A 288,358-nucleotide genomic window follows, 5' to 3' on the forward strand; every position below is an offset into this window, starting at 1 on the left:
AATAATAAATCCATGATTTCTGTCCAGCACTTTGACGAGCTGGACAGCTCAGCACCTAGTTGCTCTTCTGTCAACAATACATCTAAATGGTACTGCCATGGAAGCTTCAACACTCAGCTTCTACAGTGTGGGGAGATCTGCATAACATCACTAGATGACAATGTTGTGTGTGTGTGTGTGTGTGTGTGTGTGTGTGTGTTTATGAGGATAACTTAGCTGCACAATCTCCTCGTCCATGCACCTAGTCCTATGTCGATCCATGAACTGTTTGAAACAGTGTATTTATGACTTTGATCTGTAAGTAGAATCCTATTCACAAAAAGTATGTTTGGTATAATTTATATGCACTACCATTACCTGTCAAAACAAGTGAAATATTTGTTATAATGTATATTACTCAAGTTTTTGCAGATTTCCAGAGAACTTTCTTAAACATCTGTGTTACTTGGCAGAAAACTGAGGTGGTTGGCAGAAACGTAATTCCTCGGTTTCCATTGTTTTCCTGTTATCTGGAGCCATATGAAGGCTGCATTGAACCTATATGATGAATGGTGACGGGTCATTGTACAGCTAGCTGTATGTTTATTGAAATATTACATTGTTTAAGATGTACCCATATTTCCCATGTGTTTCTCAGAAGTCTCACACAGTGCATGGTAAGGTATTGTATATTGTGTTCAACACGTATTTTTTATGAAATTATTAAAATGAGCATGAATTTACTCTATGCATTGTTTCATGTCTTACCTTTCTGTAATTCTAGTGTCATATAGGATGTCAGTCCACTTTAGTTTTAAAGGAACAACATACAGGAAATTCAAATTAAGTATACTGTGGTAATAGCCTCTAGTCCAGCCTTTTTCAAACCTCTCCTCAGGGACCCCCCAAACGTTTCACAATTTTGTTGTAGCCCTGAACTAGCGCACCTGATTCAAGTAGTCAAGAGCTTGATGATTAGTTGATACGTTGAATCAGGTGTGATAGTTCTGGAATAGTTCAAATACATAGAATGTCTAGGGGTCCTGAGGAGGGGTTTGAAAAGGGCTGCTCTAGTCTACTCAAAAGCCTCTTGTTTGCATTCAAACTATCACAATGTATCCTTCCTTCCTCCCATCCTTGACGTAATCACTGATCTGACATGATTTGATGGGTGAAAGCAACATAGGCCAATAGAATCCTTCTTTTCACCTACTATGAAATCAGTTGGTGGCAGCAGTGGGCTCCAGACCTGCAATCATTTGGTGGCAGTGGTAGGATCCATGCAGGTGTAAGAATATTTCAAAGAGAAATACACAACGCAGAGGAAGAGAGGTCAATGGAGTACTAAAAGTCAAGAGGACTCCGAGTACTAACGATCAATGGAAAGTGTTTTTTCTGTAACGGGATTAATGATCAATTGGTCAGAACAATGGGAGGAATTTCAGTCCGGGACTCATAGCTACATGGCAAGTTCCCATTGGTCCAAATTGTTTATACGTTGAGCCTGAAATATGATACTTGTTATTTGGACATTGGCCCAGTTTTATTGCAAGGAATTCTAATTGGCAAGGGTTGGGTTGGGTTAGGGTTGGGTTATAGGGTTGGGTTATAGTGTTGGGTTATAAAACTACATCCTGTCCCTTTCTTCTTTGGAGAGAATCACTGAGGAGAAAGTCACTGATGACGGGAGAATGAACCATCTACTTCCCAGCATAACATCCTCTTTGAATAAACCTATTTTTCTCCCCTTGATTTGCTTTGGGGTCTGTGTTATTGAAGAGTAACATCAGCTGCTAACATAGGGGACCCTGTGTCATTCTGTCTGGACAGGACTGGGCATCAGGAGGGGATTTGATGAGATTCACCCTTGGGCAGTCTGGATGTCCCGAATGAGAGGTCCAGTGGCAGGAGCAGAGTAGCAATACCAAGGATGGGGGTCAATCAGGGTATCCTTTTTCTGTTTATTGAGAAGTCATTGAACATAAATGCCCTTTTCAATTATTGAATTGGAAATCCAGATGACCCTCTTGAGTTGACCGGCTTTTACTCAAACTGGCCCCATCCCTTGAGCACTACGCCTCACCCGGGGTGTGATCATCTAAGTCAGCAAGGAAGGATACATTTTTGACACGGCTTCTCTCTCTCTCTCTCTCTCTCTCTCTCCACTGTGATGTCGTTGACTTTGCTGTAACAGACTGCTGCACGCAGGCAAAAAAATGTCAACGGGAAATGCATGAGATAGCGATGCTATCCGCTAGGCCCAGTGGGTGCTAACCACTCTCCCATGACCGACAGACCCAGTATCACAGCCCAGGGAGGTAGAGAATTGGGATCAGGCGTACGTGGTAGAGAACTCGAGGGCATACACTGAACAGTTTACCCTTTTCATGTTGCCACTATCACGTCTGTTATCAATACCGTAGTGCGACAACTTCCTCTACCGTTCCTGTACATTTCTTGCCTTGCTTTATTCAGTCATAATTGTATGTATACCCTGCTTGTCACTATCACTTCTACAATAACTATTCCTATGTAATGTAGCCATAGCACCTACTCCTCGATTCTACTACAATTGTGATATTAATGAACAATATTACAGGTACTGTAGTAGTAATATCTAAATAGAAAAAGGTATATTCAGTCTAGTCTGTTTTCCCTATCTCAGCAGGATGTATGAGCTGCATCGTAAGACGATAGGCGGAAACCCGAACCCTTTTCCTCTTTCCTGCAGATTAAGAGAAACCTGACTGTTTACCGTACACATGGTCACAAACGGACAGCTTTTTCCATGGTGGTCTGTTGCCGGGGTCCGTGTTGCCTTGACGACAGGAGGCGAAGTTTGTTTTAAAACTCCCGACAGAGGTATTGTGGTTTGTGGGTGACTGACGTCAGTGGGGCTGGGGATGGGCCGCCCAACCCCAGTAGCCAGCAAGCCAGCACCCGTGGTAGGAGCATGTGGTGGTGGAGGCCCTTACATGCACGTGGAGCCAGGCCCCAGTCCTCGCTACTCCTTGCCTGGTCCAGTCAGTGTGCCCTCTCTCAAAATAACACTGACAGATCTTTTTATAAATATGATAAAACGTGGGCTTAAAATGGAAGTTTAGTAATTCATTGAGCATCTATTTTATTTTAAACAAGACAAATCTGAGGGCGCAAGTGCCTTTGTGCCCCATATTGGATTGATACCTGTGTGTGTGTGTGTGTGTGTACTTGTGCGTGTGTGTTCTGCGCGTGTGTGTTCTGCACGTGTGTGTACTTTACTCCTCTTTACTCTCAGCGATTACAGCTGTGAGTCTTTCTTTTATTTATTTTTTATTTTTGAATTTTACCCCTTTTTCTCCCCAATTTTGTGGTATCCAATTGTTGTAGTAGCTACTATCTTGTCTCATCGCTACAACTCCCGTACGGGCTCGGGAGAGACAAAGGTTGAAAGTCATGCGTCCTCCGATACACAACCCAACCAAGCCGCACTGCTTCTTAATACAGCGTGCATCCAACCCGGAAGCCAGCCGCACCAATGCGCCGGAGGAAACACCATGCACCTGGCCACCTTGGCTAGCGCACACTGCGCCCAGCCCGCCACAGGAGTCGCTGGTGCGCGATGAGACAAGGACACCCCTACCGACCAAGCCCTCCCTAACCCGGGCGACGCTAGGCCAATTGTGCGTCGCCCCACTGACCTCCCGGACGCGGCCGGTTACGACAGAGCCTGGGCGCGAACCCAGGGACTCTGATAGTACAGTGCCCTTAACCACTGCGCCACCCGGGAGGCCCGGGAGACTAAACCAGGTTTTCATCTAGGATTTTGCCTGTGCTTAGCCCTATTCCGTTTCTTTTTATCCTAAAAAAGACTCCCTAGTCCTTGCCGCTGACAAACATACCCATAAGGTGATGCAAGACAAGCAATACTCATAACTTGATGCAACCACTATCATCCTTGAAAATATAAAGAGTGGTACTCAGTGACTTGCACCAAACATAACGCTTTGTAATCAGGGCACATTTTTTTTGCAGTTTTACTTTAGTACTTTTTGTAAACAGGATGCTTTTTTTTTGTAATATTTGTATTCTGTACAGGGTTCCTTCTTTTTACTTTTAGGTTAGCATTGTGGAGTAACTACAATGTTGTTGATCCATCCTCAGTTTTCTCCTATCACATCCATTAAAACTCTGTAACTGTTTAAAAGTCACCATTCGGCTCATGGTGAAATCCCTGAGCGGTTTCCTTCCTTTCCGGCAACCGAGTTTGGACGGACGCCTGTATCTTTGTAGTGACTGGGTGTATTGATGCACCATTCAAAGGGTAATTAATAACTTCACTATGCTCAAAGGGATATTCAATGTCTGCTTTGTATTTTTTATTTTACCCATCTACCAATTTGCGAGGCAGTTGGAAAACCTCCCTGGTCTTTGTGGATGAATCGGTGTTTGAAATTCTTGCCTGAGGGACCTTTCAGATAATGAATTGCATGTGCGGTTACAGAGAACAGGTAGTCATTAAAAAAATCTTGTTAAATACTCTTATCGCACACAGAGTGAGTCCCTGCAACTTATTATATGACTTTGTAAAGCAAAATTGTAATCCTGAATGTATTTAGGCTTCAACCATAACAAAGGGGTTGAATACCTATTGACTCCAGACATTTCAGCTTTTCATATTTTTTAAATACTTTGTACACATTTCTAAAAACATAATTCCACTTTGACATTATGGGGTATTGTATGTAGGCCAGTGACACAACATTTAAATTTAGTCAGTTTAAAATTCAGGGTGTAACGCAACAAATGTGGAAAACGTCAAGGGGTGCAAATACTTTCTGAAGGCACTGTACATACAATCAACAAAATGCAAGGCATGTTTTGTTGCGCCAGACAAAAAATGCTTAATTGAATGGCTTCAAAGAATAATCTCTTTGATGCCCATACTAAAAAAACATATAGCTGCAATATAAACATTCTATCCATCAATCAATGGCTCAAAGCCAGACTTTTGTGTAATGGCAGTGTGCAGTGTGTACTACTAGATAGTTGGTTGTGTCATTTCAGTACACTCATTCTCTAAGGTTATGGCACCAATTTGACATTTGTGGTTTCCTAAGGGCTTCCTGTCCCCAATCGACAGAGAGTCAGGACATCGAAGAGAACATCCCTACGGGGATGGAACAATACACATGCTTGTGTGCAAACACACAGACTCATGCACTTCTGTGCACACACACCACACTGTCATTCTCGGTTAGCGAGAGACAAGGAACATCACACACGTGCACACACACACACACACACACACACACACACACAGAGAGATCGAGACAGAGACAGAGACAGAGACACATCGAGACAGAGCCATGGCTGAAATATCTGAATGGAGGTGATTTGTGCCATTTTAGGCCGGAGGTAGGCTATTTGTCCTTATAAACCATGGATAGCCTGTTATTTGTCCATATAAACCATGGACAGACTAACTCAGGGAACACGGATAGACAAACACCGATTTTACAGAGTAAATATTGACCATTCTGAAGTGACAGTATTGACATTTTATAATTTTATTTGTATAGCACCTACTGTGCGTACATAGCACCTATCATGCATGATTTTCACCTGGAGTTTTCTGCCTATTCAATATAGGGGCCGATTCCGACCTGAGTTAAGCGTGCCTAAATGGAACGTAATTCTCTTTTTATGCACCTTTCTCCTTATTCGTAGTCTGACCTTGAACTTAAGCATGAGAATCGCATGACGAATAAGGTTGAGCAACCTGTCAATTCCAAATGGAACATCTACTTTCTTTTTTTCTGAAGTAACACCATTCTCCATGCCCTGTCATTTACAAATTGATAAGAGCTATTGATAAGAGCTATTGATAAGAGCTATTGATAAGAGCTATTGATAAGAGCTAGATAAATGAGCAATCCGCTTGGAGAGGATGATTGTAAATATAAATGACAATTGTTTTATATCTTTATATATAGCTATTTAGATATCTATCTAGCTATCAATCTAACTACCCAAGCTATACATCTCCGTAGACATACGCAAATGACAGTACAGCGCCAAACCTACCAAGTTGATTTATGTTTTAATTATATGCCCAGACTTTTCACTGTATTTATTTTATCATTTGTATCATGTCAGAAATTAGCCACTATCGGTAGCCACTATTGTTAGCCACTATTAGTCATATCCACAAACACTACATGACCAAAAGCATGTGGACTCATGATCGTCGAACATCTCATTCCAAAACCATTGGCATTAATATGGAGTTGGTCCCCTCTTTGCTGCTAAAACAGCCCACTCTTCTGGGAAGGCTTTCCAATAGATGTTGGAACATTGCTGCGGGGACTTGCTTCCATTCAACCACAAGAGCATTAGTGAGGTCAGGCACTGATGTTGGCCGATTAGGCCTGGCTCGCAGTCGGCGCTCAAAATAATCCCAAAGGTGTTCGATGGGGTTGAGGTCAGGGCTCTGTGCAGGCCAGTCAATTTCTTCCACACTGATCTCGACAAACCATTTTCTGCATGTAGCATTAAAATTTCCCTTCAATGGAACTAAGGGGCCTAGCCCGAATCATGAAAAACAGCCCCAGACCGTTATTCCTCATTCACCAAACTTTACTATGCATTAGGGCAGGCAGCGTTCTCCTGGCATCCACCAAACCCAGATTTGTCCGTCGGACTTCCAGAGAACACGTTTCCACTGCTCCAGAATCCAATGGCGGTGAGCTTTACACCACTCCAGCCTACGCTTGGCATTGCACATGGTGATCATAAGCTTGTGTGCCGCTGCTTGGCCATGGAAACCCATTTCATGAAGCTGCCAACGAACAGTTCCTGACGAACAGGAGGACAGATGATTTTTACGAGCTACGTGCTTCAGCACTCGGAAGTCCTGTTCTGTGAGCTTGTGTGGACTACCACTTTGCGGCTGAGCCATTGTTGCTCCTAGATGTTTCCACTTCACAATAACAGCACTCACAGTTGACCGTGGCAGCTTTAGCAGGGCAGAAATTTGACGAACTGACTTGTTGGAATGGTGGCATCCTATGACGCTGCCACATTGAAAGTCACTGAGCTCTTCAGTAAGGCCATTCTACTGTCAATGTTTGTCTATGGCGTTTGTGTGCTCGATTTTATACACCTGTCAGTAACGGGTGTGTTTGAAATAGCCAAATCCACTTTTGAAGGGGTGTCCACATACCTTTGTATATAAAGTGTACCTGTACATTTAGAATGAGGGCAGGTCGAGGTGAGGAGGGGGATTATTTAAGATACTCTTTGAAGAGGTAGGGTTTCAGGTGCTTTAGAAAGATGGGCAGGGACTCTGCTGTCCTAGTTTCAGGGGGAAGCTGGTTCCAACATTGGTGTGCCAGGACAGAGAAAAGCTTGGACTGGGCTGAGCAGGAGATGCCCTCTCGTAGGGGTGGGAGGGCCAAGAGACGAAGAGAGGAGAGAGGAGGAGAGGAGGGAGAGGGAGGCAGAACAGAGTGGTTGGGTTTAGGTGTAGGATTTGAGCATAGCCTGAAGGTAGGGAGGTGCAGTTCCTCTTCCAGCTGCGTAGGCAAGCACCATGGTCTTGGAGTGGATGCGAGCTTAGCCAGTGGAGTGTGCGGAGGAGTGGGGTGACATGCGAGAACACCAGGCAGGCTGCAGTGTTCTGGATAAATTGCAGGGGTTTGATGGCACAAGCGGGGAGCCCAACCAATAGAGAGTTACAGTAGTCCAGATGGGAGATGACAAATGCCTGGATTAGGACTTGCGCCTCTTCCTGTGTAAGGGAGGGTCATACGCTTTGGATGTTGTAGAGCGTGAACCTGCAGGAGCGAGTCACTGCTTTGATGTTCGCAGAGAACGACAGGGTGTTGTCCAGGGTCAGGCCAAGGTTCTTTTCACTCTGGGAGGGCAACACTGTGGAGTTGTCAACCGTGATGGAGAGGCCTTTGAGCGGACAGGCCTTCCCCGGGAGGAAGAGCAGCTCAGTCTTGCCGATGTTGAGCTTGAGTTGGTGGGCAGACATCGAAGTTGAGGTATCTGCCAGGGACGCAGAGATGCGTGTCGCCGTTTGGGTGTCAGAAGGGGGTAAGGAGAAAAGCAGTTCAGTGTCATCAGCATAGCAATGATAGGAGATACCATGTATGACCTATGACCTAGCCGAGTGACTTGGGGTGTAAAGAAAAGAGGAGAGGGCCTAGGACCGAGCCCTGCGGAACACCAGTAGTGAGAGTATGTGGTGCAGACACAGATCCTCTCCACATCATCTGGTAGGAGCAGCCAATGAGTATGCAGAGCCTGAGACACTCAGCCCTGAGAGGGTGGAGAGGAGCATCTGATGGTTCACGGTGTTGAAGGCAGCGTATAGATCTAGGAGGATGAGAACAGAGGAGAGAGAGTCAGCTTTGGCAGTACGGAGAGCCTCCTTTACAGAGAGCAGTCTCGGTTGAGTGACCCGTCTTGAAGGTTAGGGTCAAGAAAATCGTTCTGAGAGAGACAACAAGAGAGTTGGTCAGAGCCAGCACGTTCAAGTGTTTTGGAAAGGAAAGAAAGAAGCTTGGGCTCTCTCCTTGGATGCATTCACTGCAGGGGAACTACTACATCACGTGACAGGGGTTTTCTTCTGAGAATGATGCATTCATGGAGACCGACATTTCTACATTTCTGCACAAATAAGGGCATCTGTTGAACCCAACATACACGCATACTCACTCACGCATACTCACACACGCATACTCGCACGCACACCTTCATCCTTTCATCCTCCCTCCCACATCCACATTCTCTTGGGCGGCATCCCAAATGGAACCCTATTCCCTTTTTAGTTCACTACTTTTGAACAGAGCCCTGGTTAAAAGTAGCGCACTATGTTGGGAAATGGGAAGTATCACACGATGTTCATCTGTGTTGCACTGTTTGTCTGACCTCTGACCCATCCCCTGCTATTGTTTAGCAGACAGATGCCACACCGCCTTCCTCTCCCATAATCCCCATGATCCCAATCTCGCCCATCCCAGCTGAGACCGCTTCCTGTCATCCCTCCTCATAATAGTTTGTAAGACAAACCGTTCGACACGCTACAGATGATTTTGTGAGAAGACCGATTTTCAGGATGTCTCATGGTCTGACAAACAGCGCCCTAGCTCCGTCACCTTTCACTGCAGATGTGGAAGTGCGACATAGGTGGATTGAGACAGATATCTCTAGCTGAAACTGACAGATTTGTATGTTTAAAAAATATATATATTTTCCAAATTCGATTTCCACGGGGGCAAAGGCATCAATCTTCGGGGGTCAATCGTAAATCATTTCCAAACCCTAAATGATATACAAGATCAGAGTATTTTTAAATCTACCAATTGGTGCTGAGAAAGAGACAAATATTGCAAACCCTATTGAATGAAGACTCCATGAGGTCAGAATACAGCATATGATCTCCACCCAAAACGAATAGCGGGTGAATAGCCTGCTATTCTCATGCTTAATTAAGTTCAAGGTCAGAATACACATGGAGAGAAAGGTGCATAAAAAGGGAATTATGTTCCATTTACGCACGCTAACTCAGGTTGGAATCGGCCCCTACATGTCATGGTTCCACCTGTCACCAGTGGGCAGCAGAGACCGTCCTAGAGACATTAACGACACTCAGGTGTGTCCTGTTTACTCATTATGATTTCCCTGTTAAAAGAGGTGTGTTTTCGGTTGTCCTTTGCAGAAGCTTGAGTTGTGTGCCGTGCGTGTCGCCTGAGTGAGATGTTGAGACGTAGTGCTTGTTGTTTCCCCAGTGTTACTGTGATATTTCTGTTACTGTTCTCAGTTACGTATTATGTTTATCCTTAACCACTGATTCCTGGTCTCTTCTCTGCAGCTGGGTCCAACCTCAACATGTCACTCTACAAAATGCTTTATCCACCAAATTTTCATCAAAAATTAATGCTCATTGGTACCTTTGTGTAAAATATTACTGTCCTCGGATTTAAAATTCAAACATGTTACAATTGGTTTTGTTCCAAAACGCTATATATCCATTGTTTAGCTGGAATGGAGTGTTCCTATCCTGTGTATTTGACATAGAAGTTCAAGACATCATGAATCTAGCCTCAAGGTATGGTGTTTTGGTTCAATTAGCTCTGTCTCATGTCAGAATTAGATGTTTATCCATGTTTCTCAAATGTCAAATTTTGAAGTGCTTTAACGTTAAATGTAGGCATTAACTCTGAATGGTTAAGGTACAACGGGTTACAGTTTGGAATTAGGTTTAAAACAATAACTTTCTATCGCTGGATTCAAGCTTGCAACCCTTGGAATCAGAGGATTACACACAGTTCTGTATCATTTGTACACTTCTTCACAATTTTTTAAAATTATTTGTCACATTTGACAAACTTTGCAGTGCTACTTTTTTCGCTGGGAGTTTAATTGTTTGTGTCTCTGAAATCCAATGATAGGTTTCAAACAAATATGTCCCCCATGCCATTTCTTTCGTGAGTTCCTTTAAGAAAAATTGCTAATTTACCAACAGTTCTGAAAATTTACTGTAAAGTGTTTCGGAAATAAACGTAATATTATAATATATGGTGAAATACTTCCCAAAACCTTTGCAGCTATCCAGACTGGTAAATTTTAATGACACTATAGAGTTGGGGTTTTAACTAGCAGATGAATGGTTGTCCTTGTTTCGTATGCGTCACTGAGCCATAGGCCGACAGAGAGCTGCACTGTGAATTGACAGTGGAGTGTGTGGAAGGACATGTCACATCCTGTGTGTGTGTGTGTGTATGCCCGTGTGTATACGAGGGCTTGAAAACATGTACATTTTAGCATGGCTAGCCTGTGTTTATGTAGAGGCGCCTTCATTCACTAGGTTAACAGTAAACTTTCCCACGGTCCAACCAGAGTTGCAACTTTATACTAAACTTCTGATGCCATCTACATGATTTGGATCTACAAAATACCTCTGGTAAGCAAATGAACTAAACCTGCAACGTACCTGTCTTCATGAGATGCAGAAAAACCTGTATGATGAGATATTGTCTTATACATGAAAAAATGGTTTGTTTTCACACTAAATTATGGAGTTACTGCATTGTTTTTCGGTCATACACATTCACATAAGACCATGGTTATAAATTGCTGTAAGCACTGTAGCTAACGCTTACGTCAAACATACATGTATAATGCTTTGTAACTTGTTATAAGCATGTATGCGCCTTTATGCCTTATAATAAGACATATCATGTTATGCCTCTATGTATCAGAATGTCAACTGGCTCTAGTCAGGATCAATATGAGATGTATCCGATTAGCTGGGGTTTGATCCTTATTGTGTCGTGGATTCCAGTAAGTAAAGATGTCAAAATGTGAGGCCACACTTCAATACTGTGTTAGGTTCTAAATTAACCTTGTCAAGTTTAACCAATTTATTCCCCAATTGGGTCATACATGTGCATAAGACAAAAGACATTCACACGAGCACTGATATTGAACCCTTTCTCCCATGCTGAGTCTCCTCCTACACATCTGAGCAGCCAATGCACCTCTGTTGCTAGACTAGACATTTGTTCTTCCTCACTTCATCTGACCTGACTTCTGCTCACTCCTCCCCAACTCACGGCTGTCATGTTGACTCGTACCAGACTCTTGTCTTTTTTTCCCTCCCATAGGATCCTTGATGGCTAACAACAACATATACGGACAGAATGTAAATGTTACAGTCCCCTCCCTCCCTCCCTCCCTCAGTGACATGAATAAGTATATTTCATATTTTCAGAACCCAACAACTGTAACCTGGTTTCCTCTGAGTCCACTGAGCTGTCTTGTCCTCCCCGAATGATTAGGCCCCATACTTTCTGGTGTGTGTGTATTGGCGAGTGCGTGTGTGTGTGTGTGTGTGTGTGTGTGTGTGTGTGTATACGTCAGGAATGACAAGGCCCTGCAGCCCTGGTACTTCCTCCTCCACCAGGTCCGCCCAGACCTGAGCGCTACTGTGGCCCCTAACAGGGGCCCCTATGTAGGCAGCACAGGCTCTGTGGGCCCTGGCTGTACGTTTCTCCCTGGACCTGATGAGGGATGCAGATTAGATGGCTTGTTGTGACTGGTCCACTCTTAACACAAACAGATAACTGTGTGAGTAATAGTGTGTGCGTTTGTGTGTGTGTGTATTACAAATATTGTATCTATAAATTGATCTTTGTCTGTGTCTGTGTGTGTGCGTACGTGTCTGTGTGTGTTCATGCACATATTGTGTCTCAGTTGCTGGGTGTGAGCGGGCAGACTAGCATGCCTGGCAGGCCTACGTGCCGCTCTGAACGCCACTGGGGATGCCATGCCCTGTCTGTCCACTCTGCCACACCAGTCTCATTAGGTGGCTGGCAGCTGGCGCTTCCGTTCTCTCTTGCTTGCTCTCGCTCTCGCTATCTCTCTCTCGCTTCTGCTATTTCTCTCAGTCAGTATTTTTGGAGGGTTTTCCCACTGCCCTTTTGTTGTCTATGATGCAAGGTGACCAAGTCCATGTCTGTCAGCTTCTCGGAAGTCTGGATCACTTGCCCCTGTTCCCTCCTGTAAAAGATTAGGGCTAATTCATAGAAATGTATTGAAATAGATTAGCAAACAATATTTTCATTACAATTTTTGGGAAGTTCTGAATGTTATTTTAATAATGGCCTTTGTTAAAGAAAAATTCTATTGCAACCTCTTTGCAATAAGGAATTGAGACCAAAAGCTCAAGATAAGTTTCAAGTGTTTAATACCAAGGATACAGCCAGCATACATTTAGAAAGTTCCCAAAACATCTTATACTCTTCCCTCCTTTTGGTCACCACCCTCTTGTAGGTGGCACCTGCCCAGCTATACATTTTATGACCCCCAATTAGTTTCCCTCCTTTCCCCTGTGATATGTCCATGCTCCTCTCTTCGTTTAGCCAGATGTCAGAATCACACCCCGTCCATCTTCTGTTCTGGGCCTGACCCTGCTCTCTGATCCGAGGCCATTTCCTCTCATCTGATTCGGTCAACAACCTTTCTAAATTAGCATACACACAGTTTTGTGGCCTAAACTCCATTCATACTCACAGTAATCATTCACTAAACAGGATACAAACAAACTACAGCTTAACTTGAAACGTTACATTTTAATAGAATCCATCAGTCTCAAGACACCCAACACATATTTGCACTGAATGAGAATCCAATAAAGTAGACATGCATGGGGAAATATAGAGTTTATTTTGACCAAAGTGGAACATATTTTATAATGTGTAATGTATAATGTTACCACCCACTAAGTTGTTTGATAATTCAACTTTGATACAACGTCTCAATGCATATGATGCACATTACCTTGATATTGAGGAAATACTCAAATATCTGGCGCCATCTTGTGGTCAATGGAGGAAAACGTACTTATTGGCGCCCATAAAGTTAGACATTCCACGTTACGAAGCAAGGCGAATGCGTTTTCAATCAGGTAAGGTCAAATAAACTGTGTTGAAAAGTCAAAGAACAGACGAGAAAGGAATCCTCTTAAAAGTGATAGGACAAAATTAACTGTCCATGTTTGCGAAAGTGGACACGTGGCCGCATCTCTACACAGCGTTGTGTAGTCACGTGGATCGCGCGTCAGCCAGGCAACACATGGCCGGATACCTGAAACAACCTAGGAAGAACCCAGTTAACAAATGATGTTGCCTGCCAAGATCTCCCATTGAACTCATGAGTGATTCTCTCCAGCACAACATGCTAAGGCTGCTATTGCCAATGCCCACCACACACAGACACAAAATACATGAATAGAGTAGATAACAACAAAAACTCCTCAATACCTTTTATTTTGATGCTAATATGATGATAAAACCATCCTGGTCTCATAGACTAGACAACATAGGAAGCGTCATAGTAAGTAAAAAACTATGATTTCAAAGAACATAATAGCATTTTCATTAGTTTATGTTACTCTAGGCTACAAGTAAAAACAAAAAAACACTAGTTCAAGTCCATCACGAAGAAGTCTAAAGAAATGTTGTGTGAATAAGAGAATGTATTTGAAAAGAAAACAGAATAGCATATTTTACGTTTATTTTGTTACTAGGCTTTGCTTAGTAGCCAGAAAAACGCTGCCCGTGAGTGGTCATGTGCTGAAACCATGGACAGTGCAGATATTCTTGGGAAAAGTTACATTTGGAAATAGAGCTGCACCTCTTGAATTTTTTTGAGCTATTTGACTACGGTAAGTATCATAGAAACGGAGGAATATGCTCTTTCCGATACTATTATACTATTATATTCAGCTCTGTAATGTATAATACAAATTAATTATTATGTGATCTTGCAAAACATTGATTCAGCTCTGATCTACCGTTACTAAATGAGCTCCATTGTGAGAAGTGATAATCTCTTCTATTTGTAATAATAATACGTGATAATCTCTTCTATTTGTAAAAGTAATACGTGATAATCTCTTCTATTTGTAATAATAATATCAAATCAAATTTATTTATATAGCCCTTCGTACATCAGCTGATATCTCAAAGTGCTGTACAGAAACCCAGCCTAAAACCCCAAACAGCAAGCAATGCAGGTGTAGAAGCACGGTGGCTAGGAAAAACTCCCTAGAAAGGCCAAAACCTAGGAAGAAACCTAGAGAGGAACCAGGCTATGTCGGGTGGCCAGTCCTCTTCTGGCTGTGCCGGGTGGAGATTATAACAGAACATGGCCAAGATGTTCAAATGTTTAAAAGGTTTAAAAAGGCTTATGAAGTTTGTCATTTAAATGACTAGATTTCCCTTACACATTTTTTTTAGCAACCCCATAAAAAAGATCAAAAAGTTATAATTCACATTTGAAATTGTACAGGATTATGTATGGGATCATCAATGAAGGGCTATGCGTTCTATGGAAAATAATGAACGATGTGGAAGCTCAGTCTTCCACGGAGTTGCTTAATTTGCATAATTTTCCTGAGAATGCATAGAGCCACGAGTTGATTATCTCTTTCATAACATGGCTACAATTGAACACATTTGTCACTAGAAATATGTTAATTTGCCAGTAGAAATGTGTTCAACATTCACTGAAGTAGCTAACAAGTTTACTAGATAGCTACAGTAGTTGCCGTGGTAACCAAACAAACAGACTTGCTAGGTTATCTAACCAAACATCAGTTCTAGCTTGCTATTATGAAAATCGAATTCAACAATAGCAATACTGTTTTCTATTCCACTTTTGCTTTCAAAAGCAGCTCAAACAAAACATGTAAAAATGAACTATAGTCATTTAATTCTACTGTGCATTATAGGGGAAATAATGCAGCCTATAATGCCCTTGAAGCCAATCAGGAAGGAGTATTCAACAATGCCATGGTATAATTAAGCAATAAGACCCAAGGGGGTGTGGTACAGTACATGGCCAATATACCATGGCTAAGGTCTGTTCTCATGCACAACACCCTTAGCTGTGGTATATTAGCCATATAGCACAAACCCCCAAGGTGCTTTTATTGCTATTATAAATTGGTTGCCAACGTAATTAGAGCAGTAAAAATAAATGTTTTGTCATATCTCTCTTCTCTGTATAGATCAATGATGTCGTTATTTCTGCTGGTGAGTCTCTGATCCACCTCTAAGCAGACGACACCATTCTACTTCTGGCCCTTCTTTGGACACTGTGTTAACAACCCTCCAGGTGCGCTTCAATGCCATACAACTCTCCTTCCTTGCTCCTCAACCGATCGCTGCCTGCACCTGCCCGTCTGTCCAACATCACTACTCTGGACGGCTCTGACTTAGAATATGTGACAACTACAAATACCTAGGTGTCTGGTTAGACTGTAAACTCTCCTTCCAGACTCACATCAAACATCTCCAATCCAAAGTTAAATCTAGAATTGGCTTCCTATTTCACAACAACCATCCTACCTATCCTCAACTTCGGCGATGTCATTTACAAAATAGCCTCCAATACCCTACTCAATAAACTGGATGCAGTCTATCACAGTGCCATCCGTTTTGTCACCAAAGCCCCATATACTACCCACCACTGCGACCTGTACGCTCTTGTTGGCTGGCCCTCGCTTCATACTTGTCGCCAAAACCACTGGCTCCAGGTCATCTACAAGACCCTGCTAGGTAAAGTCTCCCCTTATCTCAGCTCGCTGGTCACCATAGCAGCACCCACCTGTAGCACGCACTCCAGCAGGTATATCTCTCTGGTCACCCCCAAAACCAATTCTTCCTTTGGCCACCTCTCCTTCCAGTTCTCTGCTACCAATGACTGGAACAAACTACAAAAATCTCTGAAACTGGAAAAGCATCTCCCTCACCAGCTTTAAGCACCAGCTGTCAGAGCAGCTCACAGATTACTGCACCTGTATATAGCCCATCTATAATTTAGCCCAAACAACTACCTCTTTCCCTACTGTATTTATTTATTTTGCTCCTTTGCACCCCATTATTTATATCTCTACTTTGCACATTCTTCCACTGCAAATCAACCATTCCAGTGTTTTACTTGCTATAGTGTACCTCCCTTATCTCACCTCACTTGCTCACATTGTATATAGACTTATTATTGACTGTATGTTTGTTTTGCTCCATGTGTAACCCTGTATGTGTCGAACTGCATTGCTTTATCTTGGCAGGTCGGAATTGTAAATGAGAACTTGTTCTCAACTTGCCTACCTGGTTAAAATAAAGGTGAAATAAAAAAATAACAAAATCTGTGGTATACCACAGCTTTCAGAAAAATCAACATTCAGGGCTTGAACCACCGAGTTTATAATTCTATTTATTCCACAGCATTGTTCCTGATTGGCTAGAAAGATATTCTAGAATGGACATTAAAACCAGATAACGGGACAGTTGTAAAAGATAATGGGACCGTTGGAAAAGATATCGGGACACTTTGCAATCATGACGCAACATGCGCCTACACATGCAGTCTGTACTTTTTACAAAGTCACAGAAAGCTAAACCAACAACTACACACACTGAAATTGCATACATTGTAAATGCAGGTCCATCGAGGAAAAAAACTTAGCTAGCTACCTAATATATTCAATTTAATGCTGCATTCGTAACCGTGAGGTAGGTGGGAATTTACCATTAGTGAAGTAAATATCAGTTGGATACATTCATGTGCTTTGAACTCGTTGAGAAACGCTGATTGGCTAATGGCCAACAAGCTGCGTAAACCATAAACTTTAAGTACAGCTATCATGCTCATAAACAAATTAGTGTAAAAAAAAACATATTAATATATTGCTTTTTATTAATGATGTTTTGTTTTTGCATTTAACTGCCGAACATGCTGTTATAAAGGTAATTTCCTTAGTAGGTGGCATCGGAGATCAGCATGTGGGAGAAGTGGGAGCTCAGGTTGATAGATGAGGTTGCGCGTTCAAATCCTTAAAGAATGTATGCTCAGAAGTCAAGTATCCTTGAGCATTGCTTGTTCTATGTTAATGTTGAATTGATGGGGGTAATTGGACAATCGTTTACTTGATTCTGGGCAGCTTTTGGCAGTGTAGAAACACATTCCTGACAATAAGTCTGTAGCCTATATTCCTTTCACGCTCACAAATCTGGTGGTGTAGCTGCACTGTAGCAATACACTTCAGGTTGCTCGTGACTGAGAGGTCACGAGTTCAAATACCATTTAAGGTGAAGTGGTAACAGTAGAAGATTTTACAGTAATTTACATCGGAATACAGAAGCATACTCTTATTTCATAGAAATAACACCTAACACCTTTGGTATAGTTTTGGTATATATTTACTCTATTTTTACTGCAACTCACCCACTAGGTGTCACTTGTCTTTCCCAGTGTATGTATCCATGTGTTTCCTGTCTCTCTGTGCCAGTTCGTCTTGTATGTCCAAGCCTACCAGCGTGTTTTCCTGCTTTGCCTTTTCTCCTTTTTCTAGTCCTCCCGGTTTTGACACTTGCCTGTTCTGGACTTTGTGCCCGCCTGCCTGACTATTCTGCCTGTCTGCCACTCTGTACCTCCTGGACTCTTATCTGGTTATGCCTGTCCTTTTGCCTGTCCACGACCATTCTCTTGCCTATTCCCTTTAGATTTATTAAACATCTGAAACACCAACCACCTGCCTCCCGTGTCTGCATTTGGGTCTTGCCTAGTGTCATGATATAGCCAGCTGATCTTCAACAGACCTGGTGGTGCAGCAGGAACTTCAGGTAGCTTGCAACCAAGAGGTGTTGAGTTCAAATCCCAAGTGCCTCCCCATGTTGTCACATTTATTTCACAAGAGATCATGTTGTCACGTAGCTTCACTTCACATGTGAAATGTACAGTTGAAGTTGTGAGTTAACATACACCTTAGCCAAATACATTTATACTTGGTTTTTCACAATTCCTGACATTTAATCCTAGTAAAAATTCTTTCTTAGGTCAGTTAGGATCACCACTTTATTTTAAGAATGTGAAATGTCAGAAGAGATTTCAGCTTTTCTTTCTTTCATCACATTCCCAGTAGGTCAGAAGTTAACATACTAATTGAGTGTATTTGGTAGCATTGCCTTTAAATTGTTTAACTTGGGTCAAATGTTTCAGGTAGACTTCCACAAGCTTCCCACAATAAATTGGGTGAATTTTGGCCCATTCCTCTTGACAGAGCAGGTGTAACTGAGTCAGGTGTGTAGGCCTCCTTGCTCGCACACGCTTTCTCAGTTCTGCCCACAAAGCACCATCGCTAGCTATTTCACAGACACTAAACAGAAAACATGATCCCACAAAACCCAAAAGGAAAATTACAACTTATATGTGATCCCCAATCAGAGACAACGATAGACAGCTGCCTCTGATTGGGAACCACACATGGCCAAAAACAAAGAAATAGAAAACAGACTTTCCCACCGAGTCACACCCTGACCTAACATAGAGAATAAAAAGGATCTCTAAGATCAGGGCGTGACACCTATGGTGTTTATACTTGTGTATTATTGTTTGTGCAGATGAACGTGTTACCTTCAGGCATTTGGAAATTGCTCCAAAGGATGAACCAGACTTGTGGAGGTCTACAATTTTTTGACTTGCCTGATTTCTTTTGATTTCCCATGATGTCAAGCAGAGGCAGTGAGTTTGAAGCTAGGCCTTGAAATACATCCACAGGTACACCTCCAATTAACTCAAATTATATCAATTAGCCTATCAGATGCTTCTAAAGCCATGACATTTTCTGGAATTTTCCAAGCTGTTTAAAAGCAGTCAATTTAGTGTATGTAAACTTCTGACCCACTGGAATTGTGATATTGTGAAATAATCTGTAAACAATTGTTGGAAAAATGGCGTGTCATGCACAAAGTAGATGTCCTAACTGACTTGCCAAAACTATAGTTTGTTAACAAGAAATACGTGGAGTGGTTGAAAAACGAGTTTTAATGACTCCAACCTAAGTGTATGTGATATTTTCGATAAGGGAATGGTTATTTTATTCACAGAATGCCTCTGAGCTACACTGTCCCATGACAATTACCCAAATTCCAAATAAATACCCTTATCCCTTCCCACATACACATTTGAATCCTCCTTCTAATGTACCTAATTGACAAATCTACCTCTTTATCTGACATGCTGAGGTATGTGTGATGTCCTCCGTACCCTTCCCCGTATGTGTGTGTTTGTGTGCTGATGGTTGTTGACAATGCAACTTTGGCATAAAGGATTGCCATCCTGTGACGTGAAAACAGACCAACAAACATACTGATATGAATAAGCATACAGTTAAATACCAAACATTTATACAGACACACAGTCGTGAAGAAATCAAGACATGTGTCCTTGGTAGGACTTCACATCTGCACAAAAAACTGAATATACTAGGTGCATGTAGAATTGTCTACATACTGTTGATAGGTATTTTAAGCATCCCTGTGTTATGTTGCTGTATTAGCAGGTACAATTAAAAAAAACATGCAATGAGTGTGGAATTGTATGTATAGGCTACAATATATCTGCTAACAGTCCAAGCTAAAGAGCTAAGGCATCAGGGGACAGAAGCCATGTGACAAAGCAGATGACTGCCAGAGTGCCGGGATTGGCTCAGCGCAGGTGTGACATCAGCAAGCAGCATAATCACTCCCTCCATTGCTCTCCATCTCTCTCTCAGTCTGCCTCTCTCGCTAGCTTTGTATTTTTCTCCTTTGCCTTTCTAACTCAGCATCCACCTCTCGTTGATGGCGTGTGTCAGTGCTGTTGGGGCGACTGGGGCCTAACGCGCTGGGCCCTTCCCCCGGTTCTCTACACCTTCCCTGGGCCTCTGTCTCTGCCTCTTTCGTCGGCCCGACAGCCTGCCTGGCTACCTCCCCCACCCCCCGTGTGCTGGTGTCTGGGCTCAAGGGGTGGAGGAGGAGGGAGCAACGACGTTCCGCTTCACTTGGGAGCCGTTCGGCAATTAGGAATGCCCTAGACCCAGCATCATTTAGCCACTTGGAATATCTCGGGTTCCTCCATCCGCCTGTCTGTCTCTCTATCCATCTGTTGGTCTCCCTCCATCCGTGGAGGGGGACAGAGGAATGAAAATCTGCAATCATGATGGAAGGTAATTATTTGTGCCCCCCCCTGCTCCTCCTTTTTATCCTCCATCGCCTCCCTCTCTTCTACCTATTTATGCCCTTCTGCAAGGCAGTATTTTGGGTGCTATTGCTTGGTAATAAGCTCTAGTGGGTATCTAACTATCTTGAGCATCTCTGTGTTTTGGTGCTTAGGCTACCGTATGTTTTTTTTCTATCTGTAGTGTGACGTGGCTCTGTCAGATGCCTATGCGTGTGTGTGGATTGATTTGTAAGGAGGGATAGATGTTCACACCACAGCTGTGTAGCACAATGAGGCAGACGTCCGGCTTGGCAGGGGTGTGTGTGTGTGTGTGTTTCTCTCTCTCTCTCGTGATGGGTGTGTAATTAGTTAATAGTCTTGTCTCAAGGTTATACCTACTGAGGTTGTGGCTCATACTATCTGTGCTAGAATTCAGTGATCTCCAGTGTATTCTATTCAAGTCTTTTGTGTTGGCTGAAATGATGCCAGCTCATTTCAGAATGTGTTTGAATCAGTGGCCCATTCACTGATCACCTATCATATTAAGAGGACCTTATCAAAACATTCTGTAATGGCGCAAATGAAATAGTGTTTTCATTGTGACATGAGTTGGTCTATTCTCTGGTTGTTATATTTCTTTAAACATTATGTCAACATGGTAGGCGTTAACAAAACACATACCTGTACACATGGTCTAACATGAATTGATTGCATACGTTTTGTGTTGTCAAACAAATACTGTATTATACTGTATGTTGCTTAGGTTTGCTGAATGAATGGCTCACATTTAGAAGTGTATAGTGGTTTATAGATACAGACTATTTGTGAAGCTATCAACGGAATCTTTTGTAGACGTGCATGCTGAGCTGGCAGCTCTTAGGCTCTGACACAACTGAGATGTTAGGCATTCTCTCCGTTCGTCATTGAGAGCCATGGTAGTGTGAGCCTCAGTGCCCATGTGAATAGCAAGGTGCTCTATGGGATTGAAAGGTCTTAGGTAACAGATAGGCACACTGGCCAGAAATAGTGATGCTGTGAGATGCATTCTGAAGTAAAGAGAGAGAGAGAGAGCGAGGGTCTTGCCTAGGGTTTCTCTGAGGCCAGTTGACTGCTATTCAGTGCAGTGTTACTGTACAATGTTTTATTAAGTTGTCCATTTGAAAGAATCTGAGTGGAGCGGGTAAGGGGGGAAAACTGGGTGCGTCTCAACAGTCTAAAGCTCCTTCATCCCCATGTGCCCTCTCTCTTTTTTTCACTGGCCATTGGACATTGGTGAACGCAATGGGGCAGATGCCCAATCCGTCCCACGTTTCCAGCTCTTTCATGTCAGTGCAAATTAAGGAAAAGAGACAAAGAGAGTAAGACTATTGGTAGGCTATTGAGATGCATCCCAGAAGTGTCCAAGGCCTGTCCGAGGCTGTTTATGTCTACTTACTGTGCCTGGCATAAACTAGGCCTACATCAAAACAGCTGAATAAAATTGACCTCATGATTCAGTAATACTGTAGTTAATTGGTTCATTCCCTTTCCAAGCTACTACAGTACTGTCTGCCTACAGGCCCTGTTAAAGTCAAACTTGGTTATAGGGTTTTCAAACGCTTATTCATCGGCTGCATTTGGATTCAATGCACTTAACAAAACTACATTTAGAAGGTCAAAAAGTAAATATATTAACATGTTACTGGGTGGGAAATGTTTTTAACTTCTTCACGTGACCCAGTTACAGGTCATGATTCAATATAATCCCTTGAAGTAACTGTCCGGTGTTTCCAGATTTCTATCAAATAAATGTATTAGGCATGTTAAAAAGCAGCTTTTCTGTGTTGGAATAGTTTGTGCGTACCCAAATGGTGTGGGTGTATACCAGTCATAAAAAGTAGACTGCTGATTGGCCAGCTCAGCCAATGAGCCAACATGACATGTTCTATGAGGAAATAGTAAGCATTTTTGAAAACGTCTGTTTGAGATACAAGTTTGAGCTTTGGCCACAAATACGAGTATAGTCAACAACATTATTTGGGTATGAGTTGAAGATGTGTTTGGGTTTTATATAATTTCAGGAGGTAATTTTGAAAGTAGAGCTCACGAGCCAAAATGGGTTCCTGAAAATGGTGCACGATTGTGTACAACAGTGGTTCTCACCCCTGGTCCTGGGGACCCAAAGGGGTGCACATTTTTGTTTTTGCCCTAGCGCTACACAGCTGATTCAAATGATCAACTCAGCAAAAGGCTTTGATGATTTGAATCAGTTGTGTAGTCCTAGGGCAGGACCAGGATTGAGAACCAGTGGTGTAGAACATAATCCATTTCCTATTTATATATGTCCTGCAAATATAAATATATAAATAAATCCCCCTGCAATTCCAATTCGTACAATCTCTTTAACACAACTTTTACAGCATGGGCCCCAAATGAGAAATTCAGTATTTTCCTGGGGCCCAAGCGCATGAAAACATGCCTCCTTTGTTGGGGCGGGCCTCCAATTCGCAGGTAAAACATTTTTTGTGGCCCCCTTCCTGATATCAGAGAGAAACATTTTAGTTTTATAGTTAATTTCATGAAATTCTACACATTTGTCACCGACCGGCTCGATCCGGTCTTATGTAGCAAAATTTGAAATGGTGTTTTTTTTACATTGGATAAAAGTAGAGAGTCCGAGATAGAAAATTGTAAATCATATACTACAGTTGAGGAACAATGGGAAAGTAATTGGAAGTTGATAAACTTGTAACACCACTTTGGAGAAAATGGTCCTTGAATCTTTTTGGTACACCTACTGGAGAACTCTTCTTTGTCTACACCCATTCAGCTTCGTTCACACCCTCTTAAGCCTTAGCCCCACCCATTTCTTTAAGGATTCACATGTGCGGCCATGTGCTGATCAGTGAGTATGGTAGTGTACAAACAAAGATTTCAAGACTGAAGGCTGGTTTATACTACTTCTATCAACATTTCTGTATGCAGTTGTCGCAGTGACATCATGTACATTCTATTGTCGTCCAACATTAAACTTGTCGTTGTCGTTATGAAAAGTATAAACACAAAAACGGCAGGCTTCATGACGTCAGCAGCCTGGTGATCCAAAATAACATTTTAACACCAATAAACCTGTCCCTTTAAAAATGTATTTGACATATAGTAATCTAGCAAACAGGCAACTAAAAGCAACTTTCTAAATAACGATTTGTTTTGTTTCTAGCTTGTTAGTTAGCTAGCTAGCTAGCTAACTTTATGTTAGCTGGCTAGCCAGTTCAAATAATGACCATATCACATAGCTGACAACATCTTAACTCTAGCTAATTTGTGTTCAATATTACAGTAAAATAAGCTCACAAAAAGATCCTTATTTACAAGTTAATGGCGAGCTAAGTACAGAAAATATGGTTGCGAGTTTAACGTAATAAAAGAAGGGCATTCTACCGGAGAATTGTAGAACTTGGACAATATCTCGTTGGCATAACGTTATATCCTAATCTGACTTTGGTGCCTGTCATGTTGTTCTTCACATTACCTTTCTGGGTTATGAAATTGAAACATATTTTTAAGCACTTTTTCATGAACGTGGCCGAAAATTTTTAGGCCGAATCCGACATGACGCTAGTTCACCATGACGGCAGACACCGTTTCTGGGTTATGAATTTGAAACCTACTTTTGAACACTTTTTCATGAATGAGGCCAAAATATATTTTTTAGGCCCTATCTGGCATGCCTCTAGTTCAGCATGATGGGAGACACCGTTTATAGGTTATGAATTTGAAACATATTATTGAGCAGTTTTTCATGAACATGGAGGATTTTTTTTTTTTTTTAGGCCCTATCGTAACCCAGAAATGTTTGTTTCTGGTAAACACACACTATATCAAATAAAATCAAAGTTTATTTGTTACATGCACAGGATACAGAAGGTGTAAAACGGTACAGTGAAATGGTTACTTGCATAGTGGAGACATGTAGCTTGCTAGCCAGCTTTAACTTGCAATGAAAATGACTTTCTGACAAAATTAGAAATGTATCATATCTGAAAATGTAGCTAGCAAGACTCTCTTACCCACATACATGAATGAACGCTTCTCCCTCTCTGTCATGGATGCCATGATTGCCCTTAGTTTGAAGATATAATCCAGAGACAGGTGTTTTTTACCACAGCCTTCTGTGTTCTCTTTTCAGCTCCCTCCAAATATTTGCAATCAATCTCAGTCCTCCAGAAAATGGAGAGCATTAGCACTTCTTTGTGATATCTTTAAAAAAAGCTGTTTTAGAAAGGATTACCTACACATGTTGGGCAGCTCATGTTATAGACACAAGCGTGCTACATAACAGACCATTCCAAACTCATCTCTCTGCATGTCCAGCTCATCCATTATCTCAGCCAATCATGGCTAGTGGCAAGGTTCCTGTCTTCCTGTTTACGTTAAAATGCATCTCCTGTGAAGTAGTGACATGCGACATATGCCTAGTGTCCTGAAACGAGTCACATTTTGCCATGAGACTTAGATAAAATGTTGACGATTTAAAGCATATTTCCTGCAATTCTACGCATTATGCCATGAGGCAGAGAAATTGTTTTTGCGGTTTTACAGCTAATCTCCTGCAATTCTACCCAGAAATAGAACTAAAAGGTTCTGTACTGACTCTACTAAGGGAAAAACCACAGAGACCTACTATTCCAGGTGTACATTTATCATTTACATTTTCATATATTACATTTACAGTCAGTATCATCAATCAGTACATACACACAATATGATGTCTGAGTGAGAAATCAATGGGGGCCCCCTGGAGGTCAGGGCCCCTGGGCACGTGCCCTTCGTGCCTGGTCGGCATTCGGCCATGACAGCTGGCTAGACTAATTTACCTACCTAAAAATTGTTAGCTGACATGACTAATTAAGTGACTATCAGTGACTGACATACTGTAACAAGAGAAAAACTGCTGATGCACAACCACATTTTGAAACTGCAGCTTGTGTATTCTGCAATTCCCAACAGTAAATACACTATATACGCTACCATTCAAAAGTTTGTGGTCACTAAGAAATGTCCTTGTTTTCCATGAAAACATACATGAAATGAGTTGCAAAATGAATAGGAAATATAGTCAAGATGTTGACAAGGTAATAAATAATGATTTTTAACTGAAGTAATAATTGTGTCCTTCAAACTTTGCTTTTGTCAAAGAATCCTCCATTTGCAGCAATTACAGCCTTGCAGACCTTTGGCATTCTAGTTGTCATTTTGTTGAGGTAATCTGAAGAGATTTCACCCCATGCTTCCTGAAGCACCTCCCACAAGTTGGATTGGCTTGATGGGCACTTCTTACGTACCATACGGTCAAGCTGCTCCCATAACAGCTCAATAGGGTTGAGATCCAGTGACTGTGCTGGCCAGAATATCAGCTGACTGTTTCTTCCCGAAATAGTTCTTGCATAGTTTGGAGCTGTGCTTTGGGTCATTGTCCTGTTGTAGGAGGAAATTGGCTCCAATTAAGCACCGTCCACAGGGTATGGCATGGCATTGCAAAATGGAGTGATAGCCTTCCTTCTTCAAGAACCCTTTTACACCGTACAAATCTCCCACTTTACCACCAGCAAAGCAGCCCCAGATCATCACATTGCCTCCACCATGCTTGACAGATGGCGTCAAGCACTCCTCCAGCATCTGTTCATTTTTTCTGCGTCTCGCGAATGTTCTTCTTTGTGAGCCGAACACCTTAAACGAAGATTTGTCTGTCCATAACACTTGTTTCCAATCTTCCTCTATCCAGTGTCTGTGTTCTTTTGCCCATCTTAATCTCTTCTTTTTATTGGCCAGTCTGAGATATGGCATTTTCTTTGCAACTCTGCCTAGAAGGCCAGCATCCCGTAGTCGCCTCTTCATGGTTGACGTTGAGACTTGCGAGTACTATTTAATGAAGCTGCCAGTTAAGGACTTGTGAGGCATCTGTTTCTCAAACTAGTCACTCTAATGCACCTGTCCTCTTGCTCAGTTGTGCACCGGGGCCTCCCACTCCTCTTTCTATTCAGGTTAGAGCCAGTTGTCGCTGTTCTGTGAAGGGAGTAGTACACAGCATTGTACGAGATCTTCAGTTTCATGGCAATTTCTCGCATGGAATAGCCTTCATTCCTCAGAACAAGAATAGACTACCGAGTTTCAGAAGAAAGTCTTTGTTTCTGGCCATTTTGAGCCTGTAATCAGACCCACAAATGCTGATGCTCCACATACTCAACTAGTCTAAAGAAGACCAGTTTGATTGTTTCTTTAATCAGAACAACAGTTTTCAGCTGTGCTAACATAATTGCAAAAGGGTTTTTAATGATCAATTAGCCTTTTAAAAGAATGAACTTGGATTAGCTAACACAAAGTACCATTGGAACACAGGAATGATGGTTGCTGATAATGGGACTCTGTACACCAATGTAGATATTCCATAAAAAATCAGCCGTTTCCAGCTACAATAGTCATTTACAACATTAACAATGTCTACACTGTATTTCTGATCAATTTGATGTTATTTTAATGGACAAAAAATGTGCTTTCTTTCAAAAACAAGGACATTTCTAAGTGACCCCAAACTTTTGAATGGTAGTGTATACAAAAGTATGTGGACACCCCTTAAAATGTGTGGATTCGGCTATTTCAGCCACGCACTGTGTTGACAGGTGTATAAAATTGAGCACACAGCCATGCAATCTCCATAGACAAACACTGGCAGTAGAATGTCCTTAATGAAGAGCTCAGTGACTTTCAACATGGCACTGTCATTGGATGCCACCTTTCCAAAAGTCAGTTTGTTTCTGCCTTGCTAGACTGCCCCGGTCAACAGTAAGTGCTGTTATTGTGAAGTGGAAATGTCTAGGAGCAACAACGGCACACAAGCTCACAGAATGGGACCGCCGAGTCAACGTCAATAAAACAAAGGAGATGATCGTGGACTTCAGGAAACAGCAGAGGGAGCACCCCCCTATCCACATCGACGGGACAGTAGTGGAGAGGGTAGTAAGTTTTAAGTTCCTCGGCGTACACATCACAGACAAACTGAATTGGTCCACCCACACAGACAGCGTGGTGAAGAAGACGCAGCAGCGTCTCTTCAACCTCAGGAGGCTGAAGAAATTCGGCTTGTCACCAAAAGCACTCACAAACTTTTACAGATGCACAATCGAGAACATCCTGTCGGGCTGTATCACCGCCTGGTACGGCAACTGCTCCGCCCACAACTGTAAGGCTCTCCAGAGGGTAGTGAGGTCTGCACAACGCATCACCGGGGGCAAACTACCTGCACTCCAGGACACCTGCACCACCCGATGTCACAGGAAGGCCATAAAGATCATCAAGGACAACAACCACCCGAGCCACTGCCTGTTCACCCCGCTATCATCCAGAAGGCTAGGTCAGTACAGGTGCATCAAAGCAGGGACCGAGAGAAGCTGTTTTTCAGTCTATCTCAAGGCCATCAGACTGTTAAACAGCCACCACTAACATTGAGTGGCTGCTGCCAACATACTGACTCAACTCCAGCCACTTTAATAATGGAAATTGATGTAAAAAAAATGTAGCACTAGCCACTTTAATTAAACAATGCCACTTAATATAATGTCTACATACCCTACATTACTCATCTCATATGTATATACTGTACTCTATACCATCTACTGCATCTTGCCATCTTTATGTAATACATGTATCACTAGCCACTTTAAACTGACACTTATGTTTACATACCCTACATTACTCATCTCATATGTTATACTGTACTCGTTACCATCTACTGCATCTTGCCTATGCCATTCTGTACCATCACTCATTCATATATCTTTATGTACATATTCTTTATTCCTTTACACTTGTGTGTATAAGGTATTGTTAGGTTAGATTACTTGTTGGTTATTACTGCATTGTCGGAACTAGAAGCACAAGCATTTCGCTACACTCGCATTAACATCTGCTAACCATGTGTATGTGACAAATAAGATTTGATTTGATTTGAAGCGTGTAGCTTCTGTGCTTGGTTGCAGACACTACCGAGTTCCAAACTGCCTCTGGAAGCAACATCAGCACCAGAACTGTTCATTGGGAGCTTTCCTTGGCCGAGCAGCCGTGCATAAGCCTAAGATCACCATGCACAATGCCAAGCCTCGGCTGGAGTGGTGTAAAGCTCGTCGCCATTGAACTCTTGAGCGGTCTGATGAATCTGACGAATCTGGGTTTGGCAGATGCCAGGAGAACACTACCTTCGCGAATGCATAGTGCCAACTGTAGAGTTTGGTGGAGGAGTAATAATGGTCTGGGGCAGTTCTTCATGGTTCGGGCTAGGCCCCTTAGTTCCTGTAAAGGGAAATCTTAATGCCAGAGCATACAATGACATTGTAGATGATTCTGTTCTTCGTGGAAACAGTTTGGGGAAGGCCCTTTCCTATTTCAGCATGACAATGCACCAGTGCATAAATGGAAGTTCATACGGAAATGGTTTGTCGAGATCGGTGTGGATTAACTTTACTGGCCTACAGAGAGCCCTGACCTCAACCCCATCGAACACCTTTGGGATGAATCAGAACACCGACTCCGAACCAGGCCTAATTGCCCAACATCAGTGTCTGACCTCACTCATGCTCTTCTGGCTGAATAGAAGTAAGTCCCTGCAGAAATGTTCCAACATCTAGTGGAATGCCTTCCTATATCAGCAAAGGGGGGACCAACTCCATATTAATGTCCATGATTTCGGAATGAGATGTTCGACGAGCACTTTTAGTCATGTATGTTTTTACTTCCACCATTAACATGTCCGCGACCCATACTGTAAGAAAGGCTGCTTTAACAGAATATTAACTTTTAAAAATGCAATTTTCACTGGACAGTTAGTTTAAAGTGTCTGTACAGAACTTTTGCTTCTGGGGGTGCCCTTGAGCCACAAGCGGTACCCTAAATGGACAGAACTATTGTAAAAAAAAATAATAATAATAATTCTGCACCCACACCCTGTGTCCCCGGTTCTACGTTTTTCCACCTGTGCTCCAAAGTCACCTTAAACTGTACCAACATGGGATCCCTCCAGGGGACATAGGCCCTGAGCTCTTCGCTGTGCCCACACATTAAACTGTGTCAGGGTGTTGGTTTTTCCAGTTGCCCTGATTACAACACTGTATGATGCCAACTACCAACCCTGGAGGGGGCTTGGCCTCAGTTTTGGCACAGAATGGCCGCCGTAGCTAGATTTCTCACAGGCTCAATGGGGTGTATAGATTGATCACTATTGCCATTTCTTCCATTTCCATATTGTCTTTGGTTGTACAAATGTGGTGATTGTGTTCCTGTCTTACAGTTCGTAGTGAAAGTCTGCACACCCTCTTTACATTTTTGCTGCCTTCAAATTACATAGGAAAAAAAGCATACTGTACATTTGGATTTTTCTCCTACCGATCTACACATCCTACTCCACATTTCCAAAGTGAAAGAAAAATTATAGAAAGTGTAACAAAAATAAATAAAAATGAAGATGGTCTTGATGGTGTATGTTTTCACACCCCAGAGTTAATACTTGGTGGAAGCACATTTGGCAGACATTGCAGTTGCTAATCACTTTGAATAATATTCTACCAACTTTTCACAACTAGGAAACATTTATCCATTGTTTTGTCATAATCAAATCAAACTTCATTTGTCACATGCACTCTGAATGGCTTAATGACAAACCCTTAACCAACAATGCAGTTCTAGAAAGAGATAAGAAAATATTTACCAAATAAACTAAAGCAAAAATGTATAAAAAGTAACTCAATAATATAAGAATAACGAGGCAATATACAGGGGGTACCGGTACCAGGTCAATGTGCAGGGGTACAGGTTAGTTGAGGTAATTTGAACATGTAGGTAGGGGTAAAGTGACTGCATAGATAATAAACAGCGAGTAGCAGCAGTGTAAAAACAAAATGGGGGGGTGTCAATGTAAACAGTCCGGTGGCCATTTGAGTAATTGTTCAGCACTCTTATGACTTTGGGGTAGAAGCTGTCAAGGAGTCATGTTTGGCCATGCAGTCGTTAGGGTGAACAGTGAATACAGGAGGGGACTAAGCACGCATCCCTGAGGGGCCCAAGTGTTGAGGATCAGCATGGCAAATGTGTTGTTGCCTACCCTTACCACCCGGGTGTGGTCAGTCATGAAGTCCAGGATCCAGTTGCAGATGGAGGTGTTTAGTCCCAGGGTCCTTCGAGGAAAACCCGTCTCGGTCTTCTGAAAACCTATCCCTGGGATAAATTACACAAATGTTAATGCCAAAGATGCACCAGAAAGGCTTTCCAATAGATGCTGAGTGGTTCTGAATGGTCCAGTCTCAGTCCTGACTTAAATATGCTTGAAAATCAGAGACCAGGTTTGAATATTGCTGTCCATCAATGTTTCAAAACCAAATTTACTGAGCTTGAGCATTTTGGACAAAAAAAAATAAAAAATGCACCAGGCAACAATTTCAAAGATTTTACTGAGTTACAGTTCATATAAGGACATCAGCAAATTTAAATAAATTAAATAAGCCCTAATCTATGGATTTCACATGACTGGAAATTCAGATGTGCATCTGTTGGTCACAGATACTGTACCTTTTAAAAAGGTAGGGACGTAGATCAGAAAACTAGTCAGTATCTGGTGTGACCACCATTTGCCTCATGCAGCGCGGCACATCTCCTTCGCTTAGAGTTGATCAGGCTGTTGATTGTGGCCTGTGAAGTGTTGTCCCACTCCTCTTCAATGGCTGTGCGAAGTTGCTGGATATTGGCGCGAACTGGAACACACTGTCATACACGTCAATCCAGAGCATCCCAAACATGCTCAATGGGTGACATGTCTGGTGAGTATGTTGGCCATGTAAGAAGTGGGACATTTTCAGCTTCCAGGAATAGTGTACAGATCCTTGCAACATGGGGCCGTGCATTATCATGCTGAAACATGAGGTGATGGCGGCGGATTAATGGCACGACAATGCGCCTCAGGATCTCGTCACGGTATCTCTGTGCATTCAAATTGCCATCAATAAAATGCAATTGTTTTTGCTGTCCATAGCTTACGCCTGTCCATACCATAACCACACCGCCACCATGGGGCTCTCTGTTCACAACGTTGACATCTGCAAACCGTTCGCCCACACAACGCCATCTACTAATTTTCAATGCCCATTGAAGTCCGGTGTCGGTGGGTGCTAAGTGGGTGAGGATGCTTATTACAGTAAATAGAAAGAGAGGGGGCTCATGGGTAGGTGTTCCTAAGAGCTGTGATAGGTGATATTAACTGAAGAGAGAGAGGCAGAGGGAGAGAGAGAGAGAGGGAGGGGTTGTCCAGACTATTATGATTTCCCATTGTAGCCAATTCAATTGCAGTAATTCCGTTACTGATTCTTTAGTAATTACGCTATTTGGTAACGGAATTACGAGTTTTAATCACTTAATAATTCATGCAAAAATAGATCACTACAGCTAATTGGTAGGTCTATCATTACTTGTTACTTCTGTGAACTTTCATTATCCACCCTCCTCATGAGGGAGACAAATTAGAAAAAGATATGTGGGATTTTAGTAATGGAATTACAAAGCATTAGGCAATATTTCTGAAACTTACAGAAGATAAATGTACTTTTGGAGAAATTGTTTAAGTGTTGATATTAGCTTGCAGGGATCTTTATGTCAATATCATTGTGTATTTCTGATACCTTTTTCTGGAACATGTTTTCCAGAAAGCAAAGCCTTTACTTATGCCTACTTTTTAAGATGGTGTATCTCTGCCTTCATTTCCCCAAAATATACTCTTAGCTTTCATTTGACACCCAATTTGATATGCTCCTATGAACTTTACATGCTGGTGCTCATGGAGAGGCCCATCACTATTTCATTACTCTCTCTAATTCACTTTCTCTCCTTCTTCTCTTTCTTCGCTGCTAGGACTGAAAAAACGTACCAGAAAGGCCTTTGGGTTACGAAAGAAAGAGAAGGATACAGATTTCATGTAAGTGTGCACGAGTAGAGACAGTTTTTAACATGCAAAATTAAACACCTGGCACCAAGACATTTAGAAACATTACATAACACAGCTTCTAGATTTACTTTGGTAACACTTACTTGATTGCAAGTCCATAGACATGCAGTTGGCATATTACTGCATGTTGAGCATCGATGGACTATCCAAGTGTTGTTGTTTTTTAAAATGATTTTGGTCTGATAGCTACAGTGCCCTGCGAAAGTATTCGGCCCCCTTGAACTTTGCGACCTTTTGCCACATTTCAGGCTTCAAACATAAAGATATAAAACTGGAGTTTTTTGTGAAGAATCAACAACAAGTGGGACACAATCATGAAGTGGAACGACATTTATTGGATATTTCAAACTTTTTTAACAAATCAAAAACGGAAAAATTGGGCGTGCAAAATTATTCAGCCCCCTTACTGTCAGTGCAGCAAACTCTCTCCAGAAGTTCAGTGAGGATCTCTGAATGATCCAATGTTGACCTAAATGACTAATGATGATAAATACAATCCACCTGTGTGTAATCAAGTCTCCGTATAAATGCACCTGCACTGTGATAGTCTCAGAGGTCCGTTAAAAGCGCAGAGAGCATCATGAAGAACAAGGAACACACCAGGCAGGTCCGAGATACTGTTGTGAAGAAGTTTAAAGCCGGATTTGGATACAAAAAGATTTCCCAAGCTTTAAACATCCCAAGGAGCACTGTGCAAGCGATAATATTGAAATGGAAGGAGTATCAGACCACTGCAAATCTACCAAGACCTGGCCGTCCCTCTAAACTTTCAGCTCATACAAGGAGAAGACTGATCAGAGATGCAGCCAAGGGGCCCATGATCACTCTGGATGAACTGCAGAGATCTACAGCTGAGGTGGGAGACTCTGTCCATAGGACAACAATCAGTCGTATATTGCACAAATCTGGCCTTTATGGAAGAGTGGCAAGAAGAAAGCCATTTCTTAAAGATATCCATAAAAAGTGTTGTTTAAAGTTTGCCACAAGCCACCTGGGAGACACACCAAACATGTGGAAGAAGGTGCTCTGGTCAGATGAAACCAAAATTGAACTTTTTGGCAACAATGCAAAACGTTATGTTTGGCGTAAAAGCAACACAGCTCATCACCCTGAACACTGTCAAACATGGTGGTGGCAGCATCATGGTTTGGGCCTGCTTTTCTTCAGCAGGGACAGGGAAGATGGTTAAAATTGATGGGAAGATGGATGGAGCCAAATACAGGACCATTCTGGAAGAAAACCTGATGGAGTCTGCAAAAGACCTGAGACTGGGACGGAGATTTGTCTTCCAGCAAGACAATGATCCAAAACATAAAGCAAATTCTACAATGGAATGGTTCAAAAATAAACATATCCAGGTGTTTGAATGGCCAAGTCAAAGTCCAGACCTGAATCCAATCGAGAATCTGTGGAAAGAACTGAAAACTGCTGTTCACAAATGCTCTCCATCCAACCTCACTGAGCTCGAGCTGTTTTGCAAGGAGGAATGGGAAAAAATTTCAGTCTCTCGATGTGCAAAAATGATAGAGACATACCCCAAGCGACTTACAGCTGTAATCGCAGCAAAAAGTGGAGCTACAAAGTATTAACTTAATGGGGCTGAATAATTTTGCACGCCAAATTTTTCAGTTTTTGATTTGTTAAAAAAGTTTGAAATATTCAATAAATGTCATCCCACTTCATGATTGTGTCCCACTTGTTGTTGATTCTTCACAAAAAAATACAGTTTTATATCTTTATGTTTGAAGCCTGAAATGTGGCAAAAGGTAGCAAAGTTCAAGGGGGCCGAATACTTTCGCAAGGCACTGTATTTGAGAGGTCATTTAGAACTTCTGCGCTTTTCCACTACTATTGTCAAAGTAGTCTTAGCTGATGATTCTGTCCTTTCCTCTCATGTCTCTCTATACAGGGGCTCACCTGACAAAGATGGAGTAAGTGCGAGAAAGGTAGACTATGGGGTAAACAATCTATGTGATGTTCTTGATACCCTTATTTTCACTCTTCTTTTCTTAATTATTATTATAATATTTTTTTTTTACTTCTCTTTACTTTAGTTGAATGTAATCGCCATTGTGTTGTTGTTGTTGTTTTTCAAGCTATGTGTATTTAAAATATGGGTATATAAAATGCTTGGTGTTATGAGAGTTTCTCACTCACACGTTCCATTATCACAGAAAAAGACCAACGGGGCTCCAAATGGCTATTATGGGGAGATTGATTGGGATCGATATGTAAGTACATTCATACAGTGCAGTAAGTAATCCCTCTATAGTGTCAGTAATTAGTAGTAACACAGTGGGTTAGTGAATAAGCAATAGCAGGTATAGGGAAGCACAAAGGGAAATGGTTGTCAGAACTCGTGACGTGACGATAGAAGTGAAGACGCGTTAAAAGTTGAAAACCGTTCATGCAATACTTTGCTTATAAGTCGGTAGATGTTTCAACCACAAAGGGGCAAACCACATTTGAAATTTTACTTCCCACAACCAGACGACCCTTCTGCTTCTGCTCCCTATAGCTTTCCTGATTTATGTCAATCAATCATCCTCGTGTAACATTGAATTTGGAATCAAAACGTGATCTCTGTTTTCAGAATCGTACATAAAGTTTGTGTGAGTCTGAACAAACAAGCATCTTCAGACGTCTTTAGTTATGAAAAACGTAGGATTGCGGTTTTTGTGTGCATATATTTAACCACAAGCATGAGAGAAGTGACCGTGTTTGTTGTCACACAATGTCAAAAACCATGAATTGACCACTTAGTTATGCATATTTACTTCCTGTTATACAGGCAACTCCAGATGTGGATGCTGAGGGCTTCAGTCTCAGACCCGGAGAAGAAGAGGAAAATATCCTTTTATCGGACGTAGCTGATGTAGAATGGCTAGCTAGTTATCGGTGCACTAGTAGTGGGAATCTTGCAAGTGCAGTCACCTGCTCTGAGACCTAGTACTGTTGCCGGGCACCAAGAAATATTTGACATTTTTACATTTTTGTCATTTATCCAGAGCGACTTACATTTGTGCATTCATCTTAAGATAGCTAGGTGAGACAACAACATAGCACAATCGTCGCAAGTACAGTTTCCCTCAACAAAGTAGTTATCAAATCCAGTCAAACTGTATTTGTCACATGCGCCAAATACAGCCAAATACAACCCTACCGTGAAATGCTTATTTACAAGCCCTTAACCAACAGTGCAGTTCAAGAAGTGTTAAGAAAACATTTACCAAATAAACTAAAGTAAAACATTTATAAAAAAAGTAACACAATAACGAGGCTACATACAGGGGGTAACGGTACTGAGTCAGTGTGCGGGGGTACAGGTTAGTTGAGGTAATTTGTACATGTAGGTAGGGGTGAAGTGACTGCATTTTTTTCTAAATATTTTTTTATTTTACCTTTTATTTAACTAGGCAAGTCAGTTAAGAACAAATTCTTATTTTCAATGACGGCCTAGGAACAGTGGGTTAACTGCCTTGTTCAGGGGCAGAATGACAGATTTGTACCATGTCAGCTCGGGGATTTGAACTTGCAACCTTCCGGTTACTAGCCCAACACTCTAACCACTAGGCTACTAATTAAACAGCAGCACTTTACAAAACAAATGGGGGGGCGTCAATGTAAATAGTCCGGTGACCATTTGAACAATTGTTCAGCAGTCTTATGGCTTGGGGGTAGAAGCTGCTAAGGAGCCTTTTGGTCCTAGACTTGGCGCTCCGGTACCGCTTGCCGTGCGGTAGCAGAGAAAACAGTCTATGACTTGGGTGACTGGAGTCTCTGACAGTTGTATGGGCTTTCCTTTGACACGGTCTATTATATAGGTCTTGGATGGCAGGAAACTTGGCCCCAGTGATGTACTGGGTTGTACGCACTACCCTCTGTAGTGCCTTATGTTCAGATGCCAAGCAGTTGCCATACCAGGCGGTGATGCAACCGGTCAGGATGCTCTCGATGTTGCAGCCATATAACTTTTTGATTTGACCCATGCCAAATCTTTTCAGTCTCCGAAGGGGGAAAAGGTTTTGTTGTGCCCTCTTCCCGACTATCTTTGTGTGCTTGGACCATGATAGTTTGTTGGTGGTTTGTCAGGGGCAGAACAACAGATTTGCACCTTGTCAGCTCGGGGGTTTAAACTTGCAACCTTCCGGTTACTAGTCCAACACTCTAACCACTAGGCTACCCTGCCGCCCCAAATGATGGTGTGGAGTTGTGTTTGACCACGCAGTTGTGGGTGAACAGGGAGTACAGGAGGGGACCAAGTACACACCCCTGAGGGGCCCCAGTGTTGAGTATCAGCGTGGCAAATGTGTTGTTGCCTACCCTTACCACCTGGGGGTGGCCCATCAGGAAGTCCAGGATCCAGTTGCAGAGGGAGGTGTTTAGTCCCAGGGTCCTTAGCTTAGTGATGAGCTTCGTGGGTACTATGGTGTTGAATGCTGAGCTGTAGTCAATGAACAGCATTCTCGCATAGGTGTTCCTTTTGTCTAGGTGGGAAAGAGCAGTGTGGTGCGCGATTGAAATTGCATCATCTGTGGCTCTGTTGGGGCGGAATGCGAATTGGAGTTTGTCTAGGGTATGCGGGAGGATGCTGTTGATGTGAGCCATGACCAGCCTTTCAAAGCACTTCATGGCTACCGACGTGAGTGCTACGGGGCGGTAATCATTTAGGCAGGTTACCTTCGCTTCCTTTAGCACAGGGACTATGGTGGTCTGCTTGAAACATGTAGGTATTACAGACTCAGTCAGGGAGAGGTTGAAAATGTCAATGAAGACACTTGCCAGTTGGTCCGCGCATGCTTTGAGTACATGTCCTGGTAATCCGTCTGGCTCCGCGGCTTTGTGAATGTTGACCTGTTTAAAGGTCTTGCTCACATCGGCTACCGAGAGCGTTATCACACAGTCATCCAGAACAGCCATTGCTCTCGTGCATGCTTCAGCGTTGCATGCTTCGAAACAAGCATAAAAGGCATTTAGCTTGTCTGGTAGGCTCGCGTCACCTCTGCAGCTTACGTCTGGGTTTCCCTTTGTAGGGTTTCCCGTAATAGTTTTCAAGCCGTGCCACATCCGACGAGCATCAGAGCCGTTGTAGTACGATTAGATCTTAGTCCTGTATTGACGCTTTGCTTGTTTGATGGTTCGTCTGAGGGCATAGCGGGATTTCTTATAAGCGTCCAGATTAGTGTCCCGCTCATTGAAAGCGGCAGCGCTTGCCTTTAGCTCGATGCGGATGTTGCCTGTAATCCATGGCTTCTGGTTGGGATATGTATGTACAGTCACTGTGGGGACGACATCGTCAATTTCCTTATTGATGAAGCCGATGACTAAGGTAGTATACTCCTCAATGCCATTGTATGAATCCTGGAACAGCAAAGTCAGTGCTAGTAGCAAAAGACAAGTACATTTTTCTATACATTTAAAAAAAATGGTGTGGCTCTTCTAGGTTAGGTATTGAAGGTGCTTCTTTGGGTGGCGAGTGTTGATTGGTGCAGAGGGTCCCTGAATCCTGCCCAACTCGGGGCAGACGGATGGAAGCTATGCTGTGTCTTGGGACACTGACTGTTAAGTTATTGACCTGTTTAACTAGCTGAGTCATTGGGCCAGTGGAGCTCAGTGTTAAATAGGCCAAATCAATCAGACCACCTCTCTATCTCTCTCTATCTTTATGCTCTACATGTCAGTGACCCTTGCCTGCTGGACCAAAAGAGGGCCAGTAGGTGAAAGGCAGTGTTGGGGAATCTAGTTTACCAAGCTTTCAAATTGCTTCACACTGAAAGAAGTTAAGCGACACTAAAGTTACCATTAAGAAAAATATAGTTTACTTAACCAAAGTTACTTTGAAAAAGTAGTTCACTTCATCTAAACTGTCCATTCTAAATCTGAACTGTCATAGACTACAAATTGCAAGAATAGATCACTCTGGAGTCAGATGTGAACAGAATGTGTATTTTAGGCTATTAATAAACTCACAAACTATTATTCAAGCAAAAAATTAGGCAGGTCTGATGTCAGAAATGTAAGAAAAGTATTGCCTACATCACCCATATTTTCTTTCATTTTTGCAAAAATGAGTTGTGTGTAGTTCCAGTAGTTAGGTACACTGCTACATGTAAAAAGTAGTAATTAACTACTGAAAAAAGCTACTGCAAAATGTAGTTATATTACTAGTTTAACTAAATCTAGTTCACTACTCTCCAACACTGGTGAAAGGGTAACACAACCTGAACTCAGGGGTAGACGTAATATAGTAAAATTACATTTGTCTCCCTCCATTTCACACCGCTGCTACTCTGTTGTTATGATCTATGCATAGTCACTTTAATTTGTTTTTAAACTGCATTGTTGGTTAGGGGCTCGTAAGTAAGCATTTCACTGTAAGGACTACACCTGTTGTATTCGGGGCATGTGACTAATACAATTTGGTTTGACTTAATGTCATATGTTACGATTTGTATGATATGTATGAATTTGTGGATGTCCATCATCCATTTCATATGATATGTTACTTCGCACAATATGTTACAAATGTTCAATACGTATGATATGTTCTGAATTCCGATGGCTAACGAGAGCTAGCTAGGTGGCTATGGTTAGGGGTTAAGGTTAGCTAACATTGTAAGTCGTTGTGAAGTAGTTAAAATGTAGCTAATTAGCTACCGTGCTAAAGTTGTGATATTCAATGCTAAGGAGCAGTGGTATTCAAACTTTTTCAGCGGGGACCCCATTTTTTTCACAACAATTTCTCACGACACCACCCAACGACAAATCTAATGATACAACCTTCAAATCTGTACATTTAGAGCTTTATATCGACAAATTAACATTCAATTCATTACTTTTTCATCTCTTGAAAGGAAACCAATAAATACATTTACTCAATACATATTTTTTTTCAAATTATCTTTCTCACATTTGTGTATTACCCATAAAATAATCTGCACTCGTAATTTTTTGTTCCCAATTATTTTTTATTTGATTTCATTGACCTCACTGCAGTTTCCCCATCACGTCCCCGACTTTGAACACCACTGTTGTTGTGTGATTCGAACACGCAACCTTTGGGTTGCTAGATATTGGCGTTATACACACACCCATCCTCCCCGACCAACCTCCCTCATTTTGTTCCTGTCTTAAATAGCCTTCTATCTTATGTAACCATACGTAACATAACATACTAATTGGACCAATACAAATGTACTACTATTTTACATCTAGTCAGAACAGCCAGGCTGGGTAACAGGGCAGAGTCAAATAAGAGTAGCCACGGTGTTCCCATTGTTTCTCTGTTGCATCCCACCTAGAAAGCTTTCAATACCATTTGAAAATGTATGTTTGTAGTCACTGGCCCAGGATCAGATTAGCAATTGAGCCTCTGGACAAGGTTAGGGGTAGGGAAATATTCAGTGACATCTTCTACCATCAGCAGTGAGATATAACAATTACGATTTGTGGTAGGACAATCTGATCCTAGATCAGCGACAACAGCAGGTGCAGTATAGGGAACTGGGCCACACCAGACGGCGTCAGACAGGTGTACTGTATATCGCTGCACCATTTGTGTTCCAGCGACTATTGGCTTTCTGTGTGACAAAGTATCTATTTGGCCCAATTATTATATTTTGCCATGAATTAATCTTTTGACCAATCAGATCAGATCTTTTGCCAATAATTGGGTAACAGATCAGAATTGGGCTGCCTTAGTAAATGCACCCTTAGTGTCTTTGGAATGGATGTATGCTCACGCTAATTATACATTTTGTGGCAAGGGAAATTGATAGGCACTTGACTCGATATGGTCCAAAGTATGTGTGAGGTTTGGTCTTTGATGCCCTTAATTACATTTAGGGATCAAATTACACTTTGAGGTACCTGAAATATAGGGAGTGGACAATCTTTAGTCATTTAGTTTATTAGAAATGCTTTTGGTGCTCCTTTGTCTACCCTCTCTCATGGACAAATCAAATTGTATTGTCACATGCACCGAAATGCTTACTTACAAGACTGTACAGACGTATGTAATATAAATGTATCTAACCATGATGGAGAAGGTCACACAGTAACGCAAGATTTTTGTTCTGGGTTTCCAAGATTAGGTTATGGGTGCCAAGATTACCCCTGTGCACCTCTGTAATGTGACTCTTTGTAAAATATATTGTTCCTTAATGAGTGTTCACCAGGTCCCAAAGGCAAGCAGCACTTCTTGTCCTCCAGCGACTCGGAGGACGAGGACGACAAGAGGAAGTTCAAGATCAAGATCAAGCCGTTGCCTTCCGACACTGCCAAGTGTGCCGTCCCATCTATGGACGAACTGAAAGCTTCAGTTGGGGGCTTGGCTCTATCTCCCTCTCTGGTGAGCCCTTGATGTTATATCTGTATGTAATTGGAGTAGGATGAAGTTATCCCAAGACGCTGCTCTTGGGTTAGTTTAGCATATTTCCCACTAATGTTTAAGGATAGGATTGGGGGAGGGGATGTTGACACTAGATTTGTACCTGTTAAAGTGCAATGTACCTGACCAGGGCTTGAACTCGGGCTGCTATGACTAAGGGCCACGGCCGTAACTCAGTCTCTCCAGGATTTAGCTGGGTTTTTTGTTGTGATATTTGCTGTCAAAAATGCTTGATTATGCTGCTGCAATTCAGAAATTTTATATGGCAATATGCAACGATTTTGTCCAATTTGTCACGAAAATGCGCTGACGAGGGAAAAGGTTTGTTGACGTGTGGCTTGACTGAACCATATTATGCGTTTTATGCGGAAATAGTGCTGCGATCATTTAAATTTGCAGGCCCTCACATAAATTATGCCACAAATTGCTAGCTCTCTTTGGCGTTTTATATGAACTATTACTGTATATGAATCTGTTTGTTGAAACTTGAGACAGTTACAGCTAATTCTAGCTGGTGAAATTATCGGGAATGTACTGAATATCTGAATATCTTTCCCTCCTCTCACTTCCTCTTCTCTTCTGTCTCTTCCATCTCTCTGTCTCTTCCATCTCTCTGTCTCTTCCATCTGTTGCTCTTGTAGAGGAGAAGTCCGGTAAGCCCGTCTTTTTTTTTCTTTTCTTCTTTCACTTCTTCATCTGTTTCACTGTAAAGAAAGAGCATGGCATGGATTCACTTGGCTGTGGATTATCTTCTCACGTGGATTCTCTTTCCCGTACAGAGGCATAAACAAATCCCAAGCAGGCAAAATGTTGCATGTGATGTGACGTCACTTTCTTTTGTTAGAAACTGATTTTCGGATTTAGAATACTTCAAATCACCAGATTATAACCAAGCGACCTCCTGTTTTCATGATGAGATCAAGAAAGACGTCATATATTGGTTCTCACCTGGTCAGGTGTAACCCGATTTACAACTAGGTGAAGATCTATTTTTCTGGTTGTTAAAAATACATTTACAAAACCTTCTTTTACAACCTTAATGAGGTCATTGACGTCATTGCAACCAGTTTTGCCCGCTGGGATTGGCTCTGGTGTTGTTGATTAGTTGTTTAGTTATTCTAATTCCTCTCTCTGCATATTAGATATGTTTTATAATATTAACTATTTCACAATGCATGCCTTTAGCACATTTTAAAGAGTATCCTCGGTTAGAATTTTGTTGAACTTCACTTGTACTTCCCTTGCAAGGCTTACATGGTACATAAATGCACAATTCTTCACACAACACCTGTTGATAGCCCATTGATTCTGTTTGACCAAAGCTAATTGGTAGGCTAACAAACGGGGTCACATGTGCAGCTTTGTCAATGAAATGACAGCAGGGTCTTGTTCATAGGCACCAAATGGAAGAAACCAGACGGAAGCAGGGAGGGTCTAAATGGAAATGTCCGAATAAGAAACCCTTTTTAATTTACCGTTGCAAAATGTAAAAAGATATATGTTCCATTCTCTGCCCTAAAGTGCACGACCCAGGCCTATGATAATAACGTAACCTACCAGGTGCTATGTTGTATTGCTGCATTACCGTATGTACAGTAGGCTTTATGGCACAGTCCTGAAGTAAAGGGGTGCTGCATTCTTTTCTGTTCCATTTGACTGATTTGTCACTCACTCTCTGACCAGGTCTGTTCTCTCTTCCTTTTTGCTGGTCTCAGAGACGCAGCCCGGTAAGTCGCCACCTGGTGGCTTATTTTAAAAGTGTCTGCACCCAAAACACTCGCAGGGAAATGAATAAATTATTGAAGATCATCTTTTGGTGCTGTCCATTTTAAATTTTCTACATACCCAAACACGGCCTTTCAACACCTTTTCTCCAGTCCAGCAATATGAAATTTACTGATGGCCTCAAAAAAAAAGTGGTCTTTTGTCAGTGTCCATACTTACAGTTAGTTCTTCAATCTATTCATTCACATTAGCAGGGAGACTCATCCGGGGAAATCAATTATCTGTTGAATTGTTTACCTTCACGTTTCTCATGTGAGGTTAGGATTCCTTTTTACTGTTATACTGAAAATGGCTTTATTTTCGTTGCAGGGCTCGATAAAGAGACACCTGTCTTGTAAGTACATTGTTTGTGGAAGTAGTGTATTGCTATTTGTAATTTGTTTGACATCACGTCTGTGTCAACTACATACACGTACAGTACAGTATAATTTCATAGTTCTACACCATCAGTTAAACAATTTGTTTAGGGTCGGAATACATACTGTAGTTACAATAGTTTGAGTGCAGATGCACATTCAGTGGCTGTCACAGAATTTGAAGACATCCAGTATACATATAATAATATATGATATAATGTTATGATATATAACATTATAATATTGTTATTTCCAGGTGAGGAGATTGCCAGACCCAGACGCTCCACCCCTACGCCAAGCCCCGCCCCCGAGACACAAAGGTCAAATTCAAACCCGTGCTAATGCAAACAGACTAGCATATAAACATGCTGCATTGTTAGAATTTGTGTTGGGTCTGCTAAATGTTATCTTTGGGGAACATAAAGCTGTTAAAATAAATTTCAATAACGCACTACAAGAAAATCGATGAAATCTTGAACATCAGAGTCATAAAATCATATTTATGGAAGTTGACTTTATCATCTCTTGCAGTGAGAGAGTATCCAAGAGTCGCAGAGCATCTCCAGCTTTCTACGGGCTTCCTCCGGAGACGACCTCTGAGGCACGCAGATATGATAGTAACAGAAATGATGGTAACTCTCACGAGAATAGTCTTTCTGACTGCATATGTGTGTTTGTGTTGCATGGGTTTTTAGCTTTGTGTTTGTACAGTATGTTGGTTGATTGCCCTTAATCTTAATAATGGTATCTGTAACTGTATTATCACCAGTGCTTGACTTGGGACTGAAATAGGTGCCGGTGTTCATTTTGAGTGCCCATACTGTTTATGTTCAGGTGCAGGAACTCCACAATACTTTTGAGCTTTTCTATAAGAGAGGCAGGAACTCCACAATACTTTTGAGCTTTTCTATAAGAGATGCAGGAACTCCACAATACTTTTGAGCTTTTCTATAAGAGATGCAGGAACTCCACAATACTTTTGAGCTTTTCTATAAGAGATGCAGGAACTCCACAATACTTTTGAGCTTTTCTATAAGAGATGCAGGAACTCCACAATACTTTTGAGCTTTTCTATAACAGATGCAGGAACTCAAGCAGTGAATACATATATATATATATATATATATATATAATATTAGTGGTTTTGGGTTCCTTTTATTATTGTTGATGTATTTATTGTTGTAATGGTTTAACCTCCCCATTTAGAAAATCATTACTGAACTATTACTATTACTACTGTTTAAGCTGGACTGTGAGTTTTGGTAGCCCATTTGCCTGCCATTGTACTGTAAGTCTACCTAAACCTCTACCAGATCATCTGCATGATAAGAAATGCATGGAGTTAACAGTGTGTGTGATCAGGGCTCTAAAATGCGACCAATTCGGTCGCATATGCAAGGAAATGTTTTGCTGTACAACCATGAGTTTTATTTTGGGAGCACTGTGCGACTAGGGAAAAATCTTCCAGATAATGGCTGTTGTAATGCTAAGGCTTCACGCTGTACCAGTTTTTTAAAAATGTGTTTTTTTCTTCTCTATACCTTTTTCCGCCTACTCTACCATCCCTCCCTAATTGGAGTAAACTAACAGACAACAATACATCTACTGCTACTTACAGCTATTTTAGAGTCGCAGAGCCTTTTTCCGCCTACTCTACCATCCCTCCCTAATTGGAGTAAACTAACAGACAACAATACATCTACTGCTACTTACAGCTATTTTGCGCACATCTACGGTACCTGTAGTTAAGTAATTATACATACAGTATATTCCTAATTTCCTTTTTTTCAAGTGCTGGATTTTCACCCACAGCGGCCAATCCACCATTCTTTCTGATCTGAACTCCAAGCCCTCCGATGTGCACAAATGAACCTATATTTCCCAGTATAATCCCATTTTGCTCTTTCCTTTTGCAATACATCCCGCCATATTGGGTTGTTCTTTCCAGGTGAAGAGATTGCCAGACCCATACGCTCCACCCTTACGCCAAGCCCCGCCCTCGGGACACAAAGGTCAGAGTTCGAACCCGTGCTAATGCTAACAATGCAAACAGGCTAGCATATTTACATACTGTATTGTTAGAATTTGTGATGGGACTGCTAAATGTTATCATTGGGGAAAAAATAAAGCTGTTGAGTTCAATTTAATAACACACTCCAAGAAAATGAAGGAAATCTTGAATGTCAGAGTTATAAAATCGTATTTATGTATGTTATCATCTCTTGCAGTGAGAGAGTATCCCAGAGTCGCAGAGCATCCCCAGCTTTCTACGGGCTTCCTCCGGAGACGACCTATGAGACACACAGATATGACAGTAACAGAAATGATGGTAACTCTCACGAGAATAGTCTTTCTGACTGCGTACGTGTGTTTGTGTTGCATGGGTTTTTAGCTTTGTGTTAGTACAGTGGTGTGTTGGTTGATTGCTCCTAATCATAATGATGCTACTATGTGTGGCTTTATTTTCACCCAACAGTGCCTGGTCTGGCTGTGTGGTGATATATTTGTGCATGATACTGTATGTTCCCACTGAAGTTCGATAAACTTTTGATCAAGTTTGATATCATGTCTTGCTTTATCACAGTGGTCTGCATAGAGGCCGATGCATGGTGTGACTCCAGACCATACCCTGACTCCCTTCTGACCAGATCCTTTCCCACAGGAGGTAAGCCCAAACTATCATTCATATCAGTCATGTTTGGGATTTTAGATTACTATATTTCTAAGACATCTACGGGACATTAAATCGGCTTGTGGTCCGCATCTGGCCCGCCAGGTTGAGACAAAACGTTTAAGTCAATTGTGTTACTAAGTGTTATAGTAAGTCTATAGACTGACCTAGTGTCACACTCTCTAGTGCCGTAGTACTGTAGACTAACTATTGTAAAAAATGCAAGTCCTTTGACCAAGTGTCACTCTCATTGTAGCTCCTCCTCCACTGCCTCCCAAGAACATCCCAGCAGCTAGTCAAGGCTATTCTTTGACGGATTCTTACGGTAATATTATTCTGCCAATGACCATAATTTCCATATCGAAGCAGATTCATTCCAAAGCTTAAATGGTTTTATTTTGTATTTGTTTTGGAATGAATCAGCCTCCATATGCCTCGTGCACAGTTGTCATAGTGACTTGTTGTTCTTTGGACAGCATTGATAGAAGGGCCGCTTTAAGTCAGCAAGATCTCTGAACTATTTTTTTCCACAGCTGATTTACCCAATGGGAGAATAGTCCCAAGCCCCAACCCTATCTACCTGAATGTCCAATCCCCAGCCTCGTACAGAGGTTCCCCTGTGCCTGACCTGGAAAACGTATTCGGCCCCATGGAATCTTCCCAGACCAGTGAGGACAGGGCCTCGCCCCGATGGATCAGCTTCAACAGCGAGAGACCGCCCCCACCAGATGAACCGGCCCCGCCTCCGCCCTCTGCCTCTCCTCCTTCCGACTCGCCCCACTCCCTCTCCTCCACCCCAGACTCCCCCTGCCTCTCCCCGGGCCCCCCTCCGGATGAGCCTCCCCCCTCCCCACCGCCCTTCTCCTCTCCCCCCCGACTCTCCCATCTCCATTATCTCTATTCCTCCTCCAGATGAACCCGTTCCTCCCCTGCCTCCCGACTTCTCTCCCGTGGACTCTCCGCCATGCATCGGCATCGATCCTAGTCTGTTTTTGGATGATGAGATACTGGGGTACTCCCCTGCTCCCTCTGGCCCACTGGAGTACTCCCCTGCCCCTACCAGTCCCATCCCTCCCCCCCTGCCTGTGGAGCGCTACCCTCGGACGGGTGTCCCTTCCCCTCTGGCGTTCCTGAGGGAAGAGCAGCCTGACTATATGGCCTCACCCCTTGGGCTGACCCCGGGCTTCAGGGGCACGCCGCCCCCACTCCCCCCACTCACCTACAGGTCCATGGTATCCTCCCCTGGACCCTGCCCAGGCAGCGGTGAGTACCACTGTAGGAAAACATAGAGTGGGTAGATGACCACTGTAGGAAAACATAGAAATACAATAATTGGAATGGGTAGTCCGATGGTAGTGAAACTGTAATTTGTGGACATCTATTACTTGGAGTCAATTTCTATCGGATTTAGATGGTCATGTACTCTATATAGTGTAAGTCATAGCTGATCATAACACTTCTTAATAGGGGCCATTTTTCCTCATGTCACATGCCTTTCTTTTCCCTGTACAGGCCCCTCCTCTCCAGCTCGTCCTTCCACGCCCCTGTCAGGAGGCAGTCCAATCCCTCCCCCTCTTCCTACAAGGCCCTCCTCTCGACCCAAACTGCCCCCTGGGAAACCAATAGGAGACCTGGTATGGCACCTACAGTATACTCTTACACGTGTTAGACTTCTGATCGATACCATTAGAATTGATTAGACTTTGGATCAACACCATTAGAATTTATTAGACTTCTGATCGATACCAAATAGAATTTGTTTGACTTGTTATCGATACCATTAGAATTTGTTTGACTTTCATTATTTTATTTTTTTCTTCAACTGATTTCCACAAAATTAAAGGTACTACTTAACCTAACTGCGGTTACTATGCTAACATTACAATGTGTTTTAAAAAGTTTGGTACAGGAGCGGACTACTGATATTCTCACCCCCTCCCCCAGACTCGACCCTTCAGCCCCCCAGTCTCCGGCAGCCCCCTCCCTTCGCCCCCCTGGCCCGGGCCGAGAGTTCCTCCTCAATCTCCTCCATCACCTCATTGAGCGCAGGCTCCACCCCCACCCTGGGGAGAGAACTCAACATATCCACCACAGGTACAACCATCCCCCATAACACCTCATTCACCTGTGTACGCTGAGAATACCAAACATTAGGAACACATTCCTAATATTGAATTGCACCCCTCCCCTTTTGCCCTCAGAACAGCCTCAAATCGGCGGGGCATGGACTCTTAACAAGGTGTCGAAAGCGTTCCACAGGGGGATGCTGGCCCATGTTGACTCCAATGCTTCCCACAGTTGTGTCAAGTTGTCTGGATGTCCTTTGGGTGTTGGACCATTCTTGATACACACGGGAAACTGTTGAGTGTGAAAAATCCAGCAGCATTGCAGTTCTTGACACAAACCGGTGCGCCTGGCAACTACTACCATACACCGTTCAAAGGCACTTACATTTTTGTCTTGTCCATTCACCCTCTGAATGGCACACATACACAATCCATGTCTCAATTGTAGCAGGGCTTAAAAATCCTTCTTTGCACTGATTGAAGTGGATTTAATAGGTGACATCAATAAGGGATCATAGCTTTCACCTGTTCTTAATGTGTTGTATACTCAGTGTATGTCTCTGGTGTTAATACATTCAGTGATCATCATAATGAACTGTTCATTGTTTTGTCATTTTGTGAGTGGGGGTATGCTCAAATTTGAAGCATAAAATTAGACTTTTGTGAAACAGGTATTTTGACCATAATAGGACAGGCCTTTTGACAGGACAACCTGGTTAAATACTGTGGAGAATGGAAGCATGTACCCTGTACAGAATGATGCATTCATTTACAACCCTCGTCATCTTCACCCTCCTAAACACACAATGGTATACCATGCACAATCTGATGTTCTCTCACTTTCTATCTATCCATCGCGCGAAAGCTCCCTCAGTGTCTTGTAATGGGTCTACACCTCCAGTAACTCATCCACCTCTTCTTCTCTTCCTCTCCTCCTGCCTGCCTCTCCCCCATGTCCTCTAAACCCCCCCCCGCACACACAGAGGAAAAACAGCCAGCCATGGTATGGTTTGACCATGGCCGGTTTTATTTGTCTTTCGAAGGTGAGTCGTACCAGGGTCGTATTCATTAGGGTACACTGCAAAAAAAAAAAAAAAAAAAAAGTGTAACGGAAAAGGAAAAATAGTGTTTTTCAGTCCGTTTGGTGCCTAATAAATATGACCGAGTACCAGTGTATGGAGGCTACTGTATTGTACTGCACTACTCTGGTTGTCCATGTTATTCTAGTCTCTTTAAGCATCCTCTTCATTTATCATTTTATCCCTTTCTATGATCTGTCCAATCGTCTTTCTTGCCATTTCAATGCTCTTTCACCATGCTCTTCCCATCTCCCCTTCCTTATACATGTCTGCTCATTTGACCATGTCAGTAGGCCGTTACAGACACAGGAAGTGCTAAAAGTACTGAGCTAGTGTCTTTCTATAGTAATCGTGTGTGTGTGTGTGTGTGTGTGTGTGTGTGTGTGTGTGTGTGTGTGTCAGGATGCTCCAGAGGACCCAGCCCACTCACCATGGGAGCCCAGGACACTCTGCCTGTGGCGGCTGCCTTCACCGAGACCATCAACGCCTACTTCAAAGGAGCCGACCCCAGCAAGTAAGACTAGCATTCTTATCAATGCTAGGCTAATGGTAACACAAGTAGCAATAGAAATAGGCTTACATTCTCATTTCAATGCTAGGCTAATGCTTACGCAAGTAGCAACATTGATACTATTATCGATAACATTGATGTGAATCAAAGTCAATACTGATGTGAATGCAAATTCATGACAACATGATGTTTCAGCCGGCAAAGCGACCCTCATCAGAATAAATGCAACAAGTAAGATGGCTATGATATTGTTGTTGATATATATTATCACATTGCAGCTATGCCTATTTATTGTCCCCTTTTGCTGTGCCCACAGGGAAATTCATTTTTTTGCCTAGATTGTTCTGAGAATGTGGATATTTTGTAGTGAAATGTAGTTTGCTTGTTTGTGGCATCCCTAAGGATTCTGGGTACTGCAATTTTTGTCTTTTTTCTATTCTTTTTTGTCTTGACCCATTTCTGAGCACTGAGGTGGCTCTATTCTCCGTCTTTTCAGGTGTGTGGTAAAGATCACTGGGGAGATGGTGCTGTCTTTCCCTGCGGGCATCACCAGGCACTTTGCTAGCCACCCGTCTGCCCCCGTGCTCACCTTCAGCATCAGCAACTACAGCCGGCTTGAGCAGGTCCTCCCCAATCCACAGCTACTGTGCTGGTAAGGCTTACTAAACCGTACACTGACTCACTCATTTGTTTTGGGGCAAGGATTATTAAAAATGTAGCATGGATTGTGGCCAAATAAAAAATGCCCACGTCATGTATTTCTTTCCAGTGACACCACCATGTCCAATGTGGACACCAAGGAATTCTGGGTAAATATGCCAAACCTGATGAGCCACCTGAGGAGAGTGGCTGACCAGAAGCCTCAAGCAACCTACTACAATGTGGACATGATCAAATATCAGGTGAGACCATCTGTATAGTACATATTATGACATATTATTACATATACTGTATATAGTCACAATTGCATATAATTGTTAAACAAATGCAAAATACTGTGTGTGTGAGTCTCTGTCTCAGGTGGCAGCCGATGGGATCCAGTCGACTCCCCTGAACCTGGCAGTGAGTTGGCGTGGCGACGCCACCAGCACGGATCTCAGGATAGACTACAAATACAACATGGAAGCCATGGCCGCCCCCTCACCCCTCCACAACATCCACTTCCTGGTCCCTGTGGACGGGGGCGTGCACAAGCTTCAAGCCATGATCCCCACTGCTACCTGGTAAGGATGCTGAACTGCTGACCTGAAATTCTTTTAAAATGTATTTCATCTTAGAATTGTTATTTACATTTTTTATTTTATTTTATTCAGGTTAATGTACTTGAAATAATAATGGCAAGTAGGCAACTATAACTATTTTGTTTTCTCTCTAAGGAAACCAGAGCAGCAGAAAATTCTATGGAAGATACCAAGCCTTTCCCAGAGGTCTGAAAATGGAGGTAAGTGATCTTCCTTTCTCTCTTCCTCATCCTCTTCCTCCTCTTTCACTTTTCCTGTCTTCCTCCTCTTCCTTATCGTCTTTGTTTTCATCTGCCTCCAACTTTATCTTCATAATCTGAATTATACTCTTCGTCGTCACCACCATCATCATCCTCTTTCCTATAGGAGTGGGGGCTCTACTGGGTAGGTTCCAGTTGACAGAGGGTCCCAGTAAGCCGTCCCAGTTGGCGGTGCATTTCACCAGCGAGGGCAGCACTCTGTCAGGCTGTGACATCCAGCTGGTGGGGACTGGCTACAGGCTCTCGCTGGTCAAAAAGAGATTTGCAGCAGGTCAGTGTCTGTGTGTGAGGGAAGCATGAAAATACTGGCCTGATCCCAGATCTGTTTGTGCTGTCTTGTCATCTCCCATGGTCATTGTCACACATTTTGGGATGCCAATCTTGGGCCCTTATTTGAAACTGAATTGAAATGATACCGTTCCTAATCCTGAATGTGATATTGTTGCCTGACCATGCAAACCAGGCAAGACAACACTTTGGCAATAGTTGAAATTCCCTTGATTGAATACTCTTGTGTTTCTTTACAGGGAAATATCTGGCGGACAACTAGTCACCACTGTTGTAAAATTACACCCTTTCACCCATACAATGGCTTTTGATTGTGAGGATGATGAGAGTCTACTATGGATTCCTCATTCAAGCTACCAACTGAAAAAACAACTGAAACCTTACACTTGAGCAGGGAAGGGTGGACGATGGGATAGAAGCAACAACAGGATGTGATGTAATTCACAAAGTTGACTGGAGTATCACTTTGTTTTAACACGCTCAATACAGTAGTCTCACTGTTGGGGTTTATGCAAGTAGTACAGTCCTTTTCCGTTCTGTGCACCTTGAGGGTTGTCGAGGCAAAAATAAGGAATTCAACACTTACTTTCATCAAAGTAATTTATCATTGGCACCGCATACAGTAATCAAGTTTTATTTGTGAGAAGAAACATGTGAATGGGTGATGGTGGAAGATTCACTGGACTGATTTATGTGAAAAGATAGATACTGTTAACATTCATTGATAATTCAATAGATTATGAAAATAACTCCATTCGCTATGATGACATTTAGATTTGTATTATTTTATGCTTTTTCTTTTTTCATTTCTCGGGTTGGTAAAACTAATATTGTACCAGCTGGTACTGTACCAGCAGGTTGAGGCCCACAACTTGGAGTCAATGTGGAAACAACATTATGTATGTGGTGGTTGTGTGTTTGCTGGGAGGTCAAGTGGGTTAATGTAATGGTACACATTGTTTACCTGATTTGTGGATGACAAAAACAAAGCAGGCTGCCTTACAGGCTGGATAGTAGAGTTGCCTTGGACCAGAGAAATGACTGATCTGTTTGTCCCTTAGAGTTGTGTGCATCTCCAGGAGGCCTAACCAAGCAAAACTGGTTGAAATGACATCATTACAATGAGAAACTGTTTGAAATTATGCCGAAACTGGTTGAAATTCATTCTTTATGGTGTCAATTCAACCAGTTTGAACCAGTTTGGCCTCACTGGGAAGTATAACCGAAGGACATCAACGAAGATGGAAAAAGTGCTACAATAATTATTTATCCAAAATAGAATACTAATGTACGTATATGTAATGGAAGCCCCTAATGTTATGTTTCTTTTGTTGTTATTTTCCACCGTGTGGAGTAAATAGGTGTTTTATAATTTTCCAATAGCAATATATTGAAAATCAATTTGTAAAAAAGTGTAAATATGAAAGATGTTTCCCTTTTGGACATATGGATGTTTCTGTGTATTGTCAAATAAGAGTTATGCTATACGGTGGTGTTAGCCTTCAGAATACATAACCATTTAAAAAATGCATCATTTCAAGTTTCATTTCGAATATGGATTTCTTGTAATATACTGTGACTGTCCATGGTTTAAAAAAAACGAACAAAAAAAACTCCAAAGGTACAGCATGAAATCTGCGTTACTCAAAAAGTTGTTTTTGGTTCCATTTTATTTCAAGACATTAAGGACGCACAGCAACACACAATATGGAGTCGCCTCCTTATCCGATGCTATTCCAACCTAGCCTGGTTAAACCAAACAGTAGTGAACGTAGCATTCAGTCTCGTTTAACCAGGCTAATTCAGACCTACGCCTTTTTATATAGTAAGTGTACTATGTGATTGCCTTCACTGTAACTTTTAGTCACTTCATCGTGTTTGACCGTTCACCTAAAGCTTTGACCTTTGGCATGAATTCCAACAACACTGTCACACTTCCATGATATATTGCAGTTAATGTCCTCTTGTGTTTTCTCCTGATTACAGTACATGGGATTTGAAAGGTGAACAACAGGGGGAACAGTCATTGATCATATCAATCAAAATCATTGTGGTTTATTACAAGAATTCAGGGAGAACATCTCCCGAGCAGAAGCCAAGAGACATTTCTAATTCCCCTTCTCCAAGCAGACCCTTAAATTTGAATCTGGTAGCACTGATGTTCTCTAACAACAGCCAGAGGCTTCTACAAAGTCACGACAAAGGACAGTGACTTTTGCCAGCTGCTACAAAATCACACAATGTTCATCATTTCATCAATATATCTGTGTCTCCTCGGCTCCCTGTACCTCCAGTCTGACGTCAATCATTATCAACAATATGACTTTCATACATAACATACAGCATCCAGTCTAGTGACCATCAACCTGTGATACAAACGAGTGTCACAAATAGAATACTTGAAATCATGTGTATTACATAAAAAGGCAACATATAAATATGCTAAGAATTGTGTTAATTACTCTTAACTGAATATTAACTTTATTACACCAACAACAAATTATTTTGCATAACTATAATTGTTATGCTCCTGCCCATCTCGAGGAGAAAATGTTTAGTGTATTATTTTATGCATTTTGACATCATTATAATATTAATAGCCTTACATTACCTCAGATGTTACTACTCATTTCCAAATCAATATATTCAAAAGAAGTCACAAACAATGACAAACATCGCTTTTTGTCCTTGATATTATCACTAACTATGGTAATATGACTTTTTTGTCCTGGTTGCAAACTTTTATTTCTTTGTGTGAGCCTTACTGGCCATTAAAAAATAACGCACAAATATCAAACTTCTCTCCAGATATGTAGCAGTAGCAATTTATAAAGGTTTCAATAATGCTTACATGTTTTATTATTTGCCTTATTTTGGATTAGCATATTTCCAGCCAGTAAGAGACTTTCTGTATGTTTTTGTTCTATGAAATATATTTTTTTCTGTCTGTATTTTATTCACTGCATAGGACACATTTCATGTAAACATTTCTTGTAAATTTCCCATCCAAAGATTTTAAGAGTGAAAATATTTAAAAAATGAATATAATGTGATAACTTTACCTGGTTTACTCGGTAATAAAGAATGGGAGAATATTGGAAATTAAAATGGTCTTTTTAAAAAAATATTTACCAATATTACAGGTGAAGATGAATACACACTACTCTTTTGGAGTGGTTGTTGAATGTGCATTGCTGTTGCAATGTTGTTGTTGTTGGCAGATGCATTGGAGTGAAAGAAGTTTTCCCCACACACCAAACTGTACAGGGTCCCTTTAAAAACCTATACACACAGTTGGTGCAGGATATAAAAACCTTCCCCCAAAACTGACGGTTGACAGGAAAACCGAATGCTCTGGATGGCTACAATATTTCCTCTTTGACTCGTGAAATTCAGATTTAGGGAAGAGTGTTGATATTTTGAGCTGAACAAAAATGGTACAATTTACAATGTATTTGCAACTTTTGGGACTTGTCTGTCGCGGGCTCTACACTGTGTTGGTCTTTGGAATTGACAAGTTGCAATCATAGACTTAGGCATTGCATGTGTCAATTTCCTGTCAGACCCTGATCTGTTTCACCTGTCTGTGCTTGCCTCCACCCCCTCCAGGTGTCTCCAATCTTCCCCATTATCCCCAGTGTATTTCTAGCTGTGTTCTGTTTGTCTGTTGCCAGTTTGTTTTGTTTTATGAAACCTACCAGCGGTTTTCCCTTTGCTCCTGGCTGTATTAGTTTCTGTTTTCTAGTTTTTCCTGCTTTTGACCATTCTGCCTACCCCGACCCTGCCTGCCATTCTGTACCATGCCACACCACACTGGATTATTGACCCCTGCCTGCTCTGACCCTGAGACTGCCTGCTGTTCTGGGAACCTTTTGCACCCTACCTGGATTACTGACCTCTGCCTGCCCTTGACCTGTTGTTTTGCCTGCCCCTGTACTAGTACACTTTTGTTACTTTGACACTGTCTGCATCCTGGGTCTTACCTGAAATGTGATAGTACGAACTGGCCATGACTGACCCAGCAGACTTGGACCAGCTCTGCAATGCCATCTCCTCTCAAGGAGCCACCATAGCAAGGCACAAGGAGTTGCTTCGTGGTGTAATGGAAGGGGTTCCAGACCTTGGTCGAACACCATAACCAAGCACTGAACACATTGCTGGAGCAATTCCGCGGGTTGTCTGTTAGGCAGCCTAACACGACGGTAACCTCCCAGCCCCTCAGTAACCCGGCTGTTAGCAGCGGGAACCCCGCTTACCTCCCCCGGAACGCTCCGATGGAGTGTCGGGCACCTGTCGGGCGTTTCTCGCTCAGTGCTCTCATCATCAAGCTGCAGCCCTCCTCCTTTCCCTCTGACCTCTCTCAGATAGCGTACCTCATCACGCTGATGTCCGGGACGGCTGCAGCTTGAGCTCAGGCAGTATGCTTCAGTTTGGAGGAGTTCGTGGTGGAGGTAAAGAAAGTTTTCGATGCTCCGTTGTCCATGAGAGAGGCTGTCCGGAAGTTACTCCAGCTTCGGCAAGACTACCGCAGTGTGGCAAACTATGCGGGGGATCTCCGCACGTTGGCAGCTGAGAGTGTCTGGCTCCCAGAAGCGCTGTTCGACATGTTCCTGCACAGAGTATCATAGGAAGTAAAGGACGAGCTTGCAGCCCGGGAACTACCGACGGATCTTGACTCGCTCATCGCCTTGACCATTCGGATCAGTGAGCGACTACGGGAACGTAGGAAGGAGAGGAGATTAGTTTCACTCACCCGTCCAAGAATTTCACCTCGCCTCCGAGGCATCCCGGAAGTCCCAGACGGTTCCGTTGCCGAGAGACCCCGAGGCTACCCGAGTTTCCCCGAGAGTCTCCGAAGACTGCCGATTCTCCTCTTCCCGAGCCGATGCAACAAGGCAAAGCTAGGCTGTTTCCAGCTGAACGGCTACACAGGCTTCACACTAAGAGTTGCCTGTATTGTGGGACTACTGGTCATTTGGTCTCTGCCTGTCCACTAAAAGACCAGACTCACCGGTATGAGCGAGTACTCTGGTGGGCCATATGGATCACTTTTCCTCTCCCCTTACTCACACACCATTTCATGCCATTTTGCTGTGGGGGAACCAGTTGAAATCTTTCTGGGTACTTATCGACTCTGGCGTCGATGAGAGCTTTATGGACTCTACCCTGGCTTCCGAGCTGGACATCCCCACTCAGCCCCTCTCCATTCCCATGGATGTTAGAGCACTGGACGTGTGTTGTATAGGCCCAGGTCACCCACAATACCATCCCCATCAACCTACATGTGTCAGGGAACCACAGCGTGACAATCCAATTCCTGCTCATTAAGACTCCTCAGGTCCCCGTGGTATTGGGATTCTCCTGGCTTCAGCGACACAATCCCCTTATGGACGGGTCTGTTGCTGACATCATGGGCTGGAGCCCGTTCTGCCACACCCATTGCCTGAAGTCAGCGCAGTCTGCCCCGGGACGTCTTCCTGGGGGCTCGGAAGTTTCCCCAGACCTCTCCGCCATTCCTGAGGAAATACCAGCACATCCGGGAAGTGTTCAGTAAGGCCCGGACCACTTTGCATCTGCCGCACCGACCATATGACTGCAGGATTGACCTTCTCCCAGGCATCACTCCGCCCCGGGGACAACTGTACTCACTGTCGGGTCCAGAGACCAAGGCTATGGAGACCTACAGTGCCTTGCAAATGTATTCATCCCCCTTGGCATTTTTCCTATTTTGTTGTATTACAACCTGTAATTTAAATAGATTTTTATTTGGATTTCATGTAATTGGACATACACAACATAGTCCAAATTGGTGAAATGAAATGAAAAAAAAAAAAACTTGTTTCAAAAAAATTAAAAACAGAAAAGTGATGATTGCATATGTATTCACCCCCTTTGCTATGAATCCCCTAAATAAATAAGATCTGGTGCAACCAATTACCTTCAGAAGTCACATAGTTAGATTGCACACATGTGGACTTTATTTAACTAAGTGTCACATGACACTATTTAACTAAGTGTCACATATATACAGCTGTTCTGAAAGACCCCAGAGTCTGCAACACCACTAAGCAAGGGGCACTACCAAGCAAGCGGCACCATGAAGACCAAGGAGCTCTCCAAACAGGTCATGGACAAATTTGAGAAGAAGTACAGATCAGGGTTGGGTTATAAAAAAAATATATGAAACTTTGAACATCCCGTGGAGCACCATTAAATCCATTATAAATAATGGAAAGAATATGGCACCACAACAAACCTGCCAAGAGAGGGCTGCCCACCGAAACTCACGGACCAGGCAAGGAAGGCATTAATCAGAGAGGCAACAAAGAGACCAAAGATAACCCTGAAGGAGCTGCAAAGCTCCCACAGCGGAGATTGGAGTATCTGTCCATAGGACCACTTGAAGTCGTACACTCTGCAGTGCTTGGCTTTACAGAAGAGTGTCCAGAAAAAAAGCCATTGTTTAAAGAAAAAAATAAGCAAACACATTTGGTGTTTGCCAAAAGGCATGTGGGAGACATCCAAACAAGTGGAAGAAGGTACTCTGGTTAGATGAGACTAAAATTGAGCTTTTTGGCCATCAAGGAAAATGCTATGTCTGGCGCAACACCTCTCATCACCCCGAGAACACCACCCCCACAGTGAAGCATGGTGGTGGTAGCATCATGCTTTGGGCATGTTTTTCATCGGCAGGGACTGGGAAACTGGTCAGAATGAAAGGAATGATGGATGGCGCTAAATACAGGGAAATTCTTTAGGGAAACCTGTTTCAGTCTTCCAGAGATTTGAGACTGGGACGGACATTCACCTTCCAGCAGGACAATGGCATAGGCATACTGCTAAAGCAACACTCAAGTGGTTTAAGGGGAAACATTTAAATGTCTTGGAATGGTCTACTCAAAGCCCAGACCTCAAACCAATTGAGAATCTGTGGTATGACTTAAAGATTTGTCACGACTTCCCCCGAAGTCGGTCCCTCTCCTTGTTCGGGCGGTGTTCGGCGGTCGATGTGACTGACCTTCTAGCCATCACTGATCCATTTTTCATTTTCCATTGGTTTTGTCTTGTCTTCCTTCACACCTGGTTCCAATCCCATCAATTACATGTTGTGTATTTAACCCTCTGTTTCCCCTCATGTCCTTGTCGGAGATTGTTTGATTGTATGTTTTGTGCAAGTCATGTGTCGGTGTGCGACGGGTTTTGTACCCACTTTTATTATTTTTTGTATATTTTGGTTTTTGGAGTTTTATGAGCACTTATTAAATGACTCCGTTTATACCAAGTTCGTTCTCCTGCGCCTGACTTCCCTGCCACCAACACGCACCCATTACAAGATTGCTCTACACCAGTGGAACCCATCCAACTTGAAGGAGCTGGAGCAGTTTTGCCTTGAAGAATCGGCAAAAATCCTAGTGGCTAGATGTGCCAAGCTAATAGAGACATACCCCAAGAGACTTGCAGTTGTAATTGCTGCAAAAGGTGGCTCTACAAAGTATTTACTTTGGAAGGGTGAATAGTTATGCACGCTCAAGTTTTCTGTTTTTTTTTGTCTTATTTCTTGCTTGTTTCACAATAAAAAATATTTTGCATCTTCAAAGTGGTAGGCATGTTGTGTAAATCAAATGATTACAACCCCCCCAAAAAAAAAAAAAAAAAATCTAATTTCATTATAGGTTGTAAGGTAACAAAATAGGAAAAATGCCAACGTGGGTGAATACTTTCGCAAGCCACTGTACCTTGCCAGTTAGATCAGTCAACTAAAGAATAGCCCGTTTCTGCTTTGCTTGCTTTTACAACTTGGAGAAAAAGCACAACAGACACAGACACAGACAGCAGCTGCCTCTGTTTATCTCGCCTGTACTGGTCCTATACCCTTGCCTTTCAGAAGCTTTGCCTTCACACAGCCAGCCTGTCCGCACGCTCTGTGGTGTCCATGCAGTCCTAAATCCAGCCTTCTAAATCCTGATAACAGCCTACCAAACCGCTCTGAGCCGTCTGCATGGTCCTAAAGCACATTGGTGCCGTGTTTCATATCACAGTGCAATAATAAAACTGGGGGACAAAAATGCAATTTTAGAATGTGTGTGTGTGTGTGGGGGGGGGTCAAAAGAAGACTGTAGTGCCACTTTAACCAAACTGCTAACCTTATGTTGCCTGGCTACCCAAACTCCTTGCTCTGGCCAAAGGCTATGCCACGGCCATGGACGTCAGTTTCTTCTCCTCAATGAGTCTGGACCTGAATACCTTCCCAATGATTTTAAAAATGGAAATCCATTCTAGACTGTCTGATTGAGCCCAGAAACTGATGGGTTGGGCCAGAGCCAGAACACACGTGGGTAAAGAAGCGTTTTGATCATTGACTTTTTGATACTCTGATGGATAGAGCTGACACAATCGCTGATGACTGTTTTGTACAGCACCCCTCAAATGTCTTCAATGATGTCAGTCAGACTGAAGTATGTAGCGAACGATAGAGCAGTGGAAGAATTCCGTTTGAGTCGTCAGGCAAAACCTTATGCCTAACCCTAACCTTAAATTAACACAAAAAGCACATTTTTCTTTTCTATAATTTTTTATGATTTTGCCATTTTGACTTTGTGGCTGTGTTATCTAGGGGAAACCAGACAATAATGGTTGAATATAGCCAAAGATAATTGATATGCTGACAAGGTTTTCCTTGCTGACTAGGCTACCTGCCGCCCATATAATACATAACCACTCGTTGATGATCCCTTATTGTAATCTTTTTTGGAATATTTGAAAGAGATGCTACGCTATCAGCCTAATTTCATGAATATGCATAGCCATCTTGAGACAACTCTGATATAGTGTTTTTTCTCAAAGTTGCCGGGATGTCACTTGTTCTACTTATATCAGTACACTCATAAAAACTTAAGCATTATGGAACTTCTATTGATAAAATAAACGTCACAGAGCAAATAAGACATTCATGCTGGCCAAATTCGAAACTCATTGACCTCCATACAGAAACTCCTTGCTTGGTGGGCGACAAAACAGCACCTGCTGGAGGGAGACAGATTTTCCGTCAAATTGGGCTACTCCTGTCCTCTTCCTCTGATATAGCCCTCTGAGTTGTAGGGTTTTGATTAGATGGGTTACACTTTTCGTCAGATTTTCGTAGCAGGTTATTATAATTAACGAAGCAGGTTAGAATAATTAGGATAGGAAGAGGATTAGGCTGAGCTAAAATGCCCCCCAAAATAACTTTGGACAACAATTTGACAAACGCTGTACCCTTTCTAGCCCTGACCGAGTTGTAGGGAAAATATGTGTATGGGCGGGGCAAGTCAATCCGGGAAATTGCTGACCCCCAATGTAACCCTAAAGGATTTCAAAAATGGCGGAGGTAGGAAGGAAACTCCAATAAATATCCGGGATAATAAAAATGTTTTAATTTATAGAGTTGATTCTGGCGGGTGCACTTCCCAAATGAGAAGCAAAAAATATGTCTTAAAAATACGGAGAAGAGATATACATTTTTAAATGTTAAACTTGTCGCGTTTCCATAAGTTGTATTTTTCAAACTTCAGTTTAGCGATGCTGGCTAGCTTCGTAGCTATGCTAAGCTATCTAGCTATAGTTGGCAGACTGCTAGCGTTAACGTTACCCACTCGAAAATATAGAATTTAATATTTAGAGTGCTATTGTATTTTTTTGACCTGGTGGTATTCTGCATATCGATAACGAAGCTAGGTGGCTAACTATTTGGATAACTAACTTAGCTAGCTAAAGTTAGCTGAGGCAGAGGCTAGCAAATAGCTAACGTTAGCTAGCTAATCATTCATACCTAAGTGTCTACATTGTGAGAACAACCCACTTGTTTATCAAAAACGACTTTAGCCATCTCCTGAAATTGATGATATGACTTGTTTCAATTATGGCCTGATCAGAGTTCTCTCCGTGCTAGAACCAGCTAACGTTAGCTACAGTAATGTCTATTCTACCTTGGCGTTGGCCAACAAGGAGCCAGGCATAAGTTTCAGGCGCGCTTTTAGTTTGACTTCCACTTCCATCCACTACCCAGACTGATGATCAGTTTGCTGTATTGTAGGTAGTTCATATTCATGTTTTTGTTCAGGCCTAGGTTGCCTGGAGACGATCTTGACCTCATCCAGAAAACAGCATAATTCACTGACAGTATCTCTGAACCGTATAGCAAAGTTACAGCTACATGTTTTGGCATCAACCGTAATGTGTATCTGTATCTGGTTGTGATTAATTTTGTTTTGTGTTTTAGCCCTCCGTTGGGAGTACGAGCCCAGGTAAATATTGTTATTTACAACTGAGAGAAAGGTGTATGCTCATTTGAATCCCTCATTAAATCATTAACATGCGTGCTTCACCTGCATTGCTTGCTGTTTGGGGTTTTAGGCTGGGTTTCTGTACAACACTTTGAGATATCAGCTGATGTAAGAAGGGCTTTATAAATGCATTTGATTTGAAGTAAAATTGGGCTGAACACACCACGCTAACCACATTTCGAGCCACTGTTTTTATGCGAGTAAAGTCATACCATATAAATAATAATCATGACAGCAGTGATGGATCAGTGGGTCCCAAACTGTGGGGCGCACGAGGGGCTGCCAACAATAGGGGTGTGAACAGCTTCTATTTTTTTTATTGGTCACATACACATATTTAGAAGATGTTATCGTGGGTGTAGCGAAATGCTTGTGTTCCTAGCTCCCAACAGTGCAGTAGTATCTAACAATTCACAACAATACACACATCTAAAAGCAAAAAAATGGAATGAAGAAATATATCAATATTTGGGTGAGCAATGTCGGTGTGTCATTGACTAGAATACAGTATATACATATGAAATGAGTAAAGCAGTATGTAAACATTAAAGTGACTAGTGTTTTCCGTTTTTAAAGTGGCCAGTGATTCCATGTCTATGTACATAGGGCAGCAGCCTCTAAGGTGCAGGGTTGAGTAACCAGGTGGAAGGCCATCAGACTGCTATTTAACAGTCTGATGGCCTTGTGATAGAAGCTGTTTTTCAGTTTCTCAGTCCCAGCTTTGATGCACCTGTCATGGCCTTCTGGATGAGAGTGGGGTGAACAGGCTGTGGCTCAGGTGGTTGATGTTCTTGATAATCTTTTTGGCCTTGCTGTGATGTCCGGTGCTGTAGGCATCCTGGAGGGCAGGCAGTGTGCCCTGGTAATGCGTTGGGCAGACCACACCACCCTCTGGAAGGTCCTGCGGTTTGTGTCATGAACAGTGCTTGTGCCCATAGAAATAGATGTGGCGTACGGAGGTGGTGAGAGATGTTCCCCAATGCTGGAAGAGGGGCCTGATTGATGCAGTTTAGGAACCCCTGATAGAAACAGGAAGTTTCTGTACAATTTTAATAAATACTGACAGATCATTTGTTAATTTGACATGGTGGGATCTTTTTGTGTCAGTAAAATGTATTTTGCGAGAATAGGTGGTGGAACCATGGAGTCAAACGATGATATGGTGTGTGGTCCTCCCACTACGAATCGGGAAAGAAACCAAACAGTTTATTAGGCTACAGATGAAATAAGTTATGAACTTCTCAGGCTGGTGAAAGTGCAAGGTGATGAGCTTGATGCTCCTTTCCAATAAATATCGAGGGTCTTATTCTGTTGACATGATCGATGCTTGACTGCCGTTTAATAATGAAAAATATTCTCGCTCTTAGCCATAACAATCTCATATAGACTGGCCTACCTGCACTGTATTGGCGAGCTGTTGCCTAGAGCGCACATGCCAAGACCAGAGTAAGCACATTTGCTATTTACCGCAACAGTTCGTGGCTAAACTATCGGTGGAGTTGAAAATGCGATGGAAACGCATTGAACTTTAGATTTTTATTCAGTATATGACAATATACATTTAGCAGATTTTTATCTGCAGAATATCCGTTTGGTGGAAACGCACCACAGGTGGGAAAATTTGCATAATTTCTTTATGCGACTTTTAAAATGTTTGTCTGAAAATCTGTCACCAATTGGATGGAAACCTAGCTTATGTCATAATATTGTTTGTTATAGATCATGTAGCACTTTATCAAGTATCTCCTCAGTTTCCCGGTGTGTTTTTTCTTAGGAGGTTCAGCAGACGACTATGAGTTTGATCCTTCAGCAGATATGCTCGTTCACGACTTTGATGACGAACGCACACTGGAAGAGGAGGAGATGCTTGAGGGAGAGACCAACTTCAGCAATGAGATTGATGACCTTGCACGGGTGCGTCTCAACATAATTTCTTCTTGTGATTTGAAAGTTATCCAGGGTCCTATTCATTAGGCACTGATCGGAAGAAGATGGACTGAAACAGGGAGGGACTACCCAAACTTGTCCAATAGGACACTTGTTTTTGTTTTACGTGCAGAATGTTTTGCTACAGTGAATGCTCTAATGAATACAACCCTGGGAACAGTAACCTTTTAGTTATAGATATAGACAATTTGACCCCTATTATTGTAACGTTATACCAGTGATTTATGTCAGAAGGCAACACTCACATATTGATAATGTGAAGCTAGCTAGTCTGTATGTGCAACAAAAGTTGTTTTTGTTGTTCCATTTGTGCCATAGGAGGGAGAGATGCCCATTCATGAGTTGTTGAGTATGTACGGATACGGTGGTGGTTCACCTGCAGATGGAGAGGAAGAAGATGAGGAAGACCTAGAGGATGATGAGTTAGAGGATGATGAAGAGGAGGAGGAAGAAGAGGAGCTGGACAATGATGAAAGCAGCAGAAGCACTGGTGAGCTGAAGAGGAGTAAGGTGGGTGCCATGAATCTCCTGAAATAACAGGGAAAGCAATCGACATACTCATAAAGAAGGAATGCTTGTTTGCACCTTATTGTACTAATTTGATTGTTATAAATCAATACCACATATTCTGTAGCCAACAAAGTTTACAAAGTTTACATATTTAGTCAGAAATGTATACGACACTGAACAAAAATATAAAGGCAACATGTAAAGTGTTAGTCCCATGTTTCATTGGCTGAAATAAAATCCCAGACATTTTCCATATGCACAAAAAATGTTGTGCACAATTTGTTTACTACTTTGTTAGTGAGCATTTTTCTTTTTCCAAGATAATCCATCGACCTGACGGGGGGCACATCAAGAAGCTGATTAAACAGCATGATCATTACACAGGTTCACCTTGTGCTCAGGACAATAAAAGGCAACATTAAAATATGCAGTTTTGTCACACTGCAAAGCCACAGATGTCTCATGTTTTGAGGGAGTGTGTAATTGGCATGCTGACTGCAGGAATGTCCACCAGACCTGTTGCCAGAGCATTGAATGTTAATTTCACAACCATAGTCCACCTGCAACATCGTTTTAGAGAATTTGGCAGTACGTCCAACCGGCCTCAACGTTGTGAACTGGGTGGTGGTGGTTGGGTTATTGTATGGGCAGACATAAGCGACGGACAACAAACACAATTGTATTTAATCGATGGAAATTTGAATGCGCAGAGTTACTGGTATGAGATTCTGAGGCCCATTGTCGTGCCATTCATCAGTCGCCACCACCTCATATTTCAGCATGATAATGCATGGACCCATGTCGTAAGAATCTGTACACAATTCCAAGTAGCTGAAAATGTCCCAGTTCTTCCATGGCCTGTGTACTCGCCAGACATGTCACCCATTAAGCATGTTTGGGATGCTCTGGATTGACGTGTACGACAGCGTGTTCCAGTTCCCACCAATAGCCAGCAACTTTGTACAGCTATTGAAGAGTGAGACAACACTCCACAGGCCACAATCAACAGCCTGATCAACTCTGCGAAGGACATGTGTCATGCTGCATGAGGCAAATGGTGGTCACCAAATACTGACTGGTTTTCTGATTCACACTTCTATCTTTTTTAAGGTATATGTGACCAACAGATGCATATCTGTATTCCCAGTCATAAAATCCATATATTGGGGCCATATGAATTTATTTCAAATGACTGGTTTCGTTATATGAGCTGTAAGTACGTAAAATCTTTGAAATGCGTTTATATTTCTGTTCAGTATAGTTACAAATCTGCTGATAGTATTTAAAATGCTGATCATACTTAAAACATGCGCGCATGACTGCTAAATGGCATATATTATTATATAATAGATGCATCTAGGCAGCTTTGATGCTGATTCCAATGTTTCTATGAATGAATGGCAATTTTGTTGTTTCACAGGGGCGTTTTTGACTGTAATGCACCATTGGTGACTAATCTGTGTGTAACTCCGTGATGTGTGTGTGTGTTCAGACCGAGAGGGTGAAGATCTCTTCGGGACTGGGGAACGAGAACCAGTTGTCCAACGAGGGTCACACGCGCTCCATCAAATCCCACTGCACGGCAGAGCTGATACGTGGATCACAGAAGCTCAAGTACTTTGAAAGTAAGCACCTTTACTTCCGTCACGAGCAATGTTTTTTAAAATGTATTCTTGTGTTGGATAGTTTGTGAGATCTTGTTCTATGTGTTTTAACCCAGTGGTTCAAAATGATAACTAATATGTCTCAGTAACCAGGTTTCCATCCAACCTTTTTATGTGAGTAAAGTACATGTAGGATCAACATTTTATCTGCAACAAATACATTTGGTGGGAAAAGGCGCATAGTGTTTATGCGGATTTTAGAATATTCGCATGAAATTCTGTCGCCAATTCGGATGGAAACCCAGCTAGTGAAAAAGAGTCAAAATGCCAAATCTTGTTTCAGATAATGATGCAGAGGAAGAATCAGAAGACGAAGATTATGTCCCTTCTGATGATTGGAAAAAGGTAAATATTTAATCATTCGTTAGATATGGTAGTTCTAACCTTAAAGACATTTTATTCATTTGAAGCACACTTTCGATTCGTGAAACTAAACAATTGTTTGTTTGACCTGGACAGGAAATCATGGTTGGTTCCATGTATCAGGCTGAAACGCCCTCTGGCCTTTGTAAATATAAAGACAATGAGAAAGGTAAGGTGTTATGTTTGCAATTACAATGCACTGATTAAGTTCAAGTGAAATATCTTCCAATCACAGAGGTAAATGGGAAGTAAAATGTATTTTTTTTCCTTCTCTCTTTCTCCCCCTCTCTCTTTTGTTCACTCGTGCCAGTATATGAAAATGATGACCAGCTTTTATGGGACCCTGAGTTCCTTCCCGAGGGCAAGGTTGTGGAGTTTTTGACGGAGGCGTCAAAACGAACAGGAGAGGAGAAGGGAGTGGATGCCATCCCTGAGGGATCCCATATCAAAGACAATGAGCAGGTATGAAGACCACCACAGTCGAGCTGACTGGCACACCAAAGAAAAAAAACGATTCGCAACGGAAAACCTTGTTTATTGGAAAAGTTTAAGCCTTCACATTTCACTGTTCCAAAACTTTATGCCATCTACAGTTGAAGTCGGAAGTTTACATACTTAAGTTGGAGTCATTAAAACAATTTTTTCAACCACACAAATAGAACTGTTCGGCCATAATGACCATTATGTTTGGAGGAAAAGGGGGAGGCTTGCAAGCCGAAGAACACCATCCCAACCATCAAGCATGGGCGTGGCAGCATCATGTTGTGGGGGTGCTTTGCTGCAGGAGGGACTGGTGCACTTCACAAAATAGATGGCATCATGATGAGGAAGGAAAATGATGTGGCTATATTGAAGCAACATCTCAAGACATCAGTTAAAGCTTGGTCGCAAATAGGTCTTCCAAATGGACAATGACCCCAAGCATACTTCCAAAGTTGTGGCAAAATGACTTAAGGACAACAAATCAAGGTATTGGAGTGGCTATCACAAAGCCCTGACCTCAATGCTATAGAAAATGTGTTGGCAGAATGGAAAAAGCTTGTGCGAGCAAGGAGGCCTACAAATCTGACTCAGTTACACCAGCTCTGTCAGGAGGAATGGGCCAAAATTCACCCAACTTATTGTGGGAAGCTTGTGGAAGGCTAGCCAAAACGTTTATCCCAAGTTAAACAATTTAAATGCAATGCTACCAAATACTAATCTGACCCACTGGGAATGTGATGAAATAAATAAAAGCTGAAATAAATCATTCTCTCTACTATTATTCTGACATTTCACATTCTTAAAATAAAGTGGTGATCCTAACTGATCTAAAACAGGGAATTTTTACTAGGATTAAATGTATGGAATTGTGTGAAACTGAGTTTTTAAATGTATTTGGCTAAGGTGTATGTAAACTTCTGACTTCAACTGTTCTAAACAAGCACTATTACCATAAAAGACTTCAGTATGCACTATTGTCTGTAACCGTCTTCTTTACAATGTTGTCTTTCCATAGGCGCTTTATGAGTTGGTCAGGTGTGAATTTGACACAGAAGAAGCTTTAAGAAGACTGAAGTTTAATGTGAAGGCAGCTAGAGGTAAGACCAGCAGTGAAATTATTTGAACTTTCTCTTGATTTCAGTCAAATATCTGTCATATTTTCTCGTAATTATCTCACCAGGCATGTATGGCTTATTGAAGTATTTTGATGATAAAGGCTTTTCTTGGGTTACTTGTGTCTTGTTCATAGCATCCTACGCCTGGGACCTGTAACATTTTCATGGTTTTTATGATATTTTATTTGAACGCGGCAGTTGTCATGATGTTAACTCTTTCCCTCTGTCACAGAAGAGCTGTCTGTGTGGACAGAAGAAGAGTGTCGATATTTTGAGCAAGGACTAAAAGCTTATGGGAAAGACTTTAATTCCATACAAGCCAACAAGGTAAACTATGTTTATCTTAGAGATATCCTATTATGTTTGCTACAGTATTTGATTGAAAAGTATATTGACATTAAGAATAATACTAATCTTCATGTTGATTTGAGAGTTGCATGTGTGTTTTTTTAAAGCAATCAGGGTTGGGGTCAATTCCATTTGAACCTCATTCAACTTTCGTGAGGAATCGAAAATCAGTTTATGAATTGAAAAGCTACTCGTACATTTTCATACGTTTTTTTCTTCTTCTTTTTTCAATTCACAAATTGCATTTCGACTCATCCATCATAGACTTGACTGGGGAGTTGAAATTGAATTGAGTCCAACTCTGAAAGGCGATGGTAATAATGGCTATCTCGTTGTCTGCTGATATTACATTTTTCAGGTGAGAACTAGGTCAGTAGGAGAATGTGTGGCCTTTTATTACATGTGGAAGAAGTCTGAGCGTTATGATTTCTTTGCACAGCAAACCAGGCTGGGGAAAAGGAAATACAACCTTCACCCCGGTGTCACGTAAGTATTTTCACCAGACCAAGTACTTTTCAAATGCTTTCCCAAATGTTTCAAATATATTTGATTAGTCAACAAATTTGTTATGTTATACAATTCAATATATTATATAACATATAACGAAGAGAGTATATGGGTCTTTCTATAAATAATGGGGCCAATGTGTGACATTAGGATCAACATTTTAAAACGGGTTGAAACAAAATGAAAAAATATTTGTATGCAGTTCCACATGAATTTAGAGGAATATATGCGAATTAGCCCATAACTCCACCTTTCCAATATAGGCCTAGGACTATACATCCTTTAAGCAGGGTTCATAGAGACATTGGCAAGTCAAACTCAAATACTTTCAGGGACTTCAATTACTTAATTGTGATTTAAGGACCTCAATGTTATACAATTGTACATATAGGGCCTAATAGAGAACCCCCCCACCCCATCAAAAAGGCCATTTCCACTTTAAGAATAATGGATTTTTTAAGGCTTTGCCAATGCATTGATATTCAAATGATTATTACATTCTAAAATATGTGAGGATAATATGGACTTGCCTGACTAAATAGTTTGGATGCATGCGTGGAGATCTTCCTGTAGCCTATTTTTTATTTATTTATTTATTTTACCTTTATTTAACCAGGTAGGCAAGTTGAGAACAAGTTCTCATTTACAATTGCGACCTGGCCAAGATAAAGCAAAGCAGTTCGACAGATACAACGATACAGAGTTACACATGGAGTAAAACAAACATACAGTCATTAATACAGTATAAACAAGTCTATATACAATGTGAGCAAATGAGGTAAGAAGGGAGGTAAAGGCAAAAAAGGCCATGGTGGCAAAGTAAATACAATATAGCAAGTAAAACACTGGAATGGTAGTTTTGCAATGGAAGAATGTGCAAAGTAGAAATACAAATAATGGGGTGCAAAGGAGCAAAATAAATAAATAAATAAAAATTAAATACAGTTGGGAAAGAGGTAATTGTTTGGGCTAAATTATAGGTGGGCTATGTACAGGTGCAGTAATCTGTGAGCTGCTCTGACAGTTGGTGCTTAAAGCTAGTGAGGGAGATAAGTGTTTCCAGTTTCAGAGATTTTTGTAGTTCGTTCCAGTCATTGGCAGCAGAGAACTGGAAGGAGAGGCGGCCAAAGAAATAATTGGTTTTGGGGGTGACTAGAGAGATATACCTGCTGGAGCGTGTGCTACAGGTGGGAGATGCTATGGTGACCAGCGAGCTGAGATAAGGGGGGACTTTACCTAGCAGGGTCTTGTAGATGACATGGAGCCAGTGGGTTTGGCGACGAGTATGAAGCGAGGGCCAGCCAACGAGAGTGTACAGGTCGCAATGGTGGGTAGTATATGGGGCTTTGGTGACAAAACGGATTGCACTGTGATAGACTGCATCCAATTTGTTGAGTAGGGTATTGGAGGCTATTTTGTAAATGACATAGCCAAAGTCGAGGATTGGTAGGATGGTCAGTTTTACAAGGGTATGTTTGGCAGCATGAGTGAAGGATGCTTTGTTGCGAAATAGGAAGCCAATTCTAGATTTAACTTTGGATTGGAGATGTTTGATATGGGTCTGGAAGGAGAGTTTACAGTCTATAACCAGACACCTAAGTATTTGTAGTTGTCCACGTATTCTAAGTCAGAGCCGTCCAGAGTAGTGATGTTGGACAGGCGGGTTGGTGCAGGTAGCGATCGGTTGAAGAGCATGCATTTAGTTTTACTTGTATTTAAGAGCAATTGGAGGCCACGGAAGGAGAGTTGTATGGCATTGAAGCTTGCCTGGAGGATTGTTAACACAGTGTCCAAAGAAGGGCCGGAAGTATACAGAATGGTGTCGTCTGCGTAGAGGTGGATCAGAGACTCACCAGCAGCAAGAGCGACCTCATTGATGTATACAGAGAAGAGAGTCGGTCCAAGAATTGAACCCTGTGGCACCCCCATAGAGACTGCCAGAGGTCTGGACAGCAGACCCTCCGATTTGACACACTGAACTCTATCAGAGAAGTAGTTGGTGAACCAGGCGAGGCAATCATTTGAGAAACCAAGGCTGTCGAGTCTGCCGATGAGGATGTGGTGATTGACAGAGTCGAAAGCCTTGGCCAGATCAATGAATACGGCTGCACAGTAATGTTTCTTATCGATGGCGGTTAAGATATCGTTTAGGACCTTGAGCGTGGCTGAGGTGCACCCATGACCAGCTCTGAAACCAGATTGCATAGCAGAGAAGGTATGGTGAGATTCGAAATGGTCGGTAATCTGTTTGATGACTTGGCTTTCGAAGACCTTAGAAAGGCACGGTAGGATAGATATAGGTCTGTAGCAGTTTGGGTCAAGAGTGTCCCCCTTTGAAGAGGGGGATGACCGCAGCTGCTTTCCAATCTTTGGGAATCTCAGACGACACGAAAGAGAGGTTGAACAGGCTAGTAATAGGGGTGGCAACAATTTCGGCAGATAATTTTAGAAAGAAAGGGTCCAGATTGTCTAGCCCGGCTGATTTGTATGGGTCCAGATTTTGCAGCTCTTTCAGAACATCAGCTGAATGGATTTGGGAGAAGGAGAAATGGGGAAGGCTTGGGCGAGTTGCTGTTGGGGGTGCAGTGCTGTTGACCGGGGTAGGAGTAGCCAGGTGGAAAGCATGGCCAGCCGTAGAAAAATGCTTATTGAAATGCTCAATTATGGTGGATTTATCAGTGGTGACAGTGTTTCCTATCTTCAGTGCAGTGGGCAGCTGGGAGGAGGTGTTCTTATTCTCCATGGACTTTACAGTGTCCCAGAACTATGTGGCCGACGCAGGCACACATAATAAACCATGAATAGCGGCAGCATTAATCTCACTTTCGCTGTTTTTATAATGAGAAAGCGACCAAAACCTAGCAACGTTTTGTAATAGAAGGATCTGTATGGAAAGCGAAGTTGAAGCCAGCATTAGATGTTGTCGTCCTAATTATAACCTTACATGCTTTTAACGCAACGGAGTAGTGCGAAACCTTTCAAGGAACGCGGCGGGAAACAAATGAAAGCGTCCACAAAGACTGATCAAAAATGAAATCACAGATAATTATACGGGAGCATGAGAACTTATAATTTATGACTTTTCAAGCACGAAATTGAGGAAATGTCTGATTTTCAAGGTAGGCCTATTCCAGTACTTGCATTTCTGAATTCAAGTAGACTACTTCAAGCGACTTGTATTGTTTAAAATTGCAGGTGTAACATGGAATCCAACATTTATTTGTCGTGTTATTTAATTACCAGATCATATTGTGAAGTAGGCCACTACTAGGCTGTCATTTGTCATTAATATCCAGAATAATTTATAGGAATAGCGTTGGGTGTTGCGCAATAGTCTATCCTACACAATTGCACCCAGGAGACTTGGGTGTCCAATCCGAGGCACAAAAACAAAAAACATGACCTTCATACTTTCTCTGTTAAATCCAACGAGACCCGGTTGTAAATCAAGCAGACTACAACAGATGAACATCAATTTGCTAGGGATATTAGATCCAACATGTATCCAGGCGCCACGGTCTTCACCGATGTAACAAATGAGACAAATATTCTTGACATTCCATGCAAACACCTTTTTTTCCAGCACTTGGGCTGTGTTGTTGCATTTTGCGTGCGCTATCACAACAGCTGTTCGTCACTTGACTGTCATTCAGAAATGTTCACCCCGTAACATGAGACACGAAACGTTACGTAGTTACACTGGATTTCTGAGATCGCTATACAAAAAGCTGTCCGACAACTAGATCCAGGGTTCTTACAGGGTTTAAGTTCAATGTCTAATTTAACCGATTGATGCTTAATATAATATATAACAATAACTTATACTGCCATAAATGCAAGGACAGAAAACTGTTTTGTCACACGATTTTGGTTTTAAATGAATTTGTGAATTGTGTTTAATATAGATGTTTCCCCTTTACAGTGCATGGTGTTACAGCCTGAACTCAAAATAGATTTTCTCACATCTACACAAAGTACCCCATAATGACAAAGTGAAAATGTGTTTTTAGGAATTTTTGCAAATGTATTGAAAATGAAATACAGATCTCATTTTCACACCCCTGAGTCAATGCTTAGTAGAAGCACCTTTGGCAGCGATTACAGCTGTGACTCTTTCTGGGTAAGTCTCTTGTTAAGAGCTTTGCACACCTAGATTGTTCAACATTTGCCCACTTATTCTTTTCAAAATTGTACAAGCTCCGTCAAATTGGTTGTTGATCATTGCTAGACTACAATTTTCAGGTCTTGCCATAGATTTTCAAGTAGACTGAAGTCAAAGCCTTAACTCTGTCACTCAAGAACATTCACTGTCTTCTTGGTAAGCAACTCCAGTGTAGATTTGGCCTTGTGTTTTAGGTTATTGTCCTACTGAAAGATGAATTCCTCTCCCAGTGTCTGGTGGAAAGCAGACTGAACCAGGTTTTCCTCTAGGATTTTGCCTGTGCTTAGCTCCCAGTCCTTAATGATTACAAGCATAACCATAACATGATGCTGCCACCACTATGCTTGAAAATATGGAGAGTGGTACTCAGTAATGTGTGTAATTGGATTTTTCCCAAATATATTATATAGTATTCAGGACAGAAAATGAAATGCTTTGGCACATTTTTTTGCAGTATTCCTTTAGTGCCTTGTCGCAAACAGGATGCATGGTTTGGAATATTTGTATTCTGTAAAGCGGGTGTATTCAACACGGTGTATAGATACACCACCAAAAGTGTAATTGATAACTTCACCACGCTCGAAGGGATATTCATTGTCTGCTTTTTTTCCCATCTTTACCCATCTACCAATAGTTTTCCTTCTTAGCGAGGCATTGGAAAACCTCCCTGGTTTTTGTGGTGGAATCCGTTTGAAATTCACTGCTCTACAGAGGGACCTTACAATTAATTATCTGTATGTCTGGGGTAGTCATTCAAAAATCATGTTGATGCTCATTTTTACCCTTGAACTTATTTAGGCTTGCCACAACAAAGGGGTTGAGTACTTATTGACTCAAGAAAAAAATTCAAAAAACATAATTCCACTTTGACATGGGGTATTGTGTTTAGGCCAGTGATGACAAAATCACAACAAAATGTGGAATAAGTTAAGGGGTGTGAAATCCTCACTGGTACCCTAGTTTAGAGAAAGACCCATATTCAATTAAATGTAACTTGTCATGAATGGATGTTCCATGTCACTAATACATATTCAAAATGTGTGATAACCTTTGTTTTGTGAACCATACCTACTGTTGACACTGTTCTAGGGGTATTAATTAAATATCCTTTTAACACTATAATGCTGAGCTGATATGTGCAATGCTGGTAGGCTCTAGTTGATGCTGACTGTGTGGTTGGTTGTCTACCCCATGTGTCTCAGGGACTACATGGACCGGCTGCTAGACGAGACGGAGAGTGTCACTTCCAGCCGGGCGGCCTCGCCCCCTCCCACCACCTCAAACAGTAGCACCAGCCACTCTGAGAGGGAGGACGGCAGCAGCAGCCACAACGGTAAGGGAGAAATATACTCAGGGAACATGAAATGCTGTTAAAACGACTGGGAACATATGTGAATTCTTGTGAAGACCCTACATAATTCATGACGTCAGCAGCTCACTCTTATCTTTCCTCCAATAGGTGTAGTGAGTCAAAACTCTGGCTCTGGAGAAGGTTCTCAATCGTCCACGGTGGCGAATGAAGTCAAAGCAGAACCCGCCCAGTCCAACAGGCCCACTGACAACCACCCCTGTCTGGATGCTTTCCCTGCTCCCACCGCCTCGGACAATGACTCCAACGACTGCGAGGCGGCGGCCGTCGTGCCCAGCCACAACAGGAACGGCTCCCTGGAGCCCCACCATGCCGACGGTCACTACGATGAAGATGCGCTCCTCTATGACAGGCCGGCTAAGAGGTGCCGGACGGAGGCGGAGTCACTGGAACAGGGGGAGCCGGAACCCTCCAGAACATCGACGACACTCCAGCAGGAGGACTGATGATAGATGACGACCCCTTCTCAGAGGTCAAAGGGCACAGAACCAAACCTTTAAAAACCATGGTCGTATTAATTAGTGCACACGGAAGCAAAACATTTAGCAACGGAAAACAAAAACTAGCGTTTCTTATTGGACAAGTTCAGGTAGTCAATCCCTGTTTCCTTCCTTCTGTTTTCGTCCGTTTAGTGGCTAATGAATACGACCCGTACTAACCAACCAAACCCAGCTGGGCCACACCAGCAAACGGAGGGAGTGCAGCGGCCTGATTGTAAAGGGGCACAACATACAGCCCTGCCTCGTCCCCCATCCAGCAAAACCTCCAACGCTCCACACATCCAAAGTACCACAGTTCCTGAACTCCTACCTATTACTTCCACCACAATACTTCATACTGATTCTTCTACTCATTCTCCTTATTCCCTTTTTTGGAGAGACCGATCTCAAATTTGTACGCTCAATGCTTTTTTCCTATTTGTATTAGAATAAAAATCAGCTGTGATATTTTTTTACGTGAAATATATTTATATATTTTTTAAAGAAATGTATTATGATTGATGGGTATTTGCTGTCCTAGCCATTTGAAACCAGGAAATCGAAGGGGTTCTATGTAGAGGGTTCTAGGTCTTCGACAGGGCAATAGATAAGCAGGCACACTGTTGCACTTTCATCCTTGATTTTCTTTTTGTTGATATTGAGTGGTTAACGCAACACTGCTGAACGACATCATTGCTTATTTGCAACTTGATCCCCCATATGCCGTAGCCATGGATATTTTTTAATTGCAAGAAATGAACTAATGGGAGTGTCTGTCCCGAGGTTTGTTTGTGTAAAGCGTCTGACATCAGTGATGTCCTGTGGAATGCATCGGTTTGAACGCTATAATTTTCTTAGGCTTTCATGTTTTGTTTTTTGATTTTAGACAGTAAGTACACGTGTAAAGTTTGTATAGATTTGATGTTGTACAATTATACTTTTTGATAACTGTCTAATCTCTCTGTTTTATGGTCTCTCCTTGTTGCTCCGAGCAGAGCTGTTCTAAAGTAGTCATTCTTATTTCCCAGACCCATTTTTTTTCATCTGGTGCATTTGGACATTTTTTGCAGCAAGATGTTTGACAATGACTCCATGTTAATGGGAGATGTGCCGTGATGCTTTTTGAAACCGGAAACTGGTACCAGTAATGTTTCTTCTCACCTGCCATTACCTGCAAAGTTTCATGATGGCCTCTGTAAGCAAGCTCTTGTTACAAATTGTAATTGAAGAACTTGACTGTAATCTTCAAATGTGAAGGACCTCCATTTAGTTCCAGTGGAGGCTTCTTAATAACAAGACATTGTTTTGAGAACTTTATTTTGTTACAGTAGCCTTTGGTCTACATTCACAAATGGTAAAACAAAATTGTTGATTAAAGTATGTTTTCCTGACATGAATTAAAGTGAAGTGTATACCAAGACTGGCTGTGACAACGGTGGCTATATTTAATAAATGTATTCAGACTGGTGACCTGTTATTTCATGATTTTCCTGTGGCCTAACTGCAAAATAGGCACTTTAATGATAAATTGATTTGAATTATGTGGGGGAGTTTTCATACATTTTTCATTAATGTGACAGGAAATTAAACCTAGCAATATTTCAAATATGCATGTAACCAACATGAGGTTTAAAATGTCAAACATAGTAAAAAAAAAAGGAAAAGCGCTTTGCTTAGAAATTAGGTTCACAAAAACATTTTTGAATAAACAGGTCGAGAATCAGAGGCACATTGCAGAACCGACAAAAGGCAATTTCCCAGAAGTTTGTGGAGATAGCATTCATGCTAAACACTGTAGATGTTGGCTCAAGAGGAAAAAACATTTACAGTACTATGTGTCTTATTGAATTCCAGCCATAGTTACTGCATTTACTTGATTAGGCACAAATCTTCAATAACGCTGATGATGATTAAGAATATGTTGAAATAGTGGCCAAAGGTAAATAAATGTCCGACATACACGTACGTCTTACAAAGTCCAGCCCCAACCTTCCAGTGGCACCCCCATTTCAAGGTTTTTCTGTTGAAATGACAAGGAAACATTTCAGAAATGTCCATATAAATAGAATAGCATTAACTATGGACCAAATCTAGGATTTCAAGCACAGGCCTTTTTGCTATGCCAATGGGAAAGTTGAACAGCTGTTTTTAAATCGAACATACTTTACATAACAGTACCATTTGGAGAAGAAAATAAAACATCTGTCAAAAATGAACAATACCAAGTCCATTTGTTTTCACACGCACGATTTCTAATCTAATTTTCCTGGCTAATCGTTTCACTTTGCTTACTTGATTGTTCATCTGTGAATGTGATGTAGGAGTACACCAGACTGCCAGCAATGCTAGGGAGACAAAGAGAAGGACGCTCAAATTAAACTCTCACGGCATCTCTTCAGTCAATGACATAAGGAAAAAAACACTTCAGTATATGGGGCTGAGACCTGTCAGTAGTAAGAGTCGGAAGTAGAAAAGAGAAGGTCCGTACTTTCAGAATTAAGCCGAACGAAGAACGTTAATTTACCTGATGTTTAATCCAATAAAGTTGACCCAGGTGAAAATATAGTCTCCGCCAAAGACCATACCAAGATAAGTGACTAAAATATTCTGTGGAAAGAAGTAAAACAGCAGTCAATACTTTAGTCACGACAGTGTAGAACTACGTAAATGCTGTAACTGTAGTGTTGTAGTGATAAAGAAACAACAGTGATGGCTTACTTTAATACAGCCCACTATGGTGGTGGTCAATGCAGAGTTATGCTGAGTGCAAAGCACAATGGAGTACATTAAAACAAAGCTGCCAAAACAGAGAACAAAAGACGCTATGAATTAATCATCCGTCTATAATAATGAGCTTTGTTAAACATGACTTATTTCATTCTGAAGCAATGTTGACACTAATTGCGGTTGAAAATGTTGTGCAGCTTCTAAAAATAAAAAAATAAACTATGACTACCGAATTGTCCAACAATTATTCTTATAACAAGAATACAATGCACAATATTAAAACTATTGTACAATGAATCACTCGTCCCAGACCATTATCGCAGTGAAATCTTATACCAGGTATACAGTGCATTCGGAAAGTACTCAGACCCGTTGACTTTTTCCACATGCTGTTACGTTACAGCATTATTCTCAAGCAACACACAATGCCCCATAATGACAAAGCGAAAAACAGGTTTTTGGAAATGTATTAAAAAACAGAAATACCTTATTTACATAAATATTCAGACCCTTTGCTATGAGACTCGAAATTGAGCTCAGGTGCATCCTGTTTCCATTGATCATCCTTGATATGTTTCTACAACTTGATTGGAGTCCATGTGTGGTACAGTCAATTGATTGGACACGATTTGGAAAGGCACACACACCTGTCTATATAAGGTCCCCCAGTTGACAGTCCATGTCAGAGCAAAAACCAAGCCATGAGGTCAAAGGAATTGTCTGTAGAGCTCCGTGACAGGATTGTGTCAAGGCACAGATCTGGGGGAAGGGTACCAAAACATTTCTGCAGCATTGAAGGTCCCCCAAGAACACAGTGGCCTCCATCATTCTTACATGAAATAAGTTTGGAACCACCAAGACTCTTCCTATAATAGCTGGCCACCCGGGCCAAACTGAGCAATCAGGGGAGAATGGCCTTGGTCAGGGAGGTGACCAAGAACCCGATGGTCACACTGACAGAGCTCTAGAGTTCCTCTGTGGAGATGGGAGAACCTTCCAGAAGGACAACCATCTCTGTAGCACTCCACCAATCAGGCCTTGATGGTAGAGTGCCCAGACGGAAACTACTCCTCAGTAAAAAGGCACGACAGCCCGCTTGGAGTTTGCCAAAAGGCACCTAAAGGACTCTCAGACCATGAGAAACATGATTCTCTGGTCTGATGAAGCCAAGATCGAACTCTTTGGCCTGAAAGCCAAGCGTCACGTCTGGAGGAAACCTGGCACCATCCCTATGGTGAAGCATGGGGGTGGCAGCATTATGCTGTGGGGATGTTTTTCAGCGGCAGGGACTGGGAGACTAGTAAGGATTGAAGGAAAGATGAACAGAGCAAAGTACAGCGAGATCCTTGATGAAAACCTGCTCCAGAGCGCTCAGGACCTCTAACTGCTGCGAAGGTTCACCTAAACGACCCTAAACACACAGCCAAGACAACGCAGGAGTGGCTTCGGGACAAGTCTCGGAATGTCCTGGAGTGGTCCAGCAAGAGCCCAGACTTGAACCCAATCGAACATCACTGGAGAGATCTGAAAACAGCTGTGCAGCGACGCTCCCCATCCAACCAGACAGAGCTTGAGAGGATCTACAGAGGAGAATGGGAGAAACCCCCCAAATACAGGTGTGCCAAGCTTTTAGCGTCATACCCAAGAAGACTCAAGGCCGTAATTCCTGCCAGAGGGGCCTCAAGAAAGTAAAGGGTCTGAATGCTGTGATGTGATATTTTTGGAACTTTTTTAAACATTTGCAAAAATGTCTAAAAACCTGTTTTTGCTTTGTCATTATGGGGTAATGTTGAAGGAAAAAACTATTTCAGCAATTTTTTAAACAAGGCTGTAATGTAACAAAATGTGGAAAAAGTCAAGGGTTCTGAATACTTTCCAAATTTTATGAAAATATCAATACCCTCACCCCATAACACAGGAAAGCACAAACTGGAACAAAAACAGCATGTCCGACCACCCTTCAAACTCCAATGCCTTGGATAGAAACAGGAGAAACACCACAAACGTGGGGTCAGTTAAAAGGGTAACAACAATAGCCAGTAGATGTTTTTCACAGCACATAAGTTACACACGAACAACAGCCTCTTACCATTTGTAGATCCCCGGCGAAATGTGCATATGCCACTGTAGGGATGATCATAAATAAAGCGTTGTAATACAGCAGCCCATATTTTCCAAGCTCCTATGAACACATACATAACAGTGGGAAAAAACCATTAACACAACGGCAATACTTCAATGGAGAGACCCAAAGGGGCTGAGGGTATCAAATTGACACGGAATGGGTTGTCCAAGTCTGTTGTTATAGCAATATGTGTGTGGACACACCGGACCACATTGTTCATAGATATACTGTACAGAAGTCATGAAGTGTCTCAATCGGGTGCACACAACATAAAACATGAGTACCTGTACTGTAAATATACAGTGGGGTGGCCTCTCCCCATCTTTTATTATGCTCTAATACAAATATAGAACAAGTCAAGTATTCACAAAAAAAAAAAACTGTTGGACACCTACCTTGGAGTCAAGTTTCTGCTTCACATAGGCCCCATTGGCTGCAGTCAGAACATTGTTGAGCATTATGAAAACATAGCCTTGAAGATCAAAGGCCAAATCCGTGCTGTAACAGATTTTTACCAAATGAGAGATGTTTTTTTCTTCTTCATTCCTTCCATGTATTTCCACACTAAATGGGGACAATTCCCTTCTCAACAGTTTAACTACATACTAGAGACTTTGCAATGGTAAACTGAACCTGCCGGGTTGAGACGCGCTTAAAGCAATCTGGCCTCGGCACCCTAAGAGCAAGCAAGCAAGTCAAATTCTTACCTCGCAGCTACAAAGGCTCCAAAGATCATGGCAAACACGGTTGCCTTGATAGGCCCAGAGAATGTCTTTCTGTGGGGAATGAAACATGTTATTCACCCAATGAAAAAAAATGTAATGCAATCTCATTTTGAAATGTCTAATATTGGTTTCTAATATTTGAAGAGAACTTACTTCAGTAGGATTCCCTCGGCCAACATGGTTAACAAAATAGAGAATCTTCTTAAAACTGTAAACATGGGTAAACTGGAAGAGGATAAAGGATACATACAATCATACCACTGTGTTCTTCATGAGCGATTCCTCATGAAACCAGGACAACATTAAAAATACCACGATTAAGATTTTCACTAAATTAAATCCATAGAATGGTCCATTGGAGTAAGTATTGTTGATATATTTGACAATTGTATCTAACGGCATAATTCAGAAATAATTGATCAACGTTGGTATATTTATGAGATTTTGGTCTTACCCAGGCCTCCTTTAAGTGTGTAGGTGCTACAAAGCAAATATTGGCACCTGCTCTGTAATATGGCATATCAAAGTTCCAGAGCTACTTTTAGAGTTATGATCCAATTTGTTAGCATTACCCACGGAGTGAATGTGAAAATGGTTTCAAAATGTTCACCCTCTGCTGGTGATTAGCAGGATGTGCAATGATACAAGTAAAAGGAGAGCTGTGATTGCCTACTATGCCAATTTCTGTGTATAAAATGGGCCATAACAATAAAACTCGCTGAGATCCCACTCTGGAACTTTGATATTCCCATAGAGTATATTCGGTTCAGCAATATATTGAAAAATATGCCATATTCATGTTTATTTTTTCATATTCATAAATTAATGTACAAAAAAACCCAAATGCTATTGAAATCAAAAAACTACTCATACCACAGAGCAATTGGTAAAGCTTCATATGAACCAATTTCTGCTTTGTAGCATCTACAAATTAAACATTATGGAGTCTTAAATGAGGCCTGGGTAAGGCCAAAATGTTATTAATGAAATTCGGCATACAGTATTTATTACTTCTCTATTATGCTTTTAGATACAAACGTCAACAATCTTTCCTACAAAGGACAATTTCAGTTTTTTCAAATTTGTTTTACCTCTTTTGTCCCCAATTTCGTGGTATCCAATTGGTAGTTACAGTCTTGTCCCCTATGGACTCGGGAGAGGCGAAGGTCGAGAGCCGTACGTCCTCCAAAAAAACAACCCAACCAAGCCCACTTAACCCGGAAGCCAGCCACACCAATGTGTTGGAGGAAACACCGTACACCTGGCGACCGAGTCAGCGTGCACTGTGTGTGGCCCACCACAGGAGTCGCTAGTGCCCGATGGGACAAGGACATCTCTGCCGGCCAAACCCTCCCATAACCCGGACGACGCTGGGCCAATTGTGCGCCGCCCCATGGGTCTCCCGGTCGCGGTCGGCAGCGAGAGCCTGGACCCAAACCCAGAATCTCTAGTGGCATAACTACCACTGCGATGCAGTGCCTTAGACCACTGCGCCACTAAGGAGCATACAAAGAAACTATTCTATGGGTTACATTTAGCAAAAATCCCCTAAATCATGGCCTTCTTTGTCCTGATTTAGTGAGGAATCACTCTTTATTTCTATGATCTGAAGCATAAATGGTGAATATTCCATATCAGGGTCAATGAAGAAGAAAGACGTCAATACTTGAGTCGCTTGGTTCCTAGAAGTCCTGATACCTGATTCCCAACATACAGAAGCGGTAGGGGAAACATCTGCAAATACAGAATAAAAGTCTACTGTAGACACAGTAGTTGATCATGTTGAAACAGGCACACGGTTTCCATTGTCTGATGCAAGACTGGGTGTACAATCTACTCCCGAGAGAAGCCATTGTTTACCTACTTCTGAGAGGGTCTATGGTGAGAAAAACAAAATACAGCTTGGGGCTATGTCCCGCCCACTTGACATTTTCACCAATGACTGTTTTGGACATTAGGTTGTATGTAAGTCAAAGCAACGGAAGGGCCATTTAAACTGTAAAATTGAGCTCCCTTCAGCTTGAATGATGGGTTATATGGTGCATCTGGAAATGTAAGCAACAAAATGTACAATGTACATAGATTACAAAATGTACAATAGATTGTAATAGTATGCTGCTGATATAGAAAGGAATCGTCGTATCACCTTGTTTGGGATGCTCCTGTCCAAACCTGGAAACGTAATGACACCTATTGCCTTTGCAGCTCCTAGTACTAGTACTGTAGCCAGCATCTGGGGGAAAAAATGGTATGTAATAAACCTTTTATATACAACTCAATTGATGTAACTCATGAAGCGCATACTTACTTGACCGATCCCAACACATGTTGATGAGGGGAATCTGCAAACAAAAATTATTAAAATGTGACTTCAGCAAATGCATTCAGTATGACAAAGTAGGCTCCTATCTAAACTATTATGGCCAGTATCAGAGGAAATTCCCATAGACTAATAGTACCATGTAGGAATAAAGGCAGTTCTTTGGCAATAAAACATTACAGCCATTTTATTCAGGGTAAAATAATAATCACAATGACAATTCAAAGCAGTTAGTGTTTCTCTACATAAATCTGTGGTCAGCAAAAATCTTTTGATAACGTTTAATACTGTGAAAGTAAAGTACCAGTCAAAAGTTTGGACACCTACTCATTCAAGGGTTTTTATTTATTTGTATTGTTTTCTACATTGTAGAATAATAGTGAAGACAACAAAACTATGAAATAACACATCGAATCATGTAGTAACCTAAAAAAGTGTTAAAATATATTTATATTTGAGATTCTTCAAAGTAGCCACCCTTTGCCTTGATGACAGCTTTGCACACTCTTGGCATTCTCTCAACCAGCTTCACCTGGAATGTTTTTCCAACCGTCTTGGAGTTCCCAAATATGATGAGCACTTGTTGGCTACTTTTCCTTCACTCTGTGGTCCAACTCATTCCAAACCATCGCAATTGGGTTGAGGTCGGGTGATTCTGGAGGCCAGGCCATCTGCTGCAGCACTCCATCACTCTTCTTCTTGGACAAATAGCCCTTACACAGCCTGGAGGTGTGCTGGGTCATTGTCCTGTTGAAAAACAAATGATAGTCCCACTAAGTGAAAACCAGATGGGATGGCGTATCGCTGCAGAATTCTGTGGTAGTCATGCTGGTTAAGTGTGCCGTGAATTCTAAATAAATCACAGACAGTGTCACCAGAAAAGCACCATCACAACTCCTCCTCCATGTTTTGTGGTGGGAACCACACATGCGGCGATCCGTTCACCTACTCTGGGTCTCACAAAGACATGGCGGTTGGAACCAAAAATCTAACCAATGAACCAGACTCATCAGCCCAAAGGACAGATTTCCAGCGGTCTAATGTCCATTGCTTGTGTTCCTTGGCCCAAGCAAGTCCTCTTATTCGTGTCCTTTAGTAGTGGTTTCTTTGCAGCAATTCTACCATGAAGGCCTGATTCACACAGTCTCCTATGAACAGTTGATGTTGAGATGTGTCTGTTACTTGAACTCTGAAGCATTTATTTGGGCTGCAATTTCTGAGGCTGGTAACTCTACTGAACTTATATTGTGCAGCAAAGGTAACTCTGGGGCTTCCTTTCCTGTGGTGGTCCTCATGAGAGCCAGTTTCATCATAGCGCTTTATGTTTTTTGCGACTGCACTTGAAGAAACTTTCAAAGTCCTTGAAATGTTCCAGATTGGCTGACCTTCATGTCTTAAAGTAATGATGGACTGTTGTTTCTCTTTGCTTATTTGAGCTGTTCTTGGGATAATATGGACTTGGTCTTTCACCAAATAGGGCAATCTTCTGTATACCACCCATACCTCGTCACAACACAACTGATTGGCTCAAATGCATTAAGGAAAGAAATTCCACAAATTAAACTTTTAACAAGGAACCCCTGTTAATTGAAATGTATTCCAGGTGACCACCTCATGAAGCTGGTTGAGAGAATGCCAAGAGTATGCAAAGCTGTCATCAAGGTGGCTACTATGAAGAATCTCAAATATAAAATAAATGTTGATTCGTTTAACACTTTTTTGGTTACTACATGATTCCATATGTGTTATTTCATAGTTTTGTTGTCTTCTCTATTTTCTACATGTAGAAAATAACAAAAAAAATAAAAACCCTGGAATGAGGTGTCCAAACTTTTGACTGCATGTGTAAAACCGCTTTATGCCACACAACATTCAACTACATTGATGTTGGTACCCCCGAGACCGAGTAAGCAAACAACCCCACTCTGTTTTTTAGCACTGTCATTAGTGTCCAAAGTCCAACCAACTGCCCATGCATAGACTACTGTAGGCATACCTGTAACTGGTGAGGACGCTTTTGTTCACAACAACGATTAAAAACGAGCTCAGCCCGTAAAATCCGGCAGCGAAAAGCTTCAGGAACACGGCTGACCTCCCGCTCGTCATCCCTTTACTGTCATTCTTGGATACTGAGCTTTTATCCGAGGTTTTCCCTTCAATTTGCACATGTTGACGTTTCCGAACTTCCGCCATAATTCACTAAATACTACGTCATGACGATGTCAGAGGGGTTGTCTTCCAATGCGTAGGTGATAAACATTGGGCTCGTTTGAGTGGTAAGGCGAGAGCAACCGACAGTAGACGAAAGTCGAGTGAAGTCGACTCTGCGACAGCTAAAAGTCGGACACTGCAGTTGCTTTCAAACAGCAAGGCTAAGATCAGCATGACAGTGTTAACATAGCTGCTATTGTTTATAAAAGTTTGTCTGAATAAATGTCAAAATACACTCAAACTGGAAACAATGTGTGTACAGTTATTTGGTGAGAGGTCTCAAATATCACTTTTAATTTGTATTCCCTGTAGCTTTATATTTGAGCAAAATTGGTTCCTGTTTCAGTCACGTATTTAGACATTCACATTGATCAAACAAAAACACCCTAATAATTGGTTGACAAATAGGGCCTCCCACAATGCAGGCGATGGCTGCACTGTGCAGCGACTTCATCAACTGCATGAGCTTTGATCACATTTTTGTAAAGTTCATGCAGTTGACATGTAGTCGCAAGTCAGACCATTTTTATAACCATAATGCAAGTTTGAAAGACGTTGACCAACAATGGTCAATGACTTGACAAAAGTAATCCACTGAAGCGTGTCCATTGCTACAATGTAGCCACCTTGTAGGATGCAAAAGTGTCATGACAGAATGTACCCAAATGGTTCTCAACTCCAAAATGTACATCAATGGAGTTGAGCGGAGATAACTGTGGGAGGACTGAACATTGAGTAGCTGTTAGTCGATACTTGTAAATGTAAATTCTAAACTGTTACGTGTACCTGCTTGTCCTCTGTAGCTGCATGCCTTTCTGTTTGCTGAAATCCACCATTTTTATAAAACTTTCCTTTAAATACAACAACTGACTGTTTTCTTGAATCGACTGACAGTGACTCAATGTAGTCACAGAGGTCCACTCCACCCGCCCAGTCTTCGCAACCCAACTCTACCTAGATGTACAAATTGTGGAGTTTAAACCTAGATAGCCAGAATGTAGATTAATACAGTAGGCTCGTTTGAGTGGTAAGGCGAAAGCAACCGACTGGAGACGAAAGTCGAGGAGTGAAGTCGTTGGACGTGCATCGACAACAGCCGAAAGTCCCGACACTGTAATGGTTTTCCAACAGCAAGTCTCAGATCAACATGGCAGTCAAAATGGCTGCTCTTGTTAATAAATGTTTGTCTGTATAAATAATACACATTTCTACACCCCCCATATCATACATACTGGCAACATAATGTGTGTACAATTCATTGGTTAGAGCAGTTTCCCAAACTCAAGCTTTGATTATTTGAGTCAGCAACTGCGGCGACTTCATCAAAAGCGGCATGACCTTCGATCACACGACTTTTGTTGACAGGTAGTTGCAAGCCAGACGGTTTTTATAACCATAATGCAACACACTTTGAAAAGCGGTGACCAACAATGGTCGACGACCTGACAGAAGTGATCCGCTCGAACGCGCCCACACTCCCATATTTTTATCATAGACATTAAAACCAGGTTTTCATATCAATATTCCATATCATAAGGAAAGCCTGCCTGGCCTAAGAAATTGAACATTTATGTAATCTATGGTTGGCATCATCTTGTGTGTGTTGTGATTTCCAATAGTATTAGTTTAACACTTGAATCTTTTATCAAATTTTAATTGTCCAATGCAGATGTTTTTCTCTCAATATAAAATCATTACTGGGTAACAATTAAGTACCTTACTGTGATAGTTTGCAATTAAAATGATTGGGGAAAAAACAAAAATAGATTCTTAGCTATTTCTCAAACAATAATTTAGCTAGGACTGTCTGGAAGTGGTCTGAGGGAGGGGAAAACTAGCTGTTATTGGCAGAAAAGTTTGGAACTTTTTCTTATTGGTCTATTCACTCATTGTGTTGTCACCAGGCAGGCCAAAACTCCATCCCACCAAAACAGGCTGAATTCATGCAGTCTTTTCAAACAGCTCTTACACAAAAAGGGGCATTATCATAATTGTTTTGCAATTTCACAGTATTATTCCATCCTCAGTGTAGAAATATATAAAAACAAAGGAAAATCACATTTTGACTGCACTGGGCCTTTAAAATGTGCTATCTGGATATAACCTAAAACATAATTTCTGTGTTGACAATGTAATCTGCTACCATATGCAGTCCTATCGATCTTACGACATTGAATAATACCCCCCCCAAGAAAAATCACACACAGCCTGAATATAGAAAAACACTTTTTTTTTTTTAAAGAGTGTTCTTTTTAAAAGTCACAGTAATGATCTCACACAACTCACTGCCAGGGGCAGAATACATTTAACACCTCTAAGCAATTTATTAGAACAGGGATGTTTGCAGAAAAGTCTACCGTCAAATGGCTCAAACAGTCCTACAAAAGGTTTGCTCCAGTCACCTGTGTCCCTGTATTACCAGCAAGTCTTTCCAGAGCATTGGAATATAAAGCTTTCAGTCACTTAAAATAGTAAAATGTACCCCTTCCCCAAACCCAATGTGTGAAGTATACCTACTTCGGTACAATAAAACCTGGCCTGGAAATGCAAGACACAGATGACTACAAGCACGATTAGCAGTCATACATTCTGTAGCACTCGATTGCTCCACATTGAACGGCACATTTCTTTCAGACAAATTATGCTGTAGTGCTGCTGTAGTAATTATAACAAAATGCAAAAATAACAGCAAAGATGATCACAAGAGGGAAAAATAAAAAAAATAAAAAAAAAGGGCGTTACTTCAGTTCTGGTGCTGATAGGAACAAGTGCTTTGCAAACTCTAAAAGATTGGACTACAAATACTACATTTATCAAATACCCTAATTGCAAGATATGTCCACAATCTTACCTAGATAGTCGTTTCTATGTTCTCAGAAATAAAAACTACTTCAGGCCAAACCAAGCTGCTTTTGAACTTGTGGTCAAGTTCCTGGAGAATGTCAAGTTCGTGGCAGGGGAGTACTTCAAGTGTTTAAGTAATTATTGTTCACAGTCAACCCAATCACACCTTCTCTCACACACACACACACAACAAAATACAATATATTCGCATAGTGGTCTTAAGGTTACTAATAGTATAGCCTGTACAACCTACAAGGACCAGCCTAGATACACATTTGGGCCATGGCTGCCCTAAAGACACAGGTAGTAACATCTGGACCAGGGATAAAACACACCAACCACTGGTCCACCAGAAAAATAAGAGCCAAGCTATCAATAGGAAAATAAAAGGAAACCAGAGGCATCAACTTTCACTGCATAACAAGCAGAAACATTACACTTATAAGGAGTCACTACTTTTAAAAAGACAGTTCATAGATTTAGTACAAAGGTACTAAAACATATTTTAAGTTTAACATCTGAGTAATGCATGACTTAAGTCACCCCTTCAAAATAAAAGCTTGTCTAAGATGACCACAAAATATTCAGGTAAAGTCATGAGGAAAGCCAGCCAAAGCCTAAGGAGGAACACACACACTTCAACCTCAATCTTGGAAATGCATATATTCAAGCAGCAATACAAAAAAAAATATCCATGAAGTATATACGCATAATCTCTGAAAAAAACAAATAATATATGAAAACATCCCTGCTATCTTGTCTCTAAATACAAAACTTCTACCAATAACTTGCTTCAGTGTAACAAGAGAAGTAATTTTTCCTCTTTTTTTTGTCTTTTTATCAGTCCTTTCAAAACAGGTTAAAATTTCAGTCCTCAGCTGTGAATGGTATGGATGACTGTCTTCTTTTCGTCATTAAAATCATTTCCTTTTTTTTCTCTTCTCTCATATACTTGAAGTTGTAAGCATGCAAGCCTCATAGGAGGGGGGCGGAGGCGCTGACGGAGCGGGCTGGTGGCGATGCTGAAGTCTTAGGCCAGGGCTGGGAAGGCCTCTGGGTCGTCAACATTGGGAACAGACACTCCACCTGGCTGGGGACCAAGAGAGAAAAAAATAAGGCATTTATAAAAGCTCAGAGAATACTGGGTCATGTTCAGTAGGGAGATTATAGATGAACAACACATTTCAAAACAATAGTCAACTTCAGCACAGAATTTCACTTTGTGTTCAGTGAAAACAGCTTTCTGTGGTCAGTAATCTAGGGTCCTGTACAAGCTGCGTTGCGGAGAACGCGGACGGAGTCACGGAATCCAGACATTAAATCGGAATTCAACAATATTCAAAAATGTATTGAATTTTGTAGAGAAATCAACTAAATGTATTGAACTTATTCAGAAATGCATTACATTAGCCCAAGTTAATCATCAGACATGGACAAAATACGTTACGGATTCTTATTTTCCTGCAAATTTGAAACAGCACAGGAACGCTCCTGTCTGTGTGTGCACGTTATGTCTACACTTTGTGTAGCCGATAGCGATGATGTTAATAATAACCTGGTAGAGATGGAAAGGCTTTCCCAAAAACCATCTCAATTAAAATGTTGACTACAAAGTACTCTATGCCTACTTGGCAGAATGACATTGTGATTATTTGCATCAGCGGTCATTTGTTTTGCAACCTCTGAAATCACAGGAGCACTACAGAAAGACTGCTAAAACAAACAACGACCTCTTGCTGGTGCTCACTTGCATTAAGTTTAACACCCCAAATCTAAATGTATTATTTTTTCCCCAGACCTCAAAAGTGGTCTCTTGATGTGGTTTAACCTCTAGGGTAGGGGGCAGCATTCGGGAATTTTGGATGAAAAGCATGCCAAAATTAAAACGGACTGCTACTCGGGCCCAGAAGATATGATATGCATATAAATGGTAGATTTGGATAGAAAACACTAAAGTTTCCAAAACTGTTAAAAGTGTCTGAGTATAAACAGAACTGATTTAGCAGGCAAAAACCTGAGAAAAATCCATTCAAAAGTAGTTTTATTTTTTGTTTTGTAGTTTTCTATTCAATGCCATTACAGTATCCATTGACTTAGGACTCCAGTTGCAGTTTCTATGCCTTCCACTAGATGTCACCAGTCTTTAGAAATAGTTTCAGGCTTGTATTCTTATAAATGAGGGAGTAAGACCAGTCTGAAGGAGTGGACCCTAACGTGTCGCAGAGTTTTTTCAGGCGCATGTGAATTTCTTTTTTACCTTTTATATTGAGGACGTTATTGTCCAGTTGAAATATTATAGATCATTTAGGCTAAAAAACAACCTGAGGATTGAATATAAACATCGTTTGACATATTTCTATGAACTTTACAGATACAAATTAGATTTTTATATCTGATTGTTTTGACCGAGTTTGTGCCTGTGGATTATTGAAGAAAACGAGCTAACAAAACTGAGGTTTTTGGATATAAAGAGACTTCATCGAACAAAAGGAACATTTAGAGTAAAAGAATGTCTTCTGATTGCCACCATATGAAGATCATCAAAGGGATTAGTTCTCTCTCTATTTCTGAGTTTTGTAACGCTTCTGCTGGGCTGGTTACTGTTTGTAATAATTTGTCAACTGGGCTATGTTCTGGGCTAGGTATGCTTTTGCCGAAAAGCATTTTATAAATTTAACACTGGTTGGTTTAACAAGAAGTTCATCTTTAAACCTATGTAAAATATGTTTTGTTTTCTGAATTTTTATAATGAGCATTTCTGTAATGAATTTGGCGCTCTGCAACCTCACTGATGTTGGCCAGATGGGACGCTAGCGTCCCACATACCCTAGAGAGGTTAAGCATTGTTATGAACTTACAAATAAATGGATGTTCTGTTCTTTTTTTTTTTTTTTTTTTTTTTAAATCAACAAGTGTGATTTTGAGAGAGAACCTAAAAAACGGGGAAAACGGAAACCTGGAAAATGGGACTTGGGGAAAAATTAAACGGAATCAGGCAAAAAAATAAAACTAATTTTATAGGGCCCTAGTAAGCGTAGCCTTTTGTGATCATTATTTACAACCATTTGTGGTCAGTTACAACAGCCTCAATTAGCATTACCTTTTCGGGTCGAACTCCCCCTGCGCGAACCGGACGGTCGGATCGGCCGCCTCCTCCACCGCGGCCTCCCCTTCCTCCACGGGCTCCCCCGCGCCCGCGCCCAGGGCGGCCCAGGTCTCCAAAGTTGATCTCCAGCTGGGCTGTGATGTCGTTGGCGGGCTTGCGGAAGTGGTGGTCCGGGCCGATTTCATCAGGGTTGCCCTGATGGAGATTTGACTTTGTTTACATTTAGTCAGAGCTAGAGTTTTACATTTAGACAAGAGTCCACTCATGCAACCATGTAAACTCAAATAGCCAACATACTAACTATTGTTCGACATAATTTAACTACTATGCCAATGTGTATGCATGTGTAGATGAAGGCTTGTTTTATCAGAACTGTCATGGGTTGAATATATATGAAACGGGTACCTTGAACAAGGGGGTCAACTCTTCAATCTCCGGAGTATCAATCACAGCTGGTCTCTGCAACATCCAAGAGAAAGGACCAACAATAAGACCGAGCACTTTTGTAATGACAGCCTCATGGGGAGGGTTTTTATCTGGTTTGCATTACGATCTGGTTTATATCAGCCCTTTTGGTGGCTAATACATAAACAAAACAACAATGAATCAATACCTTAAAGATGTGCATACTTCTTTAGCGTTGGTCAATAAGAATCAAACTTCTCTAATTGCAACTCCTTTCCAAACTTGAAACGCAACAGTACAGCTAATCCTACACTTCTTGAACATTCACCTTGAACATTCTTGAACATTTTGACCTCAAATAGATTTTAAATGAAAACAAATTTAAACGATTCAGTCACATCCTTAATCTAAATAACACATACTTTGCTCAAATATAGGGGTGAAAAAAATAATGAAATGTTAAAAACACAACTAAATACAACGGCAAAACATTAAATATACATGACAGCGCAGCGATAGATAAGCAAACATTTGGCACAGTGTGTGTCACTTACATCTTTAGGCTTTTCGTCGCTGACATCTTCGCTCTTGGACTTGTGCAGCATGTAGCCCTTGTTCCACTTGCTGTCAGCGCCCTCGTTGGGCTTGCGGATGTTAAACTCCACCTTGGCACGCTCCTTATCCTGCATGGCCTTCCATTCGTCCAGGGTCATCTCCTTGGGGCCCTCCTCCTTAGGTTCCTCTACTTCGTTCTCCCTGGAAGAGACGGAGACGCATCTGTTACCGCAAGCCATTACCAGTCTGTTAGCTTTCCAATTGGGTTTGTCGTTTTAGATTTCTTCTAGATTGACTGTAGTGCTACGTGCGTTGTGGACCATGTGATGAATTGAACGTTGAGATCAGACTGAATGAAGCAGTATGAATGGAGCACCCCAGTGAACCGGTACAGTGATGTTAACTCCAAGAATAGGTTTCCCCTGCAAAAATTTGATTTAACCTGTAAAAATAAAGGTTAAATGAAAAGGAGAGAAATGAGTTGGTTATCCCGTTTCAGTCAGAGCAGCAGTCCTGGGGTGTGTGGGGGGGTTAACTGGACAAGTCCAGGAGGGTACTCACTTATTCTCAGAGTCAGTAGGGTTGTGTTCCACTCCCTCAGGGGTTTCCTCAGGGGTAGTAGTCTGTTCGGCATCAACACTGGGAACAGAAATTCAATTTATTCATCCCCTCTGGGGCAAAAGCAGAAATCAGTCAATATCAACAAAGCCAGGACTTCCTCCGTGTAGGACCTTGCACATAATGGGTTTGATCGGTCTCCATTTAAGGAAATAGGTTCAGATTTTTTGAACACCCACCTCGTTTCGTCCTTGGGGTTTCCCCGGTTGTGAACACCACTCCCGCCACGCTTCTCCTCAGATTTCTGACTGTTGAGACAAACATGAAACCAAATGCGCTACCATCACTAGTCACAGAGCATCTGAAGATCAAATCCCCCAAAAAGTCCTTTGAGGACTCGGAGCAGAAATGACTCACGGTTTGTCGCCACCGCTGTGTCTGTCGAAGTCCCGTTTGCCGCGGGAGTCGAAGCTGTCGCCCCGGCCCATGCCCCGTCCCCGCCCACCACGCCCAGCACGGCTGCCACCACGCCCTCTGGGGGGCCGGTCTCCTAGAGGCCTGATGAGGGACACACACAGACTTTGCATCAAGGAGGGCAGATAGGAGCAGCTCAGGACTATGAATAATACTTTATTGAAAGTTAAAAATAAAATAAATTTAAAAAACATGCAAGGATAGGTATGATTTGAATTTAGACTTTTTTCTTTACACCACAGTCAAAGTCTGGTGCCACCTGACACTTAACAAGTAACAAACTGAAGCATACAGTGCGTCCTAGACAACCAGATTTACATTACCAACCCTTATTATCAAAAAAATGCTGACCATTGTCATTTACTACAGCAATTACTCACTTGTCTGCAGAGAACTCTCCTCTTTCTCCACCGTCGGGCTTGTCCTCAAGGGGTTTGTCGAAGCGGCGCTCGCGTGGGGGTCTCCTGTTGTCCGGCCTCCTGTCGCCGGTGGGCCGGCCCTCCCCCTGCCCGCCCTGGGTGCCAGGCTGGCCCTGCTGGTCCGGCCTTCGGCCCACCCGCCTGATAACTGCTACCACAACAACACATGGAGGCTTTAGATGTGGCCAATCACTCAGCACTGGCCAGAGATGACTACAGAGACAAATGAAAAGGGTTGTGCAGTGAAAAATCCCATGAACATTCACCACTCTTTCAATCAATAATACCTTTTGATTAAAACATGTTTTGGTCTGATAATGGGTGTTGGAGCCAAATAATGTGTAACCAAAAAGTATAATACAACCAAGGGTGGTATAATGCGCTGGTGTCTAGACTAGAGACGAATTGCACGAGGAGCTTCAAGTAAGCATTTAACATGAAATATGGGTCAGTTGTCAGCAAATGTGTTAGCTAATCAGCTTCGTCTGGTATGACCTATCTCATGAGGGTGTGGAGTGTTAGCTACGCCCTGTCGTGGTTTATTACTTTGACAGCATGCACTCTTGACTCAAGGCAGACACGCCTGCTTTCAGTGCATGTAGGCATGGTATTTATATTTGTGTAGTTGAGGACATCTGGCCAAATCACTTGTTTACAAAAAATACAGCGCATGCACGTAGACGAAATCCTAGTAACTTAGCTGAATTAGTAGCTAACGAAAGTAGCTAAGATGATCTGTTTGGAAATGCTTCTGCAAAGATAAACGCCAGCACGTTCTGTCAACGACTGTCACAACACGTTACTGCACAAACCGTTTGAACCAACAACACAAAACAGTGCTAACTATGCATTAACTAGATCAATTAAACGGTGCAAGGTTTTCTACCTGTGTTGGCCTGTTTCTACCAAAATGCTGGAACAACCACCAGCATGGGACTTTGGTTGGCTAGATACCTACCCAATGATGTACTTGCAGGATAACGCACGGGCCTTGACGTTAAACTCGAGATTATTTTTTTATACAGTTTAGTCGCATCAGTGTTTTGAAGAATAGCTAACGTTAGCTAACTGCGCAGCAAACATGCCCCGCAAATCCTAGACGAGCCAGCTCGTCAGCAAAGAAATAAGTTATCTAATTCATATACATGCCCACCAAACTCGAGCTTTTTCATGACAAACACATTTTACTGCGCAACTACCACTGGAGTATCTAAGAACAATCCACATCCTGCAGGTGGAATTCATATCTGCGACAGGTTAGCATGAGTGCACTGTTGGGTGATATACAGTACATATCCAATGCATGATTAACCTGTCCAATAATCATGCATTGGATATGTGCATGTTTGCAGTGGGTTCTGTTGCCGTCTAAATTGATCACAACAGGACAGGTACCATGTTGACCCTCATCATGTTGTTGTTACCAAGCTGGCTAGGTTTTTGCAGGTTTTGAAATATTTAAAAAACGCAATACCAACGTGTGAGTGTGAACCTTACCTTCTTTCTTCGGAGGTACTGGAGCCTGAGTTTCATCTTTTTTGTCAAGGAGCGGATTCTTCCTGTCCTTCTGTGACTCTTTCTTGGGCTGCTTGGCAGCTTGGGCTGCAGACTTGGTGATACTAGCTGCGGCCGCCTCTTTCTTCTTGTTCTCCGCCGCCTTTAACACCTCGAACGGATCTGATTCATCATCCAATAGCTGGTCAAACCGATTCGTTACGACGCAGCCGAAGCCTTCTTGCAGTTGTCCGGGCATGATGGCGCCCCTTCAGCGGGATTTACCTCCGATTCTACGAGGCTGGCTGCGAACAATTCGCTAGATACTGCCACAAGATGGCTGGGAAATGTACCCCTTCTCTTCCGGTGCGAGGAATATCCGGGACATTCAGTAGTGCGCCATATGATATGGGGTATGTACTTATCTTGCCAAGCAGGGTGTCACAATATGCTGTTTGTAAACACATGCACATTTTCTCACGTGTCAGGTGATAACTGTTGAATTATTCCTATATCGCATTAGCCATGACATATATTTGCTACGTTAATTGACAAAAACAAAATGCCTATGCACTGTAGGTCGGTAACAATAAATATACTGATGACCAATAAAAACCTTTATTGCCTTATTGTTTAGAAGAGAATAATAAATATCCAATATGCAGTTAATGCTTTTCAGGAAATGTAGACAGTGAGGGGAAGAGGGGACCTTTTTCCAAGTGAAGCATTTCCAAATCCCAATATCAGCAGCTCTCTCTGTGTGTTCTGGAGATTAAGGAGGATTTGTAGGTTTATAAAAAGCAGAAAACAAATTTGTGTGTAGAGGGCAGGCAGGGAAATGTTGTGAACAGCTGGTAGTGTCATGCAGCTGTCTATTTACAAGCATTTCACTACACCCTTAATAGCATCTGCTAAATATGTGTGTGACCAATACAATTTAAGTTGATTTGATCTGACTAGTCATTTCTCTGTAACCTATCAGCGGGAATTTTGGAACTCAACTATCCAGCCAAACACAGCTGTTGGCGACAAGGTCACATATTGGATGCCATGTTAATTTAGCTTTTATAATTTTCTATTCTATGAATACAATATCCTTGTAATAGTTTAGCCCCTGTAGAAGGAATCATATTATTTGTTTGTACATAAGTCTACTACAGAGTTTTAACGCATGAGCAAGACACTCACATGACTCAACTGTGACAAAGCAATTTGGCAAGCAAATGCCTCTCCTCATAACGCCCTAAAGTGGTGTCAGTGAAATGTGTGCCATGTATGATAACGGTGACATTACAAGCATCTTGCACCAATAAACTTGGAAGTATCCATGTCATGTTGGAACTGGCATTATATCCTATGTGCTACTGTATTTCTCTTTAGACCTACAGTACAATATGATTCACATTTGACCTGAGACCCATTTTAGTAGTGGTATATTACTCCTATATTAGCCTCATTGTTCAAAATACTGTTGCATTTGGTGTGAGTGACACTATCCATCACCACATCATCTTTTATGAATGAAGTGACATAACAAAAGGAACACATAAGATAGAGATAATTGGTGTGGGCCTAAGGCAAACCACACCACCCAAATAACCCTAATCATGGTTTGTAAGGCTACACCACACCACACCACAGCAAACCTGGGTGTGTGTGTAACATGATACAGGTATCAGGTAAAAACAGGGCGGGTGTCTTTGTTACACCAGTAAACTGGGCCTACACAGCTCACATGCTCTGCAATACAGACAAGACCATCTGCTGTTGCCCTGTTGTTGAACAATTCAGCCAATGAAATATCCATTTGAAAACATTCTAACTGGGAAATGTTGATTTTAGACTGAAATACAATTGGCAATGGTTATACATTTGACTACATACTGTGCCTTCAGAAAGTATTCAAACTCTTGACTTATTCCACATTTTGTTGTGTTACAGCCTGAATAAAAATGGATGAAATAGTTTTTGTTTTCTCTCACCCATCTACTACACACAAGACCCTATAATGACAAAGTGAAACCATGTTTTTAGATTTTTTTTGCAAATTTCTTGAAAATTAAATACAGAAATATCTCATTTACATAAGTATTCACACCTGAGTCAATACTTTGTAGAAACACCTTTGGCAGCGATGACTGCTGTGATTCTTTCTGGGTAAGTTTCTAAGCACTTTCCACACCTGGTTTGTGCAACATTTGCCCATTAATAGTTTCAACATTCTTCAAGCTCTGTCAAGTTGGTTGTTAATCATTGCTAGACAACCATTTTCAGGTCTTGCCATAGATTTTCAAGTAGATTTATGTCAAAACTGTTACTCAGTCACTCGAAGATTCACTGTCTTCTTGGTAAGCAACTCCGGTGTAGATTTGGCCTTAAGTGTTAGGTTATTGTCCTGCTGAAAGGCAAATTCATCTCCCATTGTCTGGTGGAAAGCAGGCAAAACCAGGTTTTCCTCCAGAATTTTGCCTGTGCTTAGCTCTATTCCGTTGATGTTTTATCCTGAAAAACTCCCCAATTACAAGAATACCCATGACATAATCAGCCACCATTATGATTGAAAATGTCGAGTGGTACTCAGTAATGTGTTGTGTTTGGTGCAAATCCAATACAACACTTTGTGTTCAGGACAAAGAGTTAATTGCTTTGACACATTTTTTGCAGTACTACTTTAGTGCCCTGTTGCAAACAGGATGCATGTTTTGGAATATTTTTCATTCTGTCAATTAGGTTCGTATTGTTGAGTAACTACAATGTTGCTGATCCATCGTCAGTTTTATCCTATCACAGCCATCCCGGCTGGGATGTCCTTGTCTCATCGCGCTCTAGCGACTCCTGTGGTGGGCAGGGTATATGCACGCTGACACGGTCGCCAGGTGTATGGTGTTTCCTCCGACACATTGGTGTGGCTGGCTTCTGGGATAAGCAGGTATTGTGTCAAGAAGCGGGGTCATGTTTCGGAGGACACACGGCTCTCAACCTTCACCTCTCCCTAGTCCATATGGGAGTTGCAGCGATGGGACAAGACTACATACAACTACAAATTGGGGAGAGAAAAAAAGTGAGAAAAAAATACAAAATAAACATTATTTGTAGTGACTGGGTGTATTGATACACCATCCAAAGTGTAATTAACAACTTCACCAGGGATATGCAATGTCTGTTTTTTGTACCCATCTACCAATAGGTGCCCTTCTTTGCGAGGCATTCAAAAACCTCCCTGGTCTTTGTGGTTCAATCTGTTTGAAATTCACTGCTCGACTGAATGTGTGGGGTACAGAGATTAGGTATTATTATTATTGCACATATGCAACTTATTAAGTAAAGCAAAATCTTACTCCAAACTTATTTAGGCTTGCCATAACAAAGGGGTTGAATACTTACTGACTCGAGACATTCCAGCTTTTAATTTTTTTATTCATTTGTAAAACATTTCTATAAACTTAGTCATTTTTAAATTCAGGCTGCAACACAACAAAATGTGGAAAAAGTTTCTAAAGGCACTGCAGATAAGAACACGTCAGAAATTGAACCAAAGTCAGCATTAGCTTGAAGAGTGGTGGCGTCAAATCAACTTTTCATTCAAACAAGCTACACATAAATAATGCAAAGAAATCTTTCATTTCAATAAAAGTTCAACAGCTCACAACTCTTCATCTTACCAAGCAAATACAAAGGAGTGCTTTGCCTAGTTCTGGTCAGTTATTGCTATTTGTGCTTGATAATTCACAAACGCTCTTGACAGTCTACCACATTTAGCTCTTTGAGTTAGCAGCAGGAATGTACAGGCTTGTTTCTGAGACATTAACAAATGTCCATGAACCATTTCAGGTGTATCAGTTTCAGTTTTAGCATTTGCTTTTAGTGTTCCAGTATTTTCAGTGGATTTCAGTATTCAAGTTGCAGTCTCTGTTTTAATATATTCTTTCATCCATATTTTAATCTACTTGAGTGCCTACTGTACATGTTCCTGTCATAGTCACAAAAGGAAGAGCACTCATGTAGCCTAGCTAGGGTACACTAACCAAGATCAAATTATGAAGTGCTTGAAAATGGGGAAACCTCTACTCAACTAGGGAGGCTATTGAAAATGGTGGCTGATAAAAAGTCAATGCAAACAGATGATTCTATAGAGTATTCACTCAAATAGAGAGACATTATTCAAACCACTACTAGTCCCTCATGGCTATGGTCAACTTATACAGAGAATACCATTTCTCTTCATTCACATGGAGTAAAACACACTGAATAAAACAGTTTCGTTTATATACAGTGCTTTCGGAAAGTATTCAGACCCCTTGACTTTTTCCACATTTTGTTCGGTTACAGCCTTATTCTACAATTGATTAAAATTGTTTTTTTCCCCTCAATCTACACACAATTCCCCATAATCACTAAGCAAAAACAGGTTTTTAGATTTTTTTGCTAATTAAAATATCACATTTACATAAGTATTCAGACCCTTTAGTCAGTACATTGTTGATGCACCTTTGGCAGAAATTACAGCCTCGAGTCTTCTTGGGTATGACGCTACAAGCTTTGTACATCTGTATTTGGAGAGTTTCTACAATTCTTCTGTTCAGATCCTCTCAAGCTCTGTCAAGTTGGATGGGGAGCATTGCTGCACGGCTATTTTCAGGTCTCTCCAGAGATATTCGATCGGGTTCATCCAGACATAACGCTTGGCATTCAGGCCAAAGAGTTCAATTTTAGTTTCATCAGTCCAGAGAATCATGTTTCTCATGTTCTGAGAGTCTTTAGGTGACATTTGGCAAACTCAAAGCAGGCTGTCATGTGCCTTTTACTGAGGAGTGGCTTCCGTCTGGGCACTCTACCATCAAGGCCTGATTGGTGGAGTGCTGCATAGATGGTTGTCCTTCTGGAAGTTTCTCCTATCTCCACAGAGGAACTCTGGAGCTCTGTCAGAGTGACCATCAGGTTCTTGGTCACCTCCCTGACCAAGGCCATTCTCCCCCTATTGCTCAGTTTGGCCGGGCAGCCAGCTCTAGGAAGAGTCTTGGTAGTTTCAAACTTTTTCTATTTAAGAACGATGGAGGCCACTGTGTTCTTGGGGACCTTCAATGCTGCAGAAATATTTTGGTACCCTTCCCCAGATCTGTGCCTTGACACAATCCTGTCTCGGAGCTCTACAGACAATTCCTCTAATCTCGTGGCTTGGTTTTTGCTCTGACATGCACTGTCAACTGTGGGACCTTATATAGACAGGTGTTTGCCTTTCCAAATCAAGACCAATCAATTAAAATTTACCACAGGCAGACTCCAAGTTGTAGAAATCTCAAGGATGATCAATGGAAACAGGATGCACTGGAGCTCAATTTTGAGTCACATAGCAAAGGGTCTGAATACTTATGTAAATAAGTTATTCGTTTTTATTTTTTAATACATTTGCAAACAATTCAAAAAATCTGTTTTCACTTTGTCATTATGCATAGATTGCTGAGATTTTTAAAAATGTATTTAATACATTTTAGAATAAGGCTGTAACGTAGCAAAATTATATATTATATGCTATAGAATAAAAGTTGTGTGATTAGGCCTAAACTAGTTAGTAAAGGAGAACAGCCATACAAAATACTACTCTGTCTGGTTGAGGTACTTTTTGTAGGCTTGTTTATTGTCATCCTCTTCTTTCAATCTCTTACGAGCAGATTTTTCCATTTCCAGCAGTTTCACATACAGGGCCTCTGACATGTCGTCATCGATGTCCATCTAAAAAAACAGAAAACACCAAAGTCATGAGAAAAAGGCACAACACTTTTTTCTCTATCAAATAACATTGACTTAAAACCCCTTTTAAAATTTTATTTAACTAGGCAAGTCAGTTAAGAACAAATTCTTATTTACAAGGACAGCCTAGGAACGGTGGGTTAACTGCCTTGTTCAGGGCCAGAACGACAGACCTTGTCAGCTCGGGGATTCGATCTAGCAACCTTTCGGTTACTGGCCCAATGCTTTAACCACTAGGCTACCCTGCCGCCCCAAAAGCAAGAACAACCCTATTAGACCGAAACAGCAATATAGAATCTGTTCACAACTTTAATATTACAGATGCTTATCTTGGGGCCTAGCTTTCTATCATGTTTGCTTACTGTCTTTTGAATATGATTTGGTGTGTGTGTGTGTGTGTGTGTGTGTGTGTGTGGGGGGATATTATTAAATGAGGACTGTGAAAAACACACTCACTTGTCTAGGCTGCGTGTAGTTGCTCCCCATGCCTGATGTCAAACTGTGATACTTTGCCCTCGGATCCAGGGACTCAGTTTTTTTCAGAAACAGCGAGTGCTATTAAAAGGCAGGATGACATATCAGATTATGAAATATGACTCAGATGTATTATCTAAACATTTCAAGCTGTTGAGAGTGACATTTTCAACTGTAAAAGCATCTTCCGGGTAAACACCGGGTAAACACGCAAAAACCATCAGATAAGCATGGCTAGAGTGATAATGCAGTAATACTACGAATATACCTCAATGTTTGTTGTAAGGACGCAGTGGTAATTAACTGTAAAATACTAAGAAAATACTCATTTCATATTTAAATATTCTTATGCTGTAAAATATCCAATAATTGCCAAAACAGATCAAAGATGCAGAATGTAAAAACAAGTTAATTGATGGTAACATTACATAAAAAAAGACGATACACTTTCGGTTACCCGGACTGCTTTTTAGTTCAGGAATAAGCTTTTGACCTGTAACCGGGAAACCAGCCCATAAATATGCACAATATTAGATGTTAATATGTAAATAATACATATCTGAACTGTTTAGATTGGTTTCTGAGAGGCATACCAATGCTCCAGCTCCATTGTGCGGTGTCAGTGTGAACGTGTTGGTGAAGATTCGTATCTGTTCATGAAGACAAACATGTTGAGTAACAATACAAGTTGTACAAATGAGATTTTCTGATGATATCATAAGACCATAACAAATTATGTCAAAACAGTAAAAGAAGACTGAAGAGTAAAAAAACTACTTACAAGATACATGATGGGCATGATGAGGGTCCAGAAGAAGGAGGGGAGGATGCCATAGGTAAGATTGGTCATCACCAGCCCTGGACAAATCACTGATGAGTACAGCCCCTGTCAATCATGTATAAAAAATAAAATATAATTTTTTTTAAATTTTTAAAGTATCATTATTGATTATCTGATACATGTACTGACTTTTGAGGTAGAGTTTGACTAAATATAAAATGTCATGCAACTTGACATTATGAACAAAGAGAGGGGGCAGCATTCACAATTCCATTAGGATCTAGCATAGACAATCCAGTCTCTCACCAGGCCAGGACCCAGAATGGACCCACCACAACCCACCAGTTGCTCCTGAATTGTGATTAAGGGTAAATCGTAGTTCACAGACGCTGAGACGTGGTAGTCCGGCATCCCATTGTGACATAGCTACGCTTCTTGAGATCTACATCAGTGGGGGACGCACAGCCCGAACGCGTACCTCCCACAACCAACTAACCCTAACCAATGCGACTCCGCTACGCATCCTCTATTCATTTGAATGTGTTGACAGTTGGAGAAATTGCTTGAGTTGCTCTGAGAATGTGAAAAGTAAGCCAACGGTCCAATATTCTAAAAGACTGCTGTGCGTACGCATGCAAAATTTGGAATATGAAGAAGCCTTTAGGCAAACACAGCCATGTGCAACTGAATAAGTGTGTACCTAACCTAGTCCACATCTCTTGCAAGGATCCAAAATGGATCTGCCACAACCCACCAGTGGCTCATTGCCCAATACTGCCATGTGTAACTGAGTAAACATGTTGGCTCACCTGGCTGTTGTTGTGTCTGTTGAGTGCAAGGCTGATGAGGTCGGAGGCATACTTGGAGGACGCGTAGGGCTCGGTCCCCAGTCTGTGCTGGACATCGTCTAGACTGAAGGCCGAGCGTCTGGCATTGCTGGACGAAGTCCACACTACCCGGGAGGTCTGACCAGCCTGGCAAAGGATAGAGTCTAGCTCCCTGACCTGGAACATAGAGACGGAAAGTATGACAATGTTTGAAGGGACAGATAACCTGGACCAATGAGACAGCTGGGCTCCAGACTGCGACCATTTAATCGCATTTTGCGACCCTTTGACACCGCATTGGTGCGAGCTACACATTGTACACTAAAAACATCCTATTTTTTAGGAGGCTAAAACCATGAGTTGGTCAAACAGTAAATTGTCATTATTCCTATAATGAAAGTCTCCATCCTGCCCCTGTACCTGGCCTGCTGCTGTGTCGCGCGAGCCACTGCTTTCCCGGAGTAAAAAAATGCTCCGGAAGAAGAAGAAACGTTTTCTGATTGTATAACATTTAAAAATCCAATTGCGGGGAAAACAGGGGGACAATTAGGCAATGCGAGCATGGGCAAGGGAGTGTGAACATTGCGAAACCTAAGTTGGGGAAAGCTTAACTTTCGCATAATACTCTGTGATATCGCGGCACTATTGAACAATCAAAGTTACTGTAGCTTCCAGCCCCTACTGGATTGCTAGCACCCACAGTAGGGCGTAGCTTGCTAGTTAAATTAATTTAGGCTATTAGCAGTAGGTATTATATTTAGTTAGTGATCCAGCTAATGTGTTTTGGATTTCCACTTACTCAGTTTGGGGAATTACCCCAAAATAAACTTGGAAATGATATCAGTGCACATAAAGATTAATCTCTATTGAACAATGAAAATCCTAAAGTTCTGGAGCCAAATTTTAACAGTAAAATATAACAATAGCAACAATTCTTCTTAAAATTAAGCACATTAATCCACTTTACAACCGGTGTAGCCTACCTGGCATACATATACAGTGCATTCAGAAAGTATTCAGACCCCTTGACTTTTTCCACATTTTATCATGTTATAGCCTTATTCTAAAATTGATTAAATAAATAGATATGTTTCTACAGCATGATTGGAGTCCACCTGTGGTAAATTCAATTGATTGGACATGATTTGGAAAGGCAAACACCTGTCTATATTAAGGTCCCACAGTTGGCAGTGCATGTCAGAGCAAAAACCAAGCCACGAGGTCAAAAGGAATTGTCCGTAGACCGTCGAGACAGGAAAGTGTCGAGGCACAGATCTGGGGAAAGGTACAAAACAATGTCTGCTACATTGAAGGTCCACAAGAACACATTGGCCTCCATCATTCTTAAACGGAGGAAGTTTGTAACCACCAAGACTCTTCACTCAGCCAAATTGAGCAATCTGGGGAGAAGGGCCTTGGTCAGGGAAGTGACCAAGAACCCGACGGTCACTCTGACAGTGCTCTAGAGTTCCTCTGTGGAGATGGGAGAACCTTCCAGAAGGACAACCATCTCTGCAGCACTCCACCAATCAACCATCTCTGCAGCACTCCACCAATGGTAGAGTGGCCAGACGGAAGCCACTGCTCAGTTAAAGGCACATGACAGCCCGCTTGGAGTTTGCCAAAAGGCACCTAAAGACTCTCAGACCATGGGAAACCAAGATTGAACTCTTTGGCCTGAATGTGTCACATCTGGATGAAACCTGGCACCATCCATACGGTGAAGCATGGTGGTGGTGGTAGCAGCATCATGCTGTAGGGGTGTTTTTCAGTGGCAGGGACTGGAAGACTAGTCAGGTAGGAGGAAAAAGATGAACAGAGCAACGTACAAAAGGAAGCCTTGATGAAAACCTGTTCCAGAGACCTGAAAATAACTGTGCAGCTACTCTCGCCATCCAACCTGAGACAGTCCCCAAATACAGGAGTGCCAAGTTGGTAGCGTCATACCCAAGAACCGAAGGCACTGCAGGCGGCGTGTGAGTTTCAAGTTTTGGGAAGCACATTTTTACAATACAAATGCACCTTTATAATAAAGCATTCCATGCATCATGGAATATGCAGACTTATGCAAGATAGCCTACTATTCATAATGTGATGAGTAGATTGGATAGTCATAATTTAGGCTAATAACAGAACTCAATCACTGTTTGAAAGAAAACGTTCAATGCATGGATGAGCACGTATTGCATAGACCTAGGCGATATCAGATATATTTCTTCTTTCTTTGCATGGAAAAAAAGTGGCCTTTTAAACCCATTTCATGCAATTCTACTACATTTTATATGACTGGAGACATTAGCAGAATATTTTTTAATACAACAAATTACAAGGTAGCCTACTCTGCTGACACTGACAAACAGATCAATAAAAATGACGTTGTCCATATAATAGGCCTACAAGAAGGGGAGACAAATAGAATATGACGTCCATCTAGTCTCTTCATTGTCTTATCTTTACAGCAATGATCATTGGCTTTCCAAACTATGTTTTCCCTCGATTCTATTATGCCTGGCTTGGCCTTTCTACTTTTCACAGACAGTCACAACTGAACAATAACCTGACCAAATATATATTTTTTAAAGTAACGATCGTCTATGGCCAAATCATGTTTTAGTAGCCTATTTTGAATGATTTTATTTATTTTTGTATAGACAGGCGTAGGCTAATTAGGCTATATAATTTTGGCAATTTAATTCAATTTACTTTAGGGAAGGCTTAGCTTCCCCTGGTCTTATGGACGTACTGCCTATGCCTGCATATTAAACATAATCCGTAGCCTAAACATAGCAAATGGAGGTTAAATTTTTTTTTGTGGGCCATTCAAATAAAAAATAATGCCAACACATACATTCCCGTTCAAAAGTTTGGGGTCACTTAGAAATATCCTTGTTTTTTAAAGAAAAACAGTCATTTACAACATTACCAATGTCTACACTGTATTTCTGATCAATTTGATGTTATTTTAAATGGACAAAAAAAGGCTTTTCTTTCAAAAACAAGGACATTTCTAAGTGACCCCAAACTTTTGAACCGTAGCGTATATTAGTAGGCTATACGTAAAGACCAGATTAAAGATTAAGAATAGTCTGATGGGTGTGAATATTATCAAGTGCTTGTCAAATTGTGAATGAGAGACTGATGAAGTGTGTGCAGCCTGCGCAAGAAATAGAGCAGAGCTTATGCCTCTAATCATTTGTCACGGCTGGCTGAAGGACTGGACCAAGGTGCAGCATGGGAAGCGTACATTTGAACTTTATTTAAAAATGACGTCGACAAAACGAAGAACAAAAAAAAACAACCGTGAAGCTTTGGGCTATGTGCCCTGAACAACTACAAAGTATCTTCCCACAAAACAGGTGGGGGAAAAGGCTTCCTAAGTATGGTTCTGAGAACCATACCAGGCCAAGACATAGAAATACAAAACATAGAAAAAAGGACATAGAATGCCCACCCTAGTCACACCCTGGTCTAACCAAAATAGAGAATAAAAAGCCTCTCTGTGGCCAGGGCGTGACATCATTAGAGTCGCATCATGCAGCCTTAGAATGTATAAAAAAATCTAAACACATAGCCTAACATTTGTATCACAACTAAATTTCTATAAATAACTAAATAAAGCATTTAGGAGGAACTGTTTCTTTGTTAACCACTCAACACAGAATAGCCGCATGTATGCAGTCCCTCTGAAATTATTTGAAGCCTACCCTTTAGATTTTATTTAGGAACACTACATGACCAAAAGTATGTGGACACCTGCTCGTTGAACATATCATTCCAAAATCCTGGGCAGTAACATGGAGTTGGTTAACCCTTTGCTGCTATAACAGCCTCCATGTTGGAACATTGCTGCGGGGACTTGATTCCATTTAGCCACAAGAGAATAGGTGAGGTCGGGCACTGATTTTGGGCGATTAGAACAGACTTGCAGTCGGTGTTCGATGGGGTTGAGGTCAGGGCTCTGTGCAGGCCAGTCAAGTTTTTCACTCCGATCGACAAAACATTTCTGTTTGGACCTCACTTTGTGCACAGGGGCATTGTCATACTGAAACTGTTGCCACAAAGTTGGAAGCACAGAATCGTCTAGAATGACATTGTATGCTGTAGCGTTAAGATTTCCCTTCACTGGAACTATAGGTCTAGACCGAACCATGAAAAACAGCCCCAGACCATATTCCTCCTCCACCAAACTTTACAGTTAACACGATGAATTCGGGCAGGTAGCGTTCTCCTGGCATCCACCAAACCCAGATTCGTCCGTCGGACTGGCAGACGGTGTAGCTGATTTATCACTTTTCCACTGCTCCAGAATCCAATGGCGGCAAGCTTTACAACACTCCAGCCAGCGTTTGGCAATGCGCTTGGTGATCTTAGGCTTATCGGCCATGGAAACCCATTTCATGAAGCTCCTGACAAACAGTTAATGTGCTGACGTTGCTTCCAGAGGCAGTTCGTGAGTGCTGCAACCTAGTTTATATACCTGTCAGGAACAGGTGTGGCTGAAATAGCCGAATCCACTAATTTGATGGGGTGTCCACATATACAGTGGGGCAAAAAAGTATTTAGTCAGCTACCAATTGTGCAAGTTCTCCCACTTAAAAAGATGAGGCCTTTAATTTTCATCATAGGTACACTTCAACTATGACAGACAAAATGACAAAAAAAATCCAGAAAATCACATTGTAGGATTTTTAATGAATTTATTTGCAAATTATGGTGGAAAATAAGTATTTTTAGGTGGAAGAACTTGCACAATTGGTGGCTGACTAAATACTTTTTTGCCCCACTGTATGTATGTATGTATGTATGTATATATTAAAATAAATAAATACATATATATTTATATATATATATAAATACATATATTTATATTTAATTATTATTTATATATGTTTGTACAGTGCATTCAGACAGCTTGACTTTTTCAAAATTTTGTTAGGAAACAGCCTTATTCTAAAATAGATTTTAAAAATGTTTATCATCAATCTACACACAATACCCCTTCATGACAAAGTGAAAACAGGTTTTAAGAAATGTTTAAAATGTATTAAAATTAAAAAATAAAAAAAAAACGTTATTCACGTAAGTATTCAGACCCTTTGCAATGAAATTCGAAATTGAACTCCGGTGCATCCTGTTTCCATTGATCATCCTTGAGATGTTTATACAACTTGATTGTAGTCCACCTGTGGTAAATTCAATTGATTGGGCATGATTTGGAGAGGCACATACCTGTCTATATAAAAGGTCCCACAGTTGAGGATTTTTTATTTTATTTTAGAATAAGGCTGTAACATAACAAAATGTGGAAAAAGGGTCTGCATACTTTCCAAATGCACTGTATGTGCAATTGTAGGCCTATTCTTCATACTATAAAATAACATAAAATAATGCCATGGAATCCTAAGCAAATATTGTCTGCTAAATGAACTTTTAGGCTGAGAGAGGCTGGACTGAGGGCTCTTAGGCCTGTTGTAAGGCAGGTCCTCACCAGACATCACCACCAACAACGTCGCCTATGCGCACAAACCCACCGTCGCTGGACCAGACAGGACTGGCAAAAAGTGCTCTTCACTGACGAGTCGCGGTTTTGTCTCACCAGGGTTGATGGTCGGATTCGCGTTTATCGTCAAAGGAATGAGCGTTACACCGAGGCCTGTACTCTGGAGCGGGATCGATTTGGAGAAATCAATCCCGTCATGATCTGGGGCGGTGTGTCACAGCATCATCGGACTGAGCTTGTTGTTATTGCAGGCAATCTCAACACTGTGCGTTACAGGGAAGACATCCTCCTCCCTCATGTGGTACCCTTCTTGCAGGCTCATGCTGTCCTGACCCTCCAGCATGACAATGCTACCAGCCATACTGCTCGTTCTGTGCGTGATTTCCTGCAAGACAGCAATGTCAGTGTTCTGCCATGGCCAATGAAGAGCCTGGATCTCAATCCCATTGAGCACGTCTGGGACCTGTTGGATTGGAGGGTGAGGGCTAGGGCCATTCCCCCAGAAATGTCCGGGAACTTGCAGGTGCCTTGGTAGAAGAGTGGGGTAATATCTCACAGGAAGAACTGGCAAATCTGGTGCAGTCCATGAGGAGGAGATGCATTGCAGTACTTAATGCAGTAGGTGGCCACACCAGATACTGACTATTACTTTTGATTTTGACCCCCCCTTTGTTCAGGGACACATTATTCAATTTCTGTTAGTCACATGTCTGTGGAACTTGTTCAGTTTACATCTCAGTTGTTGAATCTTGTTATGTTCATACAAATATTTACACATGAAGTTTGCTGAAAATAAACGCAGTTGAGTTTATCATGTTTCTTTAGACCTGTCTAAAATAAATAATAGATTTATTGTGATGGTGTGGGCTATATTAAATGGATTTATTAAACTTAAATGTCTTTATGTAGATGTTCCCAAGGTCCGCATCAATGGCTTGTAGGCTATGCGTGAAAGCCAGGAGATGCTAAATGTGTTTGTTAATTAACGGTTAATTACCATGAGATTGGCAGCTATTTGCATGGCAATCACCGGCTGATGTAATGACTGCCACAGCAGACTGCCACAGCCCTATTACCATCCCAGTAATGATACCAATGTGTTACGATTTCGTGACGCTGCAAAATAATTGTATGCGACCAAATCATGGGCTGTTGTCACAAACTGAAAAACTTGGAAAATGTTAGTCTGGAGACCTGGACAGGTAAGATTACTCTCTCATATATGGTAGGTTGAATTTGGACTTTTTTTGTCTTTGTGTCTTGTGGAAAATGAATAAAATAAGTTTTCAATTGGGAATCAAGAAATATGATGAGTGAAATTACCCCAAGAACTGTGAAAAAGTACATGAAAGTAAACATTGCTAATGAATGCCTGGTTTGATTGAATTCCAGCCCTTGCCTGTCATCTGTCATGTCCTATCACTGAGACTGTCTAATGCCAGTCCAAGGGACTAGAGAGTAAGGTGCATGGACGGTACAGCATGGAAACAAAATGGACCAGATAGAAACAAACGTTTAATAGTTAATGGCATGAGTCTCTAGAGGTTACTACCTGTTACAGTGAGCTGGGTATCATTTTCTCTGTGGTTCTGAAAAGTAGATGAGTTTTTAAAGTTTCCAATACCTTTGTGCTTTTCCTTTCACAAAGGGGCCAACTCAAAAAGCAACTTATCTAGTTGAAAATGGCCAATGTGGCATCAATAGTAGTCCCAAAATTGACACACAAAAAAAGTGTAAGTAGGAGAACTTGAGTCATAATGTCAGTGTTCTCCAAAAAATAGTTGTGAGATTTAAGGAATCCTGGAAGTCACAGTTTTCCTTGGGTTGGCTTTAGATTTCAATCGTGCCCACATGCCTACTACGAGACCGCTACTTTGCAGCACCCAAAAAAATATATCATTGATTAGGAGCCCATCAGCATATGACCCGGCATTTGCAAAGCCATTAGTCACGCAATCCCTTGTTGAAAGTAAAGTGGCTGTATGGGATATTTTAACTATGGTGAGTAAAGAGGAACACACAACCAACATAACACACCTACATCATACCAAAACCTCAACACAACTCTCGTTATGGCTTCTATCATTTCTTAATAAGGACATGGAAAAGCGAGGCGAAATCAGTGAGTTCAGCCCACCTTTACGTTTTTCCTCACCATGTGACCATGAAACCTGACCAAGGAAAACTCCAGGCCCTATCCCTTAGTTGTAACAGGGGACCGGGTCAGGTTACGTAGGTAAGAAAAAACACGTGGCACTAACTAGCTTATGTTTTCATTTCCAGGCTCCGTTTCCATTTGAAACAAACCTCTCTGTGTTGAGAAACATTATGATAGGATAAAATAAGATAAGTGACTTACCAGCACAAAGTGTCCAAACAGGTTTGTGGCGAACACTTCCTGTAGTCCATCTTTGTTGACACGGTCCTGCTGGGTCAGGAGGCCCTCTGCTGTGGCAAACATTTTGACGACGTTGCTGCAGCACAAAGATGACATCACATCAGAGCACAGGGCAACGCTAAACACTTACTAGACATATATATCTGAAGGGTTAAGTTCAAACTTTTTCAAGGGGTCAAATGGAAACGGATTTGTACTTGGAGTCTAGTTGTGAGAGAAGTAAAGGTGCCTGGAAGAACCTTAGAGGTTCCTCGAGGAACCCCTCTGAAAAGGAACTTCGAGGAACCCCTGTGTAAAGTTTAAAACAAGAACCTTTTTGTCATATGATGGGTTAAATTTTGAACTTTTTTTATAAATTATTGTAGAGATGGCAGCCTATCAGATTGAAGATGTGGCATATTGGTGGTGTGGATTTTTGGCCACCCTTTAGGGTAAATGTCATTATGTTATGTTTCTACACTGCAAATTTAAACTTTCCTTGAATATTTATGCAGATTACATAATAAAATATAATATTAACATTGATGATTACACATAGTAATACATGTATTTATTTTATTTAACTAGGCAAGTCAGTTAACTTCTCTAGAGTAGGGGGCAGCATTTGGAATTTTGGATGAAAAGCATGCCCAAATTAAACTGCCTTCTACTCAGGCCCAGAAGATAGGATATGCATATAATTAGTAGATTTGGATAGAAAATACTCTAAAAAGTTTCCAAAACTGTTAAAATAATGTCTGAGTATAACAGAACTGATTTGGCAGGCAAAAACCTGAGATAAATCAATTCAGGAAGTAGGAAGTTTTTGTTTCTATTCAATGCCATTACAGTATCCATTGACTTAGGACTCAAATTGCAGTTCCCATGCCTTCCACTAGATGTCAACAGTCTTTAGAAATTGTTTCAGGCTTGTATTCTGAAAAATGAGGGAGAGCGGTTGTCGTAGAAAATCGTTTATCAACTATAACACTTGCAAGAACTTGTGAATTCAATATAGGCTTTTAAGACAAAATATCAGAAGCCGAGCTGGTCCGCGGAACAACCCTTCCCTGAGCTCTGGCTCTGTATTTATACACACATAACATATAAGTCCATCCTACATGTAAATGTGGTAACCTCCCTTAGTCCATCCGCCACCATTATCTTTCAATCTGTCCATCCGGCTTGTACACGCCCAATAACGCCCATATCTGTCTTGGTTGGTTTAGAATGGTGGCAGGACCTCCTCCTATCCCAAAAATAATATATGCCCATTTCATCCTATGGGCCCCTTTGGTGTGTTTCTTTGGTATGGTATGTCCTTATTAGGACTCGTAGACTATGTGTCTCTTCTAACATTCCTTCAGTGTCTTCATATCCTAATACATTACGTCTTATCCTATGTTCTCCACATGCCCAGCTTGGTATGTTTCTTGGTATGGTTTGTCCTTATTAGGACCTGTAGCCTGTGTCTCTCCCTCTCTTCTCCTGTAGTCTGACGTACATCTTTGCTCTTCAGTATTGTTTTATCCCTATATGTATCTTTTGCACCCACACGGTCTGAATGAGTGGACCCTGCCGTGTCGCAGAGCTTTTTCATGCGCACGACCGAGAGAGTGCCTTTCTTGTTTACCTTTTATATTGACAACATTATTGTCCGGTTGAAATATTATCGATTATTTAAGCTAAAAACAACCTGAGGATGAATATAAACATAGTTTGACATGTTTCTATGAACTTTTCCGGATACAATTTGGACTTTTGTCTACCTGTTGTGACTGCGTTTGAGCCTGTGGATTACTGAAGAAAACGTGCGAATAAGGTTTTCGGATATAAAGAGAGACTTTATCGAACAAAAGGAACATTTATTGAATAAATGAATGTCTTCTGAGTGCAAACATATGAAGATCATCAAAGGTAAGTGATTAATTTTCTCTCTATTTCTGACTTGTGTAACTTTTCTACTTGGCTGGTTACTGTTTGTAATGATTTGTCTGCTGGGCTATGTTCTCAAATAGTTGTAAGGTATGCTTTCGCCGTAAAGCATTTTTTAAATCTGACACCGTGGTTGGATTCACAAGAAGTTAATCTTTAAACCTATGTAAAATAGTTGTATCTTTTCTGAAATTTTATAATGAGTATTTCTGTATTAGAATTTGGAGCTCTGCAATCTCACTGGATGTTGGCCAGGTGGGACGCTAGAGTCCCACATACCCTAGAGAGGTTTTAAGAACAAATTCCTATTTACAATGAAGGCCTAACCCAGCCAAACCCTTATGACACTGGGCCAATTGTGCGCCGCCCTATGGAACTCCCAATCACAGACAGTCTTGATACAGCCTGGAATCGAACCAGGGTCTGCAGTGACGCCTCTAGATAAAGTGCCTTAGACCACTGCGCCACTAGGGAGCCCAAAGAACCTTATAAAGTGGTAACTACTCCAACTTCGGGATTTGCATAGGCTCTTGAGGAACTCATACACCTCTGTTAGCCTCAATGAAACTACAAAACCGCAGTGGAATCACAGCCTACTTCGTCAAATGGGTGATGATTTAACAAGCGCATTTGTGAAAAAAAGCACTGTCATTGCACCAATGTACCGAACCATAAACATCAACGCCTTTCTTAAAATCAATACACAAGTATATATTTTTTAAACCTGCATATTTAGTTAAAAGAAATTCATGTTAGCAGGCAATATTAACTAGGGAAATTGTGTCACTTCTATTGCGTTCTGTGCAAGCAGAGTCAGGGTATATGCAGCAGTTTGGGCAGCCTGGCTCCGCGAACTGTGTGAAGACCATTTCTTCCTAACAAAGACCGTAATTAATTTGCCAGTATTTTATTTTATACAATTATGACATAACATTGAAGGCTGTAACAGCAATATTTAGACTTATGGATGCCACCCGTTTGATAAAATACAGAACAGTTCCGTAGTTCACTGAAAGAATAAACGTTTTGTTTTCAAAATGATCGTTTCCAGATTTTACCATATTAATGATCTAAGGCTTGTATTTTTGTGTGTTTTATTATATTATTATATATTTTTTTTACCTTTATTTAACTAGGCAAGTCAGTTAAGAACAAATTCTTATTTTCAATGACGGCCTAGGAACAGTGGGTTAACTGCCTGTTCAGGGGCAGAACGGCAGATTTGTAGCTCAGCTCGGGGATTTGAACTTGCTCTAACCACTAGGCTACCATGCCGCCCCAATTATAATTAAGTCTATGATTTGATATTTGATAGAGCAGTCTGCGTGAGCTGTGGTAGGCAGCAGCAGGCTCGTAAGCATTCATTCAAACAGCACTTTCCTGCGTTTGCCGGTGGCTCTTCGCAATGCTTGAAGCACAGTGCTGTTTATGACTTCAAGCCTATCAACTCCCAAGATTAGGCTGGCAATACTATAGTGCCTATAAGAACATCCAATAGTCAAAGGTATATGAAATACAAATGGTATAGAGAGAAATAGTCCTATAATTCCTATAATAACTACAACCTAAAACTTCTGAACTGGGAATATTGAAGACTCATGTTAAAAGGAACCACCAGCTTTCATATGTTCTCATGTTCTGAGAAAGGAACTTAAACGTTAGCTTTCTTACATGGCACATATTGCACTTTTACATTCTTCTCAAACACTGTGTTTTTGCATGATTTAAATCAAATTGAACATGTTGTATTATTTGTTTGAGACTAAATACATTTTTATTTGTGTTATATTAAGTTAAAATAAAAAAGTATTCATTCAGTATTATTGTAATTGTCATTATTATTTTTAAAAAAATATATAGAAAATATATTTTTTAAAGAAAATGAAAAAAAAAAATATATATATATATATACACTGCTCAAAAAAAATAAAGGGAACACTTAAACAACACAATGTAACTCCAAGTCAATCACACTGTGAAATCAAACTGTCCACTTAGGAAGCAACACTGATTGACAATACATTTCACATGCTGTTGTGCAAATGGAATAGACAACAGGTGGAAATTATAGGCAATTAGCAAGACACCCCCAATAAATGAGTGGTTCTGCAGGTGGGGACCACAGACCACTTCTCAGTTCCGATGCTTCTTGGCTCATGTTTTGGTCACTTTTGAATGCTGGCGGTGCTTTCACTCTAGTGGTAGCATGAGACGGAGTCTACAACCCACACAAGTGGCTCAGGTAGTGCAGCTCATCCAGGATGACACATCAATGCGAGATGTGGCAAGAAGGTTTTCTGTGTCTGTCAGCGTAGTGTCCAGAGCATGGAGGCGCTACCAGGAGACAGGCCAGTACATCAGGAGACGTGGAGGAGGCCGTAGGAGGGCAACAACCCAGCAGCAGGACCGCTACCTCCGCCTTTGCGCAAGGAGGAGCAGGAGGAGCACTGCCAGAGCCCTGCAAAATGACCTCCAGCAGGCCGCAAATGTGCATGTGTCTGCTCAAACGGTCAGAAACAGACTCCATGAGGGTGGCATGAGGGCCCGACGTCCACAGGTGGGGGTTGTGCTTACAGCCCAACACCGTGCAGGACGTTTGGCATTTGCCAGAGAACACCACGATTGGCAAATTCGCTACTGGCGCACTGTGCTCTTTACAGATGAACGCAGGTTCACACTGAGCACATGTGACAGACGGGACAGAGTCTGGAAACGCCGTGGAGAACGTTCTGCTGCCTGCAACATCCTCCAGCATAACCGGTTTGGCGGTGGGTCAGTCATGGTGTGGGGTGGCATTTTTTTGGGGGGGGGCCGCACAGCCCTCCATGTGCTCGCCAGAGGTAGCCTGACTGCCATTAGGTACCGATATGAGATCCTCAGACACCTTGTGAGACCATATGCTGGTGCGGTTGGCCCTGGGTTCCTCCTAATGCAAGACAATGCTAGACCTCATGTGGCTGGAGTGTGTCAGCAGTTCCTGCAAGAGGAAGGTATTGATGCTATGGACTGGCCCGCCCGTTCCCCAGACCTGAATCCAATCGAGCACATCTGGGACATCATGTCTCGCTCCATCCACCAACGCCACGTTGCACCAGACTGTCCAGGAGTTGGTGGATGCTTCAGTCCAGGTCTGGGAGGAGATCCCTCAGAAGACCATCCGCCACCTCATCAGGAGCATGCCCAGGCGTTGTAAGGAGGACATACAGGCACATGGAGGCCACACACATTACTGAGCCTCATTTTGACTTGTTTTAAGGACATTACATCAAAGTTGGATCAGCCTGTAGTGTGGTTTTCCACTTTAATTTTGAGTGTGACTCCAAATCCAGACCTCCATGGATTGATACATTTGATTTCCATTCATAATTTGTGTGATTTTGTTGTCAGCACATTCAACTATGTAAAGAAAAGTATTTAATAAGAATATTTCATTCAGATCTAGGATGTGTTATTTTAGTGTTCCCTTTATTTCTTTGAGCAGTGTATATACTGTATATATATATATATATATAAATAAATATACAGTGGGGCAAAAAAGTATTTAGTCAGCCACCAATTGTGCAAGTTCTCCCACTTAAAAAGATGAGAGAGGCCTGTAATTTTCATCATAGGTACACTTCAACTATGACAGACAAAAATCAGAAAAAAAAATCCAGAAAAATCACATTGTAGGATTTTTAATGAATTTATTTGCAAATTATGGTGGAAAATAAGTATTTGGTCACCTACAAACAAGCAAGATTTCTGGCTCTCACAGACCTGTAACTTCTTCTTTAAGGAGGCTCCTCTGTCCTCCACTCATCACCTGTATTAATGGCAACTGTTTGAACTTGTTATCAGTATAAAAGACACCTGTCCACAACCTCAAACAGTCACACTCCAAACTCCACTATGGCCAAGACCAAAGAGCTGTCAAAGGACACCAGAAACAAAATTGTAGACCTGCACCAGGCTGGGAAGACTGAATCTGCAATAGGTAAGCAGCTTGGTTTGAAGAAATCAGCTGTGGGAGCAATTATTAGGAAATGGAAGACATACAAGACCACTGAGAATCTCCCTCGATTTGGGGCTCCACGCAAGATCTCACCCCGTGGGGTCAAAATCATCACAAGAACGGTGAGCAAAAAATCCCAGAACAACACGGGGGGACCTAGTGAATGACCTGCAGAGAGCTGGAACCAAAGTAACAAAGCCTACCATCAGCCAGTACATGTCCAGGTCCATCTGAAGTTTGCTAGAGAGCATTTGGATGATCCAGAAGAAGATTGGGAGAATGTCATATGTTCAGATGAAACAAAAATAAAACTTTTTGTTAAAAACTCAACTCGTCGTGTTTGGGGGACAAAGAATGCTGAGTTGCATCCAAAGAACACCATACCTACTGTGAAGCATGGGGGTGGAAACATCATGCTTTGGGGCTGTTTTTCTGCAAAGGGACCAGGATGACTGATCTGTATAAAGGAAAGAATGAATGGGGCCATTTATCGTGAGATTTTGAGTGAAAACCTCCTTCCATCAGCAAGGGCATTGAAGATGAAACGTGTCTGGGTCTTTCAGCATGACAATGATCCCAAACACACCGCCCGGGCAACGAAGGAGTGGCTTCGTAAGAAGCATTTCAAGGTCCTGGAGTGGCCTAGCCAGTCTCCAGATCTCAAACCCATAGAAAATCTTTGGAGGGAGTTGAAAGTCTGTGTTGCCCAGCAACAGCCCCAAAACATCACTGCTCTAGAGGAGATCTGCACGGAGGAATGGGCCAAAATACCAGCAACAGTGTGTGAAAACCTTGTGAAGACTTACAGAAAACATTTGACCTCTGTCATTGCCAACAAAGGGTATATAACAAAGTATTGAGAAACTTTTGTTATTGACCAAATACTTATTGTCCACCATAATTTGCAAATAAATTCATTAAAAAACCTACAATGGGATTTTCTGGATTTGTTTTCTCATTTTGTCTGTCATAGTTGAAGTGTACCTATGATGAAAATTACAGGCCTCTCTCATCTTTTTAAGTGGGAGAACTTGCACAATTGGTGGCTGACTAAATACTTTTTTGCCCCACTGTATATAAAAAGAAGAAATAGGCCGATTTAAATCAGTATCGGCTCTTTTGGTCCTCCAATAAATTGGTATCGGCGTTTAAAACCTTCATTCGACGACCTCTAGTACAGGTGCATCAATGCTGGGACCGAGAGACTGAAAAACAGCTTCTAACTCAAGGCCATCAGACTGCTAAAAACAGTGATCACTAACTCAGAGAGGCTGCTGCCTACATTGAGACCCAATCACTGGCCACTTTAATAAATTAGTCACTTTAAAACAATGCCACTTTAATCATGTTTACAGACAGTTGAAGTCAGAAGTTTACATATACCAAAGCCAAATACATTTAAACTCAGTTTTTCACAATTCCTGACATTTAATCCTAGTAAAAATTCTGTCTTAGGTCAGTTAGGATCACCACTTTATTTTAAGAATGTGAAATGTCAGAATAATAGTTGAGAATTATTTTTGTTCAGCTTTTATTTCTTTCATCACATTTCCAGTGGGTCAGAAGTTTACATACACTCAATTAGTATTTGGTAGCATTGCCTTTAAATGGTTTAACTTGGGTCAAACGTTTTGGGTAACCTTCCACAAGCTTCCCACAATAAGTTGGGTGAATTTTGGCACAGTCCTCCTGACAGAGCTGGTGTAACAGAGTCAGGTTTGTAGGCCTCCTTGCTTTTTCAGTTCTGCCCACAAATTTTCTATAGGATTGAGGTCAGGGCTTTGTGATGGCCACTCCAATACCTTGATTTGTTGTCCTTAAGCTATTTTTCCACAACTTTGGAAGTATGCTTGGGATCATTGTCCATTTGGAAGACCCATTTGCGACCAAGCTTTAACTTCCTGACGGATGTCTTGAGATGTTGCTTCAATATATCTATATAATTTTCCTTCCTCATGACGCGATCTATTTTGTGAAGTGCACCAGTCCCTCCTGCAGCAAAGCACCCCCACAACATGATGCTGCCACCCCGTACTTCACAGTTGGGATGGTGTTCTTCGGCTTGCAAGCGTCCCCCTTTTTCCTCCAAACATAATGATGGTCATTGTGGCCAAACAGTTCTATTTTTATCCCCATGTGCAGTTGCAAACCGTAGTCTGGCTTTTTTATGGCGGTTTTGGAGCAGTGGCTTCTTCCTTGCTGAGCGACCTTTCAGGTTATTTCAATATAGGATTCGTTTTACTGTGGATATAGATACTTTTGTACCTGTTTCCTCCAGCATCTTCACAAGGTCCTTTGCTGTTGTTCTGGGATTGATTTGCACTTTTCGCACCAAAGTTCATTAATCTCTAGGAGGCAGAACACGTCTCCTTTCTGAGCAGTATGACAGCTGCGTGGTCCCATGGTGTTTATACTTGCATACTATTGTTGTACAGATGAACGTGGTACCTTCAGGAGTTTGGCAATTGCTCCCAAGGATGAACCAGACTTGTGAAGGTCTACAATGTTTTTTCTGAGGTCTTGGCTTATTTCTTTTGATTCTCCCATGATGTCAAGAAAACAGGCACGGAGTTTGAAGGTAGGCCTTGAAATACATCCACAGGTACACCTCCAATTGACTCAAATTATGTCAATTAGCCTATCAGAAACTTCTAAAGCCATGACATAATTTTCTGGAATTTTCCAAGCCGTTTAATGACACAGTCAACTTACTGTATGCCACTGGAATTGTGATGTAGTGAATTATAAGTGAAATAATCTGTCTGTAAACAATTGTTGGAAAAATTACTTGTGTCATGCACAAAGTAGATGTCCTTAACCGACTTGCCAAAACTATAGTTTGTTAACAAGAAATTTGTGGAGTGGTTGAAGAACGAGTTATACAACATTAATCATATGTATATACTGTATTTTATACCATCTATTGTACCTTGCCTATGCCACTCGGCCATCGCTCATCCATATATTTATATGTACATATTCTCATTCACCTCTTTAGATTTGTGTGTATTAGGTAGTTGTTGGGGAATTGTTAGATGACTTGTTAGATATGTTAGACATCCCTACTAAGCCACACCTCCACCCCAAGGTTCCTCCAGGAACCCGTTGCTACATTGAACCATTAAAAGGTTACTCCAAGAACCCCTCAAATAACCGAAGGTGCAAATATGAAGCATTGACTAGAAATGGTTCCTTGAGGAACTGCAGGGGTTCCTTGATAAATTAAATGGTGCGTGTTTGAGTAGAGTACGGCTTGAAGGCGATTACCTTACCTAGAAAATAGGCCCTTGAAAAAGGCTTTGATGTCAATCTGTGGATTTGGCATGATCCCGGCATTAAGGTATAGGTAGTCCAGTCTGTTGTACCTGTGAAATTAGTATTAGTAAAAGTATTTATTGATGTCACATTGAAAAGGATGCAAAGTACGTATGCATTTGTGTGTGTGTGTGTGTGTGTCTATACGTATATGTGTGAGGGGTTAACTGGGTAATGACTATTACTTCTACTGTGTGGCAGCACAGACCACCTAGCGGACAGAGCCCATATCCAGATGTGTTTGTGTGTGTCAGCGTCGGTGCTGTTTATTATATATATACTGCTCAAAAAAATAAAGGGAACACTTAAACAACACAATGTAACTCCAAGTCAATCACACTTGTGAAATCAAACTGTCCACTTAGGAAGCAACACTGATTGACAATACATTTCACATGCGGTTGTGCAAATGGAATAAACGACAGGTGGAAATTATAGGCATTTAGCAAGACACCCCCAATAAAGGAGTGGTTCTACAGGTGGGGACCACAGACCACTTCTCAGTTCCTATGCTTCCTGGCTGATGTTTTGGTCACTTTTGAATGCTGGCGGTGCTTTCACTCTAGTGGTAGCATGAGACGGAGTCTACAACCCACACAAGTGGCTCAGGTAGTGCAGCTCATCCAGGATGGAACATCAATGCGAGATGTGGTAAGAAGGTTTGCTGTGTCTGTCAGCGTAGTGTCCAGAGCATGGAGGCGCTACCAGGAGACAGGCCAGTACATCAGGAGACGTGGAGGAGGCCGTAGGAGGGCAACAACCCAGCAGCAGGACCGCTACCTCCGCCTTTGTGCAAGGAGGAGCAGGAGGAGCACTGCCAGAGCCCTGCAAAATGACCTCGAGCAGGCCACAAATGTGCATGTGTCTGCTCAAACGGTCAGAAACAGACTCCATGAGGGTGGTATGAGGGCCCGATGTCCCCAGGTGGGGGTTGTGCTTACAGCCCAACACCGTGCAGGACATTTGGCATTTGCCAGAGAACACCAAGATTGGCAAATTCGCCACTGGCGCCCTGTGCTCTTCACAGATGAAAGCAGGTTCACACTGAGCACATGTGACAGACGGGACAGAGTCTGGAGACGCCGTGGAGAATGTTCGGCTGCCTGCAACATCCTCCAGCATGACCGGTTTGGCGGTGGGTCAGTCATGGTGTGGGATGGCATTTCTTTGGGGGGCCGCACAGCCCTCCATGTGCTCGCCAGAGGTAGCCTGACTACCATTAGGTACCGAGATGAGATCCTCAGACCCCTTGTGAGACCATATGCTGGTGTGGTTGGCCCTGGGTTCCTCCTAATGCAAGACAATGCTAGACCTCATGTGGCTGGAATGTGTCAGCAGTTCCTGCAAGAGGAAGGCATTGATGCTATGGACTGGCCCGCCCGTTCCCCAGACCTGAATCCAATCGAGCACATCTGGGACATCATGTCTCGCTCCATCCACCACAGACTGTCCAGGAGTTGGCGGATGCTTTAGTCCAGGTCTGGGAGGAGATCCCTCAGGAGACCATCCGCCACCTCATCAGGAGCATGCCCAGGCGTTGTAGGGAGGTCATACAGGCACGTGGAGGACACACACACTACTGAGCCTCATTTTGACTTGTTTTAAGGACATTACATCAAAAGTTGGATCAGCCTGTAGTGTGGTTCACCAATTTAATTTTGAATGTGACTCTAAATCCAGAACTCCCATAGGTTGATACATTTGATTTCCATTGATAAGTTGTGTGATTTTGTTGTCAGCACATTCAACTATGTAAAGAAAAAAGTATTTAATAAGAATATTTCATTCAATTCAGATCTAGGATGTGTTATTTTAGTGTTCCCTTTATTTTTTTTTAGCAGTAATATATATGTAATTATTATTTATTTTTTATGAGCATGGTGTTATTTCTATTACAGCATATTGGATGACTATCATTCATTTTCCATTCACCCAGCTCAATGTAACATTGATAGGTTTTGGCTACTACATGACACTTTGATTTTCCCTTTGCCCATCATGAGGTTTCTACAACCTAGCCTACGAATGAAAGTTTCCAATGCAGGTGCACATGTCTAGACACAAATTTGTAGTAATCAAGGTGACAGACAGTGACACATTCAATACCACCTTGCACACTTTTGTCTGCATCTAGCTGATCTAGAATATTCTGGTAAGTTTACCCCATTTTCATTCAGTTTGCTTCCATTTAAGAAAGTTATTTCAAAGTGCTCTCCTCCTCTCACCTTTTCCCTTCGCTTGTGGACTTCAGTGCACAACACAAAAGCTGCCTGTGACTAGGCGAAAAAACCTTTCCAAGCCAAACCTTCATATCATAACCACCACACACAGCCTACATCATTGTCACTATATTAGCTAAAGTCAACATAGCTACTAGAACTAACATGATAGTAAACCAGCTACAATCACACAGTACAGTAAGCAGTTTAGCAGTTACACATGTGGGCCCAGTGGCAATAAATTAGTACATTTTTTGAAGAAAATAATTTGTTCAAAACTGTTAAACTATTGTTTCTCTCTGTCTTTGAGTCAACTACTCACTACATGTTACGCACTGCACTGCTAGCTAGCTGTAGCTTATGCTTTCAGTACTAGTTTAATTATCTGATCCTTTGATTGGGTGGGCAACATATCAGTTCATGCTGCAAAAGCTCTGGATAAGTTGGAGGACATCCTTTGGAAGTTGTCATAATTACTGTGTAAGTCTATGGAAGAGGGTAAGAATCATGAGCCTAAAATGTTTTGTATCGAAGTCAATGTGCTCAGAGGAGGATGGAAAATACAGTGGGGCAAAAAAGTATTTAGTCAGCCACCAATTGTGCAAGTTCGCCCACTTAAAAAGATGAGAGAGGCCTATAATTTTCATCATACGTACACTTCAACTATGACAGACAAAATGAGAAGGAAAAAAAATCCAGAAAATCACATTGTAGGATTTTTAATGAATTTATTTGCAAATTATGGTGGAAAATATGTATTTGGTCACCTACAAACAAGCAAGATTTCTGGCTCTCACAGACCTGTAACTTCTTCTTTAAGAGGCTCCTCTGTCCTCCACTCATCACCTGTATTAATGGCAACTGTTTGAACTTGTTATCAGTATAAAAGACACCTGTCCACAACCTCAAACAGTCACACTCCAAACTCCACTATGGCCAAGACCAAATAGCTGTCAAAGGACACCAGAAACAAAATTGTAGACCTGCACCAGGCTGGGAAGACTGAATCTGCAATAGGTAAGCAGCTTGGTTTGAAGAAATCAACTGTGGGAGCAATTATTAGGAAATGGAAGACATACAAGACCACTGATAATCTCCCTCGATCTGGGCCTCCACGCAAGATCTCACCCCGTGGGGTCAAAATCATCACAAGAACGGTGAGTAAAAATCCCAGAGCCACACCTAGTGAATGACCTGCAGAGAGCTGGGACCAAAGTAACAAAGCCTACCATCAGTAACACACTACGCCGCCAGGGACTCAAATCCTGCAGTACCAGACATGTCCCCCTGCTTAAGCCAGTACATGGCCAGGCCCGTCTGAAGTTTGCTAGAGAGCATTTGGATGATCCAGAAGAAGATTGGGAGAATGTCATATGTTCAGATGAAACAAAAATAAAACTTTTTGTTAAAAACTCAACTCGTCATGTTTGGGGGACAAAGAATGCTGAGTTGCATCCAAAGAACACCATACCTACTGTGAAGCATGGGGGTGGAAACATCATGCTTTGGGGCTGTTTTTCTGCAAAGGGACCAGGACGACTGATCCGTGTAAAGGAAAGAATGAATGGGGCCATGTATCTTGAGATTTTGAGTGAAAACCTCCACCCGTCAGCAAGGGCATTGAAGATGAAACGTGGCTGGGTCTTTCAGCATGACAATGATCCCAAACACACCGCCAGGGCAACGAAGGAGTGGCTTCGTAAGAAGCATTTCAAGGTCCTGGAGTGGCCTAGCCAGTCTCCAGATCTCAACCCCATAGAAAATCTTTGGAGGGAGTTGAAAGTCTGTGTTGCCCAGCAACAGCCCCAAAACATCACTGCTCTAGAGGAGATCTGCATGGAGGAATGGGCCAAAATACCAGCAACAGTGTGTGAAGACTTACAGAAAACATTTGACCTCTGTCATTGCCAACAAAGGGTATATAACAAAGTATTGAGAAACTTTTGTTATTGACCAAATACTTATTTTCCACCATAATTTGCAAATAAATTCATTAAAAATCCTACAATGTGATTTTTCTGGATTTTTTTTCTCATTTTGTCTGTCATAGTTGAAGTGTACCTATGATAAAAATTACAGGGCTCTCTCATCTTTTTAAGTGGGAGAACTTGCACAATTGGTGGCTGACTAAATACTTTTTTTGCCCCACTGTAGCTGTCCTTCGGCTACACCATGGTGCTACCCCAGAGAGTGCTGTTGAGGCTACTGTAAAACTTCATTGCAAAACAGTGTGTTTTAGTCAGTTATTTGGTGTCGTGAATATACTTTGTATAGTTATCTAAAAAGCATCACTTTTTTAATGTTTCACTTTTTAAATTTTTCTGAAATTCACTGAGTAGGATGGTTTTCCCCTTCCTCCTATGAGGAGCCTCCACTAGTGTGTGTATGGTATGTGTGTACGTGTGTGTGAGGTGTTAACAGGGTAATGGTCTATACCTAGCCTTGACCTTGTGGGCAGCATGGAGAACCGAGCGGACAGAGCCTACATCCAGGTGCAGCAGGTCTATTTGGGCGTCGGGGTGAGAGGTCAGCAGAGCGGAGCGGGCCGCCTCAGCCCTCTGCATGTTCCTGCAGGCCAGACACAGCTGCAGCTGACTGTCCTCATAGAGCAGCCGCTCACACAGGGCTAGGCCGATGCCACTGTGGAGATGGAGAGGTCATAGATAGGAGATGACATATACTGTAGGAGTAGGACACAAACGCCCTCATGTACACATGTGTTGCATGTGCATGCATTGCACGCACACACAAGCTTATATTAATTCCATAGGTCAACTGTTATTACACAGTCAGTGGACAATCAGTGAATCATAGTCAGTTTATGGATTTGTCAGACTAAATGACAACAAGCTGGCTTGAGATAGAGTAGAGAGTAACTTGGCTATTACCGCACTAGCTTCATTACAAGTGAGACATGTGAATGTAACTTGGCAGTATTTCCACTAACAGCAACTTTGTCAACATGTAGCCTGCATTTTCCACAATATGACGTTACAACGCCATATTGCGTCAAGTGGTTCTTCATTTGAAATGTTGTTGCAAATGCTTACCCTAACATTTTTCAAACACATTAATTCTCCGACAGACAGTGATTGGCAAAATTGTATCGCATTAATAACGTTATCCAATCACATCAAGTAGCCTAGACAAGATTACCTGCAGTGACAGTCCGACGATTTATGAATAATGTACGTTGCCTACCTGTTCGCACCGGTCACTAAAATCACTTTCTCCATGATGGCTCTTCTTCAAATGTAGGAAACTGGTGAAAGTTAAGAAGATAACAGAAAATAATACTATCGATGTACAACACTCTGGTCCGATGTTATGAACACAACGATAGCCTATGCAGACACGGCTACATGGTGTGATTGGATGACGACACATCACTGTCGGCCAATCAGATGTAACTACAGAAAGCCAAGCGGATCATCGTTCCAGGCAGCGCAAAATTAAAAAATATCTCGAATGCGGAGTTTTATTGGCCTACAGAGGAGAGGTGGCAGAGGAAATACACTTTTATTTTATTTTATATTTTTGCAAGTGCTGTTTCATTTCAAGATCTAAAGCAATTTAAAGACCTCAAATAGAAATGTAGAACAAGGAATGCAAAATGTGTTTTATTCTATGATCAAAATGCTCAAAAAGTACCTTTCTTGCATGTAATTATTGTGAAGTACGCATTAGATTTTTGTATTCCAATTTTGCTTGGTATGTAGGCCTATTTAGGCTTTCATGCGCTGGTGGGAAGTGTGAAATTGGGAAGTGCAAATTTGTAAGTCCAACATGGTTGTGTTCAAGGGCTTTTGAAGTCGGAACAATTTTTAAACCAATAAGATTTTAACGCTGCCAATAATAAATTGTGTTATCTTAACATAAATTTGTAATTATCAAAGCGGATTTGTTGTAATATTTTGGGTTGAAAAGTTAAAAGGTGAGTGGTGAAACGTCACAACTCAGCAACGGCAGAGACGGAAGAGGAAGCAGACATCCTACTCTGTCGTTTTTTTCTGTTTCAATGGAAGTCAGTGAACTAAGTAGTAGACAGACCCAGCTGCTATCACTATGGGAGAGCCATTCCCTTATTAAGTAAACTGGAACTGGCAATTTTTTTCAATGGTAAACGGCTTAAGGGAACTATCTTAAAATGTTCCACCATCTTTGCCAAAATGTAATGCCAGAGTTCCACTTGCAATTATGGGCGCGTTTGAGTGGGAAGGCGAATGCAACTGAATGTAGACGAAAGTTGAGGACTGAGGTCGGGGGATTGTGTATCTGCGACAGCCGAAAGTCTGTCACTAATGTCGTCTTCCAACAGCAAGGCTCAGATCAACATGGCAGTGTTGCCATTGTTTAAAAAAGTTTTACTTTATAATGTTTATATAAACATGTCTCCAACCCCCATATCACACACTCACAAACTGAAATTATGTGTGTGTACATTGTACAATAAATCAGTGAGCGATAGCTTCAAATATCACATGAATATGTATATATCCACTGAATCGCAGTTCGGTCACATTCGCGTGGCTCAAACAAAAATACCATAATGATTGGTTGGCCATTGGGCCTCCCACAATGCAGGCGATGAAGTTAGTGAAGAGCAGCTGCAGAAACTTGCAGTCAAAACTTCATGACCTTTGATCACATTTTTGTAAAGTTCATGCAATCAGCATGTAGGCTCAACATACTTACAAAGACTTGACAAAAATGATCTGCTTGAGCGCGCCCTACAACTTGGAGGGTTGTTCAAGTAAATGTTCCCAGTCGGAACTCCGAACTTCAGATTACACTTGATAGCATGAACGCCTCCAAAAGTTGTGCAATCGAACTCTATGGATAGAATTAATGCTGCGCTCATCTGCTAGTCGGAACTAGAAAACTCAGAAATGTCAGACTTGCTAATTGGCTGAACGCGGCAGGTGCATAACCACAACCAGTAAGCAAGTTGAAAATTTGTAAGTTTCCTAGTCATGACTAGCACGTGAACGTGGCATTAGCCTGTCGTATGCTTCCCAGTCGAAACAGTTCACGCATATCTTATGTTGAAATTTTGTGATGTTTTTGTTCGTTTTGGTATTGAAGCACGTAATTTTTTCTTGAGACAAGTCGAAATTCTGTAACGAATGCACGTTCAAAACAACTGGGAGCTCGGATTCCTCAATTAAGTGTTAATTGTTATTCAAACGAGAGCCAATAGTTTCTATGCAATTTTTTTCACTTGATAAATACTGCACCACACATCTTGGTGAGATGTGAAATTTCGCGACTAAGACCTCAGCAAAAACGTCAAAATGCATTACAGACTTGTAGATTTTCCTTAGATGAATTCTGACTATCTTGAGGAAGTGTATACTGGCTATGTTGTTACGGTATCTCAGGGACAAACAGAAATATTGCAGCTTTTTAAAAAAAAATTTTTTTCAACAAAGGTCTTTTAATAAGGGAGTGTGTGAGGCACAGACGTTCGCCTCGCCTAGCCGAGTTCTGCTAGGAGCAAATCGAACCTAGTATGCGGGCACCTTTAGAATCCTGCATGACAGAGGGCCATCACAGCCATAGCCATGTATTTAGAGTCTATATCTAAATACACAGTGTATAAAACAATAGGAACACCTTCCTGATATTGAGTTGCACCTCCCCTTTTCGCTCAGAACAGCCTCAATTTGTCTGGGCACGGACTCTACCAGATGTCGAAAGCGTTCCACAGGGATGCTGGCCCATGTTGACACCAATGCTTCCCACAGTTGTGTCAAGTTGGCTGGATGTCCTGTGGGTGGTGGACCATTCTTGATACACACTGGAAACTATTGAGTATGAAAAACCCAGCAGCATTGCAGTTCTTGACACACTCAAACCAGTGCGCCTGGCACCAACTACTATACCACGTGCAAAGGCACAATCTTTTGTCTTGGCCATTCACCCTCTGTATGGCACACATACACAATCTGTGTCTCAAGGCTTAAAACTCCTTTAACCTGTCTCCTCCCTTCATCTATACTGATTGAAGTGGATTTAACAGGTGACATCAATAAGGGATCATAGCATTCACCAGGTCAGTCTATGTCATGTAAAGAGCAGGTGTTACTAATGTTTTGTACACTCAGTGTGTACTGTATGGCTCTGGTCAGAATTATATGACAATGACCTTCACAATCAGGAATGGAATCATTTCAGTAAAGAGCAGTCTACATAACTCTTTACTAACACAACGAAGACAGCGACTTTTACACCAAAAATGTTAACGTTCAAATATGGAGAATGATTTCAATGACAGGGGAGAACATTTGAATTTGAAATATATCTAAAAAATAAGATATTACATTTCATTAGAAAATAGCATTTGAGTAGGCCTAGGAAGAGGATATGTAAAATATCAAAGTGTGGAACAATTTGGTCCAGGAAACTTTTGGCTGTGTTTGCTGTAAACTATACCACTGGATCTTACATTTGCTGTGATAGCCTTGATATACACTACTGTTCAAAAGTTTGGGGTCACTTAGAAATATCCTTGTTTTTGAAAAGAAAAGCACATTTTTTTGTCCACTAAAATAACATCAATTTGATCAGAAATACAGTGTAGACATTGTTAATGTTGTAAATGACTATTGTAGCTGGAAACGGCTGATTTTTAATGGAATATCTACATAGGCATACAGAGACCCATTATCAGCAACCATCACTCCTGTGTTCCAATGGAATGTTGTGCTAGCTACATTAGCTACAGAGTAGCAAAGAAAAAGCCATTTCTCAGACTGGCCAATAAAACTAAAATATTAAGAAGGGCAAAAGAACACAGACACTGGACAGAGGAACTCTGCCTAGAAGGCCAGCATCCCGGAGTCGTCTCTTCAGGGTTGACGTTGAGACTGGTGTTTTGCTGGTACTATTTAATTAAGCTGCTAATTGAGGACTTGTGAGGTGCCTGTTTTTCAAACTAGACACTAATGTACTTGTCCTCTTGCTCAGTTGTGCACCGGGGCCTCCCACTCCTCTTTCTATTCTGGTTGGAGACAGTTTGCGCTGTTCTGTGAAGGGAGTAGTACACAGCGTTGAACGAGATCTTCAGTTTCTTGGCCATTTCTCGCATGGAATAGCCTTCATTTCTCAGAACAAGAATAGACTGATGACTTTCAGAAGAAAGGTCTTTGTTTATGTCCATTTTGAGCATGTAATCAAACCCACAAATGCTGATGCTCCAGATACTCAACTAGTCTAAAGAAGGCCAGTTTTATTGCTTCTTTATTCAGGACAACAGTTTTCAGCTGTGCTAACATAATTGCAAAAGGGTTTTCTAATGATCAATTAGACTTTTAAAATTATAAACTTGGATTAGCTAACACAACATGCCATTAGAACACAGGAGTGATGGTTTCTGATAATGGGCCTCTGTACACCTATGTAGATATTCCATAAAAAATCTGCCGTTTCCAGCTACAACAGTAATTTACAACAATTAACAATGTCTACACTGTAGATCAATTTGATGTTATTTTAATGGGCAAAAAATATATTTTCTTCCAAAAACAAGGACATTTCTAAGTGACCCCAAACATTTGAACGGTGGAGTATTTCAACACTTTTTTCGAGGTGATAATATCTGATAGTAAAACAATTCATGCCATGAATGAGAATAACCCCATTTATAATGCCCAAGTCATTTCTCATATCCACATTTTTTGTTTGTGTTGCCATGAAGTTTCTTTCAGACCGGATCTCACCTGAGATCCGCTCCTACCAACTGGAAGGATTCTTACCTTGATGAGTTTCACATGTGGGAACCAACTTCTCAAAATGCAACTGAAACTGTCCGCCATGGACCTCCCTAAGACAGAGGTACATGTAGAATCTGGGGTCCAACATGGCACCATCTTCTCTCTCACCAATAAGGTCATTGGGTGATGAGTATATGACATTGATAGCTCCCTGCATTCATCACTCAGTGCAAGCTTCACTTCAATAAGCAGCCTCAAGACTATTATATTGTGCTTCACATGACTCCATAATCTGTCTGGCTAACTAGATCATTGGCCAGGTCCTTGACATAGCATCCATGCAAATTCTTCTAAAGGAGTTAAACCTCCCTAACGCATCATCTGGGGTTTCCTCCATCTCCCCAGTGAGCTCTGTGGCCCCTCAGGATTGCACACTGCTGGCTGAAGCCACTGGTAAACTACAGATTCCTATCAGTGATGACGCCCTCTAGCCTTTCCACTGCTACAGGTGGGAGGAAGCAGATTACAGGACTTCCAGGGACTCCGGAGAGCACTGAGAGAGGGCAGAGGAAAGTAGAAGAAGCCTTTAAACATTACTAAGCACTCGGTTGTACTTGTACTCTGTATTTCATTTCTCAAATATTGTAGCAATTACATCCCGTCAATACAGAATGTTGAAAAAAAAAAAAAGTTGTGAATTACACGTTTTTTTTTCTACTTCGGTTTTTGTCTTTCTTTTTCAGGCTCACTAAGTTGCTAAAGGCAGAGGAAAAGAGGAATAATCTACATCATATTTTTTTATTTTAACATTTTATTGTCATTTTTAAAATTGTTTTGAACGTTGAAGAATGTTCAGTAAATTAATTGAAACCATAAGTAGGCCTACTGTAATTAGAGTATAAAACTTGCACGAACAATAGAAATGCAGGTTTTAAGCATGAAGTTGCACTATTTCAAAGCACAAATTTAACTCAAAGGACCTATTTATCTTTGACAAAATACAACACATTTCACAACATCAACTGAATAAAGAAAAACCTATCAAACAGATACATTCTTGAATATCTGAGTCCAAAAGGAGATTTTCTACACATTATTATTATCTTCATAATAGATTATAAACAACATTACATTTCCTGGTGTGCACGATCTGACACAGCATTCCTACATTTTATCATCACAGACATAACGAATAATGTTTTACAGAACTGTCCCACACGCTAAAAACTAGATTGTGATAGAGAGATAGAGAGAGAGATGGAGCGAAACAGAGGGAGAGAGAGAGGTGGTGTTTTCATAGTGTGCAATAGACATTGTTAATATAAATATACATGGCTCTGGCGAATAGAGATATAGGGAGTCAATTCAAATTGAGAGAGAAAAAGGCTGAGAGAGAGAGATGAATAGATCATTGCATGCAGTTTTCAGTCAGTTCTCACGTGCTAGTTCTAATTTATGGGGTCCTCAAAGGAGGAAGGACCATACTTTGCCGTCCCTTAAATGTAGAAGGACCATAGATGTTGGTCCATGTTACAAAAAAGGGTGAAGTGTAGGATAAAGTTGCCCCTAAACGCTGATCTTCAGTTAGTTTTGCAGGGGAAGCTGATCCTAGATCTGTACCTAGGGGAACTTTTTCCCCAGAGCACTTTCATGGTCATCATGGTCTATATATGAGCTGCTATTCCTGGCTCTCCCCAAGCTGGCTGTATATCTCCTGAAAAGTGGGCCTCTGTTTGGCATTTCTCCTCCAGCAACCCAGCATCAGGCTGCTATAGACCGCATCAGGGCAACAGGCAGGCCTCGGCAGGTACACCTGAGAAGAAACAACATTTTAGGAAATTACAGGAAAATACATTTTTACAAAATGACCAGATTTGGGATGTTTTGTCACACATATTTCATTCATAGAACAACACACAGTGAATGTCTGTCAACCGCAACAATGAGTAAACTGTAACATGCTGACCAGACCGGACACGTTGCGTGTGCGAGCATTGCAAAATAAATTTAGAAATCCATGTTATTCAATTATTGCACCCACACTGCTCGCGTGCACAAAGAGCATCTGCGAAGCCAAGGGCTAAAATAGAAGTCATTCCTATTTCTGACGCAGATCGCGCTGCAAGTCTTGCCTCTCCCATCTCCTTATTGGTTTATAGAAGCAGGTACCCACGTGCCATCTCCTCATTGGTTACATCCACGTGGGTGATTGAAAGACAAACTGTTTTGCCGGTTGTCGTGGTAATACTATGAAAGTGTAGATGCCAATCACCATATAAGTTCAAATATGAATAAGCCTGGAAGGAGGAGAGATGACTAGAAACGATTCAGTTGACTGTTTTATGTGTGGATTAATTGTCGGAGTAGAGGACCTTGTGCATTTCAGGTAAAATAACAACTCAATGTTTATATCCCAGGACAAATTCGCTAGCAACAGCAAGCTAGCTAAATAGGACAAATTAGCTATCAAGTGCAAGCTAACTAGATAAATTGCCATACATGTGTAATGCTTTTCGACCTGTCCTCAAATTATTGTCATTGGGTCAGAGTTTGTTTTGATATTTTAACCTGTGTGTCGTGTTCACGTTTGGTGTAGGGGGACAAAATAAATGTATGCACGATAGCACATTTAGCTGAGCAGCAACCTAAAATAATATTTAGTCATGTAGACTGACAAACCTGGTTCTATACCCGTTTTGTTGCATGTACACATATTGCTGCCATAGAACAGTGCTGATTGCATGCCGACATAGTAAACATGTGGTAGCCATACACCGGTACAAAAGGTACTATTTACAACCTAAAAGGGTTCTTAGCTGTCCCCATAGGAAACCAATTTTGGTTCCAGGTAGAACCCTTTTGGGTTCCATGTAAAACCCTTTCCACAGAGGGTTCTTACATGGAACCCAAAAGGGTTCTACCTGGAACCAAAAAGGGCTCTCCTAGGGGGACAGCCGAATAACCCTTTTGGAACTCTTTTTTCTAAGAGTGTAGTAAATACACTAGTGTGTAGTCACCTGCTTGCCCTGGTCCCTGAAGAACTCGCCGGTGTTCTCGATGACCTGCTCGTCGGAAAACTGCGAGTAGGGCTGCTCTTCACACAGGGTCAGAATCTCCCACAGAGTCACACCAAAAGCCCACACGTCGCTGGCCATGGTGAACTTACCCTGGGAAAGGCACACAGTCATTTGACTCATATCCAAACACAGGGAAACATGTTTGGTTGAAAACTACATGCGACAGAACATTACCAGCTAATATCAGCTCTCTCCAAAACTCCTCACCAATAGGATGCTCTCCCATGACATCCAGCGAATCGGAAGAACGGCCCGCCCCTGGATACGGTAGTAGTCACCGCGATACAGGTTCCGGCTCATGCCGAAGTCAGCGATCTTGATGGTGTAGTTCTTGCCCACCAGACAGTTGCGCGTGGCCAGGTCGCGGTGGACAAAGTTGAGAGAGGACAGGTACTTCATTCCAGAGGCTACCTGTGTAGCCATGCTCATCAGGTTGCTATAGCTAAGAGGATATGAGAGTATTGAAAAGTAATTGAACTCTGAACTTTAAAAAAATAAATAATGACAAAGAGAGGGCAAGAGTATGTAACATTTTTGCTCCTTTTAAAGTGTTGGCATGACAAACTTTTTAATACTGCGCTATTGCATCGGTTTCCGCATACTGTTATGAACTATATGGATGAAAAAATTGACTTCATAAATAAAAAGTAAGAAAATGAATTATTATTATGATTACAGTATCACCTTTCATAATAACCCTAATCGGGGATGTCATTATCTAGTACAATTATGCAGATGTAACGTACCTGACCGTGGCTTTGTCACTAGATTGTATCTCCTCCACTTCATCCAATTGATGGCTGGACAAGAACTGGTTAAGGTCTCCATTTTCCATGTACTCCGTGATCATGCAGAGGGGGTCGCTCTCCACACACACTGCCAGCAGGCTGACGATGTTAGGGTCCCTCAGCCGAGACATGATCCTGATCTCCTTCAGGAAGTCATTCCTGTAACACGAGGTGGTAACGGCTATGACGTATTCCAGTCACACTTTACATTAAGTTGCACAAATATACCATGCAGTTTCTCCTTCAATAAGCCATTCTTGTAACTAACACTGGACAATAACATACCCCTGCTAGTAAACCAATCAATCAAATGTATTTCTAAAGCTCTTTTTACATCAGCAGATGTCACAAAGTGCTGTACAGAAACCCAGCCTAAAACCCCAAACAGCAAGCAATGCAGATGTAGAAGCACGGTGGCTAGGAAAAACTCCCTAGAAATGCAGGAACCAAGGAAGAAACCTAGAGAGGAACCAGGCTCTGAGGGGTGGCCAGTCCTCTTCTGGCTGTGCCGGGTGGAGATTATAAGATTACATGACCATTAAAGTCAGATTGTTCTTCAAGGTGTTCAAACGTTCATAGATGCCTAGCAGGGTCAAATAATAATCACAGTGGTTGTAGAGGGTGCAACAGCTCAGTACCTCAGGAGTAAATGTCAGTTGGTTTTTCATAGCAGACCATTCAGAGGTCGAGACAGCAGGTGCGGTAGAGAGATAGAGTGCTAGTCACACTTTACATTGAGTTGCACAGATAGTTTCTCCTTCAGGAAGTCATTGGTGTGACATAAGATAACGGCTGTGACACCTGCCTGTCACACTTTACCTTGTCACACCATGTAGTTTCACTTTCAAAAAGGCATTCCTGTTACAACGGATGGTAACCGATGTGACACCTGGCAAAATAGGGAAATGCAGTGCTCTTTCCGTTTGTTGATTGGTCAACTTACCTATTCTTACTTGGTAGATTATTGTGAACACATTCTCTGTTACAACTGGCCAATGGCAAGACACCAAGAACACAAAGTGGAAGATGAGGCAAGAACAAGCATTGTAGTCATGCGGATCACAAAAGTAATTTTCCATACTGTAAATCATGTGGCTCTTGTACTTAGGACAGTACAGTTGTCATGGAAACAGTTCCAGATCCAGTGCTCTCACCTTGCATTCTTGTTGGCATCTTCCCTCAGTGTCTTCACAGCCACCAGAATAGGTGTGTCATCGCTGCCCTCTACCTCATTTGAACGGTCATTGACCTCTTCAGACAGATCCTTCTCCACAATGTCCTGCATGCCCTCGGCCTCACACAGGTGCACCTGTGGGAAGAAACAAAGGCATTTTACAATTGATGTTTCATCTGTCTAGCAAGAAAGCAAGAGTCATCTGACTTTTGTTTTTTAAAATTGCTTTCCTGCATGTTTGCACGCACGCGCGCATGCACACACACACACACACACACACACACACACACACACACACACACACACACACACACACACACACACACACACACACACACACACACACACACACACACACTCCCTTTATCGCCAGTTTCATTCCATACCTCTCCAAACTGTCCCTCTCCCAGTTTCTCCTTAAAGGTGAGCTTGTCCCTGGGGAACTCCCTCATGGCCGTGTCCTTCCCAGAGAGCAGACTCATGTTGACGGCCGTGATGGAGTAGGTGTTGCTGCCCGTAGTCCCCTCCTGCAGGCTCACAATGTCTGCCTCGGCATAGTGGGGAGCCCCGTCTGATCCACAGGCCTGGGGTGGTCTGGAGGAGGAGCTAGTCCCTGCTGTGAAGTACACAGAGCACAAGTTTCACACTTCAGTAAGATGTGACCTGATCAAGACAAATTGAAATGTTCTTGTGACCCTCCAAGTTAAGAACACTGATATTTCTAGCCACAGGCCTGTCTTATGTAATAAGCCACAACCCAAAAGTAACTAGGGATCACTATACCCACCATATGAGAAACACTGGCTTGAAAGGACATTTACACTCCAATATCAAAGTTTGTCATATTTTTTTCACACCTCAAAAGTTAGTCTAACTGTTAAACTTTGATTTTGGATTGTACTTTCCCTTGAATCAACTCACCCAGCTCCTCAGTGGACTGGGCGAACTCGGGCAGCTTGCGGATGAGGCGGGAGGGCTCCTGGTAGTCAGAGGAGCAGAGGGGGAAGATCCTCTCGTAGGTGGAGTTGGAGCCTTCCCCGCTGGACTGGGACGAGTGGTGGAAAGAGAAGGCCTGGGTTTGGATGGCCAGACGGGCCGACAGCTCGTCGTCTAGCATACGCCGCGAAGCCTGGAGGGAAGGGTAGTTACTGTTATAAGCTGTGCGTGTTGTAATGTTTGGTGGCACCAGAGAGAAAAGGTAGAGGGCGCTCTTGGGACAACGGAAGCAATCAATGGCAAAGATAAGAGGTGCATCTTCTAGCTTTTCTAACACTGTGGTTGGCACCAAGTCAAACATTGACAGATGTTGTAATCTTGTGTTTAAGTTTAGCTGAGAGGCCATGCAAATCAATGTTTGGGGATACATTACAGTTAATAAGAAACACTTGAGGTAAAAACAAAAATTTAAAAACTTGAATCAACAACTTTTGATCAGTGTCATTTGCAGTCTTAGTTTCTGACTTCCTTCTTAGCCCGACAGCAGTATTTATTTTATAACAAGACAGAGAAGTTTCCTCGTAGCTATTAGATCAACCCTAATGATTTCCGCTCTGAAAACACCTCAGAGAATAAAAATCTGTTACATACCTTCTCTAGCATCTTCTGCCAGACCTGGCGCCACAGAATGATGACTATGATGGCCAAAAGGATGACGATGATGGCCACCAGGCAGCCAATCAGGATCCGGGTGTTGCTTTCATCCACTTTGTGGATGGGGTCATCTCCTAATGTACCAGAAGGTATAAAATATTTAACAGAGAGCTTCGTTGCTTCCTCCTTCCTTGTTTGCTCAATTCCTTACCTCCCTGTCAAAGCGCATTGGAGCGAAGAATCCAAGATCCCTCACTGAAGGAGTTGAGGATACAAAGATTTGACAGCTTGAAACATTTTATGGCATTATAATATTTATAACAAGAAAGGGTGGTCATCAATACGTTTAGTGCTCACATCACATGTAAGCTTTTCATTTAAAAAAATAAAATAATTATAATGTCATCCTCAGTAAGTTGTATTTATCATTCATTAATGCTGTTGTAATTTCCCTCATATTTCACTGTAACTAACCTCTATTCATCATAATTAATGCAACAGCATTTTAAGAACAGGCAGCAGAGGGCACTATTGAATGCAAAAGGAGACAGGGTTGGCGAAGACAAAACAGGTAAGAACATAGCTGGAGCTAACCTGGAATAACATTTGTTGGGTGGCCACGTTTGCGGGGAGTCGGAGATGTGTTATAAACTGCTGTCCCTGCTGAAAGAGGGGGGGGAGGCGAGAGAGATAGAGAGGGAGAAAGAGGAGAAATGTCATCATCTATTTTGAAACAGAGTGGAACGGGGAGAGACACCACCTGAACTAAAACACAATATGTTTTTCGTTCCCTGTTACAAAAATGTTTAGTCACAGCAAGCCCAACTGAACACGACCCAGGCAACTCAAGTCTCACCTGACTGGAAGGCCACCTCGCTGATCATCATCCAGGCCTCGTTGAAGGCAAAGCGGCACTTGATGGCACTGGCCATGCGGTCCCCCAGGGGCACGGTGATGAACCGGGCGCTCTGGCTGACCTGGTCCACCGGGAGACGTAAGGACACTGGCTGGGACTCCCAGTCCAACTCGGACGTACGGAAGTAACACGAGGCCTGCCGAAACATTCTCACGCCGCGGCTGAACATGTTATTGCAATGCACCTACGGAGAGAGGAGGAGAACTATCAACTATAACACTCGAGTGTAGAGTGTACTGTGGTATACTGTCTGTCACTGCATGGTTTGAAGTACAAATTGGATGTCCAGGTGCTATTCAGCCAATGACGAAACAATTGGAGGCTAAAGTTGTTGGACATATGCCTAAATATTTAGCCACTCTTGAAGGACAAAATAGACCTCCACATATGCCTGAATACGGTATCTCTTGCACACCTACTGAGTGGACCAATGACACAAGTTTATGGTCGGTCTGAAATTACATCAACAAAACCAGAATTTCAACCCGTTTTGCCCAGTTTTTCCCGTTGGGAACATGGTAAAACCACATCCTTTCTCCACCTCCTTTTGTACAAGTTGACCTCTCACCTTCATCGAGGTGAAGTTGCGGACGCGGTCAAATTCAAAGGTCATCTCCACGTAGCCCTTAGGGAAGCTCTCATTGGTCCAACCCACATAATCGTATCCAGGCCACACGCCGTACACGTGACTGTGGAGGAAGTCATCAAGACCCCACGTCCCGTCAGTCAGCTGGCCCAGGCCTTCCTCCATACTGGGGGGAGAGAGGAGAAAGGACCGTTACTCCCATCCACTACGGTTGTGCCCTTGTGCATGGCACTTAATCCCTAACTCATACCGAGGGGAGAAAGGAAAAAAGGAGGTCTTTGTTGCTATCATGCCTGTGTTGAATCCACTTGTGTCTTGCACGTCATCATTTCACACTATCATACTGACCCGAACCGTATTGTGCTGGCTTGGATATTTTTCTTTCACATTGTTCTTTTCTGCACGGTTCCAAAAACTATGGTGGATACAAAACCAGGCTAGGGCAGGACAGCTTGGCTCCGCTTAGCTCAGTAGTGTGACAAGAGTTGTCCACAGAATCCTCACATGGGCCAAGAACGGCTCACAACTTTGTTAAATAGTACCTTCGGGTCAGAGTCACTTAGGATGTGGACCATTTAACGCTCCTTAACAGTTTTGTACTTAGAAAATGCCACTGTTGAAGTACAAATATACTAAAACAAACCCAACTGACTGTAGACCCATGGATCCATCGTAGACCGAGTCATTGAGGTGGACGTCCAGGCCTCTGTAGGTCATCTCCTGGCCGGCCGGAGCACTGTAGGACACCAGGCCATCTGCAATAACACACAGCCAGGGACAGGTCAAAGGAAAGGTCACAATCAATGACAGTGGCCGTTTTACATCCGCCTGGTCTAAATTTTGCTTTACATTCCAACTCTGGGAGCATCTAGGCTATTCTCTTTTATTTCAGTTTCATATACGGAAAGGATGTAGGATGGGATTAGATATAGGATGTAGGATAGAATGGGATTAGATATAGGATAGGATGGGATTAGATATAGGATATGGGATGTAGGATAGGATGGGATTAAATCTAGGCTGTAGGATAGGATGGGATTAGATATAGGATAGGATAGGATGAGATTAGATATAGGATGTACTGTAGTGTGTCTGACCTAGCCATTCACAGCCATAGAGCTCTACCCTCATGCACACGATCATGGAGTGGTCTGTGATTGGCATGAAGCGTACGAAGCGGGCAATGATTGGTGGCTCCAGGTCCTTCAGCACCACGTCATAGGCATTCATGTTCCCCTCGATCACCTGCAGACAGGAACAGGAAAGAGCATCATCATCCTCATCCAAAAACTGCAGTCACTAAACATCAAATGCCAACAATCACAGCCAGACAAGAATGGAAGTTATAGAAAAGTCACACCAATCACAAAGCCAATCAAAGCAAGATTGTGCAACCAATGGAGTAGTCCCAAAAGTGAAAACCCAGCCCAACAGTTGGGCCCCAACTGGCACTCCAGGCTGGCTCAATCAAACACTGTATCTACAGAGTATTTGAAAGAAAACTCATACTCTTTGAACCCAGCCCTGAGAGCAAAAGGACATTGAATCAACATTGGAAAAACATTGAAAGCAGATGTCAGAATGGATTCTGGTAGTATGGACACTACTTTGCATCTGCTCACCTGCCTGCCTTTCCTGTCGTGCCAGGCCACCCAGCGGCTGCCGTCACGGCTGTACTTGATGCGGTAGCGCTGGGCAAATTCATTGCCCATGCCGTCAGCGTGGCGACCCTGGGTGCCCACGAGCGTGATGAAGTGCAGCGAACGCAGGTCCACCTGGAGGAAATCCTTCGGGCCGCCTGCGTCCGTCTCTGCCATGATGTTAGGACACCATGCCCCGTCACCATCTCCATCGTCAAAGTCCAATCTGAGGAGGAGAGGGGGGAAGGAAGGGAGGAAGCAGTAGGAGTAGAAGGGAATAGCATATTAGAAGGGAGTATAATATTTAGTCAATTGAATAATAAAAATGCCTTCCTCCCTTATTTGAAGGAATCACTGATCTGACAAGGTTGGATTGGTGAAGGGCAATAAGGCAGGCAATCTTGCCTTCACTCAGACAGTACAGTCAGTATTCTGATTACCTGACGGAAAAGAGTTTAGAGTGTGTAGGCGTCTACAATATGGTGACAATGTGGATGGCATACCTGCCATATCTTGCTGCTGTAGACTCTGACCACTGACTAGAAGCAGATATATCCTCATCAAGAATCTGTCCTCCAGTCATACCCAGAGGATACCGACACACACCTAAAAGCAGATACAGTGTTATAGATACATGTTTTTCGGGTCAGGTGTTTTTTTCCTGACTATGTGGCCTGATCAGGGAAAAACTCCAGGACCTAGTTAAAAGCTATGGCAATGGCAAATGAAACAGATTCAACTCATGTCATCAACAAGTCACTGAGATGTTTGGTGTGTGCGTTTGTGTGTGTTTGTGTGTGTGTGTGTATCTATGCACGGGAACGTATTCCCGAAGTCCATGAGTGTGCCACACTGCACATGCATTTGGTAGGATCTGGCTTGAGTCAGAACTGAAGTGGACAGGGCACAACCCTCCCCCAGCTTCTTCCTTTAGGCCTGGGAGGCCCCACTGAAACAGAGGCATCACTATGTAGGTGCCAGTCCAAGCAAAAATAGTAGGGAGGGGCCCCTTCAGTTTTCCTCCTCTTTATTTTGCATCTCTTTTTCTATCTTTTGTACCAGAGCCAAAGTCACAGACAGTTTTAGACTTAGTGCTGTAACCATTGGAAACAAAACCCCTCCAAAAATGTAAAACTCTAATTGCTCAAGATATTATTACGGTGGTTTAAAACAACATTTATTATAGCAAGAAAGAGAAAAACCATGAGCTGTTAAAACAGCGATTGAGGTGCGTGTGTCTGTGTGTGCGTGGGTGTCTGTGTGTGCGTGCGTGTGTGTGTGAGAACAAATGGCTTCTTCGTCTACTGTGTCTACTCACAAATCAAATCAAATTTTATTTGTCACATGCGCATGAATACAACAGGTGTAGTAGACCTTACAGTGAAATGCTTATTTACAAACCCTTAACCAACAATGCCGTTTTAAGAAAATTAAGTGTTAAGTAAAAAAATAAAATGCCCAAAAATAAAAGTAACAAATAATTAAAGAGTAGCATTAAAAATAACAATAGTGAGGCTATATACAGGAGGTACCAGTACAGAGTCAATGTGCGGGGGGCACCGGTGAGTCGAGGTAATAGAGGTAGTATGTACATGTAGGTAGATGTAGTTAACTTATTGTGCATAACTGTTAACTCTGTCCTACTCTTACTGTACCTGCCTATTACCCTTCATTCTGGATCTGCTTACAACTCAAAGTAACACTGAAACATAGAAATAGACTTTGAGAGCTTGTGGACAAAATATGCTTCATACAGTGAAACTATTTCAAGTGGAAAAGTCCAGGAGAGGTAGGTTATGAATGAGTGCCTCTCCTGTCACCCTGCTCCTTAGCACTGACACAGATGTACACATACAGACACACACACACACACACACACACACACACACACACACACACACACACACACACACACACACACACACACACACACACACACACACACACACACACACACACACACACACACACACACGCACACACACCAGCAGCTCACTCCATACCTCCAGCAGCCTTTTTCTCCATCAGCCTCTTTTCTCCTGCCCCTGCAGCTTTTCAGACATTTCCTGAATGCCCCCAGCCTGTGAATGGTTTGCCTGTTCTCACATATTTGCTGTCTGACCAATCGACCAATGGCTAAACCCCACACGCGCACACTTACACACGCACACCTTGACGGTGACCTAACCAGCCCACCTAGCTATTACGGTGTGCTAGTATCTCCATCATGTCAACACCTTGACTTGACTACAATGCGGTAATATCCCCTTCAGTTAGACGTATGTACTGTATAAAGAAAGGCCTTCGAAAATGCAGAGACATGACATGAACATGTAACATCTTAAAATGAATAAACAAACACTTAACATCCTTTTCAGATATACTGAGTTAACCAAATCAAGCTGCACTGTCTTGGCCTCGGTTACACATCCACTGTAGTTGCTGGGACCATGCTGGAGAGGGCATCTAAGCCAGCACAGTGCCGCTCTGATAGTTTGAAAAGGCTATGAGTTGACTTCCATGTACAGTACCTGGGTTGACTTGGGTCCTTACAGCAGTGAGGAGGAATAGCAGGAGACAATGTCTTATCTGTAGAGCCTTCATCTCAGAGGCAGGAGCTGAACACCTGACAGAATGTTTCACAAGTTCAGTATAACAACAACAACAGCAACCACAATATGTATGTAATGATACGTACGTAGGGGTTGTACTTGTACCATCCGTTGGTCAATGCTTTCCTTCTCTCTAATCTCAACTTTTTTCTCTATATTAAATAGAAATGTTGGTAAATGAGCTTTTATTGTTGAAAGAAATTATGAAAGAGATTGGTGTTTTTTTTCACCATCTAATAAAGGCATGGAGGTGTTCAATGACAGAGATGTACTTGTTTAAAATATATCACTTGATGGTTTCATTTCAGAGACAAATGATCATGGTTTTTGCTAAATGCTATATATCCGCCTCATTCTAAGAGCAATAGGTAATACTGCTACGTTTTACAGTCAAATGTAACAAATAACTACATAAAGAACTGTACAAATGATACATTTGTGACATCAATATATATATATATATATATATATATATATATAATTTAATACAGTAATATGAGATCTGTATGTACAACATTTACATTTGACATTTTTGTAATGTAGCAGATGCTCTTATCCAGAGCAAATTACAATAAGTGCATTCATCTTAACGTGAGACAACCACATATAACATTCAAATATACAGGGTGCGAACATTCCATTCCAGCTAAACAATGGATATAGAATTTTTAAAAAAGATATATCCTACACGTCTGTGAATTAAAAATCTGAGACCAGTCATTTTTTTAAAACACACATGAAGGTGTGTTTAACCCACAAGCAATCACTTTTGATGAAAAATTGGTGGACATAGCATTTTGGAAATAAACTCTTTAATTTATGATTCATATATTTGACCAGTTTAATGTCCCCTGCCAAGAACTAAAATGTCCCTTCGGTATAATGATGAAGATTGACGATTTATCGATCAATCGCTAGATTGATTGATCCAATGCATCAGGGTAGGCTCAATTCCATATCAATCCAGTCAACTCAGGATGTGAATTGAAATTCAATTCAAGGAATGAAAACAGGCATCCATTCGCCATTAGGATGTTCAATTCACTCTTTATGGAGTTGAAATGGAATGGACCTCAACCAAACAACGCAGACAGTATACAAAGAAGACCCCCTAAACACGTTCTAAGATTATGCACCTATCTAAGCCATTGGTTCCAACCAGCGGCAGACATACACAGAGACCCCCTTGTACGGTCTACTCAGGTAATTGACTACCCCTCCATCCACAGTACATGCAGTATAAGTCCCCAATGCTTATTTATCTTTTAAAAAGCCTGTGAATGTCTCGGTGAAATATGTCTACTGCACAAATATGCTCTATATGGCTACCCTCCTGTACTTTCAGTAATTTATGTGGTGAGTTTACCCCAAAAAATGTGAGTGGGGGGGGGAAAGTACTGACTGTGTGGTTCTGTGTAGCCCTGGTGAGTTGGTGAATTCACATGGACACTAATCTGATGCCCACGGATCCTTGCTGTAAAGTGCTGCCTTTGTGCTTTTGTGTGGTCCTGTCCTGCGTTAGGCCTATTTCATCATGCTAAACTCGGACTGCTCTCTGCCTCAGTTGGGTGTGTGTATGTGTAGGGTCAGGAGTTTTCCTCTGGTCAGGTCAGAACACTCTGGGCCCTAGTTATAATAATGTGTGATTAGAAAAAGAACCTCAGCGTTTAGGTCATATCCACCATGGTTAATATACTAATAATGTTAATGTCCATGTGTCACTTACATGTCAATACTGACACTGGCAGGTCAGGTGACTAGTGTATTCAAATAAAGTATCAAAATGAACATAAACATTAAAATAAAGTCAATCATTAGAAGAGAATGGAATTCCACTTTTTCCTCAAGCAAATAAAATAACGATAAAATAGTGAACTATTATCTAAAGGAAAATAACTTATTTTTGTTAAACAACTTATTTATATTTACATGTCAATCAAGGTTGGGAGGTACCAGCTCAACTTTTCTCAGCTTTCAATTCCATTGATGACAAATATACCCATAGCTGTCACCGAAACGTGGCTACTAGCAGTGTCAAAATGCAATGCCAAATGACGTTTTATAAAAGTAAGAGTAATCGAGGAGAATAATGACCACACTTACTTTTCACTGCCTTCCCAAAATCCTTAGTAGTCCAGGGGAATATTATTCCATAATCGACTGGATAAAATTCCAAAGTCTATTACACTGTAATATACTTTCTTCCCGGGATAGACTTTCTGGGAAAGAAGGAGGAAAAGGGCTGATGTAAAAGCAAGCTCTCTCACTAGAGGAAAGAGAAATGGGGAAAAAAATGAAATAAAAATAACACACTCTGGGATTCTTTGGTGTGACGCCAAAAAGCCCCAGAATTCCACCTGATGCACATAAGGTTTCAATTATGGCCTGGAGAGCTGTAAGGGAGCTAGTTTAGAGCAGGCTTCTGTTGAGCAGCCAAGTGCTACTGAAGAAGGACCCGAGTTTACATTCATCCTGTGGAAACCTGTTCATTACTGTGGGTGTGATGGGGTTTTATAAGGCTTCTAAAAGTATCATGCAGAATGTAGGCCAAAACAGAAACATTGCAGGACATAGAAGTCAAATCATGTCTGACTGAACTTGGATGATCCTTTTCTGCTATTTATTGAAGTGTTATTGATCTTTTTTTCAACTGTATGAAAAAAGTAATGTCCACTCTTTGTTTATTGACAGCAGTGAGTGGATCTCACCAGTTTTTCAACAGTGGTTCTTTTGTGTCCAGCTCATACCAATTTAGCATGGATTGAGACACTGACCTGGAACTGCCTCACCTCAGTAATGGAGTTTACCATGAGAGGGCAGCAGGGACGGCTCCAGTCATAATTGACATAAGCGGTCGCTTAGGGCCCCTGACCGCTAGGTGACCCCCCAACCACAAAATAATTAAATTAAATTATATATATATATATATATATATATATATATATATATATATATATATATATATATATATATATATATATATATATATATATATATATATATATTAAATACACTGAGTGTACAAAACATTAAGAACACCTTCCTAATATTGAATTGCACCTAGGACTGTTGAGCTCATGTTGCACAACACTTCTATAGGCTAAGCAATATCATGAGAAAACAGAGTGATGGCTTCTATTAATCTTAGGGATAGCCCCCTTTTTTCAATTTTCGCCTAAATGACATACCCAAATAGAACTGCCTGTAGCTCAGGCCCTGAAGCAATGATGTGCATATTCATGGTACCATTTGAAAGGAAACATTTTGAAGTTTGTGGAAATGTGAATTGTAGGATAATATAATAGAATAGATTTGGCAGAAAAAAATACAAAGAAAAAACCAACCGGTCTTTTTCAACCACCATCTTTGAAATGCAAGAGAAAGGTCATAGTTGTAGCTCATCACTCTGGTTGTAATTCCGATAGTGTCCAAAACATGGCAGCAGCGTATGTGCAAAGTTTCAGAAAAATGAGTGGACAACAATACTTTTAGTGTGAAGTCCCCAGGTACATTTGGGCAAACCGTGAAGCAGACATTTGCATTCATATTCCATTTTTCTGCAAGAATATCGTCAAATCTGTATACTTTGACTTTGATTTAGCTTTCCAAGTATTAGCAGCCATATTATAAGTTCAACATTTACAAAACAACCAGTTTTCATAACTTCATAACTCTGAATATCCTTATGATTTTTTGTCCAAAATGAAAAGGCATGCTGTCGTTAGAAGCTACATTTTACGACATATATATGGTTTCCGGATACTCCCGTAAAGCCCAGCTAATTCGCTATCTAGCTAGCTTTGTTTGACCCTGATTAATGCTCAGTTGACATAGATACAGTCATTCAAGAGATGGCCGCCCGCGTCATCGGCGTGCCATGAAGGCTTCGCTCTCTGAACAAATATGGTGTCCTATAGGATTTACAACACCCCTAATGAAATAGTGAAGTCTTGTTACCTTCTGGGATCTCGGAGGAGTAGATACGAACGTGATTTGACTGGTTCAAGCAACGTTTAGGGTGAGATTTTCACCGATTCCGTGGTTTGCAAATTGAACGAGCGGAATACAAAATCGATTGTGCGTGATATATGGACCTTTTCAGGATATGAAAAAGGATTTTATCTAATAAAACAACACTTCATGTTATCTCTGGGACCTTTTGGATGATACATCAGAGCAAGATTTCACCTTCAGAGGTGAATTTATCAAACCTATTGCGTTGAAAAAAGTGTTTTGTTGTTAGGAGCTCTCCTCAAACAATAGCATGGAATTTTTCACAGTAATAGCTACTGTAAATAGGACAGTGCAGTTATATTAACAAGAATTTAACCTTTCAGCCGATATAAGACACTTCTATGGACCGACATTTGTTGTTACTCTAAAATCTGCGATCTTGATATAACGCGCTGCATGATTTACAACTGTCCCGTTGACGGAATGCAGATCCTTTTAAAAAGAGGAGGATCCCATCAGCTTTCCATAGGCTAGGCCTAATATATTTATATCTCAACTTTCCTAATATTAAGCCCATTGCTTGTCTTTACAACAGGAATATAGCCTACCTGGCTGGCATGAACATGAACCACGGGGAAAGTGTCCTCCAAGTGCATAGATTACTTGTATTTTCCCCCCTGCACCTGTATCGAGACAGGTGCATGATAATGGTCCATTCTAAATCCTTAACAAATTTCACACATATGATTTAGTATATGTAAAGGCACGATTAAATCAAGAATAGTCTGATGGGTGACAATATTAGCCACTTGTGAATGATATATTATTACTTGTGAATGATGCCTTGCGTAAGGCAAGAAACAATGCATACCTTTATTGAGCTAATTTTTCAAATCTTAGTCCCACACCTCATGTAGCCTAGCCCATAGGCCTATATGTTTTGATAATGTTTGTATCAGAACTAAAGTGGCCAAATAACCTATTCAAATGAAGCACATTAATCCGCTTTACAATGGGTGTAGAGTCTAACTGTCATACATACACAGTGTGTGAGTTTTGGTTTGGAGAATATAATTTTCACCATAAAAATGCAACTATAATAAAATCATTACATGCATAATCGCATTTGCGGTCCCTTTTGATAATGGTGTTTTCCCGCTAATGGAACATTCGCGCTTATAGCCTACTGCCGTGTGCACATTGTTGCGCTTATAATGTGAATAAAAAGCCTAATAGTTTAGCAACATTTTAAGCTAAACGTTTTGATGTTTTGTGTCAGCCTCATTGCGTAAAAAAGTTTTTTGATGCTAGTAGTTGTATTCATTTGGGATCTTTTTTTTGTGGGCATTACGGCAACACAAAGAGGATGTGCGCCGGGTTAATTCGAGGCATTATCAAGTTTTTGTCAAATTGTGAATAAGAGACTGATGAAGTGTGTACAGCCTGCACAAAAAAAAGCAGATCTCATGCCTCCCATTCAACTTTTTTTCAAATTATCATTAGAGGTGCATCATGCAGCCTTAGAATTTATACAAAATCAAACTATATAACCCAATGTTTGTATCACAACTAAAGTTACACAAATAACTCAAAATGAAGGACATAGGAGTACCTGTTTCTTTGTTAATCGCTCAAAACAGAATAGCCGCATGTGCGCACTCCCTCAAATGGTTTGGAGAAAATAGCCTTTCTATTTTATTCAGCTTTGTTCAATTGTATTCTTCATACTCTAAAATACTATAAAATAATGCCACAGAATTCAAAGCAAATCTAGCCTGCTAAATGAGTATAGCCCACAACCATATGGCATTGTCAGATCAGAACCTAAAATAACTCAGACTATGCTATTCTGTTCTTCTGAAATAGACATTTTCTTCAAAACATGTTTCTTCAGACCTGTCTAAAATAAATAATGGATTTATTGTGAAATTGTAGGCTATATTACATGGATTTATTAGACGTTTTAAAGTGTAGGCAATTCAAAGGTCTGCATCAGTGGCAGTGTCAAAGCCAGGAGATGCTAAATGTGTTAATGTTAATTAATGGTCAATTACTCAGAACAGACTCTATTTGTCAGGGCATGGAATCTACAAAGTGTTCCACAGGGATGCTGGCCCATGTTGACTCCAATAATTCCCACAGTTGTGTCAAGTAGGCTGGATGTCCTTTGGGTGGTGGACCATTCTTGATGCACATCGAAAACTGTTGGGCGTGAAAAACCCAGCAGCGTTGTAGTTCTTGACAAAACCGGTGCATTCGGCATTAAATCTTTTGTCTTGCCCCTTCACCCTCTGAATGGCACACACATATTATTATCCATGACTCAATTATCTCAAGGCTTAAAAATCATTCTTTAACATGAAGTGGATTTAACAAGTAAACATCAATAAAGGATCATAGCTTTCACCTGGATTCAGGTGGATTCTGTCATGGAAGGAACAGGTGTTCTTAAGGTTTTGTACAGTGAACTCTGAAATTTCAAAGTGGAAATTACAAACTTCAACACTACAAGTTTATAATTTCCTGCATTGTAGGAAAGTTCTTCAGCAAAATGGTGACCAAATTAAGATCCCACATCTGTTGTTTGACTTAGTGGTAGTACGTTTGAGTTTTTGGTAGTATGTTTGAGTTATGATAGTTAGTGTTGGTTTACTTGGAGTTAGTTTTAGTTTGTGATAGTTGGTGGTTACTGGGAGTTAAAATGCGTTGGTGATAATAGTATCAGGTATGAAGGTAAGACCCAGATGCAGACAACGTCGAAATAACAATGGTTTAATAATCCAACAGGGGCAGGCAATAGACAGGACAAGACAGGAAGGGGTCAGTAAACCAGAGGTGGGGCAATGGTACCGGACGATAGACAGGCTCAGGGTAGGCCGAGGTCAATAATCCAGAGGTGGGGCAAAGGTACGGGTCGGCAGGCAGGCTCAGGGTCAGGCAGAGTGGTCAGGCAGGCAGGCTCAGAGTCAGGACAAAACCAGGAGGGCGAGAAAAAGAGAGACTGGGAAAAGCAGGAGCTGAGACAAAAATGCTGGTTCACTTGACAAACAAGTCAAACTGGCAACAGACAAACAGAGAACACAGGCATAAATACACAGGGGATAATGGGGAAGATGGGCGACAGGGGGTGGGGTTGGTGAGGACAATCACAAAGACAGGTGAAACAGATAAGGGTGTGACAAATGGTGGTTATTGGGAGTTACTGCACACACAATTCATCATGTAGAAAAACATCTGGATCCTGGTCCTCCTATCAGATCTGTCTGATTAACACTTTTCACACACAACATTGATCAGCTGCGAATCAACTGTGAACATCATAGGGATTTCAGAAGTAAAGGAAGAATGGCAGTATAGCCAGTCTTGGCAATATGGTATTCAATATGTACATATCGAAAGTTAAATTATATCACTATTCAATTATATTGTTATTAAATTATATTCTGTTGTGAATGTTGCTCAATGTTTTCTTGAAAGTGCTTTTAGGAAAGCAACAGATTAATCAAAAGTTCTCGCACTAGCCTACTCATCCATGTTTACGTATCGTGGGCGTGCAATCCCAAACAGCCACAGCCTTTCTAAGAAAGCAATAATATGGAAGTACTTGACCATAACTAAATCTTTTCTATTATATTGACAAGATAGTCGGGTGACCGTTCCAACAACTGAAGTCGTTGTTCCAAAGGTGAGAAGGGGGTAGCTGCATTACAATATGGCGACCAGAGTATGGAGAGTGGGTGTGTCTGAAGTAGTGGGTGTGTCAAAAGCAAGGGGCATGGGGAATGCGCTCTGCTACAGGTTAAACGGTTTTGATTGATTGAGCAGTGTTTATTTTGTATCTTACCACGAAACTACCATACATTTGAGTCTGAGTCGCATTTCACTGTTAGTTTTATACAAATAATACTTTTTAAAAAAGGTTATAAAACTGACAATTGTTTATTTTGTTTTAAAAGTAGGCCTACTCATGATCAGTGTACTGTTGCTTCATGAGTTGTATGCGTGTGCTTACTGTGACTGTGACCCTGATATTGGCTACTAGGTAGCTGGCTACTTCCCAGGCCGTTGCAGGACAGTAGTGCTTGTCAAGCGGGAGCGAAGAGCGCTGTGTCCCTGTGTCGTTGCCATTCATGCCCTCCCCATTGAGTAGATTGTATGTACATATCAAGGTGACATCTAGATGGTTATCAATATTAGTCATTTCTTGTGCGGGCTGCTATCCTACTGGAAATAAAATCAAGGGAGGGAAAACATTTGCTACCGTCAGCAACACCACCAGACTGATAGTAGCAAGCCCCTATCAGTGGTCAGCAGGCACATCGAAACAACATCGGTGCACTGGTCGCTGGCTTATCGACTTGACTCGTGCAGCCCAGTCAACCACCAAAACGGTCTTGAGGGGCAACAAATCTACCCAATTAGCTGATTTTCTTTCCATACACCCGTCCTTTAGACACACCCATACTCCGGTCACCATATTGGGCTGCAGCTGCCCATACTTGCCAAAGGCGAGAAGGCAGGCGGTTTTCTTATCGATCTGCTTATCGTGGACAGATTTTGACAGGAGTAAACACTCTCCGCCTCCATAAAAGACCGGCCACAGATGGAGATCAGGAGGGACTGACCTCTGTACATAGACAGCCTAACTGTTATCGGTCCTTGTTTGAGAGTAAGCTAGATATTTTGTAGCTATAGGCTACACATGCCTTCAGTGTCAGGAGCAAAAACTTGATAACTAGCTTTTATTATACGAAAAGGATATAATAAACATTGTCCTGACTGTGTTTGATGTTTGTTGGCCCAGGTTTTGTTCTCTAATTTCCAATAATCATTATCACAGTGCTCTTCTTAGTACTCATCTGCAGGCCACTGTGAGTGTTACCTCAAAGCACAAAGAGCATATTTGGGCTGTTACCATACTGCAATTTTTACTACTTTCCTTTGTAGTCTCCATACAGGGTGTGTCAGTCCTACAGAGTTGTGCTTTTTGACAATATACTCTGACAACCTGAAGAAATAGGGTGTGACTATCTCTGGCTCGAATATTGATGGGATTGTTAGATTATCTGGTTAAAACATGTTTTTGGCATGTTTTTAAGCTAATAATGTAGGATTTGTTGAGCAAGTGTCACCTACTTTTGGCAGTACTTTTAGCCGAATCAGCTGCAGTGCCTTCAGAAAGTATTCACACCACTTTCCTTTTTCCACTTTTTCCTGCATTTAAAATAGATTAAAATTGAGATTTTGTGTCACTGGCCTACACATAATACCCAATAATTTCGAAGTGGAATTATGTTTTTATTAATATTTACAAATTAATAAAAAAATGAAAAGCTGAATATTTTTCTTGATATTCATGGAACTTTTGGCTGCACTTTAAGCTGAAGCACTGAAAATACTGATTTAGAAATGACTGTCATATCAGCTATATAGTCATGAAGTCAACCATCAGACAGGGGCACACACCTTCAGAACTCTGATGAGTCAAAACACTCGATTCCATAAACATCAAATGTTTTGTAGCATGTCCAACATTTACGTGTTCGACCTCATTAGCTACCCAAAGTTAGGCAACAGGGAGGTATCAGTAGTCTTGTCACGTTGAGCTTAACGAATGCTCACAAGGGTACTGACCCAATCCGGAGACCAGCGCTGTTGTCTTCTCACTCTCCCAGTTAGGCCGGCACCTTTAAAAATGATCTCAACACAGTCCACAGACAGAAAATAGCTATAAATACCCACAGAGACAGATAGTTGAAAAGGTCAACGTTAGTTGGAGAACGGAAAGTCGTATCCAGAGGAGAATCTGTGCTGAATATGAGAAGAGCAGACATGGGTTCAAATACTATTTGGAATCATTTCAAATACTTCAGCTGTGCCTAATTGAGCTTGCCTTTTGCAATGGATGTAATAGAACAGTCCCAAAAGTGCACCCCCCGCCCATCTTAAAGCGGATGCTTAAAATATTTGAAAGATTTCAAATAGTATTTGAACCCGGGTCTGGATAAGGCGAACTAAGGATGTGTCCCAATTGGCACCCTATTCACTATGTAGTGCACTTATTTTGATCAGGTTTTGTTCAAACGCAGTGCCCTACATAGGGAATAGGGTGCCATCTGGGACACCTTCTAAGACAGTAAGCTATTTTTAATTCATTCAGATGAGCTAAAAGAGGAGATACATCGAACATGGCATTTGAGAATGGGTGTTTAATTCAGTGAGGAGAGCATTAGTGACTTCACACCTAACGTAGAATGCACTTAGTCAGTTGTCCAACTGGATGCATCTTCCCTTTCCACTTTTTGTACACTTATATCAGAAAAGACATGACCCTGAAAATAAACTATTGAGAGTGTCATGAAGTTGGCCTGGGGGTAGGTTTATGACAGTCATAAATACCTCTTCCCCCCTTTTACCTCTCTCTACCCTACTGATGTTACATTTGCAAACACCTTGGTTAACATAGAGATTCTGGGAACATCAGAAGGTGGTGGGAAATGAACTATATTCTGGTATTCCAACCAATTGAACATATGCGGTGGTACTTAATGAATATGATGTCAGTTCGGTTGTCATCTGAGACATTCTCATCAATGATAAGATGACAAACTCTACAGTGGAAAGTCTACACATCAGAATTATCGGATTCACATGGAATTGTTGTTCAATATAAATGTTTGAATATGACATTTTTCGTGATGGGATGAAATGTGATTTTAGCTTCTAAAATGTGAGATGTGGGTTTTCATACGGTTAGGGCTATGCTCAATCAGTGGCCCGCCCCTGTGAAGGGACATGGGCTATAAAACTTTTCAAACACGCCCTCCTCTCCCTTCCTATATAAAGCCTTGACGACAATGTAACCTCCTGTTCCGAGGATGTGAGGACGACGGTCCGATGTCAGAATGGTTCAGATAACTACAGAACGAAACCAACATCAGCGTGAGCTTTGGTTGCGAATGGTATGTACTTTGAACTCTTATTCACTACAGAAGTGATGCCCCCTAGCCGTTGAGTTAGCAACAACAGCTGCAAATGCAGGTTAGGAAGGAACAGACAGAGTATCCCATCTACCACACAACGACATTACTACAACGTATCCAATTTACCAGCAGAGACATTCTTCAAAGGACAAAGGACTCGGTTGGGCAACACTGCCTTCCATCTACCACCAACCTACCAAAGCGCAGCTCAGAGTAAATATTTATTGCATTTTCCTTTTCCAAATGGGCGGTAATTTAGAATGCATAAGATTCTGTATTTACGATAGCACAGCTTCGCCCTTTGTTCCTCAGTCTTCCCGCTCTTTCACTCAAACCCAGCCCTTTTCTTTTGTGTAACCAGCTGTCATATCTGTTCCGCCCGCTAGGGACTTTTTCCTTTATGACGTAATTTGAAATCAAGTTACGATTTAATTATGTGTATGTGTAATTCTGTGATTAGTTAGGTATTTAGTAAATAAATAATTAAACCCAATTTTGTATTGCGGATTCAATTTGTTAGCCAGGGTTCGTCTGAATTAAGATGATTAATATTGACTGCTATTGATGTAAAATATTACTAGGTCTTTAAGAGTTTATTCGGAAGATAACAGCTCTATAAATATTATTTTGTGGTGCCCCGACTCTCTAGTTAATTACATTTACATGATTAGCTCAATCAGGTAATGTTAATCACGGAGAAATTATTTTATAGAATAGCATGTCATATCACTTAATCCGGCATAGCCAAAGACACGACAAGAGAGAGTAGAGTAGAGAAATAGTCAAACACAAAAATGGAGAGTGACAGGGAAAAATAGTGTGTGTGTGAGGGAGAGTGAGAGAGTAAAACATAAAAAAAGAGAGCGCTGTAAGCGATGTATCGATTTGGAGAACGCTCAAAGACGTGGTCCCAATACGATGAGTCAGTGGCTTGGAGCCGACTCAAAAAGTCCTGCCTGTTTGACAGCTGGGCCATTAGAACATGACAATGCAGCATTGGTGCAGTACGGAGACATGGGGGAGCAGTGACAGACAAGCTGCAGGGAGAGCAGAACCTGCTAAATATGCTGCTGCTGATTTTGTTACACACACACACCTCTGTGTTGCAAACAAATTGTCCTTAGGGGGATGATAAAGTCAGTAAATGTCTAAAGAGTAGTGATATATTGTTGGCTCCAAACTGAATCCTAACTGCCTTAATCTTGGGAGAGGGAAAAAAAAATCGCTACGTTGAGCTACTGTAGATATAGGCGTAATAACATTTGATATTCAATTGGCTTCAAAACTCTACTCTATTAGTGCTTCAACACCTGCTTTTCTTGCTGTTTGGGGTTTTAGGCTGGGTTTCTGTACAGCACTTTGAGATATCAGCTGATGTACGAAGGGCTATATAAATACATTTGATTTAAATTTGATATTAGAGACTAGTGAGATATTATTGGTTCCATCTAAACCCTAGCATGCCTTGTATTGGGAGAGAGGGTAAATAACTGTGGTGAGATATATTGTACACTTAAGGAGTCCGCTTCCGGAACAGATCATGCATATATTATGACGCCATTTTGTAAAGTTTTTGTTTGTTTTGGTCTTCGGCAAGGGTTTGTTCGGCTGTTTGTGAACACAAAAGAAATTGAGGCAAGCTGATGTTCGGAGCCAAAGTCTACGCCCCTTCATCAGTCATTGGTCAAGAGTAGGGATTATTCAATGAAGTGTGTGTTGTCATTCAACAAAAGACAACTCATTTTCATTTTTTTCTTTCTTCAATTGCACCAAACAAACAACAACTTTTTGGGTGTATGATATTGAGTTGGCTCAAAAGTGAATCGTACCAAAGTCTTGGGAAAGAGGACTTATTGCATGGAGCATCACGGTGGAGGAAAACTTGAATGTAAACTGTCTTGAATCAATTGTCAGTCACAAATGAGATCCAGTCATGTAATACAGCACTAGTACAGCCGGCTTTTGAAGTTCACAGTCTTTACATTAGACGTTTACTCATTTTCAATCCATTCAGTCTTTTCGTCAAAAAAACAAAACAACGCCAACGACTGGCCATGCTGGGTGTGTTTCACTATTACACAATGCTTCAATAACACAGACCAGAACCACATATTTAGACAGCTGTGACACAAACTACAGCTACACTGCAGTAAGCCCAGGAGAGCAGGAACAGCAGCAGCAAGTCAAGTGCTGAGTCAAAATGTATGAAAAAATGTAAACACATTCAAGAAAACACATGTAATTAACTGCAACAGATATAAACAAACATCAGACAAACGTGACCAAATATAAACAAAAACAAAATATCCAACAAATACAAAAAATGCAACAAACAAATATCAAACAAAAGGACTGCAGAGCAGAGTTTGGAGGGTGGTGAACAGTTAACACCATAGAACTGTAGACTGTGTGATAGGATTTCGTTCTTGGGTGAAGTCGAAGCCGCGGAGGGCTACACGGCCACCTCATCACCCAGACAGTCCGCGGGGCTCTCCGCATTCATTACGTTGAACAGAAGTGCCGCGCCCTCAGGCCGCGCCCCCTCACCCCGCCCCCAGCTGTCCCTGTCACTGCTCTCATCCGCGTTGGACTCGTACTCCGAACCTATCCCCGACTCCCGGAAACGGAGGAGCTCCAGGGCTCCAAGAACCCCCAGAGGGGAGTCCCCGCCTGGGCAGCCCGAGCATGGACTCTCGGCCTCCTGGTTCTGGCTCTCGTGGTTGTCCCCTCCCCCACTGCGGGGGAAGCGGAAGCACTCCAGCCTCACTCCGCCCGGGCCCAGAGAGTGGCTGTCCGGGGCCCTGGTCCCTGGAGGAGAGGCCCCTGGTAGGATGGAGGACCAGGGGCCATTGGTTATCTGGGGCTGACCCTGCAGGGGGCCCATGGAGGTGTGGGTGGTGGTGATGTCATGTAGCAAGGAGGGGGGCTTGGCACGGAAGGTGATCTCCAGCAGACTGTCTTGGGAGCCCACTGTGGAGAGAAGAGAGAGAATTTGTTGGAATGGAGGAAAGAAGATGAGTGGAGGGAATATAGCGAGAGGAAGTGAGTTGAGGACAGGACTGAGAGAGGAGATGATGATAGATTAAAAAGGTCAAGATGACAGTGTTGCTTACGAGCTGTGATGTCAATGTGGATAATTATTTTAAAAACTCAGCAGAAAAAGAAACGTCTTCACTGTCAACTGTGTTTATTTTCAGCAATCTTAACATGGAAATATATGTATGAACATAAGATTCAACAACAGACATAAAATGAACAAGTTCCACAGACATGTGACTAACGGAAATGGAATAATGTGTCCCTGAACAAAGGGGAGGTCAAAATCAAAAGTAACAGACCGTATCTGGTGTGGACACCAGCTGCATTAAGTACTGCAATGCAGCTCCTCATGGACTGCACCATATTTGGTTGGTTCTTGCTGTGAGATGTTACCCCACTCTTTCACCAAGGCACCCGCAAGTTCCCGGTATTTCTGGGGGGAATGGCCCTAGCCCTCACCTTCCGATCCAACAGGTCCCAGACGTGCTCAATGGGATTGAGAACGGGCTCGTCACTGGCCATGGCAGAACACTGACATTCCTTGCAGGCAATCACACGCAGAACGAGCAGTATGGCTGGTGGCATTGTTATGCTGGAGGGTCATGTCAGGATGAGCCTGCAGGAAGGGTACCACATGGAGGAGGATCTTCCCTGTAACACAGCATTGAGATTGCCTGTAATGACAACAAGCTCGGTCCGATCATGCTGTGACACACCACCCCAGACCATGACGGTCCCTCCACCTCCAAATCGATCCCGCTCCAGAGTACAGACCTCGGTGTAACGCTCATTCCTTCAACGATAAACGCGAATCCGACCATCACCCCTGGTGAGACAAAACCGCGACTCGTCAGTGAAGAGCACTTTTTGCCAGTCCTGTCTGGTCCAGCGACGGTGGGTTTGTGCCCATAGGCGACATTGTTTCCGGTGATGTCTGGTGAGTACCTGCCTTACAACAGGCCTACAGTCCAGCCTCTTAGCCTATTGCGGACAGTCTGAGCACTGATGGATGGATTGTGCGTTCCTAGTGTAACTCGGGCAGTTATTGTTGCCATCCTGTACCGAACATCACACCATCCTGTAGGTGTGTTGTTACACGTGGTTTACCACTGCGAGGACGATCTGCTCTCCGTCCTGTCTCCCTGTAGCGCCGTCTTAGGCATCTCACAGTACAGACATTGCAATTTATTTCCCTGGCCACATCTGCAGTCCTCATGCCTACTTGCAGCATTCGTAAGGCACGTTCACGCAGATGTGCATCTTTCTTTTTGTGTTTTTCAGAGTCAGTAGAAAGGCCTCTTAGTGTCCTAAGTTTTCATAACTGTGACCTTTTTTGCCTACCGTCTGTAAGCTGTTAGTGTTTTATCCCAGAGAGGTTATGTGGGACGCTAGCATCCCACCTGGCCAAAAGCCAGGGAAAATGCAGAGCGCCAAATTCAAATAAATTGTAAAAATCTAACTTTCATGAAATCACACATGTAAGATACCAAATTAAAGCTACACGTGTTGTGAATCCAGCCAACATGTCAGATTTCAAAAATGCTTTTCGGCGGAAACAAACTATGCTGTTATCTGAGGATAGCACCTCCGTAAACAAAAGAGAGAAAACATATTTCAACCCTACAGGCACGACACAAAATGCAGAAAAATGAATATAAATCATGCCTTACCTTCGACGAGCTTCTTCTGTTGGCACTCCAATATGTCCCATAAACATCAAAAATGGTCCTTTTGTTCAATTAATTAAGTCGATATACACCGCTCAAAAAAAATAAAGGGAACACTTAAACAACACAATGTAACTCCAAGTCAATCACACTTCTGTGAAATCAAACTGTCCACTTAGGAAGCAACACTGATTGACAATAAATTTCACATGCTGTTGTGCAAATGGAATAGACAACAGGTGGACATTATAGGCAATTAGCAAGACACCCCCAATAAAGGAGTGGTTCTGCAGGTGGTGACCACAGACCACTTCTCAGTTCCTATGCTTCCTGGATGAGGTTTTGGTCACTTTTGAATTCTGGCGGTGCTTTCACTCTAGTGGTAGCATGAGATGGAGTCTACAACCCACACAAGTGGCTCAGGTAGTGCAGCTCATCCAGGATGGCACATCAATGCGAGCTGTGGCAAGAAGGTTTGCTGTGTCTGTCAGCGTAGTGTCCAGAGCATGGAGGCGCTACCAGGAGACAGGCCAGTACATCAGGAGACGTGGAGGAGGCCGTAGGAGGGCAACAACCCAGCAGCAGGACTGCTACCTCCGCCTTTGTGCAAGGAGGAGCACTGCCAGAGCCCTGCAAAATGACCTCCAGCAGGCCACAAATGTGCATGTGTCTGCTCAAACGATCAGAAACAGACTCCATGAGGGTGGTATGAGGGCCCGACGTCCACAGGTGGGGGTTGTGCTTACAGCCCAACACCGTGCAGGACGTTTGGCATTTGCCAGAAAACACCAAGATTGGCAAATTCACTACTAGCGCCCTGTGCTCTTCACAGATGAAAGCAGGTTCACACTGAGCACATGTGACAGACGTGACAGAGTCTGGAGACGCCATGGAGAATGTTCTGCTGCCTGCAACATCCTCCAGCATGACCGGTTTGGCGGTGGGTCAGTCATGGTGTGGGGTGGGGTGACATTTCTTTGGGGGGCCGCACAGCCCTCCATGTGCTCGCCAGAGGTAGCCTGACTGCCATTAGGTACCGAGATGAGATCCTCAGACCCCTTGTGAGACCATATGCTGGTGCGCTTGGCCCTGGGTTCCTCCTAATGCAAGACAATGCTAGACCTCATGTGGCTGGAGTGTCAGCAGTTCCTGCAAGAGGAAGGCTTGATGCTATGGACTGGCCCGCCCGTTCCCCAGACCTGAATCCAATTGAGCACATCTGGGACATCATGTCTCGCTCCATCCACCAACGCCACGTTGCACCACAGACTGTCCAGGAGTTGGAGGATGCTTTAGTCCAGGTCTGGGAGGAGATCCCTCAGGAGACCATCTGCCACCTCATCAGGAGCATGCCAGGCGTTGTAGGGAGGCCACACACACACTACTGAGCCTCATTTTGACTTGTTTTAAGGACATTACATCAAAGTTGGATCAGCCTGTAGTGTGGTGTTCCACTTTAATTTTGAGTATGACTCCAAATCCAGACCTCCATGGGTTGATAAAAATTATCAATGGAAATCAAATGTATGATTTTGTTATCAGCATATTCAACTATGTAAAGAAAAAAGTATTTAACACTCATCTCAGATTTAAAATATGCTTTTCAACCATAGCAAAACAAGAATTTGTGTAACAGTATTGATAGCTAGCGTAGCATTTAGCGTTAGCATTGAGCGGGCAACATTTTCACAAAAACCTTTGAAGAACTTCGGATGTTTTCAATGAGGAGACTCTCAGTTAGATAGCAAATGTTCAGTTTGTCCAAAAAGATTCTTTGTGTAGGAGAAATCGCTCCGTTTTGTACATCACGTTTGGCTACCAAAAAAAATCAAAACGCCAAACTTTTTTCCAAATTAACTCCATAATATCGACTGAAACATGGTAAACGCTGTTTAGAATCAATCCTCAAGGTGTTTTTCACATATCTCTTCGATGATATATCGTTCGTGGAAGTGTGCTTTCTCCTCTGAATCCCATGGGAAAATGCCTGCAGCTGCAGATTACGCACCAATTTAGACAAAGGACACCGGGCGGACCCCTGGTAAATGTAGTCTCTTATGGCCAATCTTCCAATGATATGCCTACAAATACGTCACAATGCTGCAGACACCTTGGGAAAACGGTAGAAAGCTTAGGCTCGTTCATGGCACATTCACAGCCATATAAGGAGACAATGGAAAACAGAGCCTCAAAAATTCTGCTCATTCCCTGTTTGAGGTTTCATCTTGGTTTCGCCTGTAGCATGAGTTCTGTGGCACTCACAGATCATATCTTTGCAGTTTTGGAAACGTCAGAGCGTTTTCTTTCCAAAGCTGTCAATTATATGCATAGTCGAGCATCTTTGTGACAAAATATTACGCTTAAAACGGGCACGTCTTTTTATCCATAAATTAAAAGAGCGCCCCCTATATCCAAGAAGTTAATAAGAATATTTCATTCATTCAGATCTAGGATGTGTTATTTTAGTGTTCCCTTTATTTTTTTGAGCAGTGTATATCCAAAATGTCCATTTATTTGGCGAGATTGATCCAGAAAAACACAGTTTCCAACTTGAGCAACGTGACTACAAAATTTTTGAAAATGTACCTATAAACTTTGACAAAACATTTCAAACTACTTTTGTAATACAACTTTAGGTATTTATTAAAGTAAATAATCAATAAAACTGAAGATGGGATGATCTGTGTTCAATACAGGAAGAAAACAAACTGACGCTACCTTTCTGGTCACGCGCCTCTAACAAACAGTACACTTGAAGTGACCCTCGTTTTGAACACGGCTACTTCTTCATTACACAAGAGTGACCTCTAAAAAAAATATGAATGGTTTTTCCTCTGGGTTTCGCCTGCTACATAAGTTCTGTTATACTCACAGACATTATTCAAACAGATTTAGAAACTTCAGAGTGTTTTCAATCCACATCTACTAATAATATGCATATCTTATCTTCTGGGGATGGGCAGCAGGCAGTTGAATTTGGGCATGCATTTCATCCAGACCTGAAAATACTGCCCCCTGTCACCAAGAAGTTAATGACCGTTCCACAGGTGCATGTTCATTAATTGTTTATGGTTCATTGAACAAGCATGGGAAACCGTGTTTAAACCCTTTACAATGAAGATCTGTGGAGTTATTTGAATCTTTACGAATAATCTTTGAAAGACAGGGTCCTGAAAAAGGGACGTTTCTCTTTTTGCTGAGTTGACATAACGGTTCAGAAACACCTGTGTGAAAGGAAGAGCAAGAGAACCAAAGAAAGAGAAGGGAGGCATGAAGAGAGGGTGAGAGAGGAGAAGAGAAACAAGGATGAAGAGGGTGAGTGGAGAAAAAGGGATGAAGAGAAAAGAGAGGGAGGGATGATGAGAGATGGATGAAGAAAGAGAGAGAGATGGATGAACAGAGAGGGAGAGAAATATAAATGGAAGAGGAGGGAGAGAGATGAAGAGAACAAGGGATGAAGAGAGAAGGAGGAATAAAGAAAGGCAGACAATCAAAGAGTGAAGGGATGAAGAAAAAGTAAGAGATGCCACTCCTATTTGAAAGTGTGCCCTCAGGTCTGGTGGGAAGGAAAAGTAATTCCGCTACCAAAGAACAGTAAAGCCCCCTTTACTGGCTCAAATAGTCAACCAATTAGCCTTCTCTCTTCCTTAGTAAACTTTTGGGAAAAAAATTGTGCTTGTCCAGATAATGCTTTTTTACAGTAAACAAATTGACAGACTTTCAGCACGCTTATAGGGAAGGAGATTCAACATGTACGGAAGACACTTACACAAATGACTGATGATTGGCTGAGAGAAATTGATGATAAAACAATTGTGGGAGCTGTTTGGTTAGACCTCAGTGCGGCTTTTGACATTATCGATCATAGTCTGTTGCTGGAAAAACGCATGTGTTATGGCTTTACACCTCCTGCTATATTGTGTCTAACAGAACACCAAGGGTGTTATTTAATGGAAGCCTCTCCAACATAATCCAGGTAGAATCAGGAATTCCCCAGGGCAGCTGTCTAGTACCCTTACATAATAAAGAGCTGCAGTCAGTTTCAGAATGGGTTGCAAGAAATAAGTTAGTCCTAAATATTTCAAAAACTAAAACCATTGTATTTGGGACAAATCATTTACTAAACCCTAAACCTCAACTAAATCTAGTAATGAATAATGTGGAAAATGAGCATGTTGAGGTGACTAAATTGCTTTGAGTAACCCTGGAGTAATGTTGTCTGGTTAAACTACTAGCAAACAACTTGGACACCCATGCATAACCCACAAGACATACCACCACAATCACAATCTCAAAGTCCAGAACAGATTATGGGAGGCGCACGTTACTACATAGAGCCATGGAAGCAGTAGAATCAGATTTAAAAAAACAGATAAAAACACACTTCATGGAAAAGCGGGGACTGTGAAGAGACACACACATTATAACACACACTCTACATACAAGTACACATGGATTTTGTATTGTAGATATGTGGTAGTAGAGTAGTGGCCTGAGGGCACACACAATGTATTGTGAAAAGTTTTATGAGATGTAATATTTTTGATTGTACATAACTGTCTTAATGTTGCTGGACCCCAGGAATAGTGTCCGGCAACATTAAGGCAGGAACTAATGGGGATCCTTAATAAATAATACAAATGGGAAGAAGAACCACCACTCACTGGAGCTGAGTCCTGCAACAGATTTGAGCTCCAGCTCCTGGATCTGATTGACCAGTAGGGAGATGTGCTGCAGTAGATCAGTGTTCTGCAGTAGGAGTCTCTGAACCCGGGCCTGGGCGTCTGTCCTGGCACACACCTCCACTGACAGCTGGTCCTGGAGCAAGCGCACCTAGGTAGGCATACGTAGAAGAGAGGTTAGAGTGCACATACACATATGCACTACCGGTCAAAAGTTTTAGAACACCTACTCATTCAAGGGTTTCTCTTTATTTTTACTACTAGTCTTGAAGGAGTTCCGACATATGCTGAGCACTTGGCTGCATTTCCTTCACTCTGCGGTCCGACTCATCCCAAACCATCTCAATTTGGTTGAGGTCGGGGGATTGTGGAGGCCAGGTCATCTGATGCAGCACTTCATCACTCTCCTTGGTCAAATAGCCCTTACACAGCCTGGAGGTGTGTTGGGTCATTGTCTTGTTGAAAAACAAATACTAGTCCCACTAAGCCCAAACCAGATGGGATGGCGTATCACTGCAGAATGCTGTGGTAGTCATGCTGGTTAAGTGTAATAAGTGGTGTAAAAATAAATCACAGACAGTGTCACCAGCAAAGCATCCCGACACCATAACACCTCCTCCTCCATGCTTTACGGTGGGAAAGACTCATGCAGACACACAGTCTCACAAAGACACGGTGGTTGGAACCAAAAATCTCCAATTTGGACTCTCCAATTTGTCAATTGCTCGTGTTTCTGACTCCTAAGCAAGTCTCTTCTTATTGGTGTCCTTTAGTAGTGGTTTCTTTGCAGCAATTCTACCATGAATGCCTTATTCACACTCTCCTCTGAACAGTTGATGTTAAGATGTGTCTGAAACTTCAACTCTGAAGCATTTATTTGGGCTGCAATGTCTGAGCTGGTAACTCTAATGGACTTGTCCTTTGCAGCAGAGGTAACTCTGGGTCTTCCATTCCTGTGGCGGTCCTCATGAGAGCCAGTTTCATCATAGCGCTTGATGGTTTTTGCAACTGCACTTGAAGAAACTTTCAAAGTCCTTGAAATGTTCCGTATTGACTGACCTTCATGTCTTAAAGTAATGATGGGCTGTTGTTTCTCTTTGCTTATTTGAGCTGTTCTTGCCATAATATGGACTTGGTATTTTACCAGATAGGATTATCTTCTGTATATCCCCCTACCTTATCACAACACAATTGTTTGGCTCAAACGCATTAAGAAGGAAAGATATTCCACAAATTAACTTAAGGCACACTTGTTAATTTAAATGCATTCCAGGTGACTACCTCATGAAACTGGTTGAGAGAATGCCAAGAGTGTGCAAAGCTGTCATCAAGGCAAAGGGTGGCTATTTGAAAGGATGGCTATTTATAAAATATATTTTGATTTGTTTAACACTTTTTTGGTTACTACATGATTCCATGTGTTATTTCATAGTTTTGATATCGTCACTATTATTCTACAATGTAAAAATTTGTAAAAAATTAAGAAAAACCCTTGAATGAGTAGGTGTTCTAAAACATTTGACCGGTGGTGTATGTAGGTATGTTTGTGTGCAGGCTCACACACCAGGGGCACGAACAAATGCGAACACACACATCACACAAGATCTAATTAAAATTCATGGAACACACACCCACTGATCAAGATCAAAGCAAACGTTTCTTCACTTCTACAATTCTGACGCTGTTCAATCAGCATTAGATAGAATCCCTCATTATAATCAAAAGTAAGCCCAAACCTCATTAGACCAAGCCATGTGATTATAGGAAAGAGAAGAGAGAACAAGAAACAGAAAAGAGAGCACAGAGTGACACCGTTGAGCTGGCTTGCTCATTAGCCATAAGGAATGTCTTATTACTCCAGCAGAGATGAGCGCTACCTTTGATGAAAAGCACTGTCTTGTCCCCCCTTTACAGCCACAAATGCCTTGTTGAACTGTCAATCATTATAGGGATACCTCAGGGTTGCAACCAAAACAAATTAAACCAAAGGTTTGCGTGTAGGACAATAGCTGAGTCTAGGGTTGCAAAGGGAGGTTATATTTCTGGATATAAACATTCTAAGTTTACCAGTAAATTATCAGAATTTTGCTAACTTCAAATTTTTTATATATATTTGTTTTAATCATATAACATCTAGTGACCTTTTTGGGTACTTCAGATTATCACAGGTGTCTAATTATCTCTGGCCCTCTGTGTGGCCATATCACGTTGTAAAATATATAAAATAATCAAACAGCTAAGACGATTTTAAAATACACATTTTTATGACAAGGCTGTAAAACATCACCCTAAATATAAAACAGGCAATTTAGTCAATACCATTGGTGTTTAATATGAGGGTTTCAGCATAAAATATAATTTCTATCAATTTTTTACACACTTTAATTTATTTCGTCATGTTTTGGCGCCAAACTGGTGGCAGTTGTGAAATAAGTTAGTTGAAAGAGTTGCAGAGTTAATTGAAAAATAATTCCATTGTTGATTAGATGCTTTTTAAATACATTTTCTCTTGAACCATATGGTGTATCCACTAGAAACTCAGACAAAGTTATACAAAAGGAATACTAATATATATATATATATATATAAATAAATACTTTAAAAAAAAGTTTTTCAAATATAAATGACCAAAGTACAATAGATTGCCATATAGATTACCAGTTAATTATCAAAATTACAGAATATTCCAGTAACTTTGGTAAATTGCCAGTAGCTTTGAAACCCTAGTTGAGCCACTTGTGCTGTTCACACACTCCAGTTTTCAGGTTGTTAGCTAGCAACTTTAAAAAGGTACTGTTTACGCACTGCAAATCAAAGCGTATGTTTCTGGTCTAAACTGCCTTTACTAACAGTGTACATTACTTTGGCAAACTGAACATCAACATGTTTGAATAGCGCAGACCCACACGCATGAGCTGCATTCAACAAGGCAAACCATCATCTGGAACTGTTTGGAAACGTGTGTCTACCTGTGCTGCAGCAGCCTGGGCCTGCTGCTCCTGCTGCTGGAGCTGTCTCTGGAGAAGCTGCACCTGGTGTGCCACAGAGCAGTCCACAGCTAGCAAGCTTGACACAGGTGGCCCTGACATGGATGAGGTCAGCTGCTGGGTTGGGTCCTTGGATGGGGAAAATGAGGACCAGGTCAGTGATTATGATCTATAATGACTGAGGATACACAATGCATTACATACTGCAAGGGTTGTAAGATAACAGTAACTTTCCCCAAAATTCCATGGTTTTCCAGAAATCCTGGTTGGAGGATTCCCAGATTTGCTGCTTATTCCCTCCTGATTCCAGGAATCCAACCAGGCTTTCAGGAAAACCAGGACATTTTGGGGAAGTTACTGGCATTTTGCAACCCCATACATTATTTTAAACAATTTATACTATTACTTTTGATACTTAAGTATATTTTAGCAATTATATTTACTTTTGAAACTTAACTATATTTAAAACCATATACTTTGACTTCTACTCAAGTGGTATTTGAAGTAGTTGTAACGATCGTCGTTGGTGGAATTAGACCAAGATGCAGCGTGGGGTAGGTTAATCATATTCTTTAATGATAACCAGAAAAACAAGAACACCAACGAAACGTACAGCCTAGTAGGGTTCAACAGCAACAACACATGGACAAGATCCCACAACATAGGTGGGGAGGGGGGGGGCTCTCTAAGTATGATTCCCAATCAGAGACAATAGACAGCTGCCTCTGATTGGGAACCACACTGGCCAAACACAAAGAAATACAACACATAGAATGCCAACCCAAATCACACCCTGACCAAACCAAATAAAGACATAAAAAGGCTCCAAGGTCAGGGCGTGACAGTAGTACAGTTGAAGTCAGAAGTTTATACATACACCTTAGCCAAATACATTTAAACTCAGTTTATCCACAATTCCTGACATTTAATTCTAGTAAAAATGCCCTGTTTAAGGTCAGTTAGGATCACCACTTTATTTTAAGAATTATTTTTATTTTAAGAATGTGAAATGTCAGAATTGAATGTCTTTCATCACATTCCCAGTGGGTCAGAAGTTTACATACACTCAATTAGTATTTGGTAGCATTGCCTTTAAATTGTTTAACTTGGGTCAAACGTTTTGGGTAGCCTTCCACAAGCTTCCCACAATAAGTTGGGTGAATTTTGGCCCATTCCTCCTGACAGGGCTGGTGTAACGGAGTCAGGTTTGTAGGCCTCTTTTTCAGTTCTACCCACAAATTTTCTATTGGATTGAGGTCAGGGCTTTGTGATGGCCACTCCAATACCTTGAATTTGTTGTCCTTAAGCCATTTTGCCACAACTTTGGATGTATGGAAGTCATTGTCCATTTGGAAGACTCATTTGCAACCAAGCTTTAACTTCCTGACTGATGTCTTAAAATGTTGCTTCAATATATCCACCTAATTTTCTTCCCTCATGATGCCATCGATTTTGTGAATTGCACCAGTCCCTCCTGCAGCAAAACACCCCCACAACATGCTGCCACCCCCAAGCTTCACGGTTGGGATGTGTTCTTCGGCTTGCAAGCCTCCCCATTTTTCCTCTAAACATAACGATGGTCATTGTGGCCAAACAGTTCTATTTTTGTTTCATCAGACCAGAGGACATTTCTCCAAAAAGTACAATCTTTGTCCCCATGTGCAGTTGCAAACCATAGTCTGGCTTTTTTATGGCAGTTTTGGAGCAGTGGCTTCTTCCTTGCTGAGCGGCCTTTCAGGTTATGTCGATATAGGACTCGTTTAACTGTGGATATAGATACTTTTGTACCCGTTTCCTCCAGCATCTTCACAAGGTTCTTTGCTGTTGTTCTGGGATTGATTTGCACTTTTCGCACCAAAGTACGTTCACCTCTAGGAGACAGAACGCATCTCCTTCCTGAGCGGTATGAGGGCTGTGTGGTCCCATGTTGTTTATACTTGCTTACTATTGTTTGTAATCATCAGGCGTTTGGAAATTGCTCCCAAGGATGAACCAGACTTGTGGAGGTCTACAATTTGTTTTCTGAGGTCTTGGCTTATTTCTTCTGATTTTCCCATGATGTCAAGCAAAGAGGCACGGAGTTTGAAAGTAGGCCTTGAAATACATCCACAGGTACACCTTCAATTGACTTAAATGATGTCAATTAGCCTATCAGAAGCTCCTAAAGCCATGACCTCATTTTCTGGAATTTTCCAAGCTGTTTAAAAGCACAGTCAGCTTAGTGTATGTAAACTTCTGACCCACTGGAATTGTGATGCAGTGAATTATAAGTGAAATAATCTGTCTGTAAACAATTGTTGGAAAAATTGCTTGTGTCATGCACAAAGTAGACAACTGACATATTTTATTAGAGTTAAGTAATGTCAATAAAATATGGTAAATAAGTGTGAAGCAGTAATGGGCAGTCACTACCATCATGGGACTTCATTCATTGTTTTATTCAGCGTTTAGTGTAGTGTGTACACTTTAGTGTAGTATGTAGTGCATTTCATCTTTAAAGAAATATCGAAACAAAGTCGAAAAATAGACTATTGGAATGAAAGAGAGCGGTTGTTATCAGCCTTATGGAAATGATGGATGTCTTTGAGTGCCTCCTTGTATTGTACAGCAGGTTAGCCAGACAGACATCTACCACATCACAGTTAAACAACTCATCTAGAGTCTAGATTGACCCTTAACCCTATCTCAGCTCATTTCAGATATAGGTATGGTTTGTTTTTTTAGGATGATCCTTAGTTTACCAGTTTATTTGTTTAGTTTATTGATAGTATACTGTAAAAGACAGATCGTTCAACTTCTCTCTACTCTGACTGAGAGAATGTCCTTCTAAATGAGCGATAGAACAAGAGAGATGATGAATATTTCAATACCTTATTTTAGTCAAACGTATGTCGTAAGGATGAGCTTTGGTTGTGGAATTGTAGGGCACTGTATATGTTGGGTAACACGACTTTACATTGCAAAAAATAAGGTGCTTTGTGGTTATATATAGCATGTTTATTAATTGTTTATGGTTCAATGAACAAGCATGGGAAACAGTGTTTAAACCCTTCACAATGAAGATCTGTGGAGTTATTTGGATTTTTAAGAATTTTTTTGAAAGACAGGGTCCTGAAAAAGGGACGTTTCTTTTTTTGCTGAGTTTAGTAGGGGGAAACGGTTTTGAAACGGAGTAAAACAATGTACTTCCTGAACTTGTCCAATACAAATACATATTTTTGTTTTCTTTTGTAAATAATTTTGCAATGGTTTGCTCTAATAAATACAACCCAGGTCATACACATTACCTTCCCATCTTTACTGAGAAGGTCCTGGCTCTTGTCCTGGTCGGATGACAAACGGTCGATGCTCTCCTCTGTAGTGGCTTCAAGGTCAGTGGAATCAGACAATGCCAACCTCTTCTTGGCTGAGAGAGAGAGAGAGACAGAGAGAGAGAGAGACAGACAGAGACAGAGAGAGAGAGAGAGAGAGAGACAACAACAAACAAAATAACAATCACAAGCAAAAACGCTAAACATAACCCATTCCTTACATACAAATTAATAGTACATAATATTTTTATAGTGCTTTTCTCAGACCAAAAAAACTGAAACATGGAATTCAAACTTGTCTGCTCTCCACACTCGCTGGAGTCACAACACACACGACAATCTCTAACTGATTCAGCCTCAGTAGAGAATGTCACCACTGTGCAAAGATGAAACCGTATGCCAGTCACACCTGGCACGGCATCTGCCCCCTCTGCATCGGCAGTGCTGGTGTCCCCTCCATCCTCTGAGATCTGTTCCCCTGTCTGCTGCAGGGTCAGCTGGTGGCACACGTCAAAGGCCTGGCCCACCGTCCGCACGATGCGCATAGCCTGGGACTGGAGGTGGGCAGGGGGAGGGGGGAGAGGGAGGAGTGGGGAGAGGGAGGTGAGTTGACGGAGGAGAGAGGTAGGTGAGGGGAGGGAGGAGAGGGGAAAAGGGAGGAGAAGGGTAGGACAGAGACGGGATCAGGTGTGGAGAAAGGGGGAAGAGGAAGGAAGGGAAGAGGGGGTAGTGGGATGGAGATAAAAGGAGAAACAGTTGAAAGAGAGGGAGATAGAAAGAGGGGGGAGTGAGGGATGGAAATAGGAAGAGAACAAAAAGCACAGTATTTCAGCGACGTAGCCTTACTGATCTACTGTAGAGGTGCATGCTTTCGTTGTAACGGATTGGTTCATTCTAGAGCCTTTTTTCCTTGAGTTATCTATAGTTATATATGTCACGTGTGACCATGTGTGGAATCCAGGTGAGTCTGAAGACACGCAGGTGACAGGTGTGTGCCATAACGAGCAGCCTGGTAACCTAGAGGCCGGAGAAGCAAGGTCAGGGAGTGAGTGTTAAAAAAAAATAAACACATAATACACAATAAGAAACACGAACAACGCAGACATGACACAGGAACAGAAACAATAACTCCTGGGGAAGGAACCAAAGTGAGTGACATAATTAGGAAAGGTAATCAGGGAGGTGATGAAGTCCAGGTGAGTCTGAAGACACGCAGGTGCGCGTAACGATGGTGACAGGTGTGCGCCATAACGTGACAATATACAGTTATACAGTGCATTCAGAAAGTATTCAGATACCCTTCCCCTTTTCCAAATGTTGTTACGTCACAGCTTTATTCTAAAATTTATGAAATAACAAACAATCTACTCACAATACCCCACAATGACAAAGCAAAAACAGGTTTTTAGAAATTTTTGCAAATGCATATATAAAAACCAAGAGATACCTTATTTACATAAGTATTAAGACCATTTGCTATGAGACTCGAAATTGACCTCAGGTGCATCCTGTTTCCATTGATCATCCTTGAGATGTTTCTTCAATTTGATTAGAGTCCACCTGTGTATTATTCAATTGATTGCTGTCTATATAAGGTCCCACAGTTGACAGTTCATGTCAGAGCAAAAACCAAGCCATGAGGTCGAAGGAATTGTCTGCAGAGGTCCAAGACAGGATTGTGTCGAGGCACAGATCTAGGGAAGGGTACCAAAAAATGTCTGCAGCATTGGTCCCCAAGAACACAGTGGCCTCCATCATTCTTAAATGGAAGAAGTTTGGAAGCACCAAGACTCTTCCTAGAGCTGGCCGCCTGGCCAAACTGAGGGGGAGATGGGCCTTGGTCAGAAAGGTGAACAAGAACCCGATGGTCAGAGCTCCAGAATTCCTCTGTGGAGATGGGAGAGCCTTCCAGAAAGACAACCAGATGGAAGTCACTCCTCAGTAAAAGGAGTGACAACACGCTTGGAGTTTGCCAAAAGGCATCTAAATGACTCTTGCCATGAGAAACAAAATTCTCTGGTCTGATAATACCAAGATTGAACTCTTAGTCCTGAATGCCAAGTGTCATGTCTGGAGGAAAGCTGGCACCAGTGAAGCATGGTGGTGGCAGCATTATGCTGTGGGGATGTTTTTCAGCGGCAGGGACTGGGAGACTAATCAGGATCGAGGGAAAGATGAATGTAGCAATGTACAGAGAGATCCTTGAGGAAAACCTGCTCCAGAGTGCTCAGGACCTCAGACTGGGCCGAAGGTTCACCTTCCAACAGGACAACGACCCTAAGCACACAGTCAAGACAATGCAGGAGTAGCTTTGGGACAAGTCTCTGAATGTCCTTGATTGGCCCAGCCAGAGTGGCCCATCCAACCTGACAGGGCTTGAGAGGATCTGCAGAGAGGAATGGGAGAAACTCCCCAAATACAAGTGTGCCAAGCTTGTAGGGTCATACCCAAGAAGACTCAAGGATGTAATCGCTGCCAAAGGTGCATCAACAATGTACTGTGTAAAGTGCTATGTAAAGTATGTACTACTGTTCTAGACCGTAACACTATTTTTTTCATTTTCAGTAGATTTTTATTGGCATGGCCACTGCTGAAATTGAACCCACAATCGTTGTGAAACCAGCACTGTGCTTCAACCAACTGAGCCACATGGATGACAAGGTCAACACTAAGATTATGGGAATACTATAAACCCTAGACAGTGATCCATGGGAAGCCACATGAAGTCCAGTAAATCAAGCCCAGTATCATCGGTTCATCCTCCCCTCCAATGGCAAAAGTTCGATCTGGAAGCCTGAGATAAGAGCTTCAAGGCTGGAGTCATCTGAATGGCAAGACTACACTACACAGGATTACAGCCTGTGTCTCTGTTCTCTGGTAAGTGAAGATGGTGGGTGGTACAGCTTGAAGATGACATTAAGGACAGAATTAAAAGCCTCTTTCTTCCCACCTCACTCAGTGACTGCGTCCTAAATGGCACCCTATTCCTTACGCAGTGCATTACATTTGACCAGGGCCCATAATCCCCAATAGGGAATAGGATGCCATTTGGGATGCAGACACTCATTAGTATGCTGCTTCACTCAGTCACTGTCTACAGTACATGACTGGTATCCATGGTGAAGTGATGAGAGCCAACCTCATTGGTGGTGTTGCTATCCAGGCTTTTGTTATGCAGAAATTTATCGCTGTTCCATATGCAGCTATGGGGTAGTCGCGTGCCATTCATTTTCCCAATATTTTTTCTTGCATGCAGGGTTGTGTGAAATTTAAATTCATCAGGTGTGTGTACTGTGTATAAAATGTGTATGCACTGTGTTCATGTAGATCAGAAAACAAATGTGTGTGCATGCATGCACAGCGTGTGTGTATGTGTTAGTATAGACTAAGCCCTCGACGATCCCTATTGATCCAAGAGTCCCAAGTAAAATATAATGCATCGTGGCACATTCCCTATACCCAGCCCCCTTCCCTCCCTATTCCCTGCCCCTTCGCTAAGCAGCTGCTTGCCACGATCTGATACCCTGTAGAAATAAGCGGATTATATATCACTGATCTGGAACCTGTGGATATCTTTAATCTCATACTCAGCCCACTCCCATAGAGCTACACCCTTCTTACCCATATAATCATCACATAGAACATTCAGTTGAAGTAAGAAGTTTACATACACTTAGGTTGGAGTCGTTAAAAACTTGTTTTTCAACCACAAATTTCTTGTTAATAAACTATAGTTTTGGCAAGTCAGTTAGGACATCTACTTTGTGCATGACACAAGTCATTTTTCCAACAATTATTTATACACAGATAATTTCCCTTATAATTCACTGTATCACAATTCCAGTGGTTCAGAAGTTTACATACACTAAATTGACTGTGCCTTTAAACAGCTTGGAAAATTCCAGAAAATTAAGTAATGGCTTTAGAAGCTTCTGATAGGCTAATTGACATCATTTTGTCAATTGGAGGTGTACCTGCGGATGCATTTGTAACGGTTGTCGTCTCCCTCTTCTGAGGAGGAGTAGGAAATATCGGACCAATATGCAGCGTGGTAAGTGTTCGTCCTATTTATTCTACTGAACACAGAAAACAAACGAACAAGTGAATAAAGAAAACCCGAAACAGTCCCGTATGGTGAAAATCACTGAAACGGAAAATAACCCCCCACAAACAAGAGTGGGAAAACAGTCTACCTAAGTATGGTTCTCAATCAGAGACAACGATTGCCAGCTGCCTCTGATTGGGAACCATACCAGGCCAAACACATAGAGATAGAAAACATAGAACACAAAACATAGAACTGCCCACCCCAACTCACGCCCTGACCAAACTAAAATAGAGACATAAAAAAGGAACTAAGGTCAGGACGTGACAGTATTTCAAGGCCTACCTTCAAACTCAGTGCCTCTTTGCTTGACATCATGGGAATATCAAAAGAAATAAGCCAAGACCTCAGAAAGAATTCTGGTTCATCCTTGGGAGCAATTTCTAAACGCCTGAAGGTACCACGTTCATCTGTACTAACAATAGTACGCAAGTATAAATGCCATGGGAACACACAGCCGTCATACCGCTCAGGAAGGAGACGCGTTCTGTCTCCTAGAAATGAACGTACTTTGGTGCGAAAAGTGCAAATCAATCCCAGAACAACAGCAAAGGACCTTGTGAATTATGCTGGAGGAAACAGGTACAAAAGTATCTATATCCACAGTAAAAACGAGTCCTATATCAACATAACCTGAAAGGCCGCACAGCAAGGAAGTAGCCACTGCTCCAGAACCACCATAAAAAAGCCAGACTACGGTTTGCAACTGCACATGGGGACAAAGATCGCCCTTTTGTAGAAATGTCCTCTGGTCTGATGAAACAAAAATAGAACTGTTTGGCCACAATGACCATCGTTATGTTTGGAGGAACAAGAGGCAGCCTTGCAAGCTGAAGAACACCATCCTAACCATGAAGCATGGGGGTGGCAGCATCATGTTGTGGGGGTGCTTTGCTGCAGGAGGGACTGGTGAAATTCACAAAATAGATGGCATCATGAGGGAAGAAATTTAGGTGGATATATTGAAGCAACATCTCAAGACATGAGTCAGGAAGTTAAAACTTGGTCGCAAATGGGTCTTCCAAATGGACAATGACCCCAAGCATACTGTTACGGTTTTCTTGCGGTGAAGGAGAGTCGGACCAAAATGCAGCGTGGTATTCTTGATACATATTTAATGATGACGAAAAAATGAACAATACAAAAACAACAAACGTAACGTGAAAACCTATACAGCCTATCTGGTGCAAACAAACACAGAGACAGGAACAATCACCCACGAAACACTCAAAGAATATGGCTGCCTAAATATAGTTCCCAATCAGAGACAACGATAATCACCTGCCTCTGATTTGAGAACCAATTCAGACCGCCATAGACTATGCTAGAAAACCCCACTAAGCCACAATCCCAAAACCCACGAAAAACCCCAAGACAAAACATACCACATAATAAACCCATGTCACACCCTGGCCTGACCAAAATAATAAAGAAAACACAAAATACTAAGACCAGGGCGTGACACATACTTCCAAAGTTGTGGCAAAATGGCTTAATTTAAGGAAAACAAAGTCAAGGTATTCGAGTGGCCATCACAAAGCCCTGACCTCAATCCTATGGAAAATGTGTGGGCAGAACTGAAAAAGCGTGTGCGGGCAAGGAGGCCTACAAACCTCTCAGTTACACCAGCTCTGTCAGGAGGAATAGGCCACAGTTCACCCAACTTGTGGACAACTACCCGAAACGTTTGACCCAAGTTAAAACCTGTTAGGGATAGGGGGCAGCATTTTCACTTTTGGATAAATAGCGTGCCCAATTTCAACTTCCTGCTACTCATACCAGGAATATATTATATGCATATGATTAGTAGGTGTGGATTGAAAACACACTGAAGTTTCTAAAACTGTTTCAATCATGTCTGTGACTATAACAGAACTTATGTAGCAGGCAAAACCCAGAGGACTAACTGTTCAGATTTTCTTTTTTTTGTGCCACTGACCGTTCCCTCAATTGTCTTTGCCAAGGGATATTTGATAGCGACAATTTTACAGTTCCTACGACTTCCACTGGATGTCACCAGTCTTTGGAATTAGGTTGAAGTTAATCATTTGTGCAACGAAGAAGAAGCACATCCTGGAACAACGTTACACTGTTGAGAGTTACGCAAGACGAAAAAAGTGCATGGATTGTTTACTTGCTGTATTGAATACAGATTGCCCCGTTTACAATTTGATCGATTATTAACGTTTAAAAATACCTAAAGTTGTATTACAAAAGTAGTTTGAAATATTTTGGCAAAGTTCATAGGCAACTTTTGAAATGTTTTGTAGTGACGTTGTGTTTTGGCAAGCTGTTTTTTCCCCGGATCAAACGTGCTTTATAAATGGACATTTTGGGTATACATGGACGGAATTAATTGAAAAAAAGGACCAATTGTGAGGTTTATGGGACATATTGGAGTGCCAACAAATTAAGCTCGTCAAAGGTAATGCATGTTGTATATTTTATTTCAGCGTTTTGTGTAGCGTCTGCAACGCTAGCTCTTTTGTTTAGTACTGGTTCAGATGGGTGCATTCTATCAGATTCTTATGCTTTCGCCGAAAAGCATTTTTAAAATCTGACATGTTGGCTGGATTCACAACGAGTGTAGCTTTAATTGAGTATCTTACATGTGTGATTTAATGAAAGTTTGAATTTTATAGAATTTTATTTGAATCTGGCGCTCTGCATTTCCCCAGGCAATTGGCCAGTTGAGACGCTAGCGTCTCCATATCCTCAAGAGGTTTTAAACAATTTAAAGGCAATGCTACCAAATACTAATTGAGTGTATGTACACTTCTGACCGACTGGGAAAGTGATGAAAGAAATAAAAGCTTAAATAAATCACTCTCTACTATTTTGACATTTCACATTCTTAAAATAAAATGGTGATCCTAACTGACCTAAGACAGGGAATTGATAAAATGTCAGGAATTGTGAAAAACTGAGTTTAAATGTATTTGGCTAAGGTGTATGTAAACTTCTGACTTCAACTGTATACTGTAGAATTATAGGATCTCTAAGGTCTTACCTTCCTCTTGGATTTGAAGACATTACAATGGAACATGTTGCTCTTTCCATCTCTTGCAATGTAACTGAAGATCTTCAAGTCCTGGGCGTCATGTGACACATAGAAAATCCTAAATGGACGGGGAAGTATCTTGATCACGAGAATTTGATTGATTTCAATCTGAACTACTTAATCAAAAATCATCAATGGGTTTGTATGGACATAGCAAAGAATAGTCTTAAAGAGGTTTATGTTTGAGGGCACTTGGTGCCTGTCTTTACCTGTAGATGGGGTCTTGTGTTATCATGACTGTATTGTCATCCCAAGACCACTCTTTCCTCTGGAACACAACCACAGAGCGACAACACTTACGCAACGCTGTAATTCACTCCTATGACTTATGACTTAGGGTCAGTGTTTCACCTATAAGAAACACGTATATATGGAGGTTCTTCAACTTTTTCTATCTGCAGAGACACTCAAAATGAGGGACCTTGCAGCTTCCATGAAGGACAAAGAGCTATGGCATTCGATCATTCATCAAAACATCACATTTCACAACCATAAGCCATTCCGCCTCCATATGCAAAGGAAGCCTGTTTACGTCTGACCATAGAACCGTCTTTTCATCACTGATGATGAATTTTCCTTTTGATTTACTGCATCTGGAAAATAATAGTTGTACACTTCACACTGGTGGAAACATTTAGTAACTCTAGACCTTCAATTTGATGGGCTAAGAAATAACAGTTTCAGTTTCTTGTATCATTGACCTTGGTGCAAAATAATAGTTGATGTACAAAAGTACAAGTGAAATGTATCCACTCACTACTGTGAGTATAGCGAGTGGCTCCTGAGTGGCACAGTGGTCTAAGGCACTGCATCTCAGAACAAGAGGTGTTACTGCAGTCCCTGTTTTTTTTTCCAGGCTGCATCACATCTGGCCGTGATTGGGAGTCCCATAGGGCGGCGCACAATTGGCCCAGTGTCGTCCGGGGTAGGCCGTCATTGTAAATAAGAGTTTGTTCTTAACTGACTTGCCTAGTTAAATAAAGGATAAATAAAAGGAACTTACTCTGGATAAGGGCATCTCCTAAGTGGCTAAAATGTTGACGTGAGTTTTCACTATGAGCACAAGACAGTCAAGCTCATGCAAATGTAGGAAAAGACACACATTCTCCAATAGAACAATTCATAATCAAGACCAACATTTTTGTAGCTACTCTGACTTCATCGGGTATTTCATATTTTGAAGGGGACTTACCTTTTTCTTTTTTCGCAAAACCACCCTTACACCATCCGCAGACACGATGATGTTGACTTTCTTCTTCTTGATGTTCTTCAATTTGAATTCATACTGTGGGGGGAAATGTAAATTCCATAGATTTTGTACATGAAACTGGAATATAAAAGGATCCACACAAGCTCACGGTATATAGCCTAGGGGTGACATCATGGACTTTGTGTGTGTATCATGTCATTATAGTTTGCACATAACCACAGAGCAGGGTTGGAGTAAATTCCATTTCAATTCATTCATATTCAGGAAGTAAACTTAGACTCCAATTCCAATTTTCCTCAACCTTGTCAGAGATACAGTTCCTGTAGAGATGTAAAGGGATGGAAACATATGCATTAAGGCAGGGAGTGAGTACTTAAGTATTTACCATCGTTGTACCTACAAGACACCATCTGCTGCTGAGAGTAAATCAACGTTTGGGTCAACATAAAGTTGCCTAAGGCTGAAGAAAACGGGAAAAGTCAGATGGTAGAGCTGGCAAAGTCTCCAGCATCTAGGTTCCCCCTCCCCTCAGAGTGCATTAGACATGAAGGAAGACTCGGCAGTGTGCACCGCTTTTATTCTTGCCTTTGAGTAGTTAGAACCGTTCTCGCTGCCTCACTGCAGTCAAAGGGACCAGACATCTAAACGACAAAACACTAATCTAAAATAAACATGTTTTCCCCAAATGAGGAAACACAACATCAGAAGTCGAATTGATCAAATGAGGACTTTTATCAAAAGCATTTTCCCCCCCTCTGATCCTCAACCAAAAGGCTCATCAGGATTCTCTCATGTCAAAGGTTTGAAGATTCTCCATGCTGCTCTTCTTTTCCTGTAAAAATGCATGATATTCTGCCTGTTCTATTGGCTGACTTTTTACTTTTTACTTCATTTTTAGTATTGGCCTATGGACTATTTTATGAAAGGGTGGCTACTTTGAAGAATCTCAAATATAAAATATATTTTGATTTGTTTAACACTTTTTTGGTTACTATATGACTCCATATGTGTTATTTCATCGTTTTGATGTATTCACTATTATTCTACAATATAGTAAAAATAAAGAAACCCTTAAATGACTAGGTGTGTCCAAACTTTTTACTGGTACTGTATATATTAAACATACCAGATGGCACAATTTTCTTGTTTTTTTAATTTATTTACGGATACCCAGGGGCACATTCCAACACTCAGACATAATTTATAAACAAAGCATGTGTGTTTTGTGAGTCCGCCAAATCAGAGGCAATAGGGCTGACCAGGGATGTCCTCTTGTCCTGCTAAGCATTCAAAATGTAATGAGTACTTTTGGGTGTCAGGGAAAATGTATGGAGTAAAAAATACATTATCTTCTTTAGGAATGTAGTGGTGTAGAAGTAGTACAAAAAATACAGTAAATAGTAAAGTACAGATACCTGAAAAACGACTTAAGTAAAAAAATACTTTGAAATACTGCTTAAGTGTTTTGTGAGTCCGCCAAATCAGAGGCAATAGGGATGACCAGGGATGTCCTCTTGTCCTGCTAAGCATTCAAAATGTAATGAGTACTTTTGGGTGTCAGGGAAAATGTATGGAGTAAAAAATACATTATCTTCTTTAGGAATGTAGTGGTGTAGAAGTAGTACAAAAAATACAGTAAATAGTAAAGTACAGATACCCGAAAAACGACTTAAGTAAAAAAATACTTTGAAATACTGCTTAAGTACTTTACACCACTGCCTGGCAATGTGGTGCCAGGACAACAACCTCTCCTTCAATGTCAGCAAGACCAAGGAGCTGATCGTGGACTTCAGGAAACATGGGCAGGTGCACAGCCCCATTCACTTCGATGGGGCCGTAGTGGAGAGGGTTAATACCTTCAAGTTCCTCGGTGTCCACATCACTGAGGATCATGGTTCTCTCCTACCGGCACAGTTGTGAGGAAGGCACGGCAGTGTCTCTTCTCCCTCAGGAGGCTGAAACGATTTGCCATGGCTCCTGACATCCTTAGAACCTTTTACAGCTGCTCCATTGTGAGCCTCCTGACTGGTTGTATCACTGTCTGGTATGACAACTGCACCACCCTCGACAGGAATGCCCTACAGAGGTTGGGACGGATGGCCCAGCGCATCACTGGGGGTGAGCTCACAGCCTTCCAGGAAGTACATGCCAGGCAGTGTCTGAGAATGGCCCTAAAAATGGCCTAAGACTGGCCACCCGAGACATGGACTGTTCTCCATGCTCCCATCAGATGGTGGAGACGGTACCGGTGCATCAAGGCTCAGACCAACAGACGGTACCAGTGCATCAAGGCTCAGACCAACAGATGGTACCCGTGCATCAAGGCTCAGACCAACAGACTCCTAAACAGCTTCTATCCCCTGGCCATAAGATTGTTAAATACAACCACTACACTGCTGTTCATTGATTATTGATTTCCATTACCGTTAGTATCTATCTATTTATCCTGCTACTGGTCACTATTACTCCTGTTTACATGCATGTATTACCACTAGTATATTATCTTAAGTATTCATATATTCTTGCTACCAGTTACTTTCCAGCCCTGTTCACATGTATATCCACCTATCACGTCTACACTGTCACTCTAAAAAACACTTACACACACACAATCGCCACCAGACACACACACCCACCCACCACTTATGCTGCTGCCATGCTGTTTACTACATACTGTACTGTTTAAACATACTGTTTCTTATTTCTTATTGTTCGTGTTTTCTTTCTTATATATATATATATATATATATATATATAGATAGATAGATAGATAGATAGATAGATAGATAGATTTTTTTGTTAAACTATTTTGATATTGATTACTGCACTGTTGGGTAGAGCAGGCAACTTAAGCATTTCACTGTACTTGTGCATGTGAAAATAAAACGTATAGAAATTGTCCCTCTCTGGGTGTCATTGAGGAACTGGCCGACCTCTGTGTGACACAGACGCATCACTAGATTAAATGTAACATTTGGCTCTCCCAGCTGACTCTGCAGCAGTTAAATCCTCTCTGTAACACTGTAATACTCTGGCCCACTGCAGTATCCGTTAATGCCAGACACCATTGCCATCTCCGTCTCATCTCTCCAGAGGAGTGGATGTCTCTTAAAGAGATGGTTAGGGGTATTGGTTTTAAGATTTAGAAAGAGGACTCTTCAAACAGAGATGGTTAGAAATATTGGTTATATAAGATTGGAAGAGATGGCTGGTTTAAGGCCTTCCCACACTGTACATCGGATTCAATATTTTACTGTTATTCTGTCACACTGTGCGATGTTGTCAAATTAAAATCTTGATATCAACATTGCTAGATTGTATGATTTGCTTAAATTCTATCGCTACATTCTGCGATTGGCTTCCGAGGCTATGTCAGCCGACATCAACTGCAGCGGTCGATTTAATCTGCGCATGTGCCAGCACCCGCAGCACAAGCTTCCCACGTGAGTTCAGAAAAACTGAAAGTATGCATCTTAGAAATAGTTTTCACATACGAACTCCGAATCAAACAGGCTTCCCAAAAGTAACGTGGTTTCTGTGGTAGAATGTTAATTTTGATTGCCAAATTTTTTAAAATTTGCCATGTCAACAAGATTATTAGGGAAATCATTATTCTTGCAATGCATGCAAATGTTTTTATCGAACTATTTAATTAATATGACAACTCCCAATAATCATAATATTGTGTGCATACTCAGTGCCGACCGTGTTCCCATTGGTCAGTCACCGGCATCGGCTTGTAACACCCGGAACACTACACTATAAATGCTAAAAAGTTCTGACTGCCATAACTTTGTCCGAGCCTACGACCGCACATAGTGTTACTTAATCGGCAGACCTAGACTTTAGCTGTGTTCGAATAGTCATACTAACCTCACTAACAGTACTATTTGTGATGTAAATTGAGTATGTAGTAGGCTTATTGGTTATAGTATGGATATAGTTAGTATGCCAAAAGTTCCCGGATGTCGTATTAAATTAGCTAAAATACAAAGTATACAAACAGTGGACACTATTTCCGTGCTTTTAGGGCCCATAATGCTATTCTTCAGAAAATGGGCGTGGCTTCACGTTTTCAGATTTGAAGAAAATGGCGGAAAATATGCAGCCGAATTTCAACGAGAGAGGATACAAATTCATTGCTTTAACTAATTATGAAAAATGTTAAGATGTTGAGCAATGTAATAAAGTAATGATTTTTCAAATAAGTTGGCTGACAATTTGTTAGCTACGCTATCCTTACGAACCGCACAGCATTACAGCTGTATGTACCAGTATGTTAGATACTTCCCTAACGCTAGTTGACTACTAAATACATCGAACTTGCCAGGCAGTATATTAACTATATGCTATCTAACTAACTACCAAATGTTTATTGACTTGGTTATTCACGTCATTCTTAGCTACGTGGTATAGGCGTGCGTTCTCAATGGACATGGTTAATTCTGGCTATCTACTCCGATTTCAGAGCACTTGTCTGAGTGTGCAAGAGCACAGAATTACTGATGAATTTACAAACGCTCAACACCCGTTAAATATGGCCAGTGTCAGTAAACGTCGGCAAAAAAACGTAATTAAATTGTTGCCAGCAGCACAGTTACTGTCACCAACGCTCTGGATAACATAAAAACAGCCTAACCAGCTCTGCTAGGGTGAGTGAAATGGTCAGAGTGAGGTGTTCTCTCATTTGTGTCTGGTAGTAGCTAGCAAGTTAGCCAAAGTTAGCCAGTTATCTTGGGTGCTTGACTGCCATTGTAAGGTCAGAACACTCGGATCAACCCTACTCTTTGGCCAGAGCGTCCAGTGTGCTCTCTGAACGCTTGGAGAGCAAAACACTGAATTTACAAACGGACAATCTGACAAAGCTCTGAATTTACGAACGCCCAGAGTGCACTCTGAGTGCTCCCTGGTACTCCAGATTGAATTTACGAACAAACCCGAAAATGTAAAATGTCTAGCTAGTAATTTATGCTAACAAGCTAACAAGAGGTTGCATAGCAAAAGCGAAGCACTAGTATGCTCAACTGAAACGATAGTTCATTTACAGTATACTAAAATGAACTAATGGTATTTAGTATGTAGTATATACTCATTAAGGGTGCGCTCGTAAATTCCCTCTGGCTATCTACTCCGATTTCAGAGCACTTGTCTGAGTGTGCAAGAGCGCAGAATAACTGCTGAATTTACAAACGCTCAACACCAGTTAAATATGGTCGGTGTCAGTAAATGTCGGCAAAAAAAAGCGTAATTAAATTGTTGCCATCAGCACAGTTACTGTCACCAATGCTCTGGATAACATAAAAACAACCTAACCAACTCTGCTAGGGTGAGTAAAATGGTCAGAGTGAGTTCTTCTCTCATTTGTGTCTTGAATTAGCTAGCAAGCTAGCCAATTAGCTTGGGTGCTTGACTGCCGTTGTGAGGTCAGAACGCTCTGATCAACCCTGTTCCTCCGACCGAGCACCTAGTGTGCGCTCTGAGAGCGAAACACTCTGAATCTGACAACGCTCTGAATTTACGAACGCACACTAAGTATGTAGTATACAGTATGTTAGTATGGGTATTCGAGCACAGCTGCTGTCACACTAAACGAGCCAAGATGTCCGACAATCATTTATGAACCATAAGAATTTCCCCACGACGTGGACTTTTTGTCTGGGTCCGCAAAAACGTGGCATAAGACTGCTAAAATCGTAGTCTGTGGGGGCCTTTAGACTGTTATTATAGTCTTATAGCCTTAGAATATTATGATTGACTTGCAATATTTGATAAGAGGCAATGTCATTCTGTTTTATATGCAGATACCATACCAATGTGAGAGAGTAGAATATTAGTCTCTTATTAAAAATATATTTGCGTGCATGCACACACACACACATACAGTCCAAGTTTTGAAGGGCATTGCAATATTCCTAATATATAGCGAAAGTATTTTTCTGGAAGGGAGAGAAATACATTTAATATTATGGCTCACAGATTGTATTGTTGAAATTGTCTTACCCTTATCCTTCTCATTGCAGCCACTATCTCCATTCGGCTATTTGGACGACCGACTTCCAGACTGCCAATGTACTATAATATTTACAAAGTTATGAGACGTCATTAGTAATTCAAGTAGCCTATCGATATCTTCAACTCTTACTCTGATCTCAACTGCTTCTTGTCAAAAGGAGTTCCCTATACATTCTGAATAAATTGTTAAGGTACTGTAAATGGATTTGAATAGCAAACAAGTTGGTATATAGCTTAATAAAATGAATTAATAGATGTCAAAAGCGCACCTATAATCTAATACAGTGCATGTAGAATTAAATTAACAAGCACAGCGTAATATTAGAGTATGATTAAAATAAAACATGTACATATATCCTCATTACATTGTACTGTCATAACATTTTGGAAGAATGTAATTTTAGATATCAATTCATGATTTACTAAGCGCGACGCCGGGTCACTCCTGTTATCCTTAACTACATTGTTACCCCACATTGATAAGCGGTTACTGTAGTTTATCGCCTACTAGGTAACCTTACCTTTGCCTCAAAGCAGACCCCATGCTGAAATGCCGCCTCGTTGTGCATGGGGATCCTCAAGTCCTGTGCATCATCCACTAAATTATACTTGGTTATCCCTGGCATCGCCCTTCCGATACACGACTAGTCCGACACTAGTTTTATGCCAACGCTATTAGAATACTGTAAATACGCGCATCTCGCTCAACACTCACGAAGGTCTTTGATTGGTTAGTCGCCTATGGAATGGAACCACTATGTTAACACAATATGCGTCTAGCGGTCCAATTTGATACATTCCGAGATAGAATATCTGCCGCTCTAGTGCTGTTTTGGATGACGCACAATTCTCAAGGGCCGGATTCGATTATGCTGAGGTGCAGGGCACCGGTCTATGGCCCATGAAGGAAACGGGGAAAAGCGGTGAGGGAGGAGTGTAATCTCAAATTGAACCGTAATCTGCGCCAGTGTAACGCAGCATGGTGCATCGTCCAGAAACATACATCTATTTTCCATTAAATATATGTTTGAATTGTCAAACTAGTTTTCATTGGGAAGGCAGATAACAGGATTTTATCAAAAGCAAATCACATTGACGTGAAATCTCAGAATCGTACTCATTACCACGTCACTTTTATTTTGAGCCGACTTTGCCGTGTGCTTTGAACTGGGCACCTGGCTCACGCCGGGGAGGCAACCCGGTTTTAAAACGAACGCAATCAAATTTCACCCGGTGCAAAACACGCCTACCCGGGGTCCCGAGACAGTTTAATCGAATCCCCTCAAGGCAAGGTTGTCCGTTTTTCCTGTTTTGGCCATTAATAAAAACAACAGGTGATGTGCAGTTTACGCGCGTGCCAAATCAAATCCATTTTTATTTGCCACATGCGAAGGATACAACTGGTGTATACTTTACCTTGAAGCGCTTGCTTACGAGCCTTTCCCAATAATGCAGAGTTTAAAAATAACAATGAAAAGAAAAAAGATTAACAAGAGGAAAAAAAAGATAAGAATGGAGCTACAGTGAGGACTGCACCAGCACCAGATCATTCTGCTGTGGTATTTGAGGTAGATAAATTACCAGTCAGAAGATTGGACACACCTACTCATCCTTGGGGTTTTCTTTATTTTGACTATTTTCTACATTGTTGAATAATAGTGAAGACATCAAAAATATGAAATAACACAAATGGAAAAATGTAGTAACCAAAAAATATATATTTTATATTTGAGATTCTTCAAAGTAGCCACCCTTTGACTTGATGACAACTTGGCACACTCTTGGTGTTCTCTCAACTAGCTTCATGAGGAATGCTTTTCCAACAGTCTTGAAGGAGTTCCCACATATGCTGAGCACTTGTTGGCTGCTTTTCCTTCACTCTGCGGTCCAACTCTTCCCTAACCATCTCAGTTGGGTTGAGGTCAGGTGATTGTGGAGGCCAGTTCATTTAATGCAGCACTCCATCACTCTCCTTCTTGGTCAAATAGCCCTTACACAGGCTGGAGGTGGGTTTTTGTGTCACTGTCCTGTTGAAAAACAACTGATAGTCCCACTAAGCGCAAACCAGATGGGATGGCGTATCACTGCAGAATGGTGTGGTAGCCATTCTGGTTAAGTGTGCCTTGAATTCGAAATATTTCACAGACAGTGTCACAAGCAAAGCACCCCACACTATCACACCTCATTCTCCATGCTTCAAGGTGGGAACCACACAATGCGAGGTCACCCGTTCACCTACTCTGCGTCTCACAAAGACATGGCGGTTGGAACAAAAAATCTCAAATGTGGACTCATCAGACCAAAGGACAGATTTCCACCAGTCTAATGTCCGTTGCTCGAGTTTCTTGGCCCAAACAAGTCTCTTCTTATTGGTGGAATTTTGTAGTGGTTTCTTCCTTTGCAGTAATTCGACCATGAAGGCCTGATTCACCCAGTCTCCTCTGAACATTTGATGTTGAGATGTGTCTGTTGATCTCTGAAGCATTCATTTGGGCTGCATTCTGAGGTGCAGTTAACTCTAATGATTTTATCCTCTGTAACTCTGTGTCGGTCCTCATGTGAGCCAGTTTCATGACAGTGCTTGATGGTTTTTGCGACTGCACTTGAAGAAACTTTCAAAGTTCGTGAAATGTTCCGTATTGACTGACCTTCATGTCTTAAAGGTTTAAAGTAATGATGGACTTTCATTTTGCTTTGCTTATTTGAGTTGTTGCCATAATATGGACTTGGTCTTTTACCGAATAGGGTTATCTTCTGTATACCACCCCTATCTTGTCACAACACAAATTATTGGTTCAAACGCATTAAGAAGGAAAGAAATTCCACAAATTAACTTTTAACAAGGCATACCTGTTAATTGAAACAAATTCCAGGTGACTACCTCATGAAGCTGATTTAGAGAATGCCAGAGTGTACAAAGCTGTCATCAAGGCAAAGGGTGGCTACTTTGAAGAATCTCAAGTATAAAATATATTTTGATTTGTTTAACACTTTTTTGGTTACTACATGATTCCATATATGTTAATTCATAGTTTTTAAGTCTTCACTATCATTCTACAATGTAGAAAATGTTAAAGAATTAAGAAAAACTCTTGAATGAGTATGTGAGTCCAAACTTTTGAATGGACTGTGTGTACATGAAGGCAGGGTAAAGAGACTAGGCATCAGGATAGAAAATAATAACGGTGCTTTGAGAGACTAGTCACCTCCACCTTACCTGTCACCCTAGACCCACTTCAATTTGCTTACCGCCCCAATAGGTCCACAGACGATGCAATCGCCATCACACTGCACACTGCCCTATCCCATCTGGACAAGAGGAATACTTATGCAAGAATGCTGTTCATTGACTAGCTGTTCAGAGTATCAGCAGCAAATGAGTGTCAGCAGCAATTTTTTTCTGAAATTCTACACATTTTGCCATGGGGCAAAGAGAAAAACTGTGCTGTTTTACAGCTTATTTCCTGCAATTCTACCCATTTTGCCATCGGGTGGAGAGACATTTTTGCCATTATAAAGCAAATTCTGTGCAATTCTATACGTTTTGTGATACTTATACCATGTTAATATGATATCTGAGTCAGAATGACCAACAACATGCCCGGTCGGTATTCGTCCACGATTACAAGTTTAGATACAGTGCGTTCGGGAAAAATATTCCGACCCCTTGAATTTTTTCCACATTGTTACCTTACAGCCTTATTTTAAAATGGACTAAATTACTTTTTTCCCCTCATCAATCTACACATAATACCCCACAATAACAAAGCAAGAACATTGTTTTTTTTTGTTGCATATGTATTAAAAATAAAAAACAGAAATACCTTATTTACAAGTATTCAGAATCTTTGCTATGAGACACAAAATTGAGCTCAGGTGCATCCTGCTTCCATTGATCATCCTTGAGATGTTTCTACAACTTGATTGGAGTCCACCTATGGTACATTCAATTGATTTGACATGATTTGGAAAGGTACACACCTGTCTATATAAGGTCCACAGTTGACAGGAAGTGTTTTTAGAGCTCCGAGACAGGATTGTGTCGAGGCACAGATCTGGGGAAGGGTACCAAAATATTTCTGCAGCATCAAAGGTCCCCAAGACCACAGTGGCCCCCATCATTCTTAAATGGAAGAAGTTTCAAACCACCAAGACTCTTCCTAGAGCTGGCCGTCCAGTCAAACTGAGCAATCGGGGGGGAAGGGCCTTGGTAAGGGAGTTGACCAAGAACCCGATGGTCACTCTTACAGAGCTCCAGAGTTCCTCTGTGGAGATGGGAGAACCTCCTTGAACAGGCCTAAGCAATTCCAGACCATGGGGGCCTGATTGGTGTCAGACTTTTCCCCCCATCCCTAGCAAACACACCTGATTTAAACTAATTGCATTTTTAACTGAAGATCATGATTAGTTGATTATTGGAGTCAGGTGTGTTAGCTGGGGCTGGGGCAAAAGTGTGACACCAATCAGTTCGCCGAGGACTGGAGTTGTCCAGGCCTGTTCTAGGAGGACAACCATCTCTGCAGCACTCCCCCAATCAGGTCTTTAAACCTGTTTTGCTTCGTCATTATGAGGTATTATGTGTAGATTGATCAGGGGGAAAAAAGTGTATTCAATTTTATAATAAGGTTGTAACGTTACAAAATGTGGAAAAAGTCAAGGGGTTTGAATACTTTCCGAATGTACTGTAGCTGGCTAGACTAACGACCAATCAAAAGTTGTTAGCTGACATGGCTAATTGAGTGACTGTCAGTGACTGACATAACAAGCAAAAAACTGCTGATGCACAACCAAATTTCAAAGTTGAACATGGTGTATTCTACTTTCTTACTCTTAATGGTAAGTTGCAACCACGACTGTTGGTTATGCCTGGAACCGGCCCTGTGTATATATACACTGAGTATACCGAACAACTTAGGAACAACTTCCTAATATTGAGCCCCCCTCAGAACAGCCTCAATTCGTTGGGGCATGGACTCCACAAGGTGTCGAAAGCGATGATGCTGGCCCATGTTGACTCCAATGCTTCCCACAGTTGTGTCAATTTGGCTGGATGTCCTTTGATTGGTGGACCATTCTTGATATACACAGGACATTTTTGAGCGTGAAAAACCCAGCTGCGTCGCAGTTCTTGACACTAACCGGTGCGCCTGGCACCTACTACCTTACACCATTCAAAGGCACTAAAATATTTTGTCTTTCCCATTCACCCTTTGAATGGCACACATACACAATCAATTGTTTCAAGGCTTAAAACTCTGTCTTTAACCTGTCTCCTCCCCTACATCTACACTGATTGAAGTGGATTTAACAAGTTACATCAAGAAGAGATCAAAGCTTTCACCTGGATTCACCTGGTCAGTCTATGTCATGCAAAGAGCAGGTGTCCTTAATATTTTGTACACTCAGTGTAATTTAGTGAGTGTGTGTAGGGTCAGTGTAGATAGTCCAGGTAACCATTAAGGAACTCTTTAGCAGTCTTATGGCTTGGAGGTAGAAGAGCCTGTGACAAATGAGGGAAAGGGGGGATACCTAGTCAGTTGCACAACTGAATACATTCAACCGAAATGTGTGTTCCGCATTTAACACAACCCCTCTGAATCAGAGCGGTGCGGGGGGCTGCCTTAATCGACATCATCGGCGCCCGGGGAGAAGTTGTAATTGAGGGTTAACTGCCTTGCTCAAGGGCAGAACGGCAGATTTTTCCACCTTGCCACCTCAGGGATTGAAATCAGCAACCTTTCAGTTACTGGCCCAATGCTCTTAACCGCTAGGCTATCTGCCTCTCAGCGTCTAATGCTGCATTCAGAACAACTAGGAACTTGGGGGAAAAACGAGCTCCGACTGGGAAATCCAAGTCAGAAACTAGGGCATCTTTCTACAGCACTGACATTTCAACCTGAAGATCACTGACGTCATGCTTTGACCTTGTTTTTTCCCAGAGTTACCAGTTGTCTTGAAGCCCCGTCCTCTTGAAGACCAGCTGTGTTTTGTCTTGTTTTTTTAAATCGGGGGATTCGGCTGTTTTCATTGGAACAGAGCACAGCAGCCACTGGTGTACCGGACACCCCCGCACCCCCCGTTTGAGAACTGAAATTCCGGTGGTTGTTGTTACTGCATATCCTTTGATATCCTGCAGTAATTGGCTGTTGAGACTGTTCTGTTTTAAAAAATATATATTAATTGGAATTCACTACAAAGCTGTATTCTATTTCACATTTATTGAACACTGGCAATGAAACATTCAATCTCAATGCAGTTTTCTGTTCCCAAAACTAGAATCTGTTATGAACAGAGTATAGAATTTACCCTTTGCTAAAGTTGAAAACAATTGTGTTGTTTAGGAGTGCAAGGGCAGATTGAGTTATTGCACAAGCGCACTAGTTACCACAAACACAAAGCCATAAAGATAAACCCTGCCTATATTTCCAATTTATTTTCTTAAAATGTGATTTTAAACATAATCTTATTCTTAATCATACTGCTAACCTTATGCCTAACCCTAAACTTAAATGAAGACCAAAAAGCACATTTTTGTTTTCATGAATGTTTACTATAGCCAATTTTGACTTTGTGGCTGTGGTAAGTGGAAACACTTCACAGAGAAGGAGTACCCGAATGGAAATATGCAAATACATGCTAAAACGCGACAATAGGATCTCGCTAGCTTGTGCTTGGCTCTGCCCATTTATTCTTCCCACTATGCTTCATTTGCTCTCATTTGAAAAATAAATGCCAATGAGATCTCTTGGCTTAGTTACCGGCATCTTTGGTATAACTCTATCTCCAATTCAGATAAAACCACACAATATGTAATAATTGATACAGGTATGACATCTAGTGGTATCATCTGGAAACAGCGCAGCTACTGTATTCACTGTTGGTCTCCAGATTGACAAAGTAGTCCTATGCAGATGGTACTGTTTTGGTAACAACTGATCACAGAATCCATTTGATATGCTTGGGCACGAGGACCAAGCCATGGGCCCCAGAATGGATTTGCTACACAATGCCAACAGGTCAAAGACCATGTGTAATGAACCTGGAGGACAGATGTGGTTAAATAGGACCTGTAAAAAAAAGACCCTGCGCCTTTAAGGGTTTTGATTGACCATGTAAACAGGATAATTAGGGAAATCGTTCCTCTTGCAAAAGCATGTAAACATTTTAATCAAACTATTTCATAAATTAGAGTATTCTTAGAATCGGTCCATGTAAACATACACAATTAAAAGTACCTACTAGCCAGAATGCATTTATTTGTAACTTTCATTTTTGGTCATTTTTGCCTCGTGGCTAAATGTGTTTGTGTACCTGGATTTGCTCTGTGGAAGTCACTTTTGAAGTGTTTTACCATCTTAGCTTTGGGATTTCTTCTATTATTTAGTCTGCTTGGTATATTCAACTGGTCTGGATATCTCAGTAACCACAGGTAGAAATGTCCATCACAAGAGGCAACTTGGGAGAAAACTACAAATAATTTGCAATTATTAAAACAATTATTGTCTTATGAAAATGACAATCCTCTATATTTTAGTCCAATGTATTGAGTGGTTGTCACAAACCTTATTTTCACAGTAATGGATGTCAATTAAGGCAGCCCCCCGCACCTCTCAGATTCAGAGGGGTTGGGTTAAATGCGGAAGACACATTTCAATTGAACGCATTCAGTTGTACAACTGAGGTATCCCCCTTTCCCTTAAGTAGTTTTGACTGCTCTATCATTTCTTGTCATGACAACATTTTCTGTGTCCAGAGGATGGCACTAGATCTCTGGATTACAAAGGAAGACCCAGACGTGATCTGCCCAACGAAGCCTCTCTACCAGACAGACCCAATGCATTTTATGCACACTTTGACAATAATAACATTGTGCTGGGTGTGAGGGCCGCCACCAACTCAGATTGGGTGATCTAGCTGTCTGAGGCCGACGTGAGTAAAGTTAAAGTCTAATCAGGTCAACACCTGCAAGGCCACGGGGCCGATGGTATTCCAGGGCACATTCTCAGAGCATGTACAGAACAGCTGGCAGGCATATTCAAGGTAATGTTCAACCTCTCCGTGTCCCAGTCTGTAATCCCTACGTTTTATTAAGATGACTACCATCATTCCTGTTCCCAAGAACTCTAAGGCTTTTCATGCCACAATGACTACCGTCCCTTAGCACTCACTTCCGTCATTAGGAAGTGCTTTGAGAGTCTGGTTATGGCACACTTCAACTCCATCATCCCAGACACCTTAGACTCACTACAATTTGCATACCGCCCCAACATTTCCATAGATGACGCAAATCTCAATTGCACTCCACACTGCCCTCACCCACCTAGATAATAGGAAATCAGTGTATTCAGACCCCTTCCCTTTTTTCCACATTTTGTTACACCTTATTCTAAAATGTGCAAAATATTTTTTCCCCTCATCAATCTACATGCAATTTCTGATAATGATAAAGCGAAAACAGGTTTTTAGAAATGTTTGCAAATTTATTTAAAAAATTAAGAAAAAATATAATATTTATATAAGGATTCAGACCCTTTGCTATGAGACTCTAAATTGAGCTCAGGCGCATCCTGTTTCTATGTAACATCTTTGAGATGTTTCTACAACTTGATTGGAGTTCACCTGTGGTAAATTCAATTGATTGAACATGATTTTGAAAGGCACACACCTATCTATATAAGGTCCCACAGTTGACAGTGCATGTCAGAGCAAAAACCAAGCCATGAGGTCGAAGGAATTGTATGTAACGCTCAGAGACAGGATTGTGTCGAGGCACAAATCTGGGGAAGGGTACCCAGAAATGGCTGCAGCATTGAAGTTCCCCAAGAACACAGTGGCCTCCATCATTCTTAAATGGAAGACGTTTGGAATCACCCAGACTCTTCCGGGTTCTTGGTCACCTCCCTGACCAAGGGTGAAAGGCCTTGGTCAGGGAGGTGACCAAGAACCCGATGGTCACTGACAGAGCTCTAGAGTTCCTCTGTGGAGATGGGAGAACCTTCCAGGACAACCATCTCTGCAGAACTCCACCAATCAGGCGTTTATGGTAGAGTGGCCAGACGGAAGCCACTCCGCAGTAAAAGGCACGTGACAGCCGGCTTGGAGTTTACCAAAAGGCACCTAAAGATTCTCAGACCATGAGAAACAAGGTTCTCTGGTCTGATGAAACCAAGATTGAACCCTTTGGCGTGAATGCCATGCGTTACATCTGGTGGAAACCTGGCACCATCCCTACAGTTTAGCATGGTGGTGGGGGTGTTTTTCAGCGACAGGGACTAGTCAGGGTCGAGGGAAAGATGACCAGAACAAAGTACAGAGAGATCCTTGATGAAAACCTGCTCAGGACCTCGGCACACAGCCAAGGTAACGCAGGAGTGGCTTCAGGACGAGTCTCTGAATGTCCTTGAGTGGCCCAGCCAGCTGCGCAGCAACACTCCCCATACAACCTGGCAGAACTTGAGAGGATCTGTAGAGAAGAATGGGAAAAACTCCCCTAATACAGGTGTGCCAAGCTTGTAGTGCCATACCCAAGAAGACTCAAGGCTGTAATTACTGCCAAAGGTGCTTCAACAAAGTACTGGGTAAAGAGTCTGAAAGTTATGGAAATGTGATATTTCTGTTTTTTATTTTTCATACATTTTCCAAAAATGTATAAAAACCTGTTTTTGCTTTGTGATTATTGTGTGTAGATGATGAGAACAATTTTTTTAATATTTAATCCATTTTAGAATAAGGCTGTAAGGTAACAAAATATGGAAAAACTCCATCGGTCTAAATAGTTCCCAAATGCACTATATATAGTGATCCAACCAAAGGCAGTAATCCTGAAAGGCCTGTAGGTGGGATACGTAGTCAGTTGTAGAACTGAATGCATTCAACTGAAATGTGTTTTAACCCAACCCCTCTGAATCGGAGAGGTGTGGAGAGCTTCCTTAATCGACATCCACGGCTCCCGGGGAACAACTGCCTTGTTCAGGGGTAAAACAACATTTTTACATTGTCAGCTCTGGGATTTGATCCAGCAACCTTTCAGTTACTGGCCCAACGCTCCTACAAGCCAGGCTACCCTTCCTGATTGTGGACTAACGGAAACGCGCACAGTCGTGAACCCCCCTCAGGAGGTTGAAAAGGTTTGGCATGGGCCCGCAAATCCTCAGAAAGTTCTACAGCTGCACCATTGAGAGCATCTTGACTGGCTGCATCACTGCTTGGTACGGCAATAGCACCGCTCTTGATCGCATGGTGCTACAGAGGGTGGTGCCGACAACTCAGTACATTACTGGAACCGAGCTCTCTTCCATCCATGTCCTCTATATCATGCGTTGTGAAAGGAAGGCCAGGAAAATTGTTAGACTCCAACCACCCAAACCATAGACTGTTCTCTCTGCTTCCGTGAGGCAAGCGGTACCGGTGCATCAAGTCTGACACCAACAGGCTCCTGAACATCTTCTATCTCTGAGCAGCTTTTATGTAAGACTGCTAAATAGCTTACAAAATAACTAAACAGTTACACTTACGCACACAGACACTCCAACACACATACAAACACTCACTCCATCATTTGCTCACACACACATAATATGCACCACAGCAGGTTGGTGGCACCTAAATTGGGGAGGACAGGCTCGTGGTAATGTCTGGAGTGAAATAAGTGGAATGGTATCAAATACATCATAACATTCCATTCGCTCCATTCCAGCCGTCCTCTCCTCAGCAGCCTCCACTGATATGCACATACACTTATACTGACTCTACACACACGCATACTCACTCCTATACAATCATCATATATGCTGCTGCTGCTGCTCTGTTTATCATATATCCTAATGCCTAGTCACCTTCCCTCTATACATGTCTACCTCTATTGGTCCAGAATCCCTGCACGCTGTAAATATGGTACTGGAACTGACCCTGTATATAGTACTCTAACTTACTTAACGTGTTCTTATTTTTAAGTTTTTGTTCTACCTTGTTACTTTTAGCATTACATTGTTATTGATTACTGCATTGTTGGGGTTAGCTTGCAAGAAAGGCATTTCTCTGTACTTGTGCATGTGACATTAAAACTTGAAACTATTACATGCTGACAAATCTCAACAACATTATAACAAATGCCGAACTTCTCTCAATAGTGTACGCATAATGTACCATTTCAGATTTATTCTCAATATAAATAGTAAAAAATAACCCGGAAATTGCCTCAAGTGTTCTTATCAAATCAAATTTTATTTGTCACATACACATGGTTAGCAGATGTTAATGCGAGTGTAGCGAAATGCTTGTGCTTCTAGTTCCGACAATGCAGTAATAACCAACAAGTAATCTAACTAACAATTCCAAAACTACTTTCTTATACACACAAGTGTAGGGGGATAAAGAATATGTACATAAAGATATATGAATGAGTGATGGTACAGAGCGGCATAGGCAAGATGCAGTAGATGGTATCGAGTACAGTATATACATATGAGATGAGTATGTAAACAAAGTGGCATAGTTCAAAGTGGCTAGTGATACATGTATTACATAAAGATGCAGTAGATGATATAGAGTACAGTATATACGTATACATATGAGATAAATAATGTAGGGTATGTAAACATTATATTAAGTAGCATTGTTTAAAGTGGCTAGTGATATATTTTACATCAATTCCCATTATTAAAGTGGCTGGAGTTGAGTCAGTGTGTTGGCAGCAGCCACTCAATGTTAGTGGTGGCTGTTTAACAGTCTGATGGCCTTGAGATAGAAGCTGTTTTTCAGTCTCTCGGTCCCAGCTTTGATGCACCTGTACTGACCTCGCCTTCTGGATGATAGCGGGGTGAACAGGCAGTGGCTCGGGTGGTTGTTGTCCTTGATGATCTTTATGGCCTTCCTGTAACACCGGGTGGTGTAGGTGTCCTGGAGGGCAGGTAGTTTGCCCCCGGTGATGCGCTGTGCAGACCTCACTACCCTCTGGAGAGCCTTACGGTTGTGGGAGGAGCAGTTTCCGTACCAGGCGGTGATACAGCCCGCCAGGATGCTCTCGATTGTGCATCTGTAGAAGTTTGTGAGTGCTTTTGGTGACAAGCCAAATTTCTTCAGCCTCCTGAGGTTGAAGAGGCGCTGCTGCGCCTTCTTCACGATGCTGTCTGTGTGGGTGGACCAATTCAGTTTGTCTGTGATGTGTACGCCGAGGAACTTAAAACTTGCTACCCTCTCCACTACTGTTCCATCGATGTTGATGGGGGGTGTTCCCTCTGCTGTTTCCTGAAGTCCACAATCATCTCCTTAGTTTTGTTGACGTTGAGTGTGAGGTTATTTTCCTGACACCACACTCCGAGGGCCCTCAGCTCCTCCCTGTAGGCCGTCTCGTCGTTGTTGGTAATCAAGCCTACCACTGTTGTGTCGTCCGCAAATGTGATGATTGAGTTGGAGGCGTGCGTGGCCACGCAGTCGTGGGTGAACAGGGAGTACAGGAGAGGGCTCAGAACACACCCTTGTGGGGCCCCAGTGTTGAGGATCAGCGGGGTGGAGATGTTGTTACCTACCCTCACCACCTGGGGGCGGCCCGTCAGGAAGTCCAGTACCCAGTTGCACAGGGCGGGGTCGAGACCCAGGGTCTCGAGCTTGATGACGAGCTTGGAGGGTACTATGGTGTTGAATGCCGAGCTGTAGTCGATGAACAGCATTCTCACATAGGTATTCCTCTTGTCCAGATGGGTTAGGGCAGTGTGCAGTGTGGTTGAGATTGCATCGTCTGTGGACCTATTTGGGCGGTAAGCAAATTGGAGTGTGTCTAGGGTGTCAGGTAGGGTGGAGGTGATATGGTCCTTGACTAGTCTCTCAAAGCACTTCATGATGACGGAGGTGAGTGCTACGGGGCGGTAGTCGTTTAGCTCAGTTACCTTAGCTTTCTTGGGAACAGGAACAATGGTGGCCCTCTTGAAGCATGTGGGAACAGCAGACTGGGATAGGGATCGATTGAATATGGCTGTAAACACACCAGCCAGCTGGTCTGCACATGCTCTGAGGGTGCGGCTGGGGATGCCGTCTGGGCCTGCAGCCCTGCGAGGGTTAACACGTTTAAATGTTTTACGCACCTCGGCTGCAGTGAAGGAGAGTCCGCAGGTTTTGGTTGCGGGCCGTGTCAATGGCACTGTATTGTCCTCAAAGCGGGCAAAAAAGTTATTTAGTCTGCCTGGGAGCAAGGCATCCTGGTCCGTGACTGGGCTGGTTTTCTTTTTGTTATCCGTGATTGACAATAACAAATGATTCTCTAGGGACACATATTTTTCTACGGCCTGCAAGCTTTGTCTGTTTTGAAGAGTATGTTTTTCCATCACCTGCCATGCTTCGGAGGCATCTCCAGACATCTCTCAGGTTTCTTTGGAAGAGGGATGACATTCTCAGTGTGATCATGGTCTGGCCTCTGGAGCAGGATACCGAACTTGAATTTGATCTGTTTGGCCCTACAAGGAGAATGAGCATGTGACAATCTGGCGTCAACTCACAGACTAATTTCATTTCTGATGTTTGAATCAGAATAACATCAGCTTCTTAACATTTACAATAAAGACAATTGAATGAGGTACATTTGAAAAGCACACATGTACTGTACATTTCCATTCAAACATTAGGAGAACAAGTGTTAAAGCTTTAAACAAGTGTTTAAACAACAAGTGCTAAACAAGTAAGTGTTAAACCGGTGGCATGATTTTAATGACACTGAGCAATTGCAATTGCAAAGCAGAGAGGCAAAAACCTGTATAGGATTAATAAATCATCATCATCATTAAAAATAGTGAATGTATTTAAATAGCCTAGATGTGAAAATTCATTCAGTATACATATTATTTGGACAGAATGCTCATAGTGCCCAATTCCAATTTAGGAAATTACGCCTTTCTTACGCATGCCATTCCTACGCACTTTTCAGTAGTTTGTATTTCATCTTTGCAACGGTCTTCTTCCTCCTCTGACGCGGAGTAGCAGGAAGGATCGAGGAGGACCAATGTGCAGCGTGTAAGTGTTCATGATACTTTTAATAGAACACAGAAAATTACAAAATGACAACGTGAAATAACAAAAACTGAAACAGTTCCGTGTGGAACACACAGACACAGAAAATAATCACCCACCACTCAAAAGTGAAACCAGGCTACCTAAGTATGGTTCTCAATCAGGGACAACGATTAACAGCTGCCTCTGATTGAGAACCATACCAGGCCAAACACAGAAATCCCAAATGATAGAAAAAGGAACATAGACTGCCCACCCCAACTCACGCCCTGACCATACTAAAACAAAGACAAAAACAAAGGAACTAAGGTCAGAATGTGACAGTACCCACCCCCCCCACCCCCACCCCCCACCCACCCTCGCCGCCGACCTCGGACTGGGGACCCTAGCCCCGGGTCCCAAATGGACGGGAGATTCCGGCAGCACCGGACGGACGGGAGATTCCGCTAGCACCGGACAGGCGGAAGACTCCGGCAGCTCCGGAGTGAAGGGCGATTCCGGCAGCGCCGGAGTGATGGGCGAATCTGGCAGCTCCTGGCTGACGGACGGCTCTGGCAGCTACTGACTGACGAAAAGCTCTGGTAGCTCCTGACTGACGGACGGCTCTGGCAGCTCAGGACAGATGGGCGGCTCTGGCAGCTCAGGACAGACGGGAGACTCTGGCAGCTCAGGACAGACGGGAGCACCTGTAGGGAGGAGATGGAGAGACAGCCTGGTGCGGGGGGCTGTCACCGGAGGGCTGGTGCGTGTAGGAGGCACCGGATAGACCGAACCGTGGAGGTGCACTGGAGGTCTCGAGCACCGAGCCTGCCCAACCCTACCTGGCTGGATGCTCCCCGTAGCCAGGCTAGTGCGGCGAGGTGGAATAGCCCGCACTGGGCTGTGCTGGCGAACCAGGGACACCGAGGATACGCACTGGAGACCAGATGTGCTGAGCCGGCTTCATGGCACCTGGCTCGATGCCCACTCTAGCCCAGCCGATACGAGGCGCTGCTATGTACTGCACCGGGCTATGCCTGCGCACCGGGCACACCATGCGCCTCACGGCATAACACGGTGCCTGCCCGGTTCCCCTCTCTCCACGGTAAGCACGGGGAGTTGGCTCAGGTCTCCTACCTGACTTAGCTACACTCCCCGTGTGCCCCCCCAAGAAATGTTTGGGGCTGCCTCTCGGGCTTCCTACCTCGCTGCCGTGCTGCCTCCTCATACCTCCGCCTCTCGGCTTTCGCTGCCTCCAGCTCTGCCTTGGGGCGGCGATACTTTCCCGGCTGTATCCAGGGTCCCTTGCCATCCAGGATCTCCTCCCATGTCCAGGAGTCTGGAGATCGCTGCTGCTGCCGTTACAACACTGCTTGGTCCTTTAGTGGTGGGTGATTCTGTAATGCCCGGGGTGTAGTGGAAGAAGAAGTCAGGTGCAGGAAACAGAGAGTTCAGAGTAGCAATACTTTTTTATTCACCACACCGGTGAACACGGCGCCACTCAAACAAATGCCCCAAAACACAGGGGAACTAAACAGTCCAGAACAACACACATACACGCAAAACCGTGACTTACAGGCGTGCACAAAAGTACACAGAAAACACAAATTATAGAAAAAGGAACATAGACTGCCCACCCCAACTCACGACCTGACCATACTAAAACAAAGACAAAAAAAGGTCAGAGGTTATCTTATGAAGGGTGCGTAAAGGGCTTTGCAGACGTGGTTCCCTTGTAAACTGCTAAATAAATATAATTTGAATGCGGAAAACCCTCCCACATGCTGGCCAACAGATTTTCTTGTGGCCTTTTCATTCAATAGGTTTTTTCAGCACATTTGTCTCAAGCCATCCCTTTAAATACAATGTACATTTAGTTAGAATTTTGTCGACAGACTGGAATACATAGAGAGAACCGGTTCATAAAACAGGGATCAATGAAAGAAGTCCATCTAAATATATGCATATTCCTCTCCTCTGTGCCGGAAACCACTCATCCACTGCAGGAGCCTCGGTCTGGCTCGGAGTCCACCCTGTGTCAGCCCAGTGGAGGAGTGTCAAAGTGAGTTCTGGGCGTATTCTGCCCAAGGAAGGAACCAGGCCCACTCCCCACGCTGGTTCTAGCAGTGACTCCTTAGGAACCTCCACAGCTCCTGGCTGGTCTTCTCCACTTGTCCGTTGAACTGAGGCTTGTACATGGATGTGAGGCTGACCTTGACCCCCAGGTTCTCCATAAAGGCTTTTCAGACCCGTAAACGTGAACTGGGGACCATGGTTGGAAACGATGTCGTCGGGAAGCCCATAGTACCGGACGACCAGCTGGAATAGTGCCTCAGTGACCTGGAAAGCGGTAGGTAGACCAGAGAGAGGGGTAAAACGGCAGGATTTAGAGTATCTGACAACAACAACCATAATGGTAAAACCATCAGACAGGTGGAGATCAGTGACAAAGTCTATGGACAGATGTGACCAAGGCCGCTGAGGTAGTGGAAGGGGAAGTGGTTTCCCTGCTGGAGCGTGCTGGGTAGATTTGGATTGGGTACATATGGACCATGAGTTGACATAGTGGGTGATGTCCTGCGCCAAGGTGGTTCCCCAGTACTTCTTGGAGAGGGATTGGATGGTGTGGGTGATACTAGGGTGTCCAGCGGCGAGGGATGTGTGTGACCAGGTCAACAGCCAATCTCTTACCCCCATGGGGACGTAGATGTGTTCTGGAGGGCAGATAGCAGGAGCGGGTTCCCTCTCCAGAACTTGGCGTATGTCCACATCTATGTCCCAAAACACGGGGCCAACGATATGGGAGGACCAATTGATGGGCTGGAGGGCACTTACTGTACTCTCAACCGGCATGGAACCACAGGGTACGGGAAAGCAAGTCCTCCGGCATTCTGGTCCGCAGGCGGTGATTTTCATCCTCGACCGAGAGATGGTGGGACTATGACGTTGGAGCCACGGGAGGCAGAGTACGGGTGCGGTGGTGATGAGGTAGGGAAGGCTTTCCTGGTGCATGGGTCCCATGGTGAGGGTGAGGGGTGCTGTGATGTGCCGGAGAATAGTGTTATATTAATTGTAAAAAATGACACATCTGTAGACTCTCCAGCCAAAATGAATAGCAGGTGAATAGCATTCTATTCTCATGCTTAAGTTCAAGGTCAGAATATGCATTGAGCGAAAAGTGAATTTACGCGCTCAGGTCAGAATGTGGGGCCATATAGAACTGCATTCACCTCTCAATGCATGCTTGCTGTAAGGCCTTTTACACTTTCTCTGAGGTTTCCTTTGTTAGTTTCTCCTCTGCATAATTCTTTGAAAAGCTCTGTTCTAAAGAGACAGTTTATTGGCCAAGGGTTTAAAGAAGAGGAATTGGGTCCAGCTGAGAGTTAGAGGAGACATCTGGGCTATAACATTAGTTATATCCCAAAGAACATGGACTCATCTAGTGGGTCACTCACCCTCTGGGATCTGGTCACACAAATGTGCCACAAAATACTTTTTAAAAAGTTATTATTTTTTATGTATTTGATCAACTTTTGTCCACAAACAAGCAATCTGAAATGATTCCTTTCCTGCTTAATTTTTTTTTACAGTTAAACTAAGGAATGTGTATTCAATAGAAAATAATGACGAATGCTATTTTTTGAGTTTGAGTTCTCTATTTGTAATGGGATGACAACTAATTGCAGTCCTCCGGTGTTTTAATTTCACAATGCATTAAAAAAAACACATTTCAGCTATATTATGAGTATTTAAAGTGCTCCATATGAGTATTTAAATGACAATATGAATATTTATAGTAGTTTGTACGAGCATTTCAAGGAACATCCAACACCTTTCCGGTACTTTATTACCTTCCGGAACCTATTCTCATTCCAGGAAGTCTTTGTAAGCATTGGGGGGGGGGGAAAGCAATCACCCTGCAAACTGTAAATGCCATGCTGTGAGTAATATGTACCTAATTAATGCCAGAGCTGAGGCAGCTACCATTACATTTCGAGTGACGAGGCAAACGCTAAACGTTGATTATTATCCGTTATGATACGGACAGTTAATTGCAAAACATTCATTTGTCTTACACTAAGATGAACCACAATGGATTAAGTCAATCGCAATCACGGGGATCTAATGTTACCAGTTGAGTGGCAAATGTCATGTAATTCGAGAACGTTCTCCAAATGACAACTCCGCTACTCGTCGGCTTGGTTCCCTTAGTAACCTTGTTACCATGACTATGGCCCTGTGTTTTGAACATGGCTCTCTCAACGCGATACGTATTTATTTATTTTTTAAGTGAAGGGCAAAATCATCAAGCATCACTTCTAAGCCAGCAATGTACTGTATTAAACATGTCCAGTATGTGACTCATTCGTGAGGATCAAGCTCTAACTCTAATGGCCCTGCTACTCTTTGTTCATATTCTTGTTGTTGTACCTGCTTCAGATTTACTGGCAGCTCCTTGAAGTCCACCATGCTTTTTTTTGGGACACAAGACAAGGAGAAAGGACTAACATGTTCTCACAAGGGGTTTGAGGAGAAGTAAGCTGTTCTGTCTCATCTGCGAAGCCCAATGATCCATCTTCTTGGAAAATAGATAAGGGCCCTCTTAGGCTAGTAATAAAATCAACCTTTATTTGTCACGTGCTTCGTAAAACAACAGGTGTAGACTAACAGTGACAGGTTTTCATGTGGGTCCTTTTGCAACAATAGTAAGTCCACATATATCTGTTGCCCTTCACAGCTATGCTTACGCGTTCATCCATCTTTTCCACTTGACTTGTTACAAGCCAAAAGTTTATTCTGACATTCCATTTTAAAGTATTATGTCTCTATTATGTCAATTTAGAGAATTGACAAAAGACTTAAGATTCACAAGGCTGTTGGGCTCACAGAGGCAGTTGATTGTTATGCTTGACAGGAATCAGAAAGGACCTGTCTGTTTTGTCTTCCAGCCAGTGACTCAGTTACCTGGCCTGCCGCCTGAACCTTGGGAACCACCCACACTGTAAAGCTACAGACAGACAGTCACAGGAAGAAAATCCCAACCATTGTTTCCATTCGGTTATAACAACATTGGACCTTCGTGATCCAGTCGCACTGCTTGTCTACAGACAAAGACAGACAGACCGACAGACAGGAAGAGAATCCAACCAGCCAAGGTTTCCACTGAAGAGAAAGCCAGGAAAGCTATTTTGCCAAGCAACAGCCTTGTTTACAGTTTGTTTGCCCTCTGTGGGTGGATTTCAAACCATTTCTTAGAATAAAATCTCAGTACATGTTCTAACAGGGGTGGATGTTTCTTCCTTAAATAGATCAAAATAAAATCTCAACCAATGCACCAATAGGTCTGCTGTGTCACAGTGAATTTGTCCAAATTCGGATTTTTTAAAAATGTGTAAGGCCTTATTTTGAAATCTCAGAAAGCACAGTCTGCTAATCTCTCTGGTTTGGTCATTTCTCACAGGTCTCCAAAGGGATGTTTTCTCCCACAACACCCACACAGTATCATAAGAAGAACATCTCAATAAGATGGAACAGTCTTTTTTAATGATACATCATGTTTTTTAGTGATTCAGTAGTGATCAGATCATCTAGGATATGCTGTATAGGGAAAGGATGTTTATGTGACCAGGAAAAAACGTATTTCGCCCAAGCTAGTGGAATCTCGCTATACCTGCAACTGGGGCCCGGAGTTTTCCTTGGTCTGTTCACATGAAGCTCCAAGAAACCTTTCAGTTAACTCTTCCAAATATGACCATGGACCATTTACAATATGAGGTTACATGAGCTTCACAGTGCGAGTTTATTCACATCTTAGTGCTGAGAATGGTAAGAATGTGGAGGAATAAAACTTGAACGTCACATAAAAATTATTCTAAACTAATTGTGGAGTTGCAGTGAACTAGCATTGACCTCAGGGTAATCTCTATTGAGACAAAAGTGCATTTATCTACATCCATCTCACCACAATGGGGCAGAGTTGGAGTACTCAAAGGAATTCCTATTGTGTGACTGTTACCCTGGAAAGACTTCTATAACTTTACCAACTTCTCTCCAGAGTGGTTAGGAGTTTGACACTGTAAGGGGGAAGTACTTCCAGCAACTGAAATCAGGAAATATTCCCTTGGGTATGGCGTAGTGAGTGAGTAAAACCATTTCCAAGCAAATCTGCTTCGACGCAATAGACTGACACTTAGAGTAGTGTTTCAAATGGTAGGTCTGAGACCTACACGTTTTTCGCAGCTACTTTCTTCTGGTCGAGGCCTGACTAAGGACTTAGTCTAGACATGAAGGTAATTTTCAATGGCTCTACACTCTTAGAAAAAAAAGGCACTAGCTAGAACCTTAAAGGGTTCTTTGGCTGTCCCCATATGAGAACCCTTTCCGCAGAGGCTTATACCTAGAACCAAAAAGAGTTCTCCTATGGGGACAGCTAAAGAACTCTTTTGGAACCCTTTTTTCTAACAGCGTAGGCCTAGGTGGAACTGGGGAGAAATACATTTATGAAACTTTCTAGTAGGGGATTAAAGCCCCTTGATTAAGACGCATTGGCTGTAATCGATTCAACCAAGTTGAATGGTAAACATAAGATTTGATCACCATACTAGAGCTAAATAGAGTTAAATATAGTCAAGCAAGGGATGTATTCTTAATCCAGTGGACCTTGTCTGTAGAAGATACAAAGTTTATAATCAACAATGACATAGAATCATTCTATCATTCATTTGTTTTTTTCCATGCTCATTACAATACAGTGAACTGTATACAGTACATATATAAATAATGCATCTCTTCCAACTATTGCCACAGTTACAATCAAATATTTTTGATTGATCCTTTGCTTTACTGCTCTGTCTATTGCCCTCTGGTCCGACTACATACTCCTAGGAGAGAGGATGGGCCCTGGTCAAAAGTAGTGCACTGCGTTGGGAATATGTGCCAATCAATCTTTGACCTTATAGTTACTGAGTTAGTGGGTTTGACTGGAGTTGTTGGTTGGCTACCGTCCTTCTCCATGTGATGATTGGATTTGATGAACAACCCTTTTTTTCCCTCACCCACTTTTCTGTGGGAGTCTGTATTACATACTTCATTGATGTGTGGAAGGAAAGGGGGAAGAGAGAGAGGTTATGTAAAGTGAGTCACCGCGGCTCTGAGGGGTTCACTCGTGGGCCGTGGCGCCACAGCAAACAAACCTGAAGAGGTGCGCAACGGGTGATCACTAGTCTTCATGGAGACCACGGCCAGCCCATACTCTCTGAAGCCGCTTTCTGGCATACTCTCTGACGCCGCTTTCTGGGAAAACCCCTCCGGGAGGCTGAGCTTGCTGGGGAATTTTCTCCTCCAGATGTTCCTGCAGTCTACCCCCCTCACATACACAAGAACCCTGAGACCAACGGCGTAACTTTGAACCTGACAGCCCCAATATACAACACAATGGCCCCCCTGGGAGATTTATAACTGTGAAATGGTTGTTTATGGTGAATTTTGATTTGGAAATACATTTCCTGATTGTTTGTTCAAAATATCCCAACCACAACTGAAATACCAAAAATGTCTGTATTACTTTGAACTGTTGGTCTAACTAACAGTTCAGAGGGGAACCATGCTTGGTCATTTTTTTGTAGAACGACTGAGAAAGTCAATTCTGCGGTGTGTTCAGTTTGACGGAACGTTAGCTACATTGCATAACGATTTGCACTGAATGACGTTTTCCCACTTTAGTATTGCCAGTGTAACAGTATAGCTTTCATCCTCTCCTAGCCGCTACCTGGGCTCGAACCAGGAACACATCGACAACAGCCACCCTCGAAGCAGCGTTACCCATGCAGAGCAAGGGGAACAACCACTCCAAGTCTCAGAGCGAGTGACGATTGAAACGCTATTAGCGCACACCCCGCTAACTAGCTAGTCATTTCACATCGGTTACACCAGCCTAATCTCGGGAGTTGATAGGCTTGCTGGCAAATGCACAAAAGTGCTGTTTGAATGAATGCTTACAAGCCTGCTGCTGCCTACCACCGCTCAGTCAGACTGCTCTATCAAATCATAGACTTAGTTATAACATGATAACACACAGAAATATGAGCCTTAGGTCATTAATACGGTCGAATCCGGAAACTATCATCTCGAAAACAAGACGTTTATTCTTTCAGTGAAATACGGAACCGTTCCGTATTTTATCTAACGGGTGGCATCCATAAGTCTAAATATTCCTGTTACATTGCACAACCTTCAATGTTATGTCATAATTACGTACAATTCTAGCAAATTAGGCGCCCCAAACTGTTGCATATACACTGACTCTGCGTGCAATGAACGCAAGAGAAGTGACACAATTAAACCTGGTTAATATTGCCTGCTAACCTGGATTTCTTTTAGCTAAATATGCAGGTTTAAAAATATATACTTCTGTGTATTGATTTTAAGAAAGGCATTGATGTCTATGGTTAGGTAGACATTGGGTACACATTGGAGCAACGATACGCGACATTGCACTCCTTGTGGAGTGAGAGCGTTGGACTAGTTAACTGTAAGGTTGCAAGATTGAATCCCCCGAGCTGGCAAGGTAAAAATCTGTCGTTCTGCCCCTGAACAGGCAGTTAACCCACTGTTCCGAGGCCGTCATTGAAAATAAGAATGCGTTCTAAACTGACTTGCCTAGTTAAATAAAGATGAAATAAAGAACAGCCAAATCAGTGTCCAAAAATACAGATTCCGATTGTTATGAAAACTTGAAATCGGCCTTAATTAATCGGTCATTCCGATTAATCGGTCGACCTCTAGTGTGGCGGGGTGTGGCTTGAATCAATGAGTGACGTATTTGACGGGCAGCGGTGCATTTTCAAACCACAAACGAGCCCCTCTGTAATGGGTCCTATGTGTTGCTGGTATCAGGCGCAGGACAGCAGATATGAGTAATCAACTTACTTTTACAAAGTAACAAATACACGCACATCATGACAGACCGAAAATACAATAAACAATCACTCACAAAAAAACATGGGGGAACAGAGGGTTAAATAATGAAACAGTAATTGTGGGATTGAAATCAGGTGTGTTGTCACGTTCGTCGTTGGAAGCATACTCGGACCAACATGCAGCGTGATCTGGGTTCCACATTTTATTTATTGAAGTAAGTGAACCGCACAACAAAACAATAAAGAAACAACGAAACGTGACTATGTGGTGCGATTACCGATTACAACGATTACCAGCTGCCTCTAATTGGGAATCATACAAATCACCAACATAGAAGAAATAAACTAGAACCCCACATAGAAATATTAAACTAGACTACTCCCTAGTCACGCCCTGACCTACTCCACCATAAGAGAAACAAGGGCTCTCTATGGTCAGGACGTGACGTGTGAAACACAGACAAAACAAATGGAAAAAGAAAAATGGATCGCCGGTGGCTAGAGGGCCGGTGACGTCGACCGCCGTTTTTCAACTGGTAATCCAGAACAGCACCGTTGCCGTTTAATTGAACGCTGCATTTCATTTTTTTCATACTGAATGCAGACCTGGTGACTTTTCTAAATCAAATAATGGTGACGCCATTCAAATAAAATGTTCCCCTCCAAAAATGTGCCTAAAAATGTGTCCAGATTCTCAGACTGGTGTGTCATTTAGCAATTAGCATTACCACCTGTAGCCCAACTGATACAGCGTGGTGGCTATAAATAAATAAGCTGAAGCGTGTGGTTGCCCATCTTTATTTGTCATAATCATGAGCTGGTAGCCTAGTGGTTAGAGCTTTGGCCTAGTAACTGAAAGGTTGCAGGTTCAAATCCCTGAGCTGACAAATCTGTCTTTCTGCCCCTGAACCCGCTGTCATTGTAAATAGGACTTTGGTCTTAACTGACTTTCCTACTTAAATAAAAATCATATGCCCCCAATTGGATGAAGTGCTACTATTGTTACAGACAAATATGGTATAAGAATACCTTTCACTCATCAAGAAAAAATACATACAAACCCCAGTACCTGGTTTCCATCCATATTGAAATCAAGAAGAACAATTGTATGAATGAATCATAAACCAGTTTACTGCTGTGCATTGTCACATGCATCTCTATCAATAAAGACTAGGCTGGGCCAATTTCTTTTGTAGATTTTCTGTTGAAATAAAATATGAAGGTGGTTCTGGTGGTGTTCTTAGGGTGATTATTGAGTTGCATAAACATGACGAGTGTTTTACTTCCACATAAATAAGGAGGATAGGTTGCTGCTGCTGGTCAGAGTCTGTGAGACAGACAGGCAGGCTTGCTTGAGTCTACTGCCTGGGTACACATTCAGAGGAACATCCCTTCTCTAATTCCGTAGCCTAATAGAAACCAGTTGTTTGAAAGTTTAAAATACTACTAAAGTTGTCTTGGAACTACAAACATATAACCATTTCCAATTATCTCTCGTTTTGAGAAAAAACGCATGTGCATCTAGTCACATCGCAATATAAACTTTACTTAAAAATGTCCTTTTCGATACAATTCTTATTGGTGCTTGTGAATTTACCATGTGAAATGTTATTGTTCTTCTTGATTTGTTACAAGTTAGAGAGAGAGATTCTTCAACGTGTGTTTGGTCAGTCCGTCAGATCAGAGGCAGTAGGGATGACCAGGGATGTTTTATTGATACTGTACAGAAATTATACAGACCTCTTCTCCTTTTTCACAATTTAATCCGTTTTAGAATAAGGCCATAACTTAACAAAATGTGGAAAAAGTCTAAATACTTTCCGAATGCACTGTAAGTACGTGAATTGGACCATTTCCCTCTCCTGCTAAACATTCAAAATGTATCGAGAACTTTTGTATGTCAAGGAAAAGATATGAGTAAAAAGCACATTCCTTTCATTAATTAATTAATTAATTTCAGTAATGTAGTGAAGTAACAGTAAAAGTAGTTTCAAATATGAATAGTAAAGTGAAGTGGAGATGCTCCCCCCAAAAACAACTTAAGTAGTACTTTAAAGTATTTTTACTTAAGTGCTTTACACCACTGGGAGTCATTGCTCCATTCTCCTTACCAGGGTTTGCCAAAGTCGGTCCTTCGGCACTCCTGGGTGCACATTTTGGTTTTTGCCCGAGCATTACACAGCTGATTAGAATAATAAAAGCTTGATGAGGACGTGGTTATTTGAATCAACTGTGTAGGGCAACAACAAAAAAACATGCACCTAGTGGAAACCCTGCTACAAGCCTCGCTCAACCTTTTTCCCCTTTACAAACCATGGCCTCTGAGGACGAGGCCAAAGCAAATACATCATTGACACGGGGGGATCCAATCATACAATGTTGAATTGAATAGTACTGTATAGTGTAAAGCCACAGAAAGCTGAATGCATCAAATTCATCATGGTATATTATTGAGGGATTTAAATTGGCCTGTCTGTAATAGGAGGGTCATGATCCCCTGGAGATTATGGTGCATGGCCAGTGAGGATTATCTTGAATTTGTTCTTGGAGCCAAATTATTTCAACCTCCTTCCCCTTTGTCTTCTCGGTCTATATACCGTATGTGCAAGTCAGAGAGGAGAGACAGAAATGATGGATATGTTTTGCATGTTTCATATCATATTGAATGTAAAAGACATCAAACCTTTGATCTGATCATTTCTGTCCTTTTTGATCTGGTAATGAAAATGAACAAAACCTCATGTCATTATGTTTCATATAGTTACATTTTATTTCCAAAAATAATTCTGTCACATAAGGAATTCTGGGAAGAAAAAAAACATAAATATATATGCATAAATATTACAATCTAAGTCGAACAGTTGCACAGTAGAAACAAATAAATAAATGCTAATAAATACAGAAATAAATAGACAAATTAAAGCATTGGATAATACAAAACTATAACAGCTTCTCAGTGATTGTGCAAAGCAGTCCTTTTCCATCTCATTCTTCTTTCTACTCAAAAATCCGTGAACAGGAACCTCTTGGTGTGTCCTTGACTTCAAGACACAGGTTCACCTTTTGCAAACCTCAATACCTCAATCTTCACATTGAGCGAGGCTCTTTCCCAGGCCACAGGACAAGATTTCCAGTCTTGATTCTGACTGACTTCCAGTCCAACATTCATCTCCAGTTGCCCCACCATACTTCTGACCAATCAGTACTGAGGAGGAACCTAGTGAGGCTACCTGGTTTCCAGTGTGTGCTTTTCAGCTTGTTTCCTATAGACGTCTCCTTTGTGTCCCATTCGCCACTTGCAGTGGGCCTTAACCAACCTTAACCAGCATCAACCAGCATTAACCAGCCTTAACTGGTCTTAACCGGCTTTGACCTGCCGACTGATCTCCAGGTAGGTGATGGACTTGAGGAAGCGAGGGTAGCAGTCTTTCTCCATCAGGGCGTAGATCTTCTCCTGGGCCAGGCTGAAACAGGACTGGCTGGGGCGCTCCAGGTTCTTCTTGGTGATGGCTTTGGTCTCATGGTCTAGGTTGACCTTGGTAAAGAGGGCAATTTTGATTAATATGTGTTTAACAATAAACTAAGTGTTACTGAGTATTGTTCATGTACAATTAGTAAATGATGTGTGTGTGGGCGCATATATTTCTGCAGTGTACATCGAATCCATGAATTCCCCTTCAAACATATTCTGTATGTAGTTAGAACAATTTAATCATTGTATTTGTATTGTATATTGATATTTACCTCTCTTGGTGCGTCACTGCAGACATACTCCTCATAGATTTTCTTAGCCTTGGCGGATAGCTTTGAGGAGGGCTTGGTTATCCTGTAGTCTTCACAGGCCAGGTAGAAAGCTATGTTCTCCTCACTAAACTCTGACACCAGGAAAGCTCTGAACAAGCACAGTCCATCTGGAAAAGAAAAGATGAGACTCAATTTCAACAGGTGTCCATTTTTGATATTTGGAAAAAGCTGCATTTCCTATAGTGTTTAAGTATGAATAGTATATTTTAATGTGATATTATGAGTGCATCATGATACTGCTCTTTAGGCTATTTATTCTGACTATATGGGGTACTAGCCACATGTCTTTTCCTATCCACTTTTTCAATGCACATCTCTACAAGATATACTTCTGAGCTTGTACAGTATGCCCAATTAAGTATGCTAAAGATGCAAGATCTTAATTTGACCAGTTTCCCACAGCAGGAAAATAGTCCTGCAGCAACAGGAAAAGTGAATTATTGTGTGGGTTATAATTAATGGACATTTTTGAAGAGGTTGACACACTTTTAGCTTTTTAAAATAATTTCCTGCAACAACAAGGTGATCAAATTAAGATCCTACATTCATATATCATTTAAGTAAGAGAAGTGATCAGTATGATAACCCATATCAATAATCAGACTTACGTTGGTTGGACAGCAGGTTCTCAAACGACTGCCTCCATTTTAAGGGCTCGTCCATCTTTAACCTGTTGATAAAAAGCGTCAGGTTAGTTCACCCAGTCCTAAGAATATTTGTTAGCATTTATTTAGCATAGTATCCTAAAGTTTTGTTTCTTCCATTTCCGGTGCAAAATTTCAATCGTGACTACATTTATCACTATTCAATTTAGATCAAGTTTAAAAATCTATATAGCAGTTGAGTATTCTGAGCTAAAATATCTTACCTTATTTTGTCAGTCTTGTGTGAGTGACTGATGCTCAGATCTGGCTTCTGTAGAAAGCTTCTAAAGAGAGCTTTGAGTTCCTTTGCCCTGTGAAAACAGAGACACCATTTACATTAGATTGATGCAATCATTCACATCTTACTTACAACTGTCTATCGAATTTCCCCATGAAGTAGCTATATAATAATTCCCATCGATGTAAATCCAAAATGTAACCCAAATCCAGGCACATATAATGAGATGGAAGAGATAGTAGAGATATATGACAAGACATACCTCTCCAGACATGTGATAGGCAGTGATTCCAGTTCTCGGCACATGGTGGGAGATGATGAGATGTGATCCTTTGTGCTACTGTGCTGTATTTCTGTAGTGTTACGAAGCTTCTAGTCTACGATGGCTCTAACACTGCAGTGAAACTAGTTCTCAGTGTGGTCTACTGGCTGTGTGTGAAGAGTGTGTTTTTATAAGGCAGCCCCCTCTGTGACATCACGTCTCTTAGCCAATGACATGAGGGACGTGGGAGGAGAAAAATACTCCCTCGTTTCATTTGTTTTCTTTGGGGGACCATCACGTGTGACCATCACGTGTGTGATTAGAAAGAAGGAAGCAAATATAAGCAAGCATATTATATTTAGCAAGCATAATGTAAAGTTAATTGCAAATCCACACAATCATTTATTTAAATGTGTTGTATGGATTGAGTTTATTTCCAGCCCTCAAGCAAAAAACATCTGCTTGGAGTTGTAATTGTAATGCCACTGCAATAAATAATTGTTATGATACTGAAATTACTATAATACTTTGGGCCAGTTTCCGAGACGCATATTAAGCGTAGTCCTTATCTAAAAAAACATGCTCAATAGTGAATCTCCATTGAAAGTGCTTTTTAGTCCAGGACTAGGTTAAATAAAGCATAAAGCTTATTCTGAGAAGTCAAACACCCATGTCTATAATTAGTCTTCCATTTTGGGCTAGACGAGAAATCTATTGTCTATTCAGAAAGGGTTTTCTATTTTTAAACATGAGACAGAGCCAACACCAAAGACAATCTGATGAATCTCTGTGAGTGTGAAACAGGAAAGGAAGGGAAAGGGGAAAGGAAGTAGGTGAAACAGGAAAAGGGGGTAGAGGATTCCTTGGAAGGACTGTAGGTCCTACACTGGCCAACTAATACAATTTGACTCGTTCCCAGAAACTCTGCTACATTACACACAATGTCACACATAGTTTGCTTGTTTACAGGTCAGAACTACAGATGTAGTGACTCAACTTCCTTGTTACAGTAATAGGCAATTGGCCGACGCTTACACTCAGGAAACGGTGGTCGGCTCTATTCTGCTAATTCATGGGTTATTCACCAGTGCGTCAGGCCATTTTTATGAATGTTTTCTTGAGGACTGGCCAACTTTTCAAACTTGTTTATTCATTCTAAATGGAGGCTAATGAGGATTTTGTCTAAATTACACTGCAGTGTCTTGGAAATACGATAATATTGATTAAGTAGGCAAATAATTAATTAGGAAACCAATTTGTCTCTGTATAAACTGTGGGACTACTGGGAACAATCAAAAGGTGACGACGTCACAATGATGACAAAAGCTTTGCCTACTAAGAATTAGCCTCCTTTATAAATGTCCTTGTTTTTTCCAAGTCACTATAAAGCACTTTAGATGACAGCTTCATCAGCACCAATTAGGAACGCACTGAGTAGAACTTTCACCAATGTAGTGATGCGACGTGAAACCCATGAATAGGTTAGGGACCAAAATACTTTTCTCATATTGTCATCAATCTAAGACTGGAGTAGACATTGCTGAATTTATTTATTTTTATTTAACTAGGCAAGTCAGTTAAGAACAAATTCTTATTTTCAATGACAGCCTAGGAACAGTGCATTAACTGCCTGTTCAGGGGTAGAAGGAAAGATTTGTACCTTGTCAGCTCAGGGATTTGAACTTGCAACCTTTCTGTTACTAGTCCAACACTCTAACCACTAGGCTACCCTGCCACCCCAACTGAGATTACCAAATGAGGTAACCCACTGGGCACATACTGGTGGAATCAACGTTGTTTCCACGTCATTTTAATGAAATTACGTTGAACCAACTGTCACGCCCTGATCTGTTTCACCTGTCCTTGTGCTTGTCTCCACCCCCCTCCAGGTGTTGCCCATCTTTCCAATTATCCCCTGTGTATTTATACCTGTGTTCTCTGTCTGTTTGTTGCCAGTTCGCCTTGTTCGTTCAAGCTTACCAGCGTTGTCAGCGCCTATCGTTTCCCAGCCTCTCTTTGCTAGATCTCCCAGTTTTGACCTTTGCCTGTGCTGACACTGTACCCTCCCACCTGACCTCTCTGCCTGAGCCTGAGCCTGCCTGCCGTCATGTGCATTTGCCTTACCCTGTATTTTCGACCCCGGCCTGCCTTGACCTGTCTTTGCCTGCCCGTGTTGCCACAATAAACAGTGTTACTTCGACAGTCTGCATCTGGGTCTTACTTTGATTCCTGATACCAACGTTGAATTGATGTCTGTGCCCAGTGGGAAACTTCAAAACTTGACGTTACTTAGTACCAAAGGATTCTCTGGTATGGGGCTCTGCTTATCTGTGTAGTCATGGTAGATTCTTGGTATTCCAAAAAAAGGAAATGTGATAGCATCTCCCATAAATGTCTAAAAGCTTAACTAAATCCACAGGTTGTCAGCTTTTTTAAAATAGAAAGTGCACCATGAATTAAAGACCTTGTTGTTGCTGACATTTATGGGAGATTCTACCACCTTTCCTTTATTGGAATATCAGGATAAAAAACAATGAATGCCTTCGTTCAAGCTTGGACTCCAAACATTTCTAACGTTTTTAATTGTGGTATTATTAAGATGTATTTGTCCATTTGTACACACGGTCCAACAGAAATCTGGCTTACGCTTTATCCCAACTCTTCTGAAAGACATACATACACGTTGAAGAGGTTGGAGCAGCTGGATGCCATACTACAGTGCCCGTGGAGCAATTGATGCTCAAGGGAAAAACAGCAGCCGATGGCTAGTAATATTTAATACCAGTAACCCTCAGCTCACTTCCTGCCAGATTCCTTGTCATGTCTAAGTTCACTAGGCCAGAATAGTCGAGGGCCTATTTTCCTGCTCTAGTGTTGATGTTTTTAAGGACATTCTGTACATCTTCTGGCTCTATGCCAATGGAAGCTTCAACATAGAGTAAACATGTTTTTCATGGCCTTAACAATCATGCTGTTGAATTACATAAGCCCTGACAGAATGAGCCAGATCTATTTCAATACAAACTCTATTATTCTGACTTCTGTGATGTTTTTGGCATTTCAGAGCGTCAACGGCGACACATTTTTGTTAATGTTTGTAATTTGATCAACATAACAGGCAGCTGCTGAAGCGTATGAAAACGGACTATACACTATTATGACACAATACTTTTATTATCCCAGTATTCTAGATCAAGGACAAAAAAAATTGCCATGACTGTTTGTTTGTTAGGTGATGTAGTGGTAAAAAATGTTTTATCTCTCCCTATTCTTTGAAAGCATTTTTCTGCAAAAGTTATGTCATGCAAGTGTTATAAAGTCCCCATGTGGGAGGGTTCAAGTAAAATATCACCAGATTTAGGATAGTAGTGTGTCAGAGCAGATATGTTGGGTCCAAATGATTTGTGTTCCCCTTAGTATTTGAGGGTCAGACTTTTACTCACTACAACTGTATTCAGTAAAGACATATTCATGTGGCAAAAAGGCTTACATTCATCTTAAACTCTTATCCGAAAGAGGGACTGAAATCCTTCCTCAAGATTATGGACTAGTGTGAGCCGTAGCAGCTAATTTACACTGCAGTGTTTGAGTGACAGAAAACAGTAGGCTACAGGAGTGCATAAAAAACATGTGTGGTTAGTTAGGGAAGTGTGAAGTCCTTGATATTGTGTTGTAACCCAACAACTAGCGACCTGGTTAAGAGGTTCAGAACTCTTCGTGTTCAATGGTTAAGGTGTTGGATTGACTGTCGCTGGACCCAGGTTTGAATCCCGGTCGGGGCTACCATCAAAATTCAGTCCATGGTGTCCATGGTGTCAGAAGTGTGATGGTGGTTGTCGGGCCATCAGAGAGGCATATCAACATCAGGAACTTGGTACAGAGAGGTGTGGGGACATGCTCTACCAGAGGAAGGGTGTAATGTAGTGTAAAGACACGATTAAATCAAGAATCGTCTGATGGGTGACAATATTAGTCTGTCACTTTTGAATGATATATTATCACTTGTGAATGATGCCCAGCGTAAAGGCAAGAAACAATGTATTTTTTTGCGACTTTTTTGAATCACAGTCACAGACCTCATGTAGCCTAGCCCATTGGCCTATATGTTTTCATAAGGTTTGTATCACAACTAAAGTGGCCAAATAACTTCTTAAAATTAATCACATTAATCTGCTTTACAATGGGTGTAGAGCCTGACTGTGAGCGAAGTGAACCTTTAAAATAAAATCATGACATGCATAATGGCATTTGCAGTCACTTTTGATAACGGTGTTTTCTCGCTAATGGAACATTTCCGCTTATAGTCTACTGCCGTGTGCACATTGATGCACTTATAATGTGAAAAAATTGCCTAATAGTTTATTAAGATATTAAGCTAAATGTTCTGATCTGTTGCGTCAGCCTCATTGCGTAAAAAGGTTTTTTTAATGCTAGTGGTTGTATTATTTTGGGCTCTATCACATCTCACAACTGTCACAAACTATGGTTGGAATATTTATTTCCCGCACAGAATAATAATAGGTACATTTTTGTACTATGGGGGATAGTAGATTGACATAGGCTAGTGCTTTTGCTGTTCTTGTTGGCTGACAAAAAGTACATGTGGGCAGTTATTCCAATATCTTCAATATGCACCTCGGACTTGGATAAGGACGCACTCAGTTGCATCCCTGATGTGTCTGTATTCACTTGTAGCCTGTGAGAAAGACCGTGATGGAGAGCCATGTGAGTGAGAGGTGCTTCAAAGAACACAGCACTCAGAAAGAAGGGAATTATAATTATCATATAACACTGTCATGACCCCTACATACCTGTTGGGACGTATTGTGTTATTTTATGGCTGGTTATGACACCTACATAAGAGTGTCAAAACCCACATTTATTCAAATTATTTTTTTCCTTTCCAAGAAGTTTCCTTTTACTTAAAAGTTTGTTTCTTAAATAATTTGTTGTTGTTGTTGTAATCAATCCTTTACAGTCATGTTTCTTTCTATCATATCTTTAAAAACTTGTAGAACATATATTGTATGACACTGTCATGAAGCATTATGACCATCCTGTGTCACTTTACTTGAACTAAGAAAATACACTTCATGACACTGTCAAGAAGGATTATGACCATCATAGGCCTATCTGGCTTATATGGTTATCACGTACATGCCCTTATGTAGGTTAAAAAGAGGGTGTCTTGTCCTGCTCCTGAAATCTGATCCTGCATTCTTCCCAGGCATCAGCAACAGATCAGCATTGGGGTAGGTGCATGTCAGACATCAATGTGTGCCCAATTATAATGATAATTTAATATGGTCAGTAACAAAAAAATACAATATAACATAAACATACCGTTGACACATAGGCTATGGTGTAATGGAATGTTTTGCTTTGTGTGGTAGGTTTTGTAGGTTTTGAGACTCTTATGTACAGTAGGTGTCATAACCAGCCATAAAAGAACTACCATTGTAGGTTTCGTGGGTTTGTACACTCTTATGTAGGTGTCATAACCAGTCATACAATAACGCAATATGTCACAACAGGTCTAATGATGTTTCATGACAGTGACCATATTATAACAGGTTATGACACGTTATGTCAGCTGTTATGACATATTATGACATGGTTATGACCGTGTCATAACAGGTGTTGTGACGCTGGGTGTCAAGTAAAAGTGTTACCCAAAAGGGTAGTGTCAATTTAAAAAAATTGAATTACGTGATAGGCCTAGAAGAGGAAAATGTAATCATGCTCCTACCCTGTTGTTGGGCTCCTTCCATTTATTGCTTTCCAATTGGGGTCATAATATCACAATCTCATGGGTGTGTATGTGTGTGCATATGTGACTTACAGACTAGGGCTGACCACATTTAGTCGACTGGTCAAATGTTTGGTGATAATGTTGCAGGTTTGCTAGCACGAGCTTCGTGCCAGACCAAGTTAATGCAATAGCTGCTAGAATATCTCAAGTTCCTTGCAGACAGGCCATGCGTCACCAATGTGATTTAAAGGATAATTATTTTTAGCAGGATATTTTCCACCTGCGGTTTGCAATGTTTTTGTTTGTTGGCTTTATATGTCGGCTATTTTTACACATTGGCAATGGCAATAGAAGTTACTTTGAGATTTGTATCATTTTCATTCAGATATAATTTTGATTAACCACATGACATTGATTTTGAGATATGAAGACTTTATGAATTAAATTGTTCCACAAAATTAAACTATTCCACAAAAATGTGCACATGAAAATCTTAACTGGCATGCAAGATCAGTAGAAATGGCACGATAACTTGGCACTCCAAATTGAAAAGGTTGCTGACGACCTCTGGTGCAACCTATGGCAATTACAGGAGCATAACCTCAGGGAGCGGGAGGAGTTGGGAACAGGTTTTTTTCTCCCGGTTAGTTTATATTGATCTCTGGCGCCCTCTTTAGTAATTTGTGTGGTTTAACAAGCTCAGTAGTCTACATACAGTACAGTTGATTCTTGATTCTGAAATAAATAATTATCTCTACTATTATTCTGACAATTCACATTCTTTAAAAAAAGTGGTGATCCTAACTGACCTAAGACAGGGAATTTTTACTTCGGTTAAATGTCAGGAATTGTGGAAAAACTGAGTTTAAATGCATTTGCCTGAGGTGTATGTAAACTTCCGACTTCAACTGTATATGGAAAAATACACGTTTTAAGATGTCAACCAATTGATTGGTCGAAAGAACAGACGACTTCGTCGACCTAAGATTTTTTTTTGTTGTGACAGCACAGGTGCGTCGTTATATTCTCTATAAAAGTGGATCCTCGTGATTGTATTTTCCTTCCATCTTATACCACATAGGCCTAATAAAATACTTCTGAGTAAAGTTAAGGCCTCAACATCTTGATCAATTTATCTGAACTAAGATCTATCTGAATTTCTGTCGGTGTCCATTTTGAAAGTGCTGAACGAATAGGCCTACTTCGTCACAGCTTGTATGCTTGCACTTGTTCATACTTAGAGCTAAGTGTTAGTGATATACCCAACAAACATAATGAATTTACTGAACATAAATGTAATAATATTTGTGTATGGTTCAAAACTCATTTTGGCGTTCCTTGTTATTGAAGGACAGTGCGGTTCTTATCGACATACACAAATCCACAAGGAGTTAGTAGAAACCACATTTGTTGAAGCAGGTCGGCCATTTCAGCTATGGTTTTAAAAAGTTTGTAAATGAGGCTGAATTAATGATTTCGCTGCCAGACGATGGGACCGTCCACACTCCAACAACAAAGAATATTAGTTTGGATTACAACAATACTTCCAAACAATGACTGGGGATATTTTATTTTAGGATGTCTGGTGAGAAAAGCAAGTTGACATGTTTGGGTACTTTGAAATGTTTGTAAGATTTCAGCTTTCTCATTGGAGACAATGTTTTGATAATGAATGTATGGACACAACCGCTGTATACCAATAAATGAGTTTCCAGGCTTCTTTCTTACTCCTCGCTTGAAGGCGGTCTATCTGTGTAAATAGAGATATATGTTTTTGGAAAATATTTTTGACCAAACAGTGAAGGGACATGGTTCCAACGGCTCAGTGAGTTAGCATGGTGTTGCCAATACCAGGGGTGTGGGTTCGATTCCTGAATGGGCAGCCATTACAGGTGTGAATAGTTTTAAATAAGATTCTACTAACCTTGCGAAACTCTTGGGACAATATACAGTAACAGTCAAAAGATTGGACATACCTACTCATTGAAGTTTTTTTTAAAACTATTTGTGAAAGACCACCTTGATTCGGTCTTATGTAGCAAAATTTAAAATGGTGTTTTTTTTTACATTAGATAAAAGCAGAGACACAAAGCTCCAAAATGCTATATTATACACTGCATTTTTGAGGAAAAATGGGAAAGTAATTCTGCTTTGAAAGTTGATAAACTAGTGTCCTCAATTTCAAGAAAATGGTCCCTGAATATTTTGGTACTACTAATGGAAAACTCTCCTTTGTCTACACCCATTGAGCATTGTTCACGCCCTCTTAAGCCAGCCCCACCCATCTATTTAAGGATTCACATGTGAGGTCATGTGCTAAACAGTGAATAGTGTAGTAAAGATTAACACTAAAAGTGGTAAAAGTAGTAGCCTACAATAAGGGAAAATTCCAGGTAAACAGAAAATGTCCAGATAAAAATATTGAATAAATGTTAGGTGACACCAGAGGCGATTTTAGCATGTAAATCTTGGTGGGGGGGAAAAATACATGTTTTAGATGCATGCCAGCAAAGCCACTGCATAACACAACACTAAACAATACATTAATTGCATTATAACGGAAACAAGCGGTGCCCACAAATGTTAGGGCCTACATAAAGCCTGCTACAAATGTTAGGGCCTACATAAAGCCTGCTACAAATGTTAGGGCCTACATAAAGCCTGCTACAAATGTTAGGGCCTACATAAAGCCGTCGCAACAGCAGAGCTTTCTTTCCAGCACAATGGAGTGAATCCTTACTACAGCTACACCTGGCTATCAGTGGATCCTTGTCTGGCAGTGAAACAATTCATTCAACCTTGTTTAATGCTTTAAAAAACATAGCTGATATGGCTGACTTGCTTAAACAAATGTGGTTTCTACTGACAATTGAGATGTACAAAGTAGGGCATAAGGATACGATGAGCGGATAAGATTTAATTTCAATTAAGACATTAATGAGCGAGCCAAGATGGACGTGGTCAATATAACTATGTGTTCAGCACTTTTGAAATGTACAGCGACAGAATGCAGAACATTGGCTGCTCTTACATTATTTTCCCTGCACACAAAGTCAGAACCATAGGATAAATAAAGGGGGCATAAAAGCAGACAATGAAAGCTCTTAAAATATTAGATTATGACATTTCTCAAAAACATGTTATAGGCTACATGTGCACCACCGAGTCAGAACAGTAATGTTAGGCAAAATTAAGAGGTGAAAATAGACCAAATTATTAGGGTGAGGCACATGGGCTACTAACATCTTACTACACAACATACACTTAGTATTACCTTCTTAGATACAGAATACATATCCCCCTGGCATATTACATATTTTATGCAGCAGCATATAAGACATTTTTGGACTCACCTTGTTGTGATGTCCTCACTAGAACAGGAAGGTGGCGCGGTGGTCCATCGCAAGCAAATTTTGTTATCAAAGAAAGAGAAAGATTTACAATTCCGAGTTGGATGACCGTTCAAAACGTATTTTCCCAGTCTGAGCTCTTTTATTTACGACTTCCCAGTTGCAATGCTTGCAGTTAGCCACTGTCAACAATTTATTCCAAATCACTCATTGTTGAATTTGCGATTTTCAACTTGTGTAATGTCCAAAGGCTGATGAGCTCCGATATGTTTTATCTATAATTTATCTTCATTATTTCTCTTCATATGATAAGGATTAAAAATTATTTGCCAGTAGATTGTCGACTTGATTCATGGTGATGACTGCTATCTAAGATTTTGGAAGTAATATGTTGACACGATCAGTCCAATCAAAGCTACTTTACATATAACGTGATTTGACGTTATTTTATCTGTGGCCAATGACCTTGAGCCTTCTTGGAAGGGCATTACTAATGTAACTATATGGCAGGACGCAGAGGTCTAGATTTTCGATGTCTACCCGTCCTAAGGACTGGTGATGTAGTTTCCCCATGAGTGATAGAACACTGAGCTAACTTCTTATGGGCAGGTGGGACGGTAGCGTCCCACCTGGCCAACATCCGGTGAAATTGCAGAGCCCGAAATTCAAACTACAGAATTATAAATATTTTACTTTCTTAAAATCACTAGTGTAATACAGCAAAATAAAGCTTAATTTCTTGTTAATCCCGACGTTGTGTCGAAAGCACACCATGCGATTATCTGAGGACAGCGCCCCGCATACAAAAGCATGAAAAATATATTTCAACCAGGCAGGTGCACCACAAAAGCGATATAATAAATGCCTTACCTACGATGATCTTCTTCTGTTGGCACTCCAAAAGGTCCCAGATACATCACAAATTGTCCTTTTGTTCGATAATGTCATTCTTTATATCCATAAAAACTCAGTTTAGCTGGCGCACTTCAATAATCCACCCAGTTTCCTTCCATCAAAATGCACACAAAATGAATCCCAAACGTTACTAATAAACTTTTCCAAACAAGTCAAACAACGTTTATAATCAAACCTTAGGTACCCTAATATGTAAATAAACGATCAAATTTAAGACGTTATTGTCTTTATCGGAGAATAATACCAACGAACGCGCTCTCTTGCAAGTACTTGGAAACACTACAGCCAAAATGGGAGCCACCTCGATAAACTACCATTTCTGGCTCATTTTTCCAAAAACCAGCCTGAAACTCTTTCTAAAGACTGTTGACATCTAGTCGAAGCCCTAGAAACTGCAATCTGGGAGGACTTCGCCTCATAATAAACATGAAAGCTATTGGAAACAGTGGAAGGCTGAATATTATTATTTTTTGGATGGTTTGTCCTCGGGGTTTCACCTGCCATTTCAGTTCTGGTATACTCAGACATAATTTTAACAGTTTTAGAAACTTTAGAGTGTTTTCTATCCAAATCTACCAATTATATGCATATCCTAGCTTCTGGACCTGAGTAACAGGCAGGTTACTTTGGGCATGCTTTTCACCCAGACATGAAAATACTGCCCCTTACCCAAGAGAGGCTAAACAACGCTCATATTTTCTGCTAGTTTGTCCCACCACCACAGGAAGCTTGGCTGAAACACCTGCATTTTGGAGCTGCCTTACCCAAGAAAACAAAAAAGAGACCATGTTCTTATGCGGCTTTATTAACTCAATTATATATATTTTTACATTGTTTACAAACTGATATGTGACTCGTATTAATAACAAAGCCCACACCCCCAAAATAAATATATATATTTTGGGGGGTTTTTTTGCAAAAAATTTGCCCCACCTGACCTGAATGACGGGTCGCCACTGGATGAAGCCTACCCAGACACATTTGTCTAAATTGATGGGTCATGTGAAAGAAATGTTATAACCCACAGCCACATCTTGCTTAGTGGATGGGTCTCTACAGAAGGTGTAACCAGTACTGCCCAATACTTACTTGTATAGTAGCAATATCAGAAATAGATAGTGTATATTATTTTATTTATATTGACACTATGTACAAGAACAATATCAACAACGACATCAGTGATGAGGTAGTTATATGCATACAATAAGGGGTAAAGTGGCTGAGTGGCGAGATAATATATATATATATTTTTGCTGCAACGTATGGCGTGTGTCTCAGTATAGTTAACTGTACTATACTGACTGTTTTGAAAATCTTTCATTGAGAGTATTTTAACTTTTCTGCTTGATCTGTGGCAGCGGCCTCAAGTACGAAGTCAGGTGTTGTTGCCAGCCATAGCTTTCCACCAGCACTGTACCATCCTCCAGTCCAACCAGCTGTGTGATGTTGACCCCTGTCACAGTGCTGTCCTTCACAACACCAGCAATCTCAGACAAAGTGCCAATCATGTTGGAGGTCAATTACATAATCAAAATGTGCTCTTTATGCTTTACATACCAAGTGTTGTCATCGATTCCTTGTAGAGACACCACACTGCTGTTTTGTCAAATAGGACGGCAGCAGCTTTCCACCAAAGTGTTTGTGTCCTGGGTGGCGTCCTGGTAACACTATTGCATTATCCTCTACGTAGTTGTTGATGAAGTTCACCACTTGCTTGCAAGTCCTCATGCTTCAGGTATAACCTGTGCTTGCTTGGGTCAGCTCTCTTTTTGATGGGAGGCATTAGACCATTCTCCTTATATGACTGGTGGGGGACAGTGAGGCGTGTTCTACTGATGCTGAAAGACAAATTCCAGATACAAATATTTTAGCATTATTACACAATAGATAGCCGTAATCACTGTCAGACACACCTGGCTAACTTGTTGAGTCGTCAGCTAGCTAGCTAACAGTAAAGTAGCTAGCTAAACAATGAACCAGTAATAGCAATACAAACCGATTGTCATAGCTAGCTAAAGTTAACCAAATTGGTTCAAAGTTAGCTAGTTAACTAGCTAACATTACGCTATAACTAGCAATGCGAAATGGCATTCTGAGATAACATTACTGGACACAGATCATAAACGTAATGTTAGCGAGCGAGCCAGCCATCTAAAGCCAGCTAGCTTGCTAACAATAAGCTTTAACTTGCAATGAAAACAACTTTCTGACAAAATTAGAAACGTATAATACCTGAAACTATAGCTAGACTCTTACCCATATACATGGATGAACGCTTCACGGCAGACTGCAACCCCTTTCATTAAATAAGATGTCCTGTGTCGTTTCTGTTTTGTTTGAACAGTTTGCATGGCCCGTTGTGTCAAGTCACTCTGGTTCACACTAACGGTGTGCAATGCCATAAGAATCATTTTAAGCATTAGCCCCTACCCTAAATCTGACCATTTTACTCGCCCTAGCAGAGCTGGTTAGGCTGTTTTTATGTTATTCAGAGCGTTGGTGACTGCAACTGTGCTGCTGGCAACAATTTAATTACGCTTTTTTGCCAACATTTACTAACACCGGCCATATTCAATGGGTGTTGAGCGTTTGTAAATTTGTTCGTTTTTCTGCACTCTGGCACACTCAGACGAGAGTGCTCTGAAATCAGAGTAGATAGCCAGAGCAAATGTACCAACTACATCTAATGACAGTTGTCATAGATACTTGCATAGTGGAGTCTTTTGTTTAGACATGTAGCTAGCTAGCTAAACAATAAACCATAATCCCAACTCATAATGTTACTACCCTGCATGAATCTGCAAGTAGCTAACCAACCATGTTCAATGTTAGCTAGCTAACATTAGGCTATAACTAGCAATGCAAATGGTTCTGAGATACAAATAATATTACTACACAGATCATACACATAACGTTAGCTAGCTAGCCAGCCAACTAACCTTAGCTAGCTAGATAACGGTAGACTTTAATTTGAAATTAAAACAACTTTCTGACAAAAGTAGAAATGTGTAATATCTGAAAATGTAGCTAACTAGACTCTACTACCCGTATACATGGATCGACGCATTTCTCTCTCTGTCACGGATGCCATGGTTGCCCTTTTTTCTGAAGATGTATTCCGGAAACGGGTGTTTTATACAACAGCGTTCTGTTTGTTCTCTTTTCAACTCCGTCTGCATGTTTGCAATCAAACACCAGAACTTAGCTAACATATTCTAATTTCACTGATTTCAAAACTCGGTCCTTCAGAAAGTGGAGAGCAACACTCATGCAGTTCTACTACATGATATTTTTTTTTAAAGCAGCATTAGACAGGATTACCTACACATACTGACCAGCTCATGTTATAAACAGGCGCGTGCTACACGGCAGACCAATCCGAACTCATCTCTCGGCATGTCAAGCCCTCTTATTATCTCAGCTAATCATGGCTAGCAGGAAGGTTGCTGACTTCTTCTGTGGCGAAACCAACTAGGCTTGTAATTTAACAATTTTAATCGTACAGATGGCATGCAAGTTTTTTATTAAGGCACATGAAAGTTCACATGTTCCAGAAGGCATTTCTGCACAAAAACACATTTTGATAAAAAGAAAATAGGTTTACGTTCAAATGGCTCTCCTGTGAGGTAGTGACGCGTGACATATGCTTAGTTTCCTGAAACGAGTCACAAATCATGTCCAATCAATTGAATTTACCACAGGTATACTCCAGTCAAGTTGTAGAAACATCTCAATGATGATCAATGGAAACATGATGCACCTGAGCTCAATTTCGAGTCTCATAGCAAAGGGTCTGAACACTTATGTAAATAAGGTATTTCTGGTTTTTATTTGTAATAATATTGTAAAAATGTATTAAAATAAATCTGTTTTTATCTTTGTCATAATGGTGTATTGTGTGTAGATTGATGAGATAAATAAATCTTTAATACATTTTAGAAAAAGGCTGAAAGGAAACAAAATGTGGAAAAAGTCAAGGGGCCTGAATAGTTTTTCCAAATACATTGTATATATGTTTCCTGATCTTTCTGATACCGTATCTCTCAGATATAGAAGAGATACTTTTTGGGGGCACTATCTGTTTTTCCATGTAGTGAATCTGTTATTCAATGTGTCTGTATGGGCTAATAGCAGTATTTTTTTCATCAAATACTTATTCTTCAAATTCAAAATCAAATGGTTAAATGATTCTTCGTATGACCTTCTTAAAACAATTCCATCAAGTTTGGTAGAAATGTGGAGTATGTTTTGTTTATCTGTTGGGAAAAATGCAGTTGAATTCCGTTTTACATTTTATTTTCAGGCAGCAAAATGTGAAGACTGCAAGTAAGTGTGTAGGCTTTCACTAGGCACTGCATGTGTTACTATCAATGTCAACAGTTCTGCTAGTCACTTTGGATGAAGGTATCTTCTACATGACCATATATTATTACAATTATTACATACAACATTTTTCAGCAACACTTGTGTTTGACATTTGTCATTAACGTCCAGAATTTTTGGTGAACTAAACAACTCATTTAATCTCAAATCTTTCCTCACCACTAAAGCAAGGAAATCTCCAAGTCAATTAGATTATGTTTGGTTTTATGTCAAGGCTGCAGACAAGGCTTTGAATCCTGACCATCTGGCAGTGGATCTGGGATTTATCCTTATTTATCCCTCTGAATGGCTATCTGATAGAACAGGTGGAGTCCAACCTCATGCATCCCAACTAACATGTTGACCCAATGTGGATAAACGATATGGCGCACCTTATCTGCGGAGGATCAAATGTCAACCGGTCATTGGTGGTTTTGCAAAGCTTTTGGCTGGGATAAATCCACGTTAACTGTGTTATACAAACACCGTCCTAGCTTCTGTTGGAATAATAATTGAAGCATGTGGTCTCACAAAGAAAGCCATGCAGTCAGGTGTTGAGTAAGAGGATACTGTTCCTGATACATGGCCAATGGGTCTTGGTGAGATACCAAATGTTACCAAGCTATAGTTTTTAAACAAACGGCTTGTTATGAATGAAAGCACCCCTTGTTTTTCACTCATTGTGTGCTACAAGAGAAGCTTCTGTTCTGAAGGAAAATAAATAAATATTTGTCCAGCACTAAAACTACAACATCATTTCAACCAATGAGCTATAACTGCTTATGAATCATTTATAAAAAAAACTATGAACTAATAAATAATCATCCATTAAAATACTTATAAATGGTCTTACAACCCCCTTTAAAGGTACCTTAATACAATGTTACCCAAACAAGTTGAATCTTTATTACATCTTATTGCACCAAACACTGTTGACCCCCAACTTTCTGCAAGGAGTATGCCACGGAAATGATCTAACACTCTCTCACTGTTTTATTTGCAAATCATTCTAAGAATGATTCATTTAATTTCAAAGCTAAATAGAGAGTACTTTATTCCCTCAGACTTAGCCTAAATAGTCTCTCTAGAGATCCGCGTTGCCTCCCACCCAGGGTCTGGTTTTTGAGACTATAGCCAGAGAGGAAGAGGCGATGCGAGAGGATTTACTGGCTACTTTGAGAAAAACATCTTAGTTGTGCCTGTTGTTCACACATGTACATGCCCTCTTATTGGCTAGAATGGTCCCACCTGATCTCACCTCTTCCTGCCTGCCTTCCATCTTTGAGGGCATGTATTTCCATTGTTAGAGCGGTCATTCGACCATCTTATCAATATAATAGATCATCTTTGCTATAGCCTAAAGACGATGAAGTGCAAATGTCATAACATTTTTCACAGAAAACTCTACAGGGGGCGACGAGCACTACTTGACTAGCCTAGAAACAAGATGGCGGGTGCACGGCGAACACCATAACAGTGGGATGCTAGTACACAGAAGGCTAATTGGGAACATTGCAGAGAGGAATTGATTAACTTCAACATTTGACTAATGCGTCCTTTCCGATTCCGTAGAGTGGTTTTCTAATGAAAAACTAAGATGAGCGGGAACACAGATATATGTGAGTGCTGGTAAACAACAGGGGGATGTCACATCAGTGTCACCAAAAGCAATGTAGAGGGCAACAGAGGATGTCCGTCTCTTTTATTATATCATATTAATGTCAAATCATGCAAGCCTACAAACCATGAACACTGCATGTTTTCAGCTTTTCCACATATCTTGTCTCTAACAGGCCTAGTTCCTGGGATAGTGTAGATGTAATGATGAACTCGTAGGCTACTGGTCAGGTCGCCATGGCACAAGCCATGTCAAACTTTGAATCAATGACAACTCGGATCGTGTTCATTGGTTGCTTATTTAGCCAAACATGTTTTGCCATACTCCATACATCACGTAACCATTACAAAGGGGTAATTGGATGAAAGCGCACTTACATAGCCTAATGCATGACTGGCTGGATTCAAACCCGGGGTTTCATAAGCACCTAAGGACTGTGTTAGCCCATTGAGCTAAAGCTTAGACATTGGCCTAGGGAGCTACGCAAGTCTTTAGCTCTCAGACAAGGTTACCCATTACGTGAGTTTGATGCACCGAACCACCTCCCTTTTTTTGTCATCCCCCTTTGACCTCATCATCACAGAGATCCAGCCACGTAATAGCACCTACTGTACATGGCTGACTGGGATCGAATTTGGATCTCCTGGATGCTACAATACTGTATTAGAGCTCAGACACGTGACAACATCGTCTCAACGAAGATCACCTTGCTTGTTGTCGACGAACGTTGGCTGTTTGCGCCAATTCAACATGTACAATGGTCAGAAAATGATGGTCAACATTCCAGTCAGAGGTGATAGGATGGCCACTTGCTACGTTCAACTGTTGGTTGTCGCTTTGTGATCTCTGAGTGTACATCTAGTCATTAGCTTGGGGAGCTAACAAAATTCTTTAGGTTTCAGGCAAGGTTACTCAGCATGTGAATTTGATGCATCGAACTAGCTTCGTCACGTGCTGTATGTCAATTAACCATTAGCATCAAAGAGTTACTTCTATCCCTCTTCCTGAGACCTGTCGATGAAAACTTCAAACTCAAGATCAGTGGTTTGGTACCACATAAATGAGCTTCCGAAGCTTTTATCAAGACAATGGCTCAGGGATAGTGAGTATCACAGCCCATTTTCCTGTTATGTCACCTTAACCCGTGGGGGGGGGGCAGAGCTATCACGGAGCTCAAGTAGAATGTCTCACAAAGGGAGAACCCCTCTTAGCAAATTAATGCCCTTGTAGAAATATTTTTTTCCCTTGACAAATGGTTTCTCAACATCGGTTCGTAACATGTGAATAATTGCTTCTTCATGACATGCCTCATTGAAGAATGACATTCACTTGCGAAGTAAAACAAAAGGTTTGCCTGAACTGTAAGTTCTAAGCAGTCTTTGACAATAACATGTTATTTCAAGTTGTGCTCGTTTAAGCATTATGACGAAACATATATATATATTTTAAACTACAGTAGGCTACATGTTCATTATGCCATATTTATTTCTAATGTTTTTCTTTTAGGCATTTCATAAACGTGATGAGCTTGGAGGGTATCTTTGTGTTTTCTGCCTGGCCTTTTCAGCATTTGCACCTGCATACATTTGAAAGTACAGTCACACTTCTTTGGGTACTGTAGCCAAAATATGTCATGTGAAAATGATAATGCTGCAATAGCATCACCAAAATCATGCAAAGCAAGTACCGCTTTGTTTTCCACCACCAAGTAGAAAAGTGTTGAGGAATGGACTGGGCCAATACTCGCAAGATAGGTGTCATGCATAGGTGTAATAGGTGGCAGGGAAGTCAGGTGCAGGAGAGTCAAATGGAGTGTAAAATGGAGTCTTTTAATAAAGTCCACGGAGTACGCTCCATAACACTCTATGTACATAAACACAAAACATGGGCACGAGGACCCGACGCGCACCTATACAAACAATCAACACTACACTGACAATAACAATCTCTGACAAAGACATGAGGGAAAACAGAGGGTTAAATACACAACAGGTAATGAATGGGATTGACAACAGGTGTGTGGGAAGACAAGACAAAACCAATGGAAAATGAAAAAAGGATCAATGATGGCTAGAAGACCGGTGACGTCGAACGCCGAGCACCGCCCGAACAAGGAGAGGCAACGACTTCGGCAGAAGTCGTGACAATAGGGAGTTGGAGGTCCGTGGTGTCATCAGATGGTGTGGAAGTCTCCTGAAATAAATAAAATACAATATATTATAGAACTGAGCGAAAAAGAATGTAGCATATGCCAATACATTAAATACATAAATAAAATGTAAATAGTCACTGAACTCCTTTACAAACAGTGTACTGCCTTCCCCAAGGAGATGGGGAAGCATCAGGAGGCCAGCTATAGTATAGCGGTGTGTTACCATCCAACTTGGGTCTTCTTGTGTCATTATGTCTTCCTCCAAGGCAATATTCATTCTCTCTACATTGTCTAGCTCTAGGAGGAGTCTTGGTGGTTTGAAACCTATTCCACTGTGTTCTTAGGGACCTTTAATGACACAGACATTTCTGGGTAACCTTTCCCAGATCTGTGCCTCAACACAATCCTGTCTCGGAGCTCTACGGACAATTCCTTCGACCTCATGGATTGCTTTTTTCTCTGACATGCACTCTCAACTCTAGGACCTTATATAGGCAGGGGTGTGCCTTTCCAAATCATGTCTACAACAGGTGTACTCCAATCAGGTGGACTCCAATCAGGTTGTAGAAACATCTCAAGGATGATCAGTGGAAACAGGATGCAACTGCGCTCAATTTCGGGTCTCATGTCAAAGGGTCTGAATACTTCTGTAAATGTGATATTGCTGTTTTTTATTTGTAATAAATTACCAAAAATTAGAAACTTGTTTTTGCTTTGTCATTATGGGGTATTGTGTGTAGAAAGCTATTTAATCCATTTTAGAATAAGGTTGTAACATAACAAAACGTGGGAAAAGTCAAGAGGTCTGAATACTTTCCAAATGCACTGTAGATCTCCCTAAGTGTCCATGTCCTGATTTTCAGGAAAAAGTGGACATTTCAAAAAATATCCCTAATATGATGACTGTTGTGTACAAACTTATAAGCGTATCAGGTTCTGATCGGCTTACTATGTCTCTAATCTCGAGATCGGCCCCCGACTGCTGATCAATCAGTTCTTTATATTCCAGTCCCCGCTTTGTCATCAAAATGGACAACCTTGCAATGAGTTACATGTATTCATCCTGGCACTACGTCATGTCCCCTCTCAGGTGTTATTCCCACACACCTCATTTACTTGTCTGCCCCTACTGCATTAGACAGTTGCATGAAGTAGGTAAGCATTGTGTCGCTCATAATGTGTACGTCTGCCTTTCTCAAATCTAACGTGCTTGGTAGTGACATGGGTCGACCTGTGACGACCTCAGATGGATTCAACCCTGTTTTTTCTTTATGAGTGGCCCATATACTAGATAAGACTGTAGACAATGCATCCGGCCATTTTTATCCCTTCTTGATGCATCTTTGACAGTCTTTCTTTCAAAACTCGATTTGTGAGTTCTACCTGACCACTCGATTGAGGATGGTAAGGGCAGTGTAGTTGTTAGTCTATGTCCGGAAGATGAGCTACCTCCTTACACACACAGTCTATTTGGTCCGTCAATCCCCATCTGGGAATGATTTCTCGAATCAGAATTTTGGCTGTGTCGTGCGGTTCCTTTCTTAGTAGGGTAGGCTTTAACCCATTGTGAGAAATGATCAACAACGACCAGCACATCTTCCTGTCCTTTTACATTTAGGCAGCGTGATGTAATCAAGCTCTAGATGTCTGAATGGTCCTGGTGGGGCAGGCGCTCGTTGTCTGTACTTTCCCTCGTCCCTTGGTGTTGTTTTCCATACAAATGTTGCAATTCGCCACGACAGCATCAGCCTCTTTCCACACACCAGGATTCCACCATTTGCCCACAAAGCGATAAATTATCTTGTCCGCACCAATGTGTCCCAAAGAGTGGATCTGTGTCACCTAAGTAGGGTAAGAGTGCATTTAGTGCAACACATCGCACGTTGTATTTCCACACACCTTCTTGACTGAGTTTGCATCCTGCAGCCATCCATTCCCACACTTCAACTTTTGATGCATTGCTCTGCATATCTCTAATGTGTTGCAATGCATCCAAGGTGTATTTCCTAATTGGTTTAGGTGACAGGGGTGTTTGCTTGGCAGTCACCTTGGCTGCTCTGTCGGCAAGGTCATGACCTTTACTCTCGCCTGTAAAGAGTTTTCCATGTGCTTTCATTTTCAAAATCGCAACCTGTACAGGTAACTGGAGAGCATTCAGTAGAGCCATCACCTCTGGTCCATTCTTCACAGGAGCTCTCAGTAATGTCATGAATCCTCTGTTTTCCAACGTCATGGGTAACGCCGAAAGCATACCTTGAGTCTGTGTAGATATTAGCTGTTTTTTCTTCAGCCTGTTTGCATGATTCTGTCAAAGCCACCAGTTCCGCCACCTGTGTTGATGTTCCTGCAAGGTTACATGCCTGTCACTATCACATTGTCCATTGTAGTAACTGCCCAGCCTGCCTTCCTCTCTCCCCCATCCACAATGCTTGAACCATATGTGTATAAGATAAACTCAGGGATTTTCCCATGGATGACTTTTAGCAAACCCATCAGAGAGCTGATCCAAAACCAGCTCACAACAGCAGTAGGAATATTAAAAGATAAATACACAACGCAGAGATCTAGAGATCAATGGAACTAGTTGTTTTTCTGTAATGTGGAATTGAAGATTAATGTGTCAGGGACACGGATTGTGTTTCAGTTCAACATCTGTTTAGATTCTGTGTAGGGGTTCCAGTTCGGGACTCATAGCTATGTGTGGCAAGTTCTCATTGGTCCAAACTATCAGGATCAACACACAGTTGATGAGTATCTTTGGTGAAGACCAAACCATCCTGTGTCACAGCCCCATGTGTTAACAGTTGTTGTTATTCTTCAACAACACAGACCCCAAAGCAAATCAGGAGGAGAAAGATGTATTTATTTAAAGAGAACAAATCATAGTTGTTATGCTTGAAAGTGGATGCTTGTTCTTTCCTGTTCTCCTTGTTTTCTCCGCTGAATGAAGAGACAGGATATAGTTTATACCGAAAGCCTAGCCTGTGGTTGACCAACTAGAATTAATTTCAGTAAAATTGTGCCAATGTTCAAATACAAAGTATCCGTTTCAGGCTTCAATGTATAGATAGTTTGGACCAACGCACAAAGAATCCAGGTGGCTGTACCGACTCCGACAGCATAATATCCCGAGAGAGCCATGTTTCCGTGAAACAGAGTATGTTACAATCCCTGATGTCTCTATGGAAAGCAACCCTTGCCCGAATTTCGTCTACCTTGTTGTCTAGAGACTAGACATTAGTGAGTAAAATGCTCGGGAGCGGCGGGTGGTGTGGGCGCCTTCGAAGTCTGACCAGAAGACCGCTCTGTCTGCCTCTTCACTTGAGGCGTTGTTTTGCGTCAGCCTCTGGAATCAGTTGAAATGCCCTGGGTAGTTCGGACAAAGGATCTGCTTCGAGAAAGTCGTATTCCTGGTCGTAGTGCAGGTAAGTAGATGTCGCTCTGATATCCAATAGTTCTTTCCGGCGCTATGTAATAACACTTAAGATTTTCTGGGCTAACAATGTAAGAAATAAAACATAAAAACAAAATACCTACCTTGGCTGTAGTTGATTAAAGAAGCCTGTTTTGGGACATTTAGATTCCTTTCGACACTTAATTTGCATATTTTGTTATTGTTAGCATTCTCAGTAATACATAACATTAAACTGTTCCTGTTTCTTTGTAATAAAACTTTGCTTTTGGAGCAACATTTTATGAGCATGTTTTTACATAAAACTTTGGTAATTGCATTTTAATTTAATAGTAATGACCTGAGAGTTTCTGGAATTACTGTACACAAGAGGAATAGTGAGAGTTCCTTATTCCACTTATTTAATAACTCCAATATTATAAAGCAATTTCCAAAGTCCTATGTGACAACAATGTTGCAATTGTAATAATCACAAAGTTACTTCCTCCCCCAAGGTGGCATAGCAGTTCAGACGTCTTTTGTCCTCGTCTTGTCGTGTCCTGTATATATATATATTTACAACTTTTTTCACATACATTTTATTTTTATTTTCCATCAACTCATCTTCAAAACACTCTCCTGCAACCCGCCTCACCAATTTATATTTATAAAAAAGTATTATTTACCTCAAATCTGTAATCCTCCAAGAAGCTAGCCAGAAACTCCAAGAAGCTAGCCTGAAACTAGCCAGAAGCTAATCCAGAAGCTAATCAGAAGCTAGTTCAGAAGCTAGTTAGCTTCTTTACTGGCAAATCGTTAGTATTCAGCTAACCACAGTTTGTGGTCATCAGCTATCCTTTAGCTCGAAAATCTATCGCCAGTTCTGTACGGCGCAGCGCGGCTCGGAACGGAACATACCGGACCAATTTTTCTCTCCATGTCCCTGGATTTCGACTGCTCTCTGGACATTCATACTCGGATCTCACAGCTAGCTAGCTGCTATCCGTGTGACTATCGGCCTTCGTCGATTCCGGAGCAAACATCAATTATTCCGGAGCTAGCCAGCTCCGTCAATCACTCCTGAGTTCCATCAATCACTCCTGGGCTGCAGTCACCTATCCGGACCCGTTTTACTGCCTACGCGGAGCCCCACCGGGCCTTCACAACTGGACTGCCGACGTTATCTACCCGAAGGAGATCCGGCTGGCTCCGCCGTCACGACGTTACCTGAACGCCCATCTGCGGCCTGCTAACCGTTAGCTGTCTTACCGGCTGCTATCTGAATAGACAATCGGACAATTTATTTATTTTTATTATTATTATGTTTTCTTCTTGGGCCTCTATAACTATATCTATTGTTTTTATTTTTGTTGTTGTTGTGTGATTTGGATTAATCCCCTCTACCACACGGAACCCCACTAATCTACTGACGGAACGCAAGAGGTGGCTAACAACAGACCTCCATCCTATGCTAGCTTGCTACCGATGGCCTGGCTAGCTGTCTAAATCGCCGTGACCCCCAACCAACCTCTCCACTCACTGGACCCTTTTGATCACTCGACTAAGCATGCCTCTCCTTAATGTCAATATGTCTTGTCCATTGCTGTTCTGGTTAGTGTTTATTGGCTTATTTCACTTTAGAGCCTCTAGTCCTGCTCACTATACCTTATCCAACCTATTAGTTCCACCACCCACACATGCAATGACATCTCCTGGTTTCAATGATGTTTCTAGAGACAATATCTCTCTCTTCATCACTCAATACCTAGGTTTACCTCCACTGTATTCACATACTACCATACCTTTGTCTGTACATTATACCTTGATGCTATTTTACCGCCCCCAGAAACCTCCTTTTACTCTATGTTCCAGACGTTCTAGACGACCAATTCTCATAGCTTTTAGCCGTACCCTTATTCTACTCCTCCTATGTTCCTCTGGCGATGTAGAGGTGAATCCAGGCCCTGCAGTGCCTAGCTCCACTCCTATTCCCCAGGCGCTCTCTTTTGACGACTTCTGTAACCGTAATAGCCTTGGTTTCATGCATGTTAACATTAGAAGCCTCCTCCCTAAGTTTGTTCTATTCACTGCTTTAGCACACTCTGCCAACCCGGATGTTCTAGCTGTGTCTGAATCCTGGCTTAGGAAGACCACCAAAAATTCAGAAATTTTAATTCCAAACTACAACATTTTCAGACAAGATAGAACTGCCAAAGGGGGCGGTGTTGCAATCTACTGCAAAGATAGCCTGCAGAGTTCTGTCCTACTATCCAGGTCTGTACCCAAACAATTTGAACTTCTACTTTTAAAAATCCACCTCTCTAAAAACAAGTCTCTCACCGTTGCCGCCTGCTATAGACCACCCTCTGCCCCCAGCTGTGCTCTGGACACCATATGTGAACTGATTGACCCCCATCTATCTTCAGAGTTCGTGCTGCTAGGCGACCTAAACTGGAACATGCTTAACACCCCAGCCATCCTACAATCTAAACTTGATGCCCTCAATCTCACACAAATTATCAATGAACCTACCAGGTACCTCCCCAAAGCCTTAAACACGGGCACCCTCATAGATATCATCCTAACCAACTTCCCCTCTAAATACACCTCTGCTGTCTTCAACCAAGATCTCAGCGATCAACGCCTCATTGCCTGCATCTGTAATGGGTCAGCGGTCAAACGACCTCCACTCATCACTGTAAAACGCTCCCTGAAACACTTCTGCGAGCAGGCCTTTCTAATCGACCTGGCCGGGGTATCCTGGAAGGATATTGATCTCATCCCGTCAGTAGAGGATGCCTGGATATTTTTTTTAAATGCCTTCCTAACCATCTTAAATAAACATGCCCCATTCAAGAAATTTAGAACCAGGAACAGATATAGCCCTTGGTTCTCCCCAGACCTGACTGCCCTTAACAAACAGAAAAACATCCTATGGCGTTCTGCATTAGCATAGAACAGCCCCCGTGATATGCAGCTGTTCAGGGAAGCTAGAAACCATTATACACAGGCAGTTAGAAAAGCCAAGGCTAGCTTTTTCAAGCAGAAATTTGCTTCCTGCAACACTAACTCAAAAAAGTCCATGGCGAATAAGAACACCTCCTCCCAGCTGCCCACTGCACTGAAGATAGGAAACACTGTCACCACTGATAAATCCACCATAATTGAGAATTTCAATAAGCATTTTTCTACGGCTGGCCATGCTTTCCACCTGGCTACTCCTACCCCGGTCAACAGCACTGCACCCCCAACAGCAACTCGCCCAAGCCTTCCCCATTTCTCCTTCTCCCAAATCCATTCAGCTGATGTTCTGAAAGAGCTGCAAAATCTGGACCCCTACAAATCAGCCGGGCTAGACAATCTGGACCCTTTCTTTCTAAAATTATCTGCCGAAATTGTTGCCACCCCTATTACTAGCCTGTTCAACCTCTCTTTCGTGTCGTCTGAGATTCCCAAAGATTGGAAAGCAGCTGCGGTCATCCCCCTCTTCAAAGGGGGGACACTCTTGACCCAAACTGCTACAGACCTATATCTATCCTACCGTGCCTTTCTAAGGTCTTCGAAAGCCAAGTCAACAAACAGATTACCGACCATTTCGAATCTCACCATACCTTCTCTGCTATGCAATCTGGTTTCAGAGCTGGTCATGGGTGCACCTCAGCCACGCTCAAGGTCCTAAACGATATCTTAACCGCCATCGATAAGAAACATTACTGTGCAGCCGTATTCATTGATCTGGCCAAGGCTTTCGACTCTGTCAATCACCACATCCTCATCGGCAGACTCGACAGCCTTGGTTTCTCAAATGATTGCCTCGCCTGGTTCACCAACTACTTCTCTGATAGAGTTCAGTGTGTCAAATCAGAGGGTCTGCTGTCCGGACCTCTGGCAGTCTCTATGGGGGTGCCACAGGGTTCAATTCTTGGACCGACTCTCTTCTCTGTATACATCAATGAGGTCGCTCTTGCTGCTGGTGAGTCTCTGATCCACCTCTACGGAGACGACACCATTCTGTATACTTCCGGCCCTTCTTTGGACACTGTGTTAACAACCCTCCAGGCAAGCTTCAATGCCATACAACTCTCCTTCCATGGCCTCCAATTGCTCTTAAATACAAGTAAAACTAAATGCATGCTCTTCAACCGATCGCTACCTGCACCTACCCGCCTGTCCAACATCACTACTCTGGACGGCTCTGACTTAGAATACGTGGACAACTACAAATACTTAGGTGTCTGGTTAGACTGTAAACTCTCCTTCCAGACCCATATCAAACATCTCCAATCCAAAGTTAAATCTAGAATTGGCTTCCTATTTCGCAACAAAGCATCCTTCACTCATGCTGCCAAACATACCCTTGTAAAACTGACCATCCTACCAATCCTCGACTTTGGCTATGTCATTTACAAAATAGCCTCCAATACCCTACTCAACAAATTGGATGCAGTCTATCACAGTGCAATCCGTTTTGTCACCAAAGCCCCATATACTACCCACCATTGCGACCTGTACGCTCTCGTTGGCTGGCCCTCGCTTCATACTCGTCGCCAAACCCACTGGCTCCATGTCATCTACAAGACCCTGCTAGGTAAAGTCCCCCCTTATCTCAGCTCGCTGGTCACCATAGCATCTCCCACCTGTAGCACACGCTCCAGCAGGTATATCTCTCTAGTCACCCCCAAAACCAATTATTTCTTTGGCCGCCTCTCCTTCCAGTTCTCTGCTGCCAATGACTGGAACGAACTACAAAAATCTCTGAAACTGGAAACACTTATCTCCCTCACTAGCTTTAAGCACCAACTGTCAGAGCAGCTCACAGATTACTGCACCTGTACATAGCCCACCTATAATTTAGCCCAAACAATTACCTCTTTCCCAACTGTATTTAATTTTTATTTATTTATTTATTTTGCTCCTTTGCACCCCATTATTTTTATTTCTACTTTGCACATTCTTCCATTGCAAAACTACCATTCCAGTGTTTTACTTGCTATATTGTATTTACTTTGCCACCATGGCCTTTTTTGCCTTTACCTCCCTTCTCACCTCATTTGCTCACATTGTATATAGACTTGTTTATACTGTATTAATGACTGTATGTTTGTTTTACTCCATGTGTAACTCTGTGTCGTTGTATCTGTCGAACTGCTTTGCTTTATCTTGGCCAGGTCGCAATTGTAAATGAGAACTTGTTCTCAACTTGCCTACCTGGTTAAATAAAGGTAAAATAAATAAATAAAATAAACTACGCATATATACGAACTTGATGTCAAATCAACGGAAGGGCTCGCAAGCAAGCATTCATGGTAAAGTCTACAGCCATTGTATTCGGCGCATGTGATTCGATTTTGTGTTAGTGTATTACTTTATGTCTCACTTATTATGAAAATATACGTGTTAGTCATTTTGAAGCTGCAAAAGTGGTCTACTCAAATTTTGAGGAGATTCCATGTCCCTCATGTATTTATTTCTAGATCCACCACTCTCAATTTCTAAGAGCACACTGTGCCGATGAGCATATATTTAGACTAACTACACTAACTGCCGTAGTTGGTTCTTCATCAAATATTTGGCAGCAATCAAATGAGTGTTTTTGTTTTGAAATGACTTGCATATCTTCAAATATCTTCAAATGTAATTGAGTATTCTGAGAGGTATTCAAAATGCTTTCAAATATGATTCGTTTTTCTGAGACTTGTATTTGAATATCAAAGAAAATAATTGCTTTTATTCTACTACCTTGGGTATTTGAAAAGTTGGTATTTTCAAATAAACCATAAAATACAAAAATGTTCTGCCCAGGTCTGAATCAGTTTGATTTGCTTATACCATGTATTATTGGTTTGAATATAAAATGCCCCAAACCCCCACAGTATATTCCCCCGGCTTCTGAATAACTTTAGTCTATGTGATTCAACCTGCCCAGAGAGGGTAATTTGCATCAACTTGACATGCTGAACCTATGAATGATACATTAGCTTTCAGGCAGACACTTGCCCCACTTTAGTTTAGGCTTGAGACAAGAAGAACATAATCAATGAGTTAATCAGTTACAATTGCAATCTTTGTTACACTTCTAATTGGGTTAGAACTAACTGCCTCTACAAACATGTTTGATACATATTAATAACATTATGGACGGATTAGATACACTGCCATATATTATGATGCAGAAGCTGTATTCTCTGGTCACACCCTCCCAATTCCAACAGAGCACTTGGCGTGTGTCTCACGGATATACCAGCAGATAGCAGCAAAGTCTCACTTTTAAAATAATCAACATTGGTCAGTCCAAGCAGCTTGTTAAAAGCAGGATTTATTCAATGCATTTCATGTCTACTGAACCAAGTTACATCAAATTGTATTGATCGCATACACATTTTTAGCAGATGTTATTGCGGGTGTAGCGAAATGCTTGTGTTCCTAGCTCCAACAGTGCAGTAGTATCTAACAATTCACAACAATATACACAACTCTAAAAGTAAAAGAATGGAATTAAGAAATATATAAATATTAGGACGAGCAATGTTGGAGTGGCATTGATTAAAATACAGTAGAATACAGTATAGACATGTGAAATGAGTAAAGCAGTATATAAACATTATTAAAGTGACTAGTGTTCCATTATTAAAGTGACCAGTGAGTCCATGTCTATGTACATTAGGCAGCAGCCTCTAAAGTGCAGGGTTGAGTAACCGTGTGGTAGCCGGCAAGTGATAGCTATTTAAAACAGTCTGATGGCCTTGAGTTAGAAGCTGTTTTTCAAGCTCTCTGTCTCAGCTTTGATGCACCTGTACTGACCTCGCCTTCTAGATGATAACAAGGTGAACAGGCAGTGGCTCAGGTGGTTGTTGTCCTTGATGATCTTTTTGGCCTTCCTGTGACATCGGGTGCTGTAGGTGTCCTGGAGGGCAGGTAGTTATTTTCCTGACACCACACTCCGAGGGCCATCACCTCCTTCCTGTAGGCTGTCTATTCATTGTTGGTAGTCAGGCCTACTACTGTTGTGTCATCTGCAAACTTGATGATTGAGTTAGAGGCGTGCGTGGCCACACAGTCATTGTTGAACTGGGAGTACAGGAGTGGGCTGTGGGGCCCCTTGAGGGACCCTTGTGTTAAGGATCAGTGTAGTGGAGGTGTTGTTTCCTACCTTCACCACTTGGGAGAGGCCCGTCAGGAAGTCCAGGACCCAGTTGCACAGGGCGTGGTTCAGACCCAGGGAACCACCACTGACATATACAGTAAGTCCAATTACGTGTAAACCTCTTCAATGCTTCTGCTCCTTGAGAGATACCCAACCACTTCTCTGTTTCAAGGTCCAGCTATGAATGCCAATGGAATACTTTGTATATCAGGTAACAGATGCATGAATACATTATGACTTGAGGGGGAAAAACTTAAGAGTTCAAGGGCTAACAGAGGAAAAATGATTTAGTCACAGTCCGATCTGGGTGAATTGAGAAATAAATCATAAACGGTATGCAGAGAACAAATGCCCCCTTTGGCCCAAGGTCTAAAACTACATACTTAATATGCACTTTACCATGCAAGGACAATGTATATGATTGTCTTCCTACAGTACATGCAGAGCCTCCTTATCAGCGCTAATGAAAGATTAACATAATATATATTCCAATACCAGTGCTTTTTTGTTGCGGGAGTGGGGAGATATGGGTAGTTCCACGAAATCAGTCCCTTTTGAGTCGTGTAACAGTCTGTCATGACGAGCACATGTTCAACTTAATAAAAAACATGTTCTCCCATCTCAAACAAAAGACTATAGTAAAAAATAGTAAAGGAAAAGTCCACCCAAAAACAATATTTAGGTATTTGTTTCATTAGTCCATTGTTGACATAGTCCCAAACATGTTTTGAATGTCAGCAATAACATTTTCAAAATATGTAGCTTTTAAAATACAGAACTCATCTCTGTATGATGCAAAATGCATGTGTGAGTTCCAAATATCTCTAATGGTCACCCCCATCCTGAGTTTGTTTTGAGTTTTTTTTATGCGTGTGATGTCAGAATGCAATCACTATCCCAAAATGTGATTGTCAAACCAAGACGTACACTGCCTGCCAATTATCTATCGGCTATATTTCAACTTGTCAATTTGAAATGATTTTCTGAATAAGTTTTTATTTTCTTACAACAGTTTGAATTGAGGTGTGTTCTGCCTCCTTATTAATTCACATAGAAGTATCCCATTTCACTGTTGCGGACAATTTATGTTTGAGGCTTTACTGAACCGGACAAACTTCTCTTTTCCATAAGAGCCCAAGCACCTCCCCAGTGTTTCCCCAAATCAAGTATGCAGATATTTGAGCATTCTAGCACGAACTTTTCCCCCTGGTACATTTTCTGACTAGTGCTTGCATTGCCTTCATTGTTGTTTTGCTTACAAATAATAACTTTGGACGTGTGTGTTCTAACCAAAGTAAGTGCCTTATTTTCTGTATATCGGGATGTCGTTTCTACTGTAGCATACCATATGTACAGTATGTACATGTATGTATGGAGCATAATGGAGTTACTGTTTTATTTATTTTTAAATCAGGTACTGGTGACAAATCATGCATTCCGATTATTTTATAGATTGTAATGGACACAGAAAATGCTTCAAATGAAAGTTGTACTGATTATGATGAGCTAATGCTAAGCTATTTGCCAGCTATGTGTGGCGCCATGTTTGTTGACATTATACAATGCCTTCTAAGTGTCACGTAAACATCTGTCCGACCAAAGATGTTATAACAAAATTAAGTGAGGGATGGTTCACTCATCTTTTGAATAAACTTCCGGAAGTGAATGAAGAGACTTGAATGATGGTATACGACACACCTGTCACTGTCTGAACATTGCATTTCAAACATAAACTTGTCACATTCAGGACATAACGTTGTAAGGACTGCATTTGTGCGAAATGTTTCCATGAAAAAAACTGTGTTGCCAGCTCAAAGACTGACTGTTGCGTCAATCTAAAATGGACATTCTAAATAAGCTTTCTAAATCACACCGGTTTGAGTTTACACTGCAGGGACCACTGTAGAATGATCAAACCCATGTGTTGGTATGCATCAAAAGGTTAATTGTAATCTCCACAGCTATTTTCTGCAATGGGATGATGTGAGGCTGTGATTGAAGCATAATGGGGATAAATGATGGCGATAAGTGGACCTATCTGAACGTGATGGCTTAAAGGTATTCCCTTCTGAAATGATAGGTGGAAAAAGGGGCCGCAGTAGAAAGGAGAGTCTGTCTTGTAATGTCTGTCTTTCCCCAGTCTCAGAAATTACTGAATCATTGCACTGGTCTTTTGTTGGACTGTCATAAATCTTCCTCTGTTACATTATCTTGGCAGATTCATTACGGATAATTGCGATATTAATGCATTAAGAAATGGAAAGCAGAGCACAGTTTCAAAAGTTCTCTCAAGTTAAACTGTAAGGATCAACATCAGGACCCAGTGTTTCTTTTTAAGAAAGGGCGATAAACGTTTTGTGGAGTAAACCAATCCTTTACATTTATGGACCCTCACATTTTATAGTTAGGCAGAGACATAGATGACACCATAAAGATGAATCTCATCTGATTTTGTGTTTTTTTTTTATTGAACAGATAGGATAGTGAGAGGCAGATAAGAAGGAGTTTGAGTCAGAAGGGTAGTGAGTCAGATTCCAGCCCATGATAACTCTGGCATATACGGTGCGTGTGCTGGGGTCAGGGGCTCTAGCCACATGACCACACACGACCACATTCATCTTTTGACGGTGCCATTCCGTTATGGCTACTTACAATAGTTTGAAGATGGAAAAGGGAGGAACATACAATATACACTTAGTATATATGGATGAATAAGGTGGTATCAGTGCCACATCTGAAATGACTGAAAAAGCCAATCCAATTTGAACATAGACTGGGAGTGAGGAACTCTACTCGGAAAAGTCGTTAATTCTCCCCACAAAATTACAAAGAGATGCCATTTTGTGTGGTTATGTCCTCATATTCAATCAATACACAGGTGTCACATTTAATTTAGACTGCGACTGAGTCATTCTTTTTCAGTGCTGTATAGAGTCTCGATATAGAGTTGAAGAGTTTTTTGGTAATAATGAGTCACTGTGCCTATCATACTGTGCCTAGCACTCCACCACCTCTGTAGGCCTACTTGACATTGAAGGATAATGGAGAAAAGAGCTGTTGAGGGGATGTCTATTAATTCCTTCCATTTTGAAGGAGAGTTTCATTTTCAACAAGGGATTAATCGGATGACCTCAACAAGCCACTTGACCACCTCCAAACACGAGTCTATGATAATCATTCCACTAGCATGGATATAAGGGAAAATAGGAATACGATAACACATGCTGGTTGATTTAAAGGGATAGTTCATCCACGTTACAAAAATGTTCTGTCTATTTGGAAAGGAAACACATATGTACATTTGTAATTTGGTTGAGCTATCCTTTAAGTAGCTAACACAGCAATCGCCATCTGTGGCAAATGCTGGCTATACAGTACGCTAAGAGCTGAGTAATTAAAACTTTTGAATGTTATATTCAGAACATTTGGGGATTTGTTGTAGTTTGGGGAGATACGGTAATGTGTTATATTGTTCAGAACAGCGATAATAAAGACAAGCGACAATGCCAGGCAATGTTTATGCCACACTGTCAGAAAAACAATGCTGCACATGTTCTATGTGCCATTCTGGTGTCAATTTTAATTACTGTTTTGATTCCATCTTTGACATACACTAATTGCAAACATATTCTGTCTTTGGCGACAAGAGCAAATGAAAAGTGCCTCTGCATTTTAGGCTTTTATACTGAATATTAGGGCTTTAGTGGCAATGGGCAATTTATACATTTTTGCAGCAATTGCACTGATTGCATCTGACTGCAAAATGTGAAGCCCGGAAATCATTCTTTGAGGACCTCTTTGTTGGGTTTAATTGAATCGGTAGATAGGGACAAGTAACTCAGGGAATGGTGAAATGACATTGCCTTATCTTCTCACTTTCTATAAGAACACATGGAATCAAGAAGAGATGTAACAAATGCAAGTACTTGCAAGTGTCTCACCTTACCACACACTGTATACCCATGGTTCTAAGGGGTAAGATTTGGGACATAATAAAACATATTTTATTATTGTCGAGGGTCATTACCCATCTGCCTAAGCACTAATAAAACTTCCATATAGTTAAGCCTGGCTGATGTATTTCACTTGCTTTTAGTTGCGGAATTAGCATACGGTTACAGTCCTCTTGGAGGACCGGCCCAAATGGGAGTCAATTAATCGAGGCACAGCTTAAATTGTCGGTCATGAAAAGTGCCTCGAAGGACAGAGCGAGATAAACCTCTCTACAGTTGTGATCGTGCTGAAATCATTGATGTAAATACAGGTTCCTGTTAGTTGCTGGGGCATCGAAATCAACGAGCCAAGGATAAAACCAACAACTTTCTTTGCATTCATGTTTCAAAATGTATGTTTTTCAATCATGAAGAACCCACCAATTCATTATCTACCCCTTCTCATCAAAGCAGCATGTCTACCATCCGTCTACCAAATGTCTGTACATTTGTCTCAATTTGTCTAGCAAAATCATTTGGGCATCATTCTGATCCTATTAGCGGACCCCTAAGTGAAGACGACTTCATTCATTCAGCCGGAGCGAGGGATCTGACAGTGAAGGAGGGAGGAAAGAGGGAAAAGGAGGGGAGGAGAGAAGTACTCTGCGGAAAGACACCTAAATTGAGAATAATGAGTCTGGAGAGAAGCAAAGTCATCTCTTTCATCTTCAGCCAGACTTGAAACCCCTTTCATCATCATCATCATCTGCAAACTGTGCATGCTTACTGCAGACACATCAACCTCCAAGGAATAAAGAGACGTTTCGCTTTCAAAGGAATGTGCCTCAATTTCCGCCTTTCTATCGAGTTTCAAGTCCTATAGTGCCGCAATTTGAGTTAGGGTGCAGTGCACCGGCAGGGACGGAATTAAAATGGGATGGGGGCCCATGAATTTGTGGACAGATTACGAGTGAAGGCGCTGTACAGTTGATTTATGCTGTCATTAGGTTGTGCAAGGGCATCTGGGTTGTGTTTGGGGGGAGACTAACCAGACTCACAATAGGATCCCAAATCTAATGAGCAACTTTGGACATTTACAGGTACCTGGGTCCCATTGAACAATTCAGCCAGAAATCGTCCCAAATGATCAGTCTACTGTGGCAAATTGGAGATCATGATAATAATACAATAAGGTGGGTTCCTGAAACACGTTTGCGTGATGAGTAACCTTGCCCCAGACCTGAAAACTTGCGTCAGCTCTTCAGACTAAAGGCTTGAACTCAGAGGGAAATGAAGGAGATCCTGGTTCAAACCAAAGTCGGTCACATTGACATTCCGTTCCCTTTCTTCCCATTACCACAAATTGGACTTCAGGTTGGAATGGAATCAAGTCGGGCATATGCTAAACTATCACTGCTTTATTACACCGAACAAAAATATGAACGCAACATAAAACAATTTCAAAGATTTGCTGAGTTACAGTTCATTCAGTTGAAGTAGGAAGTTTATAAACACCTTAGCCAAATACACAATTAGCCAAATTCACAATTGCTGACATTTAATCCTAGTAAAAATTCGGATCACCATTTCAATTTAAGAATGTGAAATGTTAGAATAATAGTAGAGAGAACAATTTATTTCAATTTTTATTTCCTAGTGGGTCAGAAGTTTACATACACTCAATTAGTATTTGGTAGCATTGCCTTTAAATTGTTTAACTTGGGTCAAACATTTTGGGTAGCCTTCCACAAGCTTTCCACAGTAAGTTGGGTGGATTTTGGCCCATTCCTCCTGACAGTGTCACGCCCTGACCTTAGAGATCCTTTTTATGTCTCTATTTGGTTTAGTCAGGGTGTGATTTGGGGTGGGTATTCTATGTTCTATTATTTGTATTTCTGTGTTCTGGCCAGATAGGGTTCTCAATCGTTGTCTCTGATTGAGAACCATACTTAGGTAGCCCTTTTCCCACCTGTCTTTGTGGGAAGTTGACTTTGTTTATGGCACATAGCCTTTAGCTTCACGGTTTGTTTTGTAGTGTTTATTGTTTTGTTCGGCGTCTTTTCTAATAAAAATAATATGTACGCTCACCACGCTGCACCTTGGTCCTCTTCATTCAACGGCCGTGACAGACAGAGCTGGTATAACTGAGTCAGGTTTGTAGGCCTGCTTGCTCGTAAACGCTTTTTCAGTTTTAAAATGTTCTATAGGATTGAGGTTAGGCCTTTGTGATGGCCACTCCAATACCTTGACTTTGTGGTCCTTAAGCCATTCTGCCACAACTTTGGAAGTATGCTTGGGGTCATTGTCCATTTTTGGAAGACACATTTGTGACCAAGCTTGAACTTCCTGACTGATGTCTTGAGATATTGCTTCAACACATCATTTTACTACCTCATGATGCCATCTATTTTGTGATGTTCACCAGTCCCTCCTGCAGCAAAGCACCCCCACAACATGATGCTGCCAACCCCGTGCTTCACGTTTGGGATGGTGTTCTTCGGCTTGCAAGCCTTAGCCTTTTTCCTACAAACATAACGATGGTCACTATGGCCAGTTTAATTTTTGTTTCATCAGACCAGAGGACATTTCTCCAAAAAGTACGATCTTTGTCCCCATGTGCAGTTGCAAACCGTAGTCTGGCTTTTTTTATGGAGGTTTTGGAGCAGTGGCTTCTTACTTGCTGAGCGGCCTTTCAGGTTATGTCGATACAGGACTAATTTTACTGTGGATATAGATATGTTTACCTGTTTCCTCCAGCATCTTCACAAGGTCCTTTGCTGTTCTGGGATTTGCACTTTTTGCTCAAATGTATGTTCATCTCTAGGAGACAGAACACGTCTCCTTCTTGAGCGGTATGACGGCGGCATGGTCCCATATTGTTTATACTTGCGTACTATTGTTTGTACAGATGGACGTGGTACCTTCAGGCATTTGGAAATTGCTTCCAAGGATGAACCAGACTTGTGGAGGTCTGCAATTCCTTTTGAGTTTCCCATGTTATCAAGACAAGAGGCACTGAGTTTGAAGGTAGGCCTTGAAATGCATCCACAGGTACACCTGCAATTGACTCAAATGATGTCAATTAGCCTATCAGAAGCTTCTAAAGCCATGATATAATTTTCCAAGCTGTTTAAATGCACACTCAAATTAGTGTATGCAAACTTCTGACCCACTGGAATTGTGATACGGTGAAATAATCTGTCTGTAAACACAAAATAGATGTCTGAACCGTCTTGCCAAAACTATAGTTTGTTAAGAAATGTGTGGAGTGGTTGAAAAACGAATTGTAATGACTCCAACCAAAGTGTATGTAAACTTTCAACTTCAACTGTTTAAGGTAATCAGTCCATTTTTAAATAAATACATTAGGTGCTAATCTATGGATTTCACATAACTGGGAATACAGACATGCATCTGTTAGTCACAGATACATTTAAAAAAAAGTAGGGGCCGTGGATCAGAAAACCATTCAGTATCTGATGTGACCACCATTTTCCTCACACAGCCTTTATCTCCTTTAAGTAGAGTTGATCAGGCTGTTGATTGTGGCCTGTGGAATGTTGTCCCACTCCTCTACAATGGCTGTGTAAAGTTACTGGATATTGGTGGTAACAGGAACATGCTGTCATACACGTCAATCCAGAGCATCCCAAACTTGCTCAATGGATGACATGTCTGGTGAGTATGCAGGCCGTGGAAGAACTGGGACATTTTCAGCTTTCAGGTATTGTGTATAGATCCTTGAGACATGGGGCTGTGCATGAGGTGATGGCAATGGATGAATGGCAAGACAATGGGCCTCAGGATCTCATCACGGTATCTCTGTGCATTCAAATGCAATTGTGTTCATTGTCTGTAGTTTATGCCTGCCCCACCACCACGGGGCACACTATTCACAACTCTGACATCAGCAAACTGCTCCCCCACACAATGTCATGTACCATCTGCCCGGTACAGTTGAAACCAGGATTCATCCATGAAGAGCACACTTCTCCAGCGTGCCAGTGGCCGTCTCTGGATCCGAGAGGTACGGGCTGCCTTAATCAACATCATAGGTGCAGAACTGCAGATTTTTCCACCTTGCTGCCTGGAACCGGCATTTCACTGAGCCAACCTTCCGGTTACTGACCAAACGCTCTTAACCGCTAAGCTAATTTAGTAGCTCTACGTGCTCTTTCTCAATGCTTCAGTGAATTCCAACTTAATACAAGAGACAGCTTACCGAGGTAGGGTATAGTAAAAAAACAACTTAACAACTTTCACCATAGGTGTTTGGGTCGTTTAGTTCAAACCCCATCTATGGTACAAACTCCTTACGAACTTGCCACGAAGCTTGACAACTGCAAAAGCAAGTATCACCAGTGAAATAGACTACCGATAGCGTCAGAGTACTTGATAATTGTATGGTGTAGTAAATAACTTTCAAAAGAGACAAATTACCTATGATTTTGAGACATAATTACTATACCCACTCCACTGTGCTGTTCAAGGGCCCTGGGTTGTCCTGGGATGTGCCCGTTTCTACTAAATAATTGGCTGCAATGTTTAGGGGGCTGTGAGATTACAAGTCCTCCAGCTATGGCAGCTCCTGCCAGCCAAACAGTCTCCGAAGACCCCGAAACCGTTGATTCCTACAGCTTTTCACTGTAATTTGTGCTCTATCAAACAGTCTCTAGACATCCAGATTATGTGCTAGTCAGTGCCTGTTTCATTTATGTGAAGGGGGAACGTTGAGAAATGTTGTAAAAAGGGTCCCGAGGCATCTGCCCACCCCTGAAGCGTCCCCGGACACAGCCGAGTAAATGAGGATAACTAATCGTTTGTTTACTATGTGAAATATGAATAACGCAAAATGTATGATGTGTCCGTTCAATTCATCACATTGTGTCACAGGCCAATGATTTGAGGAATGTTGTCTTGCGATGCATAGTTCTTTCCCCAAATACCTCGATTGAGATGGTAACAGGTAGCTGCACTACTTACTAACAGGTCTGTATACTATTTTGAGGTGATGTTTTGGTACATAACGCAATATGGGGATGACATTGTGTTAGCTAGATGATATGAGATGACTAAAGTTATTAACCTCTGCCGGTTATATTTGGATTGTGTACTTTAGTATTAGAGTACTGTATTCAGTATATGGGGCACAGAACGGCATGGATTATTATACACTGTATATTGTACAATGGCTGCCTCTGGCTTTGAATGACAGTATACCACTGTTGTTTTATCAGTAGTATAGCACAACATACAATGAGTACTTTTCAATGATTCAAGGAAGTTTCCCTCAAATCCCCACCCTGGTCTGGCTGAATATTCCTTCCTTCAAAATCTGCAGAGCCGGGATGGTTGTATCCCCCATAATATATAACGTTCTATTGTTTGCAAGAATTTTGTACAACATTCAGCACCTGATTAGCGTAGCATTATAATACCATATTATGCTAATCATCAGAACTGCATAGAGGAAGCCAAAGAAGTAGCAGAGGCTCCACAGGTGTTGCGTAGGGACCCTGGTGTGTCTATGGATTTACGCCTCTAACAGGTTTTGTTCTACAGGAAGGGAAGCTAGACTCTCATTCTAAATTCACATGCTCTGCTTTTCAATAATGCTAGCTGTTGAAGAAGTATGTGGCAAAACAACAGAGGAGAACCCCCACCGGTGGTCACCGGAGGGTGTTTTTTGTTTGTGGTGTGCATTACCAGCGATCGGTAGATCTTTAATTCTTCAGTATCTCCGTCTTTCATCTCAGTCATTAGCTCGGTAGCTAACAATGAGAGACTGAGATAAATAACTGAACTGGCCCTTTGTTAGTGTTCCTGGCATAGCAGGGGGCATTGATGCCACTCCTGATGTGAAATCTTTATTGCATCCATTGTTAAGCTATGTGAGAAAGTATAGATGTTGAAAATATCATACTCCAGCAATATTTCAAAGCCAATGAGGTGATTCAGTCTGAGTGCTCTTCTGATCTGAGTATGTCTCAGCTGCCAAGCAAATTGGCTTTATTGGATGGAAATATGGGAGGTTTCATGTCAGTACGATGTAATTCATCAGATGAACAACATCCCTGTTCTTAGTGGTTTGAGCTTGTTTCATGACAGGTTTTGAATCTCCTGAAACCAGACCTGGGTACCAAATAGTATTTTTTTTAATACTTTTGTACTTTCATTGCACTTGATTGAACATGCCTGGTGCTGCAGGAATAGTCCCACATCTGCAAAACCTGCCCATCTGGCACTCCACACTCGTTAACTTTTTTGAACTCCTAGTACAGATAGGACACATGGAAATTCATTATTTCATGCATGCAAACACATTTATTTTTTGTGACATGGTATCAGAGAGAAGCGAACCTATAATCTTCTGTTCTCTAGCCAGGATTTAGTCCACTGTGCTACCAGGATGGTAGGTGCCTGTTTTTTTTCACCTACAAAGATGTTAGTTCTAGTCTATTCAACCATACCCCATTTTAAAAGAAAACAAGCACTCATTAAGATCAGGTGTGGCCAATTAGTGGTCGCAGCCAACACACCTGAACACACTTAACAAGAGAGGATAGAGTGAGTCTTATTGATGCTGAGAATGGACATGTTTTTGAATAACATCTTAGCACGTTCTCTGAATGTTAATAATGTTTTATTGTGTTTTTTTATGTAATGTTTTCTTAACGTTCTGAGAAAGGACTGTACGTTTTTAAATAATATTATAAGAACATTCTCTGAACGTTATTAAAAATGTCTTGTGGTTTTTATGGAAAGTTTTCTAAAATTTCTCCAAACAATTTGAGAACATTACTTTAAATAGAACCATGAGGAAATGTTGTGCTGAAAGTACTGACATTTCCACAGAAGAACATTGTTTTTAACGTTCTCTGAAGTATTTGAGAACGTTCCCAATGTCAAACGAGTTGGAGAAAGTTCATAGAACATTACCAAAATTGAAATAAATGTAACCATGTTTTGAAATTTAAGTAAACAGTCTGTTAAAGATGCACTATGCAGAAATCGCTCTGCCATTTCCTGGTTTGTGACAAAGTAAGTACTGTATAGTGTAGAGAGTCACTATACCATCTAAACCGCTGTGACATATCTTTTCCATAACCAAAAATATTGTATTTTCAGCTGCCTGAAGCTGGTGTATAAAACTGAAGTAAAAGACACAAAAATGGAACTTAAGAAATACAAATAGTGCACATAGAACATGTATACCGCTTCTTAGACACGCTTTCATTGAAAATGACAGATCTACAACTTACAATTTTATGTGAATATGGTCTGATCGCCCAAAAAGTTACATAATGCAGCTTAAAGTAACCAATAAAATTATGTTTTTTTTGTCAAGTTCCTTATATGTGCTAAGAATGTTCCAGAACCTTATGTGCTAGCTGGGGTAGGTCTCAAGGATAGCTATAGAAATCTTTTTTTTTTAAAGTTTTTAAAGGGTGCATTAAAATGATTGTGTCAAGTATTGTTGAGGGGGCTTGAATCTATTAACGATAAATAAAACCAATACCTTAGATGATGATTTGTATTATGTCATATATGCATGATGAGGAGAACATGTTTATATTCTCTTATGAAATACAGTTATCAGTCACTCGATGTTCAGTTACTGCTCTATCCCTGTGTGTGGATACATTTAGCTCACGTGTCTCCTTTTCACACTATCGTGCCAACCAGAAACATACTATGTTGGCTCATATATTTTATTTTTACACTGTTCTTTCCAGCACAGTTCCAGTGGTGGATGCCTAACCCGGCCAGCACGGTAGAGCGTGGCTCAGCTTTAACAACAGGGCTGTTTTCATATAGAGGAACTGCTGTTGTACAATGAACACACAGATTTCTCGTTTGGTCTCGGTGGACTTCCAGGGCGAGTTCATTCCTTCCTGTGGATTGTCAGACATTATTTTTAATGCCTCTCCTGAGAGACTCCTCTCCATAAACTCTTCCTCTTCACCGCAGCACGGCCTCCCCTCGCAAGCCCACTTGTAAAACAGACACACACATTAGTCTAACTCATGTTTCCTCCAAGGCCCACTGGCCTGTCAGCCCAAAGCCTCAGCTAATCATTCAGTGTGTGTGTGTGTTTCCTTCATCCTTCTATGCTCATCTCTCTGTGTGTGTTTAAAAACTCTACATTGGCAGATATAGGCCTATATGCTGTACAATCACAATCAAACACCATGATTACAAAATTGGACAGTTGTGAACAACCATTGAATTAACATATTTCAACAGAAAAAAATTGGCCTCCCTACTGAATGACGTTGGTTCCCTCTTGGTAAATAACATTTTGAAAGACAACACAGTGTAAAGGTTAGCGATCCGGGGACGTTGCAACCCCACAATCAAGGAGCATTATAAAGGGTTTGTTCAAGTACATTTGGGCCTTGTCGATGAAATGCTACACATGGGTGGCATAGCTGTTTGTTTGTTTACTCAAGCCTTGATTTTAATTACTTTACTTTCCATTTGGATATGCAAATATAACTAGGACCTTTTTTTTTTTAAATTGACTAGAAATCTAAACCTTGCCTCACTGAAAATGGTTCTGTCAAATTTGGAAAGCAATCCAATTTACTTACAAATTAAACAACTGCATATTTTGGGGACCAGGAGTGCGTCATTTGTAGTGTTTTCAATTGCTTCTGTTTCTACCCACTTTCTCTTTCCTTTAAATTAGAATTACAACAAAGGGAAGAGATGGGATGGATAACTCTGATTTTTTTATTTGATTTTTAAAAAGTCTGGCATAAATAACACACAAAATAACATGTACAAGCTTGTCACTATTAGACTACAGAAAAACACCCTTATACACAGTCGAAAAATACCCCCTACCTCCATAAAGTACCATCACATTGCATAATCCCTTCAGCTCTCATCCTCTTTAAATTCAATATGAGCAGTGGTTAGTAGAGAATATCAGAAATTCAAGTCTCTCCTTTACCCCCAGGAGAAAATGTCTTATGAAAGATTACTTGACTATTAGTGACTTCTGCACAAGTGCTATCTAAGATTTACCCAATGGTCTTTCAGACTTTAAATCAACTCCCTCTTGCTCCGTGTGAGAACTACAGTTGAAGTCGGAAGTTTACATACCCTTAGGTAGGTTGGAGTCATTAAAACTTGTTTTTCAAGCACTCCACAAATTTCTTGTTAACAAACTATAGTTTTGGCAAGTGGGTTAGGACATCTACTTTGTGCATGACACAAGTAATTTTCCAACAATTGATTACAGACAGATTATTTCACTTATAATTCACTGTATCACAATTCCAGTTGGTCAGAACACTACATACACTAAATTGACTGTGCCTTTAAACAGCTTGGAAAATTCTAGAAAATGATGTCATGGCTTTAGTAGCTTCTGAAAAGCTAATTGACATAATTTGAGTCAATTGGAGGTGTACTTGTGGATGTATTTCAAGGGCTACCTTCAAACTCAGTGCCTCTTGGCTTGACATCATGGGAAAATCAAAAGAAATCAGTCAAGACCTCAAAAAAATGTTTGACCTCCACAAGTCTGGTTCAACCTTGGGAGCAATTTCTAGATGCCTGAAGGTACCACGTTCATCTGTACAAACAATAGTACGCAAGTATAAACACCATGGGCCCACGCAGCCGTCATACCGCTCAGGAAGGAGACGCGTTCTGTCTCCTAGAGATGAACGTACTTTGGTGTGAAAAGTGCAAATGAATCCCAGAACAACAGCAAAGGACCTTGTGAAGATGCTGGAGGGAACCGGTACAAAAGCATCTATATCCACAGTAAAACGAGTCCTATATCGACATAACCTGAAAGGCAGCTCAGTAAGGAAGAAGCCTCTGCTCCAGAACCGCCATAAAAAAAAGCCAGACTACGGTTTGCATCTGCACAAGATCGTACTTTTGGAGAAATGTCCTCTGGTCTGATGAAACAAAAATAGAACTGTTTGGCCATAATGACCATCGTTATGTTTAGAGGAAAAAGGGTGTTGCTTGCAAGCCGAAGAACACCATTCCAACCGTGAAGCACGGGGGTGGCAGCATCATGTTGTGAGGGTGCTTTGCTGCAAGAAGGACTAGTGCACTTCACAAAATCGATGGCATCATGAGGAAAGGAAAATAATGTGGATATATTTAAGCAACATCTCAAGACATCAGTCAGGAAGTGAAAGCTTGGTCGCAAATGGGTCTTCCAAATGGACAATGACCCCAAGCATACTTCCAAAGTTGTGGCAGAATGGCTTAAGGGCCACAAAGTCAAGGTATTGGAGTGGCCATCACAAATCCCTGACCTCAATCCTATAGAGAATTTGTGGGCAGAACTGAAAACGCGGGTGCGAGCAAGGAGGCCTACAAACCTGACTCAGTTACACCTGCTCTGTCAGGAGGAATGGGCCAGAATTCACCCAACTTATTGTGGGAAGCTTGTGGAAGGCTACCTGAAACATTTGACCCAAGTTAAACAATTTAAAGGCAATGCTACCAAATACTCATTGAGTGTATGTAACTTCTGACCCACTGGGGATGTGATGAAAGAAATAAAAGCTGAAATAAATCATTCTCTCTGCTATTATTCTGACATTTCACATTCTTAAAATAAAGTGGTGAGTTCTAACTGACCTAAAACAGGGAATTTTTACTAGGATTAAATGTCAGGAATTGTGAACAACAGAGTTTAAATGTATTTGGCCAAGGTGTATGTAAACTTCCGACTTCAACTGTATCTCTGATCATGGCCATTGATACCTAGTCTGTGTTTGATGCTTTGCATGTCTCTCTACTTCCCTCCCTCATCCCTCACAGTAAATGTGAATGTCGGCCAGGTACAGAGTAGGAAGCTACTACTCTCAATCTCCCCACTACATGCTTGGTAATCTGTGCCAAGGATGCCTTCTCTCCCCATTGGAGATTAGAGACACTGTGAGACAATGTATTCTGCAGCTTCAGATGGTCAGTACAAACACAGCGTCTCACTCCCCTTCCCTCTGCAGATGAATTGGATTGATACATATGCTCCAGTCGGGTGCATGTTAGTATCAATGTAATAACCAATTGATGGTTTGTTTCCTAAAATTCATAAAAGTACACAAATGAAAGCAATTTGAGTGATTCAAAACATCAAATTCAATGACACTTACATACAACTAAAGCCATGAACAGTGTACACCGACACAAATGGACCCATTGGACAAAATCTATAAGCTATGTGGCAGACATTGTCTCCGATTGGGTTAATACAAAAAACATCACATTGGCCCTGCCCACCGCTCATTATTAACTACATAGTTTGGTTGCTTCGTACTCCACAGAGTTTGGTTGTCTGGCACTGAAAGCCTGTAAGGAAGCCAGTATTCTGGTCACTTCAGAGCTGGACAGTTTCAGTCTGTGACGGAGCAGACATGAGAACAGGTCCATCGGTTGAGCCCCTGGAGGAGAGAGTCGGTTGACCCTGTAGCGGATCTCCACCAGCTGCAGCAGGGCTGAGTCCTGGGATCCCTGAGTGTACGGGTAGTCCAGCTGCAAGATCAGGTCCTGGATGGTGTCCGGGTCAAAGTGCATGCTGTATCCAAACAGCTGCATGCTGTTGATCTTCATGTAGCCCATGTTCTGGGATGAAGATGCTACCACTGGTTCCACGGTGCCCTCTGGTGATTCCAGGTACACTGTACTAGCGTTCCTGTGTCCCCTAACCTCTGGCCCTGGAGCCAATCCTGGCACCGAATCCCTAATGCGGCTCCTCAGGTAGAAATGCACTGTCTCGAAAAAGCTCTTCCACCGGTTGCCCAGTGTCAAGGTCCAGTTGTAGCAGTCCAGGGGGATATCCAGCTTGGTCCGCTCCCAGTCGGGGTAGCCATGCTGGCCGATGGGCATGGTCCAGCTCTCCGAGTGGCTGCCCCCGAACGGGTTGACGAACACGGACAGCGCAGGCTCCAGCGTGCTGTTCTTGGTCAGGCACACCTGGAGCGCCACCCCCAGGAGCATGTGCACACGGTTGGACTTGTAGCGGTTGCTCTTCAAGGTCAGCAGCATCCTCTTCCGCCACGACGGGTCAAACCAGGCGTTGAGGCGAACATCGTTGCTGACGAAGATGCCGTGCAAGGTGATGCGTGGGTCCCGGTGCTGGAGCAGGTAGCACAGCTCCAGGTCCTGGAGGTCGCGGTCACTCTCCAAGCCAAGGTAGGGGTCCGTGGGGTCAGGCACGGCGGGTCGGCACAGCCCCTGGCCCAGGGTAAAGCCCGGGTTGCAGCTGGAGCAGCGGGTGCGGTTCTCAGTGGAACAGGAGGTGCAGCGGGGGCCCTCTCCTACTGAGCAGGGGACGGGGCCCTGGCAGGGGGGGTGGAGGTAGGGGCAGGAGCAGCTGCGGGTCTCCACCGAGTACAGGCCGATGTGGTCATTCTCACTGCAGTACAGAAGGGACAGGATGTAGCTCAGCCAGTAGCGAAGGGGTCTGAGGACAGAGGATAGAACATACTGTAGATGAGGATAACTTCTTAGTCACTTTACATTTTGATTGCTTAGTAAATTTATGTTTTCTTTTGTTTTGGTCACTTTTGTTAGTCCATTTTCTTGTTTTCTGTCCATGAGATCCAGTTAGGTCCAAAATGATTGGCGTCCTTTATAAAGATGAGCAAAAAACCCAGTATAAAATAAATATTTGTATGCAAAAAGAAAAAGTGAACTTTACCCAGTACCAGGACAGAGGCTGAAACTTGGTTACAACTGGATCTTCCAGTGAAACAATAATCCCAAACACGCATCAATATCCACAAAGAAATGGTTAATTGGCCACAAAATCACAATCTCAGGACTTAACACCTGTGGTTTGACTTGAAGAGGGGCAGTCCATAAGCGCAGACAAAGGATATCAAAGAACTGGAAAGATTCTGTATGGAGGAATGGTCTAAGATCCCTCCCGATGTGTTTAGAAAAAGGCTCAGTGACATTATCCTCGCAAGGTGAGGTTTTGAAAAGTATTGAAAACAGGGGTGCCAATCATTTGAACCCTTATCTTTTTGCGGGCAAAAAAATATTACTTGTTAAACCAAATCTTTCTCTGAGCAATTGTATTTGTATAAACATTTTCAAATTGGAGCATACAATATAGCTCAGTATTTATTTCATACAGTCTTATTTGCTAATCTTAATCAAGGGTGCCAATCATTTTTGACCTGATTGTATGTGAAAAACATCTCCTCAGACACAGCAGGATTCATACTGCACATTAACAGCAACAATATCGTAAATTGAGAGGGATAGGCAGATCAGAAGCCTCATTTCTGCTCTCGTAGGCTCAGCTGTTGCAATGCAAGCCAAATCAGACCAAAATGAACATGCTCATCTAGTCGTGAATTCCCCCTGAGTAGGCAGGTGGGTGGCGATGGAGGGAGCCACACACCCACACACACACACACACACACACACACACACACACACACACACACACACATTTTTTTTTGTTCAATGTATGAATACGGCATATACTAACAACTCAGTACAATTACAGAGCTTTTAAAGAATAAAAGGTTTCATGGGAACACATGCAATAAAATGTACAAGTTTAATAATACTGCACCTCCATCAAATCCCCCTTTTACTACCAGCGAGGTGTGATAAAGCAGTGTAATTGGATTGAGGAAGCAGAGCTTGCCTATGGCAGGAGAACCGACGTAATTGTGCCATTTAGTTCATTTCCTATACAAAGAATGGCTATCGAAACAGAGCGGTCAGGAGCGAGGAATCCATCACAGTGAAGTTACGATAAAAGGAGAGCTGCTCTGGAAAGCTGGAGTAACTAATTACTGGTGGGCCAGGTAGCAGGGCATAGGGCTGAACCAGGAAACCACAGTAGTCACAGGGCGAAAACCATTCATCGTTTACTCAGAAACAGTATTTTTAGAGGTACAGAAGCATGGTCCCAGATATATTTTGCCAGCCCCAGTAAAGCACAAAGAGTTCTGGGACCAGGCTATCCAAATTCTAAATTGAATGCACTTCCGACTGTAGTTTTTGGCGGTTAACATCAATGAAAGGGATTGAAAGGGATTGCATGTAATTAGTTACTGTAGAAGAGGCGGGATCTCAAGTGTGGACATCCCACATTATCCAAAGACTAATTGTGACCTAGTATGTAGGCCTAGCACAACTCCTGAGCACCGTGGTCTTAGATACTTCGGATAAGAAAGTAGAAACGGTTCTAATTGTACTGCAATAAGCTACTGCCGGTCGTCCAACTATCCTTAATTCGGGTTTTCCCAGGTGAGACTCAATTTCTACCGTCAGCACTTCTTGTCTCCTTTCAAAACTTCTCAGCTTTTGTTTCCCCAAAAGTGCATTTCTTTCCCGTACAGTGCATAAATCAGTTGCATAAATACGAGACAAGGTATTTTAGGGGGGACCTCGGGGTTAACGAGCCCCCTAAAAATACTCTGTACCTCTCCCTCTGCAGCACTATCCTGGGCCGATGGCGGCATCTCTTGCTAAGACTGAAGAGCTTGTTAGCGGCGCGACGTGCTTTGTCAAGGAGCAGGCCACTTGTGGTCTCCAGCTGCCTATAGCGTTGGAGCAGACCCCCATCCATCCTCCACAAGTGCTCCACGACAGATGTGTTCACGGCGTAATGGGTTGGCAACCTTCCAACAAAACTTTGGAACTCCTCTGGAATAAAAACAAAATAAGAAAAAAAAAACATGGATAAGTAAAGTTTTTTTTTCTGGCAGGGAGGAGCATGAGCCATTGGGTAATGATAAGAATGTGGCAAAAAAGTGTCTGTTCTCAGTATGAATAAACAACAGGTTGTTCTTATTATTTATGACTTGCTAGCGAACAGAACTGACATTATTTAATTGGAGCGAAAATGTATCACATTCTATTTACCACCTGTCTGTAATTTGGAGTCGTGAGGGATGGTAATCCAACCTCAGTCATTAAAGTGGTAATTTATCAGATGGTGAGTAACTTGGAGTGGGTGCAAAAATACACGTCCAGCTGTCTACGATATCGAAGCAAGACCATTTAAATCGCCGTGTTAACCTATTATATCAAGGTTTTTGTTGAAACAGGGGTATTACAGAGGTCTTTCAAAGGAGTGAGAAATACCTACGCTTTTGTTATGTGAAGGTTTAAAACTACTATGCACCCTACTCCACGACCATATCTCAATGAAAAATTGGACAATGGTGATTTTTATTATTTCCATACATATGAAACCTTATTGAATGTGAGCCTGAAGACCTGACTCCCTACACTCAACACTACATTGATGCAAGTCATCAACAAGCTGGCTAAAGCAGAAACATACACTGGCACCCAGCCTACTCAATTGTCTGCTCATCACCAAGTACATTGGACTGTTGCATATTCAACTAACTCCAGTAAACACCTGATTCCACAAACTCCTGGTTGGCCAGTGTCCAAGCCTCCCTGAGGCGCAGTAGGTTGTTCTCCAGGGCATGGAGGTCCGTCTGTGGACAGTTGCACTGTGGGAAGTCCGGGCCGCACTGGCACCAGCAGTCACTGGCCCTGCAAACAAACTGGCCCTCCGAGTTACAGCCGATGTAGCTGAGGGCTGCCTGGACAAAGCGGCTCCGCAGGTAGGCTGGTAGAATTACCTGGAGTCCTGGGGAGGCAAGTGAGACGTAGGTAAGTATTTCGGGGTGTAAGAAGGCACAACAATCAGGCACTGCAGCTCCATTTCTTTTGAGGATGTACCAATTACAGTCATCCAGGGGTATGAATACGTTCCTTGTGGGTTAGCCTGGAGAGCCAATTCGATTGCAGATGGGAACTACTATCCCCTGTATTTGCTGCATTGGACCTTCTTAAGAATGCACCCCATATAGAGGCAGCTGTAGTAAGTTACTGTACAGTAGTCCCTTTAACTTGTTGGGAATAAATGAGTAAATCATGAAAGCCACACCTGATTCATTCATGTTCTTCCAGAGTGATACACCTGTTGACATTTTGTCTGTAGACTATGCCTGCTGACATTTTGTCTGTAGATCTAGTTTCAGAAGTACCTTGTAACAGGATCTTGTTTTCTGGACTGTGGACCAGTACTGAGCTGATAGAGTCAAGGTTGTCATAGTTACTGCATCCAAGCGGGCCCGTCCTGGTTTCAGTCACCTGGGGAGGAACGGTAACAAATGAACTGTCAATGTTGAATGTTCATTAATTTACCCATGTTTTGTTTCCTGCATCAAACATCTGAACACATTCTGTGGATCTGAATGAGTTCTGAGCAATTAGTGCTTTTTGAGGTCGGTTCGGTTTCGGTTCAATGATTAAAAAATAATCACGGTTTTCGATATTGGTTTTGATTGTTTTGTTTGAATGCTAACAACAATTTAATAATAATAAAAAATAAAATAATAATAATAATAATAAAAGCCCTATGATGGTAGTGGTAGTATTATTTTCATTCCAAGGCATCATATCATCTCTATAGAACTGCTGTCTGACAAAATCACTATTTTTTTAGTTCTTCAAAGTCAATAAGGCATATTTTTAAGACTGCTGAATTACTACCCCCCCTCCCCCCAACACCTCCACCCCCTTGCAGGCAAAACATTTTAGCAGGCCCCCTCATGACAGTGAAGAGAACAAAAATACGTTTTAAATTTCAATTCCTGCAATGCTACACATTTTGCCATGGAGCAGAGAGAAGTTTTTGCAATTTTATAACTCTCATTTCATGCAATTCTAATCATTTTGGCATGGGATGGAGAGAAAAATTTGCAATTTTACTGCTAGCGATACCTCGCGAAGCAACAGCTGCCACTATATCCCCTCATGATTGTGCATTCTTCTGCCTCTTCCATAGCAGACAAAAAAGAAACACAGACCGGACAAGTAGATGCACAATGGATTATGGTCATTGTAGTTAATTACCGCTCCCTAGTACATCGCACAGTTTCCTGATTTATCTCTAGAGAAGCTGTGCAATATGCGCCTTGAGCTCACAGAAAACCCCCCGAAAAATAACTGACATTTCTGTTAATTGCTCAGCACTAATCTGAATGAATAGTATACTACATAAACAAAAGTATGTGGACACCTGTTCGTCGAACATCTCATTCTAAAATCATTGGCATTAATATGGAGTTGGTCCCCCCTTTGCTGCTATAACAGCCTTCACTCTTCTGGGAAGGCTTTCCACTAGATGTTGTAACATTGATACGGGGACTTGCTTCCATTCAGCCACGTGAGCAGTAGTGAGGTCGGACCCTGATGTTGGCCGATTAGGCCTGGCTCACAGTCAGCGTTCCAATTCATCCCAAAGGTGTTCAAAGGGGTGGAGGTCAGGGCTCTGTGCAGGCCAGTCAAGTTCTTCCACACCGATCTCGGCAAACCATTTCTGTATGGACCTTACTTTGTGCACGGGGGCATTGTCATGCTGAAACAGGAAAGGGTCTTCCCGAAACTGTTGCCACGAAGTTGGAAGCACAGAATCATTGAGAATGTCATTGTATGCTGTAGAGTAAAGCTTTTCCTTCACTGAAACTAAGGGGCTTAGCCCAAACCATGAAAAACAGCCCCAGACCATTACTCCTCCACCATACTTTACAGTTGGCACTATGCATTGGAGCAGGTAGCTTTCTCCTGGCTTCCACCAAACCCAGATTAGTCCGTCGGACTGCCAGATGGTGAAGCATGATTCATCACTTCAGCGTGCTTCCACTTCTCCAGAGTCCAATGGCGGCGAGCTTAACACCACTCCAGCCGACACTTGGCATTGAGCATGATGATCTTAGGCTTGTGTGTTGCTACTCGGCCTTGGAAACCTATTTCATGAAGCTCCTGACAAACAGTTATTGTGCTGACGTTGCTTCCATAGGCAGTTTGGAACTCGGTAGTGAGTGTTGCAACCGTAGACAGACGACTACGCACTTCAGCACTCAGCCCCGTTCTGTGAGCTTGTGTGGCCTACCACTTCGAGGTGGAGCTGTTGTTGCTCCTAGACGTTTCCCCTTCACAATAACAGCACTTACAGTTAACCGGCACAGCTCTAGCAGGACAGAAATTTGACGAACTGACTTGTTGGACATGTGGCATCCTATGATGGTGTCACGTTGAAAGTCAATGAACTCTTCAGTCCATTCTACTGACAATGTTTGTCTATAGAGATTGCATGGCGGTGTGCTCGATTTTATACACCTGTCAGCAACGAGTGTGGCTGAAATAGCCAAATCTACTAATTTGAAGAGGTGTCCACATACTTTTGTTTATATAGTGTATGTGTGTTCCAGTAGTGTACTCATTAAAGGAGAACATCAACCCTTGGCCAACCCAAAATGTTGATTTTGTGGACAATAAACCATTTCTTTGTCGATTTTGTTGTGTGCTTGGAAGATCCACATGGGGCCAAGTTTCAGGCTCCTAGCAGAGGCAACCAGGTTTATGGATAAAATGTCCTGGTACTGGGTAAAGTTCATGATGTCGTTGACCTTAACAAAGGCCCCAGGACCAGTACAAGCAAAACCGCCCCATAACATCAAAGCTCCACCACCATATTTTACAGTAGGGATGGGGTTCCTTTCTGCTTATACATCCTTATTTCGACGCCAAACTCACCAACGAGTGGCCAAAGAGCTTTATTTTCATGTCATCCAACAAATGTAAACATCTGGATTTTGCTAAACACCACTGGCACTTGGATTGGAACTGGTGCTTTGGTCAGATGGCATGAAAATGAAGTTCTTTGGCCATGCACACCAGTGGCGGGTTTGATGTCGAAATAAGGATGCATAAGGAGAACAGAATACCATACCTACTGTAAAATATGGTGGTGGATATTTTATGTGATGTGTATATTTTGTTGTTATGGGTACACATTCTTTACAGACAGAATCCTGTCCATCTGTCCATCCCTTGAATATAATCATTGGAACACGTGGGTACAGCCTGACGGAAATCACATGCAATTCTTATGACTTGAAACATGTTAATTCTCAGCAGTTTCATCTTGAGATAGACTATGCTGCAACTCTTACATACCAAATCTGCACAGCGGGAGTCCGACAATAAGGAAAATCAACACGCTACACTTAGACTATTTCACATAAATAAATGATCAACAATAAAATGTTGGCAGCAGCCTATCCACTCTTACCCTGATGGCAGTGGAGGCAATCTGGAGGTGGTGGAGCCGGCGCAGAGTGCTCTCCCTGTCGGTGAAGTAGGAGGCAGCCAGCTGGTGAAGGGCCTCCAGGGTCACCGCCCCTGCCATGGCCCCCGTACCGTTGTGTCTGCTGCCCTCAGCTCCAGCCCATGGTTCCGGGTCGCGGCTTAGCTTCCTCTTATCCACAAATATCGTCAAGGACTCCTCCCCTGATTACAAAGCAACAGGAAATGAGGAAATGGGAGACTGAGCGGCTGGGCCAGAGACGTTAATCAATGGTAATTATCTCCCATCTCTCCTTCAGGGAGGTTCCAATTATTCAATGACTGTGTTGAAGAATGGTAATGGGCAGAACATGTGATCTATGTTTAATCTCATCCCAGTTCAACAACCATACTGAACTGAGCCCTCTGCTTTAGTGTATAAAGCTCTTTATGCACATAACATATATATATATATATATATATATATATATAAAACATATAACATACATCACATCCAAACTGTATCATTTCCAAGTTACATTTGGAATCAACCGCTTCTGCAGAAGAATCTGTTGTAGCTAAGTTACTGAATGTATCTCAGACACTGAGAAGAGTAGGTTTTGACATGAGAGTTAACCAAAATACTCTCGACAAAAACACACTTATTTTTAGTCTAAGACATCTCCCAGGGAACAATACTGCTGTAATGCGGGTCAAGTAGGAACCAACGTTCGGAGCCTCCCTTTACTGTACCTCCCAGCGTGGCGGACAGTAGGAGGTGAGTCCCGTACTTCTTGATGATTTTCTCAGTGATCCTGCGGAGTGTGGGCCGCCTCCCAAGCTGCCTGACCGTGTGCATGAAGTCAGGGTCGAGGGGCGGAGCCAGGCCGCCACTGTTGTCACGCCACTCCACTGCCAGGCTGTTGACCTTCCATCTGCCAAACTCCCTGTAAAACAATGTCACGATAACATGTTTCATACAATAGTTGATTTGAGTTCTTGATTTGTGGAAGGAGTTTTAAACTTTGTGAAAATATCACATTAAACTAAATAGGCTGTTGAGAACATTCAGTCGAATGTAATTGTGGAATTCATTCACAGATAAACCCCAATGCAAACAGACACAACATTTGCAGAGAGATACATGCAGTATCTCTCTTACTCAGACTCTGCCACATTTGCTCTGACAGACTGCCACTGGCTAATAGACAGTAGGTCACTCTCAAGCCACATATGTTCACAGGTCTGTAGGCGTGTTTGTGATGGTAGGACCTTATCTTGCAATTGTGTTTGTTATTGCGCAATCACCATATTTCTTTGTAGCTTCAAGCTAGCTGTTGCGGTGGAAAGAAACCTCAATTGGGCAATGTCTTTGCGTAGGTGATCTCCACAGTACCATGCTACTGTAGCACGAGTCCTTATGGGAGTCCAATGCAGCACTATGAAAGCATAACAAGTGCTATAAATTGTCAATGTGACCATGAACTACTATATGCCAGAGGGCCCATAAACCAGTGCAGCGTTCCTATAAGCATGGGTAACCATGTACCACAGATTATCCTGAACCAGACCTGAGTGACCGTGAAACATCTTAAGACCTTGAGCCATTTAGAACGCAATTAGAAACCTTTAAGGAAACCATAGAAATGCTTTGAGTATGAGCACTTGGGGCATCCATAGCAAAGCAAATACAGTGCATTCAGAAAGTATTCAGACCCCTTTACTTTTTCCACCTTTTGTTACGTTACATCCTTATTCTAGAATTGATTACATCGTTTCCCCCCCTCAATATACACACAAAACCCCACAAGGATAAAGCAAAAACAGTTTTTTAGAAATGTTTGCAAAATAAAACTGAAATATCACATTTACATAAGTATTCAGACCCTTTAATCTTTGGCAGCGATTACAGCCTTGAGTCTTCTTGGGTATAACGATACAAGCTTGCCACAACTGTATTTGGAGAGTTTATCCCATTCTTCTCTGCAGATCCTCACAAGCTCTGTCAGGTTGGATGGGGAGTGTCGCTGCACAGCTATTTTCAGGTGTCTCCAGAGTTGTTCGATCAGGTTCAAGTCCGGGCTCTGGCTGGGCCACTCAAGGAAATTCAGAGACTCCTGCATTGTCTTGGTTGTGTGCTTAGTGTCGTTGTCCTGTTGGAAGGTGAACCTTTGCCGCAGTCTGAAGTCTGAACGCTCTGGAGCAGGTTTTCCTCAAGGATGTCTCTGTACTTTGCTCCGTTCATCTTTTCCTCAATCCTGACTAGTCTCCCAGTCCCTACTGCTGAAAAGCATCCCCACAGCATGATGCTGCCACCACCATGCTTCACCGCAGGGATGGTGCCAGGTTTCCTCCAGACGTGACACTTGGCATTCAGGCCAAAGAGTTCAATCTTGCTGTCATCAGAACAGATAATCTGGTTTCTCATGGTCTGAGAGTCTTTAGGTGCATTTTGGCCAACTCAAAGCGGGCTGTTATGTGCCTTTTACTGAGGAGGGGCTACCGCCACTCTAGCATAAAGGCCTGATTGGTGAAGTGCTGTAGAGATGGTTGTCCTTCTGGAAGGTTCTCCCATCTCCACAAAGGAACTCTGGAGCTCTGTCAGAGTGACCATCAGGTTCTTGGTCACCTCCCTAACTAAGGCCCTTCTCCCTCGATTGCTAAGTTTAGCCGAAAGGCCAGCTCTAGGAAGAGTCTTGGTGGTTCCACACTTCTTCCATTTAAGAATGATGGAGGCCACTATGTTCTTGGGGGCCTTCAATGCTGCAGAACATTTTTGGTACCCTTCCCCAGATCTGTGCCTCGACACAATCCTGTCTCGGAGCGCTACGGACAATTCCTTTGGCCTCATGGCTTGGTTTTCACTCAGACATGCAATGTCAACTGTGAGACCATACTTAGACAGGTGTGTGTCTTTCCAAATCATTTCCAAATGAATTTACCACAGGTGGACTCCAATCAAGTTGTAGAAACATCTCAAGGATGATCACTGGAAACTGGAAATGCACCTGAGCTCAATTTCGAGTCTCATAGCAAAGGGTCTGAATGCTTATGTATATAAGGTATTCCTTTTAAAAAATGTTAATACATTTTCAAATAACATTTCTAACCTGTTTTCACTTTATCATTATGGGGTATAGTATGTAGATTTAGTGAGGAAACATTTAAATGAATCCATTTTAGAATAAGTGTGTACGCAACAAAATGTGGAAAAGGGAAAGGCTCTGAACACTTTCCGAATGCACTGCATGTTCACCATTTTATATCACAAAGCCCTTGTGATTCACCATTAACTGTTTGTGATGACTATTACTCGCTACATACAGAGTGTACTGACACGTGTCACATCGACCTCAAGTGTTAATTACACAGTCACATCCCATTGGGGACATGCAAACTCTAGCATTCTTAAGACGCAATTCTCTCTCCAGTCACTACAGTCAAGACTCCTACTGCTCCGTCCTCATGGGAGGCAATCAAATCACTGCCACGAGTTACGATCGGCAGAGAAATAATTGAGGAATAAGGCCAGTGTGGAGAATGTCATTACATCCAATCATCGTAACGAGAGGCAGACTGCAGTGCCTCTCCGGTTGTCACTTGATGGGCACTATAGATCGCACCCCGGCGTTAGCCTGCGGTCTTATTCACCAGTGAGCACTTATGGATTGGAAGCAGGGATACTACGATAACGCTACACTGGTGGATAATAGTCTGACAGCTTCCTGTTCAAGACCCGGAGCCATGTGTAATCAAATGCGGAGAAACGGGAAGGCCCCCTGGGGAAAATGGAGAGCCGGTCAAGAGGAAAAACGGACACCAGCGTTCTGTCGGTTTAATCACTTGTAACTGAATCCGATGTTAATCCACATGGTTACGTCGCTATGATTATATTCCAATCCAAACAGAGGACGTTTCAAAGCGGGTTCTTCATCTCAATTGAATGGATACCATGTTGCTTTTTCTCCATCCTCTAGAGAGAATTAAAATCAGTAGGAGCTGTACAGGGAGATGGGTGATGGGACTCTGTGTGCTCTCAGAGAAGACTATATCATTCTCAGAGCCAGTAGAAAGTCTCCTTTATCTAGCTTACCAAAAGATGGTGAACAAGTATTGAGCCATAGTGGACCAGCAGGGCCATATTTATAATGGACAGACATATAAACGCAACATTCAACAATTTTACTGAGTTATCGTTCATGTAATGAAATCAGTCAATTTAAGTAAATAAAGTTCATTTATGGAATTCACATGACTGGGCAGGGACGTAACCATGGGGGGTTGGCATGTGTAATGATCATGTTGTTTAAGCTTCTTGATATACCACACCTGTCCAGTGGATGGATTATCTTGGCAAAATACAAATACTCACTAACAAGGATGTAAACAAATGTGTGCACAACATTTGAGAGAAATAAGCTTTTTGTGCATATGAAAAAGTATGGTGATTCAGCTCATGAAACATGGGACCAACACTTTACATGTTGCGTTTATATTTTTGTTAATTATAGTAATGTCATTATATTGTGAATTGCAGTGGCACAAGGCCAGCATCATCCTATACTTTCCAATGATCATATATGGTTCCTTGGAAGTTTGAGCAGTACAAACACTTCACCTTCAAAATACAAAAATGCAAAATGTAAAAGAACACCCACTTCACCTTCCATTTATTCCAGACCACTTAGGAATGTTTCAGACGACACTGCTTTTCTAAAGCAGTCTGTATCCTTTCTGATACAGAGCATGAACCAGAGTGGAGAGTGTATTCAACCAAGTACCACCAATCCAAAAGTTAATGTAATGTTAAGAGCATAGTGTAACACATGACCTCAATTTCAATTTGCACTAGTTCTGCAGACAACATACCCATCAATGCAAAGTTTGGTGGACATCCAGTGTATGTTTACTTATGGTCGTGTTGACGTCTGTGTTGACGCCGCATGGATTTGCATGTCCGTGGGGAATGTATGCAGTTGAGACACTAATATACAGCGCATTCAATGTGAGGACTGAATTATAGCGTACAGTTCATTCAGGAAGTATTCAGACCCCTTATATGCCATCCGAGAGATGAGAATCACAAACTATAGGAGTGAAGGGTTGTTCAGAGAGGGAGAATAGAATAGCCTCACTTGTGTAGAGCTATGGTAGAGGGCAAAAGAGGGGTGGGGGCAGGGGGAGAGATGAAGGTGGAGGGAGAGAGAAGAGAAAGCAAAGATAGATGTGGAGAGAGAGAGATCACCTGTAGATCTTGTATCTGGTGGTGTAGCCTTGCTGGTGTCTCTCCACAGACTCCGTGAACTCCAGGGAATTGTGGAAGGGCCCTTTGTCCGACAGCAGCCAGCCCATGGGCCCAGCACCACCGCCATCACTGGGTCCGGCCGCGGCGGCAGCAACCCCAGCCCAAGTCCAGCAGCAGAACAGGCCCAGAGCAATCCCCTCCCATAAGAGCAGCACAGGCACCTGTCTAAGACCGATACCCTGGCAGCTCATGCTTCACCCAGCGACTCCTCATCCTCTCCGGACTTTGCCCGTGTCCTGGGGGGACAACCCATTTGGGGGAATTTGCCAATTCAGGAATGTTAGCCTACATTAATTGTGATATTTTATAAGCTTTAGTATTGTACTGTATATGATATTGCATGAAATTGTACTACACTGAGATACTTGATATATTAAAGAAAGATTGAAAAGGAGAGCTGTGATAAATTCAATATAAAAAACGTTAAAAAAAACAAGTATATAAATCAACATTAACATTACTATGCAATTTCCCGTGCATTTCCACGTCATACTTACAGTTGCATACAACTTGTGAATAGATAGTCCTTGTATTGTAAAATAATATGCTTGGGTCCTTACCTGATTTCTGAAAGTGTGGAGACCAATTATGTTTATTTTTAATGAATCAAAGAGATCTCGAGGTTGCACGAGCCCTGATAAAAGATATTTTCATTTTCCGTGTGGTCAAAATATGAAATAAATTCGCTCAACTGCCCGTGTAAGAATTGATGCGAGGCTGAAATACCAAACAAGGGGGAAAAAACGTTTATTTTTCCTGCCTTCTGAAAATAAGACACTTTATATTCCAGAGCACATACATCCAAATATTGGAAGGCTCCTCCGTAGATTGCAGACTCCTCTGTAGATTGCAGGTGGAGCTCACATTTGCCTTGCGCAACAACTTCAGCCTCAAAACAGAAGGGGAAGAACTCTTGGCGTCCGCCTCAAACAAGTGAGTAAAAAAATTGCGGTCAAAAACAATAATTCACAATCAGTGAATTGAATACGCGTTCTTTCAACTTCCTTATTTTTAATTTAACACTTGCTAATTTAATTTGTAACCTTTAAAATTCCTACATCGGCTGCACAAATAGCCTGATCATTCGTTATCGGGGTTCAATTCCTAAGCTCAGGCAGTTGCTGCCTCCCTCTTGCAGTATCAGTTGTGTGAATGATGGAGGGGGGAGCAGATTGGAGAGAGCTCCGTTTTAGACAAAACGAAACATTGTTCACAATGCACATTAATGTATTTCATTTGGAATTTGGTGACTGTGAGCTCGAACTGCTCTAGCAGCCACAGCAATTTCAATGTTGATGAAGATGGCAATGATGATGATGATGATGATGATTGAAACGACAACAAGGCTACACAGCTGCTGGTACTGCATCTACTAATCACAATGATGCACAGCCTGACTTTAGGCTATAAATGTGTTATATGCATGTTGAAAGATTGGTAATTTCTACATAGCAATGTCTTGATCTTTTTCAACAGATATTAGTGTAGTATAAATGCATATAGCTAGGTATTTATTGATATCTTACAACCAGTATGGTAGCCTACCAAAAACAAAACAACATCAAACTTGGTTGAAGGTCCTGATTGGCACCATGCTATAGTTCAAATGAGTTTTGGCTCAGAATTTATTTCCTTAAAGATGCAATCGATATGTCATTTCAGTGATGGTGGAGACAGGTGTGAAGCAGATGTATCATTTTGATATTTTCTCATCATGGCAACATCACAGCTAGCTGATGCGCCGGTCGGTCGACACCTCTCACAAGATATGGACGCTGGAGTGACAGTAGTTGAAAGTGGATCCTCTGGGACTGAGGATTAAGGAGGGGTGAGTGAGTGGCAGGTGCAGGCGATGGATCTCTAATTAGACTGTTTCAACTATGAGGGAGCAAAAGAATGAAAAGCTAAATGCCTGAACATGAGCACTTTGATGTCAGGTTGGTAATCCCGCTTTTTGTCGGTTGCTGTAGGAACCCGCCCTTTGTTCAGGAACTTGCAAGTCATCATTATGTTTTGTCATTCAAAGTGCAACGAGTGACTGGCGAGAAGTGAAACTATTAAATGGTTTGGACTGACAGAGCACATTAGGGTAGTCTCTATTTCACTATGCTTCCCGAATCCATAGTCCGCAGGCATCGATTTCCCTGTTTTATTGTCATTTGGCAAGGACCACGGGACTGTCAAGGGACTTCGTATTCTCGTTCAAACTCAAATTGAACGAGAACTCAATATGGAGGGGTCATGTCCATGCGCTCTAAATGACTTCAGTCAACACCGATGCTGGACGTGAGGATCAAATCAAATCAAATGTTATCGGTCACATGCTTCGCACATAACAGGTTTAGACTAACCGTGAAATGCTTACTTCCAACAATGGAGAAATAACTTTTTTTTGAGAAATAATAGAAAAGTATTTACACTGAAGAATTGAAGTCATGTAAAACGTAATGATAACTTGGCTGTATACACGGGGTACCATTACCGAGTTGATGTGCAGGGGTACGAGGTAATTGAGGTAGATATGTGCATATAACTAGGAATAAAGTGACTATTCAACAGGACAGATAAACAGTTGCAGCAGTGTATGTGATGACTTGGTACATCAATACCACTTGCCGTGCAGTAGCAGAGAGAGCAGTCTATGGGTGGCTGGAGTCTTTGACAATTTTTAGGGCCTTCCTCTGACACCGCCTGGTATAGAGGTCCTGGATGGCAGGGAACTCGGTCCCAGTGATGTACTGAGCTGCACCCATTACGTTCTGTAGCGCCTTGCGGTCGGATGCCAAGCAGTTGCCATACCAAGCGGTGCTGAAGCCAGTCAAGATGTTCTCAATTATGCAGCTGTATAACTTTTTGAGGATCTGAGGGCCCATGCCAAATATTTTCAGCATCCTGAGGATGCCCTCTTTTGATTGAGGTTGTGGCAGAATTACTTGTAAGTGTCCGTATTAGTATCCCACTCCTTAAAAGTGGCAGCATCAGACTGCCTTTAGCTCAGTGCGAATGTTGCATGTAATCCATGGCTTCTAGTTGGGACATGTACATATGGTCACTGTGGGGACAACGTCATCGATGCACTAATATTAATGAAGCCGGTGACTGATGTGGTAAGCTCCTCAATGCCATCGGATGGTCCCAGTCTACATGAAATGGCTACATTTGAGCAATAACGTATCCCACAATTCATTATGTAGTTTCTGTCTGGAGAATTTGCTCCTTCAGCAACTGATGGTGATTTCCAACGATATGGAAGTCTACAATTGCTTTTGCTGCAAAAGGAATGCATTAAATATTCTGTCGGCAAAAATTAGCTTCCCCCTGGGCTGAAGACTGTTATAGTCTCCTGAAATCTGGGCCTTGGCTGTCTGGGTATACGGTTATTGAAAAGTTCCTAAACCTATCTGTTCTCTTCCTTTTCCCCCACTCTCCCCAGTTATCTGTCTCTCTTTCCTTCCTTCCTACTCTCTCTCCACCTCTTTCTGTTTCTCTCAAGTCTATCTTCCTCGTATTCCTCCCTTTTTCTTGTTCCCCCTCCTCCTCGCTGTCTCCTCTTTATCTCTCTAGCTCTAGTTCTCCTGCTCTTCTTTCCCTCTCCCCTGTTACCCACTGAGCTCCAGGATGCAGCTAGGTGATGTGGATTATTTGTGCAGTAATCATCCCCTGGAATTCAGTCTTGGCGGCAGACGGTGTGGAGAAACTCCGGAAAAAATTGCCATCCTGCCAACGTGGTGTGAATGCGCCTGGAACCTAATGCCCTGTTTTGCCAAAGGGGTGCCCAAGCTAATCACCAGATTTTCTTTTGCAAATAGATGCTTTCTTTTCATCCTCCAGCCAAAAATAAGGCTTGAGGTGTCGTAGTACCTCGAATGTCATCGTAATCTGTTTGTAGTGGAGCGCATTGACAATGATGTGAAGACAGTGGCAGCGGAGAATAGGTCATGCAACTCCGTGTTTGGGAAAATATGCAGTGCTTCGTGTTGTCACCATCAAGATGCTGTTCAGAATCTCTCAAGAGAGTTCGCTCAGGAGTTCAAGGATGGTCCCAAAGAGTTGTGCATTGCACCTCTCCTGGATCTGAGTGATAACATGCCTAGCTCAATTTTCAATGTTCAATGACTTGACAATTGACAATGTTCAATGACTTCAGTGTTGTTTCTTAGCGATTACTGTTCAATGTCCTGATTGTCTACAAATGTAGAATCTTCATTTGAGCCAGTTTGCTACAGCAGGAAAATAATCCTGCAGCAACAGGAAATGTGAATTATGTGGATTATAATTAATGGACATTTTTTTGTAGGGGTTGATACATTTTTTGTCAGGGCAAATCAAGTCTGACATTTTAAAGTGTAAATTACAAACGTTAGAAGCCTTTTGAAACCTTGAAAACACTACAAGTTTGCATTTCATGCTGTGCAGGCAAATTCTCAGCAACAAAAAAGTGAAGTAAATTAAGACCCTACATCTGTATGAATTGAAATGGAGTTGATGCAGCAATACAGCCAAATGCAGACCATGGTCAACACCTGAGCTACTCAGGTACCCTTTGGATTGTTCTGCCACTAAAAGGGTATTTAATGTAACTTGGCAAATGTGGACCTGAAAGTGATGTTAACATGGAGTTGATGATCAAGTCTTGGCTGTGTGCTAACTCCATTTGGCCCTGATACGCACAGACAAAAGCCTGTGCCAAAACCTCTCCAAGTAATTGTCAAGGCTCTGCGGTTGAATGTTCTGAAATGAAATGGAAAATGTCTCATGTTTTCAATTAGATTTACTTTCAAGGGTTTTCGGTAGATGCAAAATGTGACATATTTTTGGTAAATGCAAAATGAGACATCTTCCCATCTTGTAAGAGGTTTGAAGCAGACATGTGGTTTGCTACTGCAGTTTGCCACTGTACGTTTATGGCTGTTGTTAGTTCATGGCTGTGGCATTCTGTATTCAGAAAATAAGTCATTCCATAGGTCTTGTGTTCATTGGGACATTGCCATTCTTTTGGACAAAGTAAATATTGCACATTTCTACCTGCATAATTGAGTTCAGGGAGCTGAAATGTCCTGGGCTTTATCAAACCTTTGACTTCTTAGCCCAGCTTGCTGCATCCCTGTATATGTAACTTTTGGGTGTTTAGTTTATCCACCTTTGTTGTATCAGGTTGAACTTTACGGATTGTCTCTTATCAGCTCGTCGTCCCCTTATGCCATAGTTTGTACATATCAATTGTCAGTATAAAAACATATTTGTTTAAATATGCAAGTCGGCCATATCAGCCATGTTATTTTTTAAAGGCAGTAAATGAGACTGAATGAACTGTTTCACTGCCAGACAAGGCTCTGCTGATAGCCAGGTGTAGCGGTGGTAAGGATTCACTCCATGGTGCTGAAAAGAAAGCTCTGCTGTTGGGACAGCTTTATGTAGGTCCTAACAGTTTGTGGGCACCGTTTGTCACTGTTATAGTGCAATTAATTTGTGTTGTGTAGTGGCTTTGCTGGTATGCATCAAAACATTTTTGCCCACCAAGATTTACATGCTAAAATCGCCACTGATGTAGTGGAGTTAATGGTCTTGATACTGGACTTTAATATTCCTTGTGACATCCAAATGAGTTGTTGATGATATCAGTGAAGAGATCTTTAGTGAATCTCCATTAATTAACACTGTGCCACAGTTACTGTCGAAGTGTCACACTCTGACCATTATTTGCGTTGTTTGTTTCTATGTTTTGTTTGGTCAGGGTATGATATGAGTGGGCATTCTATGTTGAATGTCTAGTTAGTCTGTTTCTATGTGTTTTGGCCTGATATGGTTCTCAATCAGAGGCAGGTGTTTGTCGTTGTCTCTGATTGGGAACCATATTTAGGTAGCCTGTTTTGAATTGTGGGTTTTGAATTGTGGGTTATTGTCTATGTGTAGTTGCCTGTGTATGCACTCATTGTTATAGCGGTTTGTTGTTTTTGTTTAAGTGTTCTTCATGTTTTTTTCGTAATTTAATAAAATAATGGATTCACACCACGCTGCGCTTTGGTCTACTCCATACGACGATTGTGACACAAAGTAATGGTTCAGTTTATATTTTGGCTTGTGATAAGATTGACGAGTCCACGAGTCCTGCCCCATGAAAATAACAATGCTTTTTATATTCAAAATGATTTATTCATTTTACATCTCCTTCTTTTGCACAAAGCAACATCAAATTTACCCTTGCCAGTGCTTGTCCTAGCAGGGTCATTACTCCAGTTAGCTCATCTTTTTGTTTATGACACCCAAGACCATAAAATGCATTTTTCATTTGTTTTTATAACTAACAACTTCCCAAAACTTGTCTCCTTTTAAAAAAACTCCTTATCAGCCTACACAACCATAAGTGACATGAGCCATTGGAAGACATAGAACCACTTCAATTAAAGTATAAAACAATAGTATCCCATTTGACATATTTTGAAATAGTTTGAAATAAATTAAACTTGTCAATGGGGGCCTAATGTCGGTTAACCCAAAACAAATCTCATGTAATTTGGGCCCCTGCTCGATTAGGTCCTGGGGGGGGGGAAGCGTGTTAGAATTTGAGATTTCCAGTTTGCAGAGCCTCCCCACTTGCAAAAGGAAACTCTTAGCCAAATCTCTTCTTATTATCCTTTTCTCCTAGCTGCAACTCCAACAGTAATGAATCATCGGGAACCGTGCTGGCTTGACCATTGAACTGCTTATTCAACCTCCGTTTTGAGGATGTGAGCACACAGGGTGGTCAGGGATGGGAGAGAGGCTGGCATTGGAGAGAAGGATAGTGCATACAGGTCCCCTTGAGGAATTACAAGGGCAGAAATTATGCTGTAAATATATTTTTACTGAATACTATGTGTTCGGTTCAGGTATTTGGTACTAATTAATTGCAAGGTAAGCATAGCTGTGCATGCATCATAATAGACCAATTTGACATATTTGCAAGCTTTGAAGATGATTACATTTACTGCGGACATTGCAATGCTGGAAAGGAAAACATGAGTATGGTCTACAATTGCGAAGTTGCGTATTGGAACCTACATTCAATTTACATTGGAACTCTGAAATGATGAAGCTATTGTATACTGCTATTATCTTAACACCACTGCCTTGATGCATTTCAAAGCATTGTATTACCTTAAGAACATCCAGTATCTCTGAGAACAGTTTGGCCCACGATAAATACATCCATGTCATCCTGGAATTAGCAATATTTTCATGTCATGTGCTGGTTAGTTAAATGGCTAACTGGTCTTCATGCCACATGTATGGGAGTTAGCTAATCAGCTAACTAACATCCCATGTCATGTGCCCTGAACTTTATGCCACATATTGGAGCTAGCTGGCCTCCATGTTACATATGGTGAAATTAGCTCGACAGCCAACCGACCTTGCTTCACATGGGCCATGTCATATGTAGAGTTAGTTTAACAGTTAATTTACATTCAAGTTCAACAACCAGTGATTAATTGAAAAGTCTGCTCCGTAGCCCTCGGGTTCTCCAGCACTTCTTCAGTAAACATGACAGACTTAGAGAACTCCTGTCTTTGCTCCGAGGGATGTAAACATTGCCACAGGCTCATTACGCTCAAATGAGCCCCAGTCTGAAATGATGTAAACACTGGAGAGCTTAATCAGGTCATTAGTAGGAACTCCTATGCAAGCTCTGAATGCCGCTGTATGTAGGGTTACCACATGTCCCGGACTGTACGGGACAGTCCAGAACTGCCAGCTTGAATTTGAGGGTATGTTCATGTATATCGGGCGAACCGTTTAGAAATGACAGAACTTTATGTACATACTATACATAGTACCACCATTTTAGGGGACCAAAAGTATTGGGACAAATGTGACCGACCGGCTCTATTCGGTCTTACGTAGCAACATTTGAAATTGTGTTTTTTACATTGGATAACAGTTGAGGAACAATGGGAAAGTAATTCTGCTTTGAAATGTCATAAACTTGTAACCTCACTTTTGAGAAAATGGCCCTTGAATGTTTCGTGACCTACTGGAGAGCTCTTCTATGTCTACACCCATTCAGAATCATTCACACACTCTTAAGCTTTAGTCCCATCCGTCTTTTTAAGGATTCACATGTGAGGCTATGTATTAAACAACCAGAGATTTCAAAACTAAAGGCTGGTTTATACTATGTGTGTGTTTGTAAATTTAATCTGGAGTGCCAGAGTGTAACCTGAACGTTCATAAACTCAGAGCGTTGTCAGATTGTCATTTCACTGGATGCTCTGGCTGAGGAGTAGGGTTTATCCGTTTGTTCCGCATAACAACAGCAGTCAAGCACGCAAGCTAACTGGATAAGGTTGGCAAGCTTGCTAGCTACTTCCAGACACAAATGAGAGAACAGCTCAATCTGACCATTTTATTCGCCCTAGCAGAGCTGGTTAGGCTGTTTTTATGTTATCCACAGCATTGGTGACTCCCAACTGTGCTGCTGGTAACAATATAATTTCTCTAAAATTGGAGTAGATAGCCAGAGCACATATTCAACGTCTATCGACAACGTCTATCGACAGTTGTCACAGTGACATCATAAACATTCTATTGAAATAGTTACTTGCATAGTGGAGTCTTTTGTTTTCCCATGTAGCTAGCTAGCTAAACAATTAACCATAATCCCAACTCATAACAGGTAGCTAACCAACCAGGTTCAATGTTAGCTAGCTAACATTAGGCTATAACTAGCAATACAAATGGCTCTGAGATACGAATAATATTACTACATACAGTTGAAGTCAGAAGTCCAAGCATAACGATGGTCATTATGGCCAAACAGTCCTATTTTTGTTTCATCAGAGGACATTTCTCCAAAAAGTACGATCTATGTCTCCATGTGCAGTTGCAAACCGTAGTCTGGCTTTTTTATGGCAGTTTTGGAGCAGTGGCTTCTTCCTTGCTGAGGCGGCCTTTCAGACTATGTCAATATAGGACTCGTTTTACTGTGGATATAAATACTTTTGTGCCTGTTTCCTCCAGCATCTTCACAGGGTCCTTTGCTGTTGTTCTGGGATTGATTTGCACTTTTCGCACCATAGTACGTTCATCTCTAGGAGACAGAACACGCCTCCTTTCTGAGCGGTATGGCGACTGTGTGGTCCCATGGTGTTTATACTTGTGTACTATTGTTTGTAAAGATGAACGTGGTATCTTCAGGAATTTGGAAATTGCTCCCAAAGATTAACCAGACTTGTGGAGGTCAAACATTTCTTTCTGAGGTCTTGGCTGATTTCTTTTGATTTCCCCATGATGTCAAGCAAAGAGGCACTGAGTTTGAAGGTAGGCCTTGAAATACATCTACAGGTACACCTCCAGTTGACTAGAATTATGTCAATTAGCCTATCAGAAGCCTCTAAAGACATGGTATCATTTTCTGGATTATTCCAAGCTGTTTAAGGTCACAGTCAATTTAGTGTATGTAAATTCTGACCCACTGGAATTGTGATACAGTGAATTATAAGTGAAATAATCTGTCTGTAAACAATTGTTGGAAAAAGTACTTGTCATGCACAAAGTAGATTTCCTAACCGAATTGACAAATCTATAGTTTGTTAACTTCTTGGATATAGGGGGCGCTCTTTTAATTTATGGATAAAAAACCGTTCCCGTTTTAAACAAGATATTTTGTCATGAAAAGATGCTCGACTATGCATATAATTGACAGCTTTGGAAAGAAAACACTCTGACATTTCCAAAACTGCAAAGATATTGTCTGTGAGTGCCACAGAACTAATGCTACAGGCGAAACCAAGATGAAATTTCATACAGGAAGTGCCCCAGATTTTGAATGTGCTGTGTTCCAATGTCTCCTTATATGGCTGTGTATGGGTCACGAATGAGCTTAGACTTTCTGTCGTTTCCCCAAGGTGTCGACAGCATTGTGATGTATTTGTAGGCAAATCATTGGAAGATTGACCTTAAGAGACTACATCTACCAGGTGGCCGCTTGGTGTCATCCGTTGCAATTATTGCGTAATCTCCAGCTGCGTGTATTTTTCGTTTGCTTCGAGGACAAACACAGCTGCCACGAATGATTTATCATCGAATAGATATGTGAAAAACACCTTGAGGATTGATTCTAAACAACGTTTGCCATGTTTCTGTCGATATTATGGAGTTAATTTGGTAAAACGTTCGGCATTGTAGAGACTGCATTTTCAGATTGATTTCTTAGCCAAACGTGATAAACAAAACGGAGCGATTTCTCCTACACAAATAATCTTTTTGGAAAAAATGAACATTTGATATCTAACTGAGAGTCTCCTCATTGAAAACATCCGAAGTTCTTCAAAGGTAAATGATTTTATTTGAATGCTTTTCTTGTTTTTGTGAAAATGTTGCCTGCTGAATGCTAGGCTTAATGCTATGCTAGCTATCAATACTCTTACACAAATGCTTGTGTAGCTATGGTTGAAAAGCATATTTTGAAAATCTGAGATGACAGTGTTGTTAACAAAAGGCTAAGCTTGTGAGTGAATATATTTCTTTCATTTAATTTGCGATTTTCATGAATAGTTAACGTTGCGTTATGGTAATGAGTTTGAGGCTATAATTACGCTCCCGGATACGGGATTGCTTGACGCTAGAGGTTAACAAGACATTTGTGGAGTGGTTGAAAAACGAGTTTTAATGACTCCAACCTAAAAATATGTAAACTTCTTACTTTAACTGTAGATCATTCATGTAATGTTAGCTAGCAAGCCAGCTAACATTACCTATCTAACAGTACTTCTGAGGGCTAGACGTTCCGCTAGCGGGACAACTTCCTGTGAAACTGGAGGGCGTGCAATTCAAATTTGTAATCATAAAAATGATGGATATTAAACATGTAGGTACATACAAGTGTCTTATATCAGTTGATAGCTTGATTCTTGTGAAACTAAATGCACATCTCAGCCAATCATGGCTAATGGGAAGGTTGCAGACTTTTTCCGTGGCTAAACAAACTAGGTTCATAATTTAACAATTTTATTTGTATTTACTGATTGCATACATATTTGTTATTAAGGCACATGAAAGTTCACATGTTCCAGAAGACATTTCTTCCAAAAAACGCATTTTGATAAAAACATTATGTTTCTTTTCAAATGGCTCTCCTGTGAAGTAACGACGCGTGATATACATGTAATTTTGCAGTCACTTTTATTGTAAATAAGAATAGAATATGTTTCTAAACACTTGTACATTAATGTGGATGCTGCCATGATTATGGATAGTCCTGAATTAATTGTGAATAATGATGAGTGAGAAAGTTAGATACACAAATATTATACCCCCTAGCCCAAAATGCTAACCTCCCCTGTTATTGGTGGAGAAAAAGGGGCCAAGAGGGGTGGCTGCCTTCTGAGAATTTGTAGGCGATCGAAACAACCCCTACTTCCTTCCAATCTGCATGGAAACGTGCAGTCTTGGAAGAATAAAATCGATGGCCTACACAGAAGATTAAACTATCAACGGGACATTCAAATCTGTAATATCTTATGCTTCACGGAGTTGTGGCTGAACGACGACACTATCAACATACAGCTGGCTGGTTGTATGCTGTACCTGCAGGATAGAACAGCGGCGTCTGGTAAGACTAGGGGTGACGGACTATGTAGTTTTGTAAATAACAGCTGGTGCACGATATCTAAGGGAGTCTCAAGCTATTGCTTGCCTGAGGTAGAGTATCGCATAATAAGCTGTAGACCACACTATCTGTATTTTTCGTAGCTGTTTACATACCACCACAGACTGAGGCTGGCACTATAAGACAGCATTGAATGAGCTGTATTCTGCCATAATCAAACAAGAAAACGCTCACCCAGAGGTGGTGCGGCTAGTAGCCTGGGACTTTAATGCAGGGAAACTTAAAATCAGTTTTACCTCATTTCTATCAACATGAACCTGTTAAAGATAGGGCTGACTACTGCCCCCTTTGGAGGAATTGCGTGCCCATAGTAAACAGAAAAAAAATCTGTCAAAAATTGCTAATATATGCATATAATAATTATTATTGAATAGAAAACACTCTAAAGCTTCTAAAACCATTCAAATTATGTCTGTATGTAAAGCAGAACTCTCAGGGCAGCCATTCTCCCAAACTCTCTCTTGTCATCATGAAAGTTGGCCCAACTTTGACGTCATCGCCCCCACCCTTCCCAGCTACAGATCTGGGAACAGTTCCTATCTCTTCAGCGCGGTGTCCTCTTTCAGTGGGGCCTCTCATTGTGAGAATCGGGCGCTCCCTCGAGTTTTGGCGGGCTGAAACCTCCGGGTCACCGAAAATACATGTACTTTCATGCGCGCGTCGGGTCCGGAGCTCTCTTTGTTCCAGGTTTGACCAAACGATGTAGGTTTGTCTGTTCGAGCTAAGGATTGTTTTGCATGTTTAGAACATGCTAAAGTTTGATTCTGCACTTAGTTTGACCAGTTTAGTCGACATATAATTTTGAAGTTTAGATGCGCATCCACTAGAATTTTGGCTGCATTTCAACCGGAATTTGTCGTGTTTGATAACCTAAAGACACAGACTTGAAAACCAAACGCAGGTTTTGGTAAGAATAACTCCTTCCACGTCTTCTGATCGAAGAACATCAAAGGTAAGGGAATATTTATGTGTTAATTTTGGGTTTCTGTGGACTCCAAGATAGCGGAGTCATATTGCTAATCTATGAGCGCCGTCTCATATTATAGCCTAGTGAACGAATTCTGTAACGTTAAAAATAAATGTAACACAGCGGTTGCATTAAGAAGAAGTGTATCTTTCTAACTATATGTAGAACATGTATATTTAGTCAAAGTTTATGATGTGTATTGCTTGTTATCTGACGTTATCTGCCGGGGCTATCATCATTTCTCCGGACATTTGAGTAGCATTTTTTGAACATGGCGTCATTGTAAACAGAGATTTATGGATATAAATTGCATATTATTGAAAAAAACATAAATGTACTGTATAACATGTCCTATTACTGTCATCTGATGAAGATTTTCAAAAGGTTAGTGAATTATTTTTCTTTTAATCCTGCGGTTGTTGATTGCATATTTTGTTCACCGTGGCTATTCAAATTAGCTGTGTCTTTGGTGGTGGTTTGACAAAAATATGTGCTATGTTTTCGCCGTAAAACAGTTTAGAAATCTGACTTGCTGGCTAGATGAACAAGGTGTTTATCTTTCATTTGAGCTATTGGACTTGTTAATGTGTGGAGGTTAAATATTTCTAAGAATATTTTTGCGTTCCATGCGCCACGTCCCAGTTAACGTCGGAAGGGATCGTTCCCAAATGGGAACCCTAACCCGTCATCAGGTGTGCAACCAGAGGGGGAAAAAACTCTGGACTGTAACGGTTTTCTGATGAAAGAGAGGCGGACCAAAATGCAGCGTGGTTAGTTTTGTACATCTTTAATAAAGATGAAAATACAACAATCTACAAAACAAGAAACGTGAAAAAAAAACGAAACAGTCCTATCTGGTGCCACAAAGACAGGAACAATCACCCACAAGAGACCTAAAGAATATGGCTGCCTAAATATGGTTCCCAATCAGAGACAACGATAAACACCTGCCTCTGATTGAGAACCACTCTAGGCAACCATAGACTTACCTAGAGTACTACTCTAACCACAATCCCATAACCACAAACAACCCCAGACAAAACAAACCACATAAATCCCCATGTCACACCCTGGCCTAACCAAAATAATAACGAAAACACAGAATACTAAGGCCAGGACGTGACATGGACCACCTTTACTCCACACACAGAGATGCATACAAAGCTCTCACTCACCCTCCATTTGGCAAATTTGACCATAATTCTTTCCTCCTGATTCCTGCTTACAAGAAAAAATTTAAGCAGGAAGCACCAGTGACTAGATCAATAAAAAAGTGGTCAGATGAAACAGATACTAAGCTACACACACACACACACACACACACACACACACACACACCCACACACACACACTCTGTGTGTGTGTGGTTACAGTAGGATGTAGATGTACAGTTGTCGGCTGTATTAGCCATGACTTACCTTTCTTTGTGCAGCTTCAATGTCGAACAAAGTTGTAAATTGTTGCACCTCCGTCTGTCATTTTCTTCTTGCATGTTTTGCAAGTTGCAACCCGTTTTTTTGTTGATAACAGCGTCGTCTTTATATCTGAAAATAATCATTTGGGGTATCATCTTTCCAAGGGCTCCATCTGAATTCACCCGCCATGCCACAACGTTTTCTCAGCTGACAGAATTTGATTGGCTGCTGTCTGATTCAAACTGTAATCCGTTAAATGAAGAGTTGATGCGCTGCACACTTTTTTAATAGTATAATTTTTAATATTTGGGCTTGGGGAGGGTATCAAGTCAGGTCGAGTCAAAAGGCTCAAGTCCAAGTTAAGTCACGAGTCATTAGTGTTAAAGTCAAAGTCAAGTTGCAAGTCATCATATTTGTGACTCAAGTCTGACTCGAGTCCAAGTCATGTGACTTGAGTCCACACCTCTGCTATATACAGGGAGTACCCGTACTGAGTCGATGTGCAGGGGTATGAGGTAATTGAGGTAGCTATGTACATATAGAAGGGGTAAAGTGACTAGACAACAGGATAGATAGACAGTAGCAGAAGCGTACTGTATGTGGTGATGAAAAAGTGTGTGTATAAGTGTGTGTGTGCGTGGTGTCAGTATGCACATGTGTGTATGTTATGTGTGTCTGGACGTGTGTATGTGTGTGTTTGGGTGTCAGTGTAAGTATGTTTGAGTGTGGGTAGAGTCCAGCGTGTGTGCATAGAGAAAGTGCAAGAGAGTTAATGCAAAAATGGGTCAATGCAGGTATTCAGTGTAGCCATTTGATTAGCTATTTAGCAGTCTTTCTTAGCAGTCTTATGGCTTGGGGGTAGAAGCTGTTCAGGGTCCTGTTGGTTCCACACTTGGTGCACTGGCACTGCTTGCCATGCAGTAGAAGAGAAAACAGTCTTACTTGGGTGGCTGGACACCGCCTGGTATAGAGGTCCTGGATGGCAGGGACTTTGGCCCCAGTGATGTACTGTGCCATACTTACAACCCTCTGTAGCGCCTTACGGTCGGGTGCCTTGCAGTTGCCGTACCCAGAGGTGATGCAGCCAGTCAATATGCTTTTAATGGCGCAGCTGTAGAACTTTTGAGGATCTGAGGACCCATGCCAAATCCTTTCAGCATCTTGAGGGGGAAGAGACATTGTCGTGCCCTCTTCACAACTGTATGGGTGTGTGTGGACCATGTTAATTCCTTAGTGATGTGGACACCAAGGAACTTGAAGCGTTCAACAAGCTCCACTACAGCCCCATCAATGTGGATGGGGGCGTGCTCACCCTTCCTTTACTGTAGTCCACGATTAGCTCCTTTGTCTTGCTGACATTGAGGCAGAGGTTGTTGGGTCTCTGACCTCCTCGCTATAGGCTACCTCACTGTCGTCAGTGATCAGTCCTACCACCGTCGTATCATTCAACATATTTGCTGCTACTTCTATGACGTGGTGAGGTTGGACCCAGGTGCAGAGAAGAGACCAGACGAGGATTTCGATGGTCACTCTGACAGAGCTCCAGAGTTCCTTTGTGGATATGGAAGATCCTTCTCTGCAGCACTCCACTAATCAGGCTTTTATGGTAGAGTGGCCAGACGGAAGCCACTCCTCAGTAAAAGGCACATGACAGCCGGCTTGGAGATTGCCAAAAGACACCTAAAGACTCAGACCATGAAAAACAAGATTATCTGGTCTGATGAAACCAAGATTGAACTATTTGGCCTGAATGCCAAGCGTCATGCCTGCAGGAAACCTGGCAACATCCCTAATGTGAAGCATGGTGGTGGCAACATTATGCTGTTGGAATTTTATTCAGCGGTAGTTACTGGGAGACTAGTTAAGATCGAGGGAAAGATGAACGGAGCAAAGTACAGAGATATCTTTGATGAAAACCTGCTCCAGAGCACTCAGGACCTCAGACTGGGGGAAAGTTTCACCTTCCAATAGTACAACAACCCTAAGCACACAGCCAAGACCAATGCAGCAGTGGCTTCGGGACAAGTCTCTGAATGTCCTTGAGTGGCACTGCCAGAGCCTGGACCTAAACCCGATTGAACATCTCTGGAAAGACCTGAAAATAGCTGTGCAGCGACTCTCCCCATCCAACCTGACAGAGCTTGTGAGGATCTGTAGAGAACAATGGAAGAAACTCCCCAAATACAGATGTGCAAAGCTTGTAGCGTCGTACCCAAGAAGACTTGAGGCTGTAATTGCTGCCAAAGGTCCTTCAACAAATTACTGAGTAAAGTAAAGGGTCTGAATACTTATGTAAATGTGATATTTCCGTTTTGAATTGTTTTATACATTTGAAAAAAGTTCTTAATATGTTTTTGCTTTTTCATTATGAGGTATTGTGGGTAGATTGATGTGGGGGGAAATGATTTAAGGCTGTAACATAACAACATGTGGAAAAAAGTCAAGGGGTCTGAATACTTCCCCAATACACTGTATTGATGTTAGTTCAAGCACACACTGATAGATAGACATAAAGTCCCATAAAAGATAGCTCCTGGCATATTGTTTGATTTCTGAGTTATATACAGTTTGTATGGTTAAACAGTACGACAGTGGGATACCACTGTATGTCTGCGTGGGCATTGTATAATGTGGAAAATGATAGAAAACTGAAGATTGTTGCATGTTGTATTCCCATAGTTGGCATTCTGTCTGACCTGCCGGCTGTCATGATCATCATTCTCTACTTTCAGTTTTCATAAAGAACAGAGACTTTCTAACTTACTGACAACTATGCTCCTACAGTTTTAGCTTGAATTTTCAGCAAAGTCATGACTCTTTTTTCAGTTTGCCTCACTACAAGGCAAAATCCTTTCTGTCAGGCTTAAACCTTTTCCTTTTTTGGGCAGAAAAAACCCACTGAACAATTGAAAACATTGACATTTCAATTTGGCCTCAAGTGGCTTGTTAAATTTATGCAAGCATCTGTGCGCTTTGTGAATCAGAATCCAACTGAGAGCATGACGTTTTTCCACTTAGGGTCATTAGGTTCTGCGCTGCTCATTAGATTGACAGACCTCTTTGCCTGACACTGGGACCTGTGTTGGGGCCCGTGGTCCTCATTAACCTCTGCACTGGTATGGTTTCTTGTCAACACCCAGCATCGGCGTCCATTTTAAATGGATGTCTGTCCCGGGTAAGATAGGCGTTTGTGATTGTGCTGTGTAGCGGATGCACTGCTGCATTCATTCATTATTCAGACACTTGTGTGTTGACTTGACGTCTACTGGCCCCCGAGCAGATAAACGTCTCTCACTCGGTTCAGGATAATGAGTCATGATGGGGCAAGAGGAGGCAGGAGCGGTAACAGCCTCCCCAGCCAGATGTGTAACACCATGCCCACTGTAAACTGCACGCATGTGTCAACAACAACACCAAAAAAATCCAAATGTATTGAAGTTTTATAGACAGATATAGATTAGAATATGAGATGGGGAGATACAGTGAGCTACAAAAGTATTGGCACAGTGACACATTTGTTGTTGTTTTGGCTCTGTACTCCAGCACTTTTGATTTGAAATTATACAATGAGTATGAGGTTCAAGTGCGTACTGTCAGCTCTAATTCCATATTTGACACATTTGATATATTTTCATCCATATCGGGGTGAACCGCTTAGAAATTACAGCACTTTTTGTACATAGTCGCCCCATTTTAGGGGATCAAAAGTATTGGGACAAATTCACTTACAGTATAAGGAAGGACAAAAAGATCATCAAAGACAACAACCACCCAAGCCGTGGCCTGTTCACCCCACTATCATCCAGAAGGCGAAGTCAGTACAGGTGCATCAAAGCTGGGACCCGAGAGACTGAAAAACAACTTCTCTCTCAATGTCAACAGACTGTTAAATAACCATCACTAGCATATTAGAGGCCGCTGCCTATATACATAGACTTGAAATGGCAACTTGAATAAATGGAACACTAGTCACTTCAATAATGTTTACATATTTTGCATATGTATATACTGTATTCTATTCTATCCAACTGTATCTTAGTCTATGCCGCTCTGACATTGCTCGTCCATGTATTTATATATTCTTAAATCCATTTGTTTACTTAAATCTGTGTGTATTGGGTATGTTGTGAAATTACTAGATATTACTTGTTAGATATTACTGCACTGTTGGAGCATGAAACAAAAGCATTTCACAACGTGTATGTGACCAATAAAATGTGATTTGATTTGATTTATGTATCAAAGTGGTCAAAAGTTTAGTATTTGGTCCCATATTCCTGGCACACAATGATTACATCAACTTTGTGACTTGACAAATTTGCTGGATGCATTTTCTGTTTGTTTTGGTGTGTTTCAGATTATTCTGTGCCTTCAAGGATTGCTAACCTCTCACCATTACAATAACAGGGGAGGTTAACATTTTTTTGAGGGGGGGGGGTATATGATATTTGTGCATCTATAACTTTCTCACTCATCATTATTCAAGATGAATTCAGGACCATCCGTAATCCTGGTAGCATCCACATTAATGTAGAAGTGTTTAGAAACATATTCTATTCTTATTTACAATGAAAGTAACTCCAAAATTCCACATGACATTATTTACTATTAATTTCTACCGGGCATAAAATAATCTGAAACGCAACCAAAACAAACAGCTAATGCATCCAAACAGGTCGTAGAGTCACAAGCTTGATGTAAGCATTGCGTGCCAGTTGTATGGGACCAAATACTAAACCTTTGACTACTTAAATACACACATAGGTGAATTGGTTCCAATAGTTTTGGTTGCCTAAAATAGGAGGGACGATGTACATAAAGTGCTGCAATGAAAATAACCTCAAATTAAAGCTGTCCGTTTGCACTTTAGCCTCATAGTTATTGTACCAAAGTGCTGAAGTACAGAGCCCAAAACAACAGAAAATGTGTCACTGTCCCAATACTTTTGGAGCTCCCTGTAGATTAGAGCGAAACAGAAAGTGTGGGGCGGAAAGGGGGACCGAATCGCTGCCTCCAAGGGGCTCATAGGGCCCAGGGGTGGCAGCACTACCACTAGACTAGCCTGCATGCCTTTGTTTTATACCGATGTCAAGCAACTCTGTCACATTTAGTTTTCCAAATCCTGCATGCATGTTTTGGTAACGTGATGTTAGTTATTACCACATAATTCTCCCTTTTGGATTTCATCATAACCTTTTGATACCCACTATATTTCAGCTAAGAAATGATGTAATGGGAAGTTGCTTCGGGTCACTAATTGGGGCTGACTTACTCCAATTGATTTAAAACGGATGGCTTTATCATGAGAGCTTCAAACACTAGTCCAGGTACCACCGCGAGTCCATGCTGCTCTTTCTTTCCAACCTCTGCAATAAGCAGCGACCTTGTAAGTACATTATGGATGTCAAGCATCCACCCACTCATGGCACAGAGAAAGAAAGCATTTGATGTATTTATCTTTTGAAAATTACAGTTTCCGGGCTTAATGTCAGCCACCCCGCTAGGCTCATTGGGTATTGGCTCGTCGTGCAAATTATCATAACTAATGTATTTTTAATACTGACCAGATTTAGAGTCCCGCTGAGAGGACTGGCTACATCGGACACAGTTCTTGTGGAAATGTAACGGGGAATCACCATCCTCTACTGACAGGGGTTAGGACACTCATTTAAAAACCCTGGCTGAAATATTAAAAGAGTGATATTTATTCTCTTTAGCCACCCGAAGTGTCAGTTGGGTTGCCAGTTAGTGAATCTGGGTTTGGAAGTGGCTCCAACATTTCATTAGAATTAGATGTGCTCTACAGAACTATGATCAGTTCTATCTCAGGTTAGACCATGATGAGACATTGTGGTTTTGAAGGGATGTAGTCAGATACTGCCTGATTACAAATGAACTGTTCAAGGGTGTTATTTATTTCATAATCAAATCATGTTGCTGCCAAAATGACTACAAATGAAGATATACAAGAGGAAGGACAGACAGGGTCAACTTCAAAGGTACACCTACAGCTTTTTCGAATCAACTTATTAATTTATTTCATACAGACTTGAAGGAAAAACTCATACAAGTCAGATATTGTACAGATATAAAATCTTAATTTGAGCCAGTTTGCTGCAGCAGGTAAATAATCCTGTAGCAACAGGAATTGTTAATTATTATGTGGATTATATTTAGGGGTGGGGGGGGGAAATCAGGTCTGAAATTTCCAAGTGAAAATTACAAACTTCAGAAGCCTTTTTAAACCTCAAATACACAGCAAGTGGATACTTTCCTGCATTGCACAAACGTTATCCTAAAACATGGTGATCAAATTAAGATTGTACATCTGTAAGTCAAATAGTGCTTTGAAGTAACACTGGCCCTGAGGTTCTTTCCGTAATGTTCTGTAATGGGGTGGCTAGATCCCATAATGCCTGAAATATCTTGAATCCAAAAATATGAAAGAATGTTTGAAGGACTTGAAGGACATTGCAGTTAATGCAGATGGTCATTCTCGGCTAGCGTATCCCATTTCATAGTGAGTTTGTGGTTTCAATTCTACTCGGAGGAGGGCCTGACGGGAGAACAGGGAGAAGCTCTGAGGACAGATCAGCCAGTGTGTGTGTGTGATCATTGATCCCACTCAGCAGGATTTAGACTCTGGAAAGAGGGACATCTGAGAGGTGAGAAGGTTTAAGAACTGACGCTGTGCAGGGAATACTTGGGCCAAGGTAGGATGGCCCCCCAGCTCACCTGGTGTGATAGATAGAGAGCCTCTAAATAGAAGGTGGG

General features: G+C 41.7%; 9 protein-coding genes across 19 annotated transcripts; 2 read left to right on the plus strand and 7 right to left on the minus strand.

The window, feature by feature from the left end:
- The first annotated feature begins 20,075 nt into the window (after positions 1-20,075).
- Positions 20,076-52,419, plus strand: LOC112260226 (SH3-containing GRB2-like protein 3-interacting protein 1). Its single transcript, XM_024435165.2, is given in 28 exon segments — positions 20,076-20,524; positions 32,443-32,506; positions 34,446-34,482; positions 34,711-34,767; positions 35,328-35,385; positions 40,711-40,886; positions 41,567-41,578; positions 42,641-42,652; positions 43,020-43,044; positions 43,323-43,386; positions 43,598-43,698; positions 45,015-45,078; positions 45,295-45,395; positions 45,651-45,731; positions 45,994-46,062; positions 46,271-46,561; positions 46,563-47,000; positions 47,250-47,371; positions 47,682-47,703; positions 47,706-47,831; positions 48,787-48,846; positions 49,285-49,396; positions 49,890-50,045; positions 50,163-50,295; positions 50,414-50,616; positions 50,770-50,834; positions 51,001-51,165; positions 51,422-52,419. Coding segments are annotated over 28 exon segments (2,847 nt in total). The 5' UTR covers positions 20,076-20,514; the 3' UTR covers positions 51,445-52,419.
- Positions 52,420-60,470: 8,051 nt separating this feature from the next.
- LOC112260224 (mesoderm induction early response protein 1) lies at positions 60,471-75,919 on the plus strand. Of its 6 annotated transcripts, none has more exons than XM_042328567.1 (13): positions 60,471-60,549; positions 61,441-61,465; positions 63,279-63,418; positions 63,770-63,961; positions 65,454-65,586; positions 65,909-65,970; positions 66,085-66,157; positions 66,299-66,450; positions 67,487-67,568; positions 67,822-67,913; positions 68,374-68,420; positions 73,806-73,936; positions 74,063-75,919. In XM_042328567.1, exons 1-13 carry the CDS (start codon positions 60,541-60,543, stop codon positions 74,416-74,418), a joined length of 1,494 nt encoding a protein of 497 aa, XP_042184501.1. In that variant the 5' UTR covers positions 60,471-60,540; the 3' UTR covers positions 74,419-75,919. The 6 variants fall into 6 exon arrangements, with proteins under 6 accessions (XP_042184501.1, XP_024290927.1, XP_024290931.1 ...); XM_024435159.2 differs by having other exon boundaries at positions 60,472-60,549; positions 67,819-67,913; positions 68,293-68,420; XM_024435163.2 differs by having other exon boundaries at positions 60,472-60,549; positions 67,819-67,913.
- On the minus strand, positions 75,752-84,569 carry LOC112260225 (UDP-N-acetylglucosamine/UDP-glucose/GDP-mannose transporter). Its single transcript, XM_024435164.2, has 13 exons — positions 84,345-84,569; positions 82,337-82,370; positions 82,175-82,261; positions 81,695-81,762; positions 80,182-80,253; positions 80,011-80,079; positions 79,699-79,801; positions 79,268-79,360; positions 79,085-79,152; positions 77,170-77,248; positions 76,976-77,058; positions 76,744-76,796; positions 75,752-76,471 (listed from the first exon to the last, which is right to left on the minus strand). The coding sequence occupies exons 1-13, from the start codon at positions 84,539-84,541 to the stop codon at positions 76,461-76,463; spliced, it is 1,017 nt and encodes a 338-aa protein (XP_024290932.1). The 5' UTR covers positions 84,542-84,569; the 3' UTR covers positions 75,752-76,460.
- A 2,290-nt stretch (positions 84,570-86,859) lies between these two features.
- Positions 86,860-94,801, minus strand: LOC112260222 (plasminogen activator inhibitor 1 RNA-binding protein). Of its 2 annotated transcripts, none has more exons than XM_024435158.2 (9): positions 94,418-94,801; positions 92,882-93,068; positions 92,445-92,585; positions 92,267-92,335; positions 92,031-92,108; positions 91,469-91,670; positions 90,915-90,968; positions 90,504-90,704; positions 86,860-88,493 (listed from the first exon to the last, which is right to left on the minus strand). In XM_024435158.2, exons 1-9 carry the CDS (start codon positions 94,671-94,673, stop codon positions 88,434-88,436), a joined length of 1,248 nt encoding a protein of 415 aa, XP_024290926.1. In that variant the 5' UTR covers positions 94,674-94,801; the 3' UTR covers positions 86,860-88,433. The 2 variants fall into 2 exon arrangements, with proteins under 2 accessions (XP_024290926.1, XP_024290925.1); XM_024435157.2 differs by having other exon boundaries at positions 92,882-93,071.
- A 5,027-nt stretch (positions 94,802-99,828) lies between these two features.
- Positions 99,829-124,968, minus strand: hsd17b7 (hydroxysteroid (17-beta) dehydrogenase 7). Of its 2 annotated transcripts, XM_024435156.2 has the most exons (9): positions 124,786-124,966; positions 124,021-124,224; positions 119,323-119,415; positions 110,104-110,218; positions 102,227-102,421; positions 101,418-101,522; positions 101,230-101,286; positions 100,619-100,717; positions 99,830-100,144 (listed from the first exon to the last, which is right to left on the minus strand). In XM_024435156.2, the coding sequence occupies exons 1-9, from the start codon at positions 124,818-124,820 to the stop codon at positions 100,010-100,012; spliced, it is 1,038 nt and encodes a 345-aa protein (XP_024290924.2). In that variant the 5' UTR covers positions 124,821-124,966; the 3' UTR covers positions 99,830-100,009. The 2 variants fall into 2 exon arrangements, with proteins under 2 accessions (XP_042184502.1, XP_024290924.2); XM_042328568.1 differs by lacking the exon at positions 119,323-119,415 and having other exon boundaries at positions 99,829-100,144; positions 124,786-124,968.
- A 5,103-nt stretch (positions 124,969-130,071) lies between these two features.
- On the minus strand, positions 130,072-144,068 carry LOC112260220 (discoidin domain-containing receptor 2). 4 transcript variants are annotated; one of them, XM_024435155.2, is made up of 17 exons: positions 143,786-144,056; positions 141,602-141,696; positions 139,574-139,676; positions 139,053-139,296; positions 138,528-138,675; positions 138,083-138,185; positions 137,413-137,596; positions 136,785-137,028; positions 136,523-136,591; positions 135,926-136,062; positions 135,260-135,467; positions 134,725-134,954; positions 134,319-134,473; positions 133,123-133,323; positions 132,584-132,818; positions 132,317-132,466; positions 130,072-131,112 (listed from the first exon to the last, which is right to left on the minus strand). In XM_024435155.2, the coding sequence occupies exons 2-17, from the start codon at positions 141,672-141,674 to the stop codon at positions 130,978-130,980; spliced, it is 2,619 nt and encodes an 872-aa protein (XP_024290923.2). In that variant the 5' UTR covers positions 141,675-141,696; positions 143,786-144,056; the 3' UTR covers positions 130,072-130,977. The 4 variants fall into 4 exon arrangements, with proteins under 4 accessions (XP_024290923.2, XP_042184504.1, XP_042184503.1 ...); XM_042328570.1 differs by having other exon boundaries at positions 136,523-136,588; positions 138,074-138,185; XM_042328569.1 differs by having other exon boundaries at positions 130,073-131,112; positions 138,074-138,185; positions 143,786-144,055.
- Positions 144,069-153,325: 9,257 nt separating this feature from the next.
- On the minus strand, positions 153,326-183,523 carry LOC112260219 (carboxyl-terminal PDZ ligand of neuronal nitric oxide synthase protein). The gene is made up of 10 exons (XM_024435154.1): positions 183,215-183,523; positions 182,682-182,753; positions 176,664-176,756; positions 175,681-175,739; positions 175,421-175,529; positions 168,715-168,859; positions 168,282-168,400; positions 164,977-165,123; positions 161,990-162,158; positions 153,326-155,589 (listed from the first exon to the last, which is right to left on the minus strand). Exons 1-10 carry the CDS (start codon positions 183,317-183,319, stop codon positions 155,072-155,074), a joined length of 1,536 nt encoding a protein of 511 aa, XP_024290922.1. The 5' UTR covers positions 183,320-183,523; the 3' UTR covers positions 153,326-155,071.
- A 24,811-nt stretch (positions 183,524-208,334) lies between these two features.
- On the minus strand, positions 208,335-210,697 carry LOC112260218 (regulator of G-protein signaling 5). The gene is made up of 5 exons (XM_024435153.2): positions 210,537-210,697; positions 210,261-210,347; positions 210,001-210,062; positions 209,333-209,499; positions 208,335-209,123 (listed from the first exon to the last, which is right to left on the minus strand). The coding sequence occupies exons 1-5, from the start codon at positions 210,578-210,580 to the stop codon at positions 208,947-208,949; spliced, it is 537 nt and encodes a 178-aa protein (XP_024290921.1). The 5' UTR covers positions 210,581-210,697; the 3' UTR covers positions 208,335-208,946.
- A 43,073-nt stretch (positions 210,698-253,770) lies between these two features.
- Positions 253,771-268,699, minus strand: LOC112260217 (BMP/retinoic acid-inducible neural-specific protein 3). The gene is made up of 8 exons (XM_024435152.2): positions 268,116-268,699; positions 267,496-267,791; positions 263,004-263,197; positions 262,258-262,475; positions 259,166-259,271; positions 258,529-258,765; positions 257,582-257,804; positions 253,771-255,597 (listed from the first exon to the last, which is right to left on the minus strand). Exons 2-8 carry the CDS (start codon positions 267,744-267,746, stop codon positions 254,424-254,426), a joined length of 2,403 nt encoding a protein of 800 aa, XP_024290920.1. The 5' UTR covers positions 267,747-267,791; positions 268,116-268,699; the 3' UTR covers positions 253,771-254,423.
- Positions 268,700-288,358: the final 19,659 nt, after the last annotated feature.

The sequence above is a fragment of the Oncorhynchus tshawytscha genome, linkage group LG10, assembly GCF_018296145.1.
Source record: "Oncorhynchus tshawytscha isolate Ot180627B linkage group LG10, Otsh_v2.0, whole genome shotgun sequence".
NCBI lineage: Eukaryota > Metazoa > Chordata > Actinopteri > Salmoniformes > Salmonidae > Oncorhynchus > Oncorhynchus tshawytscha.

What these genes read in the sequence shown, in the direction of transcription:
- LOC112260224 (XM_024435159.2), top strand. An exon ending in CGTTGGGAGTACGAGCCCAG is followed by an intron (nt 61,466 to 63,278) that starts GTAAATATTGTT and finishes GTTTTTTCTTAG; the next exon opens with GAGGTTCAGCAGACGACTAT. An exon ending in ATATAAAGACAATGAGAAAG is followed by an intron (nt 66,158 to 66,298) that starts GTAAGGTGTTAT and finishes CACTCGTGCCAG; the next exon opens with TATATGAAAATGATGACCAG.
- LOC112260225 (XM_024435164.2), bottom strand. Translation starts at nt 84,541, where the DNA reads ATGGCGGAAGTTCGGAAACGTCAACATGTGCAAATTGAAGGGAAAACC. An exon ending in GGAGCCTTTGTAGCTGCGAG is followed by an intron (nt 79,802 to 80,010) that starts GTAAGAATTTGA and finishes AATCTGTTACAG; the next exon opens with CACGGATTTGGCCTTTGATC. An exon ending in CCATAGTGGGCTGTATTAAA is followed by an intron (nt 77,059 to 77,169) that starts GTAAGCCATCAC and finishes TTCTTTCCACAG; the next exon opens with AATATTTTAGTCACTTATCT.
- LOC112260222 (XM_024435157.2), bottom strand. Translation starts at nt 94,673, where the DNA reads ATGCCCGGACAACTGCAAGAAGGCTTCGGCTGCGTCGTAACGAATCGG. An exon ending in AGTACCTCCGAAGAAAGAAG is followed by an intron (nt 93,072 to 94,417) that starts GTAAGGTTCACA and finishes TTGTTGTGGTAG; the next exon opens with CAGTTATCAGGCGGGTGGGC. An exon ending in AGTTGACCCCCTTGTTCAAG is followed by an intron (nt 90,705 to 90,914) that starts GTACCCGTTTCA and finishes AATCTCCATCAG; the next exon opens with GGCAACCCTGATGAAATCGG.
- hsd17b7 (XM_024435156.2), bottom strand. Translation starts at nt 124,820, where the DNA reads ATGGAGAAAGTGATTTTAGTGACCGGTGCGAACAG. An exon ending in GCCCACAAGGTCAAGGCTAG is followed by an intron (nt 119,416 to 124,020) that starts GTATAGACCATT and finishes CTAATTTCACAG; the next exon opens with GTACAACAGACTGGACTACC. An exon ending in ACAATGGAGCTGGAGCATTG is followed by an intron (nt 100,718 to 101,229) that starts GTATGCCTCTCA and finishes GCCTTTTAATAG; the next exon opens with CACTCGCTGTTTCTGAAAAA.
- LOC112260220 (XM_042328569.1), bottom strand. Translation starts at nt 141,674, where the DNA reads ATGAAGGCTCTACAGATAAGACATTGTCTCCTGCTATTCCTCCTCACT. An exon ending in GCAACTTCACCTCGATGAAG is followed by an intron (nt 137,029 to 137,412) that starts GTGAGAGGTCAA and finishes CTCTCTCCGTAG; the next exon opens with GTGCATTGCAATAACATGTT. An exon ending in TCAGGGACCAGGGCAAGCAG is followed by an intron (nt 131,113 to 132,316) that starts GTGACTACACAC and finishes GTTTCTTCTCAG; the next exon opens with GTGTACCTGCCGAGGCCTGC.
- LOC112260219 (XM_024435154.1), bottom strand. Translation starts at nt 183,319, where the DNA reads ATGCCAGGGATAACCAAGTATAATTTAGTGGATGATGCACAGGACTTG. An exon ending in CTGCAATGAGAAGGATAAGG is followed by an intron (nt 176,757 to 182,681) that starts GTAAGACAATTT and finishes TTCCCCCCACAG; the next exon opens with TATGAATTCAAATTGAAGAA. An exon ending in TTTTGCGAAAAAAGAAAAAG is followed by an intron (nt 175,740 to 176,663) that starts GTAAGTCCCCTT and finishes GTTGTGTTCCAG; the next exon opens with AGGAAAGAGTGGTCTTGGGA.
- LOC112260218 (XM_024435153.2), bottom strand. Translation starts at nt 210,580, where the DNA reads ATGTGCCGAGAACTGGAATCACTGCCTATCACATGTCTGGAGAG. An exon ending in CCTATCACATGTCTGGAGAG is followed by an intron (nt 210,348 to 210,536) that starts GTATGTCTTGTC and finishes CTGTTTTCACAG; the next exon opens with GGCAAAGGAACTCAAAGCTC. An exon ending in GCAGTGACGCACCAAGAGAG is followed by an intron (nt 209,124 to 209,332) that starts GTAAATATCAAT and finishes CTCTTTACCAAG; the next exon opens with GTCAACCTAGACCATGAGAC.
- LOC112260217 (XM_024435152.2), bottom strand. Translation starts at nt 267,746, where the DNA reads ATGAGCTGCCAGGGTATCGGTCTTAGACAGGTGCCTGTGCTGCTCTTA. An exon ending in ACCAGATACAAGATCTACAG is followed by an intron (nt 263,198 to 267,495) that starts GTGATCTCTCTC and finishes ATTGTTTTACAG; the next exon opens with GGAGTTTGGCAGATGGAAGG. An exon ending in AAACAAGATCCTGTTACAAG is followed by an intron (nt 258,766 to 259,165) that starts GTACTTCTGAAA and finishes TTGCCTCCCCAG; the next exon opens with GACTCCAGGTAATTCTACCA.